Source organism: Pagrus pagrus (assembly GCF_965226575.1).
Source record: "Pagrus pagrus genome assembly, chromosome: 11".
Taxonomy (NCBI): domain Eukaryota; kingdom Metazoa; phylum Chordata; class Actinopteri; order Spariformes; family Sparidae; genus Pagrus; species Pagrus pagrus.
In genome coordinates, this window is record NC_140195.1 from 19,177,502 (window position 1) to 19,465,859 (window position 288,358).

Below are 288,358 nucleotides of genomic sequence, written 5' to 3' on the forward strand. Positions count from 1 at the left end.
CGGGTTAATAAAGTACAAGTACATGTCTACGGACTGCACAGAACTTCCATCTCTGCTTTTCAACCAAAACATGTACACCCACTGTATAATGTATCAAATACAACTCCAGGAAGGGTATGATGAGTGGTTTTCCTTTCTTTTTCTTAGCTAACATCTAAAATTAATGTGTTTATGTTCTTTTATATTTCCAATACATGCTTTGAGTACACAACACGTTCTATTAAAAATATGTCATCCCCCGTCCCCTCAATCTGTGAAACATTTTATTTCAAAAGATCATTCCACTCCTTTTTCTGTAAATCAATTTTGTTCAGTATAATAAAACTCTGTTGATTGTGTTTGTAGTACGTTGCCTTTTTTGTCAGCAGGGAATCACTGCACAACCTGCCTGTTCACACCTTCCCTCAGAAGCATTATTCGAGCGCCGAGTGTTAATTTGGCCTGTCTGGAGTGATCAAAGCCAGGTTAGGGAGCTGTTTGATGCTAACCGTTTATAAATCTTCCCTTGTGCAGGATGAAAATTAGTTCTGACACATCTGTGAAACACAGATACAATCAAAGTGATCATGTAGGGGTCAGTGACTGAAATAGCTTACATTGACAGTAAAAATGATCCAGTGTATGCATTTGTAGTAAATTTACAAAATAATACAGTAAATATAAGAGACAGTATGAGTCGTGTCAATCAAGATTTAGTAAGATAAGATTTAGATAAAATCTCTTCACTCCTTTCTAGTTTGATCTCCTGGAGACTCTATGTGAGGAACCTTTCCCTAAACGCACCTTAGATACTTAAAGCTGCATCATTTGATTTTTGTCCACTTGGGGGCAGAAAAACAAAAACAGAAAAACAGCTGGCAGCTGGTCTGACATGTTGTCATCATATAAAATTGTCACGACAATCTTGTTAGCAAATCCGTTACCTAATAGACGAATCCCCTTCATGTCCTGCTAACGAACAGTCTCTTCCAGGTAGAATCTGAATTGCGGAGATATGTAAAATCTGCTAAATTTGCTTCGTTCTGTCGTCATTTTCAGGTAACGTGTAAAGATATCTAGTCAAACATGTTGGTCCGACCCATTTGACATTTCTGCTGTGCTAATTTCATGTACTATATTGCCTTGCTGAGTCATTGTCGTCTACAAAACAGCGACATCTCAGACTAGCTGCTAGTTTGGGTCAACTCAAGCTGTCATTTTCTTTGACAGTCAACCTAACATTCGTGAAAGTGTTGTTATTATTGAGATATGAAAGCATCAAACTATAATGCATTTTAGCTTGCGTACCACTGGTGGTATGTGTACCGCAGTTTGAGAATAATGGTTTTAGGGCACCAAATCGAAAGTGCCTTAAACCTACATTCTGTCTAATGGCCATCAGGGGGAAACTCCACTCAAAATGAAGACCAATTGTATGTAAGCTTATGAGAAAATTAAGCTACTTCTCACTTGATTTATTAACTCAGTAAACAGTTTCTTAATGAGTTTATGGTCTCAAACGCAAGTTTCAGATCTCTTCAATGCAGCATGATGTTCATTCTTTATATTACGTTCCCATTTAAACTAAAATAGGCGATAAATCAAGATATGCTTCAGGGCATGGCTTTCTTGTGATAGACATATCAATACCATGTTGTATACTTGGGCTCTCAGTCAGATCCAGTCAGGATATACTCCCCCGCCTCTCATTCAAATACAGCCCATTGTGGATCCCAAAAAAAAGAAAGAAAAAAAAGGAAGATGGCGTTTCTTTAATTTAAAACAGGGTTTAAAACGGTAGTTGGGTGACACAACGGTGGGTTTAGATTATGTTCAGAGCTTGTTTTCTAAAAACAGCTTCCTGCTGTTGCTTAAATGGGGCCGATTAAGTAGTGAGAATGGACCATACAGAAAATTTGTGGGCTGTGAAACCAAAACAATTTACTAAAATAGGCTAAAATGCTCTGTGTAACGGCAGAACTGGTTGATAATACTCTATGGGCTTGACTCTACAACGGACAAATTTCATATTACTCATAATGGTTTGATTATTCCTTAATGTATGCAAATATCTTTTTCGTACATTGTCATTCCCCAGATGACTTATTGTCACTGTTTTTGCACTGAGAAATAAAATTAGCCGACATGAAATTGCCATGAATCATATAACATGTATGTCATCATGTATAGTCACATCCCGTGCAGTTTAGAGCTCTTCTTCGCATCTATGTAACTATGATGGGCTCACTTTGAAGTCACGACAAAACCTAATTCTTCATTTTTTGAACAGCAGCACACATGAACTCATATTTAAATTTGAATGACACAGTTAGGCCCAAGCACTTCTTTCCCTCCTCCTTCAGATCAAAAGGAAAGTCAATAAAATGCTTTGCTTGCAGGCATCAGCTTTGATGTTACTCCTTGGCATGCTCATTTGAGCCCAGGGGCAGGAAGTCAGGAGTGGACGGCACCTTCACTGACATCAAATTGTTTTGTGTTTATGATCTCATGCCCAGAGATACCGATTGGCATCAGATGCTGCTTTTTAGGAGTAGAAATCTTGTAGTTTTAAAAAAATATATATATATATAAAAAACAATATATTTATATATTGTGCGTTATACTTCAAAATAATTGTCTTAGCATGACACAGTCTAGTTATCCTCCCCAAGGTTTAAACCTGGATATGTGTCATTTCGATGTGAAGCTTTTCACTGCGCGAAAAAATGAAAGATGCTGCATGATGAACTGTAATCAAGTAAGCCCACAGGAGCCTTTGTCTATTCAGCATCGTTAAAGGGAGCGACAGAGCAGAGTTCCCAGCGGTTGCAAGAACCATGTAATTACATTGCTTTGAAATTTGTGGAACTATAGCTCACCATCAAGTGGTATTTTCAGGGGATGTTGCAGTCAGGATGGATCGTTGCGGAGCCTTTCTCTCCGGCTGTCTTGAACACGACAACAAAAGGAAGAGAGATGACATCACCGTGGCCTTTAATATTCCACCTGTAACTGAATCATTGTTTGAACTCATGTTAACTCGTGTCTTTACACCTGTGAGACAAGCACATTTATGAGCCATTATCTCCTATTCATCCTGCTCAGGAAGATAATGAGATAGTAACTAAGTTGAGAAGAGTGATTGGAAACAGCTCTGAGCTTTGCCTGTCCTCTGGCTGAGTAAGATTCCTATGAACTCTGGTGGTTCATTTTTGTAGGTTATTTAAGATTTCACATTCACATTTCGCTGTAAGTCTAAACCTCTGCTAAGCAATGGGCATTATTTACCACTGGCAGAAAACTTCAAACAGAATATTCACCAGAGGATAGTTGGAAAATTATGTTTTTACGCACCTACTGGTTTCCATTTTCTACTCAGTTACGTTTACAAGAACACCAGCTTTAAAGGAGCACTATGTGGTTTTGAGGAAGAAGTTTTAATCAGAAGAGAAAGATCTTCGTTGACTGGTGTTTTTATGCCAAAACAAACTAAATAAACAAACTATTTTTGTTTTCATGACTGAATAAACTGAATAAACAAACTGACCTTAAACATAATTTCATAATGTTTTACTTTGTTTACATTTGGCGGAATTTCTTCTCAAACTACATATTGCCCCTTCAATATGGAGCTCAATTAAAAAACAAAAAAACAAATCGAGGTGGTCTTTGCTGTGCATGTATGATCCATAACTCCTGAGCACAACAGTGGAAGGTTAAAAGGGGCTAGAATGAATTCTTGTTAGCTTTTTGCTGTGAGACTTAATATGGATTCAATTCTGCATTGCTAGTTTTCTCATTCACACGAGAGACAGGTCATGATTTTGGATTATTCTTGAGCTGGTCAGTACAGGGCTGACTGTTTATGATACTGAAATCTACAAGTAGGCAAAACCTGAGAAATTACACTTATCATTTGAATACTCAGATCCAGTAAAGGAGTTAATGTACGAGAAAGAAGTGCCAGAAAGTTTTGATGTATATACAATAATATAACCAGTGTATAGTTAGTCATTAATGTACTGAAAGTGCTTGTATGATGGCTGCCCTCTAAATAAAGCAAAGAGTTGTTTGTTTGTTTTTTTGTTTGTTTGTCACGTGTATACATAAAAAGAACTGTATTCATGTGAACTGGCTCAAACAGCTTGACGTTTCACTTTTATGTAATTTAACACATGAAATCCATCAGTTCACTAATAGGGACTGTGGGCCCGACATGAAAGCCAATATTTGATTGCGGCCAGCACTGACTCCACACTCTACTGCAGTAAGTGGTTAACAAACACACATATCACACTGGTTGTACATGCCAGAAGAGCCGATGCAGGGTCTCGTTTGCTGCGAGAATCGAAAGCGGGGTTGATAGGGTCACACAGGGAACACTTCATTATCTCAACATGCAGCAACAGCAGCCTTGTCTGTGCTTTCACTCTCCAAGACATAGGTCAGATTCATATACATGCATTTTTCTGACTAAGACTGATCTTTAGATCTGTCATTGTTTTCACTGTTTAATTGTATAACAGGCTCCCACCACGTGCAGTAACTGCGGCTGCGGTCCAGTGACAGCACTGACAGAGTACGGGGGAAGCTGATTTATTTATTTTTCTATTTTACTGACATGTTTAATGACCTGTGATTCACTGAAGCAACTCCCTCAACTTGTGACTAGGAATTAATAAGGACCACTAATAAACCGTGTACCAGGACACTGGACATCTTTCACACACTGTTACATTTATAGTTTTAAAATGTTTAGGCTCAACATAGTTATTTTTTATTTCATTTAACAATGATATAGTTTTTATTAATGAATCAGCACCAGGATATTAATTTAAGGGTGTAATTGCAATTGACATTTTAATGCTTATTTTTTGTTTCTTATTGGAATATTATATACAATATACAATATTTCTTTCCCCTCAAGTATTTTCTTTGACTGGAAACTAGAAAGACAGTTAAACAGCAACAAGTACAAAGCAGCATAAGTAAGATATCCACATTATGGACTGCACAAGAACATTTATTGACTGTTTTTTAGCAGCAAACCTTAATATATTTCCATCATTTTAGTGTGTGAAATGTTCCAATACCCCCCAAAAAGTACAGCCATCATTTCTTGCATGAAATTTGACTTTGCGTTTATGTTGTCGAAGCAGTTGGAAAATATGACCTTTTCTTTTTTTGATCAAAAGCAATTAACTGTGATAACCATGTCAAATATTATATCCATGCTTTATTGTTGACCCTGAAATAAAATGTTACATACATAAATACATACAGTGTATACATAAGTAGATACATAAATCATTAATATTCAAACAGACACACTGTCTGTCTCAGTGAAGTCCATCGATGCTGCATGTCTGACAGGTGTAGATGATATGTACAGCTGAGGTCTACTACAGTTCATGTGGAGCTGGGTGGAGAAGGAGTACAGTCGGCAGGCAGAGCCCGGTGGGTTTTTTTGGGGCGTTGTTAGCAGGAGGTGAAAGTTTTCCAGAAGAAGTTTTTACAGGGGGCTTTGCGGTCACGCTGAGGCAGCGATAGCCTGTTGTAGACAGCCCTTTCCTCTAGTCGAGACTCCAGCGGCTCCTCAAGATCCACAGGTGCCGCTTCCCCCGGCAGCATGTTGGTGTCCAGAGCTCCATCCAACAAGCCAGACACCAGCTTCAGGATCAACTCCTTTCGCTCTTTGCTCAACTCCTGAGAAAAATCAGAAAAGGGCATGTTATTAAAGAGACTAGATCATAGAAAATGTGAAAAAGTATTATCATTTTTTTCTTTTTCTATTCAAGACGTATGAATTACCAGCATAAATTAAAAACTGAGTAGATTGTCTCTTGAAAATTCTTGAATACAAATAAGAAATAACACTTTATTTCACAAGTAAGATTGTAAATAAAGCATTCTTCTACAAATTCAAATTATCAAAACAATTTTTCTAACAAAAAATGAATAAAAACAGTTCAAAATTAAGTGCAGTGAACTACAAATAAAAGAGAATCAGCCTCCTCACCCTGTTCAAATGGATGGGGCTCCTATCCTCCACAGGAAGCACGGCGGCTGCTCTAACGCTGAACAGAACCCCCATGAGAGCTGCTATCACCATCAGGAGCTGCATGCTGTGACAGGAGTACAGGTGACGGACCAGCTACAGTCACAGGAGCAGGAGGCTCACAGAGATAAAAACGTGTGTGTGAGTGTGTGTGTGAGAGAGAGCGAGAGTCTGAGCAGCTCACACTGGCCAGAGATCCAGAGGAGAATGGTGGAGAAAGTGTAGTGCAGTTGGTGGCAGCTGGTCACAAGATTTGGAAACCAGTGATGTTTCTTCTGCTCTACCTCCAAAGTCCCTCACTCTTTTATACGCCTCTCCCCCCGTCTGCCACTGACGTGGAGGGTGGTGGGTGTATGACGGAGGGTGGAGGGTGTATGTGTGTGTGTGTTTGGGGGGGGATGTGTACGTGATTGTGAAAAAGGAGGCGAGATGAAGGGTTCAGGACAGAACAAATGGAAGTGTTCAACAGTTAACCTTTTTGACAAATTGTGATGCGTTCATGTGATTCATCAGGAGGAACATCTGCAACGACGTCACCGGCTTCTGACATCAACATTTAACTAATATGTTGACAGTTATGAGAGACAGTCTCAAATAAGACCTCTTCAGGCAGGTGGACAGACAATTCCACAACTCATCAGCTGGGTGATATCAGGATTGTGTTGTGGCAGAAAAAAAAATCTAAAATACAAAAGGACCACAAGCTGACTGATCAGTGTTTCACACTGTTCTTCTGTCAACATCTGATTCCTGTCAGAGTGCTTCTACGAGCCTCTCTGACACCTCCAGATTACAATTGAACTGTCTGACACTCGCCATGACTTGAGGGGTAGTCTTCAGTAAATGCACACCACCAATATAGTGGAGTAAACAGAGTTGTTAAAAAAAACAAACAGAAGAAGAAGAAGAAGCAATTCTTCCTCTGAGATTTACTGCGAGATGTACGATGAAGCTGATGGTTAACTTTGATCTGTATTAACATGGACAAGTACTTAGATTACTACTTAGCAAGTTGGTAGATCAAACTTAATAGGTTTTTATATGCTTGTCTGGTTTAAAAATAAAACAATGGCCTTTGGTTAAGCAGGAATACTATGAGCAGGTTTGGGAAAAAGGCTGATAACTGATTTCACCAATTAGACCAACATCAGGCTGCTTGTCAAATAAAAATGTGTTCGTAAAAGCTGTTTAACTACAGAATGTTCCAACTGGATTAACAGAAAAATAATGTCTGGAATATCATTGGGTGCATAAAAATGGCTGTGAGAGTATAAAATATGCTCGACATATATAATAAGCTGTAGCTACAGTTCAATTAAATTCACACTATTGACTAAGCTGTTTGGATTCAACAAGTAATAAAAACAGTCTCCAGCTCCCAGTGCACATTTAATATGAGCGACTGTGGCTCAGGGGTAGAGCCAGCGTCTTGTTATCTGAAGGTTGTTATCTGAAGGTCGCTGGTTTGATTCCCCTAGTCTGCATATCAAAGTGTCCTTGGACAAGATACTCAACCCCAAACTGCTCCTGACGTGCTGGACGGCACCTTGCATGGCAGCCACCGCCATCAGTGGATGTATGAATACTGTAAATCGCTTTAGACATAAGTGTCTGCTAAACGTAAATATTTCCTTAGCCAAGTATTTTGCTTCTTTCTTTCTCTTTATATGAGTTACACAACAATTGATTATGTTTAAGGATGCAACTGTCAGATATAATATGGAGTAGAGCTACGATGATTAATCAATTAGTTGACAACTATTTTTATAATCTATTAATTGGCTTGAGTCAAATTCTCTGATGTCAGCGTCTTAAATGTAAATGTTTTCTGGTTTTGTTACTCCTCTTTTCGTAAAGTAAACTGAATATCGTTGGGTTGTGGACAAAACAAGACATTTAAGGACATTTCAGGAGGTCATCTTGGGCTTTGAGAAACACTGCTGGTCATTTTTTACCATTTTCTGACATTTTATATACCAAACTTATTAATTATGGTGCACTATGTATTTTGGGGAATACATTTTAATCAAAGGATTTTTTTCCCCAAAAAATCTAAATAAACAAACTTTCTTCATTTTCATAACTGAATAAATAAACAGACCATAAAGGACAACACTGTCACACTGTTTTACTTTGTATTACTACCTTATTTTCCTCTAAAAACAGCCTGTTTATTCAGTTATGGAAAAAATAAATATTTGTTTATAGTTTGTGTTATATTATAACCTCATTAATATTGTTAATGGTAAAACTCATATTTTGAATTTCTTCTCCAAAGCGATATAATGCCCCTTTAATCAAGAAAATAATCAGCAGATTAATAGATGATAAAAAATAATTCTTAATTGAAGCCCTATGGCTGTTATACAGTACAAATGTTTGTTACGCTCTACATCAAGACTCATTTATGTCATATTTCTAAATAATGTAGCCTTTGTATCTGTAGCTTAAAAACATCCATAAATGTCGTTATACAAAAATGCGTGTGCTGCTTCTAAAGTCCTGCAAAACTCTTTTATACTGGTCTACAGTATATGAGCTAAACAGACATTCTTGTCTGAGAGGAAATGATTGTCTCAAGTGGTAGAGAAGTTGCCCTCAGCCTCCAGGTTATACAGCTGAAATGGCACAATTAACAGAGTTTACTGTTGTGACGTCTTCAGACGCTGCTGCTGGCAGGGAACATACAGTACTTATGTTCCAGCAGGCCTTAGTTGATTATGTTCAAATGGATTTGTCGTGCTTTCAAAATAGTGTTTGAGGTATTTTCTTCATACACTGCTGATCTGAAGAAGGCCCGGAGCCAATCCAAAGATTAGCCGACTGTTGAAATGGCTCTATATTGGGAATTCAGTGTGTTTGAAGCGTCTACAACAACTGGCCTCCTTAAAAGTATCTGCTGTCCAGCCCGCGAGAGACTTCAAACAGTGAAAAAACGTCAGCATGACGGCTGGTATAGGTCGTCTCAGATCTCATTAATGTGCATGGAAGTCTCCATTTTCACTACGTCTGCTTCATGTATGGCCTCAAGCACCACCTCAAAAATTCTCTACAAGGGATCACAAAGGAACACAGACTCAAAGATCAACTGAGGATTTAGTGTTGAGTGTCATCTCTTAAACAGGTAAATCGGTCTATTCAGCTGCACTGGAAACGTTTAAATTTGACTTAAAGAAGACAAATGACACAAAGCTACAGCAGTGCAGATATTATTATTAAAACACATCAATATCAAACATTATATTTGTGGGTACTGTAAAGGAAGCATGACAATAATGTACTGCATTGTGGCAGGTTGGCCACTTTTTAATAGAAAACCTGAGAGGGCTAAGGTCTTACACAACAAGAACTAGAGTTGATGCAACTGAGAGCAACAGTGACACTTTCCATCACAAAACACTGACTCATCTGAACGAATGAATGCAGAAAAGGGGCTTAACGGGGCTTTTTCATCCAAATTCAAAGAAAAGTTAAAATACAAAGAGAGACTCTGAAAATGCATTCGGTGAATTTGAACAGTATAATTTAGCATTCCTTTATACCTTGAGAATGTGAAAGTGGTAAGGGGTGCCATCTTGTGCCTGGAAATTGAAACTACACTTGGACTTCAGTTGTGCTACAGCATTGTTAATAGCACCACCTAAGGAATATATTTACAGTAAATCATTAGCGGCGAACCACAGCTGGAAAACACATCCCATATTAACCTGTTCCATTTAGTTGGAAAGGGATACTGCAACGGATAAAGATTAGTTCAAAATCTTAAGTCAGGTTTTGGACAAGTGGATAGACCTTGAACAAATCATTACTTTCCAACTGAAGTGAAAAAAGCAGAATACTTTTCCTGTTTCATTTGTTTTATAGTAAAGACATCAAACATGAAACTAGAACAAAACAATACTAAAATGACGCGTCTAAAAAATCCAGTATCTCAAAATATTAAATTATTACATGAGACTGACCAAAAAAAGGATTTATAATACAGAAATGTCACCCTTCTGAAAAGTATGTTCATTTAAACACTCTTGGTCAAGGCTCCTTTTGCATGACTAACTGCATCAGTACGCTGTGGCATGGAGGCGATCAGCCTGCGGCACTGCTGAGGTATTATGGAAGCCCATGTTGCTTTGATAGAGGCCTTCAGCTCGTCTGTATTATTCGGTCTGGTGTCTCTCATCTTCCTCTTGACAATACCCCATAGATTCTCTATGGGCTTAAGGTCAGGCGAGTTGGCTGGCCAATCAAGCACAGTAATGCCATGGTCAGCAAACCAGTTACTTCTCCTGCTGAAAAAGGAAATCAGCATCTCCATACAGTATGGAGATGCTGATTTCCTTTTCCAGCAGGACTTGGCACCTGCTCACAGTGCCAAAACTTCTAGTAACTGGTTTGCAGACCATGGTATTACTGTGCTTGCTTCTAAATCATTTAGATGGTCAGTCCAACTCTGCATCCCGATCGCTTGTATATGCACTACATAACTTTGGGTGGGTGGGTAGGATCTCCTGGGACGAGGATATAACACATTAAGGCCCCATGTCACTCAATATCAACGCTGTCGGTGAAACTCGATCAGATTTTTATGAAGAGAATTTCTGGTTTTCTGATCCAAATCACACGGAAGACCAATTCCTACATAACGTGGCTTTAAATCGGTCAGTGGCTGAATGCACACAGATCTCACTTTGACCATTTTATGTTACCAATTTATTTATTATAAAACACTCATTGCTCAGGTCAACAAATACTGAATGTGGATTAACAACTAATAGGTAGCAACATGTGATGTAATCATGACTCAGCAAACAGGCTTTCTACAATACAAGTTTACTAAAAGGTAGTCAATACCCAATACTGCAAGTTATAATTGCATAATCAATTCACATTAAAGACATTTTGTGCATTAAAAAGCTCCAATGCCATTATCCGTTTTATTTTTTAACACCTTAACATTAAAGTCTTCCATATTATATTTATGATCACAGCTGAGCATCAATTCACTTCACTTGGTGATATTTTCAAAAAGGGACAATTTTTTCAACTTGTGACACTTGATCTTTCATCGAGGACACAATCTGCCTGGTACACTATGATAGATACTGAACAAGTTCTTTTCAACACAAACAACCAATTTCAGGCACTATAGGGTTCATGTGTGAGGACTCTAGTATTCTGAAGACAGTCATGATGGGTGTCAATGGTGTATCTTCCTATGAGTACAAACTGATATCAAACATTACAAATAAAAGTACAGCAATACATTACATATACATACTCTATATGGTACGTAATATATTGCATAAAGTGTTATGCAGTGAATCCAATAAACAGTACAGTTTCAGAGTGAGGTCAGGTTTGATGGCGATGCTCTTCCCACAGTAAAAATTAAATTGCTCTTCATGAATATGCTGATAAGACAATTACAGAGTAAGAGGTAAAAACCAAATACATCAAAAATAAATAAACACAGAGAGCGTGTAAGACTGGAAGGAAGGAAAGAGTACAACAGACACTTTCTCGCTATGACTCCGCAAGTTCCCACACACTGATTATTAGTTGCCCCCCACCCATAAAATCATGAAGAGGCTACGCTCTTCAGTGGTGCTGAACTGTGATGAGGAGGTGAAGAAGCCGTAGAACAAGGTTGCGTATTTGTGATCTGAGGGCCAGGTAGAAAACGAACATCTGTTGGTGCTGGTCATGCTTCAAGTACCTGTCAATGTTTCAAGAAGATACTGATTGAAAAGTAGCCAATATTTAACTGTTTGGACTTTCATTCAAGTGCACCCAAATCATTTATGAATACAACATTTTATTTATTTAATATATTTATAATATATTTACCTTTCTTGCAAATTCAGGGAGGACGAACGATGCTTTGTGAATTTCGGGGTTGTAATATTTAAGGTTCATATTTTCCATTTCTTCTTTCGACAGTGCTTTCACTGGATCCTTGAAATTTGTTTCCTGATTTAAAGAAAGGAAGAGGCACTTCAGTCATCTGACGGATGTTACCGATCACAAACAGCAGACAAGTTAATGCGCGATGGGATGGTTTCACAATAAGCCAGTCCCGTTCATATTAGGCAATCCGACAACAATCAGGTGTGCGGCGGATGGCATATAGGGAATGACGGACACACTTACAGGATTTTTACTGCAGAGCATGAATCCAATTTGGCCACTGGGATAGGTTGGGATGGTGCTGTAGGCATATTCCACCACAGGGAATAGGGTCTTGCAGAAGGTTCGCATCTCCTTTATCAGCTCCAAATGGAGCCATTGACACTCTCCTGTGAAAGCGACACAAGAGCAGAGGAAAGGCCATGTTAATTTCCTGTCTGCCTTTTTTGGCCTCCTTCCGTCTCAAGACTACATAAATATCAACCAAGAGGAATTAACGAAGGCTGCGAGTAATAACCAGATTTTTTTGGTAGACTTGAAAAGAGAACTCAGGAACTTACTAAAAAAAAAAAAGATCACTCATCAGCCTTTCTACAAGTTTTAACACACAACTGTGGTGAAATATTAAGTTACCCTGGGAACAAAGAATTCCACCGCCTCTCAATGCTGCCTTCATCAGCTGATAGTAAGACTCCTTGAACAAACTCTCAGCAGGTCCTGCAACAACAAAAAAAGGACTCAGAATAGGACTACCACCTCAAAGATGTTATTGTTAACAGAAAAGTGGAACTTACCAACAGGGTCTGAGGAATCAGTAATAATGACATCGAAGGCATCCTGGTTCTGCTTCATGAATTCAAAGCCGTCTCCAACATGCAGGGTGAGCTTTGGACTGAAAAAACCTTTGGCCATCCCTGGGAGGAACTTCTTCGATACATTAATGACATCCTGCAGAACAGAAAACATTAACACTGAGTGAGGTGCAGTATTACGGACAAATCAGTGTAGCTCTCTAGAGAGAAGCTGGAATCCTCGCCAGTGTTGTTGCTCCCACCTCATCTATCTCACACAGAACCACCGAGTCCACCAGCGCATTCTTCACCACTTCCCTCAGCACACCACCGTCTCCTCCGCCGATGATCAGCACCTGTAGAAATGGAAACGTGTTGACTGTCAGGAAAAGAAACACGGCTTGTCTCTTGTGTGTTGTCATACTGCCACATCAGTGAATTTAACAAGAATACATCTGAGTGATACCTTCTTGGGGGAAGGATGGCTGCACAGAGGAAGGTTGGCAATCATCTCTTGATAGGCGAACTCATCCCTCTCTGTGCACTGGATCACTCCATCCAGCACCAACACATTCCCATAGGTTTTACTGGAAAATGACGTAACAGCAAAGCACATTTGAAAGCTTGAAATCCCTGAGCCCAGTATATTAACATATAACTTGAGATTGATTCATAGCAGTTAAACATAGAGTAGCAGCACATGTCTAGCACATTATTTCCACCACTTTTAAAGAAAAAAAAAAGAAAAAGAGAAAGAGTTACCGTGATTTGTTTACCCAACAGTGACGGTTAGTTACCACTTTTGCTACCTAAGTCTAGTTAATTCACTACCTAGCTGGTTATCTGTGAGCTACAACTTGACACAACCAACATGTAGCTATCGTACCCACTGAAGAAACTTCTCAAGATGCCACGAGCCTCAGATTGCTCATTCATTTCTAGCAGATGCTAACAGCTAGCAACGTTAGCCAAGTTGTGTAGCTGAAAGTACTCACCTCTTGAAAACCATAACATCTTGAAATTTGGACTTCTTGTCGTAGAGGACCTCTTCCACTTGGAGGCTCATTGCCTGTCCGGGCCATAACGTGCATTTTTCAGTAAACCATCCATCTTTAATGTGGTCCATGGTGGTCAGCTGCCACAAGTAATACAAACGTGTTTATAAGTGTGGCGACGTGAGTAAGTTACGACAAAGATCTGACACTTCAACGTTATCTGACAGCTAAACGTGATGGCTCGTACTTTAACGAATGGGACGCCGTTGACGTCAGTGTCTTGCCGTTGTTCGAGCCAATGGGGTGGCAGGATGTACCGGTTCGTGTATAGTTTGGTTGACTTCGCACCACCAGCGCCGTCCATGCGAAGCTGCTTCCTGTAGGGCTGCTGGAGCCCACGTGAAGCTAAACCGCTGTGCCGTACCACTGCGCATGCGCGGGACTAGAACTAAAGGAGAGAGTGGGTGAGGGAGTGTGACCATTTGTTGATTGATTTTTTTTTTTTTTTTTTTAAAGTAAGGCCTTTTTCCAAAGGGATTCATATTTTCACAGGTCCCTCCCCTTAATTAGAAACAAATAATACAACTTCATAAGAGTGGTCATCTAAAATAGCTATGCATTGTATCATAAAGTGCTGAATATAATTTTCTTCAACTCAATTGGAGCTTTAAATCAAAATCTTTCTGAGCTCAACTGTGTAGTTAAAAACGGAAATTATTATTTTCCAATTTTACTGAAAATAAAAATGAAGATAAATTGAAATATATATTTAAAAAAAAAAAAAAAAAGTTAAAGCATTCTGCTAAGAAACATTCCATGTTAACTTTGACATTGTGTTATATTTGCCTGATCTACATTGAAGAACAAACTGGAGGTGATGAAAAATGTAAGTTTTTATTAAATGCGTCTCTTCTATTTCACAAAATTATATTAAGGATGCGTCCAGTTCAGCTCAGGTAGAACAACAGAAGATGATCATACGAACAACACTATTAATGGGCCCTTCTCAGTACTTGCCTTCACATATAACAGTGGTAGCCTACATACTGAGTAAGTCTTCATATATTATCTATAATATCTCTGCTATAATTCCAGGGCTTGTATGTGTTCATATTCATATGCTTTATCTGGTGTTTTGTCATTTAACATCCTAGGTAGAGCCCAACCTTTAATCGTGTTTGGGGCCAATGCCGATACAAATGTAAAGGGGAAAAAAATTACGATATATATTGGCTGATATACACGTTTTTTGCAGTGATCCCTCATATGTGGTTGTCAAGCACTTGTGACAATGATATGTAATGGAGGCAGCATATTATTATTTATTTTAATAATTTAACTAAAATGTAATCAGTTCACTGAAACAGTAAACTTAATTTGGGAATTTAATCATAAATAATCCTGAGCATCTTTTTTCTGAATTGTAATCTTTAAAAAAAAATAAAATTATTATATCAGGTAACATATACATGATCTGTGATGGGCCAATATCAGTCAATCAATAGCTTGGGACAGACCTGGGCCTGCTCAACGTATTTGAACTGACCCAGCAGTATTACGTAACCATATTGGTTTGATGTAATGACAAACAGTTATAGCCTTATTTTATTTTTTTTCTCATGTTTACTTGTGTTATAGTTCTTTATGTAAATGTAACCCACAACAGAGACAGCACTGCACCGCATGTAACGGTTATTTAATAAATGATGACATGACCTCACTTTGTTTATCTCTACAAACATAAATTGGATTTTTGAAACCATTTATAGAGCTTAGAGGTCTAGCCCGAACTCCAAAAACCAGTCCCAGAGTCTATAGTGGTGTCCTCATACTTTTGTATAACACAGGATTAAAATGTGCTGTCACTCTCAAAGGTTTACCATTTCTTAATTCAGGGGTTACCACTTAATACTTGGATTAATAGTCTGTGGTGCTACTAAATCTTATATTTACATCAGTCATGTATGTGTAATGTAAAGTTGAGGATTCAAAGTAACTGCCATAGCCTGGAAACAGGTTCTCAACTTTTGTATTTAAGCACCACAGCATGTACAAACATCATGTCTGCTGAAGGAAACCTCATCTTGTGCTTTTGATAGAGAGATTTGTTTAGCAAATAGGGCAATAATGCTTTTTTGGAACAGACTGCAACAGCTTTGCTCCATTTTACACCTGCGATTAGTCTGAAAATGAACCATTGAGATTAGACTACTGACTGCTGGAGGGTGTTCCCTTCACTGAAATTCTTCTTGGCTTGCTCTGGAAAGTGTGATTAGTTTGCTTACTTTATCCCCTGGATATAATGTTCTCTGTTGAGGAAACAAGGCCAGCATTGTGCAAACAGACAAACAAAAGTAAACATATACAAATAAAACTAAAATGTAACTTAAGAACTTCTAGGCAAGACCTTAACAAATGTATACCTCTTTTATGAAATGCACCAACATAATCCTCAGTGAGACCATTCTGAATTGGTTAATGCATCAGCTTATCACAAAGAGCACAGCTATGAATGAGTGCAGAAACAGTGACTAAACAGCTGTTTATGAGTTTCAGCTCAGACTACACAGAAACTGATGGCAAACCTTAATACTAAAGAACTTTTATTTTAAAAACAGTGGTGGTTTTTCAACTTTCTGGCAACAGTTTGCAACTCCTCTGTTTCAACATGACAATGCCACTGTGCACAAACGGAGGTACATTTATGTCTGTATCTTAATATCAGTGGTGAAAGTTGAGAAGAAAAGTCTGACTATGATACTGCTTTACCGAAATTAAACTTTTTTTTTTATATTTGGTTTTAATAAAAACATGTAGGCAAGAATCTTTTCCTCTAAAATCATCTTTAATAAAGAGGTTTGTGCGTCCACATATTTACAAGGTAAACTGTTCCGCAGATGGGGAAAAAAAAATACATTTTGAAATTCATTAAATACTGAAATACTGAATTTCACTGGCAAGAAGGGAGAAATGGGAACATTGTTTCTGCAGGATGAAAAAAAAAAGTTTTAAAATAAGACAGAAAAGGAACATCAAAGAAAGTTTATCTTTTGGGCCAGTTGTGCCGGAATCCTCTGTAGAGAATAAACACACAATGATTAACACACTGGGATGTTTGAATTTCCACAAGAAAACAAAATACTCTTATGTATATTACTGTCTACTGTATGTTTACCTGTCAGATTTGCCAGCCATGTATGACATACTCCGGCCTCCAGCGCCCAAATTGGATTTTTGTCCTTTGGCAAATTTCTGTTGGACCAATATTTTAAATTCATCAAGCACTGACAAAATATATATTGCTCAACACACAAATGTATTAAAAAATAAATACCTTTTTCTTAAAATCATGGGATTGCCGGTTGGGATCAAACTGTGTGTTGTCCTTTGATTTATTACCTGTTAAACAGTAGATGCATGTATGTCAGTTCATTTTTATAATGTACAGCAACTGCAAAGGTAAAGTAAGATTTGATTTGTCCAAAGTAATATGAAAAACCTGAACAATATACATACCAGCAAAGACTTTGAGGTCGGACTGACTGTAGTCAAAGGGCTTGAAGCTCTCTTGTGGAGGCGGTTCAGTCTTCTGGGGCTTCTCTGCAGATGTCATCAGCTTCTTACTTGGTTTGGGAGTCGACTCTCCAACCTCACTGGGAACCCTCTCTCTTTTCTTTGCGCCGCCTTTTGCAGATTCCTAAAGAAATTGATCATTATTTTCTGTTTAATTCTCAAAATAAATATTTCAACAAATGTATTATTAACTGTGTGTATTTATGCAATCACAATTGCAGTATATGGTGTGAATGACAGCATCGGAGGTTTAACCTTCATGACTGCTTTGTAATTACATTACTGCTGAAACCAAAAACAACACAATTTCTTCAAAAAATAGGTTTTATCATTCTTATTTATGAACTTGAAGAAAGGATGACATTGATTCTTATTTATAGTTGTTGATCAAATTAAAAGGACTAATTTGCTAAATATCCTTTTTATGGTACTTCTAATCAAATGTCGACAAATCATGTATTCTTGTGATATTATCTCTCCGTGGTTGTTTCCGATTCATTTGTCCGACTTGCTTAAATTGAACTGATGGAAGTAAATCAATTTTTGATGAATAACTGTCACTAACCACTGATGTTGGAGCCCAATAACAGCTATATTCCCTCGATAATGTCATTCATAACATCAATGCAGTAGAAGCTTTGGAAAACTACAAAGCTTTTATTTCAAACTGAAATTAGAAAAGAAAGAAGAAAAACTTCACTGCCAAAGTGCCGACTGGAACTGACAGTTAGTCGGCAGAGCCAATGTTTGCCTGCAGTTGGCAGGTTGACGAGTGCTACTTTCAAGTGCGGCTGCCAACTGGTCCGACTGTAATGCATTCCACCAGACGCTGCCAACGTGCTTATTTGCCAGTACCGTTTCAGCAGGGAGTGCCTTAAAACCAACGCTTCACTTAAGCCATCATCACACAATGGATTACTGGGGTGCACATCATTACTGTGTGCACCAGCGACTGATGGCTGAAGGCTCATGCAGTGAAAAGTAGAAGCAAGAGTCAAACGGCAGTGACCACTCTTTCTGTTCTCTTTCAAGATGAAGTACATGGACTATTGTCTCACTGAGCCTTTAAAACCGAGAGGAAACACCATATGGTGGCATGAGCACGTATTAGCGGGAGGGTGCCAGGCAATACCCCAGAGAGATGGCGCTAACAGAAAGTGGGCTTTTGGGTAGACGGTAGCTATTGTTGTTCCCCAGGAGCAAAGAAAATCTTTTGATGAGTGGAGGACGTGTCTCTAATGCGTCAATCCCACGCTGTGCTTTCTTCTTCCCCAGACACATCGTGTGACAGGTATAAATATTAAAAGGCCACTAAAATGCCGGTGCTGCAGACTGGTAGCAGTGGTTCACCCGCTTGTGAGTCACCGCATTTATGCACAAAAATACCAGCCGTGTCTCAAGAAAATAGGGGGCAATGCAGAGGTGTATGCTGGCTATTAAAGCACTATCTTTAATACGCAGTACCAGGCTCTTGGGTGACTATAACTCATCTTTATCATAGACTCCTTCTTTCCCTACAGGGACGTCAACAGCGAAGCTGACAGAGTGCAAAGCCTATCTGAGGCAGCACGGAGGAAACGGAAGGATGAGAGTGCAAATGACTCACCGCTGCTTGCTGGCGAACGGTGGCAACATTCTGAAGAGACTCCTGGTAGCTCTGTTTAGCCTTGTTTCTTTCGTCTGCAGAAATCAAAAGTGAAATTCAATAGGGAACAATACTTTAGAAAGTGTACATTTAGAGCAAGTTAGACCCAGTTACCTGCCACTTTCTTTGCGTGTTGCTTTGCTTCTTCTTTGGCTTTCTTCTTGGCCTCCAGCTCTTTCTGTTGCTGCTCAATACTCTGCAGTTTCCATCTTTTACTGATCTGTAAATATGGGATGGTACAGCCATGAACATTTAGTTAAGAGGAAAACACAAATAAGGCCCTGTCAACATGTACACAGGTATTTCTTAAAACAAAGCTTTTCTTTCTGCATTTTGGCCTTATATATACACGTATATACAGTTTTCAGTGTTTAAATCTTTAAATTGGGCCTTATCAGTGAATGTAGCATCATTGGCAAATGTGAACTCTGAGTATGTGTTATATGATACTGGAGTATCTGAGTGTGTACACTGACAGAATGGATGTTATATTGTCTGTATTATCAATGCCGGTTTGTGTCTTTCTAAATATAATGATGTCTGGATATACATGCCTGTATTTAGCTCTATAAGTTACCTCGAATATTTTTGAAGATGGGTCAAACTTGGCATTCTTGTTGACGTGGACGTCACTGGAGGGTAAATACTGAAATTAAAGAAGATAGTTGAATGCTGTGTGTTGAGGAGAATAAAATACAAACAACACTGAGGGTTAATGACTTGTCATCGCTTACCATTCTGAAAGGGTTTTCAAATGACTCAATGATACGTCTGGCTTTCATCTGAGCCACAGGGAGGGACTCTTCGTCTTTCAGGATTCTCGGCTCCTTCAAAAGGAAGCAGAGTTCTTACGTTAGGCCTCAACATTGCATACAAATCGACTGGCTGAATAAAGTCGACTCAAAGGAGACCTCTACCTCAAACAGTGTGATTTTGGCTTCTGCCATTAGACCACTTGTTTTCTGTACATCAACGTCCATGTTGTGCTCGTCATCTGAGAAGAGCATCCCTTGTTTCACAGGCATTTCTGAAAATAAATACTTGTTTAAGGTACTAATATATTATATCAACAGGATAATGCACAACATATACAAGTATAAAAATTACCATCAGAAGAATACGGGTGGAGGTCACTCTCAGAGACCCTGGATGTATCATGAGGACCAAACAGCGTGACCTCTGGCTGGAAAATTATAAAAGATCACATGTATTTTACCCCAGCAACAACTGCAGAATGCAAAAACTTAAAACATCCACATGGTTGAATCAGTTTTGGACAAACCTTTTTAATCGGTGTGAGTCCCTTATTCTTTTGAGCAGCAATCTCCGCCTATTTGGAGTGTAGAAAACAATGTTTGAGTGATTTAGATGACTTCATTGACAAGTGACTTAACAACACAGACACTGAAATTACTTCACAGATGGGAAACGTAAAATTCCTGCTGCCACCCATCATTTCTCACCTTAAGGAGAGGCATTTCTCTGGCTTGCTGCACGAGCAAATGGAGCTCATTGACCTGCTGCCTCACCAGCGGGGGTACAGGGTTACAGCAGGCAATGATGCCCTGAGGCTCTCTGAGGAGATAAAGACAAAATACTTTGCTGGACGTTATGAATAAAAAGACTAAATTCCACCTGCAATGACGTGAGAACAACTAACACTAGTGGGAAATCTAATCCACTTACTTTGGCAGCTCCTCAGATATCTTGATCATCATGTGAGTAGGCAGGACATATCTAAAACACATAAAACATTATATTAAAACATGTTAAGACAGCTGTAGAAAGACTATGAATGATTCTAAAAGCAGGGAGATTGTCACAGAAGCATGTGGGTTGCAAAATCTGGCTGGGCACGAATTACACATAGGAGAAACTGCTCCAGCAGCAGATTTCCAGGAAAGCAAGTCCATCCATTTCCAAACAGCCTACCCGGTGCTTTCATCTTCCTGCCTGGCCAGCTTGTCCCTCCAGGCAAACAGCAGTCTGAAGGCAGTGAGCTGCTGGGTGTTAAAAGACCTTTTCTGCTTCCTCTGCAACTCCAGATATGACTCCTCTGTGTATATAGGCTTCATATATTTCTGTATGGGAGTGGGGTGGCATAGTGAATTGTGACAAATGTCATAAAATACAGGAAATTATGTGTGCGGAAATGTAAAAATATGAAAGCAGTAAAAGAAACCGACAGAATACTGGAATAGGTTGATTTTTAAGCGTCAATTTAATCTTCATTATGTATGAAATGAGGTCTGTACTCACCTTCAGGGAAATGTCTTTGCTTTTGTTCCAGACACACTGCAGAAGACCAGGCTGCCCGTGGTTGAAGTCCAACAGCTGCGCCCTCACACAGTCGTAGATATAAAGGAGGTAGTGGGTGTCTGTCCGGGCATACTGCACCATCTCATCTGGCAAGGGGCTACAAGGCCAAAGTATGACACATTAGTTACTTCTACTGCCCAAATCATTTATAGTAAAAAAAAAAGTATTTCAAGAGTGTATTAACACCTTTATTTGGTCTGCAACAAGGGAAAAGTAAAACATCTGTTGCATTCTGGTTTTTGTCTGGTTCTTGTTCTGACTTAAGGTAATTAAAGGAGGAGTAAATATTTCTTCACACAGAACGACATGCAACTGGTTGACTGGACAGTTTTGGTGATTGTCACTGTGCATTATTAGGACTCGAAAGGGGAGATCGAACTCCAGTGACTAACTGAAGTTTATGCAGCACTTTAATGCTTCTGATGTGTATATTTATGTTCTTTAGTGTCACAAAGAGCTCATGAAGAAATAATTGATTATAAGAATTATTAGTTATCTGACTGCACATTTATAGCAACTGTTCCAAACAAGCCAGGTGTGAATACATCCCAAGAATAATGTTATAAACAGTCTGAAATACATGATACACTATCTTGTTAAGACATTAAAAGAACTCTATCCCACAGTTAAATCTAAACATCAGTCATCTCCGTACCGAATCCTCCAGTCAGCCAGCTGGTAGCGTTTGTCTGAGCCCACATTGCAGAAGTGCGTGAGCAGGTGGTCGAGAGAATGTCTGGCCAGGTTCAGAGCTCGGCTAGCCTGATGCGTGTCAAAAAGTCTGACGACATACAAGCCGAAGTCCCTCTGGAGCCACTCAATGTCAGAGTCAGCACCATGAAATACCTGAGAACAGGAAAGAATGATATTCAGCTGAAACCTCTCTGGTAAGCTACCCAAATTAATAATAATAATAATTTGACTTGCTTTGATGCAGAAAATATTTGAATTAAAAACATTAAAAACTAGAGACACACTATTTGACATTTTCCCATTTGGATTATTTCACAGATCTTAGTAGTTCAAGCCCACGCAGCACACGTTTCACAGGTATCCTACAGTAAGTGAGTGAGTCATGGCAGCTCCCACACACCAGAGGACACCCGCCAACTTTATTAAACACGTGTGAAAACTGTAGGGCTCTGAGACACCTCAAAGGTCTCAAAATTATATCTTTGCAAACTTAATATCACTACATTGCTGGAGATTTCTTCTCTAGGTACCTTTAGATGGTTCAGATGCAGCCAGTTCATAAGTAGTCTGAGTCATCTTCAATTTCATCTGCTAAAAAAATATATTTCCTTGAGGCCATTTTAAGGCTGTTCTTATTGCTGAGATGTGGGAATGCAATGACGCAGCTTTACAATGCAGACCAAAACAGCAAGCGGAACAAGTTGTCAGACTGATTCACTACACATCCTCAGGTCAATTATATAAACCACTTATTTGGTGATCAAAAGAAAATTAATGGCCAGCTATTCTTATAAATGTTTAATTGTTTTTTAGTCATTTTAAAAGCAAAAAATATCAATGATTTGCTGGTTTCAGCTTCTTAAATGTATGGATGTGTTGCTTTTCTTTGTCACTTATGATTGTAAATGAAGTCTTTTGGACTGCTGGTTGGTAGAAAGAAGCAATTCTTTTTTTTTTTCTCCATTATTTACATCAGTGTGAAAATAATCAGCAGATTAATTGATACTGAAAATAATTGTAACTTGCAGCCCTACATAGGAATCTTGGCAACAAATCTCAGACATGTAATATAATCTTCCCTTTGGACAGTCGATATCAACAGGATACAGGAACAAAGGATTTGTGGAACCGTTCCATTACCTTGACAATGGCCGGGTCAGTGAACGCCTCGTTCAGGACGTACATCTCGCTGCGGAGCTCCAGCGTGTCGATGATGAAGTCCTCCTCTCTGGTGGAGATCTGCATCAGAGAGGTGAGACCGAGGAAGCTCCTGTAGGAGTGATGCTGTGGCGGACAACAGAGTGTTAACACAACTTCTGCTTATACACAAGAGTTAAGCACAACACTGAATCAATGCCTTCCTGACTCAAGATGCCAAAATTATGAGTCTCACAAAGGCACCATCTGTTGCTCGGCTGTTTCATTGAATCACATTACATCGTGTAGGCATACATAGACATCCAAGAAGCTATTTTCCAATCCCTTACCTCAAGGTCCACTGCAAATTCAGTCAATTTGCACAGCTTCTCATTAAGAGCCACCAAATCCTCCAGTGTGTCAACGAAGGAGAAGTTAGATTCAGCCATTGGTTTGTACATCTAAAAATAACCCACAAGCAAAAGATTTAGCAGAAGCCATACCAACAATCAGAGTACTGCATTATAGACAATTATGACTTACCTGCTGTTCTGGCTTAGAGAGAAGGCTTTCTGATATTACAAGATGATCCAGTTCGTATTGATATGGGTGTGCAAACCTACAATAATCAATATCACAACTTTAGATGGAAAACGAGAAATAGAAAAGCCCAAAGAGTCAATAATACACAAGAGACAAGTCTTACATGTCTTCAACGTGTTCTTGAGTTCTCTGCTGGTGAATGAAGTCAGCCAGGGCAGCCGGGACATCGAGGTCCTCGGGTCTCTCTTTACGGATTTGTTTGTTGGTGAAATCTACAAGTGGAGAGCAAGAAAGCAAATACTTTATGAATGTGAAGAGTAAAGTTAAGCCAAATTAATGTTATTAAAACAAAAGATTGGAAGAAGAGAGAGAAGTCTTACAAGAAGGAAGAGGCTTTACTGCGTTGGGCTTGATGAAGATCTTTGGAATAAATGGTGTGTTGCTGTTGTCAACTTTTTCCTTGAATTTCAGCTGAGGCCTTGCAACATTCTTGGCGTGAAGCAGTCGGAACATCTCAGAACGACTGCCAGAGCCAGAACCCTGTTCAATAGAAAGCATTGTTTACCACAAGGTGTGAAGCACCTGTATGAATGCTTATCAAGTGTTTCAAAAAAGAAAACAGTCTGGTGCTTTAAGTGCCTGAATGCCAGGACTGGCACATAATGCTTCAGCTTGAACGCAGCCCAAATCTGCAGTATAAGAGCTTAGAGGTTAATTAGCCAACCTTGCGATTCCAGCTGGAAACGACAATCTTGGGAGGCTGAAACCCTGCGGGCATGACAGGCTGCTGGCTCCGGTTCACCCCATCAGCTTCATCGAGAAGAATCCCCTGGAAATCATATTCATGCACTCTGTCGGTTTGCAAAGACTTCGTGATGAAATATGTGTTAACATCAAAGCTTTAGGTCATACCACTCTTTCAAGGATGACGTCGTTCGAGTCCACAACCAAGTCAAACCTCTCTTCCAGCCCTGTCAGCTTGTTCCGGTCTCTGAGGTGAGATCTGCAGCCGTGGACCTGCATTATCTGGCTCATGCTAACACAGGGACACAGTGACAAGAATGAACTCAGTCAGATGTGCTTTTACGCTGCGCATCAAAACAGGATGTAATGTCACGGACTGTAAATGGACTACGAGAGTGATGTTGCATTGTGTAGTCTGCTAGTGTACAACTGCAAAAACTGGGGTGATTTGACTCCACTAGAATCAGGTTAACCTCCATTTCCAAAGGCAACACACAGCACGTGAGCGCCTTTTCTCTTGGACAAATGTGCGAATTCATGTGTTCACATTCAATAAAAGTGAACTTTGGCATGCTGTCCACAGCTCCTGACAGACTTTGTCAGTTTCATGAGCTTTAAGGTCATTGGATGAGAGGTAGAGCCATCACTGGCAGCGACAGGTGCATGTCTGACTGAGCCAAAACTCACAAGATGCCACAACATAATATATACTCACAAGTGTAGGAGCTTATCTCCTTGACTTTCACAGAACTCCTGGAAGCCCGGGAAACTCCGATAGAAATCAAATTCATCTCCAGCTTGAGGCAAGCTGGCGGATGCTTTGGTGGCTGATAATACAGCACCGAATCCATGCTGCAGAGGAGAGACAGGCCGAGCTGTTAGTTAAAGGGTAACGCCACCAAATAAATTCTAGATTTTGAGAAGGAAGAAGGATGTGTGGAATAAAAAGCGACATCTCCGGTTTGGCTGTATCGATGTTGATCAAGTGTCCACAATGAGTCAAACAGTGTTATAGGAGTAAAATGGGAGACCAGTGGACTACTTTTCAAAACCGGGCACCTACATTACCCACAATGCAACTTAACCACTTCTCACATATGCAGTAGTACTCCCCAAGATCTGTACATACACTTCAATGTGTAAAATTGGTGGATTGGTTATTCTTTAATATTTCTTAAATTGTTGCCAATAGAATCAAATGTAACACAATTAAACATTTAAACAGACAGACACTGGAAGCTAATGTCTATTGTGCTTCTTAGTTAGTTTATTTCACGTCATATTGGGGTTTTCAAAACAAACATGGCGGCCATTAAAAGTGACATATTTGAAGTTGTTGAATGCTGAATGACACAACTTATTTGACCTATTTATCTTTTTACTAGCTCTGACAGCCTCACAAATTTAGCTAGATATTAGCTTTTTTTTAAATGTTCTATTTAAAAGCTGTCACTTTAGCTAGCTAAGTTAAATACCGTGGAGCTGTCCTTTAATGTGTGTGACATTTTAGACGAAACATTTTTTCTACTTCAGTTTCTATTTCTACCTTACTTGCAGACATAGCGTTACATGAAATGTACACGAGAACACTGACTAATATTTGTAAGCTAGCGTTAATTAGCACACCGACGAGGCTCAGCTCTCGTAAAAACCGACCTTTACAAATTACTTCGAGACAACATCACGTCAAACGATGTCTATTTTCTATGTTTTCTAATGCATCTTCACTAATGTGACTACACACACATCCACGTTGCCCCCTCGACTGCTGGTCTGAACTCATAAACTCTGCGTCCAGCTCCGTTAGTTCACTCACTTTAACAAAGGCATCCACGTCTTTAAAACCCGGACACAACTCGGGTTTCTCCTCGTCGTTTGGGTCTGAATTGTCGTCTTTGAGGCCACTGTTTGTGGAATCATTACTCTTTGAAGAAGAAGCCATCATCTAGTTTGATACTAGTGTACATGTGAGCCGCAGGAAGCAGCCCTCTTTTCCTCAATGTTTTCTTCGGGAGCTGCTCGGAGGGAAGCTGACGGGGGAGAGAGCGACACCTGCCGGCCTGGAGTGGAAGCACAAGCACGGACTGTGTTTGCTTTTCTACAATTTATTGAGATCTTACTGGAAATATTGTGACATTATCATGTGTAAAATGCTTGTTTTTACCTGAATGTGCTGCTAAAATATAACTTTTATTTTACACACCTGCAACATTTGAGTTTTTACTATTTCAATGTTGACTTCTACCACCCCAAATCAAGAGAGGTCACACATCTTGTCATTATCCCACTGCATGGCGAGGCTCTGGTCTGATCAATGTATCTGTTCAATGCAGTGAGACTGCAGACAGCCTGATCTCCCCTGGAGTGTTGCACCAGGATGCTGGTGCCATGAGGGGGCAGTATTGACATTTGCAATCTGCAGCAACTGAACTACAGCATCTGCACCGTGTTGCGGGTATATATGGGAAGAATACACCAATCACATCATAGACAGTATCTCTGTAAGGGCTATCTAAACCACATGTGAAATCACAGCATTTTGCAGCTTTCAGTAATAAAGATACCAAAGGTATAGAAAGCATAGTAAAAGCCTTTCTTTTAGTGTCTTGTGTAAGAAGTTACGGTTGCCTAGTGCTGTGATTCAGTGGTCAATAGCATGTGAAGAGCCATCACTTAAGTATTGACACACCTGCTCATTATGGATGATCTGTGGTGTGTAGGGAGAAACCTCTCTTTTCTTCACTTCCCCTGCCTATTGATCTCTTCACAGGGTCCTCTCCCTCTTATTATCTTAAAAGCATCTCTGCAACACTGGCTCAATCAATATTTCACAGCAGCTTTCCATGTCATTCCGTTGTTTTTAGTGGAAGGTATCTGGACTTCAGCAGATCCACGCACACATGAGCCCAAGAAATTAATCAGTGTTCTTTGCAAATGCTGCAGTACAAGCCGACCGCTTGATACATGTTATCTTTAGTGTCAAAACATTGGATTTTCTGTAAGGATAGTCCTTATTAAATAATTGAACAATTAGTATATGCAGCAAAAACTCGCAAATGTGTTCTTTATCCACTGAATAGGACATTACTGCTGCCATTTACTCTCATTTATATGCTTTTTCATAATATTATGCATTTTATAGCTTTGATGGTGCCCCAAAGCACCACTCAAATTCCTCCTGCAGTAAAGACACTAAAACTGCTGATGCCGAAAATGACACCGTGCCACACACATAACTCAAAAAACAAGTCCAGGAGAGAAAATCCTCAGTGAATTGTTTTTATTAACTCCCTCATTTAGAAAACACAGATGCACCAAACGATATCGTACATGCACAGCTTCAGCATATCAAGATCAGCTGATGACTTTTCAATGTGAAAACGTTAACTGCCACGATCTCACAGAGATCACCTGGACATCAAAAATACTGAGGAGTCACAACAGAAAGGCCAAGCGTTGTCACCCAGAGCTCTGATTGGATTTTCTTCATCAATCTCAATGGAATTACAAATTTTGGGTAACTCGTTTATTTGTTTTCTGATCAATTCTGCCTTTTCTGATCTTGAAAGTAGCAAGAAAATTGTAAAGTTGTTCTGTTATAAAAAGACAAAAAGTACTAGTAGATAGTACAACTTGTATTATCTAATGTGCACTGGCTGACTACCCTGTAACAGGTAGTGTTTGTGTCACTGCACCAAAAGGCTGTGTGTGATAGCAGCTGCTAAGAAATGTTTCTCTCTGCTCATGTATTTTTCAGATTCTGGGGTTCGACTGAGAATTACAATTGGAAGTAGGACACCACAGTTTGGTCTCCCAGTAGGGGGGCATTGCTTCAAATCACAAGAAAACACATACAGCATGTACAGTATACTGTATGAAGGCAAGAGAGATCTTATCGCACTGGCTTTTGAATGAGCCGACACTGGCTCTTAAACGTTAATTTAAAGCAACACTTGACCTTTGTGCAGAATTTTTAGAAGAAAAAAAAAAAGAAACAATCAGGAACCATATCAAACATTAAAACAAGAGAAAAATCAAAATCCAAACATCTCCACAGTACTGACACGTTACAAAACAAAGAGGTTGGCAATGCTTCTATGTACCCAAGACACAAGTTCATAAACTGTAATGTTGTCTTTTTTCCAGTTCAGTAGAATCAATAAATCAGCCAGAAAGATGCATTTTTCCTGTGTAAACATTTGTTAGCTTAACAATGACAATCTGTGATGAGAGAATGTATACAGATATAACCACACGTAAAGCCACAAAAACAACATAACAGGATTCAAAGACTGCTTTCAGAAAGTTATTGACACACACTCATGGGGGAAGGAAAACCTTTTGTCTTCACATTTAATACAAACTGTATCCTGCGAGCTGCGCCTGACCTGGCCTTGGGATTCTGGAGCTTTTCGCCACTTGTTCCTCTGCACTGGCGATCCATGGTGATGTGAAGAAAAATAATAAATTCAACTCAAACTCGTTTATTTTCCACATCCCATATTGACCTTGTATCAATGTTTCTGTTGCCAAAAACCCTGAACCGTGGTTAAGTACAAGAAATGAGTTCAAACTATTGTTTTTCCAAATAGCAGAATGGTCCTCTTGAAAACAGTTGTCCATGACACCGTGGGGTAAGGTAATAACCACACACACAGACACACACCCTTGAATCTTCCTGGTGTCATCTTGATGGGATTGTCCTGATTTAGTCCTCCCTAAATCCTGATATATTAGTCTTGAGCGGGTGTCATTAGTACCATTATTCCTATGCCCTTTCCCATAGAATCCCCTCAGGCCCGCTCTAATTTACTAAGATATTTTAATGTCAGTTAAATCACGGCACATATCAGGCTTTCCATTTGTCAAGTCAGACTGTTAAATAGGCCCTTGTGTCGGGCGCTGACACATTCGTGATCTATCCGCCCCTGCCACTGTAGCACTATTGAAAGGTAGGATGAAGCAGGTCTGAATACCTGAGCGGGGGGGGGGGGTTTGCTGAAATACATAAATAAACAATGACAACACGTAACACATAAAAAAAGCCAATACAACTGACAAGAAAGGACAGATTCACAAAGTATTAAATCACAGCTGACCATACATTTTGCCAAATAATGTCTAAGCTGGTGGCTAGATTTCAATTATCAGACTGGCACAATTGGCAGCACTTTAAGCCTCTCGTCTCGACTGTAATGGCTCATGATGCGTGTTGACTGGCACGACTACTCTGTGTTGCACAGATGGATGAAGACTAGGGCTGAATATAATGATTATTTCCAATTATTAGATCAATCTAGGAAATGTCGGAAAATAGAGAGAAATGCACACATTTCCCCCAAACGATGGATGCTATTCTCTTGTTTTGTCTGTGCAACAGTCCAAAGCCCAAAGATATTATACCATGGCCACTGAGAATTCTGGATTCTGATTGGCTGACAGGTGATCCAGTAAAACTAGAAGAGTTGTAGAAGAGAAGAATCGAACCACTTTGGGCAGCACTGAACTAGACACAAACAGATTTGAAAAATAAAAATCTTAAAGGGTAACTGCGCCATTTCTCCACATTAAAGTGTGTTTAAAGGGCTGGGGGAGTACTACTGCATATCTGAAAAAAAAAAAACAGTATAAAGCCTTCTGTGGCTCCAGAGGAAGCTGCATGTAATCTGATAAATTACCTCAAGTGAAGTCACTCAGTGGCTAGGCTGCATTGTGTGTAATGTAGGCACCATTTTAAAAACCAATAATCAAAATCAATACACCAGAACCAGAGATACCGGGCTCTTTTTTCCGACGCAGTCTCTTTCCTTTTCAAAATCTGGCTCCTACATTTCCCACAATGCAATTTAGCCATTGAGTGACATCACTGGCTGGCAATTTATCCGATTAAACGCAGCTTCCTCTGGAGCCACAAAAAGCTTTAAACTGCTATCATCCACATATGCAATAGACCTGTAAACACACTTTAATGTGTACATTTGGTGGAATTACCCTTCATTTCAGCCACATTGCAACAGTTTTCTTCAGCAAATGGAGTTCACACAGTTGTGTGACTCGCAGGAGGAAACTAAAGTTGCTGATATAGCCGCGGAGGTTTGGAAGGTCTGGATAAAGATAGTAAGCGGACCTTGAGCTGAGCTTTTTTTAGCTATTGTTCCAAAGGCCAGGCATGAATTTTTATGCTCACAAAGTATTAAACTGCTATTTTGTATATCTGTAACTGGACTGTGTTACTTCATGCAATCAGTCAAATTACTCTTGAAAGGGACGGTTTGCCATTTTTTGGAAATATGCTTGTTTGCTTTGACACTCTCATGTGTGTGGATTAACTGAGGAGCGACAGGCGCAGTTATGGTTGAAATTAGCAAATTTCTATGGCATGACCATATCAGAAGGCCACGCCAGAAGGTGACAGTGAAAAGCCAGCCTTCATAGCCAGGGGCGAGACCCGATAACTGTTTAGGTATGGGGATAACTGTGTATATTATCAGACAGCGTCTCCTCCAAGACTTGTATACTTCTTCACTCATGCCTGGTCACTGAAGGGGTGGGATGGGTGTGATGTGCAGATTGTCATTTGAGGAAAGCTATAGAAATTGTCAAAAGCAGCTCCCACCTCCGATTGAGGTCAAAGCTGTTTGAAAATCCGCCACGCACTTCTGATGACATTCAACAAACAAGATACGACCTGAGCTTCACAGGTGCTGGTGGGCATGTTTGTTATCTTTGGACAGAGCAGCAGTTTCGATTGCACCAAGACTACATTTGTTCTCATCTAACTTGACACCAAAGCAAATAAGATTATTCCTTCAAACATAGTTTACAAGTTTTTGATTCTTCTGCAGCTGCATAACAAGACTTTAGTCTAAGGATCTGTGAGCAGGTTAAAACTCAGAGCCCAGCCTTGTGAAAAACTCCTTCTGACTATCATCTGTTTGGTGCTTAGCTACGTGTTGCCCAGCTACTGTCTGTTTCATCTTATTACTGTAAACAGTAGGGATAAAATTATTCTAGGTAGCTGAATGACAGTTCATTTATTTTGAATGCATATAGCTTTTTTTGGCATGTGGCCATGGTATAAAGGGGATAATAACCTTGAGTTGGATTGTGTGGCAGCAAATGGATTGCAATCAAACCTACACCTTGTTTGGAACGTTTGGCATTTTCACCTTGAGGAATGACAGAAATGAGATGCTGTACATTATTTTTTGTCACCTGACTGAATGTTTCAGCATTAGTTTGGAAGGAAATACAGCTGTACTACTCTCCCACTACTGCTGTATACAGGCAGATATGAACTCTGTGAATGCAGAGAAAACCCATCAATCAGTCGGCTTTTACAATAACTGGTCTGAGGCATTAAAACCTGTAGGAGCCCTCATGGTACATTCAGCTCTCAACAATCAAATGATAAAAGGTAATTGGCTATCACTGGCACTGTGAGCTGTTTTATGAGTTTCATCTGGGACACAACCAACTTTTAATGGAGCACGAAAAGATGAAGGTGGCTGCAGTATGCTCTGAAAGTATCACTGACTAGTGTCTATAAGTGACGGCGTTACAAGAATCTCCAAAGGCACGGGCACGGGTGAATGAACATGTTCCGACTCGCCAATTCAGATGTGGAGAAGAAAAGTGAAAATCTCCAAAAATACAAAACATGACTTCTCATCACGGCCCTCCGCAAGGTACACTGAGACCTTAAGTAGTAAGAAACTGTGAGGAATAAAATGTCGAGGAAAGCATGTAGCTATCTTAGCAATAACAACAAGAAGGCTGAAACTACTTTGGCACATGAATGGAAGTAAGGCATCTGTATCATTCGAAAAAAGAGTTGAAATGGAGCATTGTTCCCAACCAGGCAGAAATGTCAAAACAGACCTACGTAAGAGGAAAAAAAAAAGAAAAGCTCAAGCATTTACCGTTAATTAAGTGTCTGGCAGCACACTCCACTCCTGCGCTGCCTCATACCCGCAAACTAACACTGCAAAATAGTATGTGGTCACCTCCAAAACTGAGAGGAACAAAAAGAAAAAAAACTCAGCAACTTTCACAAATTTAAGAAAAAAATACCAAGAAGAAGGTTGAAAAAGAGTTTGTCATTGTGTCACGACGTTGACCTGAATGTCGATATTGCGATGGCGAGGAGCAGGGAGAGGGGGGAGACGTCCACGCTCCAGGCTCTCGAGCCGCGGGCACTCATACCTGGAACACACAATACAAAGACGGACTGATGTTAAAACAGCTGGAGGGAGCACACAGTCTTATCTCTTCAGTTATTTTTTTCAACCGAGAACAGATCAGCGAAACATTCCAGATGAAAGTGAAAAAAGTCCTTCAAACCAAATGCAATAACTTGGCTGAAATGGAAAACATCATTCACACTGGAACCATGTTCATTACACTTGTTATTTTTCATTGTGTGTATTGTGATTTATTAGAATGTGTTTTTTAACCAACCTCTGAAGCCGAAGGCAAATTTCCACATTTGTGGACAATAAAAATGATTATTAATGCCCTACCATTTCTAAGTGGTATTATTGTTGCTGATTGCTTTCTTTTCTCCTCAGAGTCGCAAATACTAACAACACCGGATCGCCAGTCAGCCTCCATTTCCATGAGATTTCGTGCAGTGGTGAACAAAATCTAGTAAAAAAAAGTAAGATTTATAGGGAACCAAACAAAATCCCCATGGGGTCATTATTCTGCAGCCACTCACAGGTCGTGATTGTTACTCTAAAGGCTCATTTATGCTCAACTTTAGACACGCATATGGATATGGACGGAGCCTTCTGTCCATACTCATTTCGTTCATATTTCTGCCAGTTTTCTGAAAGCTTACGGATACAGACCAACGGAGCAATACCTCCGGTAGTCGTGGGGGCCAGTGCAGCCAATAGTTCAAGCGAGACTAGACCACAGGACAAGAGGAAGAAGTTTTAACTTTTAATTTTAACTTTTTGAGGAGAGGTTCTGCGAACATCTGTATGATGTTACTTTGGCTGGGCACAGAGACAACCAGTTACTACAGAACAGGTGGACGGGAATCGAATGTGAGTCAGATGCTGGCGAACGCAAAGTGGAGGTCCGAGCGAGACCAGGTTGACTCTGAGCAGCGCCCTTAAGTGGTTGTACTGCTAAACCGCCATGGCATCGTGAAGGGAGCATGGAAATATGTGGGCAGTGACGGTTATATTGTTAAACGTATAAAGTTTTATACATCAAGGGAGCATAAATGAGCCTTTAGTGACAACGTTACGGAAAAAGGATCCCTGTTAAGCACGGGATGACTTACACATTTCATGTCACAATTATCCTGGCTGGCAGAACAATGTGATTCACAATATTAACCCATTAATTATTAAAATGTGCTCTTCTTAAATCTTATGATGGCACTAAAACATTGTTGAATACATTTAAATAAAAAGCAAATATTTTTAATTGCTTCACAGATTGTACACCTTTTTTTTTTTAGTGAACATGCTTTTTGGAGAAAAACAAACAATCTTAAATAAGATAATCATAAATCATAAGGTCCACCTGCATAAAGAAAGGATAAATAAATGGTGGGCACCTCATCCTCCTGTCATTCTTTCGCTTGGAATCCATCCACACATCCGATTTAAAAACATTTTGTGGGGGATACAATGGGAAAACCGAGCCTTCTGTCATGGTAACAGGCTTAGGATTTTGGAATGACTGGCTCCCAGGAAATCATATATAAGCCTGTCCGTTATTGAGCAGTAATGTTATCATCATGAAACACACTTCTTTCATTCATTTGAATTCCACCTTAAATAAAAAAACAAACAAACATAAAACATGCATGCTGAAGCTTAACGGGGGTTTTTAAAATGTGGTAAAAACTAAATCATGTCCTGCCTGATGACTGCAAACGCATATATAAAAAATAGATATATTAAGGGATCTGTGTGCAAAGGGACCAGGAGCCTGATGCAGTTTGCTCTCATCGCTAGTTTCTCATATGTGATTTAAGCGACTCAATTAACTCTTATGGATCGCTGAGTATTTTCGTGTAATGACATAATATACATATGAAAAACCCTTTCCTGGATAAAACATATATCTTCCTGAACATCATCTGCACATCTGATGATTTAGAGCCACTAGCTTCTACAAACACAGCGCTCTGTTTGGCCTGCTAATGTGTTCAGCCCACATCTTTTTCTTTGCAGTATCCAAAGGATCGCTGTACAAAAAAAAAAAAAAAAACGGTCTATTTTTCAAATGAAATTTCAAAGACAAGCCAGCGAGGAATTCTATCTCTCTCAACTGCTGTTTACAGGGATTCAACACAGAATATCAACAATGCAAATTAGCATTTAGAGCAGAAGACGAGCCCCCTGGAGTCCCACAGGACAGTAATAGCACCTAGTAAAAGAGGAAGTCAACCCCTGCGACAGAGATGGATTGTGCTGCATATTTCAGCAAAAATGTACGAGCTGGAAGAAGCCGAACGGGGGTGGCTGGGGACGCGAGTAATGGTGAGTCAACGGAGGACAAACTGTCCCTGTCAGGTTTAAGAAGTGCTAAGTGACTTCATTTACAAGAGTGGGCAAATAACACAAAATAGAAGTTGTGAGAGACCGGGGGTCCTGCTGAATCTATATGTCGAATGTTACCGCTCTGTTGTGTTTCTCTACAACATGGTGGGATCAGCGTTTTTCAGTGATACTGCGGAAGACTGAAAAAGTCCTACATTTCTTGCAGCCATTCTGTTGTGCAGGAACGAGCCAGACTCAAATTATTCCTTGAGCACATTTCCACTACAACATAAGCAGTGTCTATTAATGCCACAGTGAGTTAACGCTAGCTAACTGCAGCTAAGTGCTAATGTTAAATAAGCATATCAGTTTGCTAACATCACGTCTGTGTTACTGGGCAGTCGGCTCAGTCAACTTGTGCCAGATTTGCTAGTAAGCCGTGCCACGGCAGCAAAAACAGTTCCAAAATAATGAACGAATGAGCTAGTTTCCATCTAACGTTGGCTGCGTGAATGTGTTAAGTAACGTCAGTTTGCTAGCTTCAAAGCTTGTGAGTGAAACATGCAGGGCTCTTGGCAATTAACATTGTAGCTTGTCTGGGACAAGTAAACTTTTTGAAGAAAAAAATTTTGATTAAATTAATAAGCATTTTTTGTCTGAAGACTGAAACTAAATCTAAAATAGCTGCCAAAAATAACACTGAACCTGAGAGAGCTTCCCTACTTGGTGGTTTCAAATGGGATCCAAGGCAAACGTCAGTTCGCTAGCCTCGAAGCATGTGAGTGAAAAATACAGGGCTTGACAATTAAATGTTATAACTTATCCCGGACAAGTAAACTTTTTGGTTAGACAAGTAAAAGTATTGTCCTATCGTGCAAAGGAAAAATATATAGGGAAAAACCATGTTGGCTAAGTTTAAAGAGAGAAAAGCAAAATTTGCTAGCAGGCCATGTCTCCATAGCCTGGCTGGAGGACAGCTTTCCCGCAAAACAAAAAAGGCAAAATAATGAATGAATTAGCCTAGCTTCCAGGCTAACATTATGTGTTTGCTAACATCAGCTTGAGTGCTTCAAAGCTGGTGAGTGAAACATGCAGGCCTTGACAATGACCAGTATGACTAGTCCGGGACAATTAAACCTTTTGGTCAGACAAGTGAAATGCTTTCTTTTGTCCTATCGTGTGAAACCGAAGACAAAAACCATGTTTGCCGAGTTTTAAAGAGAAAAAGCATTTCGTCAACTAAGACTAGACCAAAACTATGAAGGATAAAAGTGCCACAAACGTAACTAAAACAAATTTCTGTCTAAAGACTAAGACTAAATCTAAAGTAGCTTAAAAAAATGAACACCGATCCAGAGCGAGCTTACTTAGTTGGTGGATTCGTATGGGATCCGAGGCCGGGCCCAGCCCTCCTTCGCTCAGCGTCTGAATGTGGATGATGTAGTCGTCCTCTTCCTCGGGGAGGGTCAGCTCTGCTGTTGAATTGGCTGTTGTGAGTGTGTTTACCTCTTTGTGTCTCTGTCTCCTGTATGACAGCTGAACGGGGGAGAGAAACAAGCCGGGTGACACTCGGTAAACATGCATTCTTACAGCCTGACAGCCACCACACAGGTAAGGTCCAAACATTCGAGTGTGTGAAGCTTACGGTGATGTTTAACTCACTTGGTAGCCTGTAACTTCTGACTCTGATTCCATCGCCACCACAGGTTCCCAGTAAAGAGACAAGTGAGAGCCAATTAGGGTCCATTCGACATTCAGCGGCGGTTGGGTCGGTGCTGCATGATATAAAAATAATACATTGTCAGCACAGAAACATGTTAATGTCACATCATTATCCAAGAATTACCATATTTCTCTTATGCGATACTTCCAAGAGTGAGATTAGATGTACTTTCTCTTGCTTTTTAGGGACAGCTAAGAATAGACTTCCCACCTCTGAATTATAATCAGCGTGGATACAAACACAAACACTTGAGCAGCAAGGCGCCTCGGGCGCCGCAACGTACGTGGCTTTTTTGTGGTCACGTTGATGGCAGGGAGGAAGGGGCCGGTGCCTGCTGTGTTGAAAGCGCTGACCGTTAGGAAATACTGCGTGTTTCCTGCCAAGCCGCTCACTGTGACCGAGGTCTGGTTCCAAGGCACTCTAACCTTCCCCATGGTCTCCGGTTTGGTGTCATCCTCCCAGTAAACCACCTGTTTAAGACGGAGAGCAGGTCAGTGAACCGTGATACGTGGCACTGGAATGCGTACAACGGTAGAAGGCATTTTCCATCACATACAGCACAACGATGTGTTTGTAGCTGTTTTTGATGTCTGGAGAGATATGTGATGTTGTTAAATGATCGCCGCGGGGTGTATCCTCTGCTTCTGCCTCTGATTCCAGCAGGATATTTGATCTGACATTACAAAGCTTTTGTTGATGGACCTTTACAACTCTGAGGAACGTTTCGATATTGTTCAAATACCGCTGAAAGAGCGGCACAGTAGGACAGATATTGGTTAATCTACTGTTTTTTTGAGTGTTTTATAAATAATTAAATCTTTATAATGTTAAAAATAATGAAGTATGCCCACTATAATTTCCCAAAACTTGAGGTGACGCCATCTAAATGATGACTAGCACTGGAAAACACAAAGGTAATTTGATTTACAATCATGTAGCTGTGCAATGCTCTCATGTGAGAAGCTCAAACCAGTTTTGCATTTTTGCCTGACGACTGAAACGATGATTCAATTATCAGAATTAACAATCAAGATGCTTTCATGGCGTGACCGGGGGATTTATTGTTCGATTGTTTCAGCACTACAATACATCATTAAATGTAGCGTCACACAGCCTGCAAAAGTGATTTCCCCCCTAATGAAAATCTTTCTCATCTTGATATGGATTTAAATGAATATATTAAACATCAAATACCAGCTAAAGTTACCAATCATATAATAAGTGACCATTTTGCATAAACTGTAAATAAATCAACCCAAACTGACATCCACCCCACACCCGTCCACTTCCCTATCATCATCTTTATTCAATGTTAGCTGGTGTTGACGTCGCTGAGGAAGCTCAGATATGAAATGGCACAAAAGCTTATTTTCCTGGATGGAATTATTGAAAGAGCTTTGATTTTATTGAGAATAATAACAACATCTCACATTAAAGCACTTTGATCGCCCTGATTATTCAGTCTGAATTATGCAGGTGAGGCAATCAGGCTGTCCCAGATCTGAAGGTAAAATAGTAATTCAATCTACTGCGTTGGGTTTAAAATGTAATAGGCCTAGTTGAATAAAGGGCTGCAACTGACGGTTATTTTCCATAAATCTGCTGATTATTTTCCCAATTCACTGACTAATCAATTATGTTCAATAATTCATGTGAAAAATGTTCATCACAGTTTCCCAGAGCCCGAAGTGACGTCTTCAAATTGTTTCTTTTGTTCAGCCAACAGTCCAAATCCAAAACACTCTTCATTTACAATAACACAAGTCACATTTAAGAAGCTGGAACCAGCAATTTTTTTATATTTTGGCTTGAACGAGAATCATTTATCAAAATTGTTGCCTACTAATTTTCTTTTGAACCAACTAACAGATGAATCGTCTAATTGTTGCAGCTGGTGTCAAATATTCTTATTTATTTAGTGAAAAATGACTAAAGAGTGATTTCCACGGTGCAGCTGTGTTAGACCAGTCGTGGCCAAACTTGTTCCCATGAGATCAAAACTGAAACTTAAAGGGTAACTCCACCAATTTTACAGATGAAAGTGTGTTTGCAGGTCTTGGGGAGTCCTACTGACTATGTGAAAAAAGTAGCATAAAGTATTTTGTGGCTCCAGAGGAAGCTGCATGTAATCTGATAATTTACCTCCAGTGAGGCCACTCAATGGCTTAGTTGCATTGTGGGTAAAGTAGGAACCAGGTTTAAATCAGTCCACACTGTCTGACTTATTATAGACAGCTTTAAAACAAATGATAATAATCAATTAAGCCAAACCAGAGATATTGCCTATTTTAAACCACGCATTCTTCTCCCCTCAAAACCTGTTGCCTACATTACCCATAATGCAACTTAGCCAATGAGTGGCATCACTGGGGGCAATTTATCAGATTACACACAGCTTCCTCTGGAGCCACAAAAGGTTCCAGAGGAGCAGTTGTACAGAAGTACTCCCCAAGACCTGTAAACACACTTTAATGTGTAAAATTGGTGGAGTTACCCTTTAATATATACAGTATATTATATTTAAATGGCTTTTAAACATCTTGCCAGAGGACTACAGTTGGAAATTAGCCTCTGGCTAACACTGGCACTTTTACGGTTACGTTCATTGATGTGCACTGTCCTCTTTAAATAAAGGTATAATAATAATAATAATGGTGGGCCATGGGTTAACAGCAAGCACCTACTATGAGGAAAGGATCCCAAGTTCCCTTCATTGCCTGGCTTCCTGTGCAAAGTGTCATTCTGCTGAAAATAAACTAGGGAGCCCAAATAATTACCAAAAACTAAAACAGCATGAACGTTATTAGGATCTTTTTAATTTATGTATTTTTTAAATATTTTTTGTATTTCTAAAATTTTATTTAGCTGGAATCATCTGGCGGACCAAACAGTGTTCAGTATCATCACACAGTTTGTGTTGTGTTAAGACGCCATTTCTTGGTATTCTCACATTAAGTCTGGTCGACATTGCGACGCAGACTATCATGAAGCGCCGTATCATGACCCCATAACTGACAGCAACATGAAAAGGCATGTGGACAGGCAATTTTCTTTTGTTCTCTATGAAAACGCTGTGACATGTTTTCCTGTCGCGTTGCTACAAAGGACTGTATAATTTCGGCTGTAACGGTCGCCTGACTGAAACAGCCATTTCCATGGCGACACAGAGTTTGGAAGTGATGGCTTTGAGGTGCAACAGGGGCGATGACAAGCATTTGAATTGTGCTGTGTGTGATTTCTATTTCCATTTAAAAGGGTAAAATGTACCTCATAGCCCAGAACCCTTTCAGGGGTGAAGGAGAGAGCCTGCCAATTCACCTCAATCTCAGAGGCTGAGACACTTCTGGCCCAGACTCCTGCTGGCATCCCACTTGGCTCTGAAAACAGACAACAGGAGACTGAGCATTTCTGCACTTCTTCCAACAGCACAGAGACACGCAGAACAAATCTCTTCAATTTTTACATTTATAACAGTGCACCATTCCCCACTTGGATGAATCATCACACGCAGGTGCTGCTGGTAAATAGACCAACACCACACTACAGACTGACCCCCTCTCAGCATGCTGAGAGGTAGCATAGATCTAAATGCCAACCGGTTTTCATAGCCATTCAAAAGAGCGGTGATATTTGGAGGCAATCAGTCTGTCCTTACATGAATGTGTTGTGCAATTTTTCCCCCCTACCCTTTTTTACTCGTAAAAAGATTTCTGCAGATTTATTGTCCTGCGTGTCTCTTCTGCTTTTCATGCAGGGAAATAAATGCCTCTACCTTGAAAACCACTTTCATGATCTCTGTCCCCCTTTCACAAACAGAAAAAGCTTTGTAGCTTTGCAAAAAATCCCACTCACGTTCATTCCCTTACCTATCTCTGCAGAGTAGATGGTGACCACAGGGCTGAAGGGACCCTGTCCTTTGCTGTTGTAAGTGCCAACCTTGACGTGAAATGGAGAGAAGGGCGCGATGCTTTCGTTGCGGTACACGTAGCGAGACGCGCCAGGGGCAGAGGTGGCCACGTGAGTCCAGCTAACTTCTCCGAAGGCGCGGAAAGCAATGATGTAACCAAAGCTCTCACCATTCTGCAGTTCTTCGGGGACAGGCTGAGAGTGAAACACAAAACTATAGTGATATTAAAACATATACAAACCACTCACGTTCACCCCGCCGCTGGGCTGAAACAATCACCACCCACACTCTCACGCTGCCAAAAGAAGTGCGTGACCCACAAATTGCTTTTCTGACCCACCTGACGAAATGAAATGAGCAGTAAAATGCCATTTAAAAAAAAAAAGAAAATCCAAGCTCATTACAGAGCGTCTGTGCAGCTTTTAAAAATGAAAAGGTATTTCTGATTTTAATGAAATGAGAAAACTCAAATAATGAGATAGCATGAGCCGGCTAATGACTTCTTCAATATCTACATTATTTTTCAGCTACCCGGCTGGCTTCCTCCTTTGCTCGATTTGAGCAATTCACTTTTTGGCTAAACAACAGCAATTCAGCGCAGATCAAAGCCTCATAAATGACAATAACTGTCAGATTCAGTGTTCTGCTTATGAATACATCGCCGCCGCCGCCGCCTCACATGCAGACTCTGTAACTATGAAATTACAACGACTACAGCGCCAGATCTCAATTGACCCAAAATTTATGACACCCACGAGCCAAACAGAGCAGGGGCTTTGATTTAGGGAAGAATATTAAGCACCTCACTCAAAGATAAAAAAGATTAACTGCAGCCACTTTGAGTAACACACTAGAACATAAGACTGATGACTTACCTCCCATGTGATGACCAGTTCAGATCTGCTTCCACCTCCTCCACCCACATCACCGGGGGCTGCATCAGGGACTACACAACACAGACCATGTTCACACCTCCACACAAGGAAACACTCCAAGCTTAAGAAAGTTGTACAATCACACTTTGAGGATTTGATATTTTCTATCTGATCAGGATGACTCCTGATCAGTGGTGAATTGCATTCACTGTACCTGCGTCCTCTGTCCTGGTCTTGACTGACACAGGGCTCGGTTCTCCAACCCCAACACTGTTTTTGGCCAAAACACGAAACTCATACTCCACCCAGGCATTTAAGTCCACTACAGTGGCCGTCAGTGTGTTCCCATCGATTACCTCAGGGACTGGAAAAAAACAAAAAAGCATTTATATAAGCTGATAAAAAACAGTGGGAGTAGCTGAATAAGAGTAAAACAAGAGAACTAAATCTATTCACAGTTGGAAAACAACAAAATGAAAAGGACAAATCATTAAATAACTATGTTTAAGCAGTGCACGATGCCCCATAATGTAAGTGTTGTTATGATGAAAGTCACGTGAGCTTTGGTTTGGAGTCTAGACTGTCAAAAGTCTGCCATAGATCCAGAAAACAGACCTTCCTTGTATTTTACAGCAAAATACTCAAAATAAACTCTTAAGCTGCCATGCAAGTGTGATGATCCTACAAGTAATGTGACGGAGTTCTCAGGGTACGATGTGCCCCAGATTTACATTGCACGTGATGGGAAAACTACAAAGGGTCCTTTGTCCTCAAGGTCCGGTGTTCCTCAGCTCAAGGGTCACGATTATGTGGCTACTCACAGCTGTATGGATGGAGGACAGAGGTAAGTTAAGGTAACATAAAGGGGTAGGATGTGAAAGGAGCTGTCTGCAGCAGTGTCTTCTTTGATGCTAACGCTAAGGGTGCCATAGAAATGCCAAATCCTACACACAATCACTTTAAACGTGCATTAACAGATTTTTTGGCTACTTAGGGGCAACTTGAAACCAGCTGAAAACACTACTGACTGATACTCATGTTATCTGACTTGTAAGTAAATAGTTGCCTATTTAAACATCCAGCAGGTACGGAGCAACATTAGAAATCATTTGGAGTTGTGTTGCAGACTATCTGATAAATCCAAGTCTAATATTCTCTTTTGATCATTTTAGCTCTGCACTCCAGACATATGTGGCTTCCTGGCCGCTAAATGCTGCACTGTGTCCATCAGCTATTTTTGGTGAGAATAAAGGTCTAAAGGCATCAGCATATCCACTGTATGCTATCTGCCTTTAGACCTTTTTCACACTACTTCTACTACTTCTACTACAGCCAAAACTGAAAAACTAAACTGATTCTAGGAGATTTACAGATAAAATATCCAACATTTCGGCAATAAAATGTCTAAAAGCATCTAGACATCTGTTGTATATTTCGTGAGCTAGCTGCTGTGTTACACTGTGGCTTTACTTATAGGTGGATGTGTTCTGTTCATGCATTTGCTAACATTTTAGGCTAGCTGTGGCTCATTTCCAGTTCTTTGTCCTGTTAATCATTGGGCAGTGTCCCTAATGAAAACTAATGGAATAAAAAAGTCAAATTTGAATTTCATTCCATTCATTTGGCAGATGCTTTTCTCCAAAGCAACTTGCCATATGTGCATGGAAACAAGAGCTAGATGGCATCCAAACAGATTGACTTAGCTTAAGCCAGTGGTTCTTGAGATTTTTCTGGCATGTCCCGTTTCAGGAGCCGGAACAAGCTCATGACCCCCCAGACCACAGTATGGTTCAATCACTAAAAATGATGGGGAAGCACCCAAGTTTAATTTAAGTGAGATAAAGGTCAGCACGATAGCATCAGCAAACTCTTGTTTGGTATATTAATTCAGCTGATATTGACTCCATATTTTCCCCCAGGGCATTCACGCCCCCACTGCAGCGGCTCTATGTCGCCCCAGGGGAGCTCGCCCAGTTTGAGAACCACTGGTTTAAGCAGATGAAAAGTACTGTCTGGTTTGAGGACCGAGGCAGGTGTAAAGGTCAGTAAAGTGGTTTAAATGAGATCATGTAAAAGCAGCAGCGATGACCTCTAGTTCTCCTGAGTCAGACCCTGAATCCCTCCCATCTCCAGAGCTGACCCCACACTCTGACCTCCCAGCTGTAAGAAAATTTCCCTGCGGGGATCCATCTGAACACCATCACATGTGGTATTAGATGAAAATTCATCTTCCGACTGCTGCCTACCTGTGTTAACCCTCTGCCAGCCCACAGTGAAGGGAGTCCTGGTCTGGATGAGGTAATTGGTGATGGGGCTGCCGTTGTCTCTGCCGGGGCTCCAGGCCAGCTGGGCTGTACTGTCTGTCACCTCCTCCACCGTCACAGAGTCTGGAGGGCTGGGGGGACCTGGCGCAATCACAGGAACAGACGCTGAGGTTCTTGCACATGCAGAGGCACAGACGAGACTATGAAATGTGGATGTGACTACGTGTACTCACACCTACTGCAGGAAAACAACATGAACACCTAATATATTTGCTTAAAAGAAACACATCCAGCCAAACTACATAGCTAAAAGAGATTACTGTGCTAAGATAAAAACCTCTATAGCTTGAAGTCAGCAAGAGAGAAACATCTTTAAAAATCTTTGAGTTGGAGGAGAAGTTATGCCCTTCACAAGGAATTAAAAGTTAATTCAAGATTTATCCTCCAATACTCGCCCAACTTGTAATCCTTCCCTTTCGTGGTCCTCCCGGTAATTGATCGATGAAACAGCAGACGTAAGTAGATGCAGGGAGTCAAATTAAAAGGTAAAAGATGAAAAAGGGCCTCGCAGCCCTGAAGAACCAAGAGTTTTATCATTTATTTTCATTATCCCGCCAATTAAGTGGTGTGATGTTTTACTTTGGCCTCATCTACTGTTTCCTGTCCTAATGAACGTGTCGGCTCATCAGAAATAATGGACCACTAGAGAGCTGTGAGACAGACCGCAGACTAATAACGCCCCTAGATCTGCTCGCACTCCTCACTGGCTCTGGAGTGGTTTCTAATCTGAAGCAAAACATTCTAATTATTAAAGTGGGAAATTATTATTTTGATACACAATCAATGCTTTGGAAAGATAAACCACTGATTTTGCATTTATGGTTCAGCCACTGCGTGCTACATGTGTAAAAGCGTGAATGCATAAATATTTAGCAGACCCACTCAACATGCATATTAATAAGTAGGGCTGCTGAACTACATTTTCTTGTTTACACAAGCCTTTAACGTGCTGCCCACATACATTTGGCCTCCGAGGCCTGGCTTTAGAGATATTGATCTTTGTAAAACTCATTAGCAGCTCTTGATCAAAAAAACCTTTAATACACTGGCCTCATTAATACATATTAATGGAGCACACAATCAAGGATCAATTCCTTATCCTCTTAATTATATTTCATTGGCTGAGGCAAGAGGGTGCTGTCACTGTCTTCAGGGTGTTCAAATAATCTGTTATTAATATGGACAGACTGTCTGGGCTCTTATTGTGAACTTGGCACGGGGCAAATTAATATCGGGCAGCATTATGAAAACTTACAGACATGCTTATGTTATTGTGAGCTGAACTGATTATAACCAAAATTCAGAATATAAGCCACACATGTCAGAGCTGAATCTGAATAACAGTATGTGATACAAGGGATGAAATAATATTGGCTGTCCTCACTGTGTATTTCCCCACGCTGTCTTCCAGGGTGATGACGATGATGATGCAGCTGTCAAACAAGCACGAGTGCTCGTCAAGTGGTCTGAATGCTAATGACAGCGATGTTATCTGTGTAACATGACCTTCTCCATAACCACCACCAACCCGCGGAGTGTTTGCGAGGCACCGTGGAGTGGCATCTAAAACATTTTCCACAACCGGTGTAAAAAACAGGAACCTAGATGATCACTCAAGAGTCTTTGTGTCAGGAGCTATTATCATTGACCTTCAGCGCTGCGAGAGGAGTGGAGTGAGACACGATGGGAAACAGCAGCACCCTGCAAAACGACTCAACAGCTATCGCTGTCTAATACTACATGACTGTAATAATGCGTCTGTCACAAATAATACAAATAATCTGGTTTTACTGCGCGTATGATCAAAGCACACTGACCCAATCATTATCGCAGTTAAATGAGTTCGTCATCAATTGCTGTTCTTTTGAGAACACGTAGCCACAAAGGGAAGCGAGATTCTCACAGTATGTGTGCAGCTACTTTTGCCTTTAATTCGTCAAAGATATCCGCCTCTATGATTTCTGCCTCCACCCCAAAATAAATGGGGGGTGAATGGATTTTTTTTTGTGGTGGGCAGAGCTTTGAAAAATGACATTTTGAAAAACTCACCAGCAACATCTATTTCCAGATTCAGTGTCCCTATTGCTTTGGATAATATACACAACACAGGACAGTGTGTCTGGTAGGAAGTAGATCCAAAGAAAACAGCAACAACTTTTTCTGCAAAGATATATTAACGTCAGTGGTGGAAGGTAACTACGTCGGTACATTAACTGTTTGCTGTACTGTGTTCAAGCACAATATTATTACTTCTTTTCCACTGTACTTTATACTCCACTACAGTTACTTCACTGTTTCCCCAAAGAGCACTGCCCCTCTAAACTATTTAGATGGTTTTATTTCAGTGTTGAGCCACAAAGTATCAAATATTTTCAAAAGAATTCACAGAAACAACTGAAATAGATGGGGATTGGAAAACAACAACTGGAAAACAACAAACAAACAAAACATAAAGTGGCTCCATATGGTTTGTGCAGCGCAATCCAAGTATCCGAAAAAGCCCAGAGATTCAAAATTGATTTGAAAAGATGTCATTCAGCAGCTACAGTAAAGATTTAGCTTAAAAAATGGTATAAATCACTTTTTTCTTTATCGATTCCGTCTCTTGGCGTCCTGACACTTGGGTTATGCTGGAAAAGCTGTATGGAGCCATTTTATGTTTTTTTGTTCAGTTATTTTTTTTACATTTTAAAACAAGTCCCTGTGTACTTCAGTTGTTTAGGAAAATGCTGCAACTCTGTTTTGCTGTGAAGCTCCAGAAATGTTTCGTGGACTAAGAAACTTAACCTGACTTTCCATCAGCATGGGGGTAAGAAGGTAATGACTGAATTTTCATTTTTGGCCGAACTGTTCCTTTAAGTAAAGGATCTTAGTACTTCTTCCACCACTGATTATTGTCCATTGCATTGAGATGGATATGTTACAATCTGGACAAATAACAATACCTGCTTGATACCACTGGGGGTAAGTTTATGGGTTGTTTACTGGTTATAGATATAAACATAGTGGAGGTTTGCAAATAATAATATTTTGCGATAATGACTGTCTGGCCACTAGATAGCCATGTCTGTTAAAGGTTTACAGTTGTGAAAGCTTCCAGTCGTCCCCCCTCCATGACTGGTTTCCTATTCAGCTTTATGCTTTGTCGCCCAACATTTGAAGCCATTCGATCCAAGCAATGAGACATCCACGACAGCTGCCGTGGGCAGGAAGTGTAAATAATGCACAATCTGAGCCGCTGACAAGTTTCTCTCCAGTCAATACTGGGGCCAATACATTTCCATGGGCTTGATAGTGCCTCTACATGAGAAACAGCCTCATTTCCACTTAGTCCTCGGCCATTTGGAAAGGTTATTTATGCCATTTGCCTACAAGATCTTCAGCACGCCAAGCTAAATCACTGGTGGGTATCCTCACAAGATAAAGATATGGATCTGAGCCGCTTCAAATCTTGACACCCTAATCATCCCTCACCTCATCTGACATTTAACATATTTGCGTACTGTCAATTTGCTGGGCGATTTGGCAGATTATTGATCAAAGGCAGAAACATCCCTCCTCTTGCAAACCTGCCGCTCCCCAAAACACATCACAAAAGTTGTTCTGTTCTGTTCTGCCCGATGTAACTCTCGACAATTGTGTCTCTGTGGAGCCATACATACTGCACGAGTGAGCACAGACAGGCATCTAAACATTTTCCACTGTCAAGTACGATCCAAGTATACTGGAAATTGGTCATTACAAAGAAAGAGAGAGAGTGGAGAGAGAAAACACAAATAGCTGATATTCCTGTAATTTCACACAGTTTTGTCAAGTTCTCCACTTCCACAAGCATCCCTCCCTGAACGCAATATAAAAGAAAAGCAAGCCTCCTCTCCATCTGATGTAATCAAGCGTCTGCTACTAAGCAGGACATGAAAACTGTGTCCTCTCTGATGGCACACCGAATGGTTTTCATGAGAATATGGACATTTTGGTTTGCAGGCTGAAACAAAACCCATTTCAGTTTAAAAGCCAGAAATGAACATTACACGCCCCGACAGCCAGCATTCGTAATAACCTGAGTAAAAAACATAACCATAAAACATCTTCAAAAATCTTTGCTTTTTGCAACACAGCTTTATCTGACAACAGAATACAGACACCTTTTTAACGTGGCTTTTTACATGACAGAGTGTCCTTGAGCAAGACACTGAACCCTGAGTTCCTCCCTGTGCTTTGTGTGTGTGTGCTGGTGTGTAAAAGGATGAATCAGTGGAAAATTGTAAAGCGCTTTGTCCGTTAAGGTACAAAACGTTATGTAAGTGGAGTCCATTTGCCATTTACAGCTAGATTTTTAGTTCTCTTTTTATAAAGAAAAAGGAACAATCCTGGCTGTGAGCCCTGTTTTAATTAGCGACTGCAGAGCAGAGAGGAGGTTTTTCTTACCTTTCACAATCAATACAGCCACGGCTGACAGGCTCTCCACGTCCGTGTCCACCACACAGATATATTTGCCGGCATGGTAAAGCTGAATGTTCCTGATCATCAGATCTCCTGCTGTTCTCTACCAAGGAGGAAAGAAAGCTTTATGTAGCATGAAAGATAACAGACCTTGTGACAGCTTATTAAAGAATGTAGTGAAGCATATATAAGGTGCAGTAAATAGCGGTGCCAAAAACGCTTGCAGATCCTGCAGTTATTTTGCCGGGAACTCTGCAGAGGAAAAACTGGCCTGTTTTCAAAAAGACATTTTACGCCGGAGATATTTTACACATATCTCTCGACAGCATGCGCAGCTGAAGTCATAAAAGCGAACATAATGAAACATTTTTGAAGACGACGGACCCTCTCAGTCAAACACTGCTGTCCAAGACGAGCTCAGGTGAAAAGGATCAAGGCAAATTGTATGTAGCAAATGGTTTTTGTGTTTGCCAAGGCCTCGCGTATTTCATTTGCTTTTTGTAGAGGTCGTCGCTGCTATGTTCAATACCTGTTGCAAGAAAATACACAAATAAGGTATTGGTATCAGAGTTCAGCTGGTTTTTGCTCGACTGGAGAGGGAAAAAAGGCCCTGTAGATTCTCATCTGAGAGGACACCCGTAAGCAGCACATAAGTGGTGAAATCGTTCTCTTGGCATTGGCAGGGAAATGTGGCAGCACAGCCAACACGGTTTAATTATGGAAATTAAATTCCTTGAAGCAGCAAAGTTAAGTTGATAATCTCTTTGGACTGGGGACATTCTAGCATTCCTGGGGAAGGAGTCTCTTCTCAGATAAGAGTATTGTCAGTCAAACGCACACAGGAAGAATGGTTAATCTCAAAGGGTGTGAGGGTGTTCTGAAAGTGTTTTGTCATTTGGGGCGCTGCCATGCTTTCAGTCCCTTAAAAGACACCTCTAATGATGTGTATCCCCTTCCTGTTATACGGCGCTGTGCAGCAAGCTATGTCAAAGTAGGATTTGAAAAGAATTCAAGACCAGCCAAAAGTATTAAAAAATAGATTACCTCAGAAGGCTGAGCTCCAGTGGGAGAAGTGTACTCAAAAAGATGACAACCTGTCACAATGGCTGAGCAACTAACCCATTACCTACATGATGGTTTTTATGTAGGAAGTGTATTTTGACATAGTAACCGCTGTGTTTCCATTCACAAAAGTACAATTGGAAGCTTAGAGGGGGCTGAATGATCTTATAGCGCTTCCTTCCAAAGATTTTCACATTACCACATCTTATCATTCCTCAGAGGAGACTTTTAGAATTGCAAGAGGGATGGCTTCACATCACGCCGCAGCCAAAGCAGCCCCAGTAAATCTCTCTGAGAGATACCGTGATGTCAAACCACAGGCTGTCTCTTTTAAGTGATGGCAGGGATGAAGTGAAGCAAGATGGGAAGAGGTGCCAACTGCCCATTCGCACGTTCTGAGGAAGTATGACTGCGGGTCACTCACCCCACCCACGAGCTCAAAGTGACCGTCTCCCTTGGCGATGAGCTGTCCGTTAAAGGCCCAGGAGAAAGAAACGTCAAGGACGGGGTCACTGGTGACCTGACAGGGTAACACGATGCTCTCGCCCACAATAATCTCCATATCCGTTGGCCCCTGGGTGATTCTGGTTGGATCTGCCACAGAAAAAAAAAAAACATTGTGAAAAGGAGTCATTTCTTACGCGGGCGGCTGCCAATCTCACACAACATTTGTTGCAACAAGATGAACAGTGCTTTGTTGATTTTCCAGAATAAAAGCACCATATGGTGGCATATTGCTGCCACGTCAAAAAAATTATTATGATATACATTTATAACAAGAAACTTTTCTTGTATGTACACATGTATAAATATATATATAAAATATATATCTTGTTATAATGTTTGATGTTATAATGTTATAGCTTACTGTATATTGTTATCAGGGTTTCCCGCAGCGCTTTCCTGTTAAGGCGGCCGCCTTAACAACAAAGGGCTGCCGCCTAAACTAACGTCTTCAAAAAAAATAAATAAAATAAAATCCATATATTAGCGATATTCGCCGTGTTACTCTGTCATGTTTTCTCCCTTTCATTCCAAACCGTGTCCGACACTAGTCTCCCTTCTCTGAGGACGTATTAAAATAATAATAATAAAACTAAAATAAACGTTTTAAAATGGGCCTATGCGTCCGAATGCCTCTGAATCGCGTGATGCGTCCGAACCGCGGCATCTGGTGGTATGTCATCATGCTCATCAGACCGCTGCTTCACCAGCTGACCGAGAGGAACTCGACGTCGACCTCGTAGCGGTTAACGTGAGCCGAGCCGTGGCTCTAGAGGCTCAGCCAGCTGCTGCAGCGGCTAGTAGCTGTTAGCTGTTAGCACGTCGTCCCCTGTAGCGTCAGAGCTGCAGGGGACAGAACCAGGGGACAGAACCCCCCCCCCCCCGTCCAACACCACCTTAACTAACACATTTTCAGGGGGAAACACTGGTTATGACATGAAACATATCATTTTATATGATAATATACTGTGAAAATATCTTGTTATAACGTGAAACATTTAAGGTTTAAGATTTAAGGCAAATTATATTAACAATTTGTCTGCTGTAGGCAATGTTATTGACTTTGAATCTTGCTAGCACAACGTTAGCTTTCTGCCTAAAAGCTGAGCGCAAGGATTCTATGAGCTGAGCAGACTAGTTTATCTGTCATTGCTACTGTAGGTCTTATCTAAGGTTTGTCCTATCTACTGGAGTAGTGAACAATGTCTCCATTGCATGAGGACCTTATGGGATTGTAATGATTGTTCCAGCTATTAGTCAATCTCTCAGGAGTTGCCAGAGAAATTAAGTTATGGCTTGTAAAAAACGTTATACTTTGATAGCAAAATGCATAAAAAATCTTTTTAAAATGGTAGAAACATTATGTAACTTTTTAAAAAAATCTTTAAATAACAGCTTCAAAATCATTCTGATGGTACAGTGTCTTGTTTTAGGGGTAATGGTGTCTCTGTCTCAGTCACTCTGCCCCCCTATCACTTGTTCCTGCACTATGTAACTCCAGTGACAGGGTAGTGACCATGGTGTGAGCTGGATGATGCCCAACGAGGTGTGGATTATCAGGAAATAATGGAGGACATGGAAGGCAGCACCGTCCGAAGTGCAGCTCGTCAGATATTATCTCTTACTTATTACCATTTTTCGTTAACTGGTGTGGCGGCAGTACGCTTCCGTATGCACGAGTAATAAAGTAATACAGCACTTGAACAAGAATGTGGTATATAATACACTAAGTCACAGGCAGAGCAGTATTATCCACATAGAGGAAGGTCTCATCAAAGTCTGAGTCGAATAATGTGATAACATGAAGCCTGCCACGACTAAAATGGCCTAATACTCGAGGCTGACACAGCTGGAATAATCTTCTGAAATCCTGATAGCAATTACAATACACTGTGGATCAGATAAAACTTCATGTAATGGGCTTCTCTCTGCATCCAGAACAAAAATGAGGGGCACTGCTACAAAGTCTACAATAGCAGTCATTTGGCTAAGTCTCCTGTGCTTCAAAAGTCATGATAATGAATCCACTAGAATCAAATACAGAAGGTACAAAGGGAGAGGATTTGCACTCTAACATCTTACCTTATATAGACTGTCAAAGAATAAAAAAGTGTCCCCTCAGTTCTTAAGCTACTAATAATCAACGTCTGGGTCACTAGCTGTATTATGGCCTTGAAAAACAGTCATGTGAAAACATAACTGGCCTTGGCACTTAGAGCGGCAGACAACAGCATTCAGCACATTAATAAAACCAATAACAGAACACACAACTATCACTCCACTGGAAACATACGCTCGACAATAAAAGCATCTGTAACACCTCCTCGCTAACGCTTTCATTGCTTCCACTCAGGGACTTTCATTTGTTGCAGTAAATTGGTTGTTTCAACTGCTTTGAGGAGAACAATGATCCAGTATTTTCTCAAACACCTTCCAAGTGCATTATTGCAGCCGCTGCAGAATGCAGCCAAACAAAACACTCAATAAAATGAAGCTGACAGACAAGAGTCTTTCTTTTAAGGTTGCAGTTGAGCGTTGGCATTGAGATCCCCCAAAATAAATACATCAACAATAAAATCCCATGCAAAAACATCTAAGGATGTACCTTGATTATGCAGAGCGCCTCAAGCAGAGAGACTTCCCAAAGTTTTAACGTGCTGCTCAAAGCAAAACCTAAAGTTTGTTTATGTTTTCTACCCACCAGTTATTGACTCAAGCCCTCACAGTACGGCAGCGCTCTCCTGTGTAAATCCATACTGAGCAACAAATTCTGCTTACTAAGTGGCACGCACAGGCATTCTGCTGTTTAACGGTGGAGCTTACCGGTAACGAGGAGCCTTCCAGTTGTACTCGACATGCCAAATCTATTCCGAGCGAAGCACGTATAGCTGCCTGCGTCAGACCTGCTCACGTTGGCAAGCCTCAGCGTTCCGTCTGGGGAAAGCGTGATCCTGAAGGAGCGTATAAACAGAGACAGCAGCTTACAATCCGACTTAACACAGAATCATTTATTATTAGATAAACACCGATTCTGGATTTGTCTACATGTCAATGATAATGACATCAAAAGTGTGTGTGTGCTCAGACAAGGCTTGAAAGGGGCACCTGCTCTGACATCTACAGAAAATGCTACTTGAAAAACAAGTTAAAAAATATGAATACACAGAGTTTCTTGCTTGTAACAAGTCAAAAAGAAGATGTTCATGGAACGAGTGAACATTGTCAAAAGTCCCTTCACTGTAAAATCTGAGTTTTTGTAATTCTGTCTGTAATTTTGATGTCTTCTATTAAAGGTCCCACAGTTTGCTCATTTTCAGGTTCATGCTTTTATTTGTGTGGGTGTGTACTGGAAGTGTTTACGTGCTTTGATGTTAAAAAGCATGGCACTTTTCTCATTCACACCATCTGTGCAATCTGTCTGTCTGTCCTCCTGAAAAGTCTGCTCTGATTGGTCAGCTCTCACAGGCCTGAGAAAGACACAACCAACCATGTTTCTGCCCCTTCTTTGCCGGTGTTTTTGCGACCACGGCCATGCTGAGGGAGGTGACTATAAAAGTCCTGGTGGCTCGTTTGAAGGCACATTTCCTTAATACGAGCTTTGTGCATTTCTTTGCGGATTGAGCGTTTTTGATACTTTCATAGTATTTATATAGAACCTAGACCTGCTTTATAATAAGAAGATATTAAAAAAAATCTAACCTTCAACAATATGGGACCTTAAAGATGAAGATTATGAGTTTTTGCAAATGCAGTTGATTGGAGTATGTGCCTCCGTTTCCTTCACTACTTTGCACCATCTGTTGTTTTGCTTCACCATTATAAAAGAACACATGCAGCCACTTGCAGTTCACTCGTCACCTGTCATTGGTGTGGATAGGCAGGTTTCCTTTCTTCCATAAGATGCTGGCGATGGGATAGGCCTGCGGTTTGCACTCTAAAGTCACTGTAGTTCCTGCCTTGGCTTTGAGCAAAGCTCTGAGGACGTTCCCTGTGAAGTCTGGTGGAGAGGCTGACGGGAAACAGTAAACTGACTTTAGTACAAGACTGCAGCAAATCTCCCCGGGCATCTGAAGCAAGCTCCAGTTTGATCTGTTCAAAAATCATCAAATGTTAAAGAAATGGAGACTGACGTTTTATAAAAATTTAAAGGAGAATCAACTAAATATAAAATCGAATCACTAGTGATCATTTTTTATTCTGTTTTTATGTAGAAGATGTTTTCTGTTAAACTGGGAACTCTTTATCCATCAGCACATCCTCACCATAACATCAAAGTGAATCAGAATACCACCAAGGGAAAAATTATGTTTTAAATGTGTTTGGCCCCACAAAACCAACCTCCCTGACCCCATTATCCACTAATCCAGACAACCTTTAAGAATGACAGTAAGTTGACCTTTAAGATTCTTTGGCAACAATGATTTGAGGATTTAAGGGACAGATAAATGCCATCCTACCTAAAACCATTAGTTCAGCAGCAAAATATATGACGCCGTGTTTATTCTCGGCCACACACTGGTACATGCCGGCGTCAGATAGCGTCAGTGCCGACACTGACAGGACTCCATCCTCCACATGGATTCTGTCCTGTGAAGAAGAGGATGAAAGAAAGCAATTATTGCTTAAGACTTGAAGGTAGCTGGTGCTTCGCTCAGCGCGTTCTGGCGAAAGCTCAATAACCATCGGATTGGGTGAGAGGCACTGTCAATGGGCGCAGATCAAATCAGGATTATGTTGCAGAGAATGAATCAGTCAGAGCGCAAACTACATTTTTGTTTTCCATATATGCTCGTTCTCACCATCATGTAAACCAGTCTTATTTACAGCGTGCCGGTTGTCTACGTAGGCGAACCAAAGACGCTCTGTTACATTGGAGGCAACAGTGTTCCTATTCTGCAGCTGCTGTTGGTGTTTCTTCAAAATGATCTGTTGTTATTTGCACTATTATTTCCTTAGTGTCCTCTGTATAGCGCGACAGCTAACTTTGTTTTCAAGCTTCAGAGGCTGAACAAAAGCTAAGTCATGGATGCGTCTTGTGGAGATGAAGACCCTTTTAAGCCGTCAAAGTGACAGTGGGAAGCGTGAGTAAATATATTGGTGAGGTTCATTTTGCCTTGGGACAGCGTTCCTGACACAATTAAAATCCTTTGGACATTGTCATTTGGTAGACATCACCCAGTCCTAATTTGTGATGAATGATTTTTCCAGAACAGATATTGTTTGGTCCATAAAATCATGTTTATTTGTGTTGCCTGTGAGCATTAAGCTCTCACATGCATTCTCAGTATCTAACTATAAAGCAACAAATCTCTGTCTGTCTGTTTGTTGTTCACATATCTTTGGAACCCTCCATCCGATCTACTTCAAAATTAGCAGGTTTGTTGCAGAGGACCCGAGGAAGTGCAGTGTCCAGTTTGGTGCAATTTGGACACGCGACACATTCTATATTAATTGAGCTGTTGTTCCCACTTGAGAGGACATTCATGAGAATTTTCCCAGACGGAAAATTGTTTTTTCTTTTTAGATAAATTCCGACAACACATGAATGCACAGTGAAGCTGTGCTCACATGATCCCTCTCACGTGATTTTACGGGGAAGTAGACGTAAACAAAATGGAGATTAGCGTGGCGCTAATACAACAAAAAACAACAGCAGAAGATTAAACAATGGATGGGCGGGAAGATGCGGTCAACACTGATTTTCTGTTCTTCAGGGAGAACTGGAATTGGGATTTTAAGTTTCTGTCACCAGTAGTACGCTAGCTAACATTAGCCTCAAGGGCTAGAATGTTTACTGTTCCTTTGCAGCACTGTCCGCTGCTCCGGGATGCCTCCGTCATTGGTTGTCGTGGCCCGGTTCGGAAAGTACTGATACAATTGTCCAGATTTTAAATCGTAAGTATCAAAATGCTTAATGAGTCTGTCTGCAGTTCAGGAGGCTTAAAACTGGATCTGTAAACCCCTCACATTAGCAGATAATCTTTGCCGAAGAGCATGTTTTGAATAGACTGTGCACTGATCATTTTAATTACAGTTACACAACAATATGTTGATCATAAGCAATGCACTGTATATCTGAAACTAAAATCATAAAAACTACATTATACTGCCTCTGTGATTGTGCAAATGCCAATCATTTTCTAAATAAAGCAACATAGACTATATTATTGAAGTCAAATTAAAGAAATGACATTTTAAAAAATGTCTTTCTCATAATAAAATCAGACAGCATGTATTTTCAGTCTAACTCAAAAGAAAAAGCTTTGCCCTGAGCTTTATTAAATGTGAGTAAGAAAGTCCAGCTTAAAGCTGTGGGTCTCAAAATACACAAGCCTGCATGTATTTCTCTGGTGGTCTGGAGTAAGGTGTGCTGCTATATACAGTGTATTTCACAGAAGATTAAGTCCATTGTCCCTAAATCTCGAGGAGCTTAAACATGCACCATGAATAATGAAAAACAACCACTGACTCCATTCAGATGAAATGGAGCAATCTCCCAGGGACTACACTGATCCACTCTCTAAGACTGTGTAATCTGCCAAGGTAGAGCAGAATAAGAGACAGTTACATCCATGTCTCATCACTGGCGCACCTCAGCGAGATGTTTACACTCTCCTCTCATCTCACTCTAAATTGCACTTGGAAAAACAGCAATGTGTTTGACGCCAGGCTCTCTAAAATGAAAGCATGAGCTGAGGCTGAAGATTAAGTCTTTAAAATGAAATACTGGTAGGTGGCAGGAGACGGGCTGTAATTTACCTCCGAGAGAAGCTGTTGGCCGTTCTTCAGCCACGTGTAGGAGGGTTTTGGCTTCCCATTGGCCCGGCACTCCCAGTACAGTCTCTCCTCTATGGCCAGGGCTGTGTCCTTCACAGCCTGGATCCACTGAGGCTTGGCTGAGGGAATAGAAATAGACTCCGGTGAAATATCTGACGAGAAGCAAGACGACAGTTTCTGAAGGAGCACAGTGATTTATCATTAAATATGCTGCATCCAAAATAGTTCAAAGGAAATGCTTGGGCAGATTGACAGCTCAAATAAGTGGAAATCATAAAAACGTTTGGAGAATGGGTTTGTCTTTAAAGGGAATAGAGAAGAGAAGAGTGAATGTGGGCTATCACTCAGTTTCATCACTTAAATGTGGCAGCAGCCTGTGGCAACTCAAGATTAGCACCAAACACCGCAAAGCAGGAAGCGCTCATCATGGCTGAAGTGCACTGACACTCACCCCAACCTGTCACCTTGATTCTGTGTATAATAAACATCATCCACCGTCTGCTTCCCATCCGGCACAGCTCATCCTGCTTCTTACCTTGCACATATTTACAGCTTTTCAGGGAATTTTCATGGGTAGTGCTGTTGCCCATAATAAGCACGGCTCACTTCGCAGGCACTGTACATACCGTCAGCTCCAATTTCACAGGTGTCATTTTCCCTCTCTCACCAAAATTCACAGCTGAAGTAAGCCAAGAACCAAGAAATGTAATAACTATAGTCAAATTAAAATCAGCAGCCCTTATGATCCGAGGAGAAGGCTAAGAATACTTCCAGCTGTGTGTATAACAATGAGCTGCTAAAATTATTATGATTATAATGTCACCGAATACCAGTTCGAAACCACTTAAAGCAACTGTTGAGGTCACATAATAAGTACATTCAAGGCACAGTGTGTAGGATTTATGGGGCAAAAATTGGATATGATTCATAATGTTTTCATTGTTGCTTAATAGTGCTGTCAGTCAAATCTGAAATTCAGTCTTTATTTATGATATTAGAATTATAATAACATTTCAAAAGCTCATACTCAGCCTATTATCGATACCGTGAACCTATACAGTGTATACACTGTCAGCACAAGGTTGTTATATGTTCTGCCTTCACACATTACCATTAAACTTTGAACCGGTAGAGTTCTTTCTCAGTAATAATTACTGTCATCACAGTAAGCCTGGTGATTAGGAAGAGGGAGACAGCGCTATCTGTTATGTAAAGTTAGAAGTTAGCGTGAGCACACTCAACGTGAAATTGCGATGCAGATATCTTCACATAGCCCATTTTGGGGAGTGAATCAGCCAAACACGGGATGTTACTGCTGAGCATTGTGCTTTCACCACCCTACACGCTGTAACCAGGTTGATAGCCTTGTAGTCAACCCTCTGCTAATGTGGCGGCACAAGCGCTATTATCCTAGCGCTCTTCTGCCAGAGAAACACTAGACTAAAGCGCGGCTTGAGTCTGAGAGAGCTGTGACCGAGCCTGACCCGAACTCGACAGATGTTCAGTTTTTTGCACATGCACATTGTAGATGACTATGAAAAGGCATTATACTAGGCACATTGAGAAAAGAAAGGAAAAAAAGGATATACATTTATTTCACATCTATGGCGAGAACTTGAAAGCTCAATGTCAATTAACCCATTTTTACACTATATTTTTACTAAACGAACTTGAAAGCACCATGAACCCAAACACAATTCAACATTGTTTGAATTATATTTCCTTCCACAGCTGTACCATGTCATGGCAATCGCAATTGAATTTTTGTGTTTTTACCAGTCGTTGTAGGTGCTCTGATACGCTTTGAATGGGAGGGTCAGCGAGGGGTATTTAGTTGGTTACAATCTGCAACCTCACCACTAGATGCCACTAGATCCTTCACACTGGACCTTCAATACTTAATCATTTTACAATCTGGATTGTTGTTTGTATTGTCTTAGCATTCCAAACAAAAGTCGAAGTACCGTAGAAGGCGAGGCGACCGGTGGCTGTGTTCTTTCCCATCTTGTTCTCAGCCACACACTCGTATCCTCCTGTATCGTCCTGCTGGAAGCTAGGGATCTCCAGCACAGCGTTCGAGTACTTCATTTTGACTTTGCTGGGGAAGGGGACGCCATTAGCCCTCTTCCAGGTGATTTCAGGCACAGGGCTAGAAGAGAGACAGTCAGGAAAGCTCAGCGGGAAATCATGATTCACTTTCCTTTGAACTTATAAGATTCTTGCTCAGGTAGCAGGAGTCTGTAATAATCCTGCAATGAAGTGTTTGATGGAGCTTAAAGCCTGTATTTCTTTTGTGGATGAATGGTTTAGAGTTAAGTCAATCCAACAACAACATAAAAAGCTGTCTCACATGGTTTTCAGACCAATCGTGGCTCGGCGCTACACTCTGAGAAATATAATTGCAACAGTAAGTTTACTATATAGAAATCCACAGGCTCCTCGCCCGGAATGAAAGACAGCAGAAGATTGAAAACATGCTTCAAGGAATCCAGCTTACTTCCCAAGGGCGAAACACTCCAGCGTAACTGTTGATCCTTTTGCGGCGGGTACATTGTCTGGGAAATTAACTTCTATTTTCGGCTCGTATTCACCCATCACTCCTATGAAGAGCAAGCACAAGAACTCGCTCAGTCCTCCATTATTCATGACTTACAAGCAATATGGCTCGCATTATGGACCAAACAATTGCAGTGTAAAACTAACAGAGGAGAAATAAAAGACACATGAGCAAACATTCTCTCATGGGGGAACTCAAAGTAGTACGTCACTTAAGTGTGCAGTGGCCACATCGGAGGTGAAAAACTCTTGCAAGGAATAATTTAAACCTGCTCTTAGTGGAGCAGTAGATCTAAAATCTCGTGTTTTCAGCTCGTCTAGCTTTTTGTCTATTATCTCAAGGCTTGAGTGGGCGGCTCCCAACCTCTCGTGTTTTTATTGTTACTATCAGTATTCAGAGAAGACAGCCGAGGCCCGGATCAGAAAGTGATGCGACGGGATTTAAATTTATGCAGCTACATGTACAGTACACTGAGTGGAAACTAACTGGTTGAGCCACCAGAACACTCAATGTAATGGTCCAGTGACGTACAGCTTATGTTTAATTCATTCCCAAGGCAATCTTTATTCACTCTTTCCATGAAAGCATAACAGAGAATAGAACAACAGAGCGCTGAGGGCCGGCCTGAGAATTCATGTGAAAGCACAGGGAAAGCTTTTAAAGTGAATGCGAATTATAAGAAAGCTAAGTCAGCAGAGACGAGATTTGGGCGCTTTGTTTGCTGGCCTACATTGAGGAGCAACTATTTACTTACAGGCATTAGCACCGAGGGACTCAACCACAGCGAGGCACGACAGGACAAAGGGCTCTCATGCTTAGTATGATGATTAAAGCCACCTTGAAAGGGAAGGTCCTTAACATTAAAGGCATACTTGTCACATCCTGGCCTTAAGCTGCTGTCTTACCATCGGTCCTGAGGATCAGAGACGTGGGCGAGCTGTGCACTTTGCCCTTTGTGATGCTGTTCATCACTACACAAGTGTAGTTACCCACGTCGGAGGGCTCCACTTTGGCAATGTAGAGGTTTCCTGTCTGCTGGGAGACGAAACGCCGATTGTCTTGTTGAACAAAGTATGGGTACTCGTTGAAGACCCATGCATAAGTTAGGTCTGAAAGACAAACAAGGGTGCAGATACCAGATATAATGACATCAAATGAAATAAAGGGGCACTATGTAGTTTTGGAGAAGATATTCAAACTCAGAATTTTAATATTTACGATATTACTGATCGCTATATATTATGTTCTCAGAGGAAAATTAGGTCCAGAGAAGGAGAGGAGACTGTTCGAAGCTAGAAAAGTGGCAGGGACCGCCAAATATAAACAAAGTAGATCAATATGAAATGGTTAGTCCTTTAAGGTCAGTTTATTTATTCAGTTTATTCAGTCATGAAAACAAAAAGAGTTTGTTTATTAAGTTTGTTTAGGGATAAACAAAAAAATCAGTCAATGAAGATCTTTCTCTTCTGATTGAAATTTCTTCCCCAAAACTACACCGTGCACCTTTAAGAGTCTTAAATGTGATTATAAAAAGGCCAATCAATGGTGACAAGATTATACTTTAATCTTTAACTTTAAACAATTGCAGTGTTGGAGAGAGAGCGAGAGAGTCAGTTTACCTCCTGAGGAAGTGGGCGTCCCACAGAGTAACACCACTCCTTGCCCCTCTCTGACTGACACTGCGCTTCTGGTGTGGACTTTGAAATGATCTAAATCTGAGCCAAAAAAGAAAAAAGAAAAAAACAATGAGAAGAAAGATCACCGCAGGATCTCCAATATCAGAGAGAAACACTGCTGAGTAAAAGCTCTCAGCAAGACACTGACACAAGGCTATAAGAAAATTGTCATGAGGACGGCATTTCTGCAACGCCTGAGAGGGAGAGAGACTTATGAGGGGTTTTGTAAAAGATCAAAATACAGTGCAGACGCTTGAGCCCAGGCTCTAAATTAGACATTAGATACAACTTTAATGACATGGGAACTAGTCTAGTGTGAACAGTTCATAACTGAAGTCATGTACATGTGTATGCAAGCTGTGCAACCACATGAGCATACCTGCCAACACTCCCATTTTTCTTGGTTTCTCCCTTATTTCAAAGCTCTCCCAGCATCACCATACATGGATAAATAGATTTGGTATATTTGTCTGACGTCATCCAAGTTGCCAGATCGTCTTTGAAACACAGTCCACAGACACTACATACAAATTGAACCCATCTGTCACCGCAACCTGGCAACTCAGGTTCACGGCAAAGCTAATTTGACATTAGCTGTTGTCAAAATGTCAGGGCAGGATGGCGTTCCACCTAACAAACATAAATACTACCCGCTACTCCCTCATGAAAAAAAAATTGTTGATAAAAGCAAATAAAATCAAAGAAAAGCAATTTTAAAAGGTGGGTTTTCAAAAGTGATTGAGAAGACGAGACTGAGTTTGCGGCCCTGATCTCCCCAGGCAGGTCATTCCACAGTCTTTGTGTAGCAATATAGACCTTGGAACAACAACAACTAAGGACACTTTTGAGAATCTCAGGGAGCATGAAGGGACATAGGGAAATAAAAAATCTAACTTAGAGTGAGGCCTCTCGGGGTTTTGTAAGTGTAAGGAAGCCAGGATCGGTGTAATGTGGTCATGTTTCCTAGCATGAGTCAGAAATTCTGGCAGCAGAGTTTTGGATGAGCTGGAGGTGGGAGATGGATCTTTTGCTGATGCCAGAGAGGAGAGGAGTCTAACGACTGGTTATGAAGGCATGAATAACAGTTTCCAGATGTTTGTTAGAGAGAAACGGTCTAAACCTGCTGATATTTCTGAGATGGTGAAAGCCAGATTGAACCACTGATTTAACATGTTTATCTGAGCTGAAGTTTAATTAAAAAAACACTGAAATTCCTGCAAACCTCAGTTACAGAATGAAAACCAAGGCTGTTAGAAAAGTGGGTTTTTGCAGAATTTTGTCCAATAATGATTATCTCTGTCTTTTATATCTTTAAATGTTGGCAGGCATGCATGAGAACTGCATGATGGGACAGGCTGCAGCCCAAAACGCAACAAAAACAAGTTGAAAACAGTAAAAAAGCCTTAAAAAGAGATACTATAATATAATTTGGTTTCTTGGTCTAACTTTGGCTATAGTAGGTCAAACAAGAAGCTATCGCTGAATAGTAATCTTTGATGGCAGATCCAAAGAATGCTGAGAAATAAAACAAACTAAAAACCACATTGATACACTTCAGGTGCATGTAGGCTGCTATTACCAACGTGGGGTCAGAATAATTTGACGAGTAGTTAATTACTGAATACAAATTACAGGTACATTTTTGTAATAAGGAACGTACTCCATTGGATGTCAAAAAATGAAGTCTCGTCTGAATACCTTTGGATTATTTCAAAATCAAACACTGCTCACCAAATAGTATCAAGTGCAATCCAATATTGTGTCTTATGCTAAAGAAATGGACAAAGCCCTAAAAATTGAAGTTCATTATTATAAAGTGACATTATGTAGAAATTGGCTTTTTGTGCGATCTGGTGATAGGGGGGCAGAGTGGCTGAGCCAGAGACACCATTCACCCTATTACAAGACACTGTACCATTAACATTATTTTGAATGTGATATTTTCGGGTGAAAATGTTACATGATGTTGCTTTAAACATCTCAAAACCTTTTCAATGCATTCTCCATATTCAGTATTTACAGTTGGTTAAATAAAAACACGTGCACTGTGTCTATTCTTCTATATGTGGGATGCTGTGCCGAAACAATTGTCATATATCGAAGTTGTAATCAAAACTGTAATCAAGTAATTCTTTATAATGTAAATATAATGTAATTACATTTTTACAAAATGTAATCTGGGATGATTTTAGAGCCACGCAGGTATTTCTTCTCTGTATAATCTACAGACTTCACTGCAGTTCTCAACTGGGAATTTTTTCATTTGAAGGTGAAAATTGGTAAAACTCTTATCAGCGAGGTGTGTAGATTATCCAGTGTTACCAGCACATTAATTCTGCCAAGACTCATTGTTGTCGAGTTATTATTAAATGTGATTATTCAATTTTCTCAGCCGTGCATATCTTAAAAGCTTGTCGAATAGAACCAAAAATATCCACACTGGCCAGACACCACGGAGGGAAGGTGTGAAAAGATGTTTTGTTGTGATCATGAATAGAACCCTTAATGAACAGTGCATAAACAGTACGTATTCGTTTCTTTATTCATCTGAGGTGTTTGCTCACCGCAGATATGCGACGTGAAAGAAATTAGAGTTTATATTCAGCCCAAGCTATTATTTTGTGGCAATGCAGAGGTAATAAAAAGCAATGTTTGCACTGTTTCTACTATTCATTTGCATTACTTTGTGTCTTATAAGAGAACTAGCATTTTATGTTCCTGTCAGAGTAAAGGGTGGTTTCTTCAGCCTTCAGTCCTTCTTAAGAAACTCTCCTGACAGTACTTTAGCAAGTTAGTTGACAAAACAAAAAGTGAAGCAGTCATTCCTAGTTTGCATGTATGAGCAGTCGTCACACTTAGACTGCACCCATTTCACATCAACATCACACACTCAACATTGCAGCACTGATAAATATTGCAAATATGGCCCCTCGGTTTGCTGTGCGTCTGCATTATTTGCTAAGTGCAGTAACACTTCAGTTTTCTTAGTAAAAAAAGTGACAAACTGAAACTTACAGGCAAACTGCAGACTCGCTCTCCTGCTGAGGATGGCTCCTACAGTGTTGTACGCCATACACTGGTACATCCCTACATCCTGGTAGCGGTCCAGACTGCTTATAATGAGGTTGCCCCCGGACAGACGCCGCCGGCGATCCAGGCCCAGATTTATGAGAGTCCCATTCAATGACCATCTGTGAGGGCAAAGACACCATCAGTCCCTGGCAAAACACACTGTCCATTTCGTTCTACCAACCAAGGTGGTCTGACAGGAGGTGAGCAGAGAACACAACTCACTGTAGTAACTCACTCCAAGTAAGAATAATTTACTGTAAATTTGCTGGTGTGGAGGAATTTATAGGCTTGAAGCATGAACAGCACGGACCGTACGGGTGTGAGTTTTGCCATTAATTCTTTTCCTGCAGTGATTCAACTTTCCCTGACAAAGGAGTATTTTTCTGAACGGGGCACTATGTCATTTTGGAAAACAAAATTCAGAAACTCAAAAAGGTAATATTCACAATATCAAATCCAAAACTGAATAATTAAGCCCTCCTCAGAGGAAAATAAGGTCCGCAAAACAACAAAACAGTATGAAATTGCGTTTGAATATTCAGTTTCTTCAGCCATGAAAATGAACACAGTTTGATTATTCAGTTTGTTTAAGCATGAAAATCAATCAGTGAAGATCTTTTTTCTTTTTCTGTTTAAGAGCTCTTCCCAAAAACTACGTAGTGCACCTTTAAGCCATAAAGAGTAACATGAAAAAGAAAGCTGATAAATGCGTGCGCATCTCTCAAAAGTAAATATGCTGATGAGCATTTGAACGGTTGCATTTTTGTTTTCTTTTACAGTCTTAAATTCTTCCGAAATGACATTTTTATGAGCTATAAGTTATTGATAATTTCATGCTTCGTGCTACCTATCGTATTCTGCACAGCTCGTGATTGCTGTTCTGTGCCTGTAATCTGATAAAGCATAATGCTGCGAAATCCAAGCGTCTAAGTCGTTTGTTTAACTTAAATCCTAGCGTGTTATTTATATTGCATGTTTCTCTTTTTGTTCTATTTGTCTTTATTTTGCTCTATCACTTTTTGCTGCTGCAGCGATCTCATTTTCCCCACTGGGATCATTAAAGTTTAATCAGGGAGAATCATACACAAAGCTGTCTTCTGCTATTTAAGGGAAGCAGAAGATAAGGGTTGTAGAAGCCATCCTAGATATTATCATCAGTCTTAACCATAATCACCTCTTCTCTGCCACATTATATTTACATAATGTGACATTATTCCACCTTTGACTTCTCATTAGGACAAAACATTAGCACTTGGCAAGAGGTAACAGTGTGCTGGTGTAACAAAGGGTGCCTTTTACACTCCGTTACACCTGCCATTACATCTTTCCCACACTTAGCAAGCATGGATAAAAAAAATTACGTTCCACAGCAGGTTCAGATTGCACTATCAAATAAATGACGCACCTGAAAGAACTCTAAGAAACACAGCGTTAATTCATTGATTTAAACATGTCTCATTCTTCAGCAAGAACAGACTTGCTTTCTCCTCTGCCACAAAAAACTCAATCTCTTTTTAAATGCTATTCAAAAATGGAGCATTGAAGAGTTCAAGGGTAAAGCACTTTATATGAATGTTCCATCGTTTTTCTAAAAGCACAGACGTTTTTCTTTTTTCCTTCAGCCACATTTTTCTACTTTGCTTTCCTTAAGAGGAAATGAAAGCCATGGAGGCCATGACAGGTAACTTTGCACATGCTTTCAAGTCTACTTTCAATGATTTCTTAAAAAATATATCCAAACCATTGGATGTTGGTGAGTGCTTGCTGATGTATTCTAGACACTTAGAATGGGTAGCTGTGTTTTTGTATGAGATAAACCCTATTACTTACTGAAGGTCCCGTATTCCCATATTATACTTTTATTTTGGGCGTCTAATAGAAAATGCTAAAAAAAAAACACATTATTTTTTCTCATACTGTCCATTGCTGCAGCACCTCTGTACCCCTACACCTCTGTACAACGCTACAGTTTAGCTCCTGTCTCTCCTCCTGTCTGAACCCCTCCGGAAAAGCCCAGTCTCCTTTGATTGGTCAACTCTCACAAGCCTGAGTATGCACCACCCACTGTGTTTCCAAATCTGCTTAGTGGGAATTTTTGGAACCACTGCGGTGCTGGGGCCGTGGCTGAAGATTGTGCTTGTATCGTTGTGACATCACAACATTACAGAGGTCCTGACAGCTCTATTAAAGATTTTTATATTTTTTGAATATGGCCGTTTTTGCATTTCTCGTCGGATTGAGCATTTTGACACTTTTTACACAGTATTTATACGTCACCTGGACCTGCTTTAATCTCAAAGAAGACATGGAAATGTCCGTTTCTACAATATGAGACATTTAAGGCAACGAGGTTTTAGAAGGGTTGGATCAGCTGTGATTCACGCCTGTCTGCTTAGATGTTTGTGTCCTGTCCTGAGTCACCATTTCCACCTCTTTTTGACCTGCTCTAAAGTGCCTCTGCTGTTCAGTGGAGCCCTGAACATCGGGCAGGTGATTGAATAGCAACACCGAAACCGAATTACTCTGCTTGAGACTAATTTTGTGAACACATGTCGTCGGACCATCTGACCGCAGAGAAAATTGTGTATTCTACATGATCATGCAGCCGAGAGCTGCGGGCTTTAAACCTCAGGTTGGGTAAAGGTAAGGCAAGTCACCCTCTGTTTAGATGTGTTCAAACCGCATCCCTTTTAATGACCCGCTACGCAAGAAATGCTCTTCTATATAAGATGTGGCTTTTTTTGTGCCACTGCAGTGTGACTACTATGAGGGTCTCATCTCTTTGTGAGTGACAGGGCTGGCAGAGGAAAAGGGGAAGAAGGGGGAGACAGCAGTGTGAGCCCATTTACACTTCAAGAGAGGAGCCAGAGAGGTGCTGAGGGCATGCAGAGCCTAGCACAGCCAGCTCGAGAAGACACCACGTTAAACATGCTCATCTCACCTTTAATCAGTACATGGAAATACCTGGTCTAAGGCGAGGGCTGAGGAAATAATAGTGATTATCATTCAGCTCGTCTCCACTTTTCAACACCAAAGACATTTGCAATCAATGCCTGTTGGTGCCAACTGGTGTCTAGAACACTGCATTGGTCTCACGGCGCTTCGTTATATAACAGGAGATTTAAGATGCATTACGATGCTACACGTGTGTCGCTAAGATAATATCTGGCGAGACAAGAGGCAGATTGGCAGCGTTTAAGTCAATAAGAATTAGTAAAGCCATATTGACGCCACTGCTAAGAACGTCTTGATGCATTTCAGTCTGATTTGGAGAAAATTGAACGAGGAGCAAGCACCAGTGATAAATGATTGAAATGGGCTCAGTGGGCAAGACTGAGTAATTTGAGGAATAACTATTTAAATGTTTGGGTTTTAGAATATTTTCACCAAAGAATTTCCAGATTTCTTTTTAAAAAGCTGGTAGTTTATTTGGTTGGTATTTTTAATCTGTTTTTATGTCCCCATGCACCCAAATATTATGTTTCCTCTCGTAACTAGCATTAACCATGGTCCTCTTGTGGCACTGACAGCTCAGAAATGCTTTCAGAAATAAGAGTGAAGATGAGACGTGGGAGAAAGTGCACATTAACTGCCGATGATCTGTCTCACAAAAAAGAAATAAATGGACTAAATTATATTTTTATAATCAAGTTTGCAGACAGATTTTGGGATTAATCATTTATAAATCTGATTTTCACTTTTTTTAATGGTCAATGTTAAAATAAGTTGACAGATTCGTTTTTGAAAACCTCAAACGCTGCGCACCATCTTTATCATACACACACACCTTAGCCTGACTCCTACCTGTACTGAGGAGCTGGTATTCCCTTTGCATCGCAGGTCAGGGTAGCTTCTTCTTCTATTGAGTCGACAGGAATGAACAAGTCACCTGGCTCCATCCTCCATCTTGGACCATGGTATGATCCACTGTCCAGACAATCTGTCGGAGAAACAGAAACAGCCTGAGCACAGAAACGACAAAAAAAAGAAGGTGCCATAGAGTCCAGCCTCCATAATTCCCTGTTCTTTGGGACAAAATGTGATATTCAGGTCTAATAGGACGGCTATTTGAAAATGGAAGGTTGGACATTACTAAACATGGGAAATGACTCAATACGTTTCATATTATCTTGAGGTGTTGCAAAGTGCACATTTCCGCAGAACAAATGAAGGGAATAAAATGAACACCTGATAGTCTATCACTGCGCCGTGATCATTTCCTGACACTTGGTAGGAAGTGTTAGAAATGCTGCAATTAAAAACAATTCCACTTTCATATTATAGAAGTGGAAAAAAAGGTTGAGTAACACTTTCTATGAAGCCCATGTATAAAATGCATTATAACAGCCTATAGTGCCGTATAATCATAGTCATAAGCACTCATGAATGTTTATAATGCTTTATAACAGTAATAATAACATGTTAATACTGATGTCTATAATGCTTTATACATTTTAATGACATTGTCTGTCACTGTATGTACTATAAGCCTACCTGTACCTAGTCAAAAATTATTTTGTTACTTAATTCATTAATAAAAGCACCTAATGGCCCCTTTAAGCAACTTATGACATTATAATGCATTATAATCATGATTATAATGTGCTATAAAATGATGATAATGTATTATAACTTTGAGAATTTTATTCCCCTATGGTCCTTGCAAAATAGTGATTGAGCAGCATTTATGAAGTATTGATACTTGGCCTTATAAGTCATTATAAAATATTTTATAATCCGTTGTGATTAATGTTATAAAGGATTCTGAATATTTATGATTGCTTATAACTATAGGCACACTACAACACATTATAAGTATATAGTATAAATACATACATATCTGTAATGCAGTACAGATATATTCATCAGTACCTTTACACAGCACTATAGGCCTGTTATAACACATTAAAAGTATATTTATAATTCGCTATAATGGATCAGCTCGGCTTCATAATAAGTTATGATTATTGATATAAGGCATTATGAATATCCAGTAGTGCTAATAACTATGATTATACAGCACTATTAGCATAGTATAACACACTGAAAGTATGTTCATAATGTGCTATAATGTATTATAGAAATGGGCTTCATAGAAAGTGTTTTTGAAAATGTTGATTTTTTAAAATATTTTATTGGCAAATCGTTATATTACATTATATGTGAAACAAAATCTTATTTGTTTTGAGTTGAGAGGAGCAATCCTTGCTCTCTGTTCTGAGCATAAACACTATGATGAAAAGGTTACAGAGGTGATCATCTTTGCTTTGTGTTTTGTGCCACTTACATTTTCTAAATGCACAAAGAAAAGTATGAAAGACAAGATAACAGCCTCAAATATCTCTTCATCAGGCCACTATCACAGAGCGGTGATGAGAAAGATTGAGAGTATTGTGTCTGTGTCGTGAATGGAAGTCAATACGGAGGAGCGTTCCTTCAAACCCGGGTCCACCCCATCATCTCTGACACTGACATGATTTTCAGCTCTTCAGCTATCATCCGGCAACTGTAAATGTCCAAACGTGAAAGAATCATTACTCATATGAAAAGGTGGTTTACCTGCCAGACAGTGGATGATTGATAACAGTAGAAGCTGTTTCCATGGCAACGTCATCTTTGGCAGCCAAGGGCAAATGAGACTTTCATCCAATAAGCTTTGAAATGGCACCGGTGTTCTCCGTGAGAGGGGAGCTTGACCTGTTGGAACAAGAAATTTAGTTGTAAAAACTCCACATTTCTTTATCCTGCTTTCAACGTTGTGCCTTGTCAGGAGAAGACAAGCCAAGTGTCAAATGTAAAAGTATGATGAGGATGAAATTGGATGTGGAATATGGTGCAGGATGTGTCACATTTCTTCTGTCCGTTCTCACATTTGTAATCAGTGAAGATTCAGGCGGTGTCACTTTGTGCCCCGTTGTTTGGCCGACTTGTACCCGGAGATGTCTGAGGGTGATACCAGAGGCATATGGGAGGAAGCCCATGCCAATCTATTAGGGGAGCGACCAACGCCTAAGCTCATCCTTCACTTGGACGGATTCACTCTGGCTGCCTGAGGAGACTTGGACCTGGGAATTGGGTGCCATCCAATCAATTAGATTCACCCACAGCAGCATGTGTCTCCCCACATGCTGGGGTGAATCAAGACAGCCTGATGAGGAAGCCATTCCACCCAGGTCCATAATCAAGGGCAAGTGTCTGTCTGCTTGAAGCATGTGTTGCAAATTGCAATGCACCCACTTCTTGCAGGGGGAGACTGAGCGAGTAATGATGCAATTATGAAATGTCAAACATACACACAACGGAGAACCCGGCAATAACGCAGCAGTTAAGAGCGCAGTCACACATACATGCGTGTGTTCGGAGTATATGCAAAACGTTCACATGAACAAGCAGGTCCGCTGCGCACATGGAAACACACATCTCTCCTAGAGCTGTTCAAGATATAGCAAGGGCAGAGACAGATAATAACGCCAATCTGCTAAATGTCACACAACCCACACACACCTACACACCTAACTCACGTTATCACTGTGTACAACGCATTTAACAACCTTCCTACACACACAAACACACATGCATGCACACACTCGCTTTCCATTTAGAAGACATAAGCCGTGATGTGCGGCTCATTTGTGGCCTAATCCCGGGGCGAGCCTGGTTCAGAACGCTACTTATGGAGGGTCTAATTGTTTGTCAGCTGCCTGGATGTCAAATCAGACACGTGGGGGTCTCAGCTAGGATTTTCTTCCCTACCTTTCATGTTCGCTCTGTCCTTTTTCTTCACCCAAAGTCTGAAAATTGGATTGGTACGCTTCCTCTCAAGAAGAGTCCTGCATGCCATACCTCAGTGATAGGCCCACAGTGTGCAAACTGCTGGCACCTCAGGACTGAGGATTGCTGTGTGTGGAAGGTACAGTGGGTATTACACTACTGTCGACTTTGCATGTTCTGGTTTGCATCTGTAATGGGGTTTTTGTCAGGGATGGCACCGTCTTGCAGCTGACGCAACGTGCTCCGTTTTGTTTTCATGCAGCTCTCTAATAAATCATTCACAAATGCAAAATACCGAGTTACAGAATCCTGTCAGTGATATCACACTCAGTGACTCACATGTACCTACTGTAAAGGGCTGTGCGCACACGCAGGAACACACACAGAGGCGAGCACAAGCATGTAGCCACCCACCCACACACACACACACACACACACACACACACGCACACACAGTTGCACACACCTTCTCAGCTTGCACTCATGGATAATGGTGCTAACGATGGCGGTGATAAAAGGTGGTGAGAAAGCTTTGCGGGGTGAATCACTCTCAATCAAGGAGGGAGCCTTCCTGTAACAACACACCACTGGGTTAACTGACATGAAAAAATAATGTATAATCACGATATCCGCCACCTCCATCACACTCCGCCTGCATCCAAGTAACACGCTGGTTGAACAAATAGCCCAGCTGGCAGAGTGGGAGTGTACTTACTTTGAAGGCCTGAGCTGCATTCATCACAGAAATTCCAGCTGACATTGTAGCATATACCAGTATGCAATTACCTTTTGAATGTTGCAGGATACAAGTCCTGTGTGTGTGTGTGTGTGTGTGTGTGTACCTTTAGCACTTGCTGTATCTCAAGAGTAATAACGCCAGCCATTGCTTTGACACTTCTCAAGGTTTGCAGTTTTTTTCTTTCTTTCTTTTTTTTTGTTAAACCTTTTGGAGGATGGGTACCTTGAGTACACTTGAACACATTCATTCAAGGCTGATTTAGCCCCTTCAACCGCGTTGCTCTTGGCCTGTAGCAACACATTTTTTAGAGGGTGAGGTGGAAGTGAAGCCAGGCTGCCTGCAGTGTGGCACCACACCAGGTGGGAACCACGGGAGCAGCTCCAGACAAATACACCACCATGTGAGTGATGCAACAGCATCTCTACATCAGTTTGACAAAGGAAGGCACGGCTGAGCTACAACTCCTTATTGAGAAAGACATAATAACAACAATAATAATAATAATAATAATTATAATAAAAGTGCTTGTGTGAATGCAACCAGACAGCTGAGTGTGGAGGAATTGGCTGCAGTTGGGAGGGCACGTCACGCTACTCCAGGATAAAACAATCATTATCAGATACATGACTTTAGGAATTGATGGGCCAATTCGGGGATAGTAGGCAGGACAGGCCGACGTTTGAGCCTGTTTGGGTGAATAAATATTTCAGCATATAAATACCACTGTGTCAATAATTTAGATTTCTGTATTCGTGCACGTTCACAATCGCGCGTGTGCCATGTATTGTGTGAGTGTGTCTCACCTCTTATCTTGAAATATCTTGAGAGCAGCAGGAACCAAATTCAGCCCTCGCGGATAAAGCGACAGATTGATCCTCCATGGAAACCTTGTTTTGGGGGGAAAATCTCGGTCACAATCGCAAGGTCGTTCACACAGGTGAAAATGAGAGCCGGTGGTCAGTCAGTCAGTCAGAGGAGAAGGGCTGAACGCAGGAGGCATAAACACACGCGTCTCATATCGCTGCTCTCCCCCTGCTCCTCCACTCCCCACCAAAAAAAAAAAAAAAAAAAAAAAAAGCACACACACACACACACACACACACACTCTCTCTCTCTCACACACACACGCGCACGCACGCACACAACACCCACGTTGTTTGCGGTGCTGAATCACATTTGAAACATCCCCAGTTTAGAGGCTTGACTCTCGCCTGTGTTTACGCTCTCGAATCCAACACGCGCAGGTCTGAAATTGGGCTCGAGGAGGAAATCTTGCGGAGATGATTTATTATGCGCATCAAGTAAGCTCCCCCCCGGAGGAGAAGAAGAAGACGAAGAAGAAGAAGAAGGAAAAGAAGGAAAAGAAGGAAAAGAAGAAGAAGAAGAAGAAGAAGAAGTGGGCTGCACGGCGGCGAGGATGCGACGGAGCAGCCGGAGCAAGAGGCAGCAGCAGCAGCAGCAGCAGCGCCGGGATGGGAAGGTGCGGGAGGGAGGGAGGGAGGGAAGACGCACCTGGAGGAGAACTGCGCCCCCCTGCGTCAGACCGCAATACTGCAACCGAACTGTGAGGCTCCTCGGTTCGGGTTCAGTGGAGCACGGGGTCATTATGTGGTTTAGTCTCAGGGCATTTTCTCCCAGGTTTAGACAACAGAAGTCACAAACAAAAGATTACGTCTGCAGATGTCTGCGGTGAGATGCGCATGCAGCCAATCAATAAGCCTGATCGATAAGGCCCGCGACCCCCACTGACTCTCACACCCTCCCCACAGTATGGAGGACCAGACCTGCCTAAATCCAAAAATACATAAATGAATAAATACATGTGCTATGCATCAAAAATAAAATAAAAACATTAACTTAATACCGTGGACTTACAGCTAGTTCATTTAAATAACAGTCATACTTGTATGGTAACACCTAAATGGTCTTTATAAACAATTTATTTATCAATTGTAAAGGTTTATAAACATAATTTCCACGTTTATAATTTAAATAATGTGTTAAGATGTACTACATAGTATTTGTTAACCACTCACAGGTATTATAAACAGCAGACTTGTTGATGGAATCAGGAAAAAGCTCAGGTGTAATGGCTGTTATATGTTTATATATATTTATATACATATAATTTATTAACATATCATTTATATAGTTTATGTGTGCCTGTCCTGTCAAAGGATTTTTTCTTAATTATATAGTACACCCTAAAGGGATCTAAATATAAATGTTTACTATAATTCCTTATTGAGACTCCCCAGACCAAAATATGTGACATTGCTAAATGATGTGGGTTAAGGCCCGATCTCAAAACACCATTTAGTCCTACCATTCCATTTTGTGTGTTTGCGCCTAGGGATAGGGTGTCTCAATTCTTGTTGAGGTAGAGGGGTAGCGAGAATTGTTGGGGCTACATGGCCTCCCAATGCAGGTTTTTAGAGGCACACCTCAAACAAAGGGTCATGAGGACTCTGTTGTTTTCGATATATTTTGGTCCTGCTCTATAAAACGAGCAAAAACACAATCCCCACTATTTTGCAGAGGTCTTGGAAGCTAACTAACTAGCTAGCTAACCATTGTTATTACCAATTTGTGCATGACAGAAGGAAATGTAAGCGTCCATGCTTTTCTATTTTGATCAGATACATGGCAAATGCCGTTGTTATAATACCCAGACTGCCACAATAATAAGAGAAATCACCACAGCTGAAGAGAGTATACTTGAAATGGCCCGTCGTGTCTGTTTACATAAACGCCATGACTACTGATGACATATGAGGGCCTTGAAGGGTTGTCCCAAAAATTGGAAATCAGATTGAGTGCTTGGTGTAGTGCTTTGCCTCATTCTCAGCAATCGTAAATCAAACATAAGACAGCTCCATTTGCAGCACCTAATAACCCCTATTTCATTATTTATTTGTGTTAACCATCTACTTTTTAGTAAGTTTCACTTGGCTATTCTGGACAGTTTTAAAGCAGCTCTATGTTTTTTCTGACCACTAGGGGGCATATAGTCTCCAAAACATCCTAATGGGTGTGGGTCGCTTTGGTTTTGCTTTCTTCACCAATCACTTGTTTCCTTCACCAAGCCTTTATTTCTCACCAGACAGCAGCATGAAATCAGCTCGTGTGAGGTTATGAGCTAGGAGTGGCTGCCAGCTACGATATGTGGGGCCACTGAGAGCCATTTGGACTCAAGTATACACGTACCAGAAAACCAATATAATGAGCTGCAAGTGGCTGAAAACACAGAGCCGCAGAGTGGGGTGTTAAAATTACTCAAAAATGTGCGAGTGTGGCTTCTTCTTTGTGTGCAAGTGGGGCATGCATGGGGGCTGAGTGACATCTCTCAAACTAGTTGTGATTGGAGGACGCTGAAGTGTTGTGGGTACAACTGAGCCTGTTTTCCACTCGACCACTCACTGTACAAGAAATGCACCTGGTTGTTGTGGAAATGTAATGGAGCAGCACAGATAATGTGAGTGTGCTAATGATGATAGTGATATTGGTGACATTTCTCCCTTTATAATTGGCCCTCTTCACTGACGTTTTGGCATTTTACAGTAAAGAATGCAGATATGTAGTGCATATATTACTTACAGTTACTGCTGTGCATATTCAGTGGGCCACAGAAGTTAACCCAGAACCTCAAACTTTTTTTGCTGTATGTGCCACGTGAAGAGTCGTAATTGGGGTTCGGCTTCTTCTATATTACATCTATGAGCAAATCAATCTCGAGTTACACTGGATTCTGCTCTGATCCAGAACCGTATATAGACGGGAGGAGAGCTCAGAGATTACTTTTGAATTTTTTGATTTATCCTCGCTATCATCACGACTGCAGCAGCAGCAATCCACGGAGGTGACCTCCATTACCATGTGTTTATGTACTGTATAGCTCACTGCTGATTGGAGGTAAATGTACTTTACCTCATGACAACATTACAGAGAGAAGGGGTGAAAAGAAGAGCGAGAAACTGAGTCTCTGTTGAGGTCAGAATATGGGCTGTTGCTGGCTACATCAGCTTACAACAAGTGTACTGTAATGTGGTGGTTTGGGACAGATAAACAGTGCATGAGTAAGGCCAATTAACACAAATGATCCAGTGGTTTAAATTTTTTAAAAGTTTTATTCACTTTCAATTTAGTCTTTTTGTTGTCTTCCCAAACCTGGAAGTGGCAATGGCGACCAAACGAAACGCACCGTTACCTTGGGTGCTATGGCTGTATTTTATATTTTCGGCTATATTGCTGAAACACGTACTGCCTGTGCCAGAAATGCTGTCATCACCATCAGTGGAGAAAGCAGGTTGTTGCAGTTCTGGATTAAGAGCAGCAGCCTTTGAGACCTCTTTTGAGCATCCAACCTGACCAGCCGGACCGCCCCAGGGAGGAAGAGGGTAGATAATAAGAGCCATGCTAATCCATCTTGGTTTAAGGCTGCTCCTGGCTAATGTCCAGTTGCAGGAAAAGGAAATGGACAAAATAGGACTCAGGATGGAAAAACAACGTGAAATCAGAGACTGTTGTGCCCACAGAGACCTGTCTCCAACACAACATCTTGGATCGAGCTGTTGCACCCGGCGGGCGGACTGTGTTCTGAGCTGACTCCAGGGGGACAAGGTGAAGTGGACTCTGTGTTTACAACATCGATGCTTGCTGCTCACACACAGTCAAAGATGATGGACAGTGTTTCCCAGATGTTGAACGCTTCATATGAAGATGCCGACCACATTATCATCACCATCTTGTTGCTGCTGCTTACAGATGCACAACGTGTTTATTGAATATAACCGTCTATATGTTCTGTAATTTCTGTTGCTTGAGGGAGTTTACAGACTGCCATTTAGTTTTACAACCCTGTGTTGTATAAAGATGAACAGATTACCTTGTACCTTGTGAATTTGTCTAGGTTTGAATATTGTTGGAAACATTTGGGATAATGTAAGTAGGCTGCACAATTCAACAAAATATAGAACATAGGTAGCACTTTTTAGACATTTGAATGCAGAAGTCCTACACATTATCTTTGAATACTGTTTCTTCTTTTAGGAATTCTGCTGCTTCTGTCGACTCTGTTTACTTCAGCTATCACTCGTCTGTCCATCCTCAAAGAGGGATTCTTCCTCTGTTGCTCTCTCTGAGGTTTCTGTTTTTTTCATCTTCAGTTAAGTTGTTTACTCCCTCTCACCGAATCGAGGGTTCTAAAGGATAAATAGAGGGTGTTGTATGTTGTACAGATTGTAAAGCCCCCTGAGACAAATTTGTGATTTGGGGCTCTATAAAAGAAAATTTACTTCACTTGACTTGACTAACCGCCTTTGCCAACTGAAAGAAATTGGGTTGCTGCTCGTACTGAGTTGCAGAAGGCTGACGCTTCACTGTTTTTGATAAGCATCCGCTGACAGCTTTGCTTCATGGTGAAAGGATGTATTTCCCATGACAAGACTGAAGAAGAAACTGCTTTCACTTCCAACTCTCTTCTTCCCCTTCTGTTTCTTTAATTCACACTCTCACACACACACAGCTGCCCTTCATTACTTTTTTGTCTGTCTGTCTCTTTTTATTCAGACGCAAACACTGAATCCCTCTTCTTTATTACCACAGTCATGTTACCCTTGTGTACATTCACCACCAGGTCAATATCTGCACTGGGCCTCAGTGAAGCCGAACAGTATTATCGTAGGTCCCGTAGTCCCTCAGTCTACTAGGAACCCCATTAAACCTACATTGATCATCCTCATTTCAGGCCCAGGTTCCTTTAACATGGCCAGGGCATCGTTAATAATGCTCCATACAGCAGCCATTTGACATTTCCTTTAATTATGTCTGTAATTTATTCATGCACTTGATCCTAGGAGCTTGTTGTGAAAAGCTTCCTCCAGGAATATTTTATCCTGCTCCTCTCGAGGCCTGCGGATTAACCATCTTAATAGCAAACCCCTGAAGGTATTACTTCCTTCACATTGTGTGTGTGTGTGTGTGTGTGTCTGCGGGTGTGTGTGTGTGTGTGTGTGTGTGTGCATATAATGGCATTGTGCCTTAAATGCGTGTGTTAAGCTGCAAAAGTCATTAGGTCTTATTTCTCAACCATTCAGTAGACTGAATGTAAATTCTCCTGTATTACTAGCTTGTCTAATTTTGGGCCAGCACAAAGAAAAGTGCAAATGTTTGCAAGATCTGCGCTTATCGCACAATGCAGAGACCCCCATGTTTAACCCAGATTTGCAGACGAAAACATCACCGCTTAATTTGCTCACTCTGCAGGTCGGTGAACAGACAGCGAAACACAGCAATTTCCCTCAGAGTAGCGAGGGAAAATCTCGAATGCACACACTTCAAAATGGGATTAAAGATGTTAATTATGATGTTTCTTGATCACAGAACATTGCTCAACTCCTGACTGCACACCTGACAGAAATTCTTCAGGCTGTGTGGAGAAAAATGCGCACATTTGGAGACTGGGGAGTGGAGGCTCTTATGTGAAAAGAGGGACAAACACACACACACACACGCGCACACACACACACACACACACCCTCACACACACGTACATGCACACGTGCACAGGTAGAAATAGTGAGCTATTTGTCACTTGTAAATGGAAAGTAATTTGACAATTTGTCAGGACTGGAGGAAACACGATATAGCCTACTTTACTATTTCATGAAATATTGAACAGCTATTGCTTCAAATATGTAAACTTACATCACTTTCACTTTCCTTGTAATCATTTTTCACAAAACCATAAATCCGCTTCTTTTTCTCATACCCCTTTGCTCTATTGTATAATACATCTGAACATAAAAACATCGCCCACCTACGTGGTTGTCAATCCAAAAAGGATTTGGGTGTTGTCTGCAGTTCACTTGGATATATCACACAGATGCTCTCACTCTCTCGCTCTCGTATTAACTCAGTCAGATTCCCTGGTTGTTTTCTTTTTATAAAAATGTTTCCGGTAGCCTCAGTTCATTAGCCAGGCTATTCTCAACAGCCTTGCATAGAAGAGTAATGGGCCAGCATACCTTTTATTGCATAGTGCAGTTCCATGGCTGTGGAGGTCCATTACTTTAGAGGATCAAGAATTTACTCTCTACCGCTGCTGATAGGGAGACTTTGCGAGGGGCTAATGAAGGGAAAGATCCACTTTGAGATAAATCCTCCTGTAGGTCAATAAAAAAAATTTGCCTGGCTACAGAAAAGACATGTAAGTAGAAACCAGCTCGGGAGGTCTGACCTGGGGTGAGTCTAGTAAATTCAGCATAGAGACGCACAATCTGTCTATCTATCTATCTGTGGAACGGCATACGGCAGCAATACATTCATCATAGATGGTAATATCTTATTTTTACAACCTATTAATCATAGTAAGAATGTGTTGCATAAAAGATATCTTGAATCAAACCTCTATTTTCCATGAGCTTGATGAGGACTAGATGTAATAAAATTGTCAGTTCCCACAAATTACACTTACAGTAATGCTGCATATGTGAAAAAAAGTCGTATAAAATCTTTTGTGGCTCCGGAGGAAGCTGCATGTAATCTGATGAATGTATCCAGTGAAGTTACTCAGTAGCTAACACTGCTAAAGTTACTTAGCCAGCAAATGTTAGCTACTGCTAACCTAGCTAGCAAATGTTAACGTTGTCAACACTGACTGACGTTAATGTTGATGACGCTAACTAGCTTACCTAGCTAACTCAGCTATCTAACATTTTTTTCAGGGTGGCAACAGCCAAGACTGTTGATGGCTGTCGAAACACAGATACCACATGACACCAACGTTGTTATACCTCAGTAGAAGCTGCACCCAACAGAATTCACACACAGAGACAAACAAAACAATTGTTTTGGGCCTGACAAACATTTTAAAATTATTCATTCACAGTCATTATAATGTTTCTAAGGAAAAGAGATCTGTTTATTCTGCACCTTTCTACAACCTGTGTAAATGTATTATTTTTAAAAAATGATTTGTTGCGATAAAAATGTTATCAACAAGGTCTGACATTGATTACGCATGAAGCATAGACACACACTTTTACTGGATGTGGATTCTGACACTGAGTGAGATAAGATAAGGGATAATTTCGGTGTAACAGCAGCACAAAGACAGAAAAAGTACAGATAATAAAGAAACTTAAAGATAAGTCTTTCTACGTATATAAAATAAAAATAAGAATAGATAAAGTAGAAACCGTAAAACAGCAATCAAACTAAAACTTAAATAGCTCCATAGCTTTATGGCACAGAAAATTTGCTTTAATACCAAACAGGAAGGACTCATGGATACATTTCTTGCAACAACAGATGGTGGTGTGCATAAAAGACCGACTCTGTCCATTATCAGCTCTTATCCCTCTTAGTCATTTAAACAAACCCATGCAGAGTGATGCCCAGGGGAGCTAACAGTAGCCTTCTCCTTTGCAACACGAAGGCAATATTTATTGGAAATGTGGTCATAATCTGGATCATAATTTATCAGCACTTACAATACCGGGACTCTGCTACAGAGGCTGATACTAATTATCTCTAGCACAGTTTCATTAATTATATCGAGCTTACTCAAGTAATTTACGGTTAACAGTTGATTGCAGTGAAACGGCATACAAAGATAAACGGATTAAAATGCCACACGTGCTGTAAAGTAGCAGCTCGAAATGACATTTACACACAATGGGATGAGATTTTTGGTGAAGCTCATAATGGTCAGTTGTGCTGGAGACTGTCAGAGGTGTTCATTCAACTCGATGGTCATTCAGAGGCTGTCGTTTGTAGTGTTATTACGCAAATGTCCGGTTAAGTGGTTTTTAGTTGGCGTTGGTGAGGGGCTACTTGTGACCAATGGTTCTCTTTGGCTAAAGCAGTTTTCCTACCATCAGCATCTCAGCAATGGCAACTGCTAAAACAAAAAGGCAGCTTTACATGAGTGTGTCATTTCAAAATCAAATACCAAGCAGCAGTGCGTGTGTGTGTGTGTGACCTGAAAATTGCGGCTTTTAACAATGAGATTTCAAGTCAGCATAAGGCGACTTTAGGAGGCATGAAAAGGCCAGAAAGTCTCTTCCTTTTACTCTTTGCAGCCTCACAGTAATTTGGGGTTTAGTGTCTTACTCAAGGGCTCTTTAGCCGTGTTTGTGGTCTGTATCAACAGCCACCTTGCAGTTGATAGTGTGCAAATTTAATAGCCTGCTCAACCTCACCCAGTGCCAGGAATAAACCCGAGAGAGTTTCTTACAGTAGTTTGTTGGTAGTCAGTATCCCTGCCTCTAGGCCAACCTTGAAGTTTTGACAAGATTAAATTGCACTGACATCATCATCTCCCGATGCCTTTACAGCCCTGGTAAAAGGTCCCTAAATCCTAAAGTCGCAGTGCAGACAGAATTAGACTTGCTGCCTGTAGCCTTGCACTGCTGAGCAGAAAGCATTGAGAGAGGAGCAGGTGGCAGCACACATTACTGCCCACGTCCTCGTGCCAATCTAAACAGACATTTTCAGTGCCGCTCATTTGGTTATAAATTCTGCCAATGGCAACACATAAAGTGATAACCGAATCAAAATTGCTTTAATGCTTTCAGTCAGGACATGCAGGAGGGGAAGTGCTAACTGTGGTAAAGAATGGGCAGAGGAGATTGTTAAAAGAAACAAGTTGCCATGTGCTAGGTTTTTTCAGACAGGACGTCTTTCCTGCTGTCATATTCAGGGATACCTCGTTTGACAGCATGAAGGAGACGTACAGATTTAAATCACGCTTTTAGGCACCTGAAACTGTTTCCATAGAGACCGACCATCCTCATGTACCGTGGGCATATACTCACCTAGACATCAACAATGTTTAGGTTGAGCGGATGTTCCATTTAGTTAAGGTGGTATAAATATTTTAACTGTAAAACTGTTGGGGGGGATGATACAAAAGTACTTTCAGCTGAATATTCATTACCTATGAATATTTTATCTTCCAATTCACCAGCTTCCCATTGATTCATCTTTAGTGTGTGTGTGTGTGTGTGTGTGTGTGTGTGTGTGTGTGTGCGTGTGTGTGTGTGTGTGTGAGTGTGTGTGCAGACATGTGAGTACTGTGTGTGGTTTTCAGGGTTCAATTCTGCTGCCTGATATTAGGCTGTCTGACATCTCCAATCAATAAAGCTACTCAGCCTACAAGGTCAGCCTACTTCAATTTTCTTGCACAAAAAAGCAACTGTCACACACAGTCGTTGGTCAGCTGCAGGATCAAGTGCAGATATGGACACAAAAGAAAAAGATACAATTGTAAATATTTACTTTTCTTGCTGAAAAGAAATGAATTCAGAACATGTGTTGCAGAGATATCTGCTGAAGTAAGCATGCTGACCAGCTGTTCACGTCCTTACTGTGTGTTAGTGGTGTAAACATCGACACTCCCTCATTGCGTCAAGCTCGGGTTTGAGACCGTTAGCTGTACGGCTAACAGAGCTAACTAGCTAACAGCAGCTATATTCAGCAGCAATTAACAGTCACACTATCAATATGCTGCACGCTATTTGAGAATGAATTCGACACGTGGACAATTCTTACATATTACACCTTTAAGTACGAGTAAAATTACAGAATTGAACAAATACTCAAGTAGCTACCCCAAAAATGACCTAATTACGGTAATTTGAGTAGGTGAAATTAGTTTCTTCCAGCACCGATGAAAACCATCTATGACAAATCCATTAAGAGCAGAAAAGAGTGAAAAAATTCTAAAGCTTCACTCAACTTGCTTAAACCAAAGAGTTCTGCTTGGCCCTCTGGTGTACCTCCTTAAATGAAATGTTTACCTCCTTCATGAGAAAACAATGCAGTTGGGAATTGCGTTTACTTTCATTTTGAGAGCATTAGAAGCTTATATGTAAGTGAACCCTGCAGTATAATGGAACAAACAATGGGGATGTCACCCAAATCTCCCTCTGCAGAGATCGCACCCTCCTTCACATAAACAGTGCCGTCATCATGGATGTTCTGCTAACGTGCAGCCCGGGGCTGCTGGCATTTTGTTTTCACACATTATTCTAAAGAATTCAATGAAAAGATCTATCTCGGGTGAATGGAATTTAGATACATATAGGTCCAAGGTGCAGACCACAGTATGGATTTTCAATAGTCTCCTCCTAATGAATGTTTTCACTCTTTTCCTGTCAATAACACAACGATCCCCTGCGCTTAGCATACATTTAAATCTACAAGCATATAAGCTTTTGTAAAAAACCAAAAAATGATCTCAGATAATTTTTAAAGATGTGCTTTAGTTGCAATTAAACGCCAGTGACAACATGCAGTACACAAAACGGTCTCATCAGCACAGTCAAGAAAATCACAAAAACACAATTAACCTCAAACAGCTGGTAACAAGCTACGACTTGGCAGTTCTCAAGTGTTAACTTGCACTTTTTTTGGTGACAAATGATGTGGAAATATTGCGAAAAGGCAATGTTTTCTCATAATGGCCAACATGAACAGCAGTAGATCTGTTTGGCTCTCAGAGTTTCATGGGTGATCATTAGCTGGTTAAGGGTGAACACATCTGTTTCCCAATGCCTTTGCCTAGCTGAGCATTCAGGATGTCAAAGACATGAATTATTCAAACAGTGTGATTAACACAAAACGCTGACTTATGAGTATACATGAAACAGATAATCTATATTACAAGTGTATGAAGACAAAACGTTGTTGGTGCACTGACAAAACACAAATGAAACTATAAGATTGTGTTTTTTTGTTATTATGACTTATTGCTTTCATTTAGTGCTGCACTTATTTTATTACTGCAAACTAAAGAAGAACTAAACCAAAATGATGTGATTTCCCACTTCGTTGAGATTCATTTTATATAAAAATTGTTATCTTGAATGTGCTTGCAATAATCCCTGTGCTTGACAGTAGTATTTCAACTTTATATAAAACTTTTTTCATGTCACGATAACAAAGAAATGATTCTGTTCCTTCACATCTGTCATTGTGCAAGGATTTGTTCAGTGGGCTAAAAAAAAACAATGCACCCTTTTCTCAGTAGAAAAGGGCTTCATGTTCCAGGTTAGACAGACTAAAGTGTTGGCTGTTTGAGGCAGAACCAACTTTGCAGTGTTACATCAACCTGTTCCTATTTGCATGGCAGCAAAAAAACCAAAACAACAACATTTTTTCAGCACTATAAATATATAAAGTGAGGCAAGAGCTTGCTCTGTCCCTCTGCCCCACGCTCACATACACACACAAAAACACACATATTTCCAAAGCACAGAACAACACAACAAAGCATAAATGCACCCCTTAGTCACATATTCCCAATGTGCACGTGTATTAAAGTCATTTAACATTTCAATTTAAATTCTTCCCCTGGGCACCAATAGTCGAACGAGCCGCCTGTATAACACGGTTAAGTGGTGATGATGTAACTTCTCGTATTCCACTGCAACACTGATAATACACACATTCTCACACGCTCACACCCCTGGGTCTTGAGTCAATAAATGGAGGCAGCTGGCTTTGATTGCACTTATCAGTCAACACATATTCCCAGTCCATCTCCATTTAGCGCCCATTGCAATGCTGTTATCTTGTTGGGCAGCAAATATGAGATAATCGTTTGCCAGAACAACTGAAATTGAGCATGAGGCGTTTGATGTTCCCACTGTAGTGTGCGCAATAAAATCAGTCATTAAAAAAATGCATGCAGCGATACAAGACACGTTCTCTGAAACGTTCTTCTCCAGAGAGAGCCTTTCTCAGCACAGTCACCTCCTTTCTGTCTGGCTGGCGCTCTTATGGATATCAACTTCAAGGTAAGGTTGGACACCTGTATGCTGCACGCCATGAAAATTGTACTGACGGGAATCGAGAAAGATCCCTGACATCTTCAGGTCAACGTGCCCACAAGCTCAGTCTCAGTACAGAGAGGCTCATAATTAGATGATTTCATACAGTGAGCAGTAGTTCAGACATTGGCCGCGTTTCCCAGATTCGTTAAGAAGCTCTTAAGTGCTAAGATCTTCTTAGGAGCGCTCTTAAGAACGCTGTGAAAGAAGGATGCGTTTCCCAGAGTCGCTCTTAGCTTAAGAAGATCTTTCACTAAGAAGGAAATGTAAGATCGAGCTGACCCACTCTTAACAGCCTTCTTAGCGACTAAATGCTCAGTGATCAAGCGCGTCAGGGAAATTTACATCCTCCACTTTGCGAAATAATAAAACAATGCTCAGTGTTGAAATGCGCTCATAGCTGCGGACCACTGGCGCAAGAAAAAAAAATAAGAAAATGGTAGATGAAAACAAACCTTTTTATTGAATTACACGTCTAACTTTTCCGCAACATCTGCATATATGAGTTTATAGTACTACACATAAAAAAAACAACAACCCTGTGGCATTTCACAGATATCAAGGGAACAGATGTATTAAACTCAGCTGAACCTCATCCAGAGAGGCTTCCCCTGCTACTCTGCGTTGCCAAAGTCCGCGCGTGTGAGAAACCATGGCTGCAATACAGCACATTCTCCCTGCGAACCAACAGCGTCGCCGTGCGCGAAGCCGGACGGTTTACATAAATGCATAAGTGCGTCAGCACTTCTCCCCTCTGGACGTGCTGTCAGACCGGGCTGTCCAGGCAAAGTACCGGCTGCCCCGTGCGGAGATCCAACGGCCGTTGGATCTCTTTGCCTGGACAGCCCGGTCTGACAGCGCGCGCACACACACACGCACTTATGCGCTGATAAAGAGGTGGGTGATCGATCTGCCTGGCATCGATTGATTCAGCACAGCAGCACCGCGGTGGACAGCTCCCACTAAGAGCTTCTTCAGAAGCTTCTTTGGCTTGATCTTAAGGTTCTCCTAAGAAGGCAGTTAAGAACGCATCTGGGAAACACCCGTATCTTAGCGCTCCTTCTTAGCCGAACCCTTCTTAAGAGCCTTCTTAAGTCCTTAAGAACGATCGAATCTGGGAAACGCGGCCATTGGCTGTAGATAATCCTTGAAGCGCTGCTTACATTCACAGTCTGAATGATAGCCTTGCCATGGCAAAAGGACAATCAGTCAAAAGCAGTTGGCAGTGCTGATCCCACTGAAATGTTGGTTTTAGGGCTGAAAGTCCTCTATGGGTGTAAATCACAAGGCCAATGATTCCAATATCATCTGAACTAAATCTATTACCATTTAGTTTGCATTTCTGCCATATACGTGTCATCTAGTGGAGCCCACATCAATCCAATCTTACACTCACTTTGTTGATGTTTTAATTACACCAATATTGATACTGATCATATGATATTACGTTACGTGACTGAAGCTGCCATCAGCCAACATTAAAATAACTTAGGAATGTTTTTAAAAGGACTGCTATCAAATCGCTGTTGACCCTCCTCATCACTTAGAGGTAAGGGAAAACCAGTTGTAGTTGAGTGAGCTAGAGATCGAATGACGAGAGGGAGAGGGAGAACAAAGCAGTGAATCAGAGTAAGAAAACATCCGCTTGTATATAAACACACACAATCCTCCAGATTTTATGTGAATACGGCCAAAGTGCACACTCGAACCTGTCCACTGTTTACCTCTCTGCTCTGCCTATGTGTGTATGTGTGTAGCTCGGCCCCGCCGTCAGTCAAACAGACACATACTGTTCCTGTCACTTTATATACATTAATGACAGACCAGGAGCAGAGGAGAGAGACAGAAATAGAGATGTAACCTTGTCACTATATTTTTAGTGTGAGTCCCAACCTCAGGCTGGTATTGGCTTATGCCCAAAAGTTGTCACCCAATAAAAACATCCTGAACACAGCAAAATACTAAGAAGGTCTCCGCAGATATAGACACTGCTGCATAGTTCTAAAGGGTCAAAAGGTCAAAAGTAATGACTGAGAAGAATTACTTAAGAGTCAATTATAAAGGTGAGTATACACATTTGTTTAGTTTTTTGTTGTTTTTTTAAGGAAAATCCTGCATTGTATTCCTTTAAAAGTAAAAAAAAAAAAAAAAAGCACTATTGTCTTGTCCTCTTTTTGGTCCACTCTCTCTCTCTCTTTCTCTTGCATTTACCCTTATTCACCTTCTTTAACAATTATCTGAAGGTCAGTTTAGAAAAGACTGGCCACATTTTGCCAAAAATTTCAAATTAAGAGCCATGATATTTTCAGGTCTGCCTGGAACTTAACACAGAAAATACATTTCTTTGTACTGTGTGCATCAGGCCAGTAAGCCGGCAGGGAGCCCCAGGGCACCCCCAAATTTTGCCAGTCGATCGCAACTTGCAAGACCACCATCAAGACTTTAAATGAAGTGTTGAATATTATCTTTAACTGTGAAGTCAGTAGATTTGGTGATTCAAGATAAGATACGATAAGTCTTTATTAATCCCTCACCAGGGAAATTAACTATTTACTACTTGAAATTCACTATTTGATAAAATATTTTGTATTCAGTCAGATCTGCCTACCTGTATCGCTGAAATAACTACACAGTATAGGGAAACCACAGGGAAATGTACTTAGAAGCTCCCTCTGGTGTTTAACTCAGATAAATAAAATATGCCCGCAGCAGACCCGGCAGGAGAAACACCAGTAGAATATTTCTTGTCTAACCAACTTTAAAATCCACTCAGATCTTCCACATTCAACCAGAAACAAAACACTGGGAGAAGCAGTTGTGGTGCACTGGCGTAGGTTGCATGCTCAGATACACCTGAACAATGTTAATGTAGACATGTAATATAGATACTGTATAGTGCACATCATCATCTTCTGTAACTGAACATGAATCTGACCTTTTAAACATACTATTTTCGCTTGATCAGTCAAATGAAATTTCCCGGCTTCTCTAAGATAACACAACATCAACATATAATGTTTGAATGTGCCCAGTATATACTAAAAGTGAAAGCCTGATTGAATTATTTACAGCTCTCTGAGCTTGTGCAAGACTGTAGAAATACCGTTTCTGGGTTGTGTAGCTGCTCCCTGGTGTGAAGGCCATCTGAGATGTCACTAGGGGGCATTGTTATACCACAGGAGGAAATACCTGCCACCAATAAAACATACATCCATTACTATGGCAACTACATTTTCCACACTCCCTCCTCTGAGGAGTATATTTTTTATGTTTTCTCAGTAGCTCAAAACACAAAGAGCAGAGGTCAGCGTGAGCGACTGCACGTATTGATAGGAATAAATTGCCGTGAGGAATCAGACTCAACATTTGAATTAAGAGTTTTCAATTTGGCAGATATGTTATTTAGAATGACTCCTACTTAAACACACTGTGACCGAAACGTGGAGAGGAATGTACAGATCTCACTTATCAGTGCTGAAGTGCTTTGAGCCAGAAAGAAACACAACCTGAGTTCAAGATTACAGGTCAGCATAGCACAATGGTCTTATAATGGGTGAAAATGTGTGATCTCAAAGCTGTGCTCTAGTGTCGTTCTCTCTACGGAGGGGATGTCAAGGTTCACAACACAGCATTCAATGCTGGTTCAAGTGCTAATTGGAATGTAAGCTTCTTCTCGAACGCCTTACAATTATGTTTGGACCTTGTGGGAACGGAGAGTGTCATGGACAACTTGACAGTGAAGAGCTTTGTCTATGGTCTATATACGTTGGAGGAAGTCTGAGTGTTTTTGTGCGTTTTGAATCCATTAAAAGCCTTAAATCAAAAATCAAATCAATATTTTATAAGATACCTCAGTTAAAACCTCTGAAGGTCAGTGCTGTAAAATACAAATTGTACACTTCGACCCCTGTATTAAGAGGCATAAGCACTCATAATAAAGTACATACCTTGAAAATAAACCAATGAATGAACTACATTTACATTCTTCGAATATTGGTTATGCTGTATGTGTGTTTTGTAGCAGCTGCACTCTACACAAAGCACTATTACATTGAACGGCCTCGCCAAAGCCTAACCTCGATCACCAAAGTATGCATGGAAATCAAAATCTCAAATTTATAGTCCAGCTTAGCGTATTTGTCAACACAAGTGTATTTTTACACAGAAGTTTACAGGAGAGGGAGAGCATGCTTCACTGTGATTACACAGTGAGTATCAACTAAGACAAACTGTACATACAATTAAATGCTTATTCTGCTGTGTCAGCAAGTTGTTGACAAAATAAGGTAAAATTGATTGTGCTTGTATCTGAATCAGGATAGAAACATCTATAATAGTCACTGACACAGGTCTTGAATTCACCTGATACAGCACTGTGCACCAAGTTTGAGATGTGCAGATGTGTTTAAGAATACTTTGTCATAAGTCTCATTTGCTCGCCTTATATGTGCCAGAACGCTCTGATAGGCCTGCAATACATGCTGATTTTCAAATGCTGATTAATCAGACAAGTATTTTTTTTAGATTAACCAAGTAATTGTCCAAAGAATCAGGAAATAGTGACAAAAGGCCAATCACAATTTGCGAAATCCCAGTTTGATTTAACACACAAGTAGCGAGACAAAGTCATTTCTTTAGACATTTATTATTTAAAATAAATGAATTGACGGTCTGTGTTCAGCTGACAGATTATTAATGCTGCTGATGTGCTAAAACATTCCAGATGTGAATTATCAAATGGATCCTAGCTTGATTTTTTTTTATTTATAGCAAAGAACATCTGAACATAATTTGTTTTTATCTCTGCCAGAGGTTATGTTTTCGCTTGTGTCCCTTTGTTTGTTTGTTTGTTTGTTTGTTTGTTTGTTTGTCAGCAGGATTACGCAAAAACCAGTGAATGGATTTCCACGAAACTTGGATGGAGGATGGGTCTTGGCCCAGAATAGACCCCATTAACTTTTGGTGCAGATCCAGATAAAGGGAGGGATCCAGGACTTTTTTTTTGGGTTACTTTCTTTGGCATTGTAAGATAGGATGTTTATCAACCTTTTCATTAATTTCTCAGGGAATAATGGCTGCAAACCAGTCTTATGGATCTTGAAGGGAAAAAAAGCTGGCACATTTTGGTGTCTGGTACCTGTGAGTGAGTAAAATGAGATGCAGCTCCAGATAAAAATCCAGATCGAGATTTAGATGTGTTTCATTTGATATTGGATTAAGCCTGATTGGATTAAAGGGGCATGCTCACGTTTTGTGTACGTGTGCACGTCTCTTTGTGTTGTGTCTTTCTGTGTGTCCACATACCTGCACTTCACATTCCTCTGGGAGACTTGGGTAAACCCTGCAGTTGACAGAATGTTTCAGCTCTTTGAAAGTGAAAATACACAACATGTTTTTCATTCTTGGTGAGTGTTAAATGTGTTTGTTCACTCAGATCTGATACGACTCAAGTGTGGTACTGTGGGCGAAGTGAATTCAGATGGGTGTGTCACTCTGTACAAACACTGGAATAGTTTTATGTATCTTTACCTACTCACTCTAAGTGTACATGAGAGAAGTAGCACTTGTCCACTGAAATTATAAGCTATTCTTTAGCTGTATCACCTTTAAATTTGAGAGAGAAGCTAAGTCCACTCAGCAGCACCTATCTTTAGAGATGCAGACTTGGCAATTATATGCATGAATGAACACTGATTGTCCATTGAAATGACCTATAACAACTGTAACTGGGAGGCTCAACTGTGCTTATTCCATATCTTAACAGCACTGTGGAAAGAGGGCGTCTACATGCACAAAAGGATCCTATTGCTGAGCTTTATTCTGTTTCTAATCATACTGAGGATATGGTGTTTTGATTAAACATGATGGTTATGGTTACTGAAATGGTTATTCATATCCCTATACATGATCATAACAGTATCAGGATTTGTGATTGTCAGCCTGTAGATGTGTCTTGATGTCTCACCATCTCAGTCTAAGGAGGTCAGATACCAGGATTTTAAACCTTGATATAATGCCAGTAAAAAAAACACAGCTAAAATAAAATAAAGTCCTTGGCATGAAATGACATAACTTTTCTTTCATTACATTAAGAACCTGCACACGGTGCTGGTACAGAAAGAGTAACATACCAACATATTTGTGCAGCCTTGGGTTGCAATGGGGAAATTGTTGTTTCAAGTATAGCCATATTATTGGCCAGTACTGACCTATCACAGATTTATCAGATCGGCATATATATTGCCTGATATCCGACTAAATGAAAACATAATGGAGAAAAAGATGCTTGGAATAAGAAATTATTACATTCCCAGTGAAGTTTATACTGTTTCAGTGGACTGATATTATTTTAGACAACACATTTTATTGCACAATATCCTGCCTCCATTACAAATCTTTGTCTGCATAGACTTATCACTCTTTCTTGCCCACAGTAGACTATTCCTTTATTTGTTATTTGTTCATTTATTCACTGACATGTGAATGGTCCCTTGTTTTGTTTTTTTAATGCACTCACACTGACACATCTGTCTAAACAAAGCAGACTTTTTACTGCGAAAACGAGCGTGGACAGCTTCTGCTCATACTGTACGTGTTCTTATTAGTTGATGGGGCAAAATAGATAGTGTGACAAGAAGCCCAGGTCTCCCCTACATCGGCCATATATCCTATTGATATCGAATCTTTTACTCTGTGGTTATATCAGTATTGGCATCGGCTTCAAAACAACTGCCCGTGGATGGTTGTTTGTCCTAGGTTGTACCCTGCTGTCACCCTGAACCATCAGATAATGGATGGAAGTATTTAAATGTGACACTTTAGACAATATGTTCAGAGACCACACCAAGGAGTACTCCAGGTTGCACATCCAGGTTGCACATCCAGGTTTCTTATCAGGGTTTCCCAGGTTATGGCATTAACATGAGCAAAACATAAGCAGGATACTCCAAACACCAGGACTTTAGTGTGCACGTAAACGCACCATGAAGCTGCTGGGACCTGTGACAGGCCCTTTGATTGACACTCGGCGCGCGCACACGCCGGTTGAGATATTTCCCCACGCTTTGCACGCGCACATATTTGACTTAAAGCCTGTGGGTGCCTTCCGGTTATAGTATATGACAGCAGACATTCCATCTTCATGTCAGTCATTCCGTCCTCGGAGTTACAGCTTGTCCTTTGACCTCTGCGCTGCTAAAATAGAGGAAGGACCTTGTGGAGACCGGAGTCACAGCTGCAGTTGTTGAGTGCGCAGCTTTTGGCCGCCAGTCAAAAAAAGAGTTTCACACCGTGGACGCCCGGGGTGAAAAGGTGGACTAGCTACGCACTTCATTCGTCTCAAAGTGTTCCTGTGGGAGCTGTGTGTGTGTGTCACTCCCTCAGTCTGACTCATACTCGCGGACTAATAGCTGTCATCACTTTAAAGTTTTGGACTCCATACTTTGAAGACAGAGGACTCCTGTCATCTCCCCAGGTGCTCGTCTTATGGGTAAGCTCTACAACAAAATGTACCTTCAGACAACTTATTGTTTGTGACAGAAAAAGACCTCCGGATTCATCAGACAAGCCAGCAGCGTGCGTTTTAAAGCTCGTAGTCGCCAATAAACGCATCACGTCTTGTTTATGAGTGGAGATCAGGGGCGGCTCTCAGGTAAACGCTTCACCTGTGAGCTGTCTGATACCCGTGGAGCTCAGAGACAAAACAATCAGAAACAAGCCCACAACAATGCAGATCATTGGAGCCAAAGCTGAACAAAGTCTGATATCGAAGACAAAGTCAGAACATGTTTTTCATGATTTTTATCTTGGCTAGTTATTGTCTGAGCTGGTGATTCAGTGTTTTCACTGTGTGTATTACTCCCTCTGGAGATCATGCATCTTTTAACACGAATGCTGATTTTCTCATCATCCTGACATTAGTGTAGTAGTACACACAACTGTGCATACCATTTCCCTTATATATTTAAAGCCACGTCACAACTCTGTTTAGTAATCTGTAATCTCATTCATGTATTTTACAAGTAGCCCTTTTCTCTGTGACCAGCAGAATGAAGCTAATCCTGGTGCCAGCATTAACTTCAAAGTTACCTAGGATCATTCAAGTGAATAACACATGATCATCCCCCAGTCAGTACTAGTTCAAACATGAGAGTGCAGCAGGCTGTGCTGATTCCAGTTAGGGCTGGGCAATCTATTGATACAACTGATTTTGGACATACGTGTGTTTTTTTCCTGCCTTTAAAGGCTGCATTACAGTAAAGTGATGTCATTTTCTGAACTTACCAGACTGTTCTACTTGTTCTCTTACTTGCCTTAACCCACTTAGTCATTATATATATCAAAAATCACATTGTGTTCATATTTTGATAAAGCACCCTACAATATTATGATAATGTCCATATGAAGGTATTTGGTCAAACATATCATGATTTGTGCCAGTCCTAGTCTTTATGAAGGGCTTTTAAGGAGATAGATATTGAGATATGCATGTTTATCATGATATTACAAAAGAATATTGGTTATTTTAAGGCCGTATCAGCTAGTCTTAATAAGCAGGGGTGTTACGATTCTCCAAATCCACAGTTCGACTTGTTTACAATTTTTGATTTTAGTTTTTTTAAAGCACTGATTTCAATGCTGCTTTTAGACTCGCATCTAGATTTGTAAAGATCAATGGCTAGTGGTCAGATACTGCCTTTGAATTAGATTAGCGAAATTGAAAGGTCATTTTGATCGATTAAAACCAAAATGTTGTATCTTTTTCCTATCCCTCATGCTGAGTAACATTTATCAATACTTTTTATACAGCAGTTGTAATTAATTGAGTATTAATTGGAGTCAGGTTTTCATCAACAGTGTTTTACATTTTCAGACTTGCTGGGTGATTTATCCGTACAGTCACGTTAAACTCACCTCCTCACTGGCTTGCTGCCTCTTTCAGAAGTCAGAATTCCTTACATGAATAGAAATGGTTTAAAGTGAGTTCAGTTCTCTTGCTCTCTTGTTGCTCTGTCTGGTCACTCAGAGAGTGAAGAGGAGTGTCGGTGGGTGAATTGCCCAGAGCATTGGCCATGCTCAGGTCCTGTGAAGCTGGCCTATTCAAGCCTCTGCAGCTTTGTCACAGTGAAATGGGTCGAGTCTCCCTCTTTGTATGACCCAACTTGACTGAAATGTGGTAATTGGGGAATCCTGGGATCCTCACTCCCTGTGGTGATGTTTGGGCCAAGCTTTGAATAAATTCATTTCCAGTACAGCAAGTTGTTACATGAGAAACAGGTCAGCTTTTAATTTAAACTTTGAATCACATCCAGTTATGTGTTCATTCAGGCGTGGTGTGTCTCTCTCAGATACTTTCTTTGATGAATGATTGATAGTTTCAGTTAATGAATATCTTTGTGTGTTTGCCTGTTGGTAGGATAAAATAAGATGTCACCTAACATCATCTAATAAGATGATACCTTGCATTCTACAAAATTCAATGAAGCAGAAAATCAGCAGGTTAATCAATAATGAAAGTTAATCCTCAATTGTAGGCCGATAGGCACTCACAATTTGTAATCTTGGATTTAGTGCTGCAAATAAAGGATTATTTTCATTATCAATCAATTTGCTGATGATTTTCTCAATTAATCGTTGTCTTTGTAAAATGTTAGAAACAGTGAGAAATGTTCTTCACATTTCTGGCCAATGTGGGATGTTAATGGAAAATATTTGAACTGGTCACACATCTAGATCTATAGGTTCAATTGCATACACACACACAACCTCTGCTAACCCTCCGTGTTGAATGAAGCTCCATGTGGGAACAAGGCTAAGAAGTCAAATGTAGTTTGTGCGATGCTACTCTCCAGTTTAGTTGTAGCACTCTCACTATGCTGTATCATGTTAAGATCAAGAACCGGGCTCCAGGTCCGAAGATGGCTCACAGCTAAAGATCACATCACAGCTAGCCGGGGCAGGAGAAGGTGTGACGTGTGCCGATCAGTGTGTCAGAGAGACAAGCTAGCTCTGATGACCGACTGCTGGACAGTGCCAGAGTCCTTTTAGGCAAGTCTTGCCATTCGGCAGCCATTTTGGGAATTCCCCCCCCCGGCAGTTATTTCAGGCTAACAAGATCAGGCCCCTATCTAAATGACTCGGGAGACAGCCATGACTTCACTTTCAGCAGTCACCAGGACATAAAAAGTGGAAGTACAGAATCATCAGTCAAATCGAAACAAACAAACAAACGCTTAAAACATTCTGTGACTTTGCCCCAAAATAAAGTTTAAAATGCTTTTTTTTATCCCACAGGTTGTACTTGTACTATGCACGCACTCAGTTTTCCAACAACAACTTGATGACAGCTCATCCTACTGTGCAAGAGCACTTGAACAAAAAGTATAATATTTAATGTTTGAATAACCTCACCTTCTTGTTGATGAAGGTTCTCAGTCATCCAGGTCGTGGTAATTCTGAGTGCTGTATTGTAGGCAACTGGACTTGTTTCAGTTTCTTGAAGACGTTTCACTTCTCATCCAAAAGGCTTCTTCAGTTCTCTCAGAACAAGAAACTGGACTTGTTTTAGTTTCTTGAAGACGTTTCACCTCTCATCCAAGAGGCTTCTTCAGTGAAGAAACTGGACTTGTTTCAGTTTCTTGAAGACGTTTCACCTCTCATCCAAGAGGCGTCTTCAGTGAAGAAACTGGACTTGTTTCAGTTTCTTGAAGACGTTTAAGATGTCCTCAATGAAGAAGCCTCTTGGATGAGAGGTACAGCACTCGGACTCACCTTTCTTTGTAATCCTGTGCATTACGTTGATATTCTTCTCTTTCCATGCCTATAAGAAGTCCGTCTGCAGCCTGGTTACATGCTGCCATTCTGACAGACCTCCATTCCGACATTCCTCCATTCCGACATTGTATTATTCAGACATGTCACCATTCCGACATGTGAACGTCCCGCCATTCCAACAAACCCGTAACCCTAACCCTAACCTTAACCCTTTTAAAAGATGTGTCGGAATGGCAACACGTTTAAAAAAGAAATAAATACCACCATTCCGACCTTAGGAGGCAAAAAATGTCGGAATGATGGGACGTTTAAGTAAAGGTTTAAGTGTTGCCATTCCGACAATTAGGGCCTAATGTCGGAATGGCGGTTGCCTCCCCTGCAGGCTCACCAAATCAGTTTAATCTGTCGTGAACCTCAGCTGTGCTCTCGCGTCAGTGCAACAACACAATTGGCTGATATGTTTCCAAGCAAACAATTTTCTTTTTTGGGGGGAAAGGGGGATGTGTGTCATATCTGGCATTACAGACTTTTCCATTCAAAATGGCTGAAGTGGTCTGTCTCGTCTCTTATAACGTCTCTGACAGAGCTCACAAACGAAAGCTACTATGATTAATTGTCACTTCATCGATGCTGACTGGGAGATGGAGTCCAGTGTGCTTCTCACTCGGGGCCCCTCTGTCCTGCACACGTCAGACAACCTCGCCGAAAAGCTGACTAATGCCGTAAAGACATACTGTCTCAAGGGCTGTGTGTTGGCCTGCATCCATGCCCATCCCCTTAGACTCCAACCCAAATCCAGAAATTAACTGCTTACTGACCAGTTAATGAATGACAGGTTATTAAAAACAAAATTAGTTGAAACGGCCATCCATACTGTCCAACAGTCAGAAATCCCAAAATACTCAGTTTATTGTCATTTATAACCACGAAAAGCATCAAATCCTCATATTTGAGAAACTGGAACCAGCAAATAATTGGCTTTTTTGTTAAAAACAACTAAAAACCAATTCAGTGATCAAAATAACCTCCAATTAATTTGCCGGTAATTGCTGCAGCTTTACTTGGATAAAGTCCACTCACAACACACAAATATTTCTGGCTCTGCTCTGCGTTCTTAAGTCTAAAGATTTAAATCTGTATTTCCATCGTGCAGGTTTTTTAGACTAAAGCATTCTCCACAAAAATGGATTGAACATTCAGAAGCTGTGTCTCACCGGCATTTTCTGCTTTATTGGAGGCAGAGAAAGGATGATAAATTCTAAATGTCAGATCAGTGAGTGGTTTGTCTGAGAGCACTTCTTTATTAAGCATGTGCTTGAATGCAAACTGACAGTGGATTCAGCCTGGAAATGTCATCATGATTTGACACCGCGATATGGAAATGAAAACTTTCCAAGGCTTCCCAGTTGCAGCAATGAGAGAACGTACATGTAAAAGTGTTTCAGCAAATCACTTTCTGAAACTTTATCGAGAAGGTGTACACACCGCCACCCTGGGACAGGAATATCCAGCATGTGTTGCGACATGCCAGGCGTGCTGTCTCCACCTGTGTAGTCTGCTTTACAGAAAAAAAGGTAATGGCCCTTCAGCAACCTCTGTAATTGTATAATTGGAACCTGTCAGAGGAGTTTTCCTACAGTATGTTCACTTAGTAGTGCAGTCTTTGTTAAATCCTGGCATTACAGAAGCGTAAACTAGCAAAAACACTTAAAAACTTGATATTTTGTGTCAACTACTATATCAATCAATTCCATGTGGCACATTTATGCGACATTCTGTCATTGCATGATGAATTAAATGAGTTCTATATGCTGCCAAATGTATCGTGACAGAAAAGAGTATGTTTAGCTGTTGTCAGCATCTGAGCAGCTCATTGTTATCCATTAGGAGCAGCCAGCGCAGCGTAAGAGCCTTACCAGGCAGGGGGCAAGTTTCTCAGCCACTTAGTAAGTGACGCGCTGGGAAGAGTAAAACTACATCCAGTCACTTAGTATCAACAACATTATGCTATCAACATGCCGCCACTGCATGAAAGACTTTAACATAACCAAATAATCCAATTTAGTGGTGGAATAAATGGTTTACATTGCAAATAACTTAACTCCTCTGTCACCTCCAGAGGGGTATTGGACGATTAAATGAGGGCGTTTGTTTTTTATCAGAATCTGAGAACCACAAGGAATCAATCTCTGGGTTGGACGTTTATTGACGAGGCAGACACAGTTGGGGATTCCCTTAATTAGAAAGAATAGAGAGGGATGGCGAACAGACATGCCAAATTGCAAGATTTTATGCCATAAAGAGTAAAATCAACTCAAAACACTAGACCACCAGTTAGCTGCTTAGTATGAGGCATTAAAGGTTTCTCATCCCTGCAAAATATAAAACATGTTAAACAGACGCTAAATCCTTTCATGTGCAAAGCTCTCTAATTGCAGCAGGAACAACAACTACACGCAAATGATCATTTTCCAAATGAGACAATATCACTGTCAAATCTTACAAACATTGCTTTAATCAAATCAAGAAATTGTCAAGAGAGCATAACGCAAAGGCGGCAAAATACCTCCTGCAGCAAGGAATGATTAAAAAAAAAAAAAAAGTGATCGTGTTTGCTTTTCTAGAGAAGCACAATAATCACATGCTTTACATATCAATAGACTCGGAGAAAGCATTCCTGTGGATTAACTGTTTAAGTACTGTTTAAGAAGATAATCTGAGAATACTGCATACATGAATAAATTTAGCAGTCTGTGCACTTGAGAAGATAACAGCTGTCAGGAGCAAAGTGACATAGTTGATTTTTTTGTGCAAGCTGAAATTGGCCAAACAGAATCTTTAAGATACAGCCGTCAGTCTCACAAAGCCATCCATCATCTGCAGTCAACGGGTCGGAAGAATCTACAGGAGGATTTTTATGTTCGATAAAGAATGGCAGGTGCTTGTGCTGTGTCGTTCCCATGCTCTTTCCTGCTGTGAGCATTAGTTTGTGCAGTAACTCCCTGCTTCTGCACCATAAAAGGACACGCAGGAATCCCTTCCCCACTTCTCGCTCAATATTTTAATGATGCTTGGTTGGCTTTGATACGAAGATGACCATGAAAGAGAAACTAAACGGGTCGAGCACTGATGTGTGTATTTGGTGGGGAATTTATTGCTCTCTCCCGAGGACAGCCAGTCCACATTTGGAATGCTAGTGAAATATTTACAGGAGCCACCGACACAGGAACTCACCACTGTCAACACTGGTTTAAAATAGAGGGGTCACTGTCAGAAAATCATTGTGTCGTCAGTCTGTCTATCTTGTCTATTTGCTGACAGATTTGTTAGCATCATACTTTGGCTCGTCCAGGGATTCAGTTTATATCCTGTGGAAATTTCTTGAAAATTCTCAGTAAATCTCTCCAGCGTGGATACCATCAGTCTTGTTACCATGGTGTCTGGCTTTCTGCCGCTCAGCTCTGGCAGCTCCTAACAACTAGGAGCAAAGGTCATGACCGCTTCAGCCGACAACTGTTTGGTGAAATAAACGCCTCACACAGCGGGCACAAATAACTTTGCACCCCTCAATTGGAGAAATTGAAGTGTCTCCAGCGAGCACAGGAGGAACATGATGATCTGGCATTGAGGGTGGTCATGTATGCTGTCCTCAGCCTCCCCCGACCCCCCGTGCTGCGCATGCAGGAGCTTTTGCGCAAGTTCAGTTGACAATAGGCTGCATTCCTCCTAACAAGTGAGGAACATGGTTTGCTGGCACTTGAAATGCTCTTCACGGCATCCATCTGCTTCTGAACAGTGCCCTCACTGTTGAGACCCCTCTTTCAGGGACAAACGCTCATTTTAAGACAGAAATACTGAAATAAGTTGTGACATATGCAGAACATCGCCTTGTTTACAGTGACAGCAAGTCCCAGTTGCCAGACTATGAAGTAAACATCCTCTCCGCGTGTGGCCATCTCCTGCAGATTTGTCTGTGAATCACTGAAAACTCTGTTTTGTTTTGGTCCTTGAACCCATAGAGAAGGGGAACATGAGATAGACTTCAAATGGGGGCATATCACACAATTAAGACCGAATCTGATTGTACAGTAGGCACTTGTGTGTGAAAACATGATAAGTGGTCTCTGTGTTTGACAGGGGTGAAGAATTTGGCTGTGACGCATGGTTTCCATGTTCATACATGTTCCTTTGCTTTAAGGCTGGGAGGATCGATATGAGTCACAACAGTTCCCCACAACTTATAACAGGCTCAAAACATGTCTGGGCTGTGTCCCATTTCCAGTGTATTCCTTGATTTTAACTGAAGAGGGCAGGTAGGGAGAAAATATCTAGATGTGTTTCTTAAGTGATAGTAGCAATACTACAATAAAAAAAACAAAAAACTGGATCAGTAAATTGGTTATATTTAAGCCAAATCAGATGTGTGTCCTCAGGAAAATGTACTTAATGAATAAAAAGTACTCACCAACATTCATTATATTATTATAATTTTTTCTTATACATACATTATCTGCAGGGGAGACTGGTCCATAGAAGCAGAGGAGGTTGCTCCACCTGTATTTTTAAGTAGCACGAGGGATACAATAGAAATTGGTTGAAACAACACGTCACCAAATCTCAGTATCATTTATGAAATAATTTTTCTAGCAACTAGTGTAAAATAAAATGACACAGTGGGTTGGTTTTCCTCCTGTCCTTGCCAATTTTTTGAGTCACCAGCTGCCAGTGATTATATGTTTACTGTTACTCATTCATAATGCGTAAGCAGCATTATATTAAGGGCCGTTTCGATACCAGTATTGGTTATGCCTAAAACTGCTGGATTGGGTATCAGTGAGTACAAGATCTTATTAAACAGGACACCGGTACTTTCCAGCAGCATTCCCCACACCTGTACGCATCTTTTACTGCATGAGTAGCCAGTATAATGTATATACAGCATATACTCGTGTAACTTCAAGCACAAGACAGCAAACTTATTTGTTGATAATTTTCTTCTTTTTCAGTTATGACTGACTGTAAAACTAGATAAGTATAGGTATTGGAATCAATACTAGGTACTAGAAAAAATGGTATCTGACCATCATCATCTAATTATATTATTGTGGCTAGTTGAGGTGGAGCTCATGTTAACTTCTTCATTCATTGTTGGGTACTTGGGGTTTGTATGTAAAATCTTGATTTACAATCTAAAACAAGATGTAACACAACGCTGATGTCACTACCACCACATATCACCTCCTTTTAAGTTGATATAACAAACTTGTTACCAAAAAGCTGCTCCAGCAGATTTGTTGTGTTTCTGGCTATTAGGTGAATGTCAGTCTGATACAAATTAACCAAAATGATACATTTAAGGGCCACAAATGTTTGGCATTTTTGACTAAATCAGTTATTTCATTATCAAGAAAGTTTGCTGATTAATTTTCTGTTGGTTCAGTCGGATTAATTGGCTAAGCTTTGGAGCTCTACTTACTATACATCTTTAAACCAAAGAGCAGAAAGGGCAGTGATGCATGAGAACACATGCTGTAAGTTGAAAATATTATCTTAGTGGCTTTTTTCATAATCATTAAAGCAGCAGCCTTTTTAATGCTGAGATTCACCCCCGTGATGAGCATGTTGTGCAAGTGTTGTACAAGCTTGTTTGAACGCCTATAGTGGGTCGCAGTAATATAGGTTGTTTTATCTTCATCATAATATACCCAGGCCTCCTTAGCTCTGCTTTTGTAGCACACCATGGGAGTATTAACTTTGACCCTTGCACTCCAAGCGCAATGATTTTGCTCATCTACTGCTGGTATTCCTAACAACAGGCTCTGAAGTGAATGCCTGTCTTTTCCTGCTGCTGGAATTTGATTCATATGCTAATGAGCTGAATTCCCATGGATCTCTCTCTCCTGTGCCGTAGATATCACCCCCAAAACTCTCCCTCTCCCCTCTCTTGCTTTCTGTTTGTTTTTGTCAGTCTTGCACTCGCTAACGTTCATGCTTTCTCGGGGTCACAACCTTGATCACAGTAATCTTGCACATGACTTTTTGAGTAGTGGTATGCAGTTCCACCTTTGTTGATCTGCATCTTCATTGCCATCAGGCCAAGTAAAGGTCCAGGTAATTCAGCATGTATCACCCTGCTTATCAGAAATGCTTTTTTTCATTGAATAGATAAATATGAGGGTGATAAATATTATCTTTTATTGTCTTGAATTTCCTGTGGAAGATGTTTTCTCATCAAACTGCAAAATGGTTACTTTTTGTTACCTTAATAAATAGAGCCTGACCGATACTGTATATTTGGGGCTGATGCTGACACCGATATAAGGCTAAATTCCCATTGCATCCAGCGTTGTGGCAAAAACGCAGGTTTGCCCATTCATTTTAATGTGGGTAGTCCGTCTTGGCTGCGGCCGTGCGTGCCGTCGCAGCCGGCTCCGGTGGAATAGTTGAAGAGGACTCAACTTTTAAAGAAATGCAGCCCGACATCACGATCCAGTGGCCAATCACATAAGCTAGCGATCAGACTATGACAGAAGCTACAGTGGAGTGTGTCGTGTGTATTCACTCCGTTCTGCTTTGTGCACACATCTGTGGATGCAAACGATCACTGCAGGACCGGCATGCTTAACCTACTCTGGCAGAGGCATGACTGGTGATCATAAGCAGCATAGAACGGGTCAGTAGCAGGGCATGTTATTTAGCATGGATTAATACTACAGGGGGAACACAACAGACATTTCTCTGTGTAGCGTTAAGATTCACTTTCACTTCGGTTCACTCACATGCCCCAGTTTAAAACACAGCAGTGATCTGCCTGTTCCTGGTTGTTTACTGTTATTTTTAATCCATTGATGAGGACAAACAATCACTAGTAGGAGTAGCATGCTAGTAGCATAACAACATAGCAGCTTCGTCTTTCGGCAAACTGAGGGGTTCCTAACATGTCACACACATGGACCACACTGCTGCACCAACCTGCCGCATTTTGCAACAAAGCTAGATTTGGTGTTAATGCAGTCTTCGGGTTTAAAAAATTCCGATAATTTATTATTATATTGGCCGAGATCCCTCAAATGTGGCTTGTGACAAAGATGCGTACTTAATGAGGGCAGCATATTTATAGTTTAACAAAATACATTGTCATTAATGACATCTGTGCACTGAAACTGTAAACACTTGGAATTTCAATATTATAAATTACCCCAAGCACATTTTTCTGCAATTAGTTCTGTAAAAAAAGACTTCTTATCAGCACATATCGAACAAAATATTCACCGACACTGATATATCTGGGATAGACCAATACCTGCCGATAATATCAACCAACCAATATATCAGTCAGACTCTATTAAAAAAACAAAGGACTTAAGTCAGTTATCTATTTGTCAATTTGGTAATTATAATTGTACCCTGGCCTCATAAAAATACTTTGGATTGATTTCGGTTTTGGATTGGCTTGAAGGGCTGTGTTTTTTTTTTATGAGGACATGGATTACATAATGACAGAAAAACCACTGCCATTAATCTGCGTTTAAAGCTGAGGCATGCATTCTAGAGAAAGTTTATTATTGAGTCATATTCTCAGGTGTCAAACAAGGCCACCGGGATGCTAGCCAACCCAAAGTGTCAGTATTTGACAGGTTGAAGATTATACACTTCCTTAAAGTAGGCAAATGGCAAAGCTGTTTTGCAGTAAATTGTTACAATAATACAAAAATGTAAGTCAGACATTGGTACCAATGAGGCTGTCTACTCCCAGCTGTATCCAAATGTGAACACACCTGACAAAAAAAGGACAAAATGCAAGAATATTATTTGTATGTTCAGTATGAACTCTTCAGCCAGCAGCTCCATGTTGAATGTTCAGATGGTCCACCACAGATGATGCACACTGTAGTGCAGAGGTTAGCCATTTGCAAGTATGCGTGCGTTTTGACCAACAACACATAATAACCAGATGGTTTTACAGCAACACTGTTGTGACAAATAAACTACTGACCCTCTTTTGAAAAAAGTAAGGACGAGTAAAACTCATCCATCAGTCTGAAAAAACACCCAATGTATTGAACAACAGCAATAACACACAGGCTAATTCACTCTTGTCATGGTAATTATAATTCTTGTAAGTCTCCGCCTCTTCATGGTAACAGCCATATTTTTTGTATCACTTTGAAGTTTCATTTTTCATCGTGAAACTTTACTGCAAAGTTGTAAAAACTGAATGTCCTCCTTACTCCTACAAGTGCCTTTGCGTGATAAATAGAGGAGGTATTTTGATAATTGTTAGTCAGCAGAGTTGCCAAGGGGGATGTTGCAATCTTTCTGATGTACAGTAAACAAGCTTCAGTTGATACTTGGCTCTGAATCTGAGACCAGCCACACTGAGTTTAATCACTACCTGCCAACATGTTGAATGTCGGTGTTGAAACATTTATTAACCTGACGGATCCTGTCACTTGTTATATGGCCCACCTGTTCTCACGCTGAAAGACGTCAAGCGGTGCATCATCTGCATACAGATCGATCCTGGCCACCATGTCCATCACCACATTTTTTTCTTTGCTCTGGCACGTTGCTCCATACACCAGCTCCCAAACTTCCGATGCAACACAGTGGAACCTCTAAAACACTCTTTAATGGACCCTTTCAATAGGGCGCACAGACCAGAACAAACACTTTCATTCATGGTGTTCCAGAAATGCAAATGAAGCAAGGTCCTGACACTTTCACAGGGGTACCCCTGTCATGGGCTTGTGTTAGACAGCAGTGAGGCTATCACTCAGGCAGGGTGATGCAAGGTACAGCTCCTATGTTTTCTGTCCAGAGAGTAACTTAGAAGCTGATGAGTCTCCTCAAGCGCTGTTGGCTCTGAGCCACAGCATTGATGTAACAGATTACAGGCAACCTGGGTTAAAACAAGCGAAAACAGGAAATGATAGTCGGTTTTCAGAAAGAGCTCTTGAAATACCTCAGCTGCTTTTAGTGATGTGATAGTAGCACATTATATGTCATTCTTGTATTAGGATGACAATAATTGTGTTTTTAGTTGATTCTATCACTGATAGAGATAACATGACATAACATGATATTTTCTCAGTCTGAGTTTTATTCAATTCAGTTATCAAAAATGGGTTGTACTTATCTGATTGATTATATGTTGTGAGCCCTTGTCAGAGCTTGCTTTACAAGTAATGATTTTTGTTGGATAGCTTTGAGGGTGCACTCTGAGGTTACACAGGAGCCTCAGTATCTTGACATGTTGCAGCAGATACTTCAAAATGCATTGATTGCCAGCTGATTATGAGAAGGCGTATGGAATTTATTCATGATGAGTTCTGTCACATTACAAGTGTAGATGAAGAATGTAGAATATTTAGCAATTAACTGTCAACACTTATCATTCTTCTTATTCATTTAATCTACAACTGTTCATAAGTACTTCACTTTTATCTTGTTTTTTGCTTAATGCTGCTATGCATTAGACTGTGTATTATTATTGCCCCATATGCTGGCGATTAAAAGGTATTATATTTTTGAAGCTGTACAGATTATACATGATATCTCTTAATGTCACGCACACTTATGGGATTGCAGTCCTGGCTCAGACTCTCTTCATCCAGACAAACAGATGTTAAGGTAGAAATATTACTCCTGATCCTTTTGTGTCCTGTTTGGGAAGAAACTAGGCTGCAGGTGCAAGCGGCTTGAGGAAAGACCCAAAGTGACATGAAAACAACTCTTTTCTTTTCAACTTTTCTACCTAAGGCTTGACTAATGGCAACCAGTTTTAGTTGTTTACAAGGCAGGATGGGAGAGTTAGAGTGTTCACAATGGTGTGCTACAAGACCAGACACGTCTCAACCTGAGGTGAGCCATCATAACATTCAGTGTGTGAGCCCTTCGGAGATGAATGTTAATCCCCTGGGTCGCGCTGTTATTTCTAAACATCACAAAGTGGCATTTATCATAACTTGTCACTGAGTGCATGAAAGTCTCTGTAGCTTCATGGGTGGCTGTTACTGTCAGATATTTCTTTTGACTTCCTACAATGAGAAGAAAAGTGAGATGAGAGAATTCAGTGTGTCAACAGGTGCTTTCACTGTCCTTTGTCTCAAGTGGAAACAGACAATTTACTCCTTTGGACTCAAGACTTTGTAGAGTTGTGGGTGATTGTTACATATTGTTAAAGCAAAATGAATACTTAGAAAGGTAGACAAGCTGAGCTGCAGAAAAAACAGGCCCATTACAACCTACTTGATCCATTAAACAAAAAAAGTGAATAAAGAATGAAAAAATACATACTATTTCAAATCATGTACAGAAGTTCCCCAAAATTTCAAGTTCTCTTGGGGGAAGGCATTGTGTCTAAGAACTGAAACGGATCTTCTAGTGTCTCGTGTCGTTGGGAGCTAATCCTGCACATAGTTAGAAACACACACAAACACATACAGTGCCAGCACTGTAATTAAAGGTCCTCTGTCCTGTTCAAAGACCTGATCAAGGAGCTTGGGGATGACATGTGCTGGATTTCTAGAAGGCTAAATATCTGATTGAGTCACAGACAGGTCAGCGAGCCAGGAATGGGCTACAGCCAATGACAGCAGACCCTCCCCTCTTTCTTCCTCTCTTCTCTGCTGTCATACATACAAGCTTTTCAGCATTTGTTACCGTGTCGTCCTTGCTGAACCACAATAGGAGCTGGCATGTTTTCAGTAGCAAGTAGTAGTTTTCAGTAAAAAATAATCCTGGCTTTCCACGCATCCTAATCCAACCTCTCACCCATATTCTTTTCTATTACTTCCTTGTTTTTTTCACTGTAAATCAGTGCACAATCAACTCGGCCCACTTGGGTCATTCATGCATGTCACAAACACAAATTTCAAATGACACGCAATTTGTTCAAAAGAATTAGAACACATCATTATTTTCATTGCGTTATTAACTGTGCAGCCAATCTAACATCACATTTGTCCCATTCTTCCAGCAATCAAATGTTGATTTTTCAACAGCTGTATAAACTGATTATTTGCTTTATGCCTGTCACTTTTATCTTGCCTTACCTTATATCTTATCCTTGATGGCCCTACAATCTTCTGGCAGGGGGCCTGCTGAAGCCTTGTGTGCCGAATAATATGCAGTCAAACAAGGTTGTACACTTGGTGCTGCACCGCACGTCTGTCGTGCCTCAGTTAGGTGGTAAGCTATGTGAGTTGGCATATTTGTTTTCATTGAAGAGTAGGACAGTTGCCTTTTTACAAAGTCGACAAACAGCCTTATTTTTGTTTGTGACTTTGGCATCTAAGGGTGCTCGTTATTGCCCTCCATTTTCGTAACATAACATTAGTTTAGTCCACAGGGCCATGGGTCTAGCTGATAGTTTTAGAGTGCTTGATCACAAACTACAACAACCAGCCTAATGCACTCATGAACTACACATTTCAAACGGGTTATTAAGGCTCAAATATGAACATTCACCCCACATTTGAACAAATGTTCAGATTTTGAATAAAATTTGACAGACCTACTGTCTGATCTTGTTATGTGTGACCCCTGTCGCTGATCAGTCATGCAGTGTGCAAAGCACAACGATCGCAAGACTGCAGATTGCAAGGCCAAAAGTGGTGTAGTGTGAAAAGCACAGCGATGGGACAACTTTGGAAGTTGTGTGGTGTTGCACAGCCATTAACATACAGAAATCGTAATGATAAATTAAAGATGCAATGGCTATATTAACAAAATAGTCTCCCCACCACCAAAAGTCAAAACACCGGAGAGAAACCATCTACAGCACACAAAACTAATTTAAATACATGGAATAACACTAAAAAAATGTATGTTGAGGTCATTATAAAGCTGTTATTTCATTGTAGCTTTCATTAACAGTCATATTTGTGAACAAAGCACTACAATCCTAAAAAATGCTAATGTTTTAAGACAGACTTTTGCAAACTGAGCTATGGTCAAAATTCTGAGGGTTGGACCTACACAAACAGCATTTATGAAGCAGAATGTCATCCATTTGTTGGACTTCTTCAAAAGACTTTACCAACCAAACTAAATACCACTTAAGGCCTTCAGGATTATCCCATAAACTAATTACCAGCTTAGCTCAGGCCATAGAGCACAGCACTGCTCCCTTATCTGCCTCTCTGCAACAGCGATGAACAATGTGTTAGGGTGAAGGAAGGTGTGAAGAGGTCTTCTCCTGGCCTCCGTGTTTGAAGGGAGGAAGTTGAGTGTGACTGCTGGTCTCCACACTGTCTCTCCCTGTGCTGCTAGCTGTGGCAAACTGATTAAGCTGCTGAATGCCACTGTTTGTCACTCTTCACTTGTGCAAGGGACACGTTCCCATAGTGATTCATGTTGTTTCCTGGCCCGTATCACTCAACAGACTTTAATTTTTTAAAATGGAAATCCAGCCTTTGAAATAATTTGTGTTCACATGTCCATGTTTTCTTTGTGAGGGAATATTTTTCCAGAAAATCTGAAGCACTAGAGGAGAAACTATTTTGTTCATTCAGGAAATGCCCAACCTTGAGGTTTGTGTTTGGTATCAGGAATTAAAGGTTGTAATGTAGCGTGCCAACGGTTTGCGTGCCAGGCTAGCTTCTGATAATAGAGGCAACTCTTGACCTGACATTCCAGAAAGTACTATGTGTCAGCGCAAGAATCCCTCAAAGCTTGGCCTTACTTAATTGAGCGGCACACCTCGACAAACATCAGTACACCACATGTGCCCCAAGGATGGAGGAATGAAACTACTGTTCTGGCATTAATGGTATTTTAACAACCCATAAACCTATGTAAGGGTGCTGCTGTAGGGGTGTGTTTAGTTCAAATAAATCACATGCTATTGGCACTGATGGATAGTAACACAGTACATTTACTCAAGTGCTGTGCAATAATCAGAAAAACTTAGAAAATCAGTACATACATGTAAATGTATGTATTATTTAGCCTGCACTGTAAATTTTAAAAGTTGACTTTAAAAAAGTCAGGAAACCGATTACCTCATAATTGTTTTTTCTCCAAGTAAAGTCACTTTGTCAGATATTGCAGTGTACGTTTACTTGTACATTTGACAGCCGAGTACATTTATTGCCAGAAAACTACTTTTGACTTTCACTTTCACTAAAGTAATATTTTAGCACGATATCTTTACTTTTACTGAAGTAAGGCTTTGGGGAACTTCTTACAACACTGGCTAGTGGTTTTTGGAAAGTTATAGATGTATCCAATGCTAATGTTTTTTAACCTCTAGCTCTCCACGTGCATATGCTTTACAGTGTTTTTGTTGGAGTGCTTTGAGGTTTAAAGCCGCTACATGCTTTTATCTTTAAACCTTTTGTTCCTGTGTACAATGAAATTGCGTCAAACTCCTCCTTTACATAATACTGGACGTGCAGGTTTGTAGGTGGATGTGTTTGATGTGTGTCAGAGAGTTGTTTGTGTGGATTCTGCACTTACTAGCTTGTTATAGTACTCGATGGACTGAAACAGAGACAAGACTAACTTCACTGCAAGCAATGAGAAAAAGACGCGTTGACCTTTGAGGTAAGGTGAGTTTCTATTTCTTAACTAGTTTAAATTCTCAAGACTGTCAAGAGTTGTTTTGCAAACAAGCAAAATTTCAACAGCATACACTTTCTCTCATCATAGAGAAAATCTGAATATATGTGCCCATGTCTGGTTGTTGGTTAATAAATTTCTTAGCAATCTTAATGTTGATTGATGGTTGATTAATTGATTAACGATTAATTTTTAACATCCCTCGAATGAGTTAGTATCTCAACTGAGCAGTCTACTGTATCTGACTCCTCACAATCTATTTGATACAGTCTTTGAGATATGGATAATGCGACAGGACTTTGCCTGATATTGGCATATGTTGAGTGCATCAGCTGTTTTAATCTTCAAAAATATCTGTAGATGTGTTACGTAGATAAGCAGGTCATTCAAAGAGTATTGTTAATGAAGCCGATATAATAAAACACAGATAGATGCGGTATTTGCTACACAAAGAGTAATCAGATAACATCTGCAGGTGTCAACCGCAGCTCATACAAACAACAAGACTGGGTGGTAAACATATCAGTTCAACCAGTAGCAGTAATACACAAACAAACAGGCCACGGTTCAGGCAAACGATCAGAAACACATTCCTCAAAGCTACTGTTGTTTTGCATGTGATTTTTGGGTCTTTGCTTTCTCCATAGATCTAACAACAAATTAGTCCTGATAAGGTCTAGGCACCAGTTGGAATAGTTGTCACTAGATAACTCACAGTTTGAAAGCGTGCATGAGAGTTTTTCTGCAGTTATCGCATTTGTGTTTAACTTTGTGAATTTTAAGAATGAGACGATAAGTAGCCCAACCCATTGAGTCTCAATCGTCTTGTGTACTATACAAAGAAGACACAGGAAAGCTTTTGTTTGCCAGAGCACTCTAGTATTTCTTCTTGAATGGCGCTTGTCTGGAGGCGAGCTTCCTCTCTGTCGGTCCCAGCAGATGTTTATGGACATGTGAACCCTCCTCCATCGTTGCTCGTCATTGTCTAATGACAGCAAAGCTTGTCACGATGCGTTTCTTTTGTGTGTGCATGTCTGCACGTGGTGTTGCATATGTAAACACTGGAATCTTTTTTTTATTGTGCTTTCAAACAATCTTAGAGATTATAATATAATCATGAATTAGTCCTGACCTTAGCTGATGTTGTAATAGATTTACAGTACATACTTAGGTGTTTCCCGGTTGCCTTTCCATCCTTTTTTAAATTATACTCATCACACACAAACAGACACATATATTTACAGTTGGTTGACCCAGTCAACTCATGGTTTAGTATGTCAAGCTTTTCGTAAGTTTGTTTGGAAGGTATTTTCTAATTGCTAAGGATGTGTGAGCTTTGCGTAAAGAAAGAAGCACATGACTTGTAATTACCTGAACGCACAGGAGGCAAGAACTGTTGGGGAGGAAGTGCATCATGACAAAGGCATGGGGCAGGGCAACCGTTTTTTGTCAGTCACCACAGGGGACTGAGGTGTTGGTGGAGACGTGACGATGGAATTCATAAACGAGGTTTCCTCTTGTTTGTTTTTCAACATTCATGTTAATTTAACAAGCACAATGAAACTGGTCATGAGCAGAGACCTGTGCATTGTCTTCTGTTTGTTACTATGTATGATGGTCACCAGTGAGTTGTGAGTCATTATCAGAGCGATAGTAATTTGAATCTGAAAAAGGTTTGATATAAGTATTTTATATCTTTATATGAAGACATGGCTAACCAGCACAATTAATGGAAATTTTTTTATCCAGTCTTACGTAGTATGAGGATTTTAGTAGGCCAATCTCTGGCAGTTAGGACCTGGCCTGCTCCTTGGGAATGTCATGGTTCCTCATGACTCCACTCTGATTCAGGGGGCTATCATTTTCATCATCAATTAGTCTGGAGATTATTATCTCGATTCATTGATATGTTGTTTGACATATAAAAATAACAGAAATGAGCAAAACTGTCAATCTCAGTTTTGTATGATGAGTTCGACCAACAGTCCAAAATCTTAAAATATTCACTTTCCATTGATGTAAAACAGAGAGAAGTAGATCCTTAAACTGGAGAAGGTGGAACCAGCAAATGTTTGGCAGTTTTGCTTAAAAATGATAAGTGGTTGTCTAAGGAGTTGCAGATTACTTTACATAAATCGACTAATGAGTGAACATAAGTCATACATACATATTACAACTTCAGCATCGATCTTCTATGTTGTATTTTCAGTCTCCTTTGCTTTTGATGCCAACTTTGCTTGTCTCAGTTCCCATAGCATTCAGCCAGGTGCATATATTTACTTAGACAAGACACCGTGTGTTAAGCCTAACCCTGGCCGTGCAACAGCTATTGTCTTCTGATTACCTTAATCTTTTGTGTACATACATGGTCCCATGTCTGCATAGCTTGTCAAGCTTTGAGTGAACATGTAAGTCCAAAGTGTTGCCTCCAGGGCTTTTTTTCTCTTCCTTTACAGAGGCAATGTTTTTTTTAAACATGGAGAAGGTCCATTTGAACTGAAGACAGCTGTCTCAAATGGACTGTGTAATCATGTTTAGTGACAGCAGGTTTAGGTTGAATTTCACTGTTTTAAAGTAAAAGAAAAAAAAGTAGGACTGTATAGAAAGTGTGGTTTCCTAATTTACATAAATAATTGAACACAAAGGAGATTTGAAGAAATTTCGACTAAATTGCACACAGGCCACTGTGTTTTTGAAGTGATATAGTGGCGAGTCTCTGTGTCATCGGGGCCTAAGACTGAAAAAATCATATAAGCTTTCACTACCTGGTTTCAGGCTTTAATATACTGCTATAATGTATGTAATGTCAGTTCTTTTTCCTGCTGGTTGAGTGACCCTGGGGGTCAGTGTGAGCATTGTTAACCATTTTTTTTGGTCATTATGTTTCCATTAGGCTTATAAAATAATGTTGTGGGTACAATCTCCATCTGTAAAACACTTTAAACTCAAAACAGTGTACCTGCATCGCAAATCCCTGCTTTAGCCCTTGGAATATGAACGGGGCCTATTGAGAGTCTTACTGACCGATAACATCGGAGACCTCAGTATAAAAATATTTGAATTGCTTCTGTAGATTCAGGAGAAATGCAGGTTGAACTGATTTTTTTTTTTTTTACGTACCTTCAGATAAGAAAATATGATTGCACGATAAAAATCTGTCAAAAGTAAGAAAGTTGAAAGGAAAAGCCAAATCATGTTTTTAAAGATCCTAGTGGCCTGCTATCAACAGCATCATGTCTATTTCAGGCATCTCCTCCCTTGCCTTCATCTATCAATACCCTGGAGCATTGCATGGAAATGAAAGTACACTTCCACAAAAGCTCTGAGAGAAGATGACTCCCTTCCCTTTTCAATGGAGCTAAGACACATTGCATTAAAATCATTGAAACGAAGCTGGGTGTAAATGGGCGTGCATAGTTTGTGGAAGGCAGGATGGAGGGATCCTGGAAAAAGGGAGAGAGAGTGAGAGAGACATGCCTGTACTTCCTCTCCGCCCATTCTTTAATGCTCGCTGAGTAGCCCTGCAGTGCAGGCTTTGTCCCAGTCATTGTCACAGGCTTAGAGAGCCTCTTTGCCAAGTGAGAGGCTTTGGCGACATATGTCACTTGAGTGAGTCTCCTGTCGCTCCTTTAGCCGCTTGAGTGGAAGGGCGGGCAGGGAGGCGTGTCTGTGCAGCAGCAGAGGAGAAACGTGAGGTTGAGGACGAAGGACATGTCAGAGATGTTACTTCAGAGAGTTGTGTGAATGATCCCTTGATGGTCCTGTACCGAACTTTCTCTATGGACTTGTAGTGTAGCTGCCTTGGGCCTCTTCTAGAGGTGGACTTAGGATGTGGAATGACTCCAAAACCAGTGAGTAGTCTTCATGAAAACTGCTGTTTTCAGTCCATATCTGTGTATTTTAATAGATTATTTTTGTACTGATAATTTCTGAATTACTTTGCATTCTGTTCTTCGCAGCTCATGTACATACAGTCATTTGTAGGGCTGCTGGGTTGTCTGAGGGAAGTTGTACTTAGTTTGAGTTTAAAGAAAGGGAGGGGGTCTTTGTATACAGTGTGTGTTGGCAGGGATTAGTCATGTAGTAGTCACACTTCGTGCCCCGGCCAACTATTGGTTTAGGAAACAAAATCCCTGCGGATTTGTGGCTATGATCTGCCATGTGTTCAGGTAATAGATCCTTTCCTCCCAAAACAAATGCTTTGTTATCTGTTTACACAGGGACCCCACCCCGTTTTTACGCTCTAAGGACTTTGCCTTTCAGATGGACTGTGTCAGCCTTGTGTGAGGTATTAAAGTGGCAGGTTTGCACATTTCCACTTGCATATTGTTAGAGCTCAGTAATTAGCCAAATAGAAAGGTTCCTTGGGTGTGCACCAGGCAGTGGATTTGCTTCACATGAATGAAAGTTGTCCACTTGGTCCTTGCCAGGATCAACACAAATCTGGATAAAAGGTCCCACACCTCATGTCACTGGTGGAGTCTGGGCCTCCAACGCAACAGGGACTTGGCATGCTTTGCTGGGCTGATGTGTTTTTTGTCTGTGATTTAAATCACAACACTGTCACTGATGTTTTATGCCTGTATACTACTACTTGTAGGTGGTCTCAAAGCTGTATCTGAAATACAGTATACAGAAGCATTAGACTAAGAATGGCCGAGGCTTACAGCTTTATTACAACATGAAAATGTAGGCTTACTCCACTGAAACAAACATGAACCAGCTTTTGTTTACCATTCAATCCGGGGGAAGATAATCACAAAAAGTCCTTATTGCAAATAATACTCAGCCACAATCTCTCAATTTGTTTAATTGATTCTAAATTCAAGCAGCTTAATCCTGCAACCAGTCTACAGCAATTACCACATTAACCTTTCTCACTAAGATGGACAACGTATGAAGCTTTGTGTCCTTAGAAGAACCCCGGGTAGCACTCAGTCATTGTTAAGCAGCGTACTGTATGACTGCTGGAGCTCCCTGCCTTCATTCTCCTGATAGCAGGATTAGCTGGGGGTTGAACCCATTTGGCATTGCCAGAGCTGCCGCCACAGTCTCAGTGCTGTGAGAACTAAGCCGTGAAATACTGATGGGCTTAGACCAATTTATAGTCTGCCATCTTGGATCTAGTGATCGTCGCAGACAGCAGCTTTGTGCCAGTCGGGTTTACTGTAAGCATGCCATGCGATGCCACCAGCCAGGCTTTACAGTTCAAAGGGTAATCCCCAGACAAGTACTCTGCTGTGTTGTGCTACGACATCACAACAATGAGGGACAACTGACTTTGAATCGCTAGTAGTATCCTCAATGGGAAACTGTGCATCAGTTTTTTATACATAATAAGCAATAGGGTTGGGTCACAACAGAGATGAGAAAGAAGTGAGACAATCCACAGCAACTTCCATCATCAGCTCTGGAAAAAAATGATAATTCAGAATGATAGTGAAAAAGACTTTTTAAAGTTTTATCGTAAATGTATGATGATTTGCTGCTTTCTAATATTCCCTGTTTTTCCGTCATTCGTGATGACGAACGTGACACACTTGTTTAAAAAAAACAGCATATACACTCTTATTTTGGTGTAAAAGAGGTTTTGGGGATTTGAACTCTCCTACAAGAACAATGAGGCACCAAGAACATCATCTTCATCTTTATGTAAATGATCAGCTAGTTGAAGAAGTTGTCGTTTAGCGATAACTGGGCTTATTTTCACTGCCACTGACGTATATTAGCATTTTTAAGCTGAAATCGTAAGCTGAAATTCAACAACTGGCCGTGTCCGCAATTCCTTACATACATGCTCTTTAGTAAGCTGAAACCGTATGTGTAATTTTTTTGTATGTGCGAAACTGCACACTGTTTATGGGGAAATATTACAGGAGTGACAACAACAACAATAGAAACAAAGCCGGTGCTTCTTCGTCTTTGGATTAGGCAGACTAGACGCTTCAATGGCGTATTGCTCCCCTGTCCTGCTTATGTTTAGTATTCTTTTTGACTGTCACTTGTATTTATCATGTAGTCCAATACTGTGCTGATATGCCACCATTTTCCACCAATTTTCATTACTGTATCTTGCATGCTACTGTGATGCAAAAATCGGTCTATAGACAGACGGACAGACATAAACAGTTCCTGCTACAAAAGGTGTCAACAGTTTGCCATGTTGACACACAGACGCACAAGGTGAAAAGATAACCAGTCGATGCTGATGCAGCTGGTAAAATCTAAGGATAAAAAATATAGAAATGAAATGATTGAAATGATTTATTGTCATTGCTCTGCCTTGGAGTACCAAGTCTTCAAGTTAATTCAATAAATGCCGTTTAGGTAATCTAAATTTATCGCGAAACATCATGAGGAGTATTATTTTTTTACCCTGAGGCATGTTTGGAATGAAATTATCACAACAGAACATCCCTGAGTGCATTTTAATTGGTATTATCTTAGAAAACACAGCAAAATATGTGGGTTTGATGTGTTTTCATGGTGTCAGATCTAATTCATGCATTTGCCTTCTGGTTTTCTTTACTTTCACTTGGCAGTCGGCCACATTGTATAAAGAACCTGTTCTCAACATCGCTACTTTAAGTGTGATTATTCACAGCCCATTTAGAGCTAAACAACTCTCCCTCTGTGATGTTCATCCAGCCTTACATTTCTGTGATTGGAACAGATGCTTGCAGAGCTCTTTGCTGACCACCGTTAGTCAAAGTGTTGTGTATTTTTTCAAGCTGAATTAGTTGACTCATGACCATGTTTTTGATCTTTCTTTGACTCTTCCAGGTCCTCTGCGCCTTTATGAATTTCAAGTGACGCCTGCTGATCTGCATCAAAGTGTTCTCCTGATCTCTGCTGTCTCCATTAACCAGTAGAGGGTGATGAGGTTGGTGGGGACCCTGCAGCTTGTTCTGCTTCTGGCCTTGACCTCTTTGGCCACGGGCCTCAATATTCCTCTGGAAGGTAAGAGTGTCATGATACTGAAATAGGGCGTGCTTACATAATCAGTACTCCAGTCATTCTCCAGGAAATATGAAAGAGTTTGAATGCTGTGAAAAAAGCAAAGATTTTAACTACCTGTTAGCCAAACTGGTTGCTCAATGTGTTAACATTCCTCTCTCTTATGTTCATACTTTAAGCTCTCCACCCTGCTTGAGTGTAAATGTTTGCAGCTTTTTAAAATTATGACTAACAAATAACAACTTGAAGTAAATTGTTTAAGTGTTGCAGCAGAGGTGTCTTTGTTTAGGGAAGGCTTTGCAATGAAGATCTGGTGTGCTATTTTAGTTTAGTGTGTATCCAAGACACCTTATTTGTCCAGGTCATGCCAGGTTGTTGACATTCGCCTGACTTCTCAGCTTCTTACAAGGAAGCATGAATGAATAGGAAAGAAAACTGAAAAATATATAAAAACCTTGTTTTCTTGTGTGTGATTGTAATCCTGTCAGAAAAACGTACCGTTAAACATTTCTGTGATCATTCTGCGTGTATGTCTCTTCATATTACAGTGGAGCAGCCTCCAACCATAGTAACTTATACAATTCGTCCCATTATCGCCCTTCCGTTTGATCACACTGTAAAGATCAAGTGTGAAGCCAAGGGCAACCCAACACCAGAGTAAGTGACGCCACATAAACTCTCTCACTGTTTAAGATAAACTGTGACAAAAGATCAAGACTCATCACTTCACAAAAAACATTCTGTATATCAGAGGTTAACTGATGGAAACTATATATTTTGCTCCAACAGATACAGATGGACAAAAGATGGCGAAGACTTTATCCCTCCGCACATCACGACAAACAGAACAGACCCCACAGGTGGAACTGTTGTGCTTCACAGCAAGCACCTTGTCATGTTTCAGGGCAAATACCGATGCTTTGCTTTTAACAAGCTCGGAACTGCCATGACGGAAGAGATTGAGCTCATAGCTCCCAGTGAGTGTAACTTTCAAAAGAAGCTCATCTACGTATAATGTGAAATTACTGATTAATGCTTTTCAAATTCACCACGAGTGAATTGTCTTTAAAAAGTTTGCATGATAAGTTTTTCATCTTGATTAACATCTGTCTTTTGATTAGGTGTCCCCAAGTTCCCGAAGGAGGGACATCCTCCCATTGTTGTTAACGAGGGAGAGCCGATCACCCTGCACTGTAACCCTCCCGAAGGCGTTGCCCCACGTCAGATCTACTGGATGTCTCTCGGTAAGCAAGAAGCAAATGTTTATGTCAGTAACTTATATGGTTGATACACCCCTCCCAAAAAACAGTTAATATTCTTCAAGACTCTTCAAAACTACCACTTCACTTTCAGTTGTGTTTCATGATCCTGTTTTCCAGTGAAGACTATCCTAAAGGCTCCATGCCTAAATAACTATGTAGTACAGCGTGTCACAGGGCCATGTCTAAAGGCAGAAGTGTTCTTCTTCCATCATTTGTCCTTTTGACACAGAAATGCTGCCAAACTGCTGCAAACAAAGACTTGCCATTGAAGTCCCTCCTGGATTTTGTTGTACTTTTTTGTGCCTGATTTCATGACAGCCTTTTAAAAAAAATTGCAATGCACATTACAATGATTTCAGGCAATTTCATGCAAAGAAATTGTAGGAGCAAGTGAAATTGCTAAAACATATGTGTTTTTGCTTTAGAAGTTTGTGTTCCACCACAACGTTGCAAACAATGCAGTTTACTCGACTGTACGTCAGGGTATTGCCTTGCACGGTCTGGAAACAAACTAGTAAGTTTAGTGACATACATGTATGGCTGAATGTTTTGGACCAGGGACGGCTGTAATTTGTAAAACTCCCAGGAACTTACAATAATTGGTCAAATTTGCTGAAAAGTTGTGGAGACTGAACAGCATTGTAAGGTTGCACAGAATTCAAAAGGATTGGTTGAATTTGCCTTAATTGTTGTGATCATCGCAACTGACTGGAGGACTGATTATCCTGCTTTTTCATCTGAACCAAACAATGCCAGTCTATTACTTCCCCAGTGTTTGATTTTAGATAGCATGCCAGAGTTGCAGAAGGACAAGAGGTGTGGTGTGTAACACAGCAGCCAGTGTGACAACATTTGTTCTGTGGTGCTGGCTCAACCTTTTTTGAACTCTGTTACTACCTCCGCTACTCGCTTAGAGGTAGTAACAGAGCAAACGATGTGCGTTTAAATTTCAAAAGATGTTAAATGCACAATATAGTGTGTTAACAAGCACTTCGCTTGGAAGCTGGTATCACTTCCATATCACTGTGCAAGCGCCTTGTGTCTGCAACACACCTTGCTGAAGTTTGGCGCAGATGTAACTTCTGGCCATCAGTGAAGTTAGCAGGAACAATGAGAAGAAAGTTACACACCTTAGGCCCACAAGTTTACCTCACATTAGGATCCTTTCACCGCCAAAGAAAGTGAATCCCTGTGTAAATGTCACCACAGTTTTGTCTGAAGTGCTTTGTCAAAGGGGGCTGAGTTTTCTGTCCAGCCACTTGAGAGCTCCCCAACTGCCTCCAACAAACCTGACTGATGCCAGAAAAGAAAAAAAATATTTCTTATAAATATTTTTTTTTGGTGTTCAGAAAGACAGGGCCTAGAGGCATGGGAAGGAGTAAATAAAAACACTTTTGCAGAATTCTTAGTTTTAAGGTTATTTAAAATCTTTGTTTTTAACTTTTAGTCTCAATATCACTCATGGATATTTCCTGGGATTGTTGTAGCAATCTATACATTAAACATGATTAAAGACACTTAAATACTAATAGGTTGTCCAAAAAATACAAACACATTTAAAAAAACATCTTTTAACACTGTGATCTCTACTTCCAGTATTAGAAATATTATTTACTCCTTAGTACTGACCCATCTTTGAACCATCCTGAAGTGCTATGTAACGTGCATCAGAACAAAATATGTCCTTTTTTATGAGTTTGCCTTGAACATTGACAAAACAATTAGTAACTCAAGGCTATGTCTTAAATGAAGCTCTTAAGTACTTTGAATGGGTGCTGACTAAGGAGTGACACAGAGCGTCACTGACCCGTGACTTAAGTAATGGCTTCATGTAAACCAAATACGCTGTCACAGGGTATTTATGATTTCACCGGCTCTATGAAAGGAAACTCTTTAGGGCATTTCCATTACCATTACCACAACCTGGACCATATTTCCCCATATTTTTGTGTTTAAGCAACTAATGGGGACAATCATTTCTGATATTGGTCCAGTTTTGAGTGAGAGTGCTGCAGCCGGCAGCTGCCAAATGGGCTGCAATGTAATCCCTGTGGGTGCACCATCGAGGACGTCCACGTAAAGAGCTTGTTTTTGCCACTGACAGGCTCAGATTGTTTTTATAAATGTCCCACAATATTATAGAGAGGATCTCCACACAAGTTTTTGTCAAAGAGTCAGATCCTTTTTGTTAAACCAGAAACAGCTGTTATGTTGCTCTTGCCAAAGCCACCAGAACAGAAAATAAAGATTAAACTCACCTAAAGCAATGTGTTTTGTCTTTCAACTGTCCCAACAAAAACCAACTCTGGTTTGGTTGAAATAAATCCTTAATCCACTGCGTTGAATATGAAAATATTCTGGCTCCTGCTGTTTTCCCTCTTGGTTCTCTGATGATATTTTAACATCTAATGCAATGAATTAAAGGTTTATTTCAACCAAACCAGAGTCAGTGATTGTTGGAACAGTAGAAGGATGAACTGTGACTATGTTTTGGTGAGATTTCTTGCTAACACTTTATATTAGGGAACACATATTAACCACAAACTAGTTTCTTATTAGCATGCATATTAGTAGCATATTTCTGTTTTTAAGCCATTATAAATCACTTACTAATGCCTTATTCTGCATGATCATATTCTGCAACTACTAGGCCATTAACTACTGTGACAGTTCCCTCAATAACTCCCTAATCACTGCTTATTGATAGTGAGTTAGGGAGTTGTTGTAAACCACTTAATAAGAATAAGCTAATAAGAAACTAGTTCATGGTTAATATGTGTTCCCTAATATAAAGTGTTACCGATTTCTTTTGTGTTTGTTGAGTTTGAATGTGTGTTAAAAGTATGTTTTACGATGATAAAAGTAGTGTTTCTGCAAGTATGTGGTGGCTTTGGGGAGAGCAATGGCGGCTCTTTCTGGTTAAACAGAAAGGGTCTTACTTTTAAACAAAAATCCATCTCAATAGAGATCCTTTCCATCATTTGTCAGTGACAAAAACACACTTAACCTTCATGTAAATCACAAATTAATCACGAAAAAACAGCTCAACACCATACACAGCCATTGTCTGCAGTGATTGCATATCTCTGATACCCTTGTGTTCTTTTCCAGGTCTCCAGCACATTGAGCAGGATGACAGGGTTTCCATGGGCATTGATGGCAACCTGTACTTCTCTAATGCCTTACAGAAAGACAGTCGTAAGGACTACTGTTGCTTTGCTGCCTTCCCCAGAATACGCACCATCGTCCAGAAACACGCCATGGCTGTCGTGGTCAAGAGCTGTAGGTTTACAAAACGATCTGCATTGCTTAACTGTACGACGGTAGCTCATGTTTGTTATAAGATCAAGGACAGATGTCTGAGGAGTTAAAATACAAACAAATGATACGAATCACCACAGGCCTTTGTGCTTTTTTCAGAGGAGTACAAAGACAGCATTTGCATGTATTTTCAGGTATTTACTGCAATTTTTGAAATGTTCTTGGACTGCATACCAAGAAGCAGGGCTCGACTTGTCATGTTGAAGCTCTGGGAAAGTCTGCTTTGAAGCTGGATTGAGCAATAGATGTCAGTGAAGCTAAACTATCACTGCCACCACGAGTTTTATTCTTATTGTATTTTGTTTGTCGTTCCAGTGAATCCTGGCAATGAATCTGCTGACAGCCCTGATGCCAGTAAGTGATATAACACAGCAAAGCCTTCACAGCAATCAAATCAAAACATGTTTCAGATTATGTGAACAGGCAATATAGTTGCTGTGTATGTTGTATGTATGTTGTAATAAGCTGCAGATAACAGATCAACTGTAAGATATTGTACAGGCTATATGATAGGGTGACATTTACATATAACTGAGGAGGCCTTCTATGTTCAGCCCCCCCAGTGAGAAGACCCAGCATGCTGCTGCCCTCTGGTGTTCAGACAGTGAAGGTGCTGTTGAAGGGAGAGACGCTGCAGCTCGAGTGTATACCGGAGGGATAGTATGTATACACGCTGTATCATCACAACTGCAACAACACTATGAATCATTTATCATCATTGTTATTTTCCCCTACGGCTCACAAAAGGTCTCTGTTTCATGTCATAGTCCCACTCCCATGGTAAAATGGAAGAAAATGGGCGACAAGATGGCTCCAAGGAATAAAGTTGACCACTATGGAAAGCTGTTGACCATATCTGCTGTGGAAGAGAGGGATGGGGGGAAATACATGTGCACAGCCGAGAACTCTGCTGGAGAGGCAGTCCACTACTTTGATGTAATAGTGGAAGGTAGGTCAACACCAACGCCAATTACGCATGTATTTGTGGGTGCGTTTGTTTTTGTTTCAAAGAGAGAGCTGTTGACACAGGGATCCAAAGTTGTTTTGACTCAGACCAACACTGCTCTGCTTAACATCTCCCAGAGCAGCCAAAGTGGCTGACAGAGCCTCCTCAGAGCCAGCTGACTGTGATTGGGTCTGATGTTCACATCAAGTGCTCGGTCACTGGAAAACCACCACCAGACATAACGTGGAGGAAGAACGGAGAATTGTTCGGAGGTGAGTGGAAATGATTTGAGCTGTGGTTTTTCTGCATCTTGCCACTGGGCAGGAGGACGGTGCAATCAGCGGCTACACCAAACTTCATCCACACAAATGAATCTCACAAGTAGCTGTTCCGCTAGATGTTCTTCAAAGCTCATGAGACGGGCTTGATTCCTTGACGGGAATGATTTGTATATTTTAAGAATTTAGATTACAGAAGCAGTGTCTTTTCTTTACAGCTTAAAGTACATTAGAGGAAAGTATGAACATGTGAAAAATGCAACCCAGTCTTACAGGAGTGGTCTTGAGGTTGACTGTTATGATATTATGGGCTGGCTTATGATAATTATACTGGAGTTTAAATACATTGTATTGTACATTGGGACAATATGCAACTGTAGGCTTTACAAGTATTTTAATTAAATCTAACCCATTGATTGTTTGATGATGAAGTTTTTAGTTCAACTGTAACATTTCCTGCATGTCCTGTGTCTTCTTTTATGTTAGCTATTGTATAAAATAGTAACATTGGCCAACCAACTAATTATTTTGATTAATCTGCTGATGACAGAAAAGATAAAAATGTCCATCACTGCATCCTATAGCCCAAGTTATTGTCTTCAAAAGTAATTTTTTCTGACATAAAAATACATAAAGATTTTCAGTTTACGATGTTATAACAGAGAAAAGCAGCAAATCTTCACATTTTTAGAAACTAGAACCAGAGAAAGTTTTTTATTTTTGCCTGATGCCTTTAATTGATTATCAAGGTTGTTGTAAATTTTTCTGTTGATTGATCAATTATTTTTAGACTTTCAACTACTGACATCAGTTTATGCTAACAACCCAATGTTGGTTGTGCTTTACTGTAGTAGTGTAGTGTTCTTGTGAAATGATTTTGATGTTATGTGTGTATGTTGCTGTCAGATGACCCAGACAACAACCGGCGTGTGCTTGATGACACTGTGGTGATCCATAACGCCACACCAGAGGACAGCGCCGTCTACCAGTGTGACGCCTCTAACGTTCATGGCAGCATTCTGGCCAACATCAACGTCATGGTCACAAGTGAGTAATACTGCAAGACGTTATCCATACACCGGCAGCGAGGACAGAGTTATTGCCTAATAAACACAGTGGCCACTCTGTCAGGTACAGCAGGATTCAGGAAATGTTGTGTAGTTTGTGTGGGCTCAATGACTTTTCACAGTTCCTTCGGATTTATCAGATCTTGAGGCGGTTGATTCTCTCTACAAAACCTTTTTTACCTGATTAAAAAATACATTCTCATGGCTCATTATCATCCTGGAAACATTTGCCTTAGGGTAGATTATAAGTTGCAGGAGAGTAATTATAAGCAACATCATGTAGATTCAAGGCCATCAGGAAAGATCATCACCAGTAAATGAGAAAAGGGAACACCTGCACACTTACTCCATGCCACAAAAGTTTAATAATGACGATGTTTCGATCCCCATTAAAATTTTCTAATGTTTCTATGTAAGATAAAGGTTTGATATTTTGTTCTGTGTACTTTATTACATTTTTAATTGTTTTTGGATGTCTATCACCCTGGGCTTTTGGGATGGTTAATGGGGTTGAAACATTATTAAACATTTGTGTCATGGAGTAAAGGTGCAAGCGTTAGCTTTTTTTAATATTAAAAGTGAGAGGAGAACCATGACAGACAATGCCTATAAATGGATCCTAGGATTTGTATTGTTTAGACTGAATTTGCAAGATTTTTTCACTCTTTAATCACCCTATTTTGTGCTCACACGCTTACTGTAACTTTATCTTCATTGAAATCGTAGCCACACAACTCTGAGGTGCAGCTGTATCCCATCAGGCTGTGATTTTTTTTCTACTTGAGATGCAGCTCTGCATGTTGTACTGAGCTGTTAGCTTCTCATCATTTGGCGTGAATGAAGATATCTAAACGGATCTTCTATTTATTATAGTAGAGTAAATGGCTGCATGTAATGCATGTTGTGCTTTGATCCAAAATGCACTGGCCCCATTGGGAGCATTTTCGAGGGTTCATTGTCTTCAACACATGGACAAGAGAAGCCGCAAACACTGTGACTGGTGGACGACCTGCTTCTACTTCCTGAGCCACATCCACCCAAATTACATACTGAATATACCTCCTGCAACAAAAGTCCCAGCCAATCAGTCCCCTCTGAGATTATACAGCTCAAGTACTTTTCACTCACTTTTTTCCATTCCAGCACTCAGCTCATTATCACTTGTCGCTCCTGTCTGGAGGAGCAGATGGCAATTTAATAAAGAAGCCTACTATGGAGAGAGTCACTTCCTAGTGAACCTCTGTCCCACTGAAAAAAATAAATTCTAACATTAATATAGTTTAGACTATAGTAATATGAGAATCTATGTGAGTTAATTAACAATACATTTGATTGCATCCAAAAAAAACACAGAAGCTCCCATGAACCTCTGTCAACACTGCATATCCATGATACCGTATATACCAACAGTGTCTACCTAGTACTCTGTAAAACAAGTCATTGTCAACAGTAATGTTTGTCATTAATTTGTTCATTGTTTGAAGTATGAGGTGTCAGAAAATATTAATAACAAAAAAACAAAAACAGAGGCCCATTGCAATTTTCCAGCACAAGTTTACATATTCATACTTCTGGTTCTGTCTGATCCGTGGTCCAGTCCTCAATGATAATGGTCTTTAATTATCTATGATAATGAATGATAATGTATTCATTATCATAGAAGACAAAGAAAACCAGCCAGTATTCACATTATATAGAAGATGAGAGTACAAATCTTTGGCATTTTTAGTTTATTAATCAAAGATCAGAATCACTGCCGATGAATGTTCCATCAGTTGGCTAATTGACAGATCATTACAGCTTTACTTCCATATGTGTCTAAGCCATGGCCACTTGGCATGAATCGAACTAAATTATGATATTAGATTGTTTTTTAAAAGAATATATACAATCCTTATCTAGACAAATAGGTTGAACCACACGCAACAGTGTGGAGCAACTCAATGTTTACAGATGTTTAGTATTTGGCACCATTACAAATCTCTTATGGGATTTTGAATGCACTAAGCAATGTTACATCTCTTGAAGTGTTACAAAGAGGTTGTGATGCTTGTGCCTGCGTTTGAATTATATCTGTACTTTCAGTTATCTGTTCTTCTACCCCTATTCTTTGTGAGAAGATTCTCATGGGCAATCACTTGACATTTGAGCTGCTGTAATCTCCCCTCCTTCCCCTCACTCTTAGATATGGCTCCTCGGATACTGACAAGGGACTATCAAGAGTACGCTGTAGTGCTGGGAGGAGACATCACCATGAACTGCAGTGTTTTTGGCTCTCCACCACCTGAAATTTCTTGGTAAGCAATCACCAGGAAGATCAGGTACTAGTCTGGGTGACGTCTGTTAGTGTGAGGTTCAAACAAGATTTGGACATGTATCGTTAAGACAGAAGTTATTTACTTCATGTATTTATATTACATTAGTTGACTGTGTGTGGTTTACAGGTGTCTGTGCTGTCTAATTGGCCTCACAGGCACAACATGGTTTTCATTGTGCTTGCTGCTCAGTTCAGTGCAATGCTGAGAGCCCAGTGGTGTCCGTTGATGCGTTGTGTCTGAAAGAACCTTAAAGAATACGTTCACCCAAAAATGCAAATTCAGTCATTATCTACTTACACTCTGATGCTGATTGAAGGTTGGATGTGTCTACAATACATTTCTGGAACTTCACAGCAAAACGGTGTTGATATGATTGTGAATAGATAATGACAGAATTTTCATTTTTGGTTAAACTTATCTTTTAAAGAATGAAGCAGAACATGTACAGTATCACCGCTGTGAGTCATGCTATTAATCCAACACTGCTTCAGGTATCTGCATGTCGCAGTCTGATGCTTGACACTTATGTCTGTTTAATGAGATAATCCTCTTCCGTTCCTTGAAATTGGGCTAATTAAATCCTATTAACTACCTCTGCAGCTCTGCTACAGTTCAACAAAAGGGAAATAGGATCGCAGACAGTTCCTGACAAAACACTCTTAACTTGACACCCTCACAATATTATAGATAGTTCCTCTGAATCCACTAGATGTATTCAAGCAACTCTAGCTAAACCTGCTTTATTTATTCAAAACCAGAAGCTTTATTTCAGAGTTTTTTCAGAAAGGAGTTAGATATGTATTTTATTTCAATCAACTGAAATACAACCAATGTCGAAATAGTTGCAATGTGTAAAACATAAATAAAATCAATTTTACTGATTTTAATAAATATATGCTTATTCTGAATTTGATGCCAGCAGCAGGTTGCAAACAAGTTGGGGTGAGGTTTAACCACTTTGAAACACACTGTATGAAGGATATTACTATAAAGAACTCATTAAACACAGTTTGTTTGCCAATGATTGCATTTAATTTATATTTTACATATCAGTTATTTCTGAACTTGCCAAAATAAATTATGGCAAAAAAATACACAATATACTGTTGATGATATGCTGCAAGGAAGAGAAATCTTCCTCTCAAATGACATGATTATCTTGGCTCAACACTGATCCAAATAAACTAAAAACACAGGCTGAATTTGTAGCAAAATGGCACCTTAACTGGCAAACTATAAAGTGCACATGTGCTGTCAGATAAGTAGTACACAGACTCTAAAAGAGGTGTGAAAACTTTCTCTTCTAGGTCCAGATATGAGACTCCAGGACCCATAGAAGGGGAGCGTTTTTCCCAGAACGGATCTTTGAAAATCATCATAGCGGACAAAAAGGACAGCGGGAAATATGTGTGTGTTGCCTCTAACAGGGAGGGCAAGTCATCCATCGCTGCTATGCTGGATGTGAAAGGTATCTCAGCAACATGATTAGTGTTGACTCTCTTAAGCAGGATTAGTACTAGTCACTGCACACAATTGTTCATGTAAGGGCTAGTTCACCCAAGATGACAAGGGATGTTTTCACATGTGTCTATCTGCTTGGCTAGACTAGGGGTGGGGGAATTTTCCTTTCTGTTATACAGGTGCACTGACCCTTTAAACTGAAGTCAATGTGGTTGTGTTCTTATAACCACACTTGGTTTAGTACCTTTCTTACTGACACATAGATTTTTGCTGGTCGTTTGTTCAATAGAAGGCTTGAAACTACACATAAATACAAGATGTTTAAGATCTGGAAGGTAGAATTTATTTCTTTTGGACATGCTCTGCTGTGATTGATCAAGTAGTAAAAGCAGTCTGTCTCTGTGAGCTCCTTTGAAAAATGCTTGTGCTGAGTAGCAAATAAATATCTCAGCATCTTAATTTAAAATTCATCTTTCACGGATGTTGTAAAAAGATGCCGCATAAATAATGATGTGGTGGAACATATTTAGAAATATATTTTTCATGGGTTGTTTCATAAATGCAAATTACCATGGAAATTTATTGAGCAATATCGAGACATTTACATTTTGATTACTCGTTTCACAAATCAAAGAGGCAGTTACTGCGAGAAAGACTCATTCATAAAGTAAATAATGTGGTTCAACTTCTAATATTCACATTTTATTTGAAGCATAGAGGAATAATGAATAATTTACATCTCTAGCTCTTGTCTAACAAGACAAATATTATTATCTTTCTGTCTTGTCTGTTTAATGTACCTATGTGCTCTTCTCTTATCTTCAGACCCAACAAAAATAGTTGGTCCACCTCAGGATGCACAGGTCGTCAGTGGGACCACGGCCCAGTTGAAGTGTCAGACAGAGTACGATGAGAGCCTGCGGGGCTCCTTTGAGCTGGTTTGGAGGAAGGATGGAGAGGAGCTCCCACTTTCCTTTGAGGAAAATTCCAGGTTTGAAAGTGTTTCCATGAGTTTTTAGTAGTGTTTTTGTACAAGATGACTTTATTCAGTGTCTTTATGCTAAGGAAGAAAAAAAATGCATGAAATATCTTATACTGATCACTGGAGGGCTAAAGACTGGGTGGATTTTGTTTGTCCTTTGCATCATACAAGCTCATATTTCTGTTCGCCTGGTCATTGAGTAGTTTATCTGAAACCATATCAGTTTTAGTTTTTACTGCACATGCTCACTGAGTACTTTCTACTTTACTGATTGATTGTATTTGTATTCCTGCTATAAAGTGACAAATGTTCTGATATTTTCAGATATGTATTGGACGACGGCATGTTGCAGATCATGAATGTGAACCTGAGTGATCAGGGAATCTACACATGCATTGCCAGAACCAGCTTAGATGAGGACAATGCCACTGCATTACTCACCATACTGGGTAAGTATAAATAATAAAGTATAGAATACCATCAATTATTGATTACATGTTCTTTAATGTGACTTAGAATATAGACAGCGATATCAATAAATTAAAACAGGTTGTTGGGTTGTGGTTTGGATGTCATAATCATGTTTAAACCCTGGAAACTGACAGTTGCACCTGAACATCTAAAGTTGTTTTTATGTTTTTTTTCGTTGCAGACGTTCCCGATGCGCCAAAACATTTAGAGATGTCTGAACTTCAGAGTCCGAGGAATGTCCGCCTGTCTTGGGTGCCGGGGAGTGATCACAACAGCTCTATAACAGGTAAATGTTAATGTAGAGGAAGAAGAAAATTGCCTCTATGGTAACTGTATTGGTCATATGGGTCTTCTGTCCTTGGACTCACTCTCACTCTACTTTGCTGTAGATAAAAACATATAAACAAAGTGTGTCACCCAAGAATCTGGTGCTTCAGTTTCACCTGATTTGTGTCAGTGATGCTCTGTTCATAAAAGCACAGAAATCGGCTGAACTGTATCACCTGAGCACTTGATTAGGATTGTTTTGTTGTTAATTCAACCACTGCGCATCACTAAATGTTTTCATGTCTCCTCTGTTGTGAAAAAGAGAGTTAACATATTCTGCAGATGTGATCTGTGTTGAGTTCAAACTGAAGTTTTTTAAACAAGTGATGGCTGCAAATAGCTGTGAAGTAGCAGAGAAGCTTTAATCTTTACTCTCCCATTTATTTTTAGAACTTACTGATTTACAAGAATTTATGCCAATTGATAAATGTATCCTCTTGTAATGTTTATTAGCTTTGATATGCGTTATCTGTGATCAGAAACAAGAGTAGACAAGCCTGAGGAAGATCTTTTGTCAGACTGAAGTAATTTTAATTGTTTAATTAAACATCTTGGAGCAAGAGACATCAGTTGCTAGGCCAGCTCTTTTCTAAACGATATCTGTGGATCAGACAGCACCAGGTGGATGTGTGTAGAAATATTCATTTATTGTAATTAATTGACATGGAAATAGCCAAAAGCTATTGCTGTGTCTGAAATCACTCCCTCATGCACTCATTTATTATTCCCTACATGATAAACAGTGAGTCAGATACTCTCAGGGTGTTGTTAACTGAGACTTTGGACACCTATATTTTCAACACGCATACAGGTGTAGTGTTGCATTACTAATTTACACATCTGTCATTTCAGGAACAAGGATGAAGCTTCGCCCTCAGGGGCATTTGGTAAAAAAGTAGTTACAGTTCAGGTCTACACCTCCTGAGTTAGATGAGATTGCTATTACTCTTATGTTTGTGCATTAAGTACAAAGCAGTAATAAGGAGCCTAATAAATGAACCTCTTGTTATGGCTTTAAAGACTGGACGCAGAGCGAAACAGCTAGCCTTGTTTTCTCCACAGTTAAAATATCTGCCTACCAACACCATTTAAACTTCATGCGAAGCAAAGCTTATGGTCTCTGACCCCAGCTTTGTACTTAACACAAAGACCCGATAGTGGTAATAATCACCTCATCTTACTTTTAGAAAGGAGGAAAATAAATTGTTATCAGAATGTTAAGCTATTCCTCTGTTGGTCTAACCAAGCATGTAGTTTGTAAAACCATCAGTAAGGTAAAACGGACTGTACAATATATTAAAAGGAGTCCAATGAATGCTTTCTCAGCTCTTGTATTCATCAGTTGTACAGTGATAAGTGAATGTGTATGACTCCCGTCTCCTCCATGAACACAGAATTCATAGTGGAGTACGAGGAGAGCCAGTGGGAGCCTGGCAGGTGGAAGGAGCAACAGAAAGTCCCTGGTAACCAGGCAACAGCCGAGCTGGCACTACACGGACATCTTAACTACCAGTTCAGAGTGTATGCTGTTAATGCTGTTGGACCTGGACCCCCCAGTGAGCCCACTAAGAGACACAAAACACCCCCTGCTGGTGAGACTCGCTCCCTTTAATTAACATTTTCTGCTGTTATCTGACCATTGTGACAGCAAAGTTTTTTGCATTTCTTTTGAAATGTGCAAAGAGTCTCTGTGTGGAGAAGCCAGCTTTTGGACACAGGACTTTGGAGCAGTAGGGGGTTTGGATATTTTTGGGTCACAGAAGCCCTTAAAGTCCCCAAATATCAGCTCCTGCACATGTTGCTGTTTAACCTCGGCTCTCTTTTATGTGTGAAATGTGAACACTTGTGCTAGAATTTCAAAATAGCCTGTTTAAGTTGAACAATATGAGTAGATATTTTTCATTTTTAGGAAAGTAGATAAAGAAAATAAGATATGCGCTTCATGCTACTTTTCATTTGTGAATATATGATTGTATAACTTCTTTTCAAAGCTCCTGATAGAAACCCAGAAAACATCAAAATTCAAGGTCCTCTTCCTCATCAAATGGACATTAGCTGGGAGGTAAAAGAAAGAGCATATCTATCTATAAGACTGCACACTAGAAACCATTATAGCACAGAAGCATTGTTCAAGATTTCATCAGTACACTATTCTGTTGTAGCCGCTGTTGCCTATTGAACACAATGGCCCTGGTCTTGAGTACAAGGTGAGCTACAGGAAAGTGGGGGTGGAAGATGTCTGGACGGAGCATCTGGTCAAAAGACACTCCTTTACCGTGAGGAACACGTCCACTTTTGTCCCCTACGAGATCAAAATTCAGAGCAGGAACAGCCACGGCAAGGGCCCCGATCCTAAAGTTGTCACTGGGTACTCTGGAGAAGATGGTGAGTTTTAGACTGTATAAGTTCCTTACTGTATGTATTCATATCATATTTAATTCAGAGTTTCATCTTCTTATTTACACCTCTCTTCAGTTCTGCTTTTTTTTTTAAGCATGCCCTAAGGCTGAAGTAGCACATGTAGCTGTTGTTTTTTCTTGTCACTTACTGTGAACTTTTTGTGTTATCGAATCCCGCCCTGTCTTCAGTCGTCTTTTGGCATTGTCTGCGGGAAAATGTGTCAGGTTAAGTTCCTTCCTTTATTTCCTTTTGCCCGTGGTTTTAACCCCGTGCAGGTGTGCAGTAGTGACTCTTCCCCCCCTCTGATAAAAAAGAGAAAAAAAGAAAAAAACTCCTTTGCTAAATCCAGCAGGTGGCAGATAACCTTTGTAGCGCAGAGGGATGTCAAATTTCCACTTCTGTCTCAGAAGCTGTGGGAGATTTGACAGATCGCGATGCACTTTAGACCAACTGATGCACAATGGCTGCCTCTCTCTCTAGTATTTGCTGTGCTTCTATCCTTTCCTGCTACCAGTACAGTGACATGTAGAGCAGAAAATACTGAGAGCATTTTTTCGTTTCATGAGTAGTGTTGTATTTGTCCCTCAAAAACTGCTTTGAACAAAGGAAGCCGCTTCATTTTGTGTGTTTGTGAACATTTATGCCGATCCACCAGCATCGTTGTTTTTATTCACCACCTTCACCGACAACAGATAATTACTGCACAGCCAACACTAAATAATATATATTCTGTCTAATCAGACTGTCTAATTAAGTGGTTTTTTTTTAGTTAAGGTTCTGTCTTTATACAGGCTTTATGGTTGTGTTCAAGAGCCTCTGCTGTTCTCAAAACGTCTTTATTCCTGACCATCCTCTATGTGTTCTTCAGTCCCTACTGCAGCACCACGGGACGTAGCTGTGGAGGTGTTCAACACCACTGTTCTGCGAGTTAGCTGGACCCCGGCTCCACCTGCCACAGTGAGAGGTCATCTAGGGGGCTATGATGTAAGTTTTCATGGTCCTTAATCACGATTTCTATCAGACCTTTACAGTAATACAACCTGGCTTCTTTAGGGTTGTATAACTAAAGACTTTCAAGGCCTCAGGGACTGATTTTGAGGGGTGTGATAAAGGAAATTGTTACTTTTGAAGTTCAGATTATTATTTAAGATAATAACTTAATAAAAAATCTCATAGGATAAGGAACGGTGAAGACCTGAACACAAGCTATTTCCATAGAGCCTTCTAGGACTTCTAGAAGACTTCTAGAAGAAGGACCAAGTGTCAGGGAGAAGAAAACACTGGATTTGTTAAAAAGAAGCATTTAAGTATGATTCATTGTTAAAAATACATACAGAAAATTGTATAAAAAGTATCAGGATGTCTGATGCAACATTCACAGGAAATAACCTACTCAGAATTGACTTCCTGCTATAATGTGAAAGGACAGCAGACTGCAAAAAAATATTGGTTTGATGATGAAACTGAATTTATAAGCTCAAAATCCTTTACCTGGATTACCAGCAATCAGACCTTTATTCCAGCACATTTCTCATTTGTCACATTTTGTGATATATGTTTTTTTTTTTTTTTTTTACCCCTTTTGACTCATCTGCCTTCAGTGTGTCATAACCAAAGACAGCTCCCTGGGAAATTGGCACCCCCACCTTTTTGTCTTTTTAGTTTTTTTATCCGACGCTGCAAGTTCATTTTAATGGGGCAGGAAAAGGCTCAGACAGACATACAAAATGGTCATTATGTGATTTTATACCAGTGAATCTTTTTTTTCAAGGTGCTATATCCTGTTAGTATCCAAAGCTTCCATAATTGTGTGACGATGAATAGTACAATATGAGTGACACACTGACATTGCTTGCAAAGCATAAAACCTCCACAAACAAAGTTATATGTCAGCTAAATCTGACAATGTTTTATACATGTGTTGTACTGGTGTAAGATTTTGTTTGGGGTCTTCTTAACTTTCTGTATTTCAAACTCCACTAATTATCCTCCTCTGAACAGTCTACCGTTTCTGGTGGAATAAATTTGTCATTAGCTAGCTAAAAAAAGCGGCTCACCACCTGTGGTAGGTGAACTCAACTGTGAAATTCGTGCATGTTCTCTCAGAAGCAACAGTTTCGAGGGAAGTTGTTGTGGGCTTGTGAACGGAGCAACAAATAACTTCCCAGATTACTTTTTGGAAGAGGGGTGTATGGATTTCAATTTTTAATTTGTTTTATTAAAAAGTGATGTGTGATTTAATACTATAATTTGTTTTTATAACTCATTTAGAATGTACTCGTTAAATACGGTAATATGATACAATCCCTGTAGAAATGATGATTTTTGGCACATTTTTCATAAATGCACTCTGTCACCTGTATTGGTGTTGTTATGGTGTATGTAGGTGGCACAGTGGTTGACAGTGTGACAATGACAACACGATTGTGTGAATTAGCGGTTTTAACAGACACACCGTCGTCACTTGAGGTGATTTGGAGAAGTCTCAGCTTCACAGTTCATATGTGATATGTGATTTCAGGTATCTGTCTCATTAAAGGGGAACTGGGGCATTAATTGCTGCTCCTCAGTGTTTTGTATCTAACTGTTCTGTCTTAATTTTTTCTCCTTCTCTCCCTCAACTCTGTGGTCTGTTCCCTTGTTCCTGAACACTGTCCTTGATCTCCCTCTCACAGGTTCAGTGGTTTAGAAAACGGAGTCTGCTGAATCCCAACAAGGTTTTAGATGAGCGCCAGTCCATGTCTTTTCCTGGAAAGAGGACTCATGCCATTGTGCCGGGCCTTAAACCCTTTTCAGAGTACAGACTCACTGTCAATGTTTTTAACAAGAAGGGCAATGGGCCCAACAGCGACCCTGTCACCTTCAACACTCCAGAGGGAGGTAAGGACCCACAAAAATACAAAAACACCTCAAAAATAAAAGATACACTGAAGCTTGCGGAAAAATGAATTCATGATACAGTGACTCAGACAAGAAGAAAAGGAGATTTAACAAAAGCACACATTTCGATTACATCGAAGTATCCTGCCACTCAAAAATGTGTTATGCTTATTGTTACTTCACTTGGTTGTTTGTGCTTCACTGTGCGGAATAATAAACATGCAGAGTTTGACACTAGAGGGCTGTTTTGACTGTTTTCAAATTTATCTGCCGAAGGAGGGAAAGTGTCTCTGTGCTCACCTTTAAAGCTCAGTTTAAGAAGTGTACCTACAGGCATGACAACTAGTTTGGAAATCAGTCATCATTCAGTGTGATGTGGGCACTTTAAACCTTCAACACTGAGAAAGGACTCTTTAGTGAAGAAGACATTTTGTGCCTGGTAACTTTAGAAATAATAATGAAAAAAACCCAAACATTTGCATATTCATAGATTGTGGATTTTTCCCTTAGTGAGGGAGAAAAATGTAACCTTGGAAAACATAGTGGAAAAACCATATCAGATACAAATTATAATTGAGCATATGCATTCTTATATATCTCAAAACATATCCGGAGGGGATTTGAAATACAGTAGATATAGTAACATGTTTAGCCTTAAGACCAGGAGAGAAAAATCATCAAAGGTTTCTCATGAAAATACTTGTTTAAGGCTGCTCAGTGTAGCAGCCTTGTGAAATGACAGAGCCGCTTAATACTGTCATGTGCGACATCGGTGCGGTTTTTCATCTGTTTCACAAATAAGACACAGGTAAAGAAAGCTTTTATAAAAAAACATAAAAGAAAATATCAAGCTTGAAAAGACACTTGGCATGAGAGAAAGAAATCTTATTTGGACTGACTGTTTTGATTCAAGCATCCTAAAAATATTTCTACACTAAAACAGACAGGCAAGTATATGAGCTGCTTGCGAAACATGTCTATACAGTAGGTGCATTAATATTACTGTGGTTTTCATAGTTCCTGCTCAGGTGCCCATCCTGACCGCCTCCAACGCCCGGGAAGACTCCATTTTGTTGGTGTGGGGCCCACCGCTGGAGACAAACGGCATCCTCACTGGTTATCTCCTGCAGAACCACCTCTGTATGTACACGCACGCACGCACACACACGCACACACACGCACACACACGCACACACACAATGGTCTTTGACCAATTACTCATTGACTTACACAGTGTAGACCTCTGGTCCTGTGTGAGTTTTTTCATGAACAGATTTTTCTTTGCTGTAGCTTTTCTGTTGTATGAGGCATTGTGAAGAAGCGTAGCTGCAGTGTGAGTGAGAGAAGGAAAGAGCAGGTCGGAGAGAAGGAATGAAAACATACTTCATTCATGATCATCATCCCCTTCTTCCCTTCCCTCTCCTCTCGTGTTTTCATACTGGACACTAGGTTGCACTGTTTAACACCAAACCCTCCACAATGGTCTGCAGCAGCCCAATTGTGATGGCTACTTTAGATTGTGGTTTGACAGTGTCCTCAGTGTTATCTCGTATGATCCTGTACTGCAGGTGCTCTTGCAGAAAGGATCATTTAGGCCAGCGCCGTTTGCGCCTCCTCTACAAATGTATTTATCATTTATCTCTCAGAAAGCGTTTCTTCTTGCTGAAAAACCCCTCTCCACCTTTGTGCTTGAGAACAGTGAGGGTGAGGAAGTGAGTGAGGGGCTTTCATTACGCTTCCTCTGTTTTCAAAGCCCACGCTCTCGTTGGCTGACATTTCTGAAGTCTTTTGTGTAAAATGTGAAGGCAGAGACAGCCCTTCGCCGCCTCCACCAGCACCCACGGAGTCTGGCCGGCTCTTCAATACACTCTGTCCCCCACTCCTTTCTGCTTTTTCCCATATCAGATGTCAGACTTTACACAGATATTCCCACACAATGCAGGCTGTGGGTGTCGGAGGTTTTTTTCAGCTGAGCTGATTCACCATGAAACTCAAGGATATTTCAAATTTCTGCAAACGCATTGAATGTACTATATAATACACATCGTGATGTATGCACAGTCTGCACATCCAGATGAGTCATGAAACGGCTGTGTAATTAGTCTGACGATGTTCACAAACACATGAAATATCCAGTTCTCTGCGCTGCAAACAAACATCAATTTTCTGAAGCGGCACCTGCATTTGAACGCTCGCACAGTAATGACATCAACGTGGGGGGTTCTTTTCTTTCTACAGCCTGCACACATACTATACTTTGATCTATAATGCAAGTTTGGTGATACATTATGCTGCTTGTGATTGCTACTACACTGAATTCCCCCCTCTGACTAGTTGATTTTTGTATTTTCTTTCTTTGCCTTCCATCTGCTTTATCCACCTGTTGTAATTTTTATCTTCCTTTTACACAACACTACACACTTTTTCCATCTTCTTCCTCATCAATTCCTCCTCCTCCAGTTTTTCTTTTTCCTCCTCCTCCTCCTCTTTTCATCCATTGCCACTTGTTTACACACTTCCCTCCCTCCCTCCACATCCTCTTGAGCTCTCTATCTCCTCCTTTCATCTCCCCGCGCCTTTCTTCATAATGTATTCCTCCTCAGCTCACCTGTCACGACTTGTATCTGCTACGTTCACTTTCTGCATGAGCTAGCATGACATCTCTTCATCTCCCTCCTCCCTCAGCCGTTGACCCTCATTATTGCTGTGTTCCATTAACATACAACACAAGCCCAGAAGTGATGACTTTTTATGTGTCGATCCATCGTAGGCTCACTCATGCCTCGTGAACTGACCTGACATCTTTCCCCTTCCTCCATAGTTGATGAGACCACACTGGAGGTGGTTGATTCCCAGGAGATAAACATCACTAAGGCTGACACCACCCAGTGGCGGCTTCAGGGCCTGGAGCAGGGCAGGCTCTACCGCTTCCACCTCAGTGCCTGCACTCGAGCAGGTTGTGGACCTCCGCTGGCCCAGGAGAGCAGAACTGTCGCTTCAGCTCGTGAGTAGATGACATCAGTGTACTTGTGGTGGCCAATAAGATCTCATTTAAATTGGTTCAGGTGTGAAAGCCCCACTAGTGTTTTAACTAACGATTATTTTCATTCATCATTATCGTCTATTAATGGATTAGTTGATTGGTCTATAAAATGTCAGAAAATGTTGATCAGTGTTACCCAGAGCCCCATACGACATCCTTAAATGTTTTGTCCACAACACAAGAATATTCAATTTACTGTCATAGAGGAGTAAAGAAACCATCAAATATTAATATTTAAAAGCTGGAATTGGAGAAATTGGACTCCCCCTCTTAAAAACATTACTTAAACTGATTAATCGAGTATCAAAATAGCTGGCGATTAATTTAATAGATTAAGCTCTTATTATATTGCAGCTCTATAGCACCCTACAGACATGGTAGTTGCAATGTAGTTGTTCATACAAAGTGGAGATATTTATACTAATGATTGATTGCACTGTACCATACATGAAACTATTTCTATAACTACGGGGCAAACTAATTAACCTTTGAAAATAGCTAATTAGTTTTGTGACTGAATTCCTCCTAATAATGATAAAACCCTTTTTTATTTATATTGCACCTTTCAAAACAAACTCACTAAGTGCATACTTAATAAAAGTAGATAAGATCAAGAACTTATAATATATATATTGTTCATATAATAAACCAGATAAATAATTTAACTAATTACGAAAAAATACCATCGGTTATGAAAAAGCCATAAGATAAAAATGAGTCTTAAGAAGAGGCAGGCAGGTCCACAGCATAAACCAGCCTGGTCCCTTTTGGCGACAAGTCAAGTTGCCGGAAGATCTCTAGTAGCGATCAGGCTCATGGAGAATAAGCAAATCACAGATGCAGGCAGGAGCCTGATGGTTCAAGGCTTTAGTAACAAGCGTTAAAATCTTACAATCAATTCGACAACTCACAGTTAACCAGTAAAAGGCAGCAAGGATTGGTGTGATGTGGTTGCTTCTCTCAATACGTGTTAAAAGCCTTGCAGCAGCATTTTATACCAACTGCAGTCTCTGGATGCTTCGCCTACTGATAGAGGAGAATAAAGTGCATCTCAACAGTCGAGTCTGGCCGACATAAAAGCTTGGATTACCTTTTCCAAGTCTGCAGACGAGAGAAATGACCTGATCTTGGTTAGCTGTCTCAGATAGGCATAGCAGGACTGCAGCACTTTAGTCACCTGAACATCAAAGGATTCAGAGTAAAAAAAATAATACCACACGATGATGCCATTAGGGTTATCTCGGCTTGGAAACAACACGTGTTTTCACATAAAGGCCTTTAAAGTGTTTCACTCTTGTGCCATGGAGTAAGAGAGAAGTGGATGTTTATAAGGCATGGATGGTCTACTGAAAAGACTCTCTTCATTGCATCGTGGGATTTGTGGGATCCAGTGTTTTTGGTTTTCGCTACACACTGAACAAAAGTCATTTTTATCATCTGATGCAAAGATTTTGATTTTTGCATCAGTTCTCTGTTGCAGTCTGGATTTTTCAGACTGTCAAAGCAGTTTGCTGTTGAGCCATTAAGAGCTTTAGATAAAAGCAAAAGGACTTTTCTTCAGACACTTTCTAAAAGATGCTGGGAGCCAGTGTAGCTCATCTAAAACTAGAGTGCTGTGCATTTAGTTGTTCTTTTTTTTTTTAAAGTCTAGCAGCAGTATTGTGAATATTTTTTATACTCTAAAAGCCTGTTTAAAGAAGACCAGTGTGTGGAGCCTGCTTGAGATAAACGCATGAATTAACCTTGTGGCAGCTTGCTTGCATAGGAGCATGTGTGTTCTGGCAATATTTCTCACATTGTCTGAGATACATATAAACGTGATGAGATAAAATAATGCTTTTTTGGAGACTTTGGCTGATGTGTGATTCAGCTTGATTCAAATTAAAAGACACAGGCTTAAAGTACCCATATTGTAGTAAGTGAGATATCTATGTCTTTCTGATTATAGCAGGTCTAGGTGCTGCATGAATACTGTGAAAGTATTACAATGCTCAAGCCACAGAGAAATGCCCACAGCCCATATTTAGAAACTGTACGTTCAAAGAAGGTTGCCAGGACTTCCGTAAGATTGTGATGTCACAACTATACAAGTCAAGTCAAGTATATATATAAAAACTGAGCATAAGAGACTAAAGCATACAAATGATTGTGTATTGTTAGTGTATTTTTAGCTATAATTCATCTAGTTATTGATCGTAGAAAGACAGGATGTGAGTGAGCTTAAGGCATTTTTTTTATGCTCTACTTTAAGTATAATCGTGTCATCTGCATAGCTGTGAAAATTGACGTTACACACTCTGAAGGCATCACCTAAAGGAAACAGGAAAAGTGAGAGGATCACACATGAGATCAAAGCAGATTCCCAAAGCAACAAACAAAAGATGTGTGACTTCCTGGACAACATCAATAGCTGACATGATATAAAATGTGCTCCCAGTTATGTTTGTACAAATCCAATTTAAAACATCATCAGCAAGGTATTTCTGAAGTTTTCAAAATTTTCAAAATCTAGGTTTAGATCCATCCGTTGCTTTGTCTGACTGAAACTTCCTAATAATGTTGTTTGATGTTAGAAAAAGCTGTTAACTATTTCTAGAATCTTGCTTTAAATCTCTCATGAGGCAGCACAAAAACATCCCAGTTAAATGAAAAGTGGTAATAAATTTCAGTGTATAATCTTTAACAACTTTAAAGCCGCATTCAAAGCACTTAATAATGACAGCGTGTGGAGGATTTATTCTCAGACTTTAAGGCTTGAGGCTACTTTTGAGGTTAATTTTGATGAAGTGAATACACAGATTGTCATCTTTAGCTACAGTACCAGTTTTGATAATAACTATATTTTAAAAGCCTTTAGAAACTTCCTCATTTCTTTGCAGTGGAGTCTGGATAGTGAATGTCAGAGGTCGAGGCAGCATAAATTCATTATAGCACACAATATTTTGGAAAAAGGCACTTCTCCCAAAGTTACAGGCTCTGTATAAATGAAACATGGACCTTCAGCTTTTCTGCAGCTTTTCCTTTCAGTGGCTCCACATGGTTTTTCATGGTGATGTTCTGTCACCCATACCTGTGACCTTTAGTGCTTATCAGGTTATCGTTCATCCTTTTCAGGCACAATGCCGGTCTCACTGAGCGAATTAATGAGAAGATAAGTTCAGAGAACTAAGCTTATGCTGTAGCATCTTTGATCCTTTTCTGAACTGTTTGTCTTGAAACAAACACTGTGCAGAAACAAGTGATGGGGGGCAGAGTGGCTATTCACCCCGTTACAGGACACTGTACCATCAAAATTATTTTGAAGCTGTTATTTTAAGGTAAAAAAGTAACTTATGTTGCTTTAAACATGATTTGGTAAGATCTAGTTAAGTTTAATTGTATGTGATTGAAGCATCACTCCATTTCTCCTTTGTTTTTGTAGAGAATAGAGACTAACCTGGTCTAAATTGAAGCCAAAACTTTTCAAATTCTGCACACATGGTGTCTTTAATTAGTATCTTACATAAAGCAAAATCATGCAGGTTTGGTCTCTTTGAGTTTAATTCTTTGCTCACACTTCACACGGGTTGTATGTTGAACCATGTAATTTTATTCAGCCAATTTGGCAACTAGTTTGACAGTATTATTTGCCACCGTTCAGATTTAGCTGCATTTGACAGGTAGTCATTTCAGCCCTGATGGTACACGATAAACCCTGAAAATGAGTGCTAGAATTTCGTGATAGTTCAAAGTTCCTCACTACTTTAGTTGGCAGGCAGAAAGATGTGAACGCATGAGAAGATCTGTGTCCACTATGAATGTTTTAATAAAAAGTTATTCATTCCTCTCTGGCTTTTATGTTTCCTTTGAGAGGCTCTGCATCTTGTAGGTGGATGTCCGGCCTGAGAGCCATTAGATGCATTGTTTGCAAATATGGTTGAGTAGAGGCTCGGCGGGGAGATAAAATGGTTCTGTTTTGGAGCGCTGTCCTCAGGGTGTGTTAGTCACAATGCAGCAAAGTAGATTTATGGATGCCCATAGCACGGAGCAGGGGCACCATGAATTTAGAAACGTTGATGGGCAGTGATGGAGTGACAGTGAAAAAAATGAATGCATGCGAGTTAGCCAGCTCAGGCTATGAAGTGATCCTTTTAGATTTCACCTTTGTGACTGAAGGAGCTTTTAATGCTTATCGCCATGAACAGTTGTTATGTTTAAAAATAGTCTGGACAATTTACAGATTAGCATAGCAGAACAAAAAACAGCCAGTATGAGCAGATGTGCCTGCGTTCATGTGTCTTTGTTTGAACGGCTTCTGAGGCGGACTGAGTGGCTGAAGTGAGAGACAGAAGTAAAAAAAAAAAAACAGAGAGGGATGAAATGAAACATCTGTGAGACTGAGGAGCAAAAATATCTATTTCTCTCCATTAGGCCTCATGAGATAACAAAGAAGCAGAGATAAAGCGGACTGCAGACAAGCCAAAAAGCAGAGTCACACAAAAATAACCAGATCCTCCAGAGATTAAATTATTTGCTCCCTGGCACAGCATCTGAACACCCAAGTTGTTATCGCCAACATGTTTTCGAATGGCTTGGACCTGATGTTGTAAAATATTTAGTGATAATGAATGACTGCAGTCAGCTCTGGATTCAGCAATCAGAGCAGGAAAGGTTGTGTAAATGTACAGCTGTGTCGGTTGTTTTATGAGTTCAAGTGGGGATTACACAATATTCAGACGAAAGGGAAAGTGGGAACTAATGTGTAATTAAATAAATGTAATGGCCCAATTATGCCAATGATTACAAATTTAGTCCATGGAAAATCAAACCCTGGAAACACAGTGATATCTCAAAACAGTGCGACAATACAAAGTCTATTGTATTTTCCGTTTTTTAAAGTAACACAGTTAGCTAATAGCACTGTTATGAGAAACTGTCGTGTTCGAGTTCCAAATTCATATTAGGACTAATAAGGGCATTTCCACGCGCATAATACCAAGAGAACTCAAGGGATCAGGACTAAACAGCTTGGTAGCCTTAAGAAAACCACTTATCAGTGAGGCTAATCAGAAAAAAGGGCTTCAGTTTGCTAAGGAGCATAAATATTGGACTCTGGAGCAATGGTAAAAGGTCGTGTGGTCTGATGAGTCCAGATTTACCCTGTTCCAGAGTGATGGGCGCATCAGGGTAAGAAGAGAGGCGGATGAAGTGATGCACCCATCACGCCTAGTACCTAACGTACAAGGCTGTGAGGGCAGTGTTATGACCTGGGGTTGCTTCAGTTGGTCAGGTCTGGGTTCAGCAATGTTATGTGACCAAAAAATGAGGTCAGCTGACTCCCTGAATATATTGAAGGACCAGGTTTTTACATCAATGAATTTTTTCTTCCCTGATGGCTCGGGCATATTCCAAGATGACAATACCATGATTCATTGGGCTCAGATTGTGAAAGGGTGGTTCAGGGAGCATGAGACATCGTTTTCACACATGGATTGGGGACCACAGAGTCCAGACCTTAACCCCACTGAGAATCTTTGGGATGTGCTGGAGAGGACTTTACGCAGCGGCCCGACTCTCCCACCATCAATACAAGATCTTGGCGAAAAATTGATGCAACTCTGGATGGAAATAAATGTGCTGACATTGCATAAGCTTATCGCAACAGAGCCACTTGTGTGACATTTTTTGGCCGAGCAGTATATTTTTTTGTACTGTTTGGCAGTTAGTGTGCAAGAGATGAATATAAAGTGTCTGTAATCAATATTCTTATAATAACAATTTATCACATGATGATGTGAAAATGTGGCAATGTAGGAGTTGCTCGTTGGGATGATTTCCAGAGAATTATCACCTGAATTGGCGTTATGGAGCTTTATAGTCAGCGTCAGCTCATTGCTCAGCCCACAACTTCACTGTTTTAGGTCACTCTTACCACTCTCATTTCCAACAGAAGAAGGTAGCTGTTAGTCATTAGAAAAGCATTTGGCAGCTAAATATATTTCCTTCAGAAATGTTCAATTTAGATTCATCAAGTTGACAGATGCACGACTCAAAATTAATGGTATTTCTGTTCCTGCTGGATGTATAAATAAGGAACTGTTTGCTAACAAGTTAGCAAAATGTGAAGATTTTGTGGTTTCCCCTGATTAATGCTGTAATAACTAATCCAGTTTTAAGTAGCTTCTGCATTTTTTATGCATTATGAGGATATTATTGTCCATCAACTCAACAATCGAGCAAATATTTTCATACCAACACCTACTGAGCACACTGCATTTGTCATTAAATGCATCACAATTCTTGCTTACAATTAGTAAGCGCAGTCATTAGGACAAAGTGTATGATCTTTTCTCCCCGCAGCGCCCTCTGGTGGTGCAGCTCTCCACCAGCCCACCACTAACAAACAGACACGTCATGCGGGCATGAACCTGCATATGGTTGTATTTGTGAGTTGTCTTTGCACTGCCAACGTATTTGCGTCTGTTGGCGTGTGTCGATGTACATGCGTGTGTGTCTGTGTGTGTGGGGGGGTTTGTGCCTGGTCTATAAACCTTAAAGCTGGCTTTCCATATATCTTTAATCTTCTGCTGTATTTCATTTTCTTTTTATCCCTCTGAAGATTTGCCACCGACTCCAGCTGTGGCCCCTGTTCAGAGCAGTACGTATGGCTGCCTGCAGCCTCTGCGGCTGGCTAACATAGAAGTAGTGGTAGAGATACTATAGACATGGCCACAGGTGTGCTGGTGTAGTGAGTAGCTGGTCAAAGCCTCATCAAAAGTTTCTTTGTAGTTTTACAAATATAGTGTTGGTAATCCTTGAATAACACATTGTCAGAAATTGTCAGTTGCTACAATTTCAGTTTCAGCTGAATCGTACTCGCGTAGTTACTGCCCTTAATCCAGTTTCCCCAGTTGCTCTAACAGTCCTGCCTTCATGTAGTTTATAGAGCTCGTTTGTTGCACGCTACAGAGTGTTAGACCTGACAGTGTTGTAGCAGAAATCTAACATCTGAGGCTCCTCTTTCTTTTCAGGCCACAACTGCTCTCTCTCTTTTCCCAGCTCTATCCCAGACAACTCTACTCATCCTCCTTTAGGTATATAGCTCACTCACACACATGCACAGCCAATGATATCTCTGTGATCTGCCTCAACTTTCAACTAACAATGGCATTCGAGACGAGGTGTGTTTTCAATCTATTCTGATATTCGCTCATGGTGGGGGCGCGTCAGGAAATGCCAGCTTTGCTTAAGAGAAAGTGAAGACTGGATGTCACTCACGCCCACGATCTCTATATCTACCCTTTATGAGCCAAAATCCAGCTCCACTCAATTAAGTCTGGAGCCCAGCGTTGCCTTTTGAACTGTCGTCTTGAAGGGTTTCTGCTTGCTGCACTGTTCTCAAGCTGCGGGGGGAGGAAACCTATTTGCCTCTGCTAATCCTCTTTTCCTGCCTTCTTTCTCTTTTTCTCTGTGCCTGTCTGTGTTTTCCCTTTCCTCCTTATTTTTCTCCCCCTATTTCTTCTTTCTTTATCAGTTCCAGCCCTGTTGAACATAAGCTCTTATGTGAGTGACACCTTTGCCAAAATCAGCTGGACTGCCAGAGAAGAGCAGCAGGACTCGCAGCTTTATGTGGCTTATATGAATAACCGTAAGCTACTTTTCCTGTCCCCGCCTTGCTAAACATTTGTATGAGTTTTAGGTGCCATCATGTTTAGGTGGGAGGTTTTATATAAACATCTAAAAATATATTATAAGCCTAACGTCTGCATGGCTACTTTTATCATTTCCATAAATGCCTCAAAATGTGTTAAGATGTTTTTAAACTTATATATAGTACAACAAATAGTTACTTGGTAACAGCTCATTCTAACTTCTTTTTTGATAGCATGGATGCTAATACAGACTTGCTGCTTGTGCACTTCTTGTGCTTGGCTGTGTAGGTGATGGTAACTGGCGGATTTCAGAGGCTGTAAACACTTCTCAAAGTTTCCACATAATTGATGGGCTCAAACCCGGAGCGGTGTACACTGTGCGTCTCATGGCCAAGAGGCTGCTCGATAACGCTAGCATTTTCGAAGACGTTATCCAGACTCGAGTCAAAGGTGAGAAGAGAGAAAGGTGTCGCAGTCGATAGAGCTTAGTGATTTGACTTCTAACCTGCCGTAACGTCAGGATATCACTGACAAATTGTTATTGACTGTGGTGAATGTGTGAGCTTATTTGTTTTTCCTGCATCTGCGTTTTTTTTCCCACTATCTAATATTCTTTCAGAGGAGATAGAGTGTCATAGCTGAAGGGAATGTGAGTCAAAAACGACGTGAGAACATCCTCTCAAACTAGAATCCATCATGTTTTTCTCTTTTCAGTCAAATATAAAGTTGTATGAGGAGTGCTCGAGGGGACTGTCATACTCAAATACACTGATGTGCAAAGTCGATGCTTGAGCTCTCTGCCTCTTTTCTCTTTCTGTCCTCAGCTGCGGAAGGTCAGCGGAGCGACTTTTCCACCCAGGGATGGTTCATTGGGACCATGTGTGCTGTGGCACTCCTCACCCTTGTTGTGCTCATGGCCTGCTTTGTGCGGAGAAACAAAGGTGGCAAGTATGCAGGTACGCCACCGCCGCGGCTGCAGCAACAAGACATGTTCTCCATGGGAAAAGGTCAGTTAGTCTTTGACCAGGGTTGGGTCCCCTTTGTCGCTTCGCTTCAGGAAGTGAATCAAAATTCAACTCAGCACATGTAGAAAACACTAGTCTGACTTTGTTATCATAAGAAATTTAAAGGGACAGTACACACCATAATCAAAAATACATATATCTCTCCTACCTGTAATGCCAATTATCCATCTAGATTGTTTTGGTTCGAGTAGTCAAGTTTAGGAGACATCTGCCATCTTCTCTCAAATAAAATGGAACCAGATGGCACTCTACAACAATATCTCTTTCAAGATATCATGACCTAGTTAGACAAGATAATCCACAGACTTTCCATATCTCCATGCAGAAGGAAGCTTGCATTTACTTATAGGCGATAAGCTAGCTAACTAAGCTATCTAAGCTGAGTTACAGCTCAGCTGAGGAGGCATCATTAATGTTTAAATCCCTTGCAGTCATGAACACGAGCCTCTTGGCGGTTGTAGTTCGGTAGAAAGAAGATAGTTCCTACATGAAACAAGATCTGTGGAGTAACCGGGTCATAATTTCTGGAAAGAGTCGTTGCTGTTTTTAGTATCTTATCTCCAGAGCAATTCGCAACATACCAATACAGATTGGATAAATAGCACTACAAATAAGAGCAAAAATATGTTTATTTCAGGGTGAACTGTCCCTTAATTATCTCTAAATCGTCACTAGTTTTACAGGACAACACTTTATTTTGACTTTTGATCTGATTTTGGTTGACCTCCTGAAAGAATGAAAACGTGCAATGGGCCTCAACCCTGCTTGGAAATGCATTATGCATGCGTGTTGGACACCTCTGCATGCTAACCCTGCCAAGCCCAATATAATTAACCCCAAATGAACTGTCCATGAGACGCTTGCAGCCTGTGTAGATTAACTGCATGTGAAATAACTCTCGTGGCCCTGTTAGTTCTGCCTGGTACCTCTGATTACATACCTTGTCAAGCCAGACAATCGGGAACCAGCTGGCCTTCTTCCACACCTCCCCATCCGCTTACCTATGCAGACCTTCCCCTGCACCTTTTTTTGCTGCCTTATATCAGAACCAAACTCACTCTCATGATGGTATGTACCTGCAAAGTGTCTCCTTGCTCAGTTTCTTTGCCGTCGTCTCCCCACCATTCCACTTTTTTGCCCGCAGTTGCTTTTTGACATGGACCACTGAATATTTCATCAGCTCCTTTGGATTCCCCCTTTTGCCCATCCAGCTCTTTTCATGAAACCCTTCTTTTGTCTCGCTTGGTATCTTTTTAAAAGCATATTTATACAAAGAGTTGGTGTGTAGCACTTTCTGTAGACATACAGAAGATATCCTTTCAGTGTGCACACTTGATATAACGTTTACACAGTCATATTAAGTTTAGTTCTCAACTCTTATATATGCTCAAGCGATAAAAGTCCAAACCATTTCTTCCTGTACAACTGCTATGCATTGATGTAGAGTTTGCTTTCGCTCCAGTTTCCAAGAATCTGACAGAAAATCACTGAAGCTGATTTAAAAGATGAATGTTACTGTTTGAGTTATTTCCCTTTCGAAATTTTAAAGGCAGGATCCTTCATAGTTGTTTGAATTTGCAGCATTACAAATGATTTTATGTCCCGACATTGTAAATAATATGCACTTTCATCTATGGATGAAAGTGTTGCTCTTTAGCAGTAGTGCTGAAATGTCTGTTTTGCCTCCTCTGCAGTGAAAGAGAAGGAAGACCTCCACCCTGACGTGGAGTCACAAGGAATGAATGATGACACGTCGTGTGAATACAGGTGAGCCGTACTCCTGCTCTGCAGAGGAACGCTGCAGTGCCAAAGTGTGCTGAAGAAATGACAATTTTTTATCTCCCCGAAATGCATTGTGTTGTAGCGGTATTAATCTAACAACCACGTGTTAAATATTCATTGGCTGAGGAAGTCATTTGTCATGTGTCACAGTTATGTTTTTCTCTCCCATCCCAAAAGCAAACCATGCATTCATGAGCGTTTCCAGGATGAGCCTAGAAGTCATTGTTCTCATCAATTGATGGGCTAGGTAATCAAACTGTGTAGTTAGGTGTAGTAGGTAACCAAACCTTTGCTCCCCTTTAGTTGGTATTGTGTGCTTTAAATTTGTTTCCAGATCCTGTGAGTGTGTGAGATCTATAAATACATATATACTCTGAATGGAAGCATGCCACTGTTTGCTTGCTGTCTCTCCCTAACGTGATTTCACACGGTATGTAGGCCAAAAAGCCAAACTCATACTTACAAACACCTAAGGACTCAGAGGACTGGAGTTTAACGTTAGCTGCAGCAGCTGCTTGCTGTTGAAGTGAACGGCAGGATGAAGCAAAAGCGCTGGCAGTAGTGTGACCTCACTTTCCAACCAAGACATTTCCTAGACAACAGCTTGGCGGTATTGCCATTAATTATTTAGTCTCTAAGACCAGCTGCCTAGTGAACCTATTAAGGTTATGTGCTAGCCTCCTCTAATGTAGAAAGATGTATGTGAGGAGATGTTAGTGAAACATGAAGTGTTGCTGTAGTGCCTCTGCTTCCTGCTTACCTTTAAACCCTGATGTACACTTTGTGAATTATTAGTGTAGTATTAGTATTCGGTGGAATATCTTCAATACAAGCAAGATTTGAGGAAGGTGCAACTGCAGATGCAGGGATTGATTCTGGACATGCAGTGATTGCTGCTGGGAAATATATTATATTCAATTAAACAGGCATATACTGTAAACTCAGCATGGCAAATGGGTAGACAAACCGAGCTTTTAAGCCCAAAGCAGACAGCTGTTGTACTTTATGATAGCTGTTGGATTTCCATTGTGTGCATTGTTTAGCTGCTACGGTGACAGTTTAGGGAAAATCAACTGAATCCTATTTTGCTTGACAGCACTGCAGCAACTGCGTGACAATGCCGTGCTTGTTTGTGCACACGCAACGGAAATCACCTAAAATAGCCTCTTCTGTCTGCTTTGAATCTGCTCGTCATCATATTATTCAGAGCATGATTACTCACAATTGTGTGGTTGCTGCCAATTGCATCCCTGTGTCACTTGCCAAGACTATAATTCTGTTAAACAGGAGAGAATGCATTGTCTGCAGTCCTGTTTATAGATTATGGATTACATTATTGATTTTAGAGTAGCTCAAATATGTATGTTTTGTCCTGTCTAATAGCTTCAGATGATGATCTTCAATCAACATTGCTGTACAGAAACTGATGTGGCTTTCAAACACATCGTTGTCCTGATGGAAAGCACCAAGTTGTTATGGGTGATAATTCAATTTGAAGAAGAGTCATTTTAATTGGTCACATGCAATCACACAGTACAACATCACTCCTGTGACTGTGCTATGGTCAGGGACTCTGAAGGGAGAATTCATCTCATACACATGATGTGATGGTGGGGAAACTGGAGCACCCACCCAAGCACGGGGAAAACATACAGCCAGGAATCAAACCCAGAACCTCCTTGCTGTGAGGCAATTGTCCTACATTACGGTTGTGTCCGTAAATCCACTCTGACGTTCTAGACTAAAATGAGAGCGTGGCTGTACAGGTCATTTGTAATGTAGGTTATGTTTAACAGTTAACATCAACAACTTTAGCCAGTTACGCCATATTTACCCAAAAGCTTCAATGTTTTATTTGTGATGTTAACCTACAACTGAACTAAAAACAAAGCTAAATATGTCTGCTTGTCTAATGCAATGCTAGCTAGGTCCCTAGATTGTGTAAATGTAAATGGAGTCCCAGCTAAATGTACTAAATGTGCCATTTCAGCTGAAGTGGAGCCGACTGCCCAGAAAGTCTGAGACTGTGGTACTCTGAGTAATGATATACTCCAACAGCTCTATGCATTTAAAAAACTTTTCAGTTTGTGCCAGAGTACGCTCTGGTGCTCATTCCTGTTGTCCAAATTAATGAAACAAAGTAAGTTGTATTCAAAAGTTAGTTACTGAGGTCCTCTGAGGTTTCGCTGCCAGTATCACTACAGCAGGAGCGGAGTGTTAGCCAAGCTGATGTTCATGGCTGTTTCCAGCTAGATGCAAAGACGGTAATTCATGTTGTACAGATGAACAGTATTGGGAGTTAAGTGTATTTGTAGTGGTGTGTGGGGCAGAAATATCTTAAATCTAAATCTTATTTAATATCCTATCACAGCTTCCTAAAGTTTTACATGTTCAAACATTTTCTGCTGTAATGCATAACAGTAAAGCATGGCTTATTGTGTTGACCGCCAGTTTAAAGATCTCATAAGTAATCAGCTGCACTGTTATATGAAGATCTATTAACAGAAAACATGAATATTATGGTTTTGTTGTTGTATTATGGTTTGATACCACTTTTACTTCAGAGCTCATCAGGCAGAAGAAGCCCTGGTAGTGTGAGTCGGGGCAGATGTGACTATCTCTTTAGAAATCCTCTCATGGTTTGTTTCACAAGACTGCTCTGACTACTGTCCCCCCAGAGTGCCCTTAGCCTTACTATGATGTTGTTTTCCTGGCTCTAGAGCTGGATTCACGGCTCTCTTGTGCCCTTTGAATCTCTGAAGGCAATAGACCACCCGCTGTTAAGCCACGTGTCTGGGGAGCTGACAAGTGGTAATTATGCTACAGACGATTTCTCTTTGGAGACAGCCCTCTGCTGCCTTGCCCCTCTGTCCACTGCAGGAACAGCAGGTGTCATAGTCGGAGTATGCTGTTAGCCAACAGTGTGAGTTCATCTGTTGTTGTTTTGTTTTTTTTCCCCTTACTTCTTTTTTCCTTCATCTTAGCTCTCATCTTATTTGCAATTGGGGAGAAGGCATCAAACGTAGTGTTATTTTCCTCCGGACACCTTTAAAGTAAAATAAATACAACTTCAGGTTCAAAGAGTGCGAAAACAACCTCCTTCCACCTGAAGTTTCTCTGCTGCCCCCAAACCATGTCAGCATGGGTCAATGGCAAGACAAATTTAATTACCTTCTACCTCCATCACTCACCTGTTTGTGAGGTTAAAGGTAAGCCTTTGCGCAGCAACAGCTGAGACCGAGCTGGATCCCGACCACGGTCTTGAATGAGAGCCGGGGCTCAAAGGCACTCAGCCCCATTTTATCACCGTATTCAAAGTCACTGTGGGCGGGCTGCTGCGGCGCTGGCATTCCCACTCCTCTTAGATAACAGCCACTTATCTTGGGCGCTAGAGTCGTCAGAGAAAGAAGGTTTGATAAGAGTTGAAATGCGGACCTTATGTGGCGTGCATGGTAAATGGCCTCATGAAATGGGAGAGATAAGATTAGTTATTAAAAATCCCCGTGAAGGAGAGTCGATTCGTAATTGTAGCTTGAACCACGTCTCTGGGCTAAAACATGGAGCTTGTGTTTGACACAGGTGTCAACTACAGTGTGCCTCAAATGGCACTATCATACAGCAGCCACCGGAGCGTCGTCTCTGAATGCAGACGCTCCGTGTTATGAATACAAAGGCAAAGCGGGGGGATAGAGGTGTTACCAAACATTGGATGGTTTAGGGAATTAGAAAAGAAGACAAGGAGGAAAAATATCCTCAGTGTTTTGAGGTGACCCTGCGTCTTGTTGTGAGACACCTGCAAGTTGGCCGCTTGCCCAGCCGTAAATTGGCATCTAATCTCCTCGGCCTGCGTGTGGGCCCCTCGGGAATACCAGGAATGACAGGCTGTTTGTCTGGGATTGCATATGCCCCACCTCTTCATCTCCCCCTCTTCCTTCTCCCTTTCTCAATCTCAGCCCTCCCCCCAACCCCCCACCCTTCTCCTCTCTCCCCTCCCCTCCCCTCCCAACACACACACACACACACACACACACACACACACACGACTCCCACTCGTCTTTTTTCTCACTGCACTCTGGCAATTTCCATCGCTGGTTCTAAAGAGATTTGAAATTGCCTTTGGTCCTGAAGCCTTGGCAATTAGCAATTAGTGAAGTGATTGTAGCAAGCCCTCCCCGCCTCCCTCATGCTCGCTTTCCTGCTGTGCAGCCGCTGCATCCACCCCTGCCTAGCGCCTGTAGTGATGTATTGAAACCATAAGAAGTTTGTGTGAGCGGGAGCGTGTGTGTGTGTGTATGTGTGTGTGTGTGTTAGAGCAGGAAAGCATTTGATAGTCTATATGTACTGTACAGGCTAGTGTTTGTGTTTGCATGTGACAATTGTTGTCTCTTCGCCACGTGTTGCTTCCGAGCATGTGCCTGATGTACAGTACAATGTGTTTGTCTAAGTACTGCATCACTGACCCCGGCTCATCCTTCTCTGTTGTTGTTGATGGCAGTGACAGCGAGGAGAAACCACTGAAGGGCAGAAGCTTGTGCTCCCTGAATGGCGATGACACAGTGGGGGACAGCGTCAGCAGAGACAGCCTGGGTGACTACGCCGACGGTGGAGGAGAATTCAATGAGGACGGCTCGTTTATTGGAGAATATTCTGAATTAAAGCACAGAGGTTCTGGAAGCGCGCCCAGTGGACCCAGCCCCATCACTGCATAAAGCCCGGCTCCAGTTGAAACGGTCTACTTCAAAATGCTTTCAAGATACTTTTTGAATTCAGCTTCACTGGCATTAAATATAGCTTGAATAGCCAAATTATGGGGGCATAAAAATGACTCAAATGCGCAGAGGTTTTTTACAGCAGGCAGACTTTTTTGCCCAGGGGCCGAGAAGGAGAGAGCACATCCACCATATACATCAGTGTGAATACCGTGTGAGTCTTTGTACATACTGTAAGAGAATGACCTGTACCATTTGAGTGTTTCATGGTTTTATTAATGATTAAATAAAGTGTTTTTTGTACCTATCTACAATAATCTTCAGCAGTGTATATTGATTTTGTTCTTTCATAAAAAAGCAGCAGATCAACAATTTTATCCCACCATGTAGAAAACATGTTTGTTTTCTTTTTTAAAGCAACATCATGTAACTGTTTTACCTTAAACTAATATCTAAAAATCATGTTGATGGCACAGTGTCTTGTTATAGGGTGAATGGTGTCTCTGTCTCAGCCACTCCGCCCTCCTATCACCCTTTTTCTGCACTATGTAACTTCAGTGAGAGGGGAGGATCACAGCCTTACATACATGTTTTTTTTTATCAAAGAGGAGACAACAACATGAACATAAGACAAACATGAACACAAACAAATTCACACATCAAATTAACCAGCCGCGCCCCTGCTTAGTTGGAGGAATTACTGTACAGCAGGGATATACTCTTCAAGTGGTTTAGCAAGAAGGTTAAAGTGATAAGCATTTATCTCTCTTTATTTAATGAACTCAAAAACTAATTTGTGAATGAGGCTTTCACCTCAGGGCCTCTCCAGTACTGAAAAGGTTTTCAGACCAAACACTTCTTTTTAATCATGCATGACAGCCGGGCTATTTATTGTGTTGAGATTCTTAATGTCAGAGACTTCCTCCCTACTTTTTTCTTCAATAAGGGGCCATTATTCATCAGTTTCTATTCATTTTCTGTAATTTATGAAGTCCCCAGTTATATGGTCAGTTAATTTTCCAGTTGTCCTTCCAACATGAATGAGAAAAAATCCTTCTTTGGTGCTCATCTATTTCTAAAATGTTGTGCCAGATTCTAGTCACAAAACAAGCCCAAAGCGATACTGGAAGGTTGCAAACATGGCTGAATTAAGCTCGTTATCCTCAAAGGTCAAACACACTCCAAATCCCCCCAAATATTTTCCTGTTATCTCCGCACTACATGAGTGAATCTTTACATGCATAATGCACGTTGCTAAAATATTCATCAAGGATACAAGTCAAATGAAGTTGAGATATGACCCATTCAACAACCTTACTTACACAGAAGTCTTAAAACTGGATGCAGCAGTGATGCTGGCTACAAAGTGCTAAATGTTTCATTGGCTACAGGCTTATTTTTCATGTCTAACATTCACCACTGAGCTCCTTTTAAGATGCAAAGACGTCTTTAAAAGCAAAGAAGACTCTTGAAAACTAAAGCGATCCAGTTTTGTCAGAAAATGAAGATGAGATGAGATTTTTCACTTCACACCAAAAAAGAAAAAAAAAGTAGAAGTGGTCATGAGGCAGAAAGTTTAGCTTTTAGTATTTAGCGTTTAGAAATCTAGTCGACATCGTCGCCAGTCTCTTTGCAATCACTGGGAAATCTCCTTCCCAATATTTGGTTTGGATAAGTGGAGCCAGGTCCCACTGCTCCAATTATCTGAACCAAAGCAGTGCTTACACTCCCCCTTCAATTTCTGAGGGGAAAATATAGCACCTTTGATGAGGCAGAAATCCCAACTAACGAAGATGGGTAATGATCGACTTGTTCGGAGGGAGCCCATTTAAGTCTCCTGATTCACTCCATTATTTGTCAGCCTTTCAATAAAAAAGCTCAGGTTTTAAGACGGAAGTTTTTTAACAATATTTATTCTCCCACAGTTAACCAAGTCTTTGATTTAACTTCACAACTGTTATTTCTTTGCATTCTGTTGAACATTGCAGTTCATTCTTTAATGTTTTAAAGGTGCAATTTGTAAGAATTTTTGTTAAGGCATTCAAAAATGAACTAATGTTATTAACAGAATGTGAAAAAGAGATATCTACTGAGGTTAGCATGCTACCCAGCCCCAAGTCAGTTTTGTGCCTCAAGAGTTGATAGTGTGACGGCCGTAGGCCTTAGGCAAGTATCTGTGTTGTCCTGTTTCCCTCTTCCCTGCCTGTGCTCCTCTTTTCAGATTCTTCCTGATGGTCTGGCCCCGCCCACCTCATGAGGGATTGGTGTCACCTGCTTAAAGCCTTTTTAAGCCAAGTGATTCCAAGATGGCTGCCTCTCTCCCTCCTGGAAGGGCTCGTGCCTTTTTGGGCACTCCGGTTTGGTTTGGGTTGTGGTTATGTTTAGTTAGCTTTGGTTCATGTTACATAGTTTAGGTTAGCACCCACAGTTTCATTGCACCCAGCACCCATCTTTCATTACTGACTTTACACCTCATTGTTTGCTTCTGTTGAGTTATCTTTAATAAATGATTTGTTTACTTAGTGGTTGCTGTGTGGACCTCCCTTCTTTGCTGTGCTCCTGACTGAGCCAGGGATAACAATAGTCCAATAGTAAACAACACCAACACGAGCTCCCAGCTCCCAGTGCGGGCAGAGTTAGCTAGTACACTCAGTTAACTGTGCAGCTAGCCTTCGTATTAGCTTACGAAGGCACAGTTAACTGAATGTACTAGCTAAATGCAGCTACAGTTAGCAGCAGTTAGCTGTTACTCTGGTGATATGCTGCCCCCTATTTGTTGAGAGTGTGAATTCTACAGGTGGCCAATCCTTACGTATTGCACCTTTAAAGACGGGGATACACAGAGTTATAGAATCTCTTCAGTCAAGTGAGCATTTATAAGAGGACAAACCGCTGCACAATAACCATGTTTATTGTTCTTTATTTCAGCTTTTCCTGTTTCAAATCCTCTCACCTCTTCTTGCATATCTGTGAAACACCCTGCAGGCCCTTATCTTCCATTTTGAATTCACAGCCTCCCTGCAGCCCTATAGTCTGTCTATAGCCTGGTGATTATAAATAGGCATTGTAGCCGTAATCAAACCAGACTTAGGATAGTGGAGTTGAAAAGCACTCCATGCCTCATGGCAAGATAAAGGTCATTTAAAGAGATAATCCCTGTATTGTCGGGGATTACGCCCTCATCCGTTTTAAAATTGCTTTCTCCGTGGAACGTTAAAACCTCTAAACAACAACAAAAGATTACTCCAGTCAAAGCCCTCCTGAGTGTCACACAAGCTGCTTTTTTGCTCCACTAAATCTATTTTGAGGACGTGCAGGTGACCCTTTCAAAAGTCATAATAGCCTTACTTTAAAAAAAAAAGCAAAGGTCAGGATGTTAACACCACCTGAATCCATGTAGAATGGAGCGGCCGTGTTTGTTGTTGCATGATGTCTCGCTCATGTTATCACTGATGGATTCCACCGCACGGCTCACACACAAACTCATAGATCGGCGCTCAGAGCGGATCACTCCCTTTCAGTCGATTTGATCGGAGCTGATATTTAGACTAAGTGGCCTGGAAATTGCTTGGTGGGAAGAAATCGATAGCGTACTCGCACATGCTGCGAGTTCAGGCCAGTAACCACGGGCTGTTACCAGTCAGCGTTGCATCAACTTTAAACCGACTGAAGATGCTGCAAGGACAGGACGCTGTGCAAGAACTGTAGCGCGCAGGGAAGATTTGCAGCTTCCTCAGGGTGCGAAATATTGAGTCCATTCTGTAACTACCCAGTAAAGGAGGTAGCATGATGGCAGCGCAGATCTCATCAATAATGAACACCGCCGGGGTTCACCAAGAGGGGAATTGTGATAGGTGTTTCAGGAGATGTTCTTATGGAAGACCTTCTTCTCTGTGGCAGCTTTGGAAGGAATACATCTGAAACATTTGCAGAGGAATCGGTAGCAGGAGTCAAACCAATGTCACGGCTCCCGCTTTTTTAGAGGGACAAACAGCCAGTCGGGCCTATTGAGAGAAACGCACATGCACTCTCTCAAGGACGAGCTGTGAGCACTTTACCAGAGAATGGGGTTAAGGGTGGGTGGAGGAAAAAAAAGAGGGGGTTGAGTATTGAAGGTTATTTGACTGCACACTCTTTATTCAGCAGTGTTGCAGATGAAGAAAAGGAGCTCAGAGAGACGGATCGTGACCTTGACACAATCAGAATGACAGTGTTTTTATCTTCCATATTCCTCCAACGGCCCCTCGCTCTTTGTTGGCGTATATTTTAAGTGGCAGTGGGATGAATGCCCGGGCTTACATTTATATTGAAATCCGAAGAAAAAGAGCCAGCTGTGGAGCAACACATCAGCGTCTAGACGCGCAGTCGAGAGGCTGTTAGTGGAACAGTCTAAAATGCGGTTTTATGTGTCTCTGTCGATCTTTCACTTAATCTCTCTAACATGAATCTAAATGCATCTGTATCTTAAATAAAAGTCGTCCCAGTTACGCTAACTTCCTGGAAATACTCACATCTAATTTAGGTCTCAGGTGCCCTCCTCCCTTTTCCCCCCTCATCTTTTTGTCATCCCAACATGGTGCTGTACTCACCTTCTGCTAAAATTTAATTTGTCTCACTAGAATGCAAATGGAATGGGATGATTCTGCATACAGAGAATCCTTTTAGAGGGCTATTATTTCCCTGGTAAACTGCTTTAGATGCAAGCCCAGACACTCTCAAATGCCAGCCAGCAATTGAGTGGGTGTTTGTGTGCGCGCATGTGTGTGTGTGTGTGTGTGTGTGTGTGAGGGTATGAGTAGAGCAGGATGAGGCAGAGACACTCAGCCATGGCAGAAACTAATGAGACATGCATTGGTAATATGATTACAAAGTCAGCCTGGCTGTGTCAGAGACCAGGGGGCCGCCTCGGAGACATCTGTAGGACAAAGTGGACACTGGGATGTTCAGTTGTACTGTGTGGTGCTGATGATGAAAACTATGCTCATGCTGGTTTTCGCCCAGGTAATGACATCAGGAATGTGTCCCGACGAAAGGTGATTCGAAACAACTCAGGCGTGCGCATCATCGGGCCCTTTTAGGTCAACACGCCCTGAGTTTGATCCAGCAAAGGATTTCTTCCAGACTACTGCTGGAGGATTAGATAAGAGACTTGTAAGTGCCGTGTGGGTGGTGAATAATTCTCACCTTCCTTTCTTAGCCCGGGGCTGTCAAAGCAACAACTTGGCAACGAACCACAATCTATACACAATACATCTCTGCGACAGAGCCATGTGAAAAATGGCATCCTTTACCTTGCCACAGCTGAAGGAACATAACCAAAAATGACTTTCCTATTTGTTCGCGTTTGAACACTCCACCTGCTCACCCGCAGTGGTGTTTTTATTGTTATTTTTAGTCCATCAAAATCCTTGTTAATAACAATTCAATGGGTCTATTTTAAAAAATGTCAGACCTCAAAGTGCGGCAGAGTGTGTTTCTTTTTTCCCTTCCTCTGTAGGCAGTAATCAGACTGTTATTGTACAAACAACCACCCCGAAAAAGACAAATTGAAGTTGAAACCTCACCCTGATATCCGCTTTTATTCTTATTAAAGTGCCAAAAGCTGGCGGCGGCAGTGGACACAGGGCGAGTGCACCTCCTGTACTCTGCAAACTAATTAAATGGGCTATTTCAGTTTGCTGACGTCTGTTAATAAGCAAATGATGAGCAGCCCTGGATATCAAACAGAAGGGAGAGATACTTGAACGTCAATTTTTATTTTTCCAAAGCAATTCTTTTTCCATGAATATGTTCCTGCGGTGCGTTTCTCGTGGAACACCACTTGTGAATTATTCATGACGCCTTCATTAAAACACCTCCATTTGCATAACACACAGGGCCGCATAGGACGCATTAGGGCTTTTGATCCTGGTGTACATGTCAAATAATTTAACAGAGAACTGGACCAGCAACACGGAAAACTTAAAATGTCTCAGAGTAAATTGATAATAAACCTTGCTGGGTTTAAAGTTTGAGATGAAAAAATCTCATGCAGAGTTGTAAGTGGGTCAGAGAGGACCCCTTTGGTGCAATAACCCACTTGAAGAAGTAAATAAAGCATGATAAAGGAGTCGTGATTCTCGAGGACATTAGCGTTTCTCTGGAGAAGCTGCAGCGTTGTGATTTATTATAATAATTATTTTGATGGAGGCAATGACAGTTGTTTGTCAAAAGTGGTTTTCCAGATGTTTCTTTAATGATAGAGCAAACTCTGTTTTCACTTTCACTTCAATCAGCCCCAGAATGCAATCCTACACCGATCTAACCCCACACACATTCGTCAGCACATCCATCATATTTAAAGTGCTTCCCTGCTTGTTTCTCCCCGGTTGCAGGCTAATGAGCACAGATTGAATAATAAAAGCCACATTGGAGAGACAGGTGTAACCGCCGGCCTTTGTGTCCAAATCGCAGTTACAGCTGAACTTCATTAACATTGGTAGCTCCAACAGGGGACATGTCAAATGTGAAATCAGATGCCACCTGCTACACACACACACACACACACACACACACACACACACACACACACACACACACAAAGAGCCAGATTGAAGCCCGGCCTTGTCCCATCTTTGTGCTTCTCACAGAGTCAGTACTGTATGGTATGTGACCCTGATTTCACATGCATATATGAATCTGTGTAGGTTCAGTGGTTCATGGCCATCCTAGTCCTCGGTCGGTAAATGCTGCCGGTAGCTGTGTAACATCTTCATTCTAATGTCTTCTGTTTGAACATGCTAGCAGTGTGTAACATGTTGATGTCAAGGGAAAGTCACAGTTTTCGTAAAAGACGGTACAGAGCCATTGTAGATACAATTTGATGTAAAACCGCTCAGTGAATCACAACAAATGTGGCCACGCTGACAGCTGCAGTTGTGTGAGCTAGCTGATGTACAGGGCCGGCTCTACAAGGCTTTAATATGCTTTAATATTTTACTACGAAAGAGAAAATCACCACATTGAGTTTTAAGTTTGATACCACAGCCACATTCTCATGTGGCCTCAGCTATCTCTTATTTCATACGCACACAGTGGTAACGTGTTATTGAGTTCAGCTTAAGTTAACATTACAAATAAATGTGTGGTCCAACACCTCAGACCTCTTCTTCTCATGAATTAGGACAGAATTTTCTTGTATGATTGTATAATGTAAACGATCTGACACGATTGAGGTTGCATTGCTACAAAATCTGCATGTTACCAAATTTACCAAACGTGAACGTTTCACACACCTGAATTGTATTTTTTAAGTTTGTTTTTTTCAGTCTTCTGAGATCTGAATTTGGAGGAAAACAACAGCAGATCACTTTCACCTGCAGTGTGACCATATCCTGACATTTTTCTATCTGACACCTGTCATTGGATTTGTTTACTCATGATTCCCTCCCGAGCTGCTCGTCTCTGGCTTTGTGCAAAGCCAGTCACATTACCCAATGTGCCTGTGTGAGGTTTTGATTCTCTCCCACCAAATTTTGTTGTCCTCTTTACATCGCAATTTGCTGTGAAAAGGCGAGAGAGCGTAATGGATGGAAATGGCAAGTAAAACTGGTGCAAAAAGCATCGTTTGGCCAGAGATAATCACACAATCGACTCTTAAATCCTGCTGGAGCACTAACATGAAAGCCTGCATATTTGGTTCTTTCAATTCCACTCAACACAGACTGATTACTGTAATGGCTTTGTCCTGCGCTACACCATGAAAATACTTGATCCTGTTGTATGCTGTGTGCTGTTACTGCTAAACAATCGAAACACACACGCGCGCGCACACACTGACTGGAGCAATAAGCACAGATGGGTATTATGTTTTCAGTGGGGTTTTTCTATCTCTCACTGTCTTTCTTTATTACAATCTGTATTATAATCGTGTGACACCCCCTCAAGGCACAATTCAAACACTATATCTGTTAAAAAAGCTCAGGCTGATAGTGGCGGTAATGAACAATGTGGTGTTGCAGCACTACAGCACGGATGTTATTGTTTGGGAAAACTTGTGTCATTGGCTGATTTCACTACAAAATGCTCCTGCTCTGCCGCTAATTGGGGATAATCATTTGTAATGTTTTGGAACAAACTAAATTGACTAAACTCTAAATGGCAGCTATGGCAACTGTTGACTGGGAGTTAGAGTCGCCATCTGAATTCTCTAGTGGTTCAGAGAGGATTTACTGTTGAGCAAAGCACTCTGGGATGTGGGGGACACAAGCCGGGTGTCAAAATGTTTTATTGCAATCAAAAATCGTGTATTTAGTTCAAATCAGTGTGCTGTAATTACTCTGCTGCCTGTACTTAACTAAATAACAAAAACTTTTATGATGAGTGGCTGTGGCTCAGGAGGCGGAGCGGGTCGTTTACTGGTCATAGGGTTGTTGGTTCAATCCTATCCTGTCAACATGTCCTCAGGCAAGACGCTGAACCTCAGGTCGCTCCAGCCACTCGGGATGCGCACGCCAGTGCAGAATTGCAGGTCCCAAGCCCAGATAAATGCTGAAGGTTGCGTCATGAACAACTAAGATTCACTGCTGCTCTTCTGTCTGCTTGGAAGTAATTTCCATAAATGTGCTCCATCCATCCCTTTTATTCCCCATTCATACATAGAAACACTGGCGAGGAAATGCCGCGTCGTAGTAAATGGTTTAACGGTGCTCGACTGGAGAATCATTGCCGACACCAACTGTTTGTTTAATTCAACTCAACTCCTAATATTCGCATAACAGTTATGCATGGAAACATTCATTTGCATTTTCTAATTCTGTTTTTCTGGAAAATTTGGTTAAAATTTGCCTGGAGGCGTCACTCTGCCCACTTCTCCACTAAGCTGCCCGTTCTGATTTCATCCACTGAGACTGAGAACTGCCCTCCCAATGTTTTCATTGAAGCACATGAGACCTAACTTTTACCAGGCACTTTTTGGAGGCACAGACAAATGATGACATTGGGAAACGTTCTGGGCTGCAGATACAAATGACGTTTGTCATCAATTTGCCTTTTTTTATTCGGAGTACTGCATCGCCTTCCACAAGCAGCCCCCATTTACTGATGCAGCCCAGATACCTGCCACCTAAAACCTAAGAAACATTATAAAGAAGTCATATTGGACTTCTTGTGTTGGATTTAATGCACTGTGTATGTTATTTGAATTTCCATACTTTACATTTCACCTCCTTGTTGTAACCATCTCCTCAGTCTTCATCATTGCAAGTTTCTATTTTCTGTTGCTGCCCCAGTTGTGTAAGGTGGTTGGTGAGTTTATGTCTTTGGTTTTCTTTTCCCAAGGTTTCCTCCTTGTTTTTCTCCCCTCATGTGCCAAGTTTTTTTCGGTGTGGGTCACGATCTGTTGCTGTTGCAAGCTGTAAAGCCCGCTGAGACATTTCTGGACTATAGAAATAAACTTGACTTGACTCTAACAAGCACTGCACACACAGGGAGACACACACAAATACACACTCACATTCAATGACATATTCATGGCTCACCCTCCACTGAACTGGCTTCCATGTCAAACGTTACCTGTAATGTTGGATTTGACGTCTCTACTGTCCATGATAAGAAGTACGGGACACAGAGTTTGACTTGTCTGGGCTCATAACACCTAAGTTCTTACAACTTTTCACACTCCAGTAGCTGCATGCTTCGCCTTAAGGAGTTGTGTCCTCTGCATCTTTCAGCCTAAATCACCTCATTTCATTTGCCTCGATTATACTCCATCACACCTTATACCTCCCGTATGACTCCAAGAGACCCGAAATGGCCCCTCCATTGTCTTGGCGACATGCGGTGAGAAACAAAAGGGGGGCCTCTTCCTCAATTAGCAGTCAGTCATCCTCCTCTGGAATCCATCAAGTCCTGCCCACCTCGTTTATCCGCACTTCACCTCTCTTCTTAACTCCACATTTTCTGCCTGAGAGAAATCTCCCCTGACATGCGTGATTACTATAAAGCCTCTCACTGTCCTTTCCCATCATACTTATTCAGCTGTGATGGGGTCTAATTCTGCTCTATAGAAGGCGGGGTGTGAAATTCTGTCTTTTCTGTATGTCATTTGCTGCATGTGGATGGTTATATTTACACGTCCGAGACAGCAATTTTCAGTAAGCAGTCAGTCATTTTTTAGCCCGTCTTTATCCACTGGCGCATGAGTAAAAAAGGGGCCCTGAAAGTAGAATGATGAGTGTAAACATGTTATGGTGGCTCCGACACTGAAGCTTCAAAATAAAGGAAAAATCATGAGGCATACATATAATATCATTAACCCCCCCTGTACCCCCTGAGCTCTTCTTGCTCCACTCTCACACCTTCCTGCTGTAATCATTAATTTGTGATGATTCCTGGATGGAGGCAGCATGTTCAGACTCATTCAAAGCTCCACGGGGGGACGCTCGCTCGCGTCCAGCACCTCAACGGGGTTGTGTCTTTGGAAAGTAACTTCATTGTACTCTGTACACTCGACACTTTTTCTTTTTTTTTTTTTTTAGTTACAGTACATTAATGCAGCTTTTGTCCTCCGGGACCAATTTTCTCCTGTCTGCTGCTGAGTGCTGTAAGGAACAAGGTGGGCTGCTGCGGTGGCACCGCTCTCCGGCACCGCACACTGACACAGAAAAATAAGCTCAGTTAGCAAAATATATGGGAGGACCTGTTTTTATTTTATTGTGTAAGTATGCAGTATATTGGATTTATTGTACAACAGGTATATTTGTTTCACTGGAGCTTCTTTTCAGAGGATTTTGCTGTCCAAGATTTTTCCACAGAGGAACTCATAAGGAGTAGACTTTATAACTCTTATCAAAGAGCAAATAAGTAGTAGCCCTGAAGCACAACTGCACCATAGCATCCTATTAAATGTAATGAATTACCAGCTGCCTTACATAACCCGTGTTCCAGTAGACCTGCTGGGCTAGCAAGGCTTGTGCATTGGCTTATTCCCACTACTGTATCTTGAAGATGGTAATGAAGAAGATGAATGAAGATGGTAAATCTTATTGTCATTTCTATTATCTTTTATTGAAGGACCATGTGTTTCTCTCTCCCCAGACAGTAGGCAGCTCAGTGGTATATACAGTTTTTGGAAAGCGTCCATGCCACTGAGTGGAGTATAATCAGAAAACAACACAGCGGGTCATAAAACCACACGGCTATCACAGAGAAATGTGTCCTCGGTTCTGTGTCTGCGTGTGTGCACTCTCTCATCTGTTCTGCAGAGTAGAGGGAAAACTTTCCAGAGCTTTCAACACAATTACAAAACTTCATCACTACTTTTGCCACAGGGACAGCGGCAGAACTATTATTTTCGTAATAGAGTTAAAGATGCAATATGCGAGAATTTGCCAACTTTCAAATTTGTTCTCCATGCAAATAGGGGGCAGCATATCACCAGAGTAGCCGCTAACTGCTGCTAACTGTAGCTGCCATTAGCTAGTTAGCTCAGTTAGCCATGCAGCTAGCAGTCCAGACTGGGAGCTCGAAGCCATGGGGGAGTGTTGATGTTGTTTAGATTGCTAACACAGGCCCTATCGACTATAACGAATAAGTCCATTTTTGAATGATTGAAAATAAAATTCTTACATATTGCCCCTTCAAAGTAACAAGTATGAATTTCCCAAGGCAAAGTGTTTAAAAGTTACATGTTGCGCGAGTGGTTTTCCCCACAACAGCAGAGCACAGTGAAATGAGCTGATTACCCTGCTGAGGAGTCGGAGATGGTTCTGCTCCCTCTTGTTCCATTACTCCCTGAAATATTTAAAACTGAACTGCGGTCACAAATGTGCCAAATGTGACAATTGTCTGGCTCTGTAGGTGCATAATTGATGAGCTATCGCTGTCAGCGCTAACCTCTGTTACAAATAAATTGCTTGTCCTGAAGCCACCCTGTGCAGCTGTAGGAATTAATGTTTGTTGTGTAGCCGGGCATCAAGATTCCAGGGGAGGAATGGTGGACCCCGCCACTTGCAATAAAAACTTAATTAAAATCCCTAAGAATCATAACTTTTACAGTTTTAAGTGTGTCCTACATCTCTAAACTGACAATGTTTCTGAATGTCGAACATGCTTTCTAAACTTTATGTACAAGTCAGTACTACAAATGCGAGTTAAACATTTTCATCCTTTCTGGATGAAAAGGACTTTTTCAAGACTCGCTCCTTGAAAATAATTAATTATGAAAACAATACTAGGAGAAATCATATTGACAGTAAAACATCAGTCATATTATTTACGCTCTCTTTCACTTTTGAAGTGCAAATGAAGCATGAAATTGATAAGTCGCTTTTCACATTTGATAGCTGTGTCAGAAGAATACATAACTAAAACTAAATAACTTGTTTATAAAGTTTACTGTGGGGAGCTGGGCATTTTGAATCAGAGGTGGGAATGGCGGACCCTGCCATTAACAGTGAAAACTCTGAAAACACAGAAAGCTAACCCTACACTTTAAATATAGTAGTAGTTGCTGCTGATAAAATGCCGATCACATATGTGATCAAAAATAGGGTTATATTTCATTAAAAAGAGTAAGAATCATAACTTCCAAGTACAGTTTTCAGCTTGTCATGCTTCTTTAAACATGAAAACCATATTGATGGTAAAATATCGATATACTATTTAAACTTTTTTTCACTTTTGAAGTACAAATGTAAAATGAATGCATGCTAAATTACAGCATTGGCTGGTTTCAAGTAATACATCTAGGTATAAGTCTTTTGTTGTTAACCTGTAAGATTATTTTGTTTTGTCTCTGGAGTATATCCTGGAGGAAAAGTCCCTGGTTGATCAGTCTTTAGTAAACAAGGCAAACAGGTTGGTGAAATGTAGAGAAAATACCCTGCGGCAAAAGCATGTATGTATTCTGAGTGGTTATTTCAGGCTTTTCCAAAGGCATTATTTCTAAACCTCGCAGTCTTGGAGTGTGCAATTTCCTCTTGCAGTGTGACCGCAGATAGAGGGACCTTTTTTCAAAGGGTGACAAAGCAGAATCTCTTATCGGAGTCCTCTCTGTGACACCCCGCTTTTTAGACAGAGGGAATTATGGGCTGTGATCAGTCGGAGGGAGAGAGAGAGAGAGACAGAGAGAGAGAGAGAGAGTGATGGAGAGAGAGAGAGAGGGAGAGAGAGAGAGGATGCCCTGATACAACAGAGGCAGCTATCAGAGCAACTGTAATTTCAAACATGCATTATTCAACGACGCTGTAAGATCTGTGGAGCCTCAAGATTATTTACACTTTGAAAAGCACCGGCAGGGCAATTGCAGGCATGTCCTATAGTGCCCAGAGGTAATATTTCAGCAGTTAAGAAGAGATACACGTTTTGTAAATGTGAGCGTTCACAATGTATATAATATTCTACAGCTTTTCCATCATCATCAGCTTAAACCGCTGACCATCAATAAAATAGACAAAATAGACAAAATGTCAATGAGATGGCAGGTTTAATGAGGAGGAATATCCCTCTGCCACATATCAAAACCATACTTGTCTAATTTAATGGAGACATCAGTCAGTATTGTTCTTTTGAATATGCTTGTGGGCTATTTTTTTTTTTTTTTTTTTTGCAGTAGCGTCCGTGTGTCTGGGCTTTTACATTCATTATGGTAATTATCCATGGCAGCCAGCGATGACTCCTGCATGCTGTGTGTCCACTGAGCTGGCGTCATAAGAAGGGCATGGCCCACGCACTGTGGCCTGCATCATCACAGTGTTTGTGTGTGTTTTTGTGTGTGTTTGTGTGTGTGTGTGTGTGTGTGTTTATTGGTATCCCTAATACAGACATTCTCTACAAATATAACTCAAGCTCTGTGTTCTTCTCTTTCTTCCTCTCGCTCTCTGTCTTCTCTCTGCCTCTTGTCTGTGTCTGGGTGCTGGGTGTGATGCTGGGGCTCTGTAGCTGTAAGCGTAAACATCTCTCCGTCTCCACATGACGACAAACAGGGGGGCATTATCAGGCAGAGGGACAGACCCCACATTCAATCCTCAACTATAACATAACCCCCTGCCACATCCTCATTAACATTCACGAGGTGAAATGGCAGCTCGCAAAAGAACAGGCGCTCTGTTTGCACTTGTTATTCGTCTCATTCGTCTAATCAAACATCACTGCAGAGAATTTATCACAGTTTGTCACTCTCCTCGTCTCTGCCTAATGTGAGCTTATACATATGGGACAATTCAAACTGCACCTGTTGACAGGATGAATTGAACCACATGAAGACGGTAGTGGTTTGATATTTTGGGAAATATGCTTATTTACGTTCTTGACGAGACTGAGATGAGACGATAAATACACCTGTCATGTCTCTTCACTAAATATATAGCTGCAGAGGCCAGTTAGCTTAGCTTAGCATAAAGACTGGGAACAGGGGAATACAGTTAGCCTGGCTCTGCCCCCGGTAACAAAATCCATCTCCTACCATTGTAGTAATGGTTACCTAGACTGTCAGTGAACAAAGCTCACTAATTAATTATTAACACATTATATCTTGTTTGTTTGATCAGTACAAAATACAGACATGTAAAAGTTACACATTGTCGTTTTGCAGGAGGTCACACTATGTGACTGTTTCTTAGCCAGTTGTGAGAAAAGTGCATAAATATCTGTCACTCTGAACTATGTAATTTAAGCAATTTAAAGTAATTGCAAATGATGTTTCCTGCAATGATTTAATATACTACACTATCGTTTTGTTTTCTCAAGATCTCAAATTAATTATATCGTTATCTCGGGAAAACAAAGTTTCGTTATCTCGAGATCTCGAGAAAATGATCCCGTTATCTCGGGAAAAAGGCAGTTGTTATTTCGAGATAATAACTCGAGATCTCGAGAAAACAAATGAAATTAACTCGTATACATTTTATTTCCTCCATTTTCCCGTGATAGCGAGTTAATTTCATTTGTTTGGAAAACGGAGGAAATAAAATGTATGGTTGCATGGCCCTTTAGGGCTTCCGTAAATTTCTATATAATGTTGTTTTAAGTAAATGACAACCTGAAACCAGAACTTTTGCTAAACAGTGGTTAAATTCTCATTGTATTTTAAATATATAAAACGTTTTACATTATTATTTTAGTGCATGATTTCATATTTTCATTTCTTGAAGAAAGATGGTGTTGCTGGCAATCTTCACACAATATATATTTGTGTGGGCTGCTGAGGAGGAACACGTGGCTGCGTGTGTTTGTACTGTAATTGGTTTGTTTGTGCCACAGAGATCACATAGAAATACAGCAAATCAGGTAGAGTGGTAGAAGTCACACTGATGGTGTGTGGTTCATTAAAGGCTCAGTGACTCTTCCTTTGTTGCATTCTGTGTTTCTGTGGTATCACACTTAAGCTGATGTTACAGTTTTAATTTTCAAACCTCACCAGCTGTGCATTCCAGTCATGCTCTGAACAGCATACTGTACACACTAGCAAATCTAGATTTGCTGGCAGTTTTGCAACCTTTGCGGACCTGACAAGTCGAAAATGCGTGTCACGAAAGCCAGAGAAAAATACAAGACACTGACATGAATAAAAATACAGACATCTGCGTCGTTGTGTTTTTCTGTCATGCACCTTATATGGTGTTTAAATTCAAACCTCCCCATCGACTGAAGCACAAATACACCCCCACCAACTAAAAAAAGTTATATTTTCACCCCCCAAAAGAATCAAAGATGTGTTGCTATGGAAACTGTGAATATCAGCGTTGGTGACTGAAAGTCTGTCTCGCAGGCATGATGGCTCAAACATCGCTGTGGAGCTCCTTCTTATCACACTCCTCGCTTGTTAAAAGTTTGTGCTACTTTTGTGCCTGATCTCCATTGTTCTCCTCGCTTCCAATCAATGCGCTTGACATTTTCCTCGACACTTAGTCTCACAGACGCTTTTTAAAAGTCTCAGAAAGATGTATCAATTTACACCTTCTGCAGGTAACACTCACGCTGTAGATTGTACTGTAAACACAACGCCTGTTGTTGCTTTGCTATCTCAGATGGCACTGTCTTATTTTTCTTCTGTTGATTAATGATGCAGCATTTGTTGTTTTATGCCTGCTTAGCCTTTTGACACAGAGAAAACTCATTTATTTCACCGTTGCATTTACTTTCAATTGCTTCGGATAAGAGTTTAAATGCCTAAACTCTAAATGCATGTTGGAGACGTTAGCTCAAGCTGTAAATCAGATGCATAACTGCCTCCACTGCTCAAGTTGGTGTGCATGCTTTCATTAAGTTGTGACTATTAATGGCACCTAACACTATAGTAGTAATGTTGATATTTCACTGATAGCAGCATCTCATCTTGATATTGTGTAGGATGACCTTAAGTTAATTAGCCCTGGTATCATCACGTATCGTCTCAGTGGCATATGAAGCACTGGGAGGTTCTCCGCACACTGCACACCTCAGCAAGAAAGCCTCGACTGTCGGGGCTCTAATATTTGCCTGACAGTGAATTGAGCTATGTTGTGTTTCCTGAAATATTGCTGTGTTTTTTTGTGTTGTTGTTGTGTGGGACACCATATTTTTCTGTATGAGCATAGAGTCCTCAGTATTGGCTAAATGCCTGCATAAATCATTCAATTTTCATCTGGCCTATGAATTCATTTCGGGCGTCCTTACGGCTCTGTGAACACAAAGTCTGACCCCAAGACACAAGAAAGCCACTGCATTCTATCATTATTAACCTCAGTTTACCCCAGAGGAGATCACATCTCTGCGGAGCGATTATGTTTCCAGCTAACTCCAGCTTGAAACACAATCTTTGCAATGACGAGCTGTGAAATTTGCTACCTGTGAATCCTTGGTCATGCAAAATTAATAGGGGGGTCGAGTATTGACCCAGGTACCATCTGACTTTGGAACATGAAGAAATCATACACTAAGTGAAGATGTATTTATGCGCCTCGTGTTTTACTTTGCACAGTCTCATTTTCAGTGTTTCAATGAACTTCTTTGTTGTAGTTCTTTCACAAAAATAGACATGAAAAAGACAAAAGCATATTTTCCGTTGAATATGCACCGCATTGTATTCATTATGAACGTTTACTTTGCTACGCAGGTTTCAAATAACTACAAAAAAATGTTCTAGAGTTCGGAAAAAAAAGACAAAACCTGTATGCCGATACGAGCAAAACACCTTTGCTCCATCTCCTTCTGAATCCAAGTCACTTTCTTCATTTGATTTTTCCGAGAAGCAAGGTCAGAACTGCTGCCAGAGATTCTTGTCTCCTCTATTTATGTGTTTGTATTTTTGTCAGGTCTTTGAGAGTGGATGACTAACGACACAAAAAGATCGACAAGCCGCAGCCTCAAGCTGCGAGGGAGATATGATTTATCCCTGTGATTAACCTGTGCCATTTCCCTCCACACTTATTCAAATTCATGACTAAATCCATCTCTTTTCCGGTGCCATTTTTTCATCAGTGTGCCTTTGCATTCTCCCTGTTTTGATCTATATTCCGGGATAAAGATTTGCTGTTTATACAAAGGAGCCATTTAGATGGAACCCCAGTTGCGTGGGGAAGGAATGGATATGAATCTCACATGACAATGTATTCCATTAAAAGCAGCATGAGGTGTGAGCTCGAGAAAGGGCTGTGCACAAAAATGCACCAACATGCATACAGGCGAAGCTGTTCTCGTTGTGCAGCTAAGAGCTGGAACCCCGCTCGGCGCCCCACACAAACATTGAATTAGCTCAAACAAAAGATCTACACTTTTCAAAAAATAATAATAATAGCTTTGACTCTCAGCAAAAGCACACGTCGGTAGAAAGACTAGCAGCGCTGCTTTGACAGGTAGAGAGCAGGTCAAGATTTATTGTAGCTTTCCCAGGGAGGTGTATCAACACCTCTAACTGTCTGTCACTCCCACCATTGTTTTCCACACTATATTTTTCCTTGCTCTGAGTGATAAAATGTACAGCACAGGAAGGCAAGCCAATTTGTGTAAAGCCTTTGAAACGCGGAGAGAATTCAAAGTGCTTCACACGAGGAGGAGAGACGCACCAGAACAACCTTTTAAATACAACAAACAGGGAGGTTAAAACCAATTAAAACGAATGATATAAAAAATAAGAAATCAGACATGTGATTACAGTGGAGCAGTACAACAAGTTGCCCCTAAATTCAATTAAGGAAGTAAAAGTACAATAGTGAAATTAAATAATTAAGAAAAAATAAACAATGTTGCTTTGTATTTCTACTCTGTAAAATCATGATTATAATCATAAGGCATTTGATAACAGTATAAAACTTATATAATAGCTATGATTGCATGATTTGATAATCCCAAGAGAGAGCAGTGGTGGAGGAAATATTCAAATCCTACTTCAGGTACAAATACTTCACTGTATTGATGTAGAATTTTCAGGTATCTGTACTTTACTTGAAAACTGACGTTTTACTTTTACTCCCTAACACAAATATCTATACTTTTCACTCCTTACACTTTCAAAAGGCTTCAGCAGACGTAACAAGACGGAAACAGACATGAAGGCTGAGTGACAAAGGCTCAGGTTCAGTTAGCTTTGCACAGAAACTGCCGGCAGAGTTGTTCTTCAGAGGGATGCTTTTTACTTTCATACTCTGAGTAGATTTTAGCTGTGCCTTTTTTTAATACAAATATCTGTAGTTCTACTTGGGTAAGCAAACCGAACAATGATTTCAAAAACTTTCAGTCCAACAACTAAAAAGGAACGGGAGATAATAGGCTAAAACTTAATCAAAAACTTAAACCTTGAAATGCATTTTTGCGTGAGAGATCGTTTCAATGTTGATTTTCCTGTCAGTTCACTAATTGCTGAATCAACTCTTACAGCTCTAACTATACTGTCGGGTAGTCTAAAAATCATTATATTTTATAAACTCTTCACGTGTTTTATATCTTTATTTGTAAAATGAATTATAGCTATAGCTGTCAAATAATTATAGTGGAGTAAAAACTTCAATATTTCCAACAGAAACGTTGTGAAATAGAAGAATGAAGTACCTCAAGATCTTCCTTAAATACCTGTTTGGATACCGTTCCATCCCAGACAGCACATGAAAGCTTCTGGTAGTGAGAAAGAGTCATAATGTAGTCATGAGGGATTATAACTGACATTAAAATATACTGATGAGCACATTTTGGTGACTATAAAACTGATAGTAAACACATTCAAGTCACACTCACATCAACTGATTATTTAGTAATATACAGCACAAGCACAGACTGATATAGATTGTTGCAGTATATATACTTTTTTATCTGTGTCCACTCTTTAGAGAATCTGACAGAGTGTAATGTGTTTTTACAATGTCTGGGCTTCAGACAGCGCTGCTTTTTGGAGAGACAGGTTAAAAGAATCATAAATCCAGCCGTGAAACCGGTGGTGATATAAATAGTTGTTTTATGCTGTTGTAGGTCTAACAGCTCCATTTCTCATCCAGCTCTTGGCAGCTGAGGCATGTTCCTAGTGACTGTAACAGCCAGAAAAATCCATTGCAAGCATGACCTGAAAGCCAAAGCAGCGACTCGGTGCCCCTAAAAGATCTGGGAGGAACTTTACTTGCTTTTTGGACTTTATTATTTGAGTTTCACCTCTCTGTGTGGGTTTATTTTTCACACTTTTTCCCCTGCCTTTTTGTTTCCATCACCACAGGCTGCTCAGCTGTTTGTATTTCTAAACTCCAAGAAGGTTTTTATAACTGATTACTAAGATAATAATAAGTGCAGCGGGTACGAGTGCAATGCTCAGACGTCACCTCGTGATTCTGACTTTCACTATGGTGACCCAGTTGGGGAGAAACATGCCCATGACACAGTTATGATTATAAATAATACCATCTCTCACTGGAAGCCCTTTCAATGAATGTTTTTGAAGGCTCTGTATACATGCAATATAAAGCATGGTCAGCTGGGGGGAAAAGAAAAAAAACTCTTAGCTTTAATTTTTTATCAGCAGCTGAGAAATTGGGTAATTGCCGTGCACCCTCTTTAATATGAGCGCCCGAGGACACAGCTGGACACCTGAGACGGAGTCCTCGGAGCACAAGTTCACTGCAGGAGAAGCTCAACGATGAAATGCAGCTCTCAGCAGGAGCTTTCTCCAAACCCGTGCACGCATATCAAAACGGGAGGCTGCATATGCACCAGCATGCGCACCGTAACAGTGAGCAATAAAGCATGCGTTCCCATGCTCAGTTTGTAAGCTGTCACGCTGAATTCAGATTTTTGTGGTTTTGTACAACAAAACATATAGCGAGAAACATCTGACTGTGAGCAAAACAATTAATAGCCTACTTAAATTCTATTTAAAGTAATTAAAGGGATAGTCTGAGATTTTAACTAAAATAAATGTCTAAGATGATGGAGCCTATGGCCCGCTGCCAGTTAGTGGTGCGCTTTCCACCATCCAAGTGGAAGGAAGTTGGTGAAAGTGACTAAAGATAGCTAGAATAAAACTTTTCATTACAGTGGTGGTTCTTTGACAACTCCCATCACAACATCATCAAACTACATCTGCATGTTAGGTTTCTGAAACAAATCCCTGAGAAATGATTTTAAACTCTTCCTGCGTTCTGAGCCTCCGAAGGTGTTTTGACAGGCTGGGTGCGTTTGCTGAGGAGGCTAATTGACTTGCGAAAACTAATTAATTCAAAGGTTGCAAGGTTGCGATAACAGTGTAATGAGACTATGGAGTGTCAACACCAGTTGATATTAGTCCTGTGAACTACAGATGTGATAATGTTCGACACTTTTTCCCTGGGGATCCGGGGGAAAAGCAGATGCTGATGACACAATTCAGAGATAACAGTTATCAGCTATAAAACAGGATGCTGCATTGTGTTAGAATAAACACACAAAATTGTGTTTCATGGGACAGTAGTGGGACACAGATACACAAAAATGCGAGTAGTTACTGCGGAGCGAGTGAGGATAAATCAGGAACAACTTATGATTTAGGTTAATATCGCTAATGAGTAATTCTTGAGTAACTGTGATTCGAGGACTTAATAGTATAACGATGAGTTACTGGAGAACAACCTAGGAGATAATACAGTATATTAATGAATCATTAGGTAATGATTAGTTCATAGTGAAACAAAATTATGAGAAGTCACCCACTAGAATCATTAAATACTTATTATTTAATAACTAGTTACTCTTTTTGTGTACCTTCAAGTAAAGTTCATATAATACTGAGCAGTTACCCAATAATGAGTTAATAATGTTACAACATGTTGATGTTTACAACAATATATTGCATATATTGCAGACTTTGTATTGAAATACACGTGTTTCAGTGTCAAACTAACTCTTTTTGCATCTACAACTGATCTAAAGTAACCAACACTGACAGTCGTGCAGCTTCTTTCCTACGACAAACAAACCTTTGCTATGTCTGTAAATTAAAAACAAGACTCCTGCTCTCTGGAACCAGTTTATTGTCACCCTGACTCGACATGCAGTGGGTGGATGTGGCTCTAACTTTGGTTGTAATAATACCTCTGCATGGACTACACCTACCCATTGTAATCCAAACTGTCAGAGCCCTGCTGGGCTTGTCGTGTCGAGATGGGCTTCTCTGCCTGAAAGACAGCGAGCCTTTTAATAATCCCTTCCTACTGAAACCTGGCTGTTCGAGCATTCGGCCTATATGAGAAAGCTAAAATATATAACAGGATTAACTGAGTCGGACAAAACAAATTTGTTAAAATTGTGACACTCAATATTTCGGTGGTGGTACTGCATTCATTAGGCATCGGGATATCATCTGATGCTTTGCTACAGAATCACTCAAAAAGGAGACTTTTTATCAAACATCAGCATCACCTGACATCTGCACCAGGCTTTTGAAATACGACTAAAAAGATAGAAATGTGAAAGGAAAAGGGGACCATTGGTTAATGGTTAATCACTGCCTTTGGAGTCTGACAACAACAAAAACAACAAACTGTTCAATTCAATTGGTCTTCCTCCTCAGCCAAACAAGAATCAATCTGTTTTAATGGGGACAGTTGGGGTCCTTTTAGTTGATCACACAGCCAGGCTGACCTAATTGGCATGTCAATGTCTGTTACCAAGAAAACCACTGTTTGTCTCACTTTGAGCTGAGATGTGTCCTGAGGGGCATGAAACATCGACATGTTTTTTAAAAAGAGAGAGAGAGAAAAAGAAGGCTAAATAAAACAGATGAGCTATAGCGTCGAAATTAACTGCTGTTTAAAACACAATGTTGCTTGAATGTGTCTTGGAAAACAAGTGATGCTGAAAAACCCTCGAGAGGCATCTTAGCTCAATCATGTTTTCCTGAGCTTGAACATATTTTCTAATTATACCCTGTCCCCTTTGGCTGACAGAAATGTTTTGTGAGCAATAAAGTTGTGACATTTTCAGAATGAGGGACGCCAGACAATTAAGGCTTATAGTGGATTTGCCTCCTCATGTATGACCCTAACTTGCGTGATGGGAGGGAAAGCCGTGTTCAACTCAGCAATAATGCTCTTAATTCTGGCCTCACATGCTTCTTGTTGCTTGTGCAAATGTCACATCAGATGGGGGATTATTATTATTTTTTGTGCCGGGGTGAAAGTGGCATGCTGCATGAATGTAAGGCCACTGACATCAGATGAACCCAAGGGTGTTCCTGCGAAATGTCAAGTTTTCTTGGCAATTTGAAGAATAAACCCCGAAAAATTGTGACAAAAATGGCATTAGACAAGATTTTCATAGTGGTTAGATTTTTTCAAGTCGCCACATTTTCTTCTAAGCTGGGGTTGGTTGAAGAAAAAAGCAGGAGCAGCAACCAAAATAATCCGGCCCCCTCCCCTCCAGCTCGCCCTCATCAGCAAAACTGCCGTACAGGTCGACTGTGAAAGCAGTTCCCACCAGCTGTGTAGCCACGGCTGTGCCCGCGTGTGCCCGTGCCATCTAAAGCTTAACTGTGGCACACCAACAAAATCACAAGAAATATCAGCAAGCAGGGTATATTTTTTTATAATTCATACCACATCTCATTATTTGTTACCCTGCTGAAATTAATTGGAAAAAATAGACCAATAGAGAAACTTCATGTCACTTGTAATGAAAGTTTCAAGTGCTCATGTTGCCTTAGTGTATATCAATTTGAGGTCAGTGTCAGATCATCAAAACAAAGCTCTCTGGACAAGACCTTTTTTTGAGGCTATGCACCGAGAAAGAGGAACAGATAACGGCAGACAGAAAAGAGCTGCCCGGGGAAAACTCAGACGCGGACATCAGGAACATTCCAGCGACTAAACTAAACGCTGATAGCTGATAATTGAGTGTCATTCCTCTGTTGGTCGGTCAGGCTGGCCCCCCAACCCAGGGAAACCCAAAGCATCAGTATTTGATGAGACCTTTAACTTTGCAACAGAGTTAACTTAGATGAAGGTCAGAAGTAACCAAAGTTACATACATAAGGTACTTATTTTGACCCAAACCATGATCTTTTCCTCAACCTAACCAAGTAGCTTTGTTGCCTTCACCTAACCAAACTGTAAGAAAACAACAAAGTTCCAGTACGCCTGTCGCTGGTACGTTGCAACAGTCATGTTGTTTGATATATGTCGGAGTAACTGGAAATCGATCTGATCAGTCATTTACTGTAGGTATAAGGATGTGTTGTCCCTTCAGGACTACCTCTTAAGCGTGGCATTCACATTTGAGTAAACATCTAACATTATCGTAATGACTGGCTATTGTTAGCCCCCACTGCTGTTGAGCTAGTGTGTCAGTATCAGGTAATCTCGACTGCACTTTCTCTTCCATTCTCGTGCGACGAGCTTGCTAATAGCTTAAGCAACATTCTGGCTAATCTTGTGGAGGGTAGGTAGGCACGTAGGTATATAGACAGGTAGGCCATCCAGTCATTTCATTTGACCTGCTATATTCGCTGTATTTATTCTTTTTCTGGCAGAGCATTTCATTCATTTACTGCTGTTGGAATATTACGAGAATTTCAACAAATTTAACAAAAATGTATCCAAAATATATCACTTACCCTGACTCTATCTTTCTCTCTTATTATTCTGCCTTTCCCTGATGTCCAAACCTCCGGAAAAAAAATCTGCCTGTGTGCAGGGTGAGGCCCGTGGACAAAAAAAGAGACAATCTATCATGCCATCTTGAGTCTGTGTCAGAAACTAACACCCATCCGCTGCCTCCTCTTCAGTGGCTGCATAAATAGCTGCTGAGATCGCTGATTGATAATTATCCTTATCTCCAAATGTCTCCCGTTACAAGGAAACAAATAAGGGGAGAGGGAAGCGGGAGCTGGCAGGCAGAGGTCAACGGGAGGACTTCTACATTTCATCCGGCACACATTGAGAGATGGAGGTGCCACGGAGTGACAGTCTCCGACCCCTAGGTGAGATCTGAAAGGGATGATAAAGGCAACTGACGGAGAGAAAATTGGCAGATAATTACAAAGGCTAGAGGGGCACGTTTTGTCTCCCCCTGTCCCTTTCTCTTTGTCGTGCAACACACACACACGCACACACACAATGCAACAACAGTGGCAAGTCAGTGTGAGCACTGTGCAGCATCCACAGGTAGTCCTGAAATTATCCTTAACCTCCTCCTGCTCCACCATTACACCTGCTTGTTTTTGTTTGCTTTGGCTTGTTTTCCGGAGACATTGAACCCATTTGATCATGCTTCAGAGGAAACATTCTCCATTAAAAGCATATATATCTGTGGTATGTAGTGTACGCATGGAGAGGCTGACAAATTGGCTCTCTGCCTGTTGAAATTACATCATGGATAATGGTAACATTCAGTATGTTTTTGAGGCTGTTTCACCTCATTTATGTTTTGAAAATGTCATCTACTGATCAGGGAACGTGACCTCCAATTTGGTATTTACTGAAGTAATGGAGTTAGACAGCAGTGGGATTGTCAAACAGACAGGTGCAACGCAACAAAGCTCTGAAATGTACTCAGCAGAGGAGAGGATCTCCAAACCAGCCCTGTCACCATAGGTATTAAGTCCATATGAAGTGTAGAAGGGTGTGGGCCTGTGATCCGTCTGATCTGTTAGACTGGAGTCGCACAACAGACCAGCAATTCAAAAGAAACCGCTGTTTGACTCACTTCTGAAACCATTATCTTAGCCCAGCTTCAACCAAGTGTTTTTACTGCTCTAACCTGACCACAAAGACAAAATCTGCTACTTTATATCTAGATGTCCAATCAGTTTTGATGGTAAAGGTAGTCAAATAAAGCAATGCATTCTTACGTGTGTGCTATTTTCCTACCAAGTAAACTGAGTTATCCTGCTGCAAAATCTCTTCTTCCTCCAGCACCCGTCATGTAATTGGTGTTAAGGTAGAACCAGAGGCTAATTCAGCTTGGATAGCCCCTGGATAGCCAGAGGGAGTGCTGCTTCTCGTAAACAAAACTTTCCTCCTGCTTGTAAACAAACAGCATAAATGGTTTCCAAAAATATAAGCAGAGGATGTTATGGATGAGGACACATCCTGGTAGCTACATGTTGGCACTGCCAGCTCGGATCTGCAGCTGGAGAACTCAGCTTTCTCTGTCAATAAGGCTGACTCACAGGAATGCATCACTTCAATTGACTACATTTACCATCAGCAGCAATTTATGTTGATTGGACATCCACATAAAGAGCACTCCACTGAACACTGCACTCCTATAACACTGTCAGACTCACGATGCGAAATGCTTTACATTAAGGTCCTTGTACCAAGGCCCTTATGATGCCATAATAAATTCAATACATGTTTCATACTGCACTCTTTCATAACAGTTTTTTAAGATTATTTTTATTGGCTTTTGGATGTCTTCTAATCTTAAAAAAAAAACAAAAAACATTAATATTTGCACAATAGAGAAAGTTTAACTCTGTCATATCTGCGCATGGCAACAGTCCAGTTAAACAAAGTGTAATTGAATAAGTTCCTGGCAGGAAATCTACTGAGGGAGAGTTTCCACCTGTACTGACTTTGGACCTGTTCATTTACTTCACGCCCTCGTTTCTAATTTCTCCTAATGCAGTGCCTTTCTCCCTCCCTTTCTCCCATCAGCCACCTCTGTTGCCCATTAATCATGTCATGCGTCTCTCACTGGATGAACCCCAGGGAGTGCTGAGGGGATCAGAGGACTGAACTGCACTTGAACTGGAAAGAATGCGCCAGAGCAGCCAGCAGCAGCTGAACCAAATCATGTCTTAAGAAAATCGTGTGTGTCTTGGTGTCCGTGTGTGTGTGTAATTGTATGTGTGTTTGAGAGAGAAAGGGAGAGAAAGAGAGAGATTTAAGTGTGGTGTTGCTCTATATGCTTGACTTTTAGTAATGTTATTCCTTCTGAAGTGTATTCTTAATCCCAAACATTGTTTTTTCCTCCACAGCCACCCGCGCTGATTCTACCTGACAGAGGCAAGGTGGGCGCAGATATATCACACTCTGTTTCAGAAGTGATGGTTTTCCAACGTGTAGTCGTCCCTCAAAAAGTGAGAAAATCGCAGAAGACATTGTTCTATCTGAAGTGACTTACAGTACATGTAGCTGAATGAGTCGGAGACATGTGATCTGTGGGGGCCTGAGCTGTAAATCTTAAAGGACTCCAGAGCCGAGTCCTCTCACTGGACTGATGGGAGTTTGATTTATTGGTTTCCACGCCAGAGGTTATTGTTCTGTCTCTCTGCTGTTTTACTGACGGAAGCAAGTTAAAGATACAGTTCCACATTTTAGGAAATGCACTTATTCACTTTCTTGTCAAGAGTTAGAAGAGCAGACCACTATCTCTGTGTGAGATATGAGATTTATTTACTTATTATTATCGACCTTTTCATTAATGCTAGCAGAATGTTTTACATCCAACATGTCTCACTCATTTTGCATCATTTTGATTGTCTGATTTTGTTTGCCTTATTGGTAACACTTTATAATAACGATCTTTATTAAATTGGCAATTTATAGTTAATTAAACTTTAGTTAAAATTAGTTATTTTACTGTTGACAAACAATCAAATGCTTTATAAGCATCTTTTTAAACAACAGTTTATTGTAAAGTTGCAACTAATGGTTATAAAACCTGTAAATGGTCAATAAATTCAGTGTAGTTCATCTTTAAACATTATTGAGAGGGCCATTATAAAGTTGTAACTGTTTAGAAAATATAAAAACATTTGAATTAGCTTTATATTTACCATTTATTAATAATGGTTATGATAAAGCATTACCCACTGCAGTAAAATAAACATAGCCAGCTTATTTTAGCATAAAGACAAGAAGCATAATCCCTTTAAAAAACAAGACGTTTCGCAAGGTTTATCTACAGATTAAACAAAACAGATATAATGTGTTAATACGTGAGCTTTAGATGTGCCAGTGGGTGGATTTTGTAACTGTACCTTTCGGCCAGAGCCAGGCTCGCTGTTTATCCCAGGTTCCAATCTTTATGCTACGCTTAGCCAACCAGCTGCTGGCTATCGCCTTATATTTTGTGGATTGCTATCGATTTTCTCATCTAACTAATGGCAAGAGAGTGAATCAATTTATTTCTCCAAAATGTCCAATGATTCCTTCACATGTGACTCCAAGTCATTTTTCCTCGGACAGGTCAAAGCAAGTCACAGGTTCTGTCAAGTTAATTCCAGTCGTCGAGTTGCAGAAAATCAAGTCCCTTTTCCCCCCAAAGATCCTGCAGTGTGTCCCGCCTTTATAAAGAGAAAAGACAAGGTTTTAGCATCTGTCTGATAATGATATTACTGCCCAGTTTATCCAACTTCTTCAAACAGTATGACAATAAATCTAATCAATGAACATGAAATGCACACTGACGAGTCATGAATAACTTATAATAACATTATTTATTTCTTAATTTCTTCTCAATCCAAAAAATTCCCTCCTTGTCACTTTTGAACAGTGAAATACTGACAGCCAGAATAAGAATATATGTATAAATGAAAACATAAAATGCACAAAGACAAGTCACTCATGTCAGTCAAGCTTTAAATTCTGACTTAAGTCCAGAAGCCTTCTTTCACCTATCTTATCATTCCAGTGAGAATTACGTTTCTTATTCAAATAGTTTCATGTGGTCCCTGGCTATGAAGTTTATCTACCTTTTCTAAGCTAAGTCATCACATCACAGTTAAAATGCACCTCAGTAACTAGAACAGTAAGTGAACTCATCACCGTTCATAACAGAGTAATAGGTTCTGACATGCCGTTCACAAGAAAACTAGGTCCAAACATGCTCTGATACACATCAGCGTCCATTATCAGTTCAGTTTTTAGATCCATTTGTACCTGCACTGAACACCTATTGAATGTTTCTGCCAAAAGCAGTGTTTTATGTAATACATTCTGCATTGTATCAGAAATCACCATGTAGAAGATAAGCTGCTTAAGTTTGATTGCTCTATTTCACTGCCATTATATAATTTGCTGATTTTAGGAGCTCACATTCTACTTATATTTAGCCAGTTTGTCATCATTCTCCCAGTGATTCCTGCACTGAATGTATGGGGAAAAAAAATAAATACCTGATCCATAATTCAGGGCAATAAGACAATGATTCGACACTGATCCATTGCTGGATCGATAGCCTTGTTGACAGAAAATCCAGATGAGCCAGCATTGTTGTAGCGATAGAGGGCTTGCTCCATTATGCTAAACCCAAGACGAGGGAGGGCAGCCCTAATTGTCTAAACAACACACCGCATTCCTTATTTGATGCGGCATTGACATCTAACATATTGGATTCCATGCTGGAGCAATCAGCCCGGGGACTGGAGCATTGGGGCATCTCAGACGCGACCAGGAGCCAGGATAATTAACATTTATTGATACATGACTGCTGTAAGCCTGTTTGCCCAGTGAATTAAACCAGCTCATTACGGGCTTAATGGTGGGTAGGGGAGATAAATAATAGATGCCAGTCCACTCACTGGCACTTTAGCATGCATCAGGAGACCCCTCCGCCGCTGCTTCACCACCACCACCACCACTCCTCTTCCACCAATCCTGACATCAATTTGGCCGGCACAAAGTCAAGACATCCTCCCCTGGAACCAAAACTGACATCACCACTTCAATCCAATCAAGTGGTCTCATGTGGGCTCGGTTGGAGGTTTTAATGATGATAGCTGCGGATAAAGGTTAGGCCGAGTTTGGTACTAAATCAGAAATCTGCATACGTGCAGTCACATTTTAAATAAAGTGAAGATGTAATAATTAGCAGCATAAATATTTATGTCGCCGCTCACAGAGACTTTTTTTTTTTTTTGCACTCCTGGGGTTTGATGATAAAAACGCAGATGTCAAGGCGGAGGGAGAGAGTACTTTTAAAGGTGTCGACACCACACAAGCAACACCACTTGCTCTATTTTGCCCTCCTCCCTTCCCCCTCTGCCGTACCTCGGCTGGCAGATGTGAAAACATGAGGAAAAACCCGTACGTTTTAGTGGAGCATTACGGCAAGGCACCCCTGACAAACAGATGATGCTTTTTGTTGTGCTTCTTATCTTCAGTGCCTCCCCTGTCCTCTCCAATTGTTCTCCTGCCTGACAACATAACTTTCACACTCCGGCTCCCCCACCTCTCTCCCGAAACCCCACATGAAACGTAGCCTTATCGAGCTCCCGCCAAAGAAGCACGGGGCATTTTCATCTGCCGCTCCGCCTTGTAAAACCCACTCAATTCAAAGGCTCGTGAACATCCAGTGCCTCACGCAGGGCTGTAAGTTAGAAGAGAACTAGTCTTGGTAGGATGAGTGTTTTATCTCTCTGTTTATGCATACGACTGCCAGGTCCAGCCTCGCCTTTTTTTTTAGCAATCGTCCTGACTTATTTCAGAATATTACCGGCATTCATTCAAAGATGTTGGTTTTGAAGAAGGTTTCATGCTATTTTCTGGCAGGTAAATTGTACATATGAATAGAGATTTTTCATCACGACATAATTATTTCTATTTCAGTATGAACACTGAACACCTTCTTAATTTTAGCTGCTTATTTCACAGAAGTACAAACTGTTTTCATCACAAGTGTTTCAAATCCAAATATTATAAATATATGATTGTTGGATGTGTAGAACACACACAAACCAAACATGTGTTATGATCCACTGTTGTTCGTGCCAATTTCAGTAGTATGGGAAGATGAAATCAGATAATTTTTTGTCATGTTTTACAGAAATGTTTTCAGATTTTAATCAAGTTTTTAGATATTAATCAAGTTCTGTTGTTTGTTCGTTATTCCTTTAAATAGTCAGGCCACATTGCCTCAATTAAGAAACTATTTTCTTGTCTTCAGAAGTAATACTATTCAAAATCCTGGGGGCCCTGCCCTGCATGTTTTAAATGTTTCCCGGCTCCAGCACACTTTATTTAAATGAACGGGACGTTATCAGGCTTCAGCAGAGCTCCGTGACGAGCTGATCATTTGAATCAGGTGTGTTGGGGCGGTAAAAAACATAAAGCAGGGGCGCCCAGGAACAAACTGAAAACCGCTGTCTGAGAGGATAACATAACAGCAGAAGGAATGTGTTACTGCCCTCTCTGGTTAAAAGTTTCAAGGCTGAAATGGGCTACTGCCCTGTAACCACACCAGCCATTATATCACTGTGGACTGACACACAATGGACGACACCAGTGTTTCAACAATTATGATTCCCAAGTTCAGCCAAACTGGTTGTACTCATCCATCACAGTTCACACACCAATGGTGTGGTTCAAATTTGGCCGTACCTCAATTTTGTACAAAATGGTTCTGTGCAATGTGTGATTATTACAAACATGTTCAGACAGTTGTGTCACTTTGCATGCATTAAACTATGTAAACCCATCTTTGGCAATATTAGACACTCAGAGCAAGTCAGGTGACGTAGTATAAAGAGCGACTTTCACCCAGGCGACCGCAGTTTGTGTCCCACGTGAAAGGTCAATGTTGAGTTTCTTTAATTTGCATATTTTATGACTTAACTTACGTCATGTACTTAACGTACGCTGTTTGTGTCCCCTGTAGAACAGTCTGGTAGGTTCAGAAAATGACATCACTTTATGTTAATGCAGCCTTCAAAACCAGGAAAAGACAACACTTGTGCCATAACACAAAATAACGATATCTAAAACCTAAGATGTTATACATGTAAAAGGATACTGTATATATATATATCACATAAACTGACCTATCATATCCTTATATTAATCAAAACCATAATCTTTTCCCAAACCTAATGAACTAGTTTTGGTTCCTAAACCTAACCAAACTACAACCATTTCAAAATGTTGATAAAGTGGTTTTAATCTGACTAATCTGGTGGTTTGTTCACAATCTGTCTGATCGTCTAACTGCTTAATCCTGCCTCATCAGACTTAAATGTAACAATAATACTATGTTCATAGTTAGCGCTTGGATAGCACCGAGAAACTTAAGTGAGCACAATGTCATCATTAACAACAGACACAAAAAACCTTGAAAAATAAAATCCAAGTTGGAATTACTTCATGGAAACACGTTGCCCATTTCGCCTAAATATATAAAAACATGTTAAAATGTAAACTTTATTGCTTCCTGGCCCAATCTGAAACGATCGAGGCAGTCTGGCTAAAGATACTCTATCATGGCTTTGAATTGGTGAGAGAATCGTGATGACAGTGAAGTGCCTGTGTGGGAGAAATCTGTGTTTCCACTGAATAATCGCTTCTGACTTGACCAGGTCCCTACTCATTGTTGCTGAGGGTCATTATTACTCCATGAATCTTAATAAAGGCCGGGTTGTTTGATTCATGCGTCGTTGCTCTTTCGCACTTTAACATTTCCAAATGTGGAGGAGGTCCATTTGGAAGCTGTGCAGAGAAACTATTTTCTTTTGTCACAACCTCAAAATCCACTTGCCAGCAAAATAACTTGGCTGAATGTTATATGCTCCACAATAATATGGAGCATGACTATTAACCCTTGTGAGAAAACTGAAAAGAGAAACATTTTGGAACACAAAATATGCAGATGGAGACTTCACACAAGAATTCAGATTTTAATTAAATTTTACAGGCAGAATGTTTCTCCAATTATCTTCCACAGCTCAATTCAAACTTGTGAACATGACATTTCTCAGATGCTCGAATCAAACAGGACAGATGTTTGTTGAGACACAAACTGGAGCTGTTCCCCAGATAATGAATGATTGAGTCTGTAGACTTGTGGAATATTTCGAGTGTTAATATGAAAAGGAGATCCCAGGCAGCGCCTTAATTTAGTCATTGTCCACAAAATAGTCTTTTAATTGGCACTGCTGCACCCCAAAGAGCTAAACTACAATCATGGCTAACTGTCAAAAAAATCTTATATCTTTATATAATATCATCTTTAAATGATCCGAGACAGGATACAATCAATATACATATTTTGTTTTCAAGCAAAGGTCAGGGGAAGAAATCTCAACACTCCAAATGTGCCTCATGGCCACAGACAGCATTCACTTGTTCAGCTGTAAGTGAAGTACTCTCATTGTCCTCATTATGTCACTTCTGACAATTGCGATGCTTTTGCCGGTTTGTTTGTTCTGGTTTGTAGGAGGACTCCTCCGGTGCCACCCATGAGGGTCTATCAGTATCAAAGCAGCGCGTCAGGAACCTGACACACATCACACGGCTCTCTCCAACACTGCCAAAGCTGTGCTGGGAGTACACTCAAGTCTATGTGAAGCAGGCTTTTGTGAGGGATCTAAGAGCCCTCTGTAACATACAGTTATAGGGTGCATGTGAACATATGGATGTGAGGAGTTCACATGCTATGATGTCAGTTTTTCAGTAGAAAAAAAAGAAGAAATAAATGAAAATACAGAACTTGGCAGTTTGTTGGTATGAAGTTGACACACCCCAAATGTTAGGAATTTCCTAGAGTATTTGAAACACATACAGGCTAGTGCACTGGATGCAACAATTTACCATTTGTCAACCGAAACTAAACCCTAATTAAATTTGGGCAATGTTGCTACTTTACGTAAAGTCTAGTACAGTCGAATGCAGGAGATCTTTCACTGGAAAATGCTTTCTTGTATTCTACATATTTTAGATGTCAGATTCATAAACAAAAGATTAATAACATAAACAGCATCCACATTTCAGGGCAGCTAAACTTAGCATTAGCTCAACTCTGAGCCGGTGCAGCTGAAACAATGTGAAAGGCCTGTCCGGACAAAATGTTTAAAATCTCTGTTGTGTCGATGATGTTTGTGTTTAAAAACATATAGACTATTTCAATTTTTACCTATTTTTCCTGAAATATGTTTTTTGGGGGTTTTTTGCACACTTTCGGGAATATCAGTCATCTTGTCTCAATCACTTGTATTTTACAAATTCATGTTTTTTTTATTGTTCAGTCAATAAAATAAATAAATATTAATTGTTCAAATGCTAATCAGACTGATGTTGCTTTTATCAGCTGTTCTCTGTTTCTGCAAACTGTTTCACAGAACAGAAAAAGAGTATGTTTTTTGTCTTCCTGTCTTTATTCTTTATAGAAAGAAACATCACCCAAAACATTCTTGATGCTTAGCTTAGGTGGAAAAGCTGTTGTGTCAGAAAAGCAAAATGTGAAACTATGTAAAGCTGTATCTGCGAATAACTGAAGAGACAATAAAACATTTGTAAGGCGTAGAGGAGATGTAACCCTCCACATATTGACATATAACGTTCTTGTTTATTTGAGGTTTGACTGGCACTCTTTTAATTACGTACAATGTATTAAAAGGGCTCAGTGGGACCTCTGTGTTTTGCTAGAAGCTGGTAGTTTATGTTGGTCGATGCCATTCCTGAACCAAAGTTAGTTATTGTTTCTTTCTGTTAGTGGAGCAGAGAGAGGCACAGAGATGAGGCACTTGAGAACAGGCATGAAGTCGCATCCTTTGGACTGTCATGGAAAATCTTCACAAAGAAATCCAGTCTAGGACAGGAGCATTGAACAACTTAAACAAATGGTCCACAGGCTTGTTTAGGCGAAGGTCCCTTTTTTCACGTCACGTTACACTCTTCTCAAATATGGCCAATAAAAAAGGGATTAATACATATGAATCAGTACAAATTGTTACATAAAGCCCCTTTCACACTTCCTTTTGCAAATTTTCATTTAAAATTCTTGTAAAATTTGCACTAGATTTGGATGGAGGCTTGGCTTTTTGGTGTGCAATAACGGCACAATGCCATTTGAATGGTATCAAACCGGCAGATTTGTGTAGTATTGTGATCAGGCACAGCTCAAATGGTGCTTTTCAGAGCCAGCACTGTTCGAGCTGGGTTAGATTTAATTGTTCTCTCCCCTTAAAAGCATCTTTACTGCTTAGGAGCATTACACAACCGGGTGGCTCTTCAGTGGTTTCGACTTTGACAATTCTTAACTCTGACAGGCCGAGATAACTTGTGGAACTTGTGGCAAAGTGGTAAAACCACCAGAACGATTTAGTCCTCTTAAGCTCTGTTGAAACCGTCACTGCTGAGTCTCTGTAATATCGCCTATGAGTGCATGCCTGACTGATTCTTCCTTCCTTTGTCTTTCTGTCGGTACTTTCTATTTTCTGACCTGGAAATGGATGTTTTTCTCGTCTTTTTTTGTCCTACCACCTGTCCCACCAAAATGAGCTGCTTCACTGTCTCAATGGCCACTTTTACGAAAGAGTATGGGAAGTTTCTTTCATATACCAGGCCCTCATCCACATGCAAGATGATCCGCTCCCTCCAGACAGATTTATTTTTATGCACAAACGTCATTAACTTAAAATGATAGGTGATGGGATTGGAGGCAATAATTACATTTCAAGAATGCAATTTGTCTTTGTTTAATGCCTGCTTGATTATTTGCTTCTCACCAAAAAACACTTAAAGTACAGTGTGAAGGCACTATCAATGGTAACTGTCAAACCCAGTGTATTTTATGGTATAATATTTATTGTGAAGTAAAAGGGAAGGGTGTGATGGTCAGGGTGGTGGAGTGGCCTCGAGCATTTGCCTTCAACACTAATATCCCACATTTGTGTCTCATCTCATAATAGCAGTCAAGGACGAAATCTTCAGTCAGACCCTGGACGTACAGGGACTGACTGTGGGTGGATGCTGTACGCCACATACAATGCATGCTCAGGTGCACAAAATAGCCACTGTGTGTGTGTATGTAAACCAAAAACACAAAGATATTCTGCTCGGCTCCCAGTGATACAGTTTTGTGTTAAATCGACTACAGGCTCAGTTTTCAAAAGACGAACGAAAGAGAGAAATTCAGATCAACACACAGCTGTTGTGTTCACTGTTGCTGGTTTCACGGTTTAACACTGAGTATTAAATGGAAAAAAAATCTGCTGTCTTTCTAGCTTTTAATGGTCATGACAAATGTGTTTGAAACTTGTTTCTGACATGACATTTTCTAGTATATGTTAACAAAAATCAATGAAGCTGATGAGGTAAACATTCAAAACATTGTCTTTGTACTGTTTTCGATTGAGTTTATGTCAAATGAGTAAATGATCACATTCTGTTTTATTTACATTGTGCATAGTGTCTCAACGTTTTTGTTATTGTGGTTGAAATTTCATATGATGATGATGTATGAAATGTGAAGTTGATGTAGACAAACTCCTTTCTTCTTGTAAAAGATAATTTAGACTAGGTTAGGGTGAGTGAATGTTGTTAAATACAATCTTAAGCCCAATAAGAATGTGTACTACAGATTGGCCAAACACCAGCAAACTTTGTGACCAGCTGAGGAGGTGGATATGAGCCTCTACAGAAATGTTCACACTGCCTTGAGGATTTATAATGTTTGAATGGTGGGCTTAAGTGTTTGTGACCTAAAACTTTAGAGGCTGCACCTATCCATCCAAAGAAAGGAAACCGAAGAGTAACAAATATGTCTACAAAGATAAAGCTACTAAACCACTTGACTTGGCTTAACCTCAGGAGATGCAAGAATAAAAGAGTGTTCAAGCTTTTGGCGTGTTTGTTGCTCCGTTTATTCCAGCCCATCAACATTTCATGCCTCCGATTCTGAAAAGACAACATAAATAAGAGAGAGACACCTCCTGCTCACAGGAAATTAGATAATTATAGTATGGTGCTTTGTTTCCTTGTTTTACCCAACACATCGTCCACCTAAATTAAGAAGCAATCAATATACTGCAATATAAATTTACAAAACAGCATGTGCACAAATTTAATAAGTGCGTGGCATACATACACCGTATAATCAAGACAACCTCATTGAAAATGTAAACCATTCATTTAAAAAAAAGAATCATCACTACATGCCCTAATATACTCCCTGTTGTCTTTCTAGCCTTTCAGCTCCTTCCCTGCTTTCTTGGTTCCTCCACTCATTCACCTCAGCTGTGTTTCTCCGCCTGTCTCCACCCACACCTCATCCCCTCGTTGGTTTGTATTTAAGTCCAGTCGTTAGTTCAGTCCTGTCGCATTATGTGTTGAGTTTCCCTCATCCTGTTGTGCCGGTACCATTCATATCCCTGCAGGCTGTCTGCTGTATTTGGGTCCAGCTTCTCTGCTCCAGTGTGACCAACAGTCTTTATCTGTTTCCTATCAAATGTGTTAAATGTATTAAAGAACGAGTGAATTGATTTCTGATTACTAGCCATTTGAGTGAATATCATCCCAAAACACAGGGTTGATAATGTAGCTACGAGTGTTTGAGTGTGCTTAAATGTGGCTTAAATACTGTGTTACTATGGGATAGGACAAATTAATGTATATCTCTGAAATATAACAAGGAAACACTAAAACACAACAACAGTCTAACACATTGTTGCCGCCTACTGTCCAAACTGCACTCAATATGAGTCAAATCAATTTCCTTTTATATCCAACTGATCCCAGTGTGTTGCAGATTTTTTTGTTTGCTGGTTTGTTTGTTTGTTTGTTTTTTTGGTTCATTTAAAACAGGGAAATGCTGCTAATTTTCATCATTTCATGTCGTTGCCTTTATCTACAATTGAACACAATGACATTTACTCACTGTATATCTCTGTGAGCGTTGATTAAGATGATAATTAAGAGACAGTCAAAGGGAAAGTCCTGGAATAAAACATTGACCTTAACCACTGAGTTTCACCTCATTTAGTCAATGTTACCACACACAATTATCGCCAGCAGGAGAACAAATGTAAATTACAATCACATCCAATATTAGCCGTGCTTCACTGGTTTTAACCGCACAGAGGAACAGACGGAAACCGGTGGCCATGTTGAATAGCGCTGCTTCCAACTGCTGCAAAGTCATTTTCAAGAGAAATTCTGGTCAATCTCTGCTGAACAGCAAAACAACATGTGTCCAACGGCTTTCCATTTGGAAACTAATGGAGCTGTTGTTTTGAGATGTTTGAGACAAGTAAACCAGAATGACACCAAAACAGCTGGTGAGGTGTGATGATGATTAACCTCTGCACAGCGGGGTTAGATAAAACAGGAACAACACGACACACACACGAGCGCTCACACACAGCCTCCCTCTCTAACCTCTCAAGGGAGCACCTCCACAACCTCCTCTGATGTTTTTATCATTCAGCGTTTGATCCTGCTTTCCTTCTCTGTGTGTCTACTCTCGAGCCTGGCCAATACAAGTGGCCAGGTGCAGCCTCTTCAGAGTGGCTAACACAACAGCCCTCCAGTCACCATGTTGTCACCAACACCGCAATCATATGCAACAAATTATTCTGCTTTTTCACACTCCCGGACTGAAAACATCACATCTGCCATCCAATTTTTCTTACTTGAGATTTTGTGACCGACTACAGCAGTCACGCTGACATGGAGGAGACGTGTTGCTGTTGCTTCTCCCTCACAAGATCTTTCACTATACCATTGCTTAATATGTCAGATGGGGGATGATTTCAGTAAATCCCATGCACAAAAACTGGTTACGCAGCCAGTATGCCCAGTTTAATTGTGAATAATTTCTGCACCCTTTAATTTATATTTTTTTAATGATGTATCAAATGACAGTGTGATAGGGCGCCGCTTGTTGTGATGAACCTGCTGAGAATTATCACCTCAATCTGAAGATCCCTTCTGCATGAATGAACTTAAAAGTGAGTTTCAGCTCTGTGTTTTTCTGTTTGTTTTGTTGTAGTTCATTCTCGACAATCTCACAATGTTGTTTAATGAATTAATGGACTAGCCGGGAAACAGTGGAGCATTCATTCAGCATTCATTATGTTACAGTTATTTGCAAGAATCACGCTCATTAAATATGTTGGACTGATTCAAGTGCTACATTTAGAAAGTGTTAGCGAAATACTTTTTTAATGGGCCGTGGTGCTGTCTGAACAGATGAGTTTCCAGTCTGCAACAGAGATTGTGGACAGTTTCCGCTGTCCTGCTGTCAAGCTTGATACCTGTTACTAGAGTACTTGTGTGGACAAGCGAGAAAGAGGGAGCGTAAGGATATAGAACCGAGGGATAGAAAAACTTTCTTTGATCATGACGGCTAAAGTTGCTGTACAACTCTGTGGCGTATCAATCAAGTCTATGAACTACACTGCAGACTAGAGTCTGTGACAAACAGGCAGATCCACGTTATACATGTTAATCTCCTCTATGAATTTATATCCTCACTGTGCAGCATTATCATACCATGAGGCTATTTATATCTGGCATTAACATGTGTCTTTGGTGATCCAATCACAACTGGACAGCTCATCAGTTCACACCTGGCATTAAGGCGTCTAAACAGGCATCTCGAGTGACCACTTGTCACCGGATCTTACATCTTCGTTCTATATGCAAATGAACATGTGCATCGCTGCGACAAACGGACACAATGTTTTTTCCCACAGATAAAAAGAAAGAAATTGCTACATATCATATGCAGAATTTACAACAAGGCCCAACAAAAAAAAAAGTGTCATAGACAGCATTTCACAGCGTTTATAAAGTTCCTTATAATACAAGAACTCACAAAATCGAGTGATTTCCTGAGGGAGTCTGGGAATTTTGTGTACCTTTTCATATCCTTGCTACTGTAGTTGATGTGGCTGCTTTGACCTGCAGTATGTTGGTGTTCAAGTTTGCTGTCCGCTTTAATGAAAAACATTCTCAAATTGTTGTTTGCAACTATTAGATATAGGTTATCTGGGACATTTAAATTAATACAAAAACATGAATGTCACCATTTACAATGACGTCATTATATAGACTGTTATAGCGTAGTGGACAGTCTGGAGTGTATGCTTAGGCAGGACTTTGGCAAGTACCAGTGTCTTGAATCAGATTCATGCAGCCTCGGGTAGCCAAAGCAGAGTGCAGAGGAGCAGTGTAATGTGGGAAAACTTGGGTAGGTTGTAAACAAGAGCCTGTCTTTGTCCTTGAGTCCTGGTTGATAAATGGATATATCCTCTTGATGTGGAGAATGAGTCTGTCCAGCGTGTTGTTGTAGTGATGTTGGCAATGAAGGACAGCTGGTTGTACCACACCCAGGTTTCTTGCAGTCTGAGCCAGGCACCTTACAAAGCATTTAGCAGCTAAAGAGCCAGACATTTCCCTCAGGAGTGCGACCAAAAACAGACAATACTGGACTGCAGAGGGTTTTTAGAGGTCCTGAAGAAGTACTGTTCACTATGATGTTGTCAGGTCATGCCACTGATCCCACAACAATGCCTAGGGGCTGTCCATCCCCAAGTCTGGGTCAGCTTACAGTTATTGGGACTGAATGGGGTCAAATAGCGAGGTTATTGGGATACACATCAAATCAAAGTGAAGCTATGGTCTTTTGTCTGCACTGTAGCGTGACCTATGGCTCCTTTGTGACTGCAACCGAACAGGAAACATAATAGGATGCGTCTGATATTTCCCACAGCTAGACAGAGAGGAGCAAGTAACAACCAGCATGCCACAACATCGCCACAGCTTCATCTATGTGCTGGCCAAAACAAGTCAGTCACAAACAACATCTCCTTAATTACAATACCATTAAATCATTAGCTGATGTTCATGTAATAAGGTCATCAGCAGGGATGATGTATCCAATACACACCTTTTCCCACCACACCCTGACTCCACAGCCAGCGCTGGCTGGCTCAGTGTAGCAACCTATATAAAAAAACCTCCGCCTCCCTCCCTCCCTCACCACCACCACCATCACCACCACCTCTCTCAGCCATTCTTCTGCTCCATTGAATTCAAAGCCACTCGCGCCCCTCTTGTTCGCTACTCAAGCAGAATCATCGGCAGTGACAAACATCATTATAATGTTCCTCAATGAGCGCTCCACCTTTAGCTGCATGTCGTAGCCTGCGGGAGCCTCTTCTCCTGAGTGGGATCTATGTGCTGACCCGTGTTTGCATGCTCGCTGTTTGAATGTCCACTCCAGTGAATCACACACCCAAGTCACTTCCCTGTCCTCTCGGCTTCCAGGATATCATGCATTGGCTGGAAGACTTTGGGGAAGAAGACTGACATCATGTCGCCTCTTCATTATAAGTTAGTGAAGTTCCAGCGACTACATGACGGATTAAATAACACTGAAATAAAAAAGGGAAGGGGCGTTCTGAGAATACAAATGAAAAAAAAAATAATAGGGGAGAGTACACCAGAGTGCTGCTTCTTTATTTTGAATCCAAATGAATGCCTCTCTCCTTCTCACCCTCTCAAAGGTAAAAATGTGTTGTGAAATCCTGAGGTACGATTGAGAATAATATTCCACTCATACAAATTAGGCTTAAAGCATTAAAGCTGAAGAATGTAAGAACTGACCACCTGTCAAATTCAAAACTAAAAGGGGGTAGCATATCGCTAGTGTGACCGCTAACCTCTGCTAACTGTAGCTGCAATTAGCTAGTTAGCTCAGTTAGCCGTGTGGCTGACAGTCCTGGCTGGGTGTTCGGGGGACCTGGGGTCGTATTTGTGTTCTTTGGACAAGGGCGGGTCGGGGCAAGATAGTGATACAATACATTGGCATTATGACATCAGAGCGTTCAACACTCAATGTTTTCTACTTTCAAATCTTACATATTGCACCTTTAAATAAACTGGGAATGTGACAATATATATTTTGGGACCCTGACTCTTTCTGTGTGAGGTTTGCATTATCTCCCCGTGTCTGCGTGAGTTTCCTCCAGATGCTCCAGCTCCAACCCTCAGTCCAAACACATGCAGATCAATTAGTGACTCTGATTTGCCCTGTTACTGTGTGCCAGCCCTGTGATGAACTGGCGACCTGTCCTGGCTCTCACTCAATGGTAGCTGGGATTGGCTCCAGCCCCCTGTGACCCTTCAACCCTACAACCCTTCAACCCTTACAGAACATGTATTGACACACAGTATACTTAAATTTAATGTAATGTATCTTAAAAATAAAAATAAAAGTAGTGGAAGAGTCCACATACATTTCTTGTTACGTGCTGATAAATTGTCATTATGCTTCAAGAACTTATTACAATATAATGAATGTACATATTGAACATATTTTGGTCACAAATACTGATATGTACTATTTTTCATATATTACAAGATAAAAAACATATGGTAATATTTTTTAAAATACATGAAAAACAGTACTAACTGGTATATATACATTATAAATATTCAATACATCTGAAGATGAGCATGTGCCATATGTTATAACACGGTGGAAATAGTGTCTTAACACTGTTGAATTGACACAAAATAATGAAAAAAACAACATTTATGGACATAATTTGCATGGGTGTAAGGATAAGTAGTTATAGATAGTGAAAGGATTGGAATTACAAATACTTGTCAAAATATGAAAATGAAGTGAAAATAAAAATGCATATATTCAACATAACAAACAAACAAACAAACAAACATATTCTCATATTTGAATGCAGAGGCAGTATTCATGTTCATGTTGACCCAAAAACAAAATAATTCTGAATGTTCTCTCATATATTGGTGTTCTGCTTAATGTAAATTACAGCAACTTTATAATTTAAGGACCCTAATATGCATGAAATATTAATCCGTGGTCTATTAGAGACACACTGTCACTGAGTCTGTTGGGGGCTTAAGTGTTCATTACGACCAAGCTGTGCTTGGCGTAAGTCTCCTGCAGACTGTTTCAAGTATTAATGCTTTGCGTCCTCTGTGAATTTGTCATAATACTGAGCTCCCAAGAAAAGTCAGACGTGTCCGTGGGCAGGCTTATTTTATATATATCCTACCACTATTATTTCATGATTCATAACACATATAACTAACATAAGTAATTCTCTTTTTGACAGCATAGTTAATGGCGCTAAAATCCAGGATATAACATTCATTTTTGGTCTCGACAACAAACAACACATAGTGTCCTGCCTCTTTTTGTTTGTGCATCTAATGTGGCTTTTTGGAGGTACATCAGTGGTGCGGCTCTGGTTTGGAAGCATGTGGTGACTTTGACCTTTCCTAACCTTGGCAAGATGATGCTGTGACCAACTGTGAGGCCGGCTGTCCGTCTCTCACTGGGCCCTTTTCTTTAAGTGACAGGCCTGTAAATGTTGCCAACACATTCCTTTTTTCCAATAACGTATATCTAAGAGTAATGGACAATGAAGTCATTAAGTTATTATGAAAACATCTTTGTTGCCAAATTGGCCAACTGTTTGTATAATGAGGAGAAAGTTAAGACCACTCTGTGACTGCATGGAAACATAATCCTGTTTATGCTGACATTGCTCCCTCTATCTACCTTCTCTGTGCCACTGAATGTGGTTCCCCTGGTCCTTTATGGGACATATCTTAAGGAACAGATGTACCTGTTGTCAGGGATGGAAGCTCCTGCAGGGCGTTGCTAGCTCTGCGCTCTGGGATCATGTGTCCACTCTCTTACCCAGTCCAAGAGGTGTGAAACACATTTGTGACAGGTGTATTGCCAGGTGTCCCAGTTAGTGGCCCAGCTTTCATGTGCTCAGCCTGAGATGTCACATACAGTATTTCCAAGTGAGTAACCCAAACATGAACCCTTTCATGCATTAATTATTTAAGGTGCAATATGTAAAATTAACTAAAACTATCAATAGAATGTGAAGAAACAATGTATTGTGTTGAAGAGATATCTACTGAAGTTAGCATGCTAACCAGCTAGCCCCAGGCCTTGACAACCTCTTTCTACCTGTGGTCCGAAAGCTCCTGTGCTACAGTAGCAGTGTAAAAACCAACACTCCCTGGTAGCTGCACGGCTAACTGAGCTAACAAGTCATAAGTAGCTACAGTCATGGATGTATAAACAGAATACAGTAAGCAGCAGTTAGCAAGTGATTTGCTGCCCCTATTTGTTGGGATGAATTCAAGGTGGCCAATTGTTGTGAATTGCACCTTTAAATCACAAAGTTATAATTATTTTAATGCTTGTTTTAAGTCTTAATCAAGTGAAAAATAATGACAATAAATTCCTTGTAAATATATGTTATTTTGAAGGAGCTATGTAAATATCCGATGCAGTGGACAACATGCATTAATCTAACCCTACCCTGATCAGTCGGATTCAATGCCGACCTCTAACCGTTCTCACTTTATTGGGTTACCCTAATCCTAACATTTCGAGTTCTATGCCTAGCCCTAACCTTGACGCTGATGTTCAGTCAAATCATTTGCCGAAAGCATTCACATCTTCAGCTGGGACTTGTCCTTATGCTTCTTTGGATTTTGTTGTGTGGACCTGTTGTTCATCCTGTCCTCAACCATGCTCTTCTGATGTCAACCTTCATCCCTTATGCTGTTGAAGTCAGTAAACCCAGCCCCTTGTGTGGTGTGCTTTACAACATGAATTTAACTTGCTTTGTTCTCCTCGCTTGACAACATCTGTCCTTGCCTTTGGCTCCCCAGTCAACCGCTGAGTCGTCGGTTGAGGCAGCGGGAGTCATCGAGTAAGCTTCACCCTTCCTATTTCAGCTAAAATGGTTAAAATGTCTTCCAAATATCTGTCCTATGTAAAAGACACCACATATGAAAGGGCTAAGGTGTCCATACAGACCTGAATGGGCACAGTAGCAAACTGATACCGAATGCTGCAGCTGTGTGTTTTTACTTCTGTGTTCAGACCCTTTAACACAATGTGTGAGTCCATTTTTTAGCTTTAATCATATTTTGCTCATTAATTTTTTATCTCATATTGTAGTTCACAATGATGCTAAATTATAGAAAATAAAAAGTGATCAGTGACGTTGCTTCAGTAAAATTGCAAGAAACATTGCATATTCTTCTGTAGTTCCTGGAAGGCAACCACATTTGAATATACAGTATACTTATTAGTGTGGTGAAAACAGCTTCTCCCTAAGTGGCATGCAAATCAGTAAGGTGAGATGACTCCTGAAACCTAATGTTACTGTGTGTGTGTGTGTGTGTGTGTGTATGGGAGTCAATACACCTGTAAGCCCTGCACTCACTGAAGCAGAGCCTATTAGAACAACCATAAGACATATCCCTCAGACTGTGAACTGTGAACACACACACACACACACACACACACACACACACACACACACACACGGACACACACACAGACAAACACACACACACACACACACACACACACACACACACACACACACACAAACTCATTTCAGGCAGACAAGGCGTTATACAGTGCAGGCATGAATTACCATCTTGATCATACCCACAGCAGCCGTGATGTCATGCAAACGTATTGTTCTGTCTAATGCTGAGGTCACCTTCAACGAGACAACAAGTTAAGGTGTAGCGTGATGCTCTCTGCAACTCTGATGCTTTGTTTTTCGCCACGGAATATTTTCTTATCCCCTGCAAATGCTTATTCATCAACTGACAGCGAGGAATCCAGTGACTGTCAAGGGTAAACGTATTGTTCTGCTTCCTGCAAAGGTTGATGGGAGATCTGAGCCACTGCAAACACAAAGTGTGGCATTCCAAAATCCACTTAATGCAACAGAAGGACAAAGTTTATTTCTAATCCTTTCCAAAAGCTTAGTCATTCCATTGACAGCTAACCGCTGAAACTGCCCCGCATTTAGTATCTCGGGCTCTTTTGTGCATTGTCCAATATTTGGTGCAGATTAAATATTGATTTCTATACATTTTGGAACACAGTGAAAAATGTTCCCATGAGTTGGATTATATGGGGCGTTTCTGGAGGCCACTCATCATTTTTCTGATTCCTGCAATTTGACTCAAGAGGTGAGATTATACAGTATACTGTGCTCATGTGGCCTTTCAGCGCTTGAGTTATTGAGTATTCAGCGAGCCTTTCTCAAACGACCCCAGCAGGGACGAAACTCCACTGAACTTACTTTCCAGTGCGCTAAGTCCTTAAAGCAATCAAGGATGAGGAGAAAATAGACAATCTCCAAGAGAGTATCTCATGCTGATTTGTGCGCAGCGCTTATCCAAATAGTCTGGCTCCTTATCAAATTGGATTGGTTTATTTGAATGGAAGTGAAGTCCCTTTTGGTCAGCAGAAGATTAATATTGATTTAATCTGAAATTGTTAAATATGGGACAGATGGTGACAGTAGAAAGACCTTGAATTCTGAAACCGTTGTCTACAGTATAATGCACTGTGTTCCTTTGGTGTCTGTCTTCTTTTCTGTATAGAGCCAAGCATCTGCAGACTATTAAAGTGTGTTCCTCTGGGGGCTGAGCAACATTTTAGCAAGAAATTGCCACAGTTTACATTCTAAGACCGAACCAGAAACGTTAAAAATTGAACGTGCCATATGTACCGTATAGACATTTCTACAAAAAAATTTCATATCATGTTCACATTACATGTATATGAGCTGACTTTCATGTCAGGAAGTGGAGGACATGTCCAATGGCAGTGGTGTGACTGATTGCTGCCAAGCCGGAGACCGCTGTTCAAGTCTGCGTTTAACATGTTAAACCACCGGATATTTTTAATGGGAAGTCAGGACAATGTCTAGCCGTTGTGGGGACAGAATCATGTTCATTTCCTTACCCTAACCGAGTGTTATTTGTGCCTGAACCTAACCAGAGCAGAAGCACGTCAAGACATAAAATTGAAGGTTGTACATGAAGGAATGTAGTTTCAACACAGTTTATTCTGGTGATCTGGTTGCAGAAATGTATCCATTTTTTAAACTAAAACGCTGCACTACAACAGAAACTACACCAAAAGATGTAACCCCCAAATTCCAATGGACCCGTCTTTGCCGCGAGTTGCAGGAGCCGTTCACAGCCGTTATATAGAACGCTGTTTCCACCAGCTGTGCCAACAGCTCTCCACTCTGCTCCGCGGAGAATACGCATCAAGTCTATTTTTTGATGGAAGTGGACTGCAGCCCGTCAATCTTTACAAGGCGGATTGAGCCAGACAGGAAGTCAGACAGTGGAACGGCATAGTGCGTCCGGCCAATTTTGAAAATCAAACACCCTGTGCAGACTGGTGGTTTACAGCACAACAATGTTGGAAATGTTAACAATAAACAGAAATAAAACAGACAAATAACAAAGCAATTTAACTACATTGCCTCCTCTGCCACAGTGGAAGCACAGAAATCAGGGAGAAATGACGAAATAAACACAATCTGAGCAACTCAACAATGCCAGGCAGGCATGACGCCTCATTTTGAAACTTTCCCAGTGAAATATGAAGTCTCATGGAGGAAACTTAAAAGAGCCTGACCGATACTGGATTTTTGGGACCCATGCTGATACCAATAATAGGAAGTGAGAATTCCAGCATCCACATTTTTTGCAATTATCCCTCAAATGCAGTAATCAAACACTTGCGACAAAGGTATGTAATGGAAGCATAATTTTAAATCACCTCAAGCATCTATATTTGTATTGTAGCCTCAATAAAAAATACTTTCCTATATATCGGTTGGGCTACAAGATTTCACAATTTTAAATGAATGTGTGTGTAAATACACACTGTTTCCCTACCACTAATATTGAACAAATTAATAAACCATTGTTGCTCGCATCCTCACTAATATGCTGCATGATTACACTAGATGTTGCATATAATTGTTTCTCTTGGGTGAGTGATGTTACTGATTGTGAAAAATGAGAATTGGTTTCAACTGCAGAACAGAGGCTGTTTCAGCATCCTCGTCCACAGCTCATTAAAAGCTCTCTCCTTGTGCCAGAAGATAATTACAAAGGATTTACTGCGAGCCCTCTCCTTGAAATAGGGGTAAGCCTCACCAGGGCCAAGTGTCAGCTACCTGTTTGGTGGATGATCACAGCAGAGTTGACACCACAGATCAGTTTTTAACTGAATTTTTCAAATGACACGTCATCACAAGGACTATAATGATGTGTCCGGTGCTTTCATCTGAGCGCCGGGTAGTGAACTTCAGTGAGTATCCACAAGTGCACTGCGAGGGTGATGCTTGCCGTGTTGTTGGTCTTTTATCCCTTAACCCACACAGAGGAGGAGCCTTTGAGCCTCTGCAGATGCTGGTGAGAGCTAGGAAATCAATGCACTCAAACAGGGATAAGAGGGACTTGGTTTTGGATAACTCAGGATGTCTTTGTGTGCATTATTCATTAGACAGGAGAGACAGAGTCACAACTGCTGCCACTGCAGAGGTGTACTGGAGACAAAGACTATGAAAGCTTAACCATATCACTCCTTAAATCTCAGAGTGCTGCAATTCCTGGTGTTTAGCTTTCTCTCGCTCCCTCTGTGTCGGGGAAGGTAAGACGCGGCTTCTGATGATGTTGTAAACATTTGAAATGGAAACAAGGGCAAGGTCTTTACTGTAGCAGGCCTGCTGGGAAGAAATCTTAGATCTTACCTTGACATTAAGAAGGACGGGTAAGAATCTGTCACCTGTTGGTAATTATTACCAAAGGAACTGCTAATTGCTGCTAACTGTTCCTGCTGTTATGGTCAGTCAGGAGTGTTGATGTTAAGGACAGGAGCTTTAGACCATCAGGAGGAGGATGTTTTCTGTGGGAATCAAAATCAGAATGGGCACACGAACTGAACTGGGCTCAGCAGCACCATTATAAGGAACAAACTGCTTGTCACTGAGCCAGTATCAACTAAAAGGCCAAATCTGCACAAAAACAACAAGAGTACATTTTAGTCCTGGAGCATTCAGGTCTATTATTGTCCCCCAGGGATACATATTTGCACTCATAAGATACAAACTATATATGCACCCTTGTTAAGGGGTAGAAATGGGTGTACCCTCGAGGGTACAGGTGTTGGACCCCTAAAAGTTCAAATTTATCACATTATTTCTGACAGTGTAGGAGATACAAAAGCAAGTGTCATCATCTGAGGGTGAATATTATAAAAATGTAATTATTTTGAGGTATATTTCAACATGTAGTGTATATCCCATGAAAGTGGCTCCTGTAAAACAGCGTACATCGAGACAAACTGTTTGTTTTTTTACTGGATTCATTTTAAGCACTTGTCTCTGACTTAATCATCCTGCATATCCATCCAGACACACCAGCTTCTTGATGTGTGTGGTTACCTGTCACTGCAGTTATACTGTCTTCTCAGGTATTAACTGGAAAAAAGACAGATGCCAGCACAACCAAATAACCAGAAATGGGCATTTCTGGTTTGGAACTGCTGCTGCTACCTTTCCTTGACCCACTGTGATTTAACATCATAATGTAGGCTGCAAGAAAAAGATGGCAGATGTTAATCCCTTTGCAGTCAACAAACATGGATAAACATTTATGTCTGCTTGATGCAAATTAAATAAAACAAAATGTCTACCATGAAGGTGAGGAAAGTTAGCATGACCGAAAGAGCAGATTGACTTTGAGGAGTTGTATTTAATATCCTCGCATTAATGGATGATGTTTTACTGAATACAGTCATTATCACAACAACTTTTTAATTTGCTTTGCCCGTCAATTCATTATAGAATGACTTCTTTTCAAGGTCTGAGATGAGAGCGAGGAATCTAATCAAAAGCAGCATACAACTACTGTAAATAGCATAAGAAACACTGATGATCACAATAGTAGAAGAATGTTTTGATATCATTTTCTTTTAATGACCGTAGCTCATTAAGTTCTGGTTAAATACATGAACATATCAATCATGCTGCTTCTATACACACAAAATACCCGCAAGTGGGTGGCTTTTGTTTGTACGCTCATCCACAAAAACATAAAAATAAATATAGACACATACATCCCTCCCCTATACACCTTTCACAGAAATAAGTGAAAACACCTCAAGGGCATGCATTTACACACAAATGCACGTACCTGCTATGCAACACACATACAACCTTTTCTGTTTTGAATGCTCAGGAAAGATGGAGTCAGTTTGTTTGAAGAGCTAGCTGTCACCTCACATCTCAAATACTTCACTACTTAACTACTACGGTGACTAAAAACTGCAGGAGAAATGGGTATCAGATGAATGTTTTTTGGTGCTTTTCAGATTCCCTTTTTAGAAGTGTGATGTGTTTCAGAAATGTATAATTTGCACACACACACACATACACACAAATCAAAATTCAGAGGGAATTTCTGCATGCAGGTTTTGCTTTGATTGTGTTACATTCAGTGGGTGTTTCGCCACGTTCCTTCATCCCCTTTCACATCGCCCCCTGGTTGCATTGAGACAGCTGGGTGCAGGTGCTGGATTGTACCCACACTTTTATAAATAAAGTTTACCAAGTCTGGCAGCAGAGTCCCTTTAGATCAGGACGAGTCTGACAAATTAATTCTGCTTATGTGTCGTTGCATATGCTGTGTTTGGACAGGTATGCAATCCTTTCATATAAACCTGTTTTAATACCCGTAGCCTGACCAGGGTTTTAAACGTATTCAGTTGGAAACTATTGTGAAACTAAAGCAGAATGAAATAACAAAATTCTGATAACGTTTCCAGCCGACGACCTCCCGACATTTGAAATGGCAATAATTGATTATCTTGAAGTAGTCTGGGTTGTAACCTCTTTTCAGAGGGACAACTACCTCCATTTCATGGTTCAAGAACTCAGCTTTTCTAAGTGAGAAGACAGATTGGCTCAAGGTTAAATGCTTTGGCTAGACAGTCATTAGTGTGCAGCAAGTGAAGGCTTGAGGTAAGAGAGAAAGCCTCTACCTCTTGATTTTCTGTGAGATACCTCCCAAAAGACAATTTGGCCCGAGGTGCCAGGAGTCACAATTCAATACCAAAGTCCACTACTTCATACTAACATGAGTAATTAAAAAAATGGTCAAGTCTCCCTGCGGAGGTATTTCTCAGCTTGCTTGGTATTATACGTGTGTCATTAGACAATAGGTTTACCTGTCAAAATACTTATTTTCCTTAATTAAGCTCAGGTCAGTTGAGCTGCACTCATAAGGAGTGTTGTCAGAGAAACTGGCAGACACTGTGAACTCAATATAATTATAACACATACCACCATGTCTAGGTTGACTGAAGTTATTTATTCACCTCAGTGCAAAACTTGCAAACACTGTGGCTTGCTCCGGTTTGCTCGTCACATGTCCAACAACAGGTAGGTGTGAGCAGCTGATTTAGCTGCAAAAAAGTGACATAAATCAAAGCACAAATCATCCTTATACAAACAGCTGTAAAGGTGTTTCAAACTAATTAATGAGATCAAAAGTTCAAAAAATAAAACAACATGGAAGCATATCTCATACAAATATTATATGCAGAACACTCGACAGCATAAGGCCTATAAAGGACATCTAATGCTAATGAGCACAAGGAGAGATCTGCTGCGCTTCAACTCTTAAGGTATTAAGGAAAATTAGCAGCGCATCCAAAAAAAGATTCCATCATGGACTCAAATTCTGGACCTCACTTAGACATTTCGGCTCTACAGTAAAAGGTGTGTATCCAGTGCATTCCTCTCCTTCCATTAGCTGTTAATGATGTTGCATTGTCAACATACCTATGTTCATTATCAACATAATGATTTACAGGATACTGAATTAATCTGCACAGTGCTCACTTTTAATGTATTTAGTTTACTTCTGTACAATATCCGCTTTAGGATTTCACTCACTAATGGGCAGTTATAAGTTGAGTTATTCATTATTGATCACAGTACGACATTCGTCTTCTGCATTTAAAGTGGAAACAAACAGCTTTTTTCATGTTGCAGCCCAACAGCAACATACATATTTTGAATGCAGGAAAACAACACAGGCGTAATTGCCCATGCAAGCAGGAAGAAAGCCCCACACAGAAAGGCCCTGCCCATTCTGGCTGTGAAGCAACAGTGGTAACTGCTAAGCCACGGTGCTGCACAAGTATCAAAATCCATTAACAGATTATTAAAGTCTATTTTATTCAATGCATTCTTCCTCCTTGTCAAAAGGCATGCAATCATGTGTCCTTCAAAAAACATGTGACGATGGCAAGGTTTACACTTACATTTTTAATTGCTGCTCAATGTTGATCATTGAAAATGGTATTTGTCTTCACTTGAAGTATATCTCAACAGAAAGTCACCATTCATTTGCACATGAAGGACACTCTTTCTGTTGCCTGCGTCAGTGACTTCAGGCTGCTGGCATTCACCTTTGTCAGAACGAAGCCTGGTGCAGACGTGCTCTTTCAAACTCTCAGAGTTTGCCAATATTGCCTTGTAGTGTAGAATAAATACAGTCACATAAACCCCACACTTTGTGCTCCTTGTGTCTCTGCCAGGATCCCATTTATGCACCACAAGTCTGCCTTTAACACTATTATCCTAGACCTGTTCTCCAGCAATGTGTTCCAGCTGTACATTTGCTCCCCTAAATGAGTGGGTGGGGATCAGACTTCCTGACAGATCGAAGGCAGCTACTTTTCAAAACCCAGGCTGCCAGCACAGGTGTACCACAGGGATGTGTACCACAGGGATGTGTGCTGCTTCCTCTCCTACATCCAGGAGAGTCCACAAGGGCTGACTGATTAGCATGCTAATTTCAGTGGATATCTATTTCATTCTGTTGATTTTTTTTTTTTGTTCATTTTTTAATGTTTTTAACTAAAATTCCAACATCTTGCACCTTTAACTTCATGTTCCCCTATTCAAAGAGATAAGCACCAGGTGCTGTCTGCCTCAGAATCAGAATCATATTTATTGTCAAATATATTTTCACATACAAACAATTTGCTTTGGCATGTTGGTGCATAACAATAGACACAGCACTAGCAAAATATCAAAAGCTAAAGCAGTTCTGTTTTTCAAGGAACAATATTAAGTAAGTATGATTTGGAATATGAAAGCAATAATAATAAAACAGTGTTCAATGTGACCATTTCTAAGGGACAGTAGTTGCAAAAGTTCACAATATTTTGTTTGCAAACTTGCAACCCTGAGCAGGTGACTGAGCTGTTGACTGTCCTTCATTTGATTAAAAATGAATGACGCCATGCAGAGACAAGGGCAGGGAGGATTGCCCTAACTCAGTCAGAGCAAACCCTGGCTACCATCTGTGCCAAAAACTCTGCTCTATAGCAGACAGTACAGGGCCGGTATGAAATCCCTCTTCGCCTCAGTTGCTTCTAGCAAGCACTAATTAAAGCAGTCTCACCTAAAATGCAGGTTGAAGAAAGGAAAATGAACAAATAAAAATGATGTGAAAATCAGGAGTAAAAACAGGATTTTTACAGTGAGGTGATTTCAGATTATACATCACTGCTACCATGGAGATGCAACAAATAGTGTGTCAGGATGTTAAGAAGATTTTTATGGCTAATGAAAAAAATTGCTTGTTTACTTTTGAAACAATAAGAAAGTATTTAAAAGACAAATAACAAATGGGGGATAATGAATAACATTTTTGTTGTGTTAGTTAACTGAAGTTTAACTGATCTTGGAAAATCAAGAGCAGATCTAAAGAGGCTTGACATGTAACAGTATGGCACGTGGGTGAAACTGTCAGTGATTAAAGACAATATTTTATTTAACGTTGTTTTGCGTGCGTCTGCAAGAGAGCAGCAGTGTGACACCTCTGCAGAGAATAATCTGCCTCTTCCCGCTCTCAGAGAGACGGCCCTCAGAATGCTCGTCTTTCTGACTCCCGGCTGCGTTGACAAGTTACTCATTTCAGCATCTCATTTTCTGCCTCGGGACAAACGTAATTCACGTATTTAAATGACATCTCCCAAACAACAATGAAAAGCTCATTTTCACATAGAGACGGTTGCATGCTGTATCTGTCCCCTTGGAGAGCAGAGGGAAATGAGTAAAACCGCATGAGGTAAAATTCAGTTAGTTTTTCTTTGGAAGAAATCATCAGCCTAAAACGATAAGAAAACTTCCCTCCAGTGTTGCGCATTAAAGAATTCATGAAAAATTCAAGCCTAGTTGCAGATATTTGTGTTTAGGGTGTCTATACTATTAAGTGTTCCTCGGAGCTTTCATGTGCCATTATTAGCTGTGTGTATGGGTGGCTAAGGAATACTAAATGTTCATTCAGTAGGTTAATCCAAATAGTCTTTTTTTCCCCCTTTTTGCCTTTCCAAGGCTCAGCAGGGCATTCAGTAATTTCTGCTGTAATTATCACTCTCCCATTGGCTCAAACAGAAGTAGATTCTCTTAAATCCCACTCAACATTGAGTGGATTATGAGCCAGAGGCATAGCGCATATAACACATTCTGACTACTCCAACTTTATGAACTGGCAGTCTGTCCTGCTTTGTGCAGTCGAAGTGCAGAAATGATAGAAACAAATGCAAGTTTCATCTGGCAAAGATGCGTTAATCTCTTGCTTTTATGTCTCATGCTAATTGTGTGTTAATTTACCAACGTGCACACAGGGGGTGGACAAATAATGTTAACACCTCATGTGAAATTGCTGAAACTGTGAATAATTTTATCACAGTTACAACCGCTGCTACAAAGGTGCGGTACCATAATCATCACTCCATTGTGTGACTTTCAAAGCAGCAGGACACAAACAGATCTCCAGAGGCATAAAGTGTATCTTCTGTTACCTAACGCCAATTGCATCTGGAGAGAAAAGAGGCAAAATTATTTAATTTGCCAGTCAAATGCACATGAGCGTTTTTGTTTTTTTTTACCTTAAAAAAACGGCTTTGAAATCATTTTGATGGTTCGGTGTCTTGTAATAGGGTGAGTGGTGTCTCTGTCTCAGCCACTCTGCCACTCATCACTTATTTCTGCACTATGTAACTTCAGTGAGAGGGTAGGATCACCGTGTTAAACACAAGTTTACTTTCGAAACATAACCTAATGAGTTTTGTTTGTAGTTAGCACCTACAGTATATCTGACATACATCTAAATTGTTACAGACCTTCATCTTCTTTGTGAAGGACCTGGGTCAGATTTCTGTCTCCACTACAGTAGCTAGTATTACATTAGAAATGAGGTCCGCCAACATAAACAAACAACCAGCTTCGAGCGCTACACGGAAGATCCACAGAGCCCCTTTAAGTACAGTACTCTACACAGTACTGTATAGACGCTACTGCTACCCCTCAAGCAGGGGTTTAGTTCAAGCTTTAAGTGTCTTTCAAGTGTTTATTATACCATTTTTCCTGTAGCTGATGTAAGCCAACATGCTGTTGATAGTGGCTGGAGGCTGTAAGCCAATAAAATAACAACCTTCAAGTTCAGCCATGGCCACTTCTCTAAAAAGTAGGCCTACATTTACTCCAACAGATCTTTAGCTATTTGGACTTTACTTAAGTATTTCCATGTTATACTACTTCATACTTCTCCTTCACTACCCTTAGAGAGATATAGCTCCACTAGATATGTTTGACAGCTGTAGTCACCACCGCAGACTCTGCACACCCACACAGGTGTTTCCATTGACTCTGGCTGATTAGAGCTCTGGCCAGGTGTATGTTGAGTGGAGCGAGCCTGAGAATAGACCCTTTTCCCAGCACACATTCAGAGCAGGAAAGGTTCAGGTGGAATTTATAACAAAAATGACAGCTGTATTCTATTTAGGGGAGCCACTTCCAGAGCTCTGGTAGCCTATTGTGCATGCCCACTCACTGACATGGCTGACTGGGACACTTAATAGAATGGAGCTCCTTGTTAACATTTTTGGTCAAACCTGTGCTTTTCCTGCTTTGACAAGTCAAGATGTCTGCCGTGAAAAGGGTCTATTTTGTGACGACACCAAACTTTATGCTCTCACAAGGTATCATTTATAAAGATGTAAATCAAGCACGGTTTGTACAGCAGAGGCATAAGTGAAAACCCCTGTGCGTTAAAATGTTTCATACAAAATATATAACTGCTTTACAAAATAGGATGCCTAAATTAATTGATTAAACTATCAGGCAGTGTGGGCAGCATGAGTAGGTTGGAAATTGGTCTACCTTGACCAACTAGAATGCTGTTATACTTTAATTCATCAGCAATAAATCAAATGTACAAAAGATAATACTGAAAGAGTCGTCTCTGCAACTTTTACTTTGACACTTAAAGGTTAATATTTTGAATATTTCTGAGGTGATGATACAATAATATTTATTTTTTCCATAACTGAATAAACAAGCTGTTCTCAGAGGACAATAAGTTCCCCAGACCTTTCTAGCTCTTTGAAGCTAGAAAGGTGGCAGGGTCAGCCAAATATAAACAAAGTAAAACAGTATGAAACTGTTTGTTTATTCAGTTTATTCAGTCATGAAAACAAAGAGTTTAAACGGGATGATGAATCTTCCTCTTCAAATATATTTCCCAAAACTAAATTGTGCACCTTTATTACTTTTTCTGATAACATGTAGGCCACCCTGTTGTTTTGTTTTAAAGAAAATGTTGCATGCAGGATATTGTATAGTGTTTCATATTCAACTTCATGTAAAAGCGTACATCCCAACAAAGAATATAAAACTTGTTTATTTTAGTCTTTATTTAATTAATTCCCAGGAAAAGAGCGCAAAGGAACATAACACATGCAGTCCTTTCTAGGCTGGTGAGGACGGGACATCGTGGAGAACAGACTGTGAACCTGCAGCGTGAACACAACACACCTACAGTGAATCCACCTCTGTCCCATGTGCCACTGCCGCCGCTCGCGCGCAGACAACTACAGTCCTCATCCTGTGGACGAGCCGGACGGTCACACTGACTGAACACCGCCGACTGAACACTTTCTGCGCCGAAAAAATGAAACTAAACTGCGAAATTTAACAGCAACTGCACGCCGCAGACGTGTTTAATTACAAGCCTCCAAACGCTGCGGGGTTCGGTTCGAATGTGCCTGGCGGGTTAGGGGGACCGGGACTGCCGGGGTGCCCTGAGTGAATGTGCCGGGGAGCGGAGAGAGGAGAGCGGTCGGAGGCTGCTCGCTGCCACTCGGACTCTGAAAGCACCGAAGGCGCTCGGTGTGGACGACAGCGTTTCGGGTAACCGAGAGGAGAGTTTGGGGGGCCGTTTTTCTACGAGAGCAACGTCCGCACTTTGAAGAGACCAACTTCAGTGTCGCCGTCGACTCGATGCTGGGAGCTGCAGCCGGGCTGAAGGAGTGAGGAGATGCGCGGTGTAACATGGATATCCGAGAAGGGATAAACATCGGCGAACACCACAGGGGACGTACACAGGTAAATAACTCCAATACCCTTCTCTATAAAGTCTCTTTTTTGATATTCATAACCTGCTCTGCTCTATTTGGGTCTGTGCTGCGTGTCTACACAAACTTCTACTCAGTAAAGCAGTGTCAGACCTTTATTTTTCACATTCATTCAACAATATGAGCACACGGGCTCTCATCCTCAGACTATAGCAGGCAGCAGTTCACACACATACAGTATTTACTACATGCTCAGCCTGTAACTGCACATGCATGAATCGTGTCCATGCCTCTACGTCCATGTGTCAGTTAGAAAATAAATAAATAAATGCAGTAACAGATTTCCATTTCCCTATTGAGTTGTACAATTTCCACATAATCCATCAGAGATAATAACATTCTCTGTGTCCTCTAATTGCCACGGCCATTATTTATACCATGCATCGTTTTTTTCTATAAGAGGGCACAAATCCACCTATCAGTTCTTCCTCATTTAAATCCTCTGGCTGGCAGAACTCATTTGTCGTCAGTGATCAACAGGGGGATTGGACTCAGTCCAGTCTCATCATCTCTCCCTCTCTTTGATTGCACCGAGCCTGATTGCAGCTCAGATTGTCTGAAGTCCTTTAGCGTGCGACTCTGCTGGAAATGGTTATCCTCCTGAAATCAAGTGTCCATATGTCTGAGAGGGAGCTGCCTTGCACATCATGATGCCGCTATTAAGAGAATTAGAGGTGGTTGCAGGGATCTTTTGACAATTAACTCTCTCCTGTCCTACACTTAACAGTTTGTGTCATTTTCAACCTCGCTGTTTGCAAGGAAGTCTCGGTGTTGTGTTTCATGCTGACTTTATGCCAGCTGGATGTGCCTCGGACATAACTGTTACAACCAAAAGCTGTGGTTTAATTCCCTGCACAAACACAACAGTTGAGCGCAGTTGCTCTTCTTACCTTTTCTATCCAAGTGGTTGGAATAGTAGAGCTACTACACATCTCCTTGGGGAAGCATGCTTATGGCTGGACACGTTTCTGATGATGTCACTGGCTCAGAATGAAGAGGAGGGTGGAACATGAAGTTCATAGTAGATCACTGAACGGAGCCTGTTCTGCATTAGAAGTGGGAAAACAGACTTGTTGGTTGATGCAGGTAATGTTATGTGCATTCTGATCGTGTGCATGCAGGGGTTATTATTTTTCCAGCATTTTAAGCAAGGGTAGTCCTATGATTTACATGGTTTCTTCAGAAAATCTGTTTTAGTATCTCTGCTGTTCATTCTTCAGCATTTTATCTGCAGACACAGAGCTAAACTCATCTTTATCATTTATTCAAAACTAAGCACATTTGGGACAGAGACAGTTATAGTTTAAGGAAACCACTAAATAAAATACTAAAACTGCAGCATGCAAAAACATTTCGATCTATGTAGACCTATATTGCCTTCAAATGTTTGAAAACCCTGATTCATAATGCAGATCAAAATACCTTCTTCTGCTACCTGGGTTGTTTTCCCATTTCACATGCACACCTGTGTGTAGTGGGGTACTACAAAGTTCATTGTCCAGCCTGCTTTTGTGTCAGCGACATCATCAGAGACTCGTCCATCCATAAAACATAATCTTCTGCTGGCAGAGAAAAATCATGCAAGTCACAGAAAAATGATTCCTCCTCCGCACAAAATCTCTATATTTGTAATACGCTGCTTTTGAAGTTATTTCTGTGCTTTCGCACTTTTGGTCAAATGTTCAAAACAATTCAACAGGATTGTTATATAAAGTGAGTGAAATGGATAAGGGGTGCAACCAGCTAAAATGTTTCCATGTTGATTAATCTGTTGTGTTGAGAATTTTCTAGATTTAAAAGTCAGAAAATTGTAGAAGATGTGGATCAGTGTTTCCTAAAGCCAAAGATGATGTCCTCAGCTGTCTTGTCACCAACCTAAAGATATTGTAAGATATTTACATTTGAATCAGAGAATTTTGACTCTTTTCTTCTTAAAGGAGACAGATTCTGCTCATATTTCAACATTTTATCTTGAATTACTACTAGAATAGGTTCACATGCTTTAACACTCTAAAAACACATCAGTTTTCTCATACTGTCCGTGTCCAGTGCTGCAGCTCTGTATCCCCCCTCTGTCTGAAACACTCTGTTTTAGCTCCTGTCTCTTTAAGGCACCCCTTCAGAATACGTGGTCTGCTCTGATTGGTCAGCTCACACACACTTGAGCTAGCACTGCCTACCGCATCTCCAGTTAGCTCTATTGCGTTTTCACCTTTCAGTTGACGTCACTTCTACCATGAATGTAGGCATAAATTATGAAAATGTGTGACATAGTGACGTTGTGTGATGTCAAGAAGTCACGGAGGTAAAGGTGGGACTACTGACGAGGCGTTTCAGGCACTTCAGGAGCAGCGTTTTCTGTTGAAGAGAGGACTTTCAAGACCTTTTACATGCATAAGAACCTATATAAATACTGAAGGAAAGGGGGAAAAATGAAAAAGTATAATAGGTCTCCTTTAAAAAATATCAATCAAATTAGTTGATAATTGTCTAACAGTTGTCAGCTACAAAAAGGATTCAAGTGAACTGAGAAATGAATGTCTGAATGATTTTTTAGATCTTGACCACTCTAACAAGACATGAGCAGCATCAGTTTCCTGTATGTTTGTTCCACAACTGATGAGTGCTCTCTCCACAGCTCTGTGGAAATTGCATATTATGTACTAATTCTAAATGTGTAGTAGAAGTCTTTAGTGTTAAAATGAGGTGCGATATCCATAAAAATGAAAGCACAAAGACAGACTCTCAATATGAGATTGCGGTGTTGATAGACTTCACAGCATGGGGAATCATAAAAGTCAGATAAAAAAGATATTCACTTGCTATTTGTGTTTTGTTTGCTTTGTGCTATTTTGCTATTTTGAGTTTTCACTTTCTGAAATTGAAAGAAGCATTCTCAAGTTGTGGTGGGATTGATAGACATAGCTGCACGTCTTGTATTATTTCCTGTTTTTACAAGCAAGTAAAATATATGAACTACTTCTGTTGTAATGTCAACTTTAGATCAGATATGAACTGTATCGCTTTGAAGATTTTTGTAATCTGACACTTAAGGTTTGCTGTCTGTAAGAGGATCTTTCATTACTCACAGTAATAATATCCCACCTCTTCTCCATCATGTGCTTAAAATTGCCTCCCATGGTAACTGCAGAGTTCCACCAAAGTGTTTTGCCAAAGACCTAAATCTGTGCATTTAATGAAGTATTAATTGGCAGGCTTTTAAATCCTAATGGGATCCATAATTAGTACCCTAGTAAAGACGGGTGCACTGGAATAGTCAATCACTTGTGCCTACAAACTCTTTGAGTCAGAGTTAGCATCAGTTGTGAGATGAACACACAATATGTGTACTGCAGGTGCCTTATTGGAGTGATTAAAATCTAGGCCACTCCAGTCACATCAAGTTTAGTTCCAACAAAATAAAAAGTCACAATTATTTTTCAATTCATGTAAGTCTGTGACTTATTTTAGGGTATTAACAATGACTCCACTGCTTGAGGTTTAACTGTTTAATGAATAATGCATAAATAAAGGGTTTTCAGAAAGTTTCTGACTGTGTTTTGATGAATAGCTCTATATCGGTGTAAATTATTACCATATACTGCGCTCATTACGTCGGAGCATGCGTGCAGGCAGGAAGAACCTTTCAACATACTCAGTCGCTCCTGTCACAGGGGAGATTGGGATGAGCTCTTTCGTGGAGAGCCCCTGGTGTGGTCTGGAGGAATGAAGAAGCTGGCATGTGTTATGTCATGCCTGCGGCTTGTGTGCTTAGATCAAAACACCATTAGTCTCTTTGTCTTGTGCCACTGTTTGAGGTGGAATCTTGGCTCGGGAATACGTTGGCACTTCCTTGACTCCCGTGGCGTGCCATTTGTGAAGAATGACAAAAATTGGGTTGGCACGCACCAAAGCTTCTGCTCAACAAAGTTATGAGCGCATTGGATATTGGCGCATAGATTCTTGAAGAGCAGAGGGAAGTTCAGGTAATGTTTTTGGTGGATTTTTCATGTCGGTGCAACTTTTAAAGTACCCTTGAGTTCAATGTTTACAGTCAGTACAAACAGAAGTAAGCACCTCCAAAACACCTTTGGTTTTTGTGGTTGTACAGGAGGCTACAAGCACGTTTTGAAAAATATTTATAAAACTTCAAAGAACAGAACTTCGATACCTTTATGGCACCGACCAAATTACCTAGATACTATCAACTATCGAAAAATGTCTTGTCATTAGATACTAAATTTCGGGAGTTAATCTTATCAGCGTCACTGAGCCAATAAAGCAAGCTTATTGTGCCACGATCAATAATGCGGGTGATTGGCTGTCTCGAGGCCTGCAGGTAAAACGCTAAGTTATGGCAAGAGACTGGGCTCACCATGTGTATGTGTAATGTAATCACTGTTAAAATTGGTATCGAAAAAACTATCGTTTAGTAACTGGTATCAAAATGTTTTTGTCGAACAAGCTCTGTTCTTGGTCACTATTTTCATTTTCAAACAAAAATGTCAAACATTTGTGGGTTACAGGCTCTTAAATGTGAGGATTTGCTGCTTTTCTTTGTCATTGGGTCATTGTCAATACCAAAATTATGCAGTAGAAAATTCAGATATCGACACACCAGCTGGTATACACACATTAATTCAAATGAATCCTCAAATGTGGTAATCAAACACAGCAAAGTTACACAGCAAAGATACTAAACCGAGGCATGATATTTGACAGTTCAACAATAGCTTTGTCTAAAATGACATCAGTTATAATTATAAATGACCCCAAACATCTTTTTCAGCATTAAAATGTTCAAAAAAACTTTTCATATCTGCTCATATCGGACAATATAGGCTAATTTCTGAGGCAGCACGGTGGCGCAGTGGTTAGCACTGTTGCCTCACAGCTGTCCACTGCTCCCTAGGGATGGGTTAAATGTAGAGTAAAAATAAATAAAAACATATCGGCCAAAGGACATGTAGATCGGGCTCTAGTCATTTATGACCTTAAATGGACCGTTGGTTGGACAAAAGAATTAATTTGAAAACATCAGTTTGGACAGATTATTCACAGTTGGTCCCACATTTGGAAACAAAATACAATGGCCTTAATTGCTGTCTAACATATTTGATTTGATAATTGAGTATTTAGTGTAAAGCAACCTCAGCACTATAAACTACTCGACTACTACTACTTGATATTATTATCGCTGCCACTCTTCCACAGAGCTGCTTGGTAAATCTTTGATTCATGTATGCGGTTAATCAATGTATGCAGGATTGAGTAGAAATTTCACGTTTCCTACTACTACTAGTCTCAACTCGAGCACCACCAGAAAATGAATTTTAAATGACTGGAGGCACTCTGAGCCGTGAGATGAGCCTCACATGCAGGAAAACACTGATCGAGCTGGTGTCTGCAGATCAAGTGAAGTCACAGCTCAGGTGATTAAAGATGCAGCATTGTATGCCATTTTTCCTCGTCTCATCTCGTTCCTGCAGAGTGTGGGAGTCTGGGCTCATTCATGATTTAGAGCTCGGGGTGTGTTTGTGTGTATGTGTGCGTGTGTGTGTGTGTGTGTGTGTGTGTGTGGGGAGGGGGGTGCCTTTTAGTGTGAATTTTATCTTCATCTGGACTCTTCAACCAACGGGACCTGGAGAACTCTTCTATTAATACGTTTTTGAGCCCTGAAAAATTGATGGCAGCCGAGAAATCAGATGTAGTGGAGAGGGTCAAATCAACTGCCATCACTGTCACGACTGTGGCTGACTGAACTACAATCTGTGGTCAGAGAGGAAGAGGAAAAGAGGTTACACTTTGAAAACACTGACATTTGGACAAGGGCTTTGTCTCTACAAATATGAGACTTTCCTCAGCTGCATTTCCTAAAAAGTCAAATAAAATGAAGTGCTCAGTGCTCAAGTTCTTTGCCGTTCCACTGCATGACATTGAAGTGTCATAAATCAAAAAGGAAAATCACAATTTCCTGCAGCACAGGTAACCTAAGGTGAGGTCATCTTATTCCTTGTTTTCTCTGACCAACAGTCCAAAATTAAAGAGATGAATAAAAATAAAAATATCAACTTCTCAAATTTGGCAAGCCAGAAGGAGCAAATGATTTTCATTTTGATTGCTTAGTGAATAATATAAATAATCATTTTTTTAGAAATCAGAATTGTTGTTGACCAATCCTCAAAGAAAAATGTAATTGCAGCTGGGTGAAATGAAAATGTACCATGATGATTTGATGTTTCATTTCAGTCAATATCAAGAACTACTTATAATTTTATTGTAGTAGACCTATTGTTAATAAAGACCAGGAGAAAAACAGTTGAATTTAACCACTTGTTTAGGGTTTAAAAAGTAATTTTTATTATTGAAATTTATCATGCAATAGTGTTAAGACTTAATTGTGCTTTTCTAAAGTATTCATATTATTATTACTACTAATACAATCCAAGAAACTGACTTTCTTTTTAGCGCTGTGCTAAACTCTCCTTTCTTATTGATAATTTCCTCACCGTCTGCTCCACTCCATGCTGTTTCTGTTGTTGTGTCACATGTCAATTGATGGCGCACACCTGTTAAATGATTGAATGTTTGCATGTCACTTGTAGCACACTCCATTATCAAGAGACATGATGCTGTCTATAAGCCAGGGTGTATTCGATATGTGCTTTCATTGCGGTTTGCATCAATGTATTTTAATGACACTATCAAACTTTAATATCGAACAGTATCCTTATCACCACTGATGTAATGTCTATCACCTCTACATAACGCTATAATTTTATTGCCCAGGTCTGGCTCTTTTACTGAAGTCTTCATATAAGAGAAGACATCATTTGGGATGTTGGTTATTATGATAACTTGACATTTGGGTATTAACACAACTTTGCCTGAAACTGGAAATATCTATTTTCCCACAGATCATGAAGTCAGAGCCGACCTCTCTGAGCTACACCTGACATTTTGCAGATCTCCTCATCATGATGACAAGCTTCTAATTAAAATGTTTTATCTCCCATCAATCACCAACTTACATCAAAGCTTTTGAATTTTTCAAATCACATTTATATTTCCTCCAGATATTGACATGTTTGTGTAAATACTTGAGCTGAAATGTCAGCTTCATAGCTATAAATATGGGGCACTTGACAGGGCTAATGCTGCATGCAGCTTGCTTATTACAGTACATGGTCAGCAGCGGTTAAATTATTCCTCAGCATGAAAATTTGTAATTTTGCGTCATTTTTTTTGTGTTGAGATTTTGTATATCATTCTTCATTTGTGTCATCGTATCTGTGAAATGGGAGACTGAATTTATCGCCGTTGTGTTGCATTTAAATGCAGTTGAGTTTGCATAAATTAGGTCAAGAAACGGTTAGCCCAGGACTGTTATTCCAGCCTTGATCATTTTCCATTTTTCAACCACTGGCTTTTCCCAGAGACATGAAAGAGGGCGGAACTTGAAAGGCAAAGTTTGAAAGCCTTCCCCATCATTAACTTTCATTTTATATAGCAAACAAATGAGTGAATCGATTTGGGATGAAAGTAAGTCATTGGCCTTGTCACTACCACTTAAGGTCATGAGGGTAATTAATTTGTACTGAAGGGGAAGTCAAATACTGCCATTGACACCCCGCCCCCCCCTAGCCATCATCTTAGCTTCTCTGGATCAAAAGGCTGTCTTTTATCCCCCCTGCTAACCCCGCTGTCTGATGTCTCGTGTCTCAGTGCTTGCGGAGTAATAGAGATCAAGAGATTGCTGTTAGGGGCCAACAGATATCTTTATGTATGGAGTGTCTCAACAGCTTGTGGTGTTGTCAAGGCAGGATGAATTAATTTTAGACGACCGGAGTCTTAAACATTTACATAGCTGACAAAACAATTACTTGAACAGTTTATGATAAAAATGAAGCACTTATCAGGAGTGTATGAATTGCAGCAACTGTTCATCTGCAGCCAGAGATGACACATATTTACTTTTGTTGTCAAAATAACACCAATTGAAAACAATTTGTCTAATTGTGTAGAAATGTTAGATGTTAACCAAATATTTGGTAAAAGTTGGAATCCAAAGTTTCTCTGAATTGCCAGGCTCCTCTTTTTTCTTTTTAAGCCATTGTGTGGAGTAATTTATTCAGCACATTTCACACAATTATTCCCTCAAAGGAGGAGCACTCCAAAAATATCCAGGAGCATAAGAAGGGATTTGAAGTCTCTCTGTTTTATTATTAAAAGCCAACATTTACTCATGACATTTGCATCCTAATAACTGCAAGATAAGTTGGAACTAAGATGACACTCTAAACCCAATCTCCATAATGAGATTTATAGGGTAAAAGTGTTGCCTTTAATGGTTTGGTACACGCAGAAGGAAGAGCAGTGTAGGCGAACGTGTCAGGGACGCAGCTGATTTATTCACATAAGCATCAGTATGCTCTGTCATGCCTTTCAGTGGTGCAAAGATAAGAGGCGAGCAGATAACTGAGAAACTACGAATGTGTAATCTTTCAGTTGTCTCTGCTTTTTTGGCACTCGCCTCTTGATAGACTATACTGCGTTTTCTTATTAATTTTGTCCTCTCATTTCTTTCAGCGTGCTCATGGTGTGTAGTCAGAGGGAACTGTGCCATCAGTCAGTTAAATGTAGCAGAGTCAGTTTGAGCAAAGACAATGGCTAATTTCCTCCTCTTCATCCTCTCTCACTCCATAACTGTCCTATCATACGCAAACATTTATCTGCTGCTTTATCAAGAAGGATCTTACCCATCAACATGTTGGGGGTGTTCTGGTATTTAGACAAATAAATACATCAGTGCTTGACAGCGATAGTAGGAGTATGTCTCATTATCATTTCACAACTTTTTTTTTGGGACTTCATTTGAGTCTTAGCAGGGATAGATTACGGTTAAGTCCTTGAGAAAATCAATTGTGTGAGTCTCCCGGGGGACCGAAAATGGTTTTGCCCAGCGTACAGTCATCTCTTTATGTCAGAAATACATAATCCCTCCAGCTCAGACAGATTCAAGGAGCCAGGACAGTGCTTTATTACATGCTAGGGATGTGTCTGACAACCAGCTTGCTTTTTGTTTTGTCTCAGCAGGTTTGAGTACGAGCAAGCAATCCCTTTATGTTTCTCTTGCAGACATGATCCCTATTATGCAATGTTAAGCACTCTTAAGCAAACTCTAAAGCACAAGTGTTTTGTAAGTGCTTTGCTTGCACAAATCATTTTTCTCCGTGCCGTTTCTTGATTATTCTCACAGATATACAATATCCCAGACTATCACAGCATCTGCAAATCAAAATGGAGATAGTCTAGATCTGAAAAGTGTCCCCAAAGATTGACCGTTATCTGTAAATATTTGTGCTTTTCGGGATGTGATTTTTACTGTCCTCATGTGTTTTATATCATTAAACTCATCGCCTGGCAAACATGGACAATTACTGCCCCTGTGAAATAACCCCATCTGATGAGACCAGTGACCAGTGGTTCTGAATGTCTAATGGCTTCCCCCTCCTTTTCCTTTCATTTGACAGAAGAACGGCGAAAGTGCTGCAAAGGACAAAGCCAGGCTTCTACACACCTGTGATTGGATGTGAGCTTGTATTGACCTGAGACCATTAAAATGGAGTTGCTATGGAAACTTATACTGCTGCTGTCATTGGTGGAGTGTCTGGCAGGTAAGCCTCCTAAACATGCACTCTTTTTTTATGTTGTTAGCACAGCAGCTATGAATTGATATTTATAGATTTTTTTGCAACGGCGCCTTGGCATATAGAGCAGCTGGCACTTACAGGTAAAATGGAAAACTAAAAGGTTTTATGGCAAAGAGAGCGCCCCAAGCTTTCCACCAATTTTACAAATACGAGGAAAGGTTCATCTTGTTGTCTTTTCATTGGCAGCTCAAGGCAGCCAGTCAACATTCCTTCAGTTGTGCATAGCAGCTATCTCTCTTTGTTTTTCCCAGCTGTGAATTCTGATGGAAAAGAATAAGCAAGGTTTCTATCTCTGTCAGAGAGTCTCTATTGAGCAGTGGAATGTGCAGTCATTCCTTTTAAAGAGCCCTTCAATTGTTGCCCTAATTGAGATTGCACTGGTAGTAGTACAGAAATCTTGTCATTGATCTTGCTTTTAATGAGAGACCTAAATTTCCTGCCTTACAAACTGTTCAGGGTCAAATGCTAGTTCTCCTCAGAACAAGATGAATAAGGGCTTTGTCGCACGAGCACAGTATCTTGAGGAATGAGTAATCTTTCATGTTGCCTTGCTCCAAATCAGCAGCCCCTCCTCACAGCTGGGACCTAAAATAATTAGCGTGCGTGCGTGTGTGTGACTGTCGCTGTGTGTATCTGTTTGTGCACGCGCATCTCTTTTCAAAAGCACAACCGCACGTAGGAAACTAAATTTGCCTACATGGCAATTAGCACCACTTATCACTAAATCCAATACACATCAGCGGATGTCTAATGAGGCTCTCCTCAGGGAACTGTGACTCACTGTGGGATTAGGATCTACACCACAAGTCTGGATCACATATTATGTCCTACTTAAGCGTTCTGTTGAATATACAGACAAGTGAATGGAGATGCCACAAACCTGACAGAGTTTTGATCTCAGACGAACAGCGTCAAGGAGGCAATCCAAGTCTGCAGTCTGAGCTGCACATAACCATAAAATGTTCCTTTGCAATCATGGCGTGAGGAAAACACATTCAGAGTTATCTATTCAAAGCAAATTAGTGCTGAACAAAGGAGCAGAGGGCAAATCATTTCTGAAAAGCATTGTGTTGCACAGCCCTTGCCTCACTCTTGAGGCTCACGCACAGTTGGTAACACAGAGTAACCAAGCATTAATATTCAGTAGGGTTTTACATTACATATGCTCTGCTTCCAAGACAAGTATGGTGCAATATAATGATAGACCTCCAAAGCCTCTATGTTCTGAGAAAGACCTTATAAGCATTTTATGTACCAGCCAGCGATGTGCACCGCTGGCCTGAGAAAGCACAGTGTGAGTGTGTTAGATAGGTGCTTCTAGGTAGTTTATTTAACCAGACTCTGAAGTGTTTCTCTCAAACAGTCGGCATCAGCTATGTGGGAGAGCAGTAGGGCCAAGGGGAAGTCGTTCCCGTAGCGAGTTCATCGGGAGTTAACCAGCCCCCCCCCCCTCCTCGCCGAGGGGCTGAACGGCCCAAGGCAGGGGCGTGTGCTGTATGTGTGTTTGTGTGAGCGAGTGAGTAGGAGAGAGAGAGTGAGAGCGAGGGAGCATGGAAGAGGAGCTGAGGTTGGGCTGCATGTGGTTTGCCCCACACAGATACAGCTAACCTTCACACAGCAAGTCACTTCCAGCACTCCATCAACCGTCTCCAACTGACAGAAGTGGTTTAGTCATACGGTCATAACCTGGTTGGTAGAGTATGCTCACAAAGGTGTATGAATAACAAAGCTCCAGTTTATTCATAAAGCAGCTCATTGTCTGTAAGGACCGGAGAGAGAAGATGGAGTTTTTGTTCAATTAGCACACAGCAATATTCAAAGAGTTGAAAGAGAAATAAGGAAACACAGACTCTGCTGTGAAGCTCACTGTACATATTCCCTCTTGCTACACAACCATTTGTCAAAAACATAAATAATTTGATACAAAATATTGTTGTCAAGCATTTGCCTAAAAAAAGTTGGCAGGATTAGAATCACAGAAACATCTGTAGTTGGCATTGAAGGGCTACAATTTAGCAACACTAGAAACATAAATGTTACCAAATCCAGTAAGATTGCTGTTGAAGCTTTAACTAGCGATCAGATGTTTGGCTCTCAGAATAATTCTGAGTTATTTACGTTGAAGTCTTCCGTGATTAGTTGAGTGGCTGCCTGCTGATTCAGAGAAGTGAAGTTTCTTTTTTTGATGAAAAATAAACAAAATCTCTTGGACCTGTTGAATGTGGAGTGATCTGAGTGTTCAAACACCTCACCTCAGACTGTGTTAACAGGCCAATCAGAATCAAGTATTCAACAAAGTTGTAATAAGATTTTATTGTGTCCTGCTGAAGTGCATAGCAGTCACAATGACGCTTATGTGATCTAGAGCTGTACTGATTGTCAGTTTTACATTTGAAGCCAGTATTGAGGTTTTTGAATATAATTTGAATGTGTGAAATCATATTTTTGGAAATTAGGTTTTTAAATAAATAATAAATAAATAAATAATACTTAGGGATGCACGATATATGTCAGACCAATAAATAGTCTGTTTTTTATTGGAATCCATCAGCTTCATTCTAGCTGATGAATAGAGCCTTATGAGGCCAGATTGCATCCATTGACTGAACAAGCGCAGCATTTACAAACTCTGCCAAAGCAGGTGGCTGGTTGCATGCTGAAAGTTGGTTTGCGACTGGCCAGTAACACAGAGACAGTGTTTTTTTTTTACAACACATGTTCCACAAGGTTTCAGAGACGGAAAAAAGTCTGCTAGTGTCAACACAAAACATCTGATCAGAGCGATGGAATATTAAATCATCCATCTGCTCAGTACATTGTAGCCTTTCTAACCCTCAGGTGTGCATGAACTACAGGTTATGAACTTATTTTAGATGCAAAAATGTGTAAAAATGATTGGTTACATTATCGTTATTGGCCATGAGAAGCAGGTTCTTATCGTTTATCGGTGTCAGCTGAAAAAAGTCCGTATTGTGCATCCCTTATAATATAAAAAACAACTGTGCGTCATTTGAATTTAGATTCAGAATTAAAATGTTAATGTTGTTAATGAAACTTCAAACTTCTCAGTACTGCCCTAATCCAGAAGCACAATACAAGTGTTATTGGTCGCCATAACTGTTCATTCAAGTTGTGAAGATGTCCATTCCTAGATTGATGTAAGTGATGGGAGACAAAATCATCAGTTCGCATTCTGAAAAAAATCTGTTTTGAAGCTTATATGAGCTCCAAGCAGCCTGAGCTGGTCTTATCTAGTGGGTGTCTTTCAAATTAGGGCAGAACTCCACTTGTGTTGTTGTTTCCCCGCAAAATGTTTCCCTGCTGAGCTGCAGTGAGGCACAGTAAGAAAAAAGAGCACATATTGTACTTCAAAGACTGTAACTTTGGAGGATAACTGCTCGATTTGTCTAATTGCAACTGCAACAAGCATTGCAGCTGTGATAGTAGCTTGGTTTAAACGGTAGGATTCATTGATACACAGAAAGAAGACTGTGCATTTTGTCTCCCATCAGTCACACTGAAATAGCATTCATCTCTTCACAGCCAGTATGAACAGGAGGAATGATTACAGAGCCCGAAAACTGTTTAAATGCAAATGTAAGTATTGTTTTAAGACAGAAATAATGTGAACCTAACCTTTGATATGACATACCCAAAACAAATGCTCACAAGACAAGACTTATAATTTTACTGCCACCACTGTTCATTTAAAGCAGATACCAGTGAAAATGAAGTGCTGCTTCTGGCCAGCATCAGAATCTCCTCAAACTACATTTGCTTTGCTCTGTATCCCCCTGTGAGCACCCGAGAGACTTGACTGGAGTTTCAAATATTGACTTACCTCATTGATTCATCAGAACATGGCAAAGCCTTTTAGGAATCCTTAAGCAAGGATTTGATTGCATCTTTGAAGTTCTGTATATGTGAAGATGAGGAATATTCCCCAGTGAATCTTCCTCCCATAGCTGGTTGGGGCTCTCGCTTCATCCAGGAATGAAAAATCATCCAATTTAAATGTGTTTGCATACACAGTGTAGCATTAATTATAGATGCATATAGTAATTAATTTGTACTGAGTGTGATTTCTTGTTAATACATCATTATCAATTAAACAGCAATATATATATTTGTGTGTGTGTGTCAAGAGCTGTGAGCTGCTCTTACTGGTATAATTCAGTTTATGTACTGGAGTTACTGGTCTGAGTGATTACTCTACATTTATGTGTACATTTTATTTGTATTATCTAGATACTGTATAAGCAAAGACAGGGTAATAATCATGCACTTATCACCAGCTTTATATTGATTAGAAAGAATGTCAGCATTACACTAATCACCCACACGTACTATGCTTTGATTAAGAAGTATAACAATGTATTTTGTGCTGGTGAACAAAATAATTATATCATATTGTTACGTTATGAGATTTATGCTGCATTTTGTAAGACATATTTATGAAGTACAGGAATGTACTCTGTACACTGCTGTGTCAAAAAATGAAATCCAGTAATGGTCAAATCAGGCATAATGTAAGTTACTATGGTACAGGTTTAAAGCATGATGAATGTTCCCATTAGTGCAGACCATAGCAGCTATTAAGTGACGAATAACCTCCTAACCAATCTTGAAGAAGAAAAGCTAGGAATATTACTACAATTACATGACGAATGGCATTCTCAGAAGCAATACCTTCCTGAGCTTATGTAGACGTTCAGTATAGCAAACAACAACAACAAAAAATTGCTTTAATTTTCCATTCCCACATATGGAGTTGAACCTAATCAATTCTGCGTTTCCCCAGTGAACATGGCATTGGATACCCTGGATACAGGGGTATTGAATTTCAGATGCACTAGCTGTGATTAGCTGGAGAAACTGTGACATGGTGGGATATTGGTTGGGAATGTGTTGGCTGCATTCCTCTCCTTACAGACTGCGTTGCTAAAAATGTAATTAACTTAATTAAAGAGAGTCTGCAGTATAATACAGTACAGTACACCATCGCTGATAGTCATCGCAGTGAAGTATGGCTGTGACATTTTTTGTTTTGTCTTGGGTAATTATATTTATACATTTCGAATATATCACTACTTATATAAGTACTGGAATCAAAAGATTGTGGCATCTCCGTTCACTGTTTTTACTTTCCCACTAATAAACTGGTGATATATATAAGTTATATAAGTTATAAGTTATTAACATTAATAAACATATACAGCTCAGGTTTTCTGTTTTGTCAAGGACCCTGATAAACAAGTTTCGCAGATATCTCAAACATTGTGATGTGATAGAATCTATAGCCTGCACGATACATCCCAAACCTTCCTTCTACTCTGGAGTAACATTAGCTGCCCCTGAATGAGAGACCTTAAAGGTGTACCTTATCGGCCTGGACAGAGGGGAAAGATGCTTTAAAAAGCAAGATTGGCTTTTTTTATTTGATGCATAAAACCCTGAGCTGAAACGAATGGATTTGGGACCTCACAAACGGCCGATACCTCCCCCACAGCCGACTCCCCATGTGCCTGTTTATTCATGCTGAGGTAAGCTGGAGGAATTCATTTGCTGTCAGCTAGTATTGAATTTGAGATTAGTTTTTATTTCAGTCTCCTAAACAGCTCCCTCTGCCTTCCACTTGTGCTTCGATGCTGAGTCTTGTGTTGTCTGAGGAGCCTTAGAAAAACGGCCGTGCATATCACCATCTGGCAGCAGGTGACAGATATGAGTGGGGGTGGCCCATTTTTTTTTTTTTAAAAAAGGACCCTTTCATAATGACCTCCATTTCTGTCCTGCGGCATTGTGCATTCAACTTCCTGTTAGGATTCTGGGTCAGTGCACTTCTTTAATAGAGCGCTTTTTCATCATTTGCTTTCCGTGCTCTGGTGTACTCTGAGTTGGACCTGCCATCAGATTCTGGTATCAACGCGATTCCCTCTTAGATCTTAAAGTCTGTCAACTAAAGTGTCACGGTTGGTTTTAGATTTTAAACTTTACTTTTTGTATCCTCATACTTATTTTCATTATCTGCCCATGCTCTGTAAAATCCAACAAAATTAAATTCTACCTGAAATAAAAGGATTAATCCCTGAATGTCTTGGGCATGTGGATCTTGGTCTGAGCTGCACTGGTGTAGCACATCAATGTTTGATTACCAGAAAGCAAGCCTGAAAATTATTCCACTTTCCCCTACCGCATGTTACATTCATTCCCGCTAGGGCGACGAAAGAGTTTCAGAGAGTTTGCATCAGTTTGAACCAAGCCCCCAGGCGCAGCCCCCGGAGCTCAAACCTTCTCATTATGCTGACACTTATTCACCATTATAATAACTGTTGCCATGGTGCTGCCAAAGATCAGGTCAGTTCAGCGGTGCCACAACCAAGAGCACGTGCTGCAACCAAAAATCTGTGATGATTAATTTCCCATTAATTGGATATTAAGTTATGTTTGTGCACTGCACTCCACTTAGGGATGATCCAGAGTGCAGCACACAACAAACTTATGTAAAAAATGTTCTGATGAACATGGTTTTCAGGGTGTTTACTTGTGGGTGCAGCAGGGTGTAACAACAGCAGGGGGCAAGTGGTAAGTGAGAGGTCCACCACATTAAATAAGCACCATGAAGCACTCGCTGTGCTCATTCTTAATTAGGTGGTTATGATGAGCCAGATGAGTGTGTTTTCTTTTTTAAAATTTACATCCATTCATTGAGTTATAACAACCATAAATAATGAGGCAACTCTTCAGAAAAAAAACTGCAGGGCAATTGTTTGTAACAAACAAATGTGTTTCAATATAACTTTAATTACCCAAAGCTATTGTCCTTATTATTGCCACATTTGAAGGGTAGTTTCATTACAGTTGGGCCATACATAGTTCAGTGTAACTCCTTCAAATGTGTGAATGAACACTTTTCATCTCATCCTGTTTTGTGGCATCATCAGGTTTTTTAAATTATTCTCTGTAGTAAACGGTAGCATACATGATTAATGAGTCGTACCCTATTTAGCAGTATTATGCAAACACTGAAGTGCAGTGCATGCAAGATCCCCTTCAGGTTCAGGTTTTATTCAGGTGGAAGAACTTGTAACATCAAACAATGCACATCGCGGTACTGACACAAAAATACTCTTCTCTTTGTTCTGTTGTTCTGTTTTTTCTTTCAATAAATTCTTGATAAAATGTCTTTGACTTCTGACTTTTTTAATTACTGCTATTTAAAGTGCTAATTAATAGCTAAAGGGCTGGATTAGGTTTTGGAGCTGCCAGCTCAAAAAGACCCAAAAAGCATTTTTCAAAATAAAGCTGAATGTAAATGTTTGTGACTTGATAGCTGGAATCATTTATCAGTTTAATAAGGCACAGTGATTCATCTCATGTTTACCGCAGGCTTTATCTTCCTTCCAAGTTTGTGTACAACAAGTGTGAGGATTTGTGTTTGAATATGGACTGCACAAAAGTGTGTGTCTTCTGGTAATCAATCATCTCTCAAAGCTGCTTGGAGGGACATGCTTCATCTAACAAAGATTATAATTAGGCGGCCTTTTTATTCTGTGTAACTTTCGGAGAGGTTTATCCTTGTGGAGAGGAACAATCAGCGCACAAGGTCCCTTGTCAAACAGCTCCACCCTCTCAGAGAGTTATTTTGAGTCTTGAGGATAAACCTGTACTCCCATGGTGCCAGAGACTTGAAAAGGATACCTGCCTCTCATACAAATTAGTTACCCTACCTACAGAATCTTCCCACTTCTGTGCCATTACTGAAATGCAAATGTATTCTGACAAATCCAAATGAGTTCCTCTTCCATCACAGAAAGAACTGTTTATTCCAATGAAGTGTTGACTTCCCCATGGGTCAGTCTTTGCCTGCACAGCATACATTCACTATTGTACCTTTGTAATTAACGAGGAAGCCAGCGTCACAACAGACATGCTCCTGTCTCTGTTGTTTGTGTTTTTTTCACTCTTACAAAGACAGTGAATCAACAATGCAAGGATATCACTCAGGGAATTTAGAGTTACTGTGTTGGTTTACATTCTGTGCTGTATATATTGCATATTTACTATTTAGTCCTTGAGGAAAACCCTATGATAAACAGTTATAATAATAGTCAGTGTACACAAATGCAGAAGTACTCTAAAAGTGTAAATCAGAGATGTTTGCAAACTGTACTTATGATTAGTTGAAGAAGCAAGCTAACATTATAAATAATAATGGGCAATTTGGATGAAATTTGAAAACGAAGCAATTTGTATTCCACTTCCTGAGAAGGAAAAACAAACTACTTACAAAGAGCACATACTTTTATTCTGATTTTAGTATTTCAGGAAGGAAAACAGCTCATCCCTCAAGTTTTTCTCCACTGAACTGTTGAAATTACTGCTTCTTTCTTCATCTGAGTAAAAATGGGCACCATTTTAAAGGCTCAAATAAGGACGGCCGATTTGTTGTGGCATCTTTTTCATTCAAATTTCTTATTAGATGACGACCCCAGGGAAGGAGGTGATAATTTTGAAGGGTTCCGATGAAATTGTGTTAAAACACGACAGCATGCACTGTGCCTTTGACAAGTCAGATGTTTGCATTAAAGTTTTATGAAGGTTACCAGTCTGATTATGCAGTACCTCAGGGATCCAGCAAGTTTTTATGACTTAGATGAAAAATGCTCATGGGCTCGGCTCACATGGCTGAGGATCCATGCCAAACAAAGATTTTATTGTGATTCAACCTTCTCTTGAGCAGCACTGTTTCCCTTCCTCTGTAAGCCTTCGAAATCTACTTTTCAGCAGAAAAATGTATAAATTGGCTTTCAGGCTCACCAGCACATCAAAGCTGATGCAGTTTTGTTGGTTCTCCACCCAGGAAGCGGAGTCCTGCTGAGGCCCGTGTTCACCAAACAACCTGGCAGTGTGGTGTTTCCCCTTGAACCGGGCGAGAATCGCAGAGAGGTGGTGTTCAGCTGTGAGGCCCAGGGACACCCTCCGCCCTTCTACAGGTAACACCTGCAGGCACGACTTTACACACACTGTTCGGTCTTTGTTACCCAGAAACCTTTAGGTAATATCCCAGCACTCTCAAGTGCAACATTTCTACTGGAAACCAAGTGAGACTGGATTTGGTTTGTGGACTTCATGGCTCGCTGCTGCTCACTGCCCGCTGCCTTCTGCACTAAGCTTTACTGTCAGTCATGGTGAATTTGAGAATGATGAATTAATTGCCCTCAGTTGTTAGTCTGTTTTGTATTTGCATTGGCAGGTGGACATTGATCGGCTGTAGGATTCATTTTGAGAGCTTCCTGTCATCAGTATCACTGACCGTTGAAAGAGATCAAGTAACCCAAGAGAATCATGCACCAAAACTCTGCGGCTCTCATGACAGTGATCGAGTGAAGATGGAAACACATACTTGAAATGATATGGAAGAAGCTGTCTTTCCTTATTGCTGCTTTCGTCCTGCTACACTTTACTTTTTGTGGACAGCATCACTGCTCAAGGCTGCACAGACATTGCTACAGGGCAACTGATTTGGAGGCTATCACTACAAGATAAACATGATTCAAATCTCGTGATGGACTGAGGTGAAAAATAAAACAGCTGCTATTCATTGTCCTTGTTCAGCACACCGGCCCTGTGTGGTTGAGTGGCTCCCCCGCAATTGTGTTGGAAACAAATTGATGCCCCGTTCCTCGGCGCTAAAATGATGACAAATGAAAACAAATGACATACGATGATTTGCTTTAAAGTGCATCAAGCGCATAAGCTATTAATTCATAGTCTATCAAATGGGGCCACATAACTGTTGTACTCCTGTCAGTGTAATTAAATGCAAATTGCAAAGCCAAGCATTTAATGTGTAATAGGTTGAAACGATCCCTCATAACATCAGCATATGTGGCCGTTAATGTAGCTTGAAGATCCTTGGTGTTATGCCTAATGGGCACAAATTGAAATGAATGTACAAGATCCTATCACTCGGATCGGCTGGAATACTTATTAAGCAATCAGTTGCTATTCTGCTGTCTGGATAGTCCTGCTTTATAATATACAATCTATGAGTTCAAATCTGCAAGTTTTTTTTTTCCCTTTTGAGTTCAAGTTCTGAGAGCGTGCCCGGCTCCATATCAAATCAAATTTAGCTTTAATTAGCTCTTTAATTACAGTAACTGCCACCAACTGTGGCAGTTGATATACCACATTAAGAAGTGATTTTCAGATTGATCACAAGCTGTTCTGATATCATACTTTTATCTCTTTTAATGACTGGTCTGGTGTTCAGATGGACATGTTGCGTTCTTAGTTCAGTCTCGTCATACATCACACTGCTGTCATTCTTTTTTAACAAAGGTCTCATGTGCCAGCTTAAGAAATGAGTTTCGGGTCCTTTTGAGGTTCAGTGGCAGGAGGCCATATGCTGCGTGACTCTTCTGCTGAGTATGTAGGCAGGTTTATTTCAGGGGCGCCAAGGACAAATTAATTTGTCCAAGACTACCCAATGACCGCTGCTACATGAAGCCCCCACTCCAAGTTGTCACCGGGTCCCTTGATTTGTCTCATGTGGAGCTCTTGGACCAGTTCCAGCTGCATCACCAAATCACTAAATCAATCTAATCAGCCAATCTGCTGTTGAGCACTGCTCCGCTGCATATGTCCTCCCCCATTCCTTCCCTTCTTCAACCCTGCGTCTCAGTCTCTTTGTCTAAATCCTTTCGACTGAAAAAGGAGGAAGTAAGTCAGAAATAGAAACCTCAAGCATTCTTTTTCGCCGAGAGATGTGAAAATCTAATCAAGACCAAGGAGCGAACATTCAGCCTAATTATGCCTTATTTCTCCGATAAAAAGCTATTTCTTGAGCGTCTCCTTTAGCGAGTGTCACTTTTCTTGTTAGTCTGTGTTTACTCTCTTCTTTTTTTCTCATTTTCTTTCCCTTCGACTGTAATTTGGTATGTGAATGAAAGTGCCATTTGCACACTGGCTGTGCCTGGTTATAATGCAGACAATTTCAGCAAACCTATTGAATTGATGGGTGTATGTGAATACATTTAAAAAAGTTTTCTGCAAAACAAGTTAAATCTTGTGTTGTTGTAAACTCTTTATTGTTCACAGATAATAGAAACTGAGCCTACATAATTACTTAGGAGGTCACATGCCGCATTTAGCTGAACAGCTATCATTAACTCGGCAGGTTTTCTTCGACTATAAGCCTTAATTATGCAAAGTGAACAACATTGAGTCAAAAGATAAATCTTAAAGGTTGATTGCTGGCACCTCTCTTATCCCCCCCTCTTAGCCCCCCCATTCACACACACACAAACTTGCTGGACTTGCATATTATACAAAACAAGAGGTTTAATCAAAAAACAACATTATCCTGTTCTTTGCATGTGGCCATTTTGTTTGAGCAGCCCTGGTGCTTGGCGCTCCCTGTCTGATAATCACTATGATTGAAGGGGAGGATTTTGAACAGGCCTCCCTCATGTGGCTGTGGTTGATGGACAAACAGACTGAACAGAAAAAAGGAAATGTCAAAGGATTGCTGAGCATTTGATTTGTGAGTAAGAGTTGTGTTTGAAGTGAGAAAAAGGCTGAATAGAAATGAACTGTCTTTTGAAATGGCAGTTGCTGATTGCTTCTCATTTCAGTTATTCATTTTGGTTTTTCGCAACAAACATCAGACTGTGTTATTTCTGTTAATGTCGGCTTTATCTAGAATGAAGGCTGTTTTGGTCACAATTTAGACTACTTGGAAGTCTCTGTTTTACATTAATTGAACTTGAAGTGTTTATGCATCAACGTCAATCTGTCTAGGGCTGCACAGTTAATCAAAATTATTAGCAAAATTGCAGTATCGCCAAAAGCATTATACAAATTACAGAAGCTGCAATTTTTTGATAACAATACAACATTATAGATAACAAAACAACGTTATAATAAAGTGCTGCAGAGATGCACTGGTCTATAAATCTTGTTCTCAACATGTAAGAAAACATATTTGCTTGGGACTGACCGCAATAAAGATCACACCATCATGTTTTTCATCAGTTCTTTCAGTGAAAATGAAAATTGTGGTGTAAAAATGACCATTTCTACTAATTGTGAATAATATCTCAATTACAATATTGATCAAAATGATCACAAAATGATTGTTGAATATGATGTGCAGCCCTAAATCTGTCTCAACAAATAATCAGAAGTGATTATCAGACACTGGGCACATATAACAAAACACAAGGCATCTTCTTTTAAAAACGGTTTCAGCCTTTATTTAGGAGACCTGGCCATGAATGGGAGCAACACAGTTACAACAGTAAATTAAAAAAAAAAAAAGCAAGCCCACATAATCTGATAAAACATTTGCACACATACAACCTGGACTCAGTGGATTCAACCACAGTTTTATAATTGTTTAGTGGTACTAAATATTATGAAGTTTAAGTTCAGTCTGTCGATTGTTCCATGCAGCGGGTGCCCCAAACCTAAAAGCTTTCTTTTCCATTCAGTACGGACTGTGGGAGCAACAAATTGCAAAACGTCAAGAGAATGCAGACTGTGATTTAAGATAAATAAGCATGAATTTTGCCAAGAATGGCTTTGGAAATAAAAACATACCGGTGAGTAAGGCAGTGTGCACCTAATTTCAGTTTTGAGTGATAACACACAATGATGAGTAAGAGAACCACAGATTGTAATGAATCTCAGAGCCCTGTGATACATGCTATCCAGCATATGAAGACATAGTGCTTATCTACACTTTCTGTATTAAAGGTTTTTTTGTTGTGTATCATGTGTTTACATTCACAGGTGGAAGCTCAATGACTCTTTCATCCTGCCTAGACCAGGGTCACGTTACTCTCTGATGGGAGGAAACTTACACATCAGCCATCTGACTAAAGAGGGAGACGTTGGCATCTATCAGTGCCTGGCATCCAACTCTTTTGGCACCATCGTCAGCAGAGAGGCCAGTCTACACATTGCATGTAAGCCCCGTCTTATATTTAACTGAAAAATGTGTTATTTCAGAGAGATTGGTAATAAAATACAAGCGGAAATACAAAAATATAATAGCTTTGAACAGTTTGCGTGCTTTTCAGTATTATTATTTTACCTCTGTTGAGTTTAGTTCACCTCGTATCAACCTGAGCTCTCAGATCTGTCTTTGTTTGCCTTGGAAAGTTAAAGTTTTATTAAACATCAGATGTTTGGTTCACTGAAAGTATAATGACCCAGTAGGATTCTGTGGAAATTGTTTGTTGTCAGACCTGATCTTCTCTAACAAAAAACAACCAGCGACAAGAGACTCCTATAGTAGACTGATACTGTTAAAGTTGATAATGAGATCACCCAAATGAACCATCCATGTTTCTATCGCGGTGTTTTTCTTTTTTAACCCTGATTAAAGCCCCAGTGGTGGTGTTTACTCTGCCTGGTGGTTCTAAACTTCTTACAGCCTTGTGATGATTGTGTGGTGGGCCTTGACAGACCCTGTATAGTTGATGCTTTACAGCACCCATCCATCACTGTTTATAAGACCTGGGTCTGAGGCATCTCTGATGGCAAGGTGAACTTGAGGCCTCCGTTCTTGATGGCCATCCCATATGAAATGACAGCCCTGATATCTGTGAACAGATGGTGCAGCGAGATTGAATTCTGATGTCTGTTTCTGTGCCATAGCAGGCGCAGAGATGATCCTTGGCAGGGAGAGCATCAGAGATATCCATCTAGCCACGATTTGGTGCTTCTTTGTCACAAAGCAGCATTAAATCTTCAGCATACAGAGCAAATCGGTGCCCTGAGTTGCCAGCAGGCTGTTGATCATATTCACATTTCCTATCAATTTCCGAGTCCCGGCCTGAACTGTATGTCATCGTGATTGGTCTCATCCGTTGCCTGGGCCTGACCTGGGACTTGCTGTTGTCAACAGATGAGGACAAGCATCAGCTCTGATGTGTCATACATCTTATTTATTGCTCTTGGTTTAACTTAATTAAGTGTGCTGTATGATTGAGCAGGTCTCAGGTCAAAGGAATTATTCACAGAGGAGCAGCCTGTTATGAGAGTCAGCGTCATGTCATTTGTAACAGACTCTGACTCAGAGTGGCTCAATATGCTCCTTTATATACCAAGGGGCTTGCACCTCTCTCTGTCCTGTAATAACTCTGAGAGACAAAGACCAAGGCAAAGGCCAGTAATGAAGAAAATACTGGCATCTCCATCATGTGTTGCATGTAATCCTATCGAGTCTGGTAGCCTCAAATCAGTGCTTTGAGCACTGCTGCAGAAAACAAATGTAGAACAGTAACTACAGCGTGCTCATTATTAAAGACATCTTTAACAATGTGATCTATATTTGGTGCTCATTCATGGAAGTCCTTGCTGATGCTGGTGAACAAAGTCAATTTCTTTCGATTTGCATTGACTGATGATGTCCCATAACATCAAATTTGTATTGCATGAATGTGTATTGCATACATAATAGTTGAGATAGCCTACATTTTTAATCCTCTGAAGGATGGATGATATAACAGCGTCTGTTAGCATCTGGCTGGGGCTTAAACCTTTAAAAGTATAAAGGTTCTTGATCCTGTTGACAATACAGACTTAAATGTTTAAAAGGGCTGTGCTCGCCTGCTGGGAGTGCTGGAAGGAGTAATCTAGTTGGTTATCGAGCCAGATTGAGTTTCCTGATCTCCTAGGGATATTTTTGGTGTAAGTGAAAGGATTTTCACTGATGCAAGATGCAGCATTTTACAACAGATTGCAGGGCCTGCAATACAGTGTAGTGTATTGGATGCCTATCCTGAAGAAGGAGCATGCTACAGCCTGGATGCTGTGCAGCTTATAGAGCCACAAGGGTAACACAGTGTTTAATGAAGGGTGAAATAGCTGTATTTATGAAAGCAATGCAGGATGCGACTCCCTTGTATCGTGGAGCTCATGATTTCTCCTATCAAATACAGTCCTGTAATTGCACATAATTTGCATTTATTTCTCACTGGCTCCAGTTAAACCTAACTGCCTTATCTGTGTAATTACTTTGCAAGATTTTTATCTCTTGTTTTTTTCTCTTATTTTCATCAGCTCTATATTCTTTATTCCTTGATTTTGCCTCTGGTGAAAATTAAGTCTGTTTCAAAGCTCGAGAGCATCTGAGGAAAGGACAATAACATTTATCGTCGGTGCAATGGTACTAAGTGCTCGATCTGGGTTTCAAATCATCTTTTAGTGAGAAAGGCAACAGTCTTATTCTGGAAGCAGCACTTCACAACAGCGTTGTAATTGTCAGGAGACACCAGCAGCCGCCCTCTGTACGAATTAGGCCCCCTTTGATGTTTATCACTCCTCAAATGTCATGTGTCACTCACCGTTAAGGATTTACTGCGTGATTGCCTCTGTGAGAACAGTTGCGAAGATTGCAGAGATTACAGAGGTGATGGTTTTTCATGGTTTTTTTTTTTTTTTTGTGTTTTTTTTTTTACAACATGACTTTTAGTGACTTGCACTCTACTTTTACTTCTTAATGCTAATTCATCATATGGACAATAATTAAGTTTACAGAGCTTTAGTTAGTGAATAGTAACCCTCCCCCTCTACAACCACAGGCAGGTTGTCACAGTATCCAAGTAAAGAATTGATACTCCATGACCACTCTTTAAATGAAAAAATAATATAAATTACAACTGCACCGGTACTGATGATAACTATGATATTTACAAATGAAATATCAATATCATGAGAATGATATACATATAATGCATGTAAATAACCAGCGCCTCCTTAATAGGTAGATAGATAAATAGGTAGATAATCCATTTCTATCCATTCTCATTTTGTCTTTGTAGTTAGTGGTTTCTATTAACATAATGAGGAAATGTTGTTAAGTAATGTACCTGGCGAGTTGCAACAATGTTGATAAGAATCAGTGAAATGTTCACTGACCACGTTTTACATTTTTGTAATTATTTTTCCACTCAAAATAGGCAATCTTCCAGTACACTATCCACTCGCAGTGACTACAGTATTATTCAACTTTTTTATGCTTATGTTTAGGCATTGGCAGCATCTAAAGGTTAGGGAAAGATCATTGTCTTTAAGCACTTGAGAGAAAATACAATCTTTCCCTAACCTACCTAACCACAGACGGGAGTCTGGACAAGAAACCCTGGCTTCCTGGGCATAATCCAGGCAACTATTACATTCCTTTCCTTTCAAAATGTATTAACTGTTGCATATTGGTTATATATAGGTTTAATTTCTAGGATACAGTGTTGCCTAAGAACTGGAGTTGTGGAGTGCAAGTATAACTTAATTAAAGTGTTTGGAGAGAGGCCAGATCTCCTCGGTAAAACACATAACTACCTCTTTGTCCCACACTCATTTTAATGTTTAGACTTATTATTTTTTGATAGACTTAAATGGCTTTCACCTCTTTTCAAAGTAATTCAGAAAAAGTAAATTAGGTTAGGTTGAAAGGTTTTTTGGCCTTAGTGGACAAATCACTGAATGTCATCCCATTAAAATTGGTTCCAAGGTTCTTCACATTTGCTGTTTGACTACAGCTGGGTGGGAGGTGACTAACTCCCTCATAAACAGCCTTGGCTGTTGCAACTTCGCTGCTCTAAATAAAGACCTGACTTTGGTTTTGTAGGAAAAATTGAGATGGCTCTTTGGAAACCTCCACTAACAATTTTATGGCCTTTTAAGTATATCTTTTTTTTTTTTTGCTTTTATTCATTAGGGATGGTAATGTTTGTCAACCTGCCACAGAACAGTGTAACATATCTCTACAGCTAATAAATGGATTGGCACAATATTTGGGACAGACATTCTTGCTGCCACGAGGATGAATCTCAATGACTTTGGTTGTTGGGTTGATAGATTTTAATTATACCTGGTGTTTCCTTTTAAGCCACCAGCTGGTTAGAATTTATTTATTTAATACAGGTAACCACAAAAGTCATCACCCTCAGTTATACGTACATGAGCTTATAGCAAATTCACATCTTATTAAAAGGAAAGTAATGGTAGAGGCTCAATCATTCATCAGTCATTTATTAGATGATAATTACCCTACTTATGTTCTATATTCCATCAAAGCTATTATTTAATATAATTATGAACCATGTTCTTTGATTTTGGGGACAAAACCCTAAATGCTCGTAGTTATTTCCAAAACCATGAGCATTCGAGAAACTACACTGGTTAAGTTCCAAACTGCATGACTGATCAGCTCACATTAGTAGTACATAATAACCCTTAAGTGGAGGCAAATGAAACCACAGTTGGAGAACTTCAAATAAAGGCACCCTTGAAAAAGTTTTTTAAAACTCTTCATGCCTTCTGTCCAATGGCTTGGTGACAAATGTAGCCACATCACAAATTGCCCTCGAGCTCACACTCCAACAGAATCGCTTCAATTTTTCTTCTCTACAATTGCCTCTCATTCATTACAATGGGTCACATTGATGTAGCTAGCACAAAAATGCAAATTCACATCCAATTTCATGGATCTGAAAGCACTCAAAATAGCCTGAACTCTGCCATGGAGAAGCACATGGAGGTGCAGAGCCGTGATAGGCTTGATAAGATGATCCACGGGGTGCAGAACAGCTTGGGTTGTCAGGCATTGTTGGCTTTTAGTGTGTCTAGCTCATTTACGCCCCACCATACTCCAAAGGAATATTGATCAGGAGAGCTATGCTCTCAGTGAGAGTTGAGTCTGACTCTGATACTTTCTAATGTTTGAGCCTGGTTTTAGAAAATAATTAAATCTGACTCTGTATTGTGCTTACATTGCATTAAACACCCATTATCTAGCCCTAAATTTCCTTTCTAATTGTGATTTGAACAAAAGGAGCAAGACAGCATCTGTGAAATCCACATATTTTTCAGATAAACAACTTATTCCAGCACATTTTAAAGGTGGAAATAAATTCCAGGTGTTTATTTGTTCTGAACATGTGTACAATATATGAAGGAAAGTTCCAAAATGTAGGATTTCACCTTCTCTACCCTAATACAATATAACTGGGGAAAAGCCCACAAAACATATTTTTTTAACAAGAAAAATGTACTCCTTTGCTAGACATTGTCGTCCATGAGAATCTCACATTTGCAAAATTAGCGTATTTCTTAAGTCACCCTTAAAAACTCACTTTTATCCTCAGCCTTTTCTATTATCTTTTTTTTTATCTGGCAAACGTGCAATCGAGTGTATAGTTACATACTATATATATATATATGTATATATATGTATGTATGTATGTATGTATGTATGTATATTTGGTATTTTATTTTTTCATCGTTTTTAGCTTTAATTTTATTTAATTTTTCCTGCCCATTGTAAAGCACTTTGTAACTGCTGTTTTGACAAACCATATGGTCATTCTATTTCTTGTCAAATAGTTGCAAAACCATAAATCTGGGTATTGTAGCAATGCTACCAACAAGCTTTGAAAGTGTTGCAGATAGAAGTACCCATGCTGTACACAGACCTATTTTCTGTCTTAGGAACTGCACACATACTGCACACATAAAAGGGTTGGCTGTCTAACAGTGGACTGGATGTTTTCTGCAACAAATCTGAAACCACAGAAGCCCTACTGTAGATAGTGTATTATTCCTTATCAGCATTTGGATGAGTGTGCAGAATATTAACTCAAACCAAACGATTCACAACATCAAACCATTGAGAGTCGTTGCTTCTGCAGCTGCTGGGACTTTCTGTCTGACTCAGCAGGTACTGGCACTGCCAGAGCAGCTAAAGTTTAATATGGTATCAGATAGCTTCTCCGGCTGCTCACTAAGCCAAAGGAGTTTATTGAAGTAAGTGAAGAAAAAATGGAGCACTTATTATTTTGATCCACACTGGCATGGCTCTAGGGATGTGTGGTCTGTTGGTTGTTCCACAGTTCACACAGATTCATAGTCCCCAGAAGATGAGTCCTACTGACTTTGGTGATCCTCTGCTTATTTCTCAGCAGGTTGACATTTACGGTTTTGAGTGAAATGTCTTGACAACTATCTACCTTTTCAGAGATGACATTTTGACATGTCCAGTAGGAAAAACACCGGTTAAATAAATGAATGATGCAGGGTCAAAGTGTCGTGCATGCTGTCATAGTTTACTAGGAAACTGGAATAGAACTGAGCCCTCATTAATTTTATTTGTGAATTTCACCTGTGCTTCTACTGCTATGACAAGATGTGTGTGTGGCTATCAGATGGATCGTACTCTTCAGGATAATTTGTGATAACATAGGTGAGCCATTAATTTGTCCAAAACGATTTTTGACCAGATTACCTGCAAGACTAATGACATTTCGTTTAGCTGTATTTTGTGTTTTGTGCTAATTAGCAAAGGTTAGCATGGTAACATGCTAAATTACGATGATGAACCATACCTGTCTAGCATTGTCAGTGTGGGCATGTTAGCATGTTGCTGTTAGCATTTGTCACAAATGGCACTCAATGGAAAGCCTCATAGAGCCGTTGCTGTGGACTCTTCTTGTCTTTGACCTGTCATCAAGTCTCAGTGTGTTTAAACAAAACTAATAAGATAAGATGATATATGCTTTGATCAACCAACAAAAAGACTCTTGGGGTCCTCAATGCTGGTTTGCTAGTATCGAGATTTGAGTTCAGTTTGACATTTATCTGTAAAAGCCAGATTTGTTTTATTTATTTTTTACAATGATTAACAGGAAGTTAAGCATGACATAAAGACTTGAAGATGTAATGTCAGGTAAAGTTAAACACAAGATTTGACATGAACATCATCAAAGGGCTAATAATAACCACTTTTACAAACATTTCTTGCATACACAGCATAAAAAAGATAACATTTATACATTTCTCAAATTTGTTTAGGAGTTTGAGCACATCTAGAGGGAACTGAAGATTGGCTTGCTGGTCCTGAGGGACCCTAACTGTGCTGTATCTGTTCATGCACAGAGAGGCTTTATGTGACTGTTATTCATGGATCAGGCAGAGATTGAGAATTGGCTACTGAAGCACCTGCACGATTTTTACGTGCCAAATATGAAAAGAACTTAATGATCTGCTAATTCATTTGTGAAGTCATACAGCAGCATTCCAGTGAATCATTTGTGAAGCAAATTAAAAAAAAGATGCCTTCAGTTGTAATAATACAATACTGTTCTGCTGGATGCATTTTTCCATTAGTCACAAGGCCTGCAAAGATCACGTATGGCATTTATTATGCAGAGACTCACCCTGCTGTGCTTGTACACAGGAGGTGTCAGTTTTGCATTCTTCTTCTCTGTTTCTGAATTCAGTCTTGATTATGTCATTATATGGCAGCCGCATATTTGACTGCACTGCCTACGATATCTCCAAGAGCCACAGCAGGCTAGAAAAGGCAAAGTGTTCATGAATTGCTGTCTCTATTTTCTTTTTCTCAGCAGGTTGTCAACAAGTAATCGGTCTCCATACAAATGATGTTTCAGTCTTAGTCGTTTAATTGTTGCTGGTCTGTGTGCAGTGGATGAAACACAGAAAGTGATAACAATACGCAGTTCCAATTAAATTCACTCATGTGTGACTTATACTTGAGGAATTGCTTTCTGCTCCTGTCAGAAGTGTTTAGGACTTTACAGCACCTTTCTGCATTTATGCAAACACCGCGTGGGCTCTGTGAAACTCTGGTCTGCAGCCAGATATGAAATTATTGAGCAACCGCAGATATGGCGTGTTGTGTGCACGATCTGTTTGCTTCCTGTGTGCTTATGGCATTGTTGAAAAGTGAGTTGATTATTTTGGTTTATTGCTTTTGTGTTGTGGTAAACAGACCTGGAGAACTTCAAGACCCAGAGAAGAAGTCCAGTGAGGGTTCGTGAAGGTCAAGGAGTGGTCTTACTGTGTGGCCCACCACCCCACTCTGGAGGTAAGATGGATAATTCTGATGTTTGCTGCCATGTGAAGTCGAGCTGCAGCGATAAATCTATTTAAAGATTAGTAGTTCACTAGCCTAGTAAATAAATCAGAATATTTTGATAGGACGTCATTTTATGATTTGTAAAGCTGATCACTGATCACTGATCGACATTTTCACCGTTCTGACAGTCGATTCATTCATAGATTCATAGTAATAGAATTGGTTAAATGATCAAATTCATTTGATAATAAAAATAATCTTAAGTTGCTGCCCTAATTTGAAGACATTTATTTTAATCGCTAGCTTACGCAATCAGTTATTTGTGCTCCAGTTGAACAAATACTACTTTACACAGAAACATCGTCATGGTGTGGTATCACTTTGTCTGATTGCTAATCTACTGCGTGTTTATCTGTACAAAGTGGAAGTCATGTTTGTGCTCTCCCCCTCAGTTCTCCTGGTTGTTTGTTTGTGTTGTTGAGGTCAGTGGAGTGAGTCATTTTTACTTTGGGACACTCTGGCCTGTCAGCCTGATTTTCAATGGGGGCGAGGAGAAACTTTGGCATGCAGACTGAAGAGGCTGTCTGTGGCTGGGGCCCTGCCAGGCTGAGTAATAGAGCTTCTCTCTGAAGGTGCTTTGTCTGCGTCTCATCAGCCCTTTGCATCCATGGCATTATCAATGGGAGTTAGCATCCAATGCTATTAACTCCTACACAGGGGTCTGGAGATGTGTTTTTTGCTCTGCCAGCCGGCATGGCTGAATGTAATTCTCCACTGTTGGAAAATCAGGATGTACTGTAACATAGTGCACACAGCAGGTGGTGGGAGGGATGTCTTTAGTTTTAAAGATCAGTTTTAAAGAGCTACTTTACACCAAATTATCCTTCTCACTCACATTTTTGTTTGAAGATACATTGGCTCTGTATTTTATGACAGTCTCTTCTGGTATGTCACATGAAAATGATTGAAATTCAACAGACTGGTATTTCCAATTGACTCTGAATGCAGAATCAGGGTGTAATATGAGGGTTGCTTTCTCAAACAGCTGCTTTTACTATTATTATTATTATTATTGTTATTATTATTATTATTGTTATTGTTTGTACTGTATTTCTACTGGTTAAGGATGAGCAATTATTAAATATTATCACTTATCAAGTAATAGTAGAATCATATCATGACGATTTGATCATTCTCAATTGTGTTGCCCAAAGTAATGATTGCAAGCAAACTGACAAAACTAGTCATTGAGGTAGCTGGTTTTACATGTGTGAAGTAAGTATTGCCTCATGTAATTCATAAGAGTTACACATTGTACTGAACATAAATTGTATCATTTATATGTAATTATGTTGTCTCCTCAACAGCACTTCATAAACCCTAGGATTGGACAATAAGATGTTTGATAAATAATCATCAGTAATATGAATATAATGAATAAATGGGTAAAGGCAAATATTAGACATGAGACAGTCTGATAAGTTCAGAAAATGACATCACTTTAATGTAATGCAGGCTTCAAAACCAGGAAGACTGATGCCATCAAGATAACATTTTATCCAAAATCGAAGATGATATATAGTCTCATGTCACAGTAACAATATAACATGAATATATTACCCAGCCCTAATGTGTACTAAAGCTTCAGCTGCTGGATCTTATGAGAACATAGTGAAACAAACTATTGTCTGGTAAACTTTAGTCGACTAATTCATGAGCTGCTGCTGCTGCTGCTGTTGGGGGAAACCCCGCAGTGCAGCTGCTGCAATTAGAGTACAATGAGGTGTTTTTTTTCGTTGTTGTTTTTTTCATCACACAGTCGCTTGCAAACCTAACAATGGGCCTACATTCGTAGTGCTTTGCCCTGTATATGTTATAATGAGACGTCTCACCTTGTGTTGACATAATAAGCTGGAACAATGAGCCATATGCTTACATTTGGCAGCCACGCATTGTAATGCCGGACTCATCCCCTGGTGCAAGGTGTCCAACACACACTCCAAACAGGAACAAACAAAGCAGCAACCTTGTCAGGATTGTTGGGCTATAGTAGCAGTGTAGTGAAAGTGTCTTAAAATATTAAAAATATTAATGCATGTTGAGTATTTGTAGAGAAACACTGATTTAGTCCTGAGACAGGCCTTATGCAAAATTCTGTCTAGTTTTTAGCCGAGAAGCTTGGTGAACTGTCTGTTGTGAAGGCAATCCTGCAGGCACCAGACTAATGCTTATAATTTGGAAGAGGAAGATTGCGTCCTTTATGCGAGTGCATTGACGGGGAGTGTAGTCCCCGGACAACCTTCCGGGTTAGGCAGCATTTTAGCGATGAGCGCAGAAATGAGTCGACATTGATTGACTTCTCCTTGGATAGATTTCACATGCCAAATCCTTTTGGGCAATTTGCGCATATTACACACACACACAGGCTGCAAGCAGGCTATTTGCAAGCCAGTCAGAAAAGGGGGGAGAAATTCAGTAAACAACAACTCATTTATTCACTTGGAAATGTGTCGATATAGTTTAATGTGTAACCTTTAAGTCACCCTTGAGTCATGAAAATAATGGGGATTGTTTCATGTAATGAATGCTGAAGTCAGTGTAGGTTACACTGTTTAATTCAAGGCTTTCATGTTATGAATACTGTGGCTATGTCCTGTATATTGTAAACAATTTAAATGTTTTATACAGTTGTTGCAGCATTGTTTGATCTGTTCTAGAAGGTTACGTCACTCTCAGTGGAGGTACAGGGGTACAAAGTGTGAGTGTTCAATATCTACTGCAAGTTTCTATTCAGAGCTAGAGATTAATTTGTTTATTTCATATCCCCATGGTGTGAGAGCACTCCTTGGCAAATTGTCAGAAAATATAGATTAAAATGTGATGATCTAATCTTAATTAAAACTTTATTTAGCAGGATGTGCCAGGTACATGTTGCCAGACAGACAATTATAAATCAGAAATTACTTGCGTGCCAAATGTCCAGGTTTGTTCCTGTTGGCAATTATGTGAGCGCAGAATGACAGGTTTGTTGCATAAGTTAATAAAGTCACATGTGTTGCATGACAGGTCCAATAGTTATAGTTTTTTGGCCAAGGGAAGTTTTGACTTTAGGCACTCACTTATACTCGCATGTTCAAGTATTATTCAGAGGTGCTGGAAAGGACCTGAAGTGTTGAATGACCTTGACAAGAGGTCATAATGCTTAAAATGTGAACATCACATCCGCATTTTAAAGCGTGGAAACTCATCTGATAATAAACCACATTTTATTTACGTTAACAGCAGGTGGGAACCTTCCCCCTGTGAGAAACCGCACAGTCTATGTGTCATTTAAACACCCTTTGAAACTCACCTTGTCTAATCATGTGAATCATCTCCACGATAGATTTTTCTCACACATGGTGTGTTGCCCTGTCACTGGCACGGCTTTTTCTTCTTTCATACCCTTTAACTAACAGATGGTTAAACCAGCAGGGGTTTTCTATATTCTTTGTCATCTTTCGCTGCTATACTCTGGTGCAATAAGGGGATTTCAGGACAGTGTTCTATTTAAATTAGGATTAAAAATATAACATCTCTCTTTGTAAACTCATTTCCATAACATTCAGGAGACTCCCCCGGCTTCTGATGTTGCACTTTGCTAAAGAACTTCAACTGCTTTGTTGTGCGTGCGATCTTGCATATTTGACAACATCACACTTCCCAGATGTTTACCGAGCTGTATGCGACAGTATGTTTGGGTAAAAAATTTGACTAAATCATTGGAAATTCAATATTTGGGTGTTGATGTTTTTGTCTTCAGGGAAATGTTAATGGACTTATTCAATAACTCTGTTCAATAATTCATGTTTGTCTTGTCTGTCATTTGCTACCAAAATGTATTCTATTTTATTTAGACTGCAAACTCCCTTTGGACTGCCTCCAACATGACACTGATCATTTGGGACTAGAGTCCTGGAGGGGTTGTTGTCAGTAACCAACACTGTTACATTGCACCTGGCCCATATCTGTCACATCCAGTCTGATACGAAACCTTTACCTGCTCTTAAAAAGGAATGATAACTACATCCACACTTACATAAAATCTGTAGCCCTGTTGAGTGTTTTGCCATCATCATTTTATTATCTAGGACGCTGAGAAAACACGAACATTGAACTTTTAATGCCATTGAGCTACATAAACTCACATTATTATCGGAGTGTATGCTTCCTCTCATTACATGGTAATAATATATTATAATTTAGATTTGATAACAGATTTATGTTTAAGCACACTTGGTAGCAATTACTGTTGCTGCTTGTTTTGCTACAGTTCCCCTTTGACTTATCACACGTATGTAAATGTTGGCCCAGTCATTTTATGATATTGTGAGGAAGCCTGGTCAGAGGATCAAGGAAGGTGGTAGGAGGCAGACTCAAGTAAGGCACTCACTAATGATGTCTAAAAAAGTTATATTTACACTTCTGCAAGCAGAGTACATGTGTGACGATAGTGTTAAGGAAAAAAACACTGGACAAACTCAATAAGTTTAACCTCAATATCACACACACACTGGTCCACTGACATTGTTCGTTCAATAAGCCCTCCAGTCTGCTGAACTATTAGCCAAGACAGAGCCACATGTCTCTCAGAGTTGTCTCATACCTACATGCACATTTCTGACACTATTTTACTTGTTGGTAAATATTATCAGTACAACATTTCTCACCATCTTGCATAATCACCTCTTCAATTACTTAAAAAACAAAAGAATTCTAACCAGCATTAGACTGATATATCGGATGGGCGATATTATCGACCAAGACTATGTGGAATTTTTAGTAGCGGTCGGACTCTACTAATGTTTGACAACTAACAAAATCAATAGATAATCAGACAATGAAATGTAACTAATTAACAAACCAGGGATGGAAATTGTTTGAACTGCAACAGAGTAAATGTTGAACTCTAGCTAATACAAATAACAAGCATGATTGTAAACACATAAGTGTAAATGTCACATATGGTGAAGTCTCACCCACTTTGTCAGAGATATTAAGTTGTTTTCTTCTAATATCCTCAAATCAGAAATGGCAGCAGAAAGTGATATAAAAACTGAAGGCATCATTACTATAACATGACACTTATATTTATTTTACACAAGATTAGCCAAATTAAATATTGTGGTTTTATGAGCATGTCAAATGCATTCATACGTCCTTTTTCAGGACCAATCTATGACGGCATACCATCAACTGATCCACTGTGTTACTTAAAATGAGCATTTTTACATGTATTTAACGTGTTTACATATAAACTGTGTTGGGGAAAAAGTAGAGTTAATTTATAAAGTAAAATTGATTCCTTCGACTTGGTGATGCCAAGAAGAAGAAGAGAGATTACAGTGTTTTATAGAGACGGAGATAAATTTAGTTTAGAATTCAGAACTCGTCACAAATGAAACCAACTTCTGATACAATACAATGAAATACTTGGATGCTGAAAACCCAGTCTGCATCATTAATGCTCTCAAACTGTCAAAGACAGTTTTATTTGGCTGAATGATAATTCATTGCTAATCTGGGTATAATTCATTCAAACCGGGTCAGTTTGCTTCCCTGCTGTTTTGCTCGTATCAAATAAACACAGCCAGAGCACGCTTTTTTCCAGCTGACCAGTAATGTACAAACTGCTTTCATTTACACCAGCAGCCTCTTCACTCCTTCTTGTTTTGATGGATCATAGCTGCTCTCTGGAGACATAGCACAGTGCTCGGAATGATACATTTTCTGACAATATTTTCAGCAGCTGTCATTGTAGATTATGCCCATTGATGGAGATGTTGAGGATGCCGTGATGGGCTTTTGGATGAATCATTTCCAACGTCTTTACTGAAGGGCTAGCCTGACCATATCTGCTGTAATAATGATATACGCCGTCTAGTTATAGTTACATGCTCACACATTCATGCATACACGTGCACCCACACACAAGTCATTTTCTTGTCCTCATTCAGTCGTTTCATAGACTAAAAATATGAATGGCAATACGTATGTGAGCAGTTTCATCCAGTCATTTCTTTTTAAGAAAAAGAGGGCTTCAGCTGACAATTATTTTTGACCTAAAAATGATTTATACGATCATGGTCTGTAGGCAAATTGTGACAAAAGGTCCCTCACAAGCCATTTGACCCAATGATGACATTTTGAAACATGGTTTTGTGCAAGCGACTGTCCAAAATCCAAAGATAATACGTTCTTTGTCACAGCAGAATAAGAATAACAGAAAGTCCTTTTTTTAAAATAAATGATTGATAGTTGAGGCCCGAAAAAGAAATGTATGAAGAAAAGTAAATGTATAAAGCAACATCAATGCAAGCATAAATCGCAGGAAAGGTTTTTTTGAAATAGAGAATAATTTTCCTAACCAACTTTATATATACAAGTGACAATAGACAGCTGAATGTATCTTCAGAAAAATGTTTTGATATCTAGCCATGTATGTATTTTGATAAATGCAGTTTTATTTTAAGCTTAACTTTATGATATTTTATTTTGGTTTTTCAAAATCAAACACTTGAACAACTGCATATAACCCACAAATGACAGAACAACGTTAACAAGACAACAAGCGAAATCAATTAGACAAAGTCCAAAATAACAACAAAATTAATTGGCTGAACAAAACAAGACAAAACATGAGTGACATTGAGGGCACATCTCATCTCGAGGATCATATGGTCAAACACATCCTCAATACAAGAAGAGCTGGACTAGGTTCAATAGAGAAATTTTACTGAATATTGTCACAAAGAGACCATTTAAACTCATATAAGAACATAAAGATTGAAAAGATCCTCGCAAATGCAAGACATATTACTTCAAATGACATGGCTACATAAAAAATGTGTGAGAAATACATGAATAATGTCAGAGAAATTTACAGCACTATAGCTGTATTGTTGCACGTCTGAAACACCAGACTGGTGTTTAAATAGACTCTCAGTGTTGGAGAAGTGAGAAACATGCTCTCATAAAGGGTGACAGGACATAATTCATGATCAGCACAATACAGCCTTAGACAAGGATCTGCCTCATCTCCCCTTTAAAGGATTTCAATATCCCATGCATGATTCAGGAAGCCATTATTTCATTTTAACGATGCGTCAAAACCCTCCAGACAGCAGCAGGAATCTGTTGGGTGCAGCCAGGATGTCCTAAAACTGTAAGGCGGCTTAAAGTCCTGCTGACCAAAATATTGTCATACATCTGAGAGGAGCTGCAGCGGTGTTGTTCCACCACGCTGTACTGTATTTGCATTAGATATCGGTCTGTGCCTTCCTTTGCTTTGAGAGAGTCTGAATGGCTGCGGTGAGTCCAGGACCTAATGCATCTGACCTCCTTTCACTAATGGAAACCGGCCTTTTAGATTTACTCAAGGCTGAAATCACTTGTTCTCTCTATGCAGTGCATCTACCTCAAAACAGAGGCTGCTTGCTGGCCAGCGACAACACACATAGCTCGCAGGGATTTTTCCCATGTGCGTGACCTAAGCCATTTCATAGAGTGAACTTGTTGTGTGTTATGAATACAGATAGGTAGCCCTGGATAATGGCTGTTACTGTCTAGGGAAGAGTCTTGCGAGTACCAACTTTGACACAAGTTGTGCATACACTTTACTTTGATACAACACACTTGTGCAAAAACCCACTCTGGATTCAGTATGTCCTTGGCCTGTCATGTTCCATTTCTCTGCCCTGCTCTCAGATCATTAAGGGGGAATTGATGCTGCCTGTTCATTATACAAGGGCTAAATGGACCCACAATGAAAATCTGCCACTCACTGTCAGTCATGATTGCATTATTCCATTACCGCCCATCCGCACAGGGCTCTCAAGTCAAATCATCAAATACAACCATTGGCGCTTTCCACTTCCTATTTCCTGCTTCCTGTTTCTCACCATGAATCTTTAACTAACCAATTAGTAACCTCTTATTTGCTGCTGTTCCAGCTTGTTGCTTGCACTATTGGAAGTTATTGTTTCAAAAACAGACATTAAATATAGATGAAGTCATCAGGATGAGAGCTGGGATATATTATTTAGGGGAGAGAGGATATTACAGCTGTGCTCTCTGTGGGGCCGATGGTTCAAGCAAAGAAGTTATGGTTGACGCAAGTCATTGTGACCAGGATGGAGCTCAGTTCATGGTACAAGGTACAAGGTTATTTTTTCATCATTATACAAAACAGGGTTATATAATGAAATGAAGGTTTGTAAACACCTTCATGCTACACAAATTACAGAACATATATACAGTTATTTATACACAAATGCACATAAACACTTGATAACTGATTGTGTCGGAGACATGTCTCTGTGGGCATAACAGTCTCTGATTTCACATTGTTTTGCCAGTCCATTTGTCCCATTTCTCCATTTCCTTGTCCTGCTACCAGACATTAGCCAGGAGCAGCCTTAAACCAAACTGGATTAGCATGGCTCTTAGTCTGACTCTCTTTCTACTTGGGGCGGTCCTGCCGGTTAGGCTGGATGGTTGAAAGATGCCGTGGGCTGTGATGGTCTCAAAGTCTGATGCTCTTAATCCAAAACACCCGCTCTCTTCTCCAATGATGATGACAGTACTACAGGTAATACATGTTTCAGCAACAAAATCGAGAAAATCACAGTTAAAAAAAATACAAATATAGCATCATTCGGAGGAGCTACCGGCCGCAGCATCTTCATGCGGCACCTTTGCCATAGCAGTGTGTGTGATTCTGAATAAACAGATGGGGGGAGTTAAGAAATACAGACCCTAAGACCCTTAGGAACAGTATCTATCCTGCTGTTGCTCACCATGAAACTACTTCCAGTCGTCAGAGAAAGCAGAGAAAAAAATGAAATGGAAAAAGATGTAATCAGTTTTTGGTATTTTAATTATTTTTATTTTATTATGATTATGGGATGAGATGGGTGCAGGAGAGGGATGAAGGCCGGAGGAATTGTGTTAAGGAGCGGGTCAGGGTAGGATGAGGTTCAGGGGTTTGGGTAGGAGGGTTGGGGTACAGGGTAGGGAAGGGGAAGATGGTGGGTGAGGTAGGTAGGGGGGAGGGGGCAGGTTGGGGTTTCAGGGGAAGGACACTGATATCTTCCCTGAGTTCAACCAGGGCAGGTTCCTCCTCTGTGCTGTACATTTTAGTATGCACAACAGTTTTTCCTTCCTCTCTCTTTCTCTTTGATGGCTCCTGTTTTTATCTTCCATTTCCATCTCTACGCTTATCTCCATCTCCTCCTTCTCTTTCATGTTCCCCCCTCCTGGACCTTTATTTTGAAGGTGATGTTCTGAAAAAACAGTATGTATTTTTTTTTAATTTACATGCAAAAGCTGATTCTGAACCAGTTCAACACAAGCTGATAGAATCCAACAGGTCATTATTGTGAGGAAAAGTGATGATCTGAGGCAGTGTTAATGCAGCTGGTTGATATTGGAGACCAGGCTCACCTCCAGAGCATCACATCTTCTCCTCCACTGCTCTTCACTCCTCTTCAGCTGTATTTCCAACTGAGCCAGCTGGTACAGGGTGTCCTTGTAAGCTCTGCTTCTGGCCTGCCTTTTTTTTAATTGGTCTTTTTCTTTAACCTCTTGAAACTGGCTCACCTCCCACCTGCCTACTCGTCACCACCTGCTCCATTATGCTGTGTTCGGACCAAACGTGAAGAAAATCTTTGCGAACCACATCAGTATGAACCCAAAATGAACAGATTTCTCTGTGATCTGACTGCAATAGATGGATCAGAAGGACTCCAAAAATCATAATGCTGTCTTGTAAAAAGCCTGAATTCATGCTTCATCAGGTCTGTCGGCCAGACAACAAGCAAACAACTTTAAAAATACGTGTTCCCTGAATGGAGTTCTGCTATGCTGTGCTGTGCTGAGACGTATTTCCAAAACTTACCAGGTAGCTGTCCCTCACTTCCCTCCACGACAGCTCCTTCTTTGTCCTGTCTTGGTACGAGTAGATGTGTTACCGTTCAGCTCTGGGTGTCCACAACAAATGGCAGAGAATAGAGATTATTATCCTCTCCTCCATTGTTGTTCATGAACGTCCGAACATCAGCAGCGTTAACGTCATGACATCAGTGTGAACGCCAATGCCGATAGGCTTTCGTACACAGCATCACGCAAAAATTTCACTTGAGTTCAATATTTTCAGCTCGCGTCTAATCTCGTTTTAGTATCGACTTTGTATCTAATCCAGTCGTGCAAATAATTCAAGTCCCGTTTGGTCTGAACACGGCATTAGTTTGATGTTGAGCTCCTGTTAAGCTGTTAGAATCCAACAGCTCATTATTGGGAAGTAAAGTGATGATCTGAGGCAGCTTATCTGCAGCTGGTTGGCTTTGGAGATGAGGCTCTCCTCCAAAGCATCACCTCACCTACTCCACTGCTCTGATGTCCGAGCCAGCATGTCCAGGGTCTCCACACGGGCAGTCTCTCTGGCCCTTTGGAGAACTTCCTCTTTTTCTTTCAGAGCCTCCTGGAGCTGGCTCACCTTCACCTGGCTGTTTTTCAGCTGGCCAATTTCAGTCTTCAAAGCTTTGTTTTCATCTTTGAGAGAGTTTATCTCATTGATGGCGGTGTACAGGGCACCTCTAAGTCCCTGCACAACTGAGGGAGGAGCTGCTCAGAGTTCTGTATTGCAGTCGGCATGTTTTGGCTGTAAAAGGCAGCAATAGACTGCATCAGCTCAAATGACTGAAAGACAGAAACATACATACAGACTTATGTTGACAATGGATACACAGAGAAATACAACCTGTGCACTTACTCACACAATAAAATCTATTGTAGTCAAAGACACATTCAATAAAAAACATTGTAATAAAGAAAGTTCAGCACTTTCTGATGTACTTACTAAAAGTGAGAGTATAGGTATGTTGAAATTTCTAATAATCCAAGGTTTGTTTTCAGGTTTGTAAAGACAAAGAGATGCGTTCACGTCAGGATGTTGAATGAGAATGAGTTTTTTCTGCCATAGTCCAACATAGATGTTCATTATGGTGTCATCATTCTCAAATGATGGTGGTCATAATTTAGCATTCTCATCATGTGTTTTGAGGTGCTGAGAGTACAAAAACACCCATAGACGGTGTTGATTTGTTTATTGTCACAGGGAGTCAACAGACTTCTGCTCTTCTTAGTAAGAGGAGACACTGGAGATGACAAAATGTTTTATGGTCTTACAACCCTCAAAACCAATCAGAATTCATGACAATCCATCCAATATTTGTTGAGATGTCTCAGTGGGGACAAAAGCGGTAGAACGACCAATTGGCAGACCAACATCACCATCCCTAGAGCCACACTGCTAATCTAACTTAAAACGTGGAAAGTCCCCTCACGTATTTAATCACATCAGTATTTATCTGTTTATTTTCACTGTCTGGACGAATGACCCCCACAAGTTGAGTAAATGTAATATCCTCCATGAAATTCTGAGGAGCTGCATCCAAATATTAGTATTTATATCCAGCTAAGGACTGGATTTAATACCTAATTTATACTATAATACTCCATTGATGTCATTTTGTGCCTCTGAAGAAATAATTGTTTTTCTGTTTGCTACAAAAGGCATGTGACAATTAATGCTCATCAGTATCAAAAAACATAATTAAACAAGATAATAAGGATTAATTAGGCTACGTATTTATACAGTGTATTATATTAGTTACTCATAAAGCAGGATCACTTGATAATTGTCCATTTAATAACTGAGTCATGGTACGGATGAGATTTTGTACATGTGAGGATGGAGTTTAAGACTGGAGAGGGAATTACCTTGATTGGATGAAAGGTTTGAGATTATTCATAGTATCCAAAACTCATTGTAAAGGTATTGTGAGACAGGTAACTGAACAGACTGGATGAAAGGTTGAAGAAGAGGAAAAGTACACACATTACTCACGTTATTACTGCATGATAATTTCAATTTGTTGCTTTGGGTTTTGGTAAGTAACTTTGGGAATGAACACTGTTGCTTACTATGACTGATTTGGGATATGAAAATAATTGACTCTATCGTCACATGTGTACACTTATTTAACTTAAACAAGTTTGTCTGGACTGCCTTAAAAATTGAATGAATTTAAGAAGGCATGTTGAGGTAATTTGAGGTAAAAAACACTTTTCTGGTCATGAAAACTTGATATTGATTCAGTTGTACATACATTTTTTAGTTAATGTAACTCACAGTTCAGTTCCTATAGAATTCTTTAGTTGAGCCAACACTTAAACAACAGTGCATGCTGGGAAGTCTGCTAGTATGAAAATTATATTAATTAGATGATTCAACTTGTATTTATAAGTTCTGAAGTGGTCTGATAATAATAAGCTAGAAACTTTTTAGTTTAACTTGAAAAAAATGTAACTTAATTTTAACCTATTTACGTTAAGTCAACTAGAAAATATTAGTTGATTTCAATTAAAGGACCAAGTCCACTCTCAAGTCTATTTGTCAGATATGCTGGAGGCAGAAGATGGTCAGCTTAACTTAGCATACAGACCGGAAACGGGGGAAACAGCTTGCCTGACTATGTCTATTGGAAAAAAATCCCTAAACAAACCTCTAAAGCTCAACAATTGCTCTTGTATCTTGTGTGAAGTGATTTAAACAGAAACCTCACTGTAATGTCATAATGCCAGAAAGTCACTGCTCCTGGTCAAGACCTAGTTCAGCACATAATTGCTTGTAAAACCGCAAAAAAAGTTTTTGTAAGAATTGAACAAACAAGACATGTTTATTAGTGAACTTGAAAAGTGCATGTAGGCAGATTTTGTACCTTTGAATAGCAGTCTTTATGCTAATCCAAGCTTTTATTCTCCTAACTCTAACTTCATATTCACTGTATAGACTTCATAGTGATATCGACAACACAAATAGTTGTATTTCCAAATTGCTAAACTTCTCATGTAAGGGTGAAATACGACATTCCCTGCCACTAAATTTCACACTGGAGCACCAGCATCAGGCCAAAACAAATGCACACTTTTACTCAATGAAGTTTTGGGGGAAGAAAACGGCACTCTGAACGCACTCTGCTCACAAAAACTCAAATTGAAGTGTAAAATTAGGCAATGCTGCGGCTCATATACAAATCAATATTCTGCTGAAATATTCAGCCTATTTCATGCCTCAAATGTTTTCAGAAACATATTTCAGTGTAGTGTTTAGCTGTTAAATAAGAAAGTTTCTTACCAGGCTGCCATGTTGAAAATGGATGCAGGGGGAGGACTCACATGCCTCAATATGCACACTCACACACAAACATCTAAACCAAATTATTGTTCAAAATCTCATATATTTACCAAAGCACATCTGTAAATAACTCCAGGTCGTTAGCAAATGTATAAAGCTACCAGCAATGTTAAACTTTGTATGCTATTGATTGAATTTTATATACACACATACATATAAGCTGGAAATTTTTGCGGGATGCTGTGTACGAAAGCCTATCGGCATTGGCGTTCACACTGATGTCATGACGTTAACGCTGCTGATGTTCGGGCGTTCATGAACAACAATGGAGGAGAGCTGGATGATTATAACTTTAGAAATGTGGTGCATTGGAAAGCAGGAAACAAACAGAGAGGTGTGATTACACTATGTGGGCCAAGTTTCAGTCTCATGTTGTGTTCTTGGGATGATCACAAGGTCAGGTTGTCCTCTGCCACTCTAACCCACATAATTAAAACTCCCACTCCAGTTTGTACTTGATGAAAGGAAGCATCTTCACATGCACCTCACAAGTTCTCACGATTCTGTGTCACGTTGTGATTTGCAAGGTTTGCAGTAATATGTCAAAGCCCACACATCCTCATGCCCCCTAAAGAGAAGAAGTGAAGAATACTGAGTCAGTAGATGAGTGTCCAACTGACGTCTCAATTATTCCCTGTACTGTAGTGCCGAGTCATCGCTTAGACAAGTTTTTACCAACGGCCAAGATTGCTTTTGGGACAGGGATGCAATATGGTCCAGAGCAATCTATCCTTATGTCAATATGTCAAAACACCATCATTCCTTTTTTATAATGCTGCTGATTGTTAGTGCATACCCTCTCTGACTGCACTCTATTTGGTTGATAGTACTGGGAGTCTCTCCCAGAAGCTTGTTATGATAGATGATGAATAGCAGACTAGGTAGTACCATACTGAATAACATGAGCTGTAATACATTGGTTTTATTGGGCATTATGCAGTTTCTTTATGCTGGATCTGCAGCTTAAAGCTTGATTTAAGGTCCTCTGCTGCTACATGACAGCCACTAAGGGAAATGCTCATTGTTTTTTTATGTGCAACCACTGTCTCTGTGTTTTTAAATAAATTCTTATGAAGTAATAAATCTCAAGAAGATCTATGAAAAAAGAGGGTACATGAAATAAAAAGATGCGAAATGTAATAAAACTGGGCATAATACAATACAATTACAGACATGTTATTTTAAGCTTAATTTACACTCGGTGAGTATTCATAGTGCAAGTGTAATGCTCTCCTCATATTTACATGAAATTTCCTGCCAGCAAAACTACAGCCCTTGGCTGTCGCAGACCAAATACTGCCTTGGTGCGGGCGTGCTGCTTGAGGTACTGGAGAAAAAACATATAATGTGATCCAAGAAGGCTGATTTGAGTGATACATTCGTGTGGTTGAAGGCTTACCAGATGCCAAGACACTAGAAGTGGTTAGGCTTTTACAACTCTGGAGTTTATCGCTACACCACCTTATTTTCCCTGCAATGATAATTCATGCAACCATGTTCAATACTGGCCAACACAGTGAATTTGCTGTATAATGTTTATATAATCTGCATAAAAATGTCTAAAAACGTCTAGACCGATGCTATATAATTTGTTGAGCTATGTATTTCTATTATCTGAAATGTGTTCAAACACAGAGAAATCAACAAAGCCCCAGTGGCACAATTACATATTCTGTGTTTAAATGCCTTGCTTAAGGGTGCATCGGTGCATTAATAAAAGAACCAGTGTTGCCATCCATAACAATCCCACTCCTCACTTTTACAACCTGCCTAGAAGTGAAGTACATATACCACAAGAGGGAATATTTAAACATTAATGCTATGGTTGTGAAGCCAATCTTTCATACTCTCAGCATCATCAGTCCAACACTGTGAACCTCGAAACGTGTCCATATTTAGGGCATTTATCCAACAGTGAATAAGAGTAATTGCTCCTCAATTATAAATTGTGTTTTTAATCATGGAAGGCTGGCACTCAGTCCAATCCACTAATTGCTTTATCCCTGAAGGCATCCACTCACACTGAAGTGATGAGCCTGCTGATGAGCACACATTATCTGTACATGGTTATAGATGATTTATAAATACAAAATGTGTTTTGACTCGTGCCCTTTGTGCCTCTGACTTTGTTCGCAGAGCTTACCTTCACGTGGATCTTCAATGAGTACCCATCGTACGTCATCCAGGACACGCGGCGATTTGTGTCCCAGAAGACGGGCAACCTGTACATTGCCAAAGTGGAACCTTCTGATGTGGGCAACTACACCTGTGTCGTTAAAAACACGGTCACTAAAAGCAGTGTTCAAGGACCACCAACTCCTCTAGTGCTGCGGGTTGACGGTATGAGAGTTTTACACCATGTACTACACAGTAGTGGAGGCAGACTGATTTCGAAAGCTAAATTTGAGGCAGTGCAACTTTTAAATTGCAGGTGCAGTGACTTTAATTAGATGTAGACTTGCAAGTTAACAAGTTGTCAGATGTTTCAGAGGTGTCGGCTAACTTGTGCCAGCATCTGGAGCTCATTTATATCTCTAACTTGGCTTACATAATGAAAACTTTTGCTGGTTAGTTTGTTCATTCCTTCTTTTTGGACAAAGATGGTTTGGGAAAGAATCATTCCTCTGTGTTGTATGAGATTTGAATGAATAGAAACTAGACTGACTGTTTCCGCTGCTCAATACGTCCTTGGTTAACCAATGTAGGCGATCACATTATCAAAGTTTTCTTTGAAGTTGACTTTTATCTGGCTGACTGGTTTGGAAAAGAGAGCCATGGGGGACAGGTGTCAGCCTCATGAAGCAACAAGCAGCTGCATCTAATCATGTTGATTCTTTTCATGTTGACGCAATCAACATGATTAGCAGATGTTTGTGGATATGTAAAGCACCAATACAGGCCTGGAGTGTATCGTATAGGAAATAGCCTTTGGATGCAGTATATTTCTGTTCAAAGAAATAGAGAAGACAAGCTATATTTTCTTTTTTCTGACAAAGTCATGACCTAAATTTTGTTTTGATTTCGTTTCTTTGTGACCTTTTCGAGCCCTGAGCTGAAAGAATTCCCCTCAGACGTGCGTGGCATCATCTCTGCATTTCTCTTTGTAACTCTAGGTGTGATGGGCGAATACGAGCCAAAGATCGAAGTGCAGTTCCCTGAAGTCGTCCCTGTTGCTAAGAGCTCAACTGTTAAACTGGAATGTTTTGCACTTGGAAAGTATGTATCACTATGTATTATACCACAGTCATAACCACCACTATTATGTGTCCCAATTACAGCCGCATTGGCGATGTGTGAAAACCCTGTGCAGTGATCTTCAGACTAGAACATTTCACATTTTAATGACTCCTCCTTGTGTTGTACACCCAGAATACGCAGAGAGGACAGACTCACCAGTTAAATTTCAGATTAATTAAACATTGGCATGCTTTATCAGTGTTTTCAGGACGCAGTGGTATCATATGTGTGTCTATGGCTGGGCTAAATCCCCACATCTACAGGAGTATTTTTCATTTTGTGGCCTTGCTGTGTGTTATATTTTCACGCCTTTAGCCCTGTGCCAACTATCAGCTGGAGAAGAGTGGACGGAGCCACTTTTGGCAGGAAGGTGGACATAAATAAAGCCAGCGGAGTTTTAGAGATCCCTTACTTCCAGCAGGAGGATGCGGGGATATATGAATGTGTGGCTGAAAACAGCAGAGGAAGAAACTCGGTGAAAGGAAAGCTGTCTTTCTATGGTGAGTAGGAGGATGGTATTCACTGACTTTGATCTAAAACATGCCTTACTTCACACCTTTTGTCTTGGGAGCAAAACATATCTTATGCCTTCAACTTGTCAGTCATCAGCATCCATTTATAGCCTTTTACCGAATCTACGCATTGATTCATGACCTCAAAGGTTCACTGCCACTGCCGAGCCTGATTGAAACTATTGCAGAATAAAAGTGCAGCTTTGTTGTGAGTCTAGCAAAAAGTTTAATTTGTTGTCCTGCAATCTGTAGCTTTTATTAGAACCCATATATAACGGCATCATACAGTGAAATGTGGTAATAAATTAACCTATTACCAGTAGTTCATTTCTGACAAGCTCTTTATTGTGCCAGCGGCTAACACAGGGCTGCAGCGCACAGATTTATACCACCTTTCAGGGAGAGGTGATTTTTCCCTCACCAACACTGGACTTATGGCCCATATTCTGAGAAAGCTTTTAATGGTCCTTGATGAAGGACTTTTATGGATTCTCTCTCCATTATTTTGCAGTTTTTGCATCAATGATGTCCGCCCATACGGCCCTGTGGGGATGTGCTTGACTGAAATCATCAAATCCAGATTTTTCTTTCCTGTGAAGGAGGATGCCTTTGATATGATAATACAGGGTTTTTTTTCATGGCACCTGTGAGTAAAATGAAATGCTCACAGTACCTGTAGGTAGGCTGAGGCTTAAACATGCTTTACTTTAAAGAGAGGTGCCTGTTCTTAGAATAATATAGCATCACAGCATCAGGCCTTGAGGACTCGCAGGTCTTCAAAAGATGTAAAATTGGTCTCATCATGTTATGTTCATTTTGTAAGAAAGGTCATCACCGTACAACAACTTGTAGCTATCACTGCCTCTGTACGATGTCGCATGGCCCGTGCACATTTTCTCTGCTGTAGTTGTGCGGAAGTCGTGTTTCTCCTTGTAAGATTTAAGCCCTGTCTCATCTCAAAGCCTCGCAGACTGGCTGGCCGCCAGGTGATAAAAATCTGTAATCTCATTTTAAACTGCCATAGACAGGAGCTTGTGGGACATCCATCAACTCTATAGAAGAATAGGAGAATCAATAGGGGGATGTGATGTTTGCGACACCCGGCCAATGCGAGCACAGCAACAATAAGGGCTGGCTTCTCTTTCCATTTCCCAATTGTCGTTCTGTAGTTCCAGTGAATTTATGAAATTAGATCACGTTTTAGCAGTTGACTGCATATGAATGGGAGATCAGATTTGCTTTGTAAAGAAGCTTCTTGCATCATGTCTTATCTCTGATGGTCTAATTTGTTATATTGTTAGCAGGGTGTCATGTAGTTTTTGTTTCTGTATAGTGATGTATTTTCAATTCAGTACTGCTCGCTTTTTCCCCGCATATATTTATTATGCCATTTCTTCTCATTGAAAGTGCTTAAGACAACTTGTTTTTTGATAACAAAATATTATCTCACTTCTCATATGGGTCTGCCAAACACCGCTTTGTAAGCTTTTTAAAAATGACTTGAATGAGTCTTCCCACCAAGTAAAATGCGCTTCAGTCAATGCATGCAGCACTGTTACCAAAGATAGGGAACACAAAGAGAAAATAATTAATCGGCATGAAACGCCTTCATTAGGTTTGAGACACACTGTTGTTGTCTTTACACTTCCAGACATGGTTTCTGTCATTTAATGTATTTATTTTTTGCCTTCTAAGTTGACAGGAACACAGTTTCTAAACAATTGTGGAGAGTCAACACATTCACACATAACGCTCACAGCAACTTTATGGCCTAGTGGTAGGAGAAACACAGGTGAAAGTTCCTGTGTGAGTGTACTTCACATACTGTATCAGCTGTACTCTCATATCCCTGGAGAGAGAATAAAAAGCTATTTCAATTTAGAACATTTAATTGCATTAGTACTATTATTATTAAATTATCAAAGTAATATGGCAAGGCAAGCAGGCAGACGGCCTCAACTGCCTCGTTCCCCTTGACCCTGACAGGGTGTCCTGTATTTATGTGGGTGATTCACAACGGCCATAAATCTTTTCACGCTGTCGCCAGAGATAAGGTGCTAGTCATTTATGTGACACCAGGACCACCGTCATAAATATAGGAGCATTTTCTCTATGGATTTCAGATGTTCCGAAAGACAAAAAGGGAATATAACCTGTGTTATTAGGTGCAATACTAAAAAAGACTGACAACCCTTTTACTGTAGCTTCACAAGAAATATAATATGGCCAGTAAACCTGATTCTTGTAAAAGATCTGCATCAGAGGAGCTAATTCAAGCTGGTTGTAGAGACTTCAGTAGTTTAACTTTTCACCTTTAACCCCACAGTGAATGATTTCAGCTGATAATTATAGATCTATCTTCAGGTTAGGCTCATACAGTTGTTTTTATTTATATATTTTTCAAGTAGAGGTTAGCTTTGGGTTAATTGGAAGTGGATTTATGATTTGTGCCCTTGGATGTCTCCGTAATGAAGCAATTGACGCTTGGTTGGTTCATCGATTTTTTTTTCTAAAAGTGCTGCGTCCGGTAATGCTCAAGTGTTTCTGTGGCGTTAAAGTGTTCATTTTCTATGTGCTATGTGACCTTGCAGCTGCACCTCACTTGACCGAGAAGCCTCAGGATGTTCAGAAGCGCATTGACGACACTCTGGTGTGGGAATGCAAAGCCAGCGCCAAGCCCAAGCCCTCATACCGCTGGCTGAAGAACGGAGAGCCTCTGGACCACATGGAGGTAACGGATTTTTCTTAATCCGAGTTTGTTTGTTTTTTTTTACCTTGTAATCGTGAAAACAAGATAATAAGTCAAGCACGTCTACCAACCCTTTCATATCACAGGGCCAAAACTCAAATATTGACTGTATTTCCAAACCAGATAATTAGTTCAAATTATGGCTGTGCAAATCACCTGCTGGCTAAGCTTCATTCCTGGCTTTCATTCCAAATCACTGCAATATTTAATTTGCAGGCACTTCTTTGGATTCTTCGTCCACATATAACCTCAAAAACCACCATGTTAGTCACCCAGACAAATATACCTATTGTATATTGTACATCAAGGTGAATGAGACCTGTACTTCTCTCGAGAAAGAACATTAAAAAAACATTAATTTGTGCTTTTCAACTTTAATCAACACCCAGTGTTATGAAGTTGCGCGACACTATCCTGACAACAAACACATTAAGACTGCTGGAAGCTGCATGGCTCAGTCTAACAGGCTTGTATTGAAATGGTTTTGTTATTGTTAGCAGAGAGTCGATATTATTTTCATTATAAGAGCCCCCAGGCAGTTGAGGTGGTGGAGATAAATGTAATTTAATGTGTAAGATGAAAGATGATAAAATTACACAACAATTTTAGTTAAAGGATGCACTGTTTTTTTGGTTTCATTTTGCTCAGAGGCAAATAATAGTTCCATCTCATAGGCTTGTACTTGGCAAGAACATGTCACTTTCAAATGGCTGTGTTTGCTTGGGACTAATTTTGGCGTCAAAACTGTGTGTATGTGTGTGTGTGTGTGTGTGTGTGTTTGTCTGCGTGTGTGTGTCTGTGTGTGTGTTGGAGGAGGGTGTTTGTATGTGTTTTGCAAAAAAAGCCAAAGTGATGCCATTTTCTGCCTGTCATCAACAAGGGACTCTGTCGACAATTTAGCGCTCAATCCCTCCTATCTGCTACTCTCAATTTTATCATTAAGTCTCGTCTCTCTTGGGAGGGTGAAAAATGCCTTATCATCCAAAATACATTTCACATTTAGGCAATTTGCCTAGTTTTTTGTTATTGTGCTGTTGGAGTAAGTGTGCCTTCTGCCTAAAAACAAGTGCTCCAGTGAATCACACTCACCGATAGTGTTTGGATTTGGTAATGAGCTCAACACTGGACTGTTGCTGTTTGGTGGACATGTCGTTAAATGGGGACAGGTGGGTTTTTAGTATTTCATAACTTGGATTGAGAGCAGAGATAATATCTGAAATCTGGGGCATTTTAATTGGGAAGCTGAATCACAATGGACTTGCAGCGAAGAAGATTACAGAGTGTTGCACTCTAAATAGTTTGCCATTATGACACAGAAGTAGTTATCTACAAATCCTGCCTGTGCAGCAAGCCAAACTTTAATCCGTATAAGTAGGCATTGTTGTCATGGACATTTCCTCTCTTTGTGATTTGTTAATTCTGAAGCGCAAACAAAGGTCACTTCCTCCATTTGCCTCCCGTCCTTAACCACAGGAAACCCTGATCATTCCACCTGTGCATCTCCAGTATTGATTTGTAAATAACATTGTAAAAATTCCTTTGGTGGGTGGCCAAGGTAACATATTCTCTGTACATGTGGCTATATTAATGAGGTGGGGTGTTACCATTTTCAAAATGCCACCGTCAACAGCGGCAACAGTAAATCAATTTCCAAACCCAAAGGTCAGCGATGTAGAGAGAGGGGAGGAAGGAGAGGAAGGCCAAGGGGGCCATTTGTTATTCCTCATTAGAATGGATCATTCCTCCTCTCCTTATTCCACTCTCTCTCTTTCACTTCATCTCAGCATCTCTAGTGCTCTCTCTCTCTTTCTTACACTTGTTTTCAAACCTTTTTATCCTCCCACTTTCCCCTCTCTTTTGCTCTCTCCACCTCATTTTGGATCCCCTCCAAGGGATTTAAATGGCGCAGAGGAGGGCTGTCACTTCAAAATGTCACCCCAGTGAAACAAAGACCCACTCATGGTTGTATTTTTCCACTCCACCACTAGCTCGCCTTTTACTTACATACATGAGTTTGTGTTTCTTGAGATATTCCCTCCCTTTTGACCTCCAAGTTCAAGGACCTGCCCTCTGAAGAGTTAATATTGTGGTAGCAAACATCCAGTGCAGTCATGAAAAAGATCATTACACCACCGGCAGACCGCAGAGCATCCATGATTTTCCTTTTCACAGCTCAGTGTGAAAGTGCTGGTATCAGAGAGAGAGAAAGAGACAAACATAATTAATGATGGTCATGAAGTAGACGAATGCCACTATTTGTCTCCAATGTTAAAGAGATTGTGATGGAGCAGCCACTGAGTCTCTGAGGGTCTTCTAACAGGGCAGTGGGCACACAGACTAGCATCGTGTGGCACCGACCCATGCACTTACACAGATCTCTTTCATCTCTTTCATCCCCTTGGGACCTTGCACTGTGTAACCCAAAAAGGACCATCTATCATCTATTCAAAGTCACTATAGCTCTCGCTCTCTCCCTCTCTCGCTCCCTCTCTCTCTCTCTCTCTCTTTCTCTCTCTCTCCCTCATCCTTTTCCCCTTGAACACACATATAAGCAACCAGTCATGGCCAAAAACCAAGGGACTTTTTGTGTTCCACTCGGAAACTGCTGCGTCCCTCCTCACCCAGGACCCCCTCTGGCGGTGGCTTTCGCGCCAGGTCAGCCGTGTGTCCATCGTGTGACTGGGACCTCAGAAAGTGCTCCCTCTGAAGATCCTCAGCAGTGTCGCTGACTGATGTTAAGGGACAGTCCTTGTCTTTTCAAGTGGCAGTGCTGTAATGATTCCAGACGACAGACAGACTGGCGGCAGGACCCTCTAGACTACTTTGTCAGTGACATTAAAAGGTCCAGCTACACTCAATGGGAAAGATCAAGGACAAGAACAATGAGTGCCGCCACACTTAAATTGACACAACTATAAAAAGGGAGCTGAAAGAAGTGCTGAACCTTGAAAAGGTCGAAAGGAGCAGAGGGAAGAGGAGAACTCTGTTCAGGTGTTGTTATTACTGTCTGTACTCTGTGTAGGCGTTTTTAAATATTGCAAGTATTTACTTTGAAACTGTATTTTTTACCTGCCGCATAAAACTCCATGATACTTGCAGGATTACAAAACAGCCTACGTGCAGCAGCTTATTCCTAACTAATCCCTCAGGGGTTTGATTTCAACCACCACTTGATAATGTCTCAGTGCTATGTTAAGCAGAGGGGGGTTACATCTAGTCACTGCGGGCCTATTAAGACCACAGAAAATTATCAGTGTTTCAATTATCAACCCCCCTGAGGAGAGAAAAAGTGTGGCTAAAGCTTGAATTAGATCAGGCCATTCATCAGAATGAACACAGTAGGCATCGTGGTACTTAAAACGTCCAAATATAGCCTCTAATTACCCACCTCGAAGCGGTTTTAGTCCGGCAATCTTGCATTAACACCCAGTGTGTGATACAGTTATGGCACTAATTGGACTGCTTATAAGGTTTCCCTAAAAATATGGTACACATCTCCTACATTAAGTGAGTCCTGAAACAGAAAACACAACATATCATCCACAAAGTTTGTGGTAAACAGAAAAATATGGATTTCCTATGTTTAATAGTTGTTAAGTTGATATCACACATTTACCACGAATGCTGGGTTGGTTTCAATCAAGGCAAATGCTGCAGATGCTGCTCCAAACAAGACTTACTGTATAAAAAGCACCATCAGGAGAATTTACAGTGAGCTTTTATTATTTTATCTATCCCATTTTGTTGATCAATAGAAAACAACAGAAGGACTAATAGCAGAAACTACTAATATATAATGCATATTAAGCTAAGCACAAACAGTATAAATAGTAAAGTAAAGAAACACAATGTCCTAAAATAAACAAAAGTAGTGGTAATATTTTTGCTGCTTTGCTGAGGACTTTTTTGCAAAGAACCAGCATCAAAAGAGTTAACCTGTGCGTCACCATGGTAATTGCTGTCATCATCCTTAATGTGTAAAAGTGAGCACTCACAACAACGTTAAGGTTGATTAGTTCATTATATTGACAAAAGCGTAAAATTGCCACGGTTTAAGTAGATGTAATTATTTTTCCCAATATATTTTTACTGCGCACCGACATCGAAAGTTGTACATTCATAAAAAAAAAAAGCAGAAGTACAATACTCCCTTTAATTTTTGTCAGAACCCCCACCATTGGTCCACCTCAGCCTCAGGCCACAGACAAAACAAAAGAGGGAAAAATACAAAAGAGAAAAAAAGGCACACGATAAAGGGAAATACCGAGTTGAACTGTAGACATAAAATTTGAGGGAATTATACTGTATCTATACCTGGCTTGTGGAATTGAAATGCTCATGTATGTCAGAAAACCTTGTATCTAGTATGGTTATACTCTGTGTTCTGATTATATAATGGTATTGTTATGTAAACAGGTGTCTGTCCTTTTAGGGATTAATGTCAGATTTTCTAAAGGATCATCCACAGAACTGGGGCTGTAAATCTGAGGCCAGTTACCGTAACCTGTTATTACGTGCTTTGGATTGAGAATCTGAGGTATTTATCTGAGAGAGCCTGATTGAGCTTAGATCTTACCTGCACTAATCAATACTTTTATATTTACAATGTATCAAACGATTACATGTAATGTGAAATGAGTTACTGTAGTGACAAAACCAGGGGGAATTATTACCCACTGTAAACCCTTCGCAGTCCCCAGCAACAGCAGACAGACACAGTTAACGACTAGCTGGAGACCCAGAGATCTTACCCAGGAGGAAGTTGCCAGAAACATGACTCCAAGTGAATGCTAATGTTGCTTCATGGCTGGCGCATGTACATGACAGGTTTATATGGAATTAATGTGTCATAATGAATGTGTGATTTTTTTCTTTTAGCTTTTTTCCCTCTTCGCCCAAGTGTTAATGGGCCTGTTTGTAGGATTTAGAGAGATCTAGTGGTGAGGTAGCAGATTGCAACCAACTGAAAAGTCCAGTCCCTCTCTAGGGCCAATGTTTGGTTTACCTGTTATCGGCTACTGTAGAAACCTGGTTGTGCAGTACCAGCTCCCTTTTGTATATACAATATCATGGACATGGGACGAAAAAGAGACACAATGTGAGGTTGTTTACAGTACTTTCATTACATATTGGTTAACGAGGAGCAAAGTAATTTCAGGAGTGTACAACAGTCCCGTCACATGTGAGGTCCTGATTGGATGTAACCCATGTGTCTGCTTGGACATATATTCTGCATCCCCTGAAGCCTCCCGCTGACTGTTCACCTTGTCTAGACCTGTTTAGTGTTTGTTGTCAGATTAGCACAGCAGATTCCACTTTGATTCCATCTGTGTGTCTTCGTGCGTGTGTCTTCAGCAGGACAGGGTTCAGGCGAACAATGGAGTGCTGACGATCAGCAGCTTGAATCTGGCCGACATCGGCATGTACCAGTGTGTGGCAGAGAACAAGCATGGCCGCATCTTCACCAACGCCGAGCTCCGAGTCATAGGTAAGTTCAAACACACAGGACTTTGTTAGCTTTCACTTAATGTATTCAGTGGAGTTGTTCTCATGCCAGCTCTTTAATCACTGTTAGATTGGGCGTGATAGACACTTAAATTTGGCAGGATAATTAATGTGCAAAAGCTGCCAAAACAAATACGATACTAGTCAGCCTGGTGGAGGCGCTTTGATTAAAGGTCCACGTTCGAGGCCGTATCTCCTACACACACTGTCACATTGGCAGAACATTTGCCACACATGTCTTCAGTTTTGCCAGATGGATCACCAAGATAATTTCACAGAAACATTTTTCCCCTAATGCTCATTTGTTATCATTGCTCTTTTTTTTCTATTTTCTTGTATGAACAAAATTTAGCAAGAAGGAGTCTGTACAGCACATCTGAACGATTACCTCGACCTCCTCCTTCTGGTAAAATTAAGAACATAAAAAACTGCAGTTGTTTCTGTTCATGAACAAACAAAGAAAAAAGCATTCATGTCTACAGTTCTTTCATGAGGAATTTGCACCAAAATGCACCCTAGTTCTGCTCCCATAATGAAGTGACCACATTGGATGCTGGTCAGCCCTCAGTTGAGTGGTTTGCTGAGAGAATAGTGTGCACTGAGAAGAGCAGATTGCTTTGTTGGTTATGTATAATATTATTTAAGTAAATAAACAATCTGCTGATTATCTTTGTTTGATATTATGACATTTAATCTTACAATTTCATTTCTAATTTTAAAGGCATTAACATTGTAGATTGGATAATCTTGACTGGAGCCATGGTTTAACACCAGCTGGCCATATTGGCTATGATAGAGGGAAACAATTTACTCATTATTTCTTGCAATGATAATTAAATTTCACTTGCCTATTGACGTGATTTGCTGCTAACTATCAAAACCTCTGTATTTTTGAGCCACTTTGATTGCTTTGATTTATGCTTTGATTGTTCTTATAGTTTACTGTCACCAGAAAAGTTTTTATAGCTCAAGCGTCAAAAAAGAAATTGCTTCTTGTAAAAGACAATATAATTATGTAAGATGAACTTAATGCACAGTTCATATAACTGACACCGGAAGTTGGACTCCAAAGCAATCATTAACACACAGACTGCAGAGTTACAAGAAAGGGCAATTGGTCAGACAGACAGGAAACACGAAAGGCTTAAAGGCTGTAAGTATCTCAGCAAGAGGAAATGTGTATTGAGTCTATATGTGCCTCAATACATCTAGTCATTGTAGCTTCTTCGTACACTGTGCGGCTTACTATTTTGGAAATAAAGCGAAAATTAAATTTCTTTGTAAACTGTATTTCAGGTATTTGTTATAAGCAAGTACTGAAAAAAAAACAACAACTTTGTTTTATGTCCCTTTATAAGCACTCACAGCACTTTGCTGTGGCAGTTTGACACAATGGCATCAGTAAAATAAAGTATTAGGAGTCTGTCAAAGCACCTCCACATCCTGACGCGGCACTTTGAGGTGCTTGTGTTTAGAAACACACATAACTCGGATTGGCAGCTTGACACAATCTATGCAGGGTGTTTTGGAGTTGCTGAACCTCTGAGCAGGTTTTAGTCCCTGTACTGTACTGTAGGTGTCTGAAACAGGTCAGTAAGTGTAGTAGTGAAAAGCCTTGACACCACAGCCAACTTCACACTACACCACAGTATTGAAAGTCATGGTACTAATCTGTTCCTGCTGTTGATTTAGACCAAAACATCTGCACTTTGCATTCTGCATGCCTATATTAAAGCATAGTCTTTCAACATTATTCCAGTTTTAAGACTATAGTTACTGCAGAGAAAGCAGACATATAACAGCACATATTTAGTCTAATAAATCTATGGAAGCTACAGTTAGTGCTGCAGCTAATGATCAGTGAGTTTGTCTTTTAGAAAACTGGAAAGTGCCCATCACGAGCCCAGGGTGGCATCTTGAGCAGAAGTCCAAAATCCAAAATCAAAACAAAGAAATACAGCAATACCTGTTATTTAACAGGCCCTTACCAGCAAATAGCTGGTCTTTTCTATGAATTAATAATAATAATAATAATAATGAATAATACATTTTTTGTATTTTGGAGTATTTAATTTCGATGTATAGTTTTAGTTTCTGTATGACAGTAATATGAGTGCTAAACATCCAAAACAACACATTTATGGAATTTCCTACTTGGTTTATGTGGTCCTGTTACACACTAAAGGATCCGTTTGAAAAACTATGCTGCCCCCTTTAATATACGTAAAGTAGATAGATTTTATTGAAACTATAACTCCTTCAACTCTGGCTTTAAGATACACGCTCCTATAAATCCAAGTATTCTGAGAGGACAAGTATGACAAATATCTGTTGTGTTGACTGAGGAAACGTTGGTACTTCACATTGAGTGTAAAGAAATAATTGTTATCTGCGAAGTGTGCATGAATACATATGTCTCATTGTGTGTATTGTTGTGTATGCACGTGCACCAGCATGCGTTTGCTCAGCCATGTCACTGGCGCCAGGCTGCGTGTTCACTTTGAAGAGCTTTCTGCTGAGTCGGTGCGCATACAAAACAGCTCCAGACGACGGCGCCTTAGTAATTAAGGCCTAAAGGAGCAGCAACAAAGCCTCCCTCTCATTTTACATTCTCTCATTTTTGCTTCGGAGCCCGATGGCTTCATTCTTAATGCATAATGTCCTCCTAAGGAAAATTCATGAAATTGGAAAACCCACCTTCGTTCAAATAGAATGTCTTCTTAAAAATGAGGCACCGTGTCAGCTTTATCTCTAACAATGAGTAGAAAGAAATGGATGTGAGTGCTGACCTACCTAATGGATGGAGCGACCTATATGTTTTTAGGATGCTCCTTTGCTCTCATTTCCTGAGTTGCTCTCCCCTCTTTCCTCTGACAGTGAACTAAACCTCATCTCTGTTTCTTTTCTTCTTCCTCTACCTCTCTTAAAATACTTCCATCCCTCTCTTTCCTCTCATCAGCTATCGCGCCAGACTTTTCCCAGAACTTGCTGAAGGCCCAGACACTGGCCCGACAAGGTGGCGATGTCCTGATCGAATGCAAGCCCCGGATGTCTCCTCGGGGTGTGATTTCATGGAGGAAGGGGAAGGAAGCCCTGAGAGAGAGCCACAGGTACCTGGTGTGTTTGTGTAGAGCAGTAAGCGCAGTGTGTATGGGACCATTGTTTAGCTTGTCTGCCTCACTTGCAGAATAGTATTTCACCGACTTGTTATGTTATTTTTCCCTACTTGATATTCATGGTGACAAACTGCAAAGAACAGAGCCACAGTGTGACACAATACAATTTGAATTGCATAACATGTTCTGCACTCCAGCGCTTTCCCCCTGTTATCTACATTTCTTCCCTGAACTCTATTGTACTTTGCTCTCCTGGCTGTGCTCAGAGCTGGTTTCTGCACTGTTTACTTGAGGTAATTGGCCGTTCGTAGACTGCGGCACTTGGATCGATGTACTGATCCATCAGCTCATTAGCAGCACGTAAGGCCCGGAGGGTCATTAGAGCACAAGGCAGACGATGATCCAGGCTGCCATCGAGACATGGAAGAAGCAGGTGAAATCCCCTAAAGGACTGATCAATGGCTAGCCACTGAACCACTCACATTCTTGTGTGATAGTAGTGGTGACACCAAGGGAACGAGCTGGACACCTTGTTTTATTAGAAATCGGGTTAAGTGCAGATCAATGCAATACCTCTGTGTGCTGGGAAGGAGAAGTAAAAGGAAAAACAAATGTTAATCAGACAAGAGAAACACATTCTCCCCCTGGAGTCACTGATTGATCAGGATTCAGGCTGTTTCTTCTCACATGGTAGCAGTGAGGGAGATTTGCAGATATGGTGAAAGGTAGCTTTAAACAAAATGACGTTCACGTTATTGGCTTTTGCTAGAAGTGAAGCGCACATTATGTTTTCTGTGTTTCAAATGCAGTCACAGATCACAGGAACGTCTTCATCCTCTGAAATGTCACGAGATGATTATGAAGTTTTGCAGTTCTAACAAGCTTCAAACAATCGACAAGAGTAAATTGGGAGAAACAAAAAACACCCTGATGTGCTATTACACTTTTAATTGCTGTTGCCAAACAAAGTGGGATTTGTTTTCCATTGGAAACTTTCAGGTGTGCTTTCAGAATCTCTCATCATAAAAAACTCAGCACCGTCTACCCAAATCACTCAATGATGCGTTTCCACTCTCTGTTTGATAACATCTTTATTTTGTGCTGAAATGCACCAGCAGGAGGGAAAGCACACCTGCCGGCACATGCGGCGATGTAGCAGGGGTCCAGATTTCTCATTTGATATGGGATTAATTGTTCAACTGGCTCAGCAGCTTTTCTGCACCCAAAACTCTGGGATATCCATCCTAACCACAGTGGGAGTGCAGCAGGTTTAGTCATGTCTCACATCCCCCTGTCAGCCAGTATGTTGGGTGCGATCTGATTGTTAGCGCTGATGCCTGGCTGAGACATCTTGGTTACAGGAGAGAGATGTTTTTATTTGAGGGCGAGCAGCAGAATCAGCAGCAAGATTATGTGTCGCAAACTCCTGCTAAATGTGGCACCCAGCTTGCAGATTTATCATCCTCTTAAGTATTGAAAGGAAAATGCATCCATACTGCAATGTGCAATATCAATCGCGCCCATAAAGGCGAGATTCCCCATTTGAGATTTAACGTTACTGCCTGGCCCTGAAGTAGGTGAGCTGCATACAAGATGTTCGGCTTTGACATTATTGCAGCATTTCTCGCAAACCTATTCCCCTGTTCCTGGCTCGTTAGCATTTAGTTTCCTCTATATCGAAATGAGGCTGCTACCAATGCTATTACAACGGTGGCACAACACTAATCCATCCCACTGGCTCAACTAAAATACCCATAATTCCTTCTAATCTTCCAGGGATAATGTTTTCAAGGATCTGGAGCAGGGGAGAACAAATCAACTAAGAACAAGGCGGGATCTGATTAGTTAATGAAATCATGCACCTATATCAGCTCATATCCCAGGCACGTATAACAAGATAACCTTATAACAGGGTTGCTGTGCACTTACGCAGGGAGCCATGAGGTTAACGATAAAGTGCTTACCCTAATTTAATTTCACTGTGGCCACTGCCAGCAACTGTAAAACGAATATAGGAAATGGCTCTCAGGAATATTACCTTTAGATTGAACCATTGTGTTTAAGATTGTTACGCTAAACGATATATATGATGCCTCGTCATCTAATGTGAATCAATTTATAATCCGGCTACTAGAAGAGCAAGAGCTTTTTGGATACGTTGCCAATACAGACTACATTGCCGTTGAATGAAATAAGAAGTGCTTGAGAATAACTGCAAGTTCTTAGTAATATACTGAGTTAATTATGCAATCCTTCTTTAGTGGTTAAAATAATGTTTTTCATTTACAGGCTCTTAGTTTTTTTGTTACACCCTGGAGAGGTGCAGAAGGCTCTTAGATTACAGACAGTAGCTCACTTTAACACCGGCCAATAAGGTTGAGGTAAAGTGCCTGTTTACTATATCACACTGCTCGAGTTTTATATGCCCCACAAATTTCCCCAATACCTTAATTGCTCTAGGGCAACCTTTGAGAGATGAGGGAACAAAGTGAAAGCTTTTCAGACAGACACTGCTCCTTATATCTTTATCTTGCACTGTCCCTTTGTAGCTTTGGCGAGGAGGAAGCCTGACATAGACCGCTACACAGTTTAATGGCAAGTCTTATCCCTGCGACATCTCATATCCATAACTCTTTGTTATAGTCCATTACAACGGAAGCCCTCAGTTCAGTTAGCAGAATATACCCCTGGCTCTACAGGGAATAGGCACTGCAGAAGAGGCTAATGTATTTTAATTCTTCCAGCCTTTAAGGCAGCGCAGGTCATTTCTGATCGTTTTGGGAGGTCCAGGCTGCCTTCAAGGGATCTTTTAGAAAGGAGTGTTCAAATTCGTCTTTCAAACCAGTTCCGTTTGAAACGCCAGCTCAACCCCATTACACTGTTGTGCCTTTTAGATGATAAGATGAGAGTTTCTGGAGAGGATTTGCGGGCAAGGCATGTTTCAATGCGGTAATTAATTTCGAAGGGTTCAACTGTGGTCAAGAAATTGTTCTAAAACCAAGATTGAATGCCAGTATCAAAGATCGTCAGAATGTTCTGTAATCGACAAAACTTGGATGACTGTTCTCACTGACGAATTTACTATGGATAGATTTTCTACTCGACCATATAAAAGAGGTGAAGCTGAGGCATTTCAGGCTTTGAATCCAGCAAAAAAGTCAATAAGACATTTTTCCCACAAGCATTGACTGTTTGTAGTTTTCTGTCTTTGACAAATGACTCTTCAAGGCAGAAATCCAAACACATGGCAGTGATCATAAACATCCTCCTTTTGTTAGCTTCGCCGTGGCATCAGAATGCATACCAACTCTCTGACACAAGGGTTCTCCGATCGATTGGCCCGTAATCCACTAATTTTTGCTCTAAATAGTTTGCTCGGTTGTCTCTGTAAAGGCCGATCAGAAAAGCTGATCAGATGAACGTGCAAGGCAGCTATTCTAAGTGATCTTAAAGTGCCGTCATACTTAATGGCTCGAGACTGTTGGTGCCCCTTCATTCCCAAGTCAGGGACAACAATTGTTATCTTTGGAACAAACAGACTATCAACAAATGACAAACTGAATCGACTACTACTGACTAGGCTGACTGCAACTGAGTGCGTCATCTAATGCTGTTATTTATTTCCTCAACACTGTAATGGCGTTTACTGTGCCACTAAAAATTTAAAACTATAGATAAGTAAGATAAGAAGTAAAGAAACATCTTCTTGATCAGTGATTGGCCCCAAAAATCCTGATCAGGGCATCCTTAGTTTCACACCATTAAATTATTAATCTGCGCACATGAGGCTTAATGGTTATTGCTTGTTTCCAATAACTTAGATAACACCAGGCCATATTAATTAATAGTTCAACAAGCAGTGGCTGTCTTGTTCACTCGAGGGAATTCATTTTCAACAGTGTGATATTTTATTGATCCCTGCGGGGAATTCTTCGTCATGCCTGCCTTCCTCTGGGGAGATCGGAGCCGGTAGAGGCTCAGTGTTGCCTCAGGGCATCCCAGCGAGGCAGAGTCTTGAGTGAAGGATGGGCTCCTGGCCTGCGTCTATAATTATTTTGTCCTCTAGAGATCTACAAGAGATATTTGGTGATGATCGTGGGGGTGATTGACCTTTTATTATTGACTTTGTTGTTTACTGCAATGTGTTGTCACGGCACCTCTGTGAGTACATGTCGTGATTTACTTCAGTTCTCTGATATTGTAATTTTACATTTCATTTTTTTTCATTGCTTTAATAACGGGTGCTTGTTTCTAATATGCTGATATTTTCCACCTCATTTTTACCAATTGCTGATGCATAAATATAAAATCTATTACATTTTGACACTTGAGAAGAGAAAATCCACATCCAAAGAATGACTTTAGATGGGTGGGTGTCTCTCATTTGTCTGATTTGCACTCCACAAAATAAAAGCTGAAAATTGCAACCCATAGAAGTTAACAGACACGCTAAACCTCGGCTGTAATGAGTAAAATTAACAGAGAGAATACAGCTACAGTATATTATGCAGAAGTACATCTTACTGCTGACACTTCTTCACAAGGACTATTTGAATCATATTAATCTCAGACTACAGCATCTTGAAGCACAGCTGTGAAACAGAAGGAGAATGTAGGAAGTAAGCAAAAACTTGTCGTTTAAGGGGTGTGATAGATTACCTCCTGTAATAACACAGATCAAAGGAAAACGAACAAGGAAAATATTCTTTATAATCCAGTTGAAATGCTTTGATAACACGGAAGACAAAAAGACATTTTTTGATAATTAAGGGTTTTAAATGATTCACATTAATTAATAACTTTTCACTCGGAGCGTTTCTCACCAAAGAGAGGGAATGCTCTTTTGGCATCACAGATGAATAAAAATAATCAAACCATTTATTTTTTATTGTATCACCTGTGGCCCCGTTATTCATTTCACTTCTATGAAGTGTTTGTTCATGCCAGGCGTGTTGGGAGCTCACCAAACAAGTTTTCCACTTAAATGTTTCTCATGTTTTATCCTCTATCCTTGACTCTGCTCAAAATGCACTAAAAAAAAAACTGGGCAAATTGAGGTCCATTATGCAAGTTCTGTGTGCACATGTTTTCTGAACACACTGTTTTCAAGGCCTCGTTGACACTGACAGGCTTTTAAAGACTTAACCCCGAGCCAATCTTTTCAGTGCTTTTGGAGGGGGCATCGGCATTTCTAAAGTTTATTTTTACTTCTTAGAAATGTGTTCTCTCATATTACCCTGCCAGCACTTAAAATACCCCAAAAAGCAGATTTTTTTAGACCTGGTTTATAGTTAAAAGCACAAATGATAATGCTGTAATAGTTTGAGTTTAATATAAGTAAAACTAAACCTATGGATGAGTGTAATTGTTGCTGTGAGATGAAACATGAATGGATAAACTGGAAGCATATGCGCTCTATCTGAGCGATGTCGGTGCTGACTTATATATCTTTTATATTTAGCTTTACATCACTAAATCACCTTGTTGACTGGTAAAGTAGCAGCAGTGCACTCTCTCTGTCAGAGGAAATCTGTCGGGCTTGACTGATGACGCCAACAGATGAAATGAGGATCTTTTTTTATTTGGACTTGCTGGTGCAATCTGTCATTGAGGTCACAATTTCCTTTTATTACCCCACAGCCAGGCAGGATATATAGAAATATGAAAGACAGAAATATGCAAGACCCTGTTGGATTGAATCCAAGAACAGGTTGGGTTGGATTTAAATGATTTTAGTTTGTATGAACTAAATCATCTTATTGCAACTTTCAAAATCAAGATTTAATCGACTCATTTTGAGCTGCAGCTCTGTTAAATGCTGTTTGAGGTACAGGTTTCTGACATAATGCCGCTTTTACCTCCCTGCTTACTAGTGCATTTCGGGTGATATGTCTTAACCATCATGTAGCACTGTATGGATTTACTGCATTGAAATGAATAGCATAAATGCACAGAGTATAGCATATGCCACAAGTGTGTCGTGAGCAACAGTCAGTAACATGGGAAATCATGTTCCATTTGCGTGTTTATGCCTGCTGGAGCAATATTTCTAACATAACACTTATGATACACTCATAAAGTCTGAGTAGGTCGTTAACATTCAGTTATGTAGAATCCCCCTTGATATCACCCTGAACTCAAAATGAGACTTTGCTTCCATGAAGTGATCTTTCACTGTTCTTATCAACTCAGTGCCGAGAAGTCAAACTGTAATTCTTCACACTGAGCTCGTCCTTATGTCACGCTAAAGCACAGGGAGCCAATTAAAACTCAGTGAGATACACTACAGGCTAAAGTTGAAACGCTTTAGGACACAGGACTTGCTCATTTAGAAGAGATGCTTATGCATTTTGAACATATATGTGAAATGACAGCAATGCAAGCTTTCACAAGTGCTGCTGTGTTGCATTTTAACTTTAGTTCTATTTGCATCGACTAGTATTACAAGCAACCTCGTGATTTAGAAATTACCCCTTTACATTTGTTTTGTGTCGCACGTTGGCATGGAATAAGCACAGTCTGTATTGTACTTTGATAAACTGACTGTTGTTTTTCCTACTTTCTGCATTTGTTACAAGTACAAATGCACATTTGCAGCTGATTTTAATTTTAGATCGACTGCTTAGTGACTGTACTTGAATATGACAACCTTTTGTTGCTTCTTACCTTCTCTGTCATCACTTTTAATAAACATTAATACAGCTGATCTCAGAGCACAGCTGTTGACTGCTTTTCATATTATGAGCTGCTATCAGATTTCATAATTGTTCAGTATCTGACAGCAGAAAACAGATGTTAAATAAAGTACAACCCCAAAGCACAGAGCTGCCAATTTACAGGGGACTAATATCGTCTCTGTTAAGGCAGTATATAGTAGGAATCTTTAAAAAGTGTGGACATGGCGGATGCACACAGGATTAAGCTCACTGATGACCTCCCCAATGATTACAGGTCCCCTGGTAATACGAGTCGTGTGCAAATAGGGCTTTTATTAACTCAGCACTGAGCGCTGTCAAGCGGCCTAAATATATATTTATGCTCTTTTACCCACAGAGTTACAGTGTTGGATAATGGAAGCCTACGGATTTCCAATGTCACTAAAATGGACGCTGGACTCTACACATGTGTAGCCAGAAACCAGTTTGGAGTTGCGAGCAGTGCTGGCAGCCTTTTGGTTAAAGGTAAGAGATTATTTTTTCACTCAGCATCAAACTTCAGCCCTGGACATTGCTTCCTCGTTGTTAATCTTATCCCCATTATCTGTTTTGCGTGGCAACAACACTACACTACTATGATAGTGTTAGAGTCTAAATATATTTTTATTATCGTGGTTATATTAATGTAATTTATAGTTTTGTTAGATTGCTGCTTGACCGTCTGGTTGATTGTTGAGTCTGGTTCAATTCAGTTTAACTCTTTGGGTTGCTCACAAATCATCTATCATGCAGAACAAAACAAAACAAAAAACAACTGCACAGCATTCGGATGTTGATTTAGAAATGAAATGTCAGCGTCATGAATAAAGCTAGGACCTTTGAACAATTTGGTACAGTCCTACTATACTTAGAGAAAATAACAGTCACAGTAAACAGTGTAATGGCATCAGCACTTACATTCAATTTTCAGTAATAAGCATTTAAAGCTTGTTTGCTTTTTGTCATGTATTTTTATTTATTATTTTTATTTTAAAAAGTATTTATTTATTAAAACATTATATATAATCCATTTGAACAGCAGGCCTCTTGTAGGGTTTGTTAACCAGTAATAAACTAAGACATCATTTATAGTTTTCCATATTTTGGAGGAACATGAAACAAATGATCTGGCTGTGAGACACATCCTACCAGTGCTGCATCTAAAATGAACCACCACTGACCCTCGGAGCACTGTAGATGAACAAACAGTGCAGCAGAGTTTCTATAAAGACTCCCCTCTGCTTACCTGATGGAAACACCATCCAATTAGCTGATTGGCAGTGGCTGGAGAAGGCGAGACATGAAGCTCATTGCATTCAATGTTTAATTCATACTTTTTTTGCACGGTGGCTCATAGCTGTGCTCGGTTTGTTTAAGATTTCAATCCATTTAAATCACGCACACTTCTGCAGTGCAATGAATTTTCTAGGTCTTTCTAAAGAGCAGAGTCAACAACAGTGCTCTATTAAAATGCCTTTCGGTTATTCCTCCTCACAAGTTTTTTGAATTGCAAATTGACTTGCAGAAGCCCAATTTTGCTTTCATTTTTCCCCCACAGCCTCTTTACATGTGCGAATGGAGCTGTTACATAATGTACTGTATATACACATGTGTATTTATTATATTGGTCCGACATGGAATGCAAATTATACATTTATTCAAGCAGTTTGAAGTACGAAGGCAAGGAATTGCACACACACAGTACTGTGCAGAAGAAGGTTTTAACAAACATAAAGTGATCTATAATATAACGTATTGTGAGTTTAATCAAGCCACCGTTATGTTTCCAGTTGCTGCCTACAGGTCGCTGTCAGTAATGTTCAAACATTCAAAGAAAACATTACTGACATAGGTAAATACCTTTACTGCTCATCAGGGCTGCAACTTAAGATCATTTCTGTTTATTACTCTGAAAATGTAGTTTAATTTCTAAAATGTCATCACAGTTTTTCTGAATTATTCTTCAAATGTCTTATTTGGTTCGAACAGCAGTCAAAAACCGGAATACATTTACTTTGTAATAACATAAAACAGAGAAAATAGTCAAATTTGATGAGCAGCAAAAGGGTAAATGTTGTGACACCTTCGCTCGATAATGACTAAGTAAATGATCGTTTGACCAAATTATAGAATGAAATTAAATTGAAAAGTGAAATTGTTGACATGCCCTGTCAACCGAAGATGATCCTTTAATACAATTTAAGGCGCATACTTGTTTAGTTTGTAAGTAATGAACCCTGTCTGCGCTGGTGTTTAGGATTCTGAGCACGGTTTGCTTTCTGTCCTCCTGTCTGGTTAATTGCAGTTCATTGCATTTCACCTGCAAATCACTCCTTAGATCCCACCAGAGGTTCATGTCAGCTACCACTTCATCCTAGACGTGGTATTTTGACTTATCTGAACCTCAGGCGTACTATTTAAGTTTCACTTCCGCAGAATGTGATTATTCTAGCAAACAACACATCCCAGCAATTCCTGTGCGATACTATGCATTAAAATCCAGCATATATCAGCACATTAAAACATCTTTTTATGATTGTTGTACACATACTATCATTCCATAGGTTTACAGGATGCAGACTGCCATGCACGCAGCACACTGCAGGGAATGAGGGAGCCAATTTGTGATTTTCCTTCCAGCCATAACAGGAAATGAGCATGACAGCTTTGCAATCGGAAGCAGAAAGTTTTACCCCTCTCATTTTGCATCTGGTGCCAAACTTTCCTAAGACTCACCTGGAATGCACTGCCATGACCAGTCGGTTCTCCTTAGGGGGTGCAAGATAAACAAGCTGGCTTGTTTTGACAGAGCTGAATATAGACCTCTACTCCCCCTGACATGCTGCATTGGCTTGCCTGTCCATTAGATGCTTATGACATGCATGCATAATTCACAGTGGACTGGTGTATGGGCCTCTCAGCCTGTGCTATATTCTCTACACCGCGCTGCTGTTGAATGAGACACCCAGCCGAGAAGGACCAAAGATTATGTTGATGAGCGCCACGCTGAGGATGAAATAGGATGGCTTTTTGTCGCGGCACAAACAGAGCCAAATTATAGGCTTGGATCTGACCTGCCATAATGGTTGAGTTTTTCCTTTTTGTTTGTTTATTTTCCCTTCCTTTTTGTCATTGTTTAGTGATATGTAAGACCTTACTGTGGTTTATTAAACTGAAAGAAACAGATGCAATATAAGCTCACTGGCAGACTCAAAAGTAATTTATTTTGTTTTGTTAACATCTGGGACAGGGTTTGACAGGGGGGAGGATTTGTTTTTGAGTCTGGCATGTTCTTTTCAATTATTTCTCAATGTTCAGCGAACATAAGACAGTCTGGAAAATATATATCTATTCTAAAAGAGGAAACACGGTGTTGATTTGATTCTCCCTGTTCACAGAACCAACTGCGATCACCAGTCCGGCTGGGCATCTGGACGTGACTGTGGGTGAGAGCATCGTGCTGCCCTGCCAGGTGTCTCATGACCCCACGCTGGACCTCAAGTTCACCTGGTTCTTCAACGAGCAGCTCATCCACTTTGGAAGCCAGTGGGCGCATTTTGAAAAAGTTGGGGGGGTAAGTGCAATAATATTGTAAGCACAATTTACCTTATTTCATTGTAGTTTGGTGTCCATATATTTTGACTACTATTTTTGGTTGTCGTGTGCGGCTTGCATAGCCTAACATTGTGACAAATGAGCAGGAAGTGACATTTTGATGTGAAAAGTTCAGTTGAGGAAATGTACGGATGGTGTAGAAACGCAGTTATTGTACTGAAAAAGCATTTTCTCTCATTCCTATAATGTGGTTATCAGAAGAAGTAAGTCAAGCTACAGATACAGTTGTGTGTCTCCGGGTCTAGAGGGTAAGATCTAAATGAAATATGGTATGTGACGGCCTATACATTGCACATGAACACCCCCCTCAGATCATTATGCGCTTTAGAAATAATATACACACAAGTCTCTGAGTTTCTGAAAATCCTCTTTGAACACTTCAAAACGGTTTGTACAGTATTATGGAAGCACCAGTAACATTTCTAGAGATAAAAAAACAAGTATTTCTATATCCTCTTGACAATCTGTATGTTTCCACATGAACATGGTGACCCTGTGCTTGTGACTTTGCACTTAAAAAGGGCTTCCAGCATCTCAAGGCAGGCTATTCACTGTGTGAATAATTGCGGGCTCTCTGTAACACACAGCATTTCTTTCTCTCCATACTTATGCACATATACAGTAGGTGAAAATGACTCATAAGGAAATTGGCTATTTGAACTCTATTACAGTGATCACCAACAAATTTATGCCTTATTTCTCTACGGCTTAATTTCAGCCTCATCTTTTCATGAGCAAAGTATTGAACGCTTGTTCATGATGAATCATAGAGATGATGTTTTTTTTTTTGTTTTTTTTTCAGGGCACTGATCTTTGCCCGCTCTGCTTGTTAATAACACCTCCTATTGACAAAGGCTGCAACCAAGGAATTCATTATGCAAGGCTCAGCCATGCGTTACATTTGATCATCAACACCAAATACTTTACTCTTATAATTAGGAAAAGCAATTATGAGGTCTTGGCTTTTTTTATCACCTCTTGTTGTTTTTTGTATTCGGCATGATCATTAACAATTACCAGAGCTTTATAATTACTTGCAGCCCTCTGGTTCATTTAAACACTTGACTCCTCCGCACCAAAACATGGCTAATGGTGGATGGTCACATCACTTGAACTTTCCCGATCTTTTGGAGCAGACTATTACATGCTTCCAAGCTTTGATAACGTCTGCTCTGAACTCAAGCTGTATCTGTCAGATCTAACTTCTGCTCTTCTAAATGTATGAGTACCAGTGTTTGATTTGACTTCTTACATCCTCAGTAATATATCTGTTACAAAGAGCAATCCAACACCAGCTAAAGAATATTAGTTTTAAGTAAAGTTGCAAGACTTGTAATACCTGAAGGTTGTGATATTAACCTGAACCTTCAGTAAATATCAGGGGAACAAGGTCATGGAGGACTAAATTGCGGCTCAGAAGAAGAAAAATAACAGACTGGTTTGATTATATTTGAGAGGGTATTATAATTTCAAATTTACTATTGAAATGATGACAAAGGGTAGCAATAGTTAAAAGCCCTGCAGCAGCATTATTAAAGTCTGCTCAACACAATGTGTCCTGCAAGTGTTGACAAAAAGCATGATGCCTCCAGCAATATTCATATCAGCTTCACTGTTGGTCACAGCCTCCTTTCTTTTTAGGTTTATTACATTTTGCAGATCCAAATAGAGACATGCTATGTCGGCGTTTTGTATGGCTGCCAGAGCTGTAGTCAAACTATTGTCAGGGCTGTGATTGATAGCACTGTGGGATGACTCATAGTGACTAAAAAAAGTTGAAAGACATTTTTAACGCAACTGCATAGAAACTTAAACTTACTTTCCGTCAGAAATGCAATGCCAATTGTATCACTTAAAGGATAAGTGATAATTGATTTTTATTTTGGATGAACTTATCCGTCAAGCTGAAAAGGACATGAGTGAAGGACACATTGGTGGTGTGACACAGTCAGAAATCGAAATAGAGTTGAAAAATATTTTAAAAATGAATTTTACCGTACATCTTTGTACAATTCGTTTTGTATTTAGCTATTTTTTTCCCCCTTAAATCATGACAAGTCAGCCTCAACATAAAGCAATCGCACTGCCCCATATAGTAGATACTGTAAAGACGTGACGTGCGGAGGACAGAGAATGCCACTTACCTTTTACCTTATTTCTAAAAGCCTCATGATGTATGACTTCTGAATTTTCTAAGAGTTATTTCAGTCTCACTTGATTTAATAAGCAAGCTTAGAGGCTCTGTATATACAATTTGCCAAAGTGCGAGATCTGTGAAGCATCCCTTTCCCAATTATATTATTTTAATGATGGCAGGGAGTTTCAAAGAGTGAATGACTAGCTCTAACTGAATTTTTATCTGAATAAAATGTCCCTGATTATACATCAAAGTAATTATCGAGTCTCTTCCTGTTTCACAGTCCCTTACTTTCGTAGATAAGACATCAACTTAACATTAGCTTTAACTTTAAAGTTCAAAGCTAATAATGCATTTGGCATTGAATGGTTGTCTGCAGAGTAAATGGAATTGGAGTGAATAAAAAGGATGGCGCTGAAAGAAGCTTTTTAATTCCTCACAAAGAGCCGTCCTCATGAACGATCATGAAAACTTTCACTCAGTCATTTGGTGCGTCCCTGGACTCGTGTCGTACCTTTCTGTTCCATAATGTAATAAACTGAATGCCAAAAGAAATCACTTTGACATTGGGCTTGTTTCTACAGTCCTTTTAGTTTATTCTGTAACTGTAAAATCCAGCAATTTTACAGCTTTTTCCCCCTCTCTCTTTTTGTTGTGTTTTTCTTCCAAACTTCTGCACTGACAGCGCTCAGCAGGTGACATCATGATCCGGAACATTAAACTGAAGCATGCTGGGAAATATACGTGTGCTGTTCAGACCAAGGTGGACAGTGTGTCGATTGCCACTGATGTGGTGGTCAGAGGTAAGGATGTCTCTCACACCACATGTTAAACAAAAATCAAACCTTTAAGCTTAGAATTCCGATTTGTCTTGTGACCAGAATCACTGAACTGAAACTCTATTCGTTTTCTAATATTTATCAAGTACAGCAACTTCTGATCGTCCCATATCAATTTTAAACGCTTCCAGTTTACCCAATCATAGTACAGATACCTATACAGTTAATGGTGTACTCGCCCATCCCGATTAGCTACAGAGAGTTGAAATATTGAATAAAATCTGAAAAAAGGAGACGGATCACAGAGGCAGATGCATGATTTGATGAGTACTGATGAAATCCAGTCCAAATTATAAAAAAAACAATTTTACAGCCTTCACAGTCAACAAATCAAAATCTACCTGGACACCTTTTGAGAGATTTTACAGTGATGTGTTAGGCAGCGCTCTCCACCACCTTCATCAAAACACTAATGAGGAGATAGAAGATACAAGAATGCCGTTCTACCCTTCAGTAGAGTTTAGACATTTGGAGAATCTATGAAAAAAAGGAGCGGTGAAGCTGTTCTGCAGTCTCCTGGTGGACCGAGTTAACAAAGACACTTGAGTTTTTCCTTCAATTCATCAGCCATCTGTACATCACAGCTCACATGCACCTCATCATAAATGTATCTACGCATCAAGGCTACAACAGCTATAGATGTACCAGTGAAAGACTCAATTATCTTCTATCTTTCATCTTTTGCAGTAACACACATTCATTTCTACTTCAAACCCCTCTACTAGCCATGAATGTCACTGTCTTTCACAGTGGATGAAAGAATGCAAACACAAGTACTGCTGCTGGCTGAATGGCAATAGTCTCCTATTCAATAGCAGAATCGAACAAATGTTTTCATTACCACTCTATATCACAAAGGGACTAAAATATTATGAACTTGAGTAAATGTATAAATGAAAGCTTCATACAGCCTGTATTGTTGAGGAGGAGTGTTAAAAATGTAATTAAACTAGTGGGTTACAGTAACTACATTTTGCAGTAGCTTGCTGGTAGTTTGGCCTACATTAATATTTATAAATATATGTGTATGTATATATATGTATATGTATTTAACTATTGATACTGCAAACTGTTTTGGGCCATGAAAGAAAAGGAATCATTTTTTTTTATTTTCTACTGTAATTCAAAGCTAACATTCTGAGCACTTCCCCCCCATGTAGTAGGGCAATTTATTTTTTGGTTGATCTGTGACACTTTTTGCACTACACTCACTTTAGTGACTTTTTTGTATTGTATTTATTATAAATGTATCTATTTAATCTTTGTCTATGTAGCTTATAGAAACCAAACTATATTCCTCCCAAGGATAGCTTCGCTGTAGTTGACCTTCCTTCAATTCAGAGTAACTGGAATCTTGCAAAGCTGTGCTTTCAAAGTATGTTCTCCTACAACGATGATTACCAGGTTGGAGGCTGAGTGTATACAACTGCAATGCATGATTGTGCTGACATACAGTAAGATCCCACCTTTGACCTCCTTCTTAAACACCTGATGGCAATGGTTTCCCAACCATTTAGATTTCAGACCCCATAAAATGAACCAATGTCTACTTATAACCCTTCATCACAGGTGACAAATGTTAATGAGTTAAAAAATAGTTTCATCAAGGAGTGGTTGTCCCTTATTATATCCTTAAATTGCTTAATTTCAGTCTTTATAAGAGGTTGAACTATGGAGTCATTCACAAAAAAAATCAATTGTTCCCATCCTGTTAATCAGCTCATGGAGGAATTCTGAACCGCTGCTGTAGGTCATATTATGGTCCTTTTCTAATTTACTAAATTATAGTACAATAACCTGTCCTCTCAAAATATAGTATGACTAAAACAGCGACAGCTTTAATTATTTCAATTGCATGTAAATTTCTTTCTAATTCTGTTATACAAGGTAAATGTAAAGGCCACGTTGAGTCAATGTGTATAATGTATTACAGGAGACAGAAAATTTTGAAATACATTACTTAAATGTAAAATACTTAATTAATAAACACACCCAAGTCTGCCTTAATTTAATCTAGTCAGAGAAATATGATTCATATATCCATTGACTCAAGATGATAGAGTAACTTTGCATTAACCTTATGTAACAAATGAGATTGAAAAAAGCTCATCTGATCTATTCTTTACACTTTTAGATTTTTTTCCTTTTTTTTCCTGCCACCAGTGTAACAGACATTGTGTTCAGGCTGGATGTAGTTCAGTATTGCACTCAAAGCCATCCTCATACTCTCTTCCTAATCAGTCTCTAATCATGGCCCACCCATTTTCTATCTCTACTCTCCTGCCTCTTGTCTTCATCGATCTCTACAGTAAGTATCATCCCGTGTTAGTGACCTATGGCTACTTACCCTTCCAGGTCCCCCCGGCCCCCCTGTGGACTGTCAGGTGACCGCAGTGACAGAGAGCACTGCCTCTGTGTCCTGGGGACCTGGGATGGACAACCACAGCCCCATCCTCAGCTACACCATCCAGGCCAGAACACCCTTCTTTCTCGGTTGGCAAGCTGTTACCACTGGTAGGTTGGTCTCATCTGACAGTCTGTGTGTAGGTTGAGTGAAGTTTATTGAGTAGGTGAAAAAGAGTTTGGGGTGTGTGACTGGTATCATTTTCAAACACCACCCATCAAATGACAGTAAATAACACATCACCAGCATGGCTAACTTTCCCTGGCAGATCTTTCAGTGCTTTGATGAAAGGTTATTTCTATGATGTCTCTCAGTTCCTGAGCTGCTCGGGGGGAAGCAGCTGTCAGCCACTGTCATTGACTTGAGTCCCTGGGTGGAGTACGAGTTCAGAGTCCTGGCAACCAACAGCATTGGAACAGGAGAGCCCAGCACACCCTCCAAAAAGGCCCGCACCAAAGAAATGCGTATGTATCAGCAGCTCTGCTGCCAACGGTGGCACAAAATTGTTTTCAAATTACGTACTTTATATGTGGAAGACAGCAATTAGATTCCTTCAAAGAACTTTCTTGTACCAGTGTATTTCACAAAGTTTCTCCACTTCCTCAGGACAGAAAAAAACATACGAGTGAACTAAATTCACAACAAGTATATTGATACCCCGCAGCTCCAGTCAAACAGCTTCACCCATGTGTGTGCAGAGAGGAAAAAACAAGTCCTTTTTAGTCCTTCCATAGAAAATACATAAAATACAGTATGTTTGGTTCAGAACAAACATGCATGAAATCAAATGGAAGAAGTACATAACTTCACATAACTTACATAAGGGTACATGCATCTACTTATGCATAGTCATATTCATAGATAAGTACACATTCACATATTAACAATGATTATATGAATAAACATTAAAACATCCAGCTGCTTCAAGCATAAAACACCCTTAACTCTGACTGAATTGTCTGCGATTGAGTTGCATTTTGGGTAACAACCCAGCATGAGAGCACTTATAAGTATGATTTTGAGAAAGGTCTCACTCTTGAGATTGTTGGACATTGAAAAATGTAATTCCACAAACCTTTTACATGTTATAATGAGCAGTGTAATACTCCATATTTTCATTTTGAATGATACATGAATACACAATCAGTAATTTTCAAACTGGTGATGACACTGTCGTTGATCTGTTAGTTCCCAGGGTGACTCCAGCCAGAGTGAATGGCGGTGGTGGAGGGCGTTCAGAGCTTGTCATCACTTGGGAGGTAAACTTCTACAGTGTTCGCATTCATTCAGTTTTTGTTTGAGGGAGTGGATGTGTTTTTATTCATTTGCTACATTCCCACAGATGACTTAATTGATTTTTAATTTTTTTTTTTTTTACACAAAATGACGTGAAATTTTGTATATAAACCTGTTTGTGTACAAATATTGACTTTGACACTTTGTATAACTGTAGTTTTTGCATCTCGTAGGATTTCTGGTTTGACTTAACAAACACAAAGACTCTACAGCTCTGTTCGAATAGTTCTGTTTTATTCCTTATCAGTATAAAAACACTTAACGGACAGAGTTCGTGCAAGGCCTGCAAGTACAGTACCACCCTCAGCACTATTCCTCTAAGTACCCTAATCTGTGCATAGCTGCATTTGTTTTAGGTATAAATAGCTTAAAGATCAGTCATCTTGAGTCATCCCTCTGAGTCATCTCATACCTTCTTAGCCCGTTCCTGAAGAGCTGCAGAGCGGTCCGGGCTTCGGCTACGTGGTGGCTTTCCGCCCACTGGGGGCGCCGGGCTGGATGCAGGCTGCCGTCACCTCCCCGGACGCCTCGAGATATGTGTTCAAGAATGAGACCATCCCCCCCTTCTCCCCTTACCAAGTCAAAGTCGGGGTTTACAACAACAAGGGAGAAGGCCCTTTCAGTCCAGTGACCACCATCTACTCAGCGGAGGAAGGTGAGTACGATGACAACTACACAGAAAAGCTCTGGGAATGTACATCACTAACATTGTGCCAGTGATCACACTCTGCAACAACAGATCAGATTAGCTTTTATTTTGATTTGATCAATTGTTGTTTCATACACAGTCATGCATCAACAAGTGGCCGAACAGTGGAAATGTTCCTCGTAGCATGGATTGAGTGTGACACAGTGAAAGGTTTATAAAACATATTTTCTCAGTCTGTCAGTTTCTTACAATGCTCAATGTGGAAAGAAGTGATATGTTGTATTTATACACACCAGTTGGGATTCAGCAATAATTTAATGGAAATTTGGTGTCAGATGTTTGGTTGTTGCTGCTGTTGAGACAGCGCTGTCAATTTAGTCTGATCATACCTCACCCACACAAGCCATGTTACCATTAACAGATTTTTATACACATTTTAAAGTGTCTCATTAGAAAAGATCGAAAGGAAACAGCATAATTCAGTAGAAGAAGCTGTGCCCACTGTCATCGTCTTCCCTCGTAGATGACTGTTTTTGTTTCTTCTCTTTGAGGTGTTTTGGCAGTAGGGCTGTCACGATATGAGATTTTCACCGCCCAAATATCTAGCCAAATTAATTCACGTGAACAATATTATTATTATATCACTATATTGTGATATCTACAGTAATTTGAAAATTAAAAAAAGGAAATTACCCTCAAAATACGAGTGTAGGGAGGTAGAGAGAGTCTCTAACTATTACTGTGAAAAGAAAGCAGACAAAAAAAACAATTACTTTTAATGATTAGCACTCTTTTGGTTCATTTTAGTCATGAATATTTAATGTCGCAGAGAAATACTTAAAATTTTAGGGGCAGTGACATTGTGTTGAGTGCACAGACCATAGCCTCTGCAGGCAGTGGTGGCCTGAGCAGGTTTTGGTCTTACAAACAACAGAATAGGGTCTGTTTATCAGGAAAAAGCAGGCCACAACAACTGAAAGGTAATTACTTTTTTTGCCCAAGGTTTGTTTGTTGTAAAGAAACTGCCCACAAAACCTGGTTATTCTCCCAACCCGCTCATCTTATTCTTTAATGTCTTGTAAACACGCACTTGTACAGGAAAATTTAAGTAGTTAAAGGAGTTCTGGGGCAGTGAGGTGATTTAGGAGAGTGTAAAACTCCTCCAGTTATTTAACAGGAACAACATTTCCCTGTATTTGATATGCACGTGTTCACAAAATACTTAAAAAGATGGTAAATGTGTTTAGATGAGCACATTTCCATCATCATTACAGAAAAAACACCAGCTAAAGTTGTGATATCAGAGTTTTTAGATCTACGAATCCCAGGACGATATGTTGAAGCACTCACTGGACAGATTGTACGGAGCTGCAGTACATCAGTCAGCCTGTAAACGTGGGTGTAGTGAATCTGTCTCTCCTTCCTTATCCGGACTACCCTGTGTGTCTTTCAGAGCCCAGCAGAGCTCCGGGGAGGCTGAGGGCGAGGAGCGTATCAGCATCCGAGGTAGAGGTCACCTGGAAGCCACTCGCCTGGAGCAACAATCGCAGACGCATCCTGGGCTACGAGGTCAAACCAACACATGCCCACACAACAGGAATTCAACAAATATAGTGGACAGTGCCAAAAGCTAGTGAACAATGCAGCGACCTTTTTTGAATTATTGTCTATATAATTATTCATTCATGAAGCAACTAAAGTATATGATAATGATGAATCCTTCCTGGAAACATGCACGCAATAGAACAGTTACAAATCAGTCGCAAGCTGATGGAGTATAATGTGTGTATGTGCTGTGTGTTTTCAGCTGCAGTACTGGGGTGAAAGACAGAAGCAGGACACAGCCAGTGCCATCAGGACAGTGGGGAATAAAACTTCAGTCCTCATCAGGGATCTGGAGGGCAGCAGTACCTATTACATCTCCCTGCGGGCGTATAACAGCGCTGGAGTGGGTCCACAGAGCAGCATAGTCAATGTCACAACCAAGAAACCCCGTAAGGACTCACAACGTATTGTGGGGACTCACTGTGTCTTTTGTGCATTTTTCTTCCTTTCCTTAGTTTTCCCCCCTTCGGCTAAAGGTGCATGGTCCCTTGGTATATATTTCATTTCCCCAATTAGAGTAGAGTAGGAAATATTCACTTACAGGAGAGCATTTTAAAGGGACCATGTGGAGATTTCTTTTTTATCAAGCGCAATATTTGTTTGGTGCACAGGCTCCACAGCCCCTTCTGGGGTCATATGTGAATGGGAGCAGAGATTATTGTTCAGGAACTCTGCACCTCCAATCTGCCACCTCATAACCTCGTTACGATTCAGGAAAAGAGCTGCAGGGCTGTGAATGACAGCAGTAACATTACAGGAATAAGTATGTAAATGGTAACATCCATCAGATGAAAGACGCTTCCACATGGAGCGAGCAAGCCAGTCACAAGACTCAGACATATTTAAATCCGCTGCCTCTTCATCTGTCCAGTTCAGCATTCAACACTCTTTTAATGATCTTTTTAACATATAGAATGTGTGTCTCTGATTTGAGTACATCACAAAAGGCGTTACTCGTCTTGCAGACTTGTTGAATATTTAATACAAAAGCTAGTAAACATGAAAACAAAAACGGCTCCTTGCCCGCTGGTGTTGTTACGATATTGGAATTTCTGACTTTGATACAATAATTTGAAAAAAATCAATATTCGAAACCATGTTTGATACCATGGGGGGACATTTCCATAGCATTGGGGACCTAAAACTGATTTTCGTTAAAAGATATATGTTATATAACAAGGCTTCTGTGCTGTGTGTTCATAACAACAGCATCTAATTTAATGTACCTGTGGAGGAGGTGAGACTATGTAAGTCCTATAGCGAGCACTGTGCCAACTCGCTGTCTGAGAGGAGAGCTAAAAAAAAACCTGGAATAAGTACTGGAGTATCGATACTGCAAAAAATGAGGGTTGAAACCATTTAAAATTTTCAGTATCGATATGACGACAATATCGCCCGCCATTGTTCCCTAAGAGATGCCAGTGTGTACGTACATCAGGTCTCGCCACGTCTTCTTTTGTTGAGGCTTTCGGCAGCCGTAAGTGTTGCAATACCACCATCTGCTGGATTGTCCCCTGCCCCGTCCATGACGGACTTGACGTGTGAAGGCTCAAGACAGAAATGTCCCTATATTTGGCTGCATGTGTAAATGGTGAGAATCACTAGCAGTGCCTGAAAGGTTGTCCCAGTAATTTACCAGAAGCTATGTGTAAAAGAGGCTATTCTCTCCTCCCACCGTCCCTGTTGCTCTCTGCACTGGCTGTCAAAATAAAAAAAAAGTCATAAAATAATCTGTTAAAACAAACAAAACAAAACTGTTATTTTCACATTTAGATGAGGCCTAAACATGTGTTTGTTTCCACTGTCTTCAAGTCTTTTTCTTCCCTCATTCTTGTGGGCGCAATGTTTTGTTTCTCAGCGTCTTGCACACATGAATAATGTGAAATAAATGAATGTCATATAGCCCTCATGGCATATCTTTGATGTAAATGCCAGTTTAATTTACAGTCACACTGGGCGATTTGGCATGCAGGCTTCACTGGAATGTGATGAGATGTTTCCTGCTGAGAGATTCCCTGTAAACAATAGTTAATTCCTCTTTATATTGTTTCACCTTATCTTCCTTTAAGTCACCTGTGCGCCAGTTTATGCAGCTAATGATTATTTTTACTCGTAGTTGCTTGGTCTATAAAATGTCAGAAAATGGTGAAAAATGTTGATCAGTGTTTTCCAAACCCCCAAAACGACTCTCAAATGTCCCAACCCAAAGATAGTCGGTTTATTGTCACATCAAAAAATTGCTTGGTTATCAAAATTGTGTCAACGATCAATTTAAT

The 288,358-nt window shown here is 40.3% G+C and overlaps 6 protein-coding genes across 16 annotated transcripts in view; 2 read left to right on the top strand and 4 right to left on the bottom strand.

The window, feature by feature from the left end:
* Window positions 1-5,195: 5,195 nt before the first annotated feature.
* Window positions 5,196-6,295, bottom strand: sst6.1 (somatostatin family member 6.1). The gene is made up of 2 exons (XM_084366120.1): window positions 5,999-6,295; window positions 5,196-5,685 (listed from the first exon to the last, which is right to left on the bottom strand). Exons 1-2 carry the CDS (start codon window positions 6,101-6,103, stop codon window positions 5,458-5,460), a joined length of 333 nt encoding a protein of 110 aa, XP_084222246.1. The 5' UTR covers window positions 6,104-6,295; the 3' UTR covers window positions 5,196-5,457.
* Window positions 6,296-10,729: 4,434 nt separating this feature from the next.
* On the bottom strand, window positions 10,730-13,960 carry srm (spermidine synthase). The gene is made up of 8 exons (XM_084367394.1): window positions 13,728-13,960; window positions 13,199-13,319; window positions 12,996-13,088; window positions 12,736-12,889; window positions 12,575-12,658; window positions 12,185-12,330; window positions 11,882-12,004; window positions 10,730-11,750 (listed from the first exon to the last, which is right to left on the bottom strand). The coding sequence occupies exons 1-8, from the start codon at window positions 13,856-13,858 to the stop codon at window positions 11,736-11,738; spliced, it is 867 nt and encodes a 288-aa protein (XP_084223520.1). The 5' UTR covers window positions 13,859-13,960; the 3' UTR covers window positions 10,730-11,735.
* A 2,591-nt stretch (window positions 13,961-16,551) lies between these two features.
* exosc10 (exosome component 10) lies at window positions 16,552-26,386 on the bottom strand. The gene is made up of 25 exons (XM_084367393.1): window positions 26,198-26,386; window positions 25,097-25,233; window positions 24,550-24,673; window positions 24,362-24,466; window positions 24,018-24,177; window positions 23,801-23,909; window positions 23,638-23,713; window positions 23,445-23,555; window positions 23,098-23,241; window positions 21,920-22,110; window positions 21,205-21,361; window positions 20,878-21,026; window positions 20,632-20,682; window positions 20,409-20,520; window positions 20,228-20,275; window positions 20,053-20,128; window positions 19,863-19,972; window positions 19,680-19,772; window positions 19,523-19,591; window positions 19,060-19,165; window positions 18,907-18,980; window positions 17,244-17,424; window positions 17,062-17,126; window positions 16,903-16,979; window positions 16,552-16,801 (listed from the first exon to the last, which is right to left on the bottom strand). The coding sequence occupies exons 1-25, from the start codon at window positions 26,324-26,326 to the stop codon at window positions 16,771-16,773; spliced, it is 2,685 nt and encodes an 894-aa protein (XP_084223519.1). The 5' UTR covers window positions 26,327-26,386; the 3' UTR covers window positions 16,552-16,770.
* Window positions 26,387-27,644: 1,258 nt separating this feature from the next.
* On the bottom strand, window positions 27,645-72,724 carry cntn3a.2 (contactin 3a, tandem duplicate 2). Of its 2 annotated transcripts, XM_084366056.1 has the most exons (24): window positions 72,469-72,724; window positions 72,120-72,203; window positions 69,366-69,503; window positions 67,611-67,746; window positions 63,750-63,925; window positions 60,678-60,773; window positions 59,964-60,167; window positions 58,999-59,101; window positions 58,466-58,650; window positions 56,484-56,620; window positions 54,182-54,311; window positions 53,583-53,733; window positions 52,548-52,675; window positions 49,645-49,814; window positions 48,144-48,261; window positions 43,638-43,796; window positions 41,606-41,755; window positions 41,392-41,462; window positions 40,476-40,710; window positions 39,877-39,986; window positions 36,893-37,079; window positions 36,549-36,661; window positions 36,254-36,422; window positions 27,645-32,586 (listed from the first exon to the last, which is right to left on the bottom strand). In XM_084366056.1, exons 3-24 carry the CDS (start codon window positions 69,418-69,420, stop codon window positions 32,489-32,491), a joined length of 3,081 nt encoding a protein of 1,026 aa, XP_084222182.1. In that variant the 5' UTR covers window positions 69,421-69,503; window positions 72,120-72,203; window positions 72,469-72,724; the 3' UTR covers window positions 27,645-32,488. The 2 variants fall into 2 exon arrangements, with proteins under 2 accessions (XP_084222182.1, XP_084222181.1); XM_084366055.1 differs by lacking the exon at window positions 72,469-72,724 and having other exon boundaries at window positions 72,120-72,345.
* Window positions 72,725-91,267: 18,543 nt separating this feature from the next.
* chl1a (cell adhesion molecule L1-like a) lies at window positions 91,268-151,681 on the top strand. 8 transcript variants are annotated; one of them, XM_084365575.1, is made up of 30 exons: window positions 91,268-91,463; window positions 91,579-91,641; window positions 115,275-115,451; window positions 115,997-116,105; window positions 116,238-116,425; window positions 116,570-116,692; window positions 119,822-119,992; window positions 120,347-120,385; window positions 120,586-120,691; window positions 120,799-120,980; window positions 121,115-121,249; window positions 122,162-122,302; window positions 124,508-124,619; window positions 125,948-126,108; window positions 126,927-127,092; window positions 127,408-127,532; window positions 127,736-127,840; window positions 129,276-129,473; window positions 129,873-129,943; window positions 130,044-130,266; window positions 131,150-131,265; window positions 132,957-133,161; window positions 134,179-134,301; window positions 135,983-136,165; window positions 142,803-142,841; window positions 143,718-143,831; window positions 144,124-144,285; window positions 144,660-144,842; window positions 146,555-146,627; window positions 151,138-151,681. In XM_084365575.1, the coding sequence occupies exons 3-30, from the start codon at window positions 115,370-115,372 to the stop codon at window positions 151,349-151,351; spliced, it is 3,849 nt and encodes a 1,282-aa protein (XP_084221701.1). In that variant the 5' UTR covers window positions 91,268-91,463; window positions 91,579-91,641; window positions 115,275-115,369; the 3' UTR covers window positions 151,352-151,681. The 8 variants fall into 8 exon arrangements, with proteins under 8 accessions (XP_084221701.1, XP_084221700.1, XP_084221703.1 ...); XM_084365574.1 differs by having other exon boundaries at window positions 91,268-91,641; XM_084365577.1 differs by having other exon boundaries at window positions 91,268-91,641; window positions 144,660-144,791.
* Window positions 151,682-207,189: 55,508 nt separating this feature from the next.
* Window positions 207,190-288,358, top strand: part of cntn3a.1 (contactin 3a, tandem duplicate 1) — an 84,980-nt gene continuing 3,811 nt past the window's right edge. For 2 of the 3 annotated variants that reach the window (XR_014623556.1, XM_084366597.1), the window contains exons 1-20: window positions 207,190-207,797; window positions 217,360-217,503; window positions 226,400-226,532; window positions 230,335-230,510; window positions 238,340-238,435; window positions 253,860-254,063; window positions 254,837-254,939; window positions 255,276-255,460; window positions 258,064-258,203; window positions 263,577-263,709; window positions 266,686-266,836; window positions 273,896-274,023; window positions 276,936-277,111; window positions 279,975-280,092; window positions 282,484-282,642; window positions 282,847-282,996; window positions 283,721-283,791; window positions 284,249-284,483; window positions 285,931-286,046; window positions 286,285-286,471. Coding sequence is in view for 2 of the 3 variants with exons in the window: in XM_084366597.1 (XP_084222723.1) it covers window positions 217,449-217,503; window positions 226,400-226,532; window positions 230,335-230,510; window positions 238,340-238,435; window positions 253,860-254,063; window positions 254,837-254,939; window positions 255,276-255,460; window positions 258,064-258,203; window positions 263,577-263,709; window positions 266,686-266,836; window positions 273,896-274,023; window positions 276,936-277,111; window positions 279,975-280,092; window positions 282,484-282,642; window positions 282,847-282,996; window positions 283,721-283,791; window positions 284,249-284,483; window positions 285,931-286,046; window positions 286,285-286,471 (2,716 nt within the window). In the remaining variant the exon portion in view is untranslated. The remainder of the gene's footprint in view (window positions 207,798-217,359; window positions 217,504-226,399; window positions 226,533-230,334; window positions 230,511-238,339; window positions 238,436-253,859; window positions 254,064-254,836; window positions 254,940-255,275; window positions 255,461-258,063; window positions 258,204-263,576; window positions 263,710-266,685; window positions 266,837-273,895; window positions 274,024-276,935; window positions 277,112-279,974; window positions 280,093-282,483; window positions 282,643-282,846; window positions 282,997-283,720; window positions 283,792-284,248; window positions 284,484-285,930; window positions 286,047-286,284; window positions 286,472-288,358) is intronic. The other variant, XM_084366598.1, reaches the window with a different exon arrangement.

Coding starts and splice junctions, on each gene's coding strand:
- chl1a (XM_084365574.1), top strand. CDS start 115,370: ATGAGGTTGGTGGGGACCCTGCAGCTTGTTCTGCTTCTGGCCTTGACC. Junction 116,426..116,569: donor GATTGAGCTCATAGCTCCCA/GTGAGTGTAACT, acceptor TCTTTTGATTAG/GTGTCCCCAAGTTCCCGAAG. Junction 131,266..132,956: donor GTCATCTAGGGGGCTATGAT/GTAAGTTTTCAT, acceptor TCCCTCTCACAG/GTTCAGTGGTTTAGAAAACG.
- cntn3a.2 (XM_084366056.1), bottom strand. CDS start 69,420: ATGACGTTGCCATGGAAACAGCTTCTACTGTTATCAATCATCCACTGT. Junction 53,734..54,181: donor TGCTGAACTAATGGTTTTAG/GTAGGATGGCAT, acceptor GTTTCCCGTCAG/CCTCTCCACCAGACTTCACA. Junction 41,756..43,637: donor CTGGCAGAGGGTTAACACAG/GTAGGCAGCAGT, acceptor GTTTTTTTCCAG/TCCCTGAGGTAATCGATGGG.
- srm (XM_084367394.1), bottom strand. CDS start 13,858: ATGGACCACATTAAAGATGGATGGTTTACTGAAAAATGCACGTTATGG. Junction 12,890..12,995: donor TTCTGTGTGAGATAGATGAG/GTGGGAGCAACA, acceptor TCTGTTCTGCAG/GATGTCATTAATGTATCGAA. Junction 12,005..12,184: donor TGCTCTGCAGTAAAAATCCT/GTAAGTGTGTCC, acceptor TCTTTAAATCAG/GAAACAAATTTCAAGGATCC.
- exosc10 (XM_084367393.1), bottom strand. CDS start 26,326: ATGATGGCTTCTTCTTCAAAGAGTAATGATTCCACAAACAGTGGCCTC. Junction 20,521..20,631: donor ATATCTGAGGAGCTGCCAAA/GTAAGTGGATTA, acceptor TTATCTCCTCAG/AGAGCCTCAGGGCATCATTG. Junction 16,980..17,061: donor CCCATGATTTTAAGAAAAAG/GTATTTATTTTT, acceptor TTGGTCCAACAG/AAATTTGCCAAAGGACAAAA.
- sst6.1 (XM_084366120.1), bottom strand. CDS start 6,103: ATGCAGCTCCTGATGGTGATAGCAGCTCTCATGGGGGTTCTGTTCAGC. Junction 5,686..5,998: donor GCCCCATCCATTTGAACAGG/GTGAGGAGGCTG, acceptor GATTTTTCTCAG/GAGTTGAGCAAAGAGCGAAA.